This window comes from Tamandua tetradactyla, chromosome 11 (genome assembly GCF_023851605.1).
Source record: "Tamandua tetradactyla isolate mTamTet1 chromosome 11, mTamTet1.pri, whole genome shotgun sequence".
Taxonomy (NCBI): Eukaryota; Metazoa; Chordata; class Mammalia; order Pilosa; family Myrmecophagidae; genus Tamandua; species Tamandua tetradactyla.
Genome location: NC_135337.1, coordinates 71,198,635 through 71,486,992, shown reverse-complemented (window position 1 = coordinate 71,486,992; position 288,358 = coordinate 71,198,635). Strand labels below are relative to the sequence as shown.

Below are 288,358 nucleotides of genomic sequence, written 5' to 3'. Positions count from 1 at the left end.
CTGAGCTGAGGTCCTGCAGGGTTGCAGGGGCATGCCCAGGTCTCCCCAGGCTTCAGCTCTCAGACCCTACACTCTCTTTTCTCGTAGGATGTCAGGGCTCTGACCCGGACCTCCCACCGCCCTCACCCCCAACTCACACGCACAAATGAACGGTGACGCAGCTGCACTGTTACGGGGGTACTTTCCCATACATTATCCCAAACAACGCTCACTAATCTGATGAGTTGGGAAGAGCAGGTGATGCCTTTACTTTAGTGATTAGTAAATCGACATAACAGAGGTGAATAAATTCACACAGAAACAATACAGTTGGGACAAGAAGCTGGGTGCATTTATTTCTGAAGAATTCTTGAGTTCTCACAATATTCGTAGGTTGCGTCCTTAGCACCCATGTCCAGAGTGATGACCACTCAGCTTGTGGTGAGCACACAAAATAACTCGGTGTCTGCTGGGAACAGGCTTTTACTCTGTGCAGACGACTATGGAAGGACATTTCCCCAAAACCTACGGAAATGTTGGTCGTGGAGCTAAGCAGAATGTGTGACACTATCAGTCACAGAGCCACGGTTGTGTGTCTAATATAGCAAGTGAGACTGTGAGGTTTTGGATGCTCCTTCTGTGCTGTTAAAGTTAGCAGTTCTTGGAGCCCTTATGTTAAGCTAATGCTCTTTTTTTTCTCTTCTGAATATGTATTAACATATATGCGTGTGTGTGTGTGTGTGTACATATACACACAGACATATATTTGTTCTATTCAGTGTTATAACCTTCCATTTCTCTAAGAACTTTAAATCACGTCTTAGCGATAGGAGTACTTCTGTATACAGTTTATTGTAAATGCCCTGTGCTTGGGTACACACATAAGCAGGACCATCCATTTCATTAGTGTGTGGTTCCGTTTATAAGAATGCTAGGGGTTCAGACCACCCCAGAATATCCTAATGTTTCCAAAATAGGATTAAAATCAGGCAATTGAGGACTATGCCAAGTGGTGCCTCTCTCCTCTCTCTTGCAGGACTCCAGTTTCCGAAAGCAAGTGGTCTCAGCAAAGCCAGGCTCCAAAATCTTCTTCAAAGTCAGCAGCGTATCCCAGGAACAAATCCCTCCTCCCGGCGTCCCCACTCCTGGACGTCACCTCCCTCCTGGTCTGCTTGCCCTGCCCCCTTCCGAGCAGAGCCTCAGGTGGCCGTGGAGCTCAGCGCCAGGATGGCGTGAGGACAGTGTACCTGGTTCACCTGCCCTCTTCAGGGTTTTCAGGTGCCCTGTGGGTTGGCGAGCATGCCCGGCCCCCCTGGAGTCTTGGCGTACGTGAGTTGCTGTTGACAGGACGGAAATGCGTTTTTCTCGAGGCCGGCGTGGGCATTTAAGGCCCAGTGGCCATGCCCACCTCCCCAGCTCAGAGTTGATGAGAACTGTGGCCAAACATTCAGAACTCAAAGCTCACGGGGAGACTGGAGACCATTTAAAACAGGTGACCAGAAGCCACGGGGAGAACTGTCGTCATCACACAGCCAAGCAAGGTCCAGCAAATTGTTCAGTTGGGGCCAGAACAAGAAAACTGAACAATAAGTACATCTGGCTGACAGTGGCACTGAGGTAAAATCTGCCACATTCTCTTCTTCATCCAACAGATAGGTACGAACGCACCTAACACTAGGTGCTGGGTTCCAATCCCTCGTCAAAAATAGGTTTGGTCTCTGCCCAAAGGAGGAAACTGACACTGGTGAAAGAGCAGCCGGAGAGAGGAAACCCTGCTGTGGGAAGCTGAGGTTCGGCTCAGCGAGGGGCTGGGCTCGCCATGGGGTGGGCGACAGGAGCAGCGTCCAGAGCCCGCGGCATCCCAGGTGACTCATGAAGTCCCCGGAGTGCTGCGGACAGAGCAGCTGCTTGGGGGGCATCGAGGGAGAGGAGGGTCGCCAGGCTTGTGGGCAAACGTAAGTGGGTACAAGGGCAACCAGAAAAAGGAATGAGAAAATGATCTTCTCTGTGCAGGTCAAAGAAAAGAATTTTATTCACAAAGGAAGATGAAAGTTATAAAAGCATGATTGAGGTAGGGCGAATGCTGCTGTTCCCTGTTTCTAGGAATATAAGACAATTGCTCTTTAAAGCAGGATGTGTGACCTTTCATAGTATCAAAATACCTCACAAAAATTGCCAAGCCTGATACTCAGACTCAGGAAGAATTAGGTTGAACTCATTAGCGATAGATTTATAATCAGCTATTAATGATAGCTGGAAATAGTCCTGGTCTCCTTAAACTGAACTCATGGGACACAAAAATTGTCATTTTTTGTCATTTTGAGAGAATACTAGCCTTCCAACAACGATTTGATTGAGTGCGGCATTTATTACGTTTCTGGGATGCTTGTAACTCCCCAGCAGCTGTGCTAGGCTGGGCGTGTAAGGGTTAAGCAAAGCAGACTACCTTCCCTTGGGAATGGCAGTTCAGTGAGACATTTGTGAACCGGGTTTTTGCATCTGACCTTATCTCGGGGTTTCTTCTATTCAAATGAGATCCCTAGATCAGTGAAAGAACTTCACTCTCCACCCCCCACTCCCCTCTCTGGAAGAGCTACTTGTCAGATTATAATAATCTGACCATGTACCAAGAATATCTGAGTGCCTTAAAAATAAACAGGGCACGAGGTATTGCCCAGACTACACATACGCCAAACCCATTCACTGCAGCTCCCTTGCGTTCTGGAAGCCAACTAGCAGCCTCAGCTGGCACGCGGGCGGGGCGCATTGTGTCCCAGGCTTTTTATGGACTTTTATTTCCTAAGGTCTGTCTCTCTCCTCCCCCACCCACTGTTGGCTCGGAATCCCATGCCAGAAGCAAAGTATTCTTCCATTCCAAGCAGGAAATAATTCATTCATCTTGTACCTCAAAGCCTCACTAATTCAAACCATGACTAGTTTTTAAATTCCCATTTCTCGTTGGTCGGGAATAGCTGTGCATTTTCCCTCGACTCTCTCAGGAGGAGACACAGACTCTGGAGGCAGCAACTTGGGTCTAGATAAGAAGGGACAGCAGGGAGATGGGGCTCGGGGAGCCTTTCCCAGGAGGGGTCGGGCGCAGGGGGACAGGCACGACGGCTCCATTATTTTTATTGGAATTCAGCAATTTGCCAACATCCAAAAGGAAAGGATCCCAGTGAAAATTATTCTCTCACTCAAAGTCTATTTCCAGTGTTTGTCTCTGCAATTGTCATGGCATAGTGAATGCACGTGAGCAGGCGGTGCTTTTTGCTCCTCGTCTCCCATGCGAGTCCGCGTTTCGGTGGCATCTGCCTGCTTGCCCATCGTAACGACTACATTGTCTTCCTGCGCCCGAGCTGGCTGAGCCGCGGCCACGCGGGGCTGGGAATTAAGCGAGTCAGTGGGCGAGCATTTGTGAAAGGGAAGCGGGGCAGGGCCACTGTCCTTGAGAAGTGCGTCCCCGCGGGTCCCGCCCCCCTGGATTTCCAGGACGGCGCTGCTTGTCCTTCTCTTTCCTACAGTGAACTGTCAGCCAGGAAATTTTGTAGGATATCCTCCCACGTAGGTTTTTTCACATCTTTGTTATTATTTCAAGTCCACCAGTCCCCAGTGAGATCTCCTCTCCTCCGTTGCCTAGGAAATTAAATGGGGCATTGTTGCGGGGAATGCACCGGGGGCTGTGGGCTGCTGCTTCCCGAAAGCCCTTCCCAGCTGGAAGGGGGAGGGGGCTGCGTCTTTATCTGCTGAGAATTTCTGCAGCGTGTGGGGGTGGGGTGGGGCGGTGGGCTCATTAGGATTTTTCCCACGCCACCCCACAAAGGCCCGCCAGAGCAGACACAAGTGAGATGGGGGAGCCGGCTGTGCTCCTTTGTTCTGGGGAGCTGACGCCCGTCTCCCAGCTGGTGCATGCATAATGGAGCAGGTTGGGGGTGCGGGGCGCTGTCCTAAAGGGGAGGGTGGCCCTGGGCGGGGAGGGGCGCGAGACACGAGCTGGGTCTGGCTGGGAGCCCGAGGGCCGTCATATTCACAGAATGCAGAGTGCCGTCCAGAGGGGGAGAAAGTGAGAAGCTTTCACTGGGAGCACGTGAAGTGGGGTGCAGGGCTTGATTCACCGAGTCTCACCCTCCCCAGGCGCTGGTCAGCGGAGGTGGCGTGGGCGCGGCGCGGCAGCTTTCTCCCCTGGGCCCTTGTCGCCGGCAGGGCCGCTCAGCCGCGGGCAGGCTCTGGCTGGGTGCGTTGTGCCCTGGGTGCGTTTTCCCAGCGGGTGGGCTCCTGCGGGGCCTTTCCAAGAACCAGGCGCTCTGCTGAGGTGGAGGCAAGAGAAAGAAAAGGGAGGAAAAATCTCTTTTGGGGAAAAAACTACAGTAATTACAATGTCAGGCAAAGGTGGGGCGGTTTTTTGCTTTTACTTATTTGATCATTTGTTCATTCCTTCATTCGTTTTCATTTATTTTATATTTAAAACACTTTTATTTGGGAACAATTTAAATTTACCAAAAACTTCCAAGAACAAGAATGGCACAAAGAGTACCTGTCAGCTCTTTACCCCTTCCCCATTGTTAAGAGTTATCCTCTGGGCTGTGTGCACTGCGCTCTCACCTCATGCATATTTACACACACGCGTGTTTACACACACGCTCATTCACACACACATGCGGTCTTCTAACAGGTCCAGAGTGAGTGGCGTGCCCCTCAGCACAGGGCTGTTTTCTTACAAAGCCATAGATGCAGCCCCTTGTGTTGTGCCTTCAGTAAACCTAACATTGGTAAAACCTCGCTGTTAATCTGGCCACAGTTCAGTTCTGTCGGCTAATCCACTAATATTCTTTTAAGGATTGATTTTTCCTCCTTTGCTAACAGAACCCAGTCTAGGGCCAAGTATTGCATTTCTTTGTCATCTCTCTTTAGGCTCCTTTAGAATATTTCCAGATTTGCATTTATTTTTCGTTGTAACCGTTCGGAACGCCGCAACATTGCTCTGGCAGACAGGCCTTTCCCAGCTCTGATGGGAGCTGGGTCCCTGGGCCAGCGGCTGCGCCGTGACCTGTGGGCCGTGAGAAGAGTTACGTGTTCCCTTTATAAGCACACCTGGGACCTGTGCTGGGGGTGGCGGGGAGCCTGCCGCCCTGGGAAGAGCCCTGCTTTATGGGAGCAGCACTGAAAGAAGGCGAGGTCACCGAGAGCCCCCTGGAGCCGAATGACGGGCTCTGTTCAGCTTCCGGAAGAACCCAGAGGTGGTGGGCTGGGGCTCCGGTGCGCGCGCATGTAAAAGGAGCTGTGCTGTCTAGGGGTTCTGCAAGGAGATAGAGCCCCTCCTCGGCCAGGGCACATCACCTCGTGGGACCCTCTGCAGCCAAGTTCCCTGTTAAGCCCCATGCTCGGGAAGCTAAATACCAGCGCTCTGGCAGTAGGAACTAGTTTCTGTCTTCCAGAATTCCACATGAATGGAATTATGCATCTAGATCTCTTGTGCCAGGCTTCTTTCACTCAGTGTCATGTTTTGACATTCATCCATATTTTGAGGGCCTCAGTAGTTTCTTCCTTTTATTGCTGAGTAGTCTTCCATTGTCCCCCCCCCCCCATTGTTGGCTATTGTGAATAAAGGCTGCCATCAACACTCACCCACTGGTCTTCGTGGGGGTGTATGATTTCATTTCTTTTGAATCACTGCATCAGGTAGTGAAAACCATTTTTCCAAGTGGTTGTACCATTTTAGACTCACGCAGCAATGCATGGCAGTTCTAATTGCTCAGCATCCGTGCCAATACTTGCTCCAGTCTGCTAAAGCTGCCAGAGTGCAGGATGCCAGAGACGGATCGACTTTTAATAAAAGGGAATTATTTGATTTAAAACTTACACGTATTCAGAGGAAAGGCAGCTAGCTTTCATGTGAGTTTCTCTGTCACGTGGAAGGCACAGGGCGATGTCTGCGGGCCTCCCCTCTCCTTAGCGGACTGCAGGTGTCATCAGCCGTAGGTGAGTTTCACGTGCTATGATTTAAGTCCACAGTAGCTGAGCAGCGGGTAGCATCACCTGGCCAGGTGATACCTGAACCTAGCTCCCCCCTTGCTTTTTCAGGGTTTGTTTTTTGGAGGGGGGGCTGTGTGGGAGGTGACGGTTAATTTTAGAAAGTCTGGTGGACATAAGGTGGTATGGCATTGTAGTTTTAATTTTTATTTTTCTGAGGACAACAGATATTGGGCATCTTTCCAAGGATTTACTGATCTTTTGTATGTATTCATTTTTGAAGTGTTCAAATTTTTGGCCTAACTTTTTTATAGAGTTGCCTAATTTATTACTGAGTTCTAAGAGTCCTTTGTATGTTCTGCATAAAATTCCTTTGTCAGGTATATATTATATATATATTCAACATTGTCTTTCAGTCTACAGCCTACTTTCTAATTTTCTTAGTAGTTGTTTTTCAAAGTGAGAAAGTTTTAAATGTTGGTGAAGTCCAAATCCAATTTTTCTTTTTATGTCCAAGGAATATTTACCAAAACCAAGGCTGCAGAGACATTCTTCTATAAGTTTTATATTTAACTCTCACATGTAGAGTCAGTTTTTCCATATAGTAAGAAGAAATGGTCAAGTTTCATATTTTTGTCATTACATGGAAATTTTATTGTTTCAGTACCATCTGTTGAAAAATCCATGCTTTCCACATTGAATTACCATGAAGCCTTAGTCAAAGATGAGCTAACCATATATTTATGGGAATATTTCTGAACTTTCTTTTCTGTTCCGTTGATCAGAATGTCTATTTTTATAATTGCACACCCTCTGGATTACTGTACCTTTTCAGAAAGCCTAAAATTCAGATGGTATAATTCCTTCAACATTGTTCTTATTCAAAATTCCTTTGGCTATTCTAAATATTTTGCATTTCCATTTAAATATTAGAATAAACTTGTGAATTTATAAAAAACAAAACAAAACAATGGGGCTTGCTTTGACTCTATAAATCAATTTGGGAAGAATTAATATCTTAACAATATTGACTCTTCCAGTCCATGAACAGGATACATTTCTTCATTCATATAAATCTTCTTTAATTTCTCTAAGTAACATATTACATTTTCAGTATATTTTTCAAGTCTTGTAAGGATAAACTTATCCTTATTCCATATTGAATTACCATAAGGATAAACTTATCTTTACATGTTTTTATGCTATCATAAATGGCATTTTTAAAATCTGATTTTCCAATTTTTTTAATAATATAGTAAAATATAATCTTATTTTTTTTTGTATATTGGCCACTTGTATCCTTCATGTAAACTGTCAAGTCTATTGATGTAAAGGTCATAATATTTTTTATCATTTTAATGTCTATACCTTCTGTAGCAATGTCCATTTTTCTTATTCTTGATAGTGGTAATTTGTAAATCTCTCTCTTCTTTTCCCTGATCAGTCTAGAAGTTTATCAATTTTATTGATCTTTTCAAAGAATCAGCTTTGACTTTTATTAATTTTCTCAATTATTTTTTCATTTTCTGTTTCCCTAATTTCTTCCCTTATTCTATTATTTCTCTCTGTTTACTTACTTTAGGTTTACTTTTTGCATTTCTTTTTTCCCACTTCTTACTGTAGGAACTTAGCCATTGATTTTAGACCCTTCTTTTATTAAAAAAAGTATTTACAATTATAAGCACCCCTTTACTAACTGCTTTGGCTGCATCCCAGATTTTGATATTTTGTATTTTCATTATCATTCAGCTTAGAATATTTTATAATTTTCTTTGTGTCGTGGGGTGAATGGTGGCCCCAAAGATGTGTCCACATCCTTGTCTACAACCTGTGAGCATTGAAGGAACATTGAGTTCCTTATCAATGGCACAAGATATGTTGGGTTGAAAAACTGAGGGAAAGGGCTGACCTTGGGTTACCGCATGCCATCACACGTCCTGATAAGAGAGAGATGGTGGAATTTCAACACAGACCCAAAAAGAAGGTATGCGAAGATGTTGGCCAAAGGAGCCGATGGCCATCAAATATGGACAGCCCCCAAAATGGAAGACCCAGCCCCCTGGAGGCAGATCGGCCTGCCTGCACCTCGCCCTCAGCCATGCGTGCTTCCTGCGGGCTTCTGGTCTCCAGAGCCAGGTGAGGAAAAGTCTCAGCTGCTTTGAAGTACCTGGTTTGCGGCAGTTTGTTACAGCAGCCCTGGAAACCAGCACACCTTGTGATGCTTTGCTGTGGTCCATGGGCTCTTTAGAAGTGTGCTGGTTAATTTCCAAACAGGTGGAGATTTTCCAGCTATCTTTTTCTTACTGATTTTTAATTGAAAGTTCTGTTTTGGTCAGAAAATATATTCTGTTTGGTTTCATCCTTTTTAAATTTATTGAAACTTGTTTTATGGCCCAGAATGTACTCTGTCTTGATTGATGTTCCATGCGCACTGAGAAAATATATATATTCTACATGTGTTTAATGTAATGCTCTATAAATGTCAACTAAGTCAGGCTGATTTACGGAGTTTTTCAAGTCTTCTGTATCCTTACTGATTTTCTTTCTAGCAGTTACCGAGAGGAGAATGTTGAAATTTGCAACTATAATTGGAGATTTTAAATATTTCTTCTCGCATTTGTCGGTTTTCCATTCATAAATTTTGAAGCTGTATTGTCAGGTGCACCTGATTTAAAGATTTGAATGCAGCCATTCCAGCTGTCTTATGAATCTTTATATTTAACATGTATTTCTTGTATACAGCACAGAGTTTGACCTTGCTTCTTTAATCAGTCTGACAATTTCTACCTTTTAATTGGAGCACTTAAATCATTCAGTTTAATTATCATCATAGTAGATTTAAGTCTGCCTTCCTGCTCTTTGTTTATTTTTGTACCAGCTCTTGCATTTGTTTAAAGTACAAATCTTAGGAATTTTGTTAGCTTGACCTAATCTCTCGCCTCAATGAGACCACAAAGTTCTTTCCACCCATTAGAAGTGAAGCCAGACGTGTGCAACTATCTGTTTCTTAGAATATGTTCCATTAATATTGGGTTGATGAAAGGACTTATGAGAAAATAGAACCCATCTGTTAAAATAATTTGGAGGAAAAAAAAATAATAATTTGGAGAAGTAATGGGTTAAAAATAATTTTAAAATCTACTTTTGTTTTTATTCATTTTAAATGCAGAACTCCTTAAAGTCTCTATGCTTATGTAGTTGTGAAATTCTAAGAAATCTCTTATGTGTTCATAGCATCATTTTTGTATGAAGCTCTTTGTAGAACTCATGTCGCACAGAACATATTGGGAAAATCTAGCTTATGTGGTTTTCTTGCATGTGTTTAATTCCCTGTTTATAGAAGAGAGGTGCCGACTTCATCAATAGAAAGACACATGCAACAGCTGCTGTTTCTGAAAATAAACAAGAAAAGAGTGAAACAAGGTGTAGCGTGGTCTAGTTTAAAGAAAACCACATCACATGCAATAGATGTTATTTCTAATGAGTCAGTATGTTCTCTGAAATGTCCCTTCAGAATCATCTTCCTTAAAAAGATGATTTTTTTTTAAATCAAAAATATTTTGTCTATTCTCTCAACCACTTGAATACTTGATGGAGACAAAATGTCCTCAAATTTTGTGTAAAACACTAGGGACCTTTATGTGATCAGAATGAAATTGCAAACCAGCAGCCTGCAAATACATTTTATTTCCCTGAAATATTGATTGAAAAAAAAGTCATCAGTTGTCCAACGTTTAAACGTTAAGAGATTTCATGTGCAAAATTGGGCTTCTGGATTCTCCTGAAGAATGGACACTGAAAGCAGAGGGCCCTCGCATGCCCATGGCACCAACTGGGACAACTGGAAAGGAGCTAGTCCCTTTAGCTGGGGCCCTGGAGTGTCCAGTTGGGCCAGCTCCCGCCACCCCTGCTGTGTTTCATCTGGAACACCTCGTTCGTTACTGCCTGGGCCCTGAGGGAACTGAGTTTATGATTTTGGCCAAATGCTCGGAGAAGATTTTGTTGTGGTTAAATCAGGCGAACAAATAGCCAATATCCCAGCTTGGGTATGAGCCGAGGCCTCGCGGTTCGTCCTTCATGACTCCCGAGAATCACTTTCTTCCAAGGCGTCTTGGTTTTCTTGTGCTGCGTAACAAATTGCCACACACTTAGTGGCTTCAAATACCACATCTCTTATCTCACCCTTTCCCCGGGTCAGGACCCTGAGCCCAGCTGAGTCTGGCAGAGCCCTTCAAGGCCACTGTCAGGTTGTGTTTTCCCCTGGAGCTCTCGTCCCTCTTCCAAACTCACACGTTGTTGGCAGGACCTCGTGGTTGTAGGACAGAAGTTCCCGTTTTCTTGCTGGCTGTGAATGGGGGGCACGTCTCAGCTCCTAGGAGCTGCCTGCAGGCATAAAATTTGGTTAAACAAATAAATGGGATCGATTTGGGAGTGGTCTGTGATCGTGACAGCTGTCATCTCACCCTGCTATACACCCATGTAGGGTCAAATGCTGCGAAGTTCAACCCCATCACTGGCCAGACACTTCTCTCTGCGAAGATGGGTAACCCAAAGCATCACTAAGCGGGTGCAAAGCTGTCTTCATTTAAAAAAGAAAGATCAATGTGAGGAATCAGGATTACAACCAAATAAAGAGAAAGTAGATTTTCCATGTTTTCACAGCTACAAAGGTATTTTACATATGTGGAATAAAGTAGGTAAGCATGAAGAGACTGTAACCTGAGACCAGGAGACGGTTCCTGTAGATGAAAGTCCGCGATCACCAAGCATAGAATTTCATTTGTTTGTAGAATTGGAAACTATCGAATGCATATCAACACTATTGTGCTTAGATAATTCTGGTCGTCACACGATGTACTAATCCTGGCAACGAGAATGAAAGATCTGTGACTCTCGGCAACAAGATGAGCAAATTTCACGAAGGGCTCTGCTGATAGAAGGTACAGATTTGGGCAGGGCAAATCTAATCCTTGGAAGCCAGGGAGCTTTGGGGCAGTAGTGATTGGAACGGGGCAGAGGAGGGGCCACCAGCATGCAGGCAATGTTGTGTTGCTTGATTTGGGTGCTGGTTCCCTGGATGAGTTTACTCTGTGAAAATCAGCCACTTACACACTGATGACCAGTGGGTTTTCCTTCTGTAGACAATGGGGCAATAAAAAGTTCAGTATGCATTGGAATCACATTTGGTTGTGTCAAAGTGAATTTTCTAATGATAAGATTAGCTCAAGGAAGCCTCCAAGACTTCAGAAGAAAAGGAGACAAACATTGAAATGATGTAAATGATAGGTCTAGGAATTTTTTTAAAAATCCATAAACTAGAAATTCTAAAAGAAAACACTAGAAGTAGAAGAAAAAAAGTGTTAATCAAATAAATAATCGAAGAAAATTTTCCAGGTTAATCAATTTTCTCTTTTTCAAAATAAAAGATGCATCCTTGGTGCTTTTCATTATAAAATTATAAACACCCGTGGTTAAGAAAACCAAGCAACAGAGACATGTAACTCCCATCATGCCTCCAGTCTTTAAATTAATCATGGTTTGTATCTCTCCCTCTAGACATTCTGTGTGCACATGAGTAATCATAAATAGCATCACCCTGCATCTCCTGCTCAGCAACCCGGAGTTTCCCATAAACAATACAGGGTGGGCATCTTTCTCTAACAGTTTACATGGCTCCTTCTCTTAAGTCTTAACGGTTGTGTGGTTTTCCAATTTATAGATATACTTTATGAATTAATCAAGACTGTTCTGGTTGCAAGTTTCAGAAATCCAGCTGGATCTAATTTAAGATGAGAAAGGATGCATTGATCCTTTGAACTAAGACTTTTAAAGTGAAATTTCAAAATTCCACTTCAGGTATGACTGCATCCAAGAGCTCAACTGGAGGTGTTGGATACGTTTCTCTCTCCCCTGCCCTCCCCTTGCCTCCCTCCCTCTTTCTCCCATGCATACAGTTAATCTCTTTACCTCTTTCTGTCTATCAACTCCTTATCTTCCGCAAAGACAGGCTTTCTCCACTCCTCAGAGAAGACGGCTGCTAGCATTCTAGCAGAGCCGATGCACAGCCTTCTAATTCTGCAATCCGCAAGGCCAAGCCTTCTCTCCTTTTCTTTAAAACAGCATTCCAGAGCTGGTCTCTCTGTAGGCTGGTGTCGCGTGCCTGCCCCAAGTGCAATCCCTGAGAAATAGGAAAGTGGCTGGCCAGGCCTCTGCCACCTACTAGCTCCTTTGACCTGCAAAGCCGAGCCCCAGGCCTGGTTACACGGCAAGAATCCAATAACCGGAGCTGGGAAGGACCCTTCGAAGGGGAAGTGGGAAGGGGGCTGCGCGGACTGAGACAACAGATGTCTCTTTCACCTGAGTCTTTCTCTTACATTAGCGGCCGTTCCGTGGCCGTGGCTGACCGTGGCTGCGCAGACGTCTGTGCTGATGTGGTGATGTACTGAAAACCTGGAGCAGATGGTGGGACTTGGCGGGGCCAAGACCTGGTCACATACCACCTGCTAAGGGGCCAACCTCGGGCACGGAACGTCTTGCCTTTCCGCCTCGCGCTCCTCGCCTCCCAATGGGGGAAATGATAGTTTCTACATCACGGAAACCAAAGGAATCGGTACATCGGTACCTAAACATGTGCTTGGCAGGGCGCAAACTGTTCTTGTCAACTAAGTGCTCAGTGTTCCCCAAGCTTATCAGGCCATTGCTTCCTGTTTTCATGACGCGTCTTGGGAGGCTAAGGCTTCTTGAAACACATTTTTTTCAAAATTGGTGAGATGGAAAACGGATGGGTCTTGGAGTCAAACTCCACATCTCTGGGGAGATTTTCATTTTTCATGTGGGTGGTGAGTGTCATCGAGTGTTTTGGCTTTGTTTTGAAACAATGTATGGGTGGTAAAGTGTTTTCCATTTGCTCTTCAAGTTGAGCGACGGTTTGGCTGAACGTAAAATTCTAATACCACTTTCTTCTTTTCAACAACTCTACAAATATTATGTTCTAAATTTAGTGTTACAGTAAGGAGTTCAATATCAGCCTGCTCGCTTTCTCAGTAAGTCACCCCACTCCCACTTGTAGTGTTTTCTAACACTTAGAATGAGGAAAATTTACCAGTTTGCATTTATATGTTGTTCCAATACTCTGCCCAGATTCTTTGATTTGAAGACTCAAATATTTCCTCAGTTTAGGGAAAATCTCCCCTATTTTATATTTGGCTGTTGCCTCTTCAGCCTCTGCACATGCTGCATTGGTCAGTGATTGCTGCAAGAATGCTTTGTAACGGGCCACCCACGACTCAGGGCGGAAAACCCAAGCATAGGCTTCTCCTGCTCAGGCGTCAGCCGCGCCGCAGGCTGCAGGGCTGGGACTGCTGGGGAAGCCCTGCCCACACGTCTCCTCCTGCAGCCAGCCCCAGCGTGCAGGCCCTGCCATGGCCGCGGGAGAGCACAGGAGGGCCAGTCTCTTTAGGTCTAGCCTCAGAGCCAGCACATTCACTGGCCAAAGGTACTCACAGGGAAAGGTCCCCATCAATGGGACCAGGGAGCATGCCCTGCCTGCCGGGGGAAGCCCACAGTCACCCGCAGGACGTGGGCATGGGTACCACCCATATGCTGTTTCAAAACAAAACCAAAATACTCAATGAAACTTACCACCCACATGAAAAGGAAGGCAGCGGAGCAGCTGGCAGAGCTGTGATGGGCCGAGTCCCATGAACATCGCTCAGATCTCTTACCCTTGGCTTCCTCATCTCTCTTTCCTGTCCTCCCTCTCTCATCTTAGTTCCCAGTGAATTACGGCAGACAGTTTCATTAATTTGGCTTTAAGCATAAAAGCAGCAATAAAAATAATGTATAACCAGGGAGACCATTAAGGTTCACAGGCAACTGAAGCAATGCCAATTACCAGGCTCCAAATCGGACGGTTAGCTTGATCCAGAGTCCGGGGACCAGGTTGTGTCCCCGCTGGTGGAAGAGTCAGCCACCACATCCTTGGGGGAAGGCCAGGTCAGCCCCGTGGGGCCACCAGCACTCGCCTCCCACCCTTGGGGCCTGCCCCCCACCACTGGCTGGGGCCGGAGCACTTTTCAACGTGGCCCGATGATTCAGAATCTTCCACCGTTTGCACAGTGACCGAGCTGCCCCATCCGGGGGGACACTGGCCCCCAGAGGCTACCGAGCAGTAGAAATGTGATTGTCCACACTGAGATACTCTGTAAGAGCAAAGGACACTGACTCCAAAGATGCGGGAAAGAAACAAGAAAACTCTCTCATTGATAAATCTTACCGTGATTATATATTTAATGGTAATATTTTGGATAATGGGATTAAATAAAATATACTATTATACTATAACTGTTTCACTTTTTAAATGTGACTATTAGGAAGTTTTAAAGTACAGAAGTGGCTTGCATTGTGTCTCCATTGGAAAAGGCTGCCTTAGCCCCTTTAGCAACTGCTTTAAGGCTTTGAGATTTAGATAAAGGTTATTCAGTTTTTGGTTTATTTTTGTTCTTTTTCGACACAATCAGATACGTGTCATTAGGCTTAACTATTTGAACTTCTATTGTTTTATTCTCATTATTCTTACTCTTTTTTACCATGTTGTATTTATTTTTAGCCTTTGTTTACTTCAAATGGAGAAGAGGCAGTGATAGCAGAACGGCGGATAGTGTGTGCCTCAAACCAGGAAGGCCAGAAACTTTCCGAAAGAAAACTCCTCTATCCAGTTTCTACCAAGGGCTTTTGGGGCACCCGGCACTGTCAGGTCCACGCTTTCCCATATTGATGGTAAACGAGATCAGCCTCTGACGACCCCGGAGGCTCCACCAAAGTCTCTTCATTCCCCGAGTAGAGCTCCCGATTCTTCCAGGAAACGTGCAATGTGTCCTGCCAGAGCTCAGCTTCTGCGCACAGGAAAGCATCCCCTGAAGGCCAGGAGCCAAAAGAGAACCATCCTCATGCCCGGTATGGTCTCAAGCAATTGCAGGAGGACGCAGGAGCAGCTGTGACACTGCCTCTGACTAAACCAGGAAGCATCTTGTTCCTCCTGGGTTCTCACTGCCTCTCTAACCGCTTCCATCCTGGCGCCTTTCCGGTGGGTTGGCTGCCTCCCGGGTTCCCACTTGAACGCACGTCCCGTTGAAAACCCCGTCCTCGGTGCCTGACTGGAGAAGTCCAGTGTCCAGCAGCCCAGTCTTTCGGTGGCCCCATGCGGTCTGGAGGGTAATGGCTCCTTGGGCTGACTGTCCTGCCCTCCGATTCCTGCAGCTTGTGAGAGAAATGCCCTGGTGGCCGTGCGCTGCTCCTGAGTGTCTGGACTGGGAAGGCTGCCGTGCCCAGCCGCAAGGCAGAGGCCCCAGGCTGCGGGACGGCTGGTGCTGGATGCTGGGCATAAAGGCGGCTTCTAAAGGCAAGGTCACAATTTCTGACCCTCAAGGTTTTATGAAATATATGATTCATGACCAAAAATCCTTCTTGGAAAGGGAGGCAAGTGCAGAGATCCTGACTTAACATTTCCTCAGGCTTCAACAACAACCACTGGCTTTTAAAAATGTTTCACCCTGAAAGTTTGAGATCTTGGTATCATCCAGCACTTGAATAAAGACAGCCTATTACTACTTACAAATAATTTTAGAAAAGTCCAGTATATTGTAGCTCCTGCATATTTTTCTTGAATTCAGAGGGAGATGGCAGGGCACAAAAGTAAAGTTTCTCACACACTCCACTTTACTCCGTCCCACTCAGCAAAACCTTGACTTGACATCTCTCTTGTTGCTTTCAATTTGTTTTCTAGTCATTCAAAACTTTTGGTCCTTACAAGAAAAGTTTCGCTAACCCCTTCTTGTCCACCCATGAAAACAAAAATCATAGTGTAATAAACACAAACAAACAAACAAAATTAGGGGACCCTGAGGGTGAATGTACATAAAATACTTAAACAACGAAAAGACAAGCAACCCAGCTGAAAAATGCACAAAGGACGTGAACATTTTTCTGAAGATACACACATGGTCAATACACACCTGAAAAAGTCCTTGACATCATTAGCTGTTAGGGAAATGCAAATCAGAACCACTGTGAGAATCCATTTCATACCCAAAGGAATGAAATAATAATTAAAAAATAACAAATATTGGTAGGGATGGGGAAAAATTGAAAACTTTATGATGCATCGCTGGTAGGAGTCTAATATGGCGCAACCACTGTGGAAAATGGTTTGGCAGTTCCTCAAAACTTTAAACACAAAATTACCCTGTGACCTGGGAATTCCACTCTTAGGTATATACTCAAAGAAAAGGAAAACAGGGACTCAAACAGATGTTTGAACATCGATGTTCACTGCAGCATGCAACCCAAGTGTCCATCAACAGACAGGTGGAGAAACACAATGTGGAATTCCCATGAAAGCTTTAAAGACAGAGTTGCTTTCATATTTCCTACAATGTGACTTAGTTATGAGGTGGTGACAAGACTAGACATGAAGAGTAATCCAGTAAAGGACAAGGGGCCACCTTTAGACGCAATCTGAAGGGGCTGACATAAAACCAGGAGCAAAACAACTCAGAACAGCCTCAGTCTCATCTTTAGGCTTCTTGCAGCTTTATATGAGAGGACATAGTGATGGGGCAAAATAGAGCCATTTTACTCTTATATTCCAATGAGTTGAGATGCCCTGATAAAGTTGATATGCATAGAAAAGTTATGATGAAAATAAATTTAGACAAAGAATCCAATTAAAAAAATGGGCAAAATCCTCCCAAACTGGATCAGTGCTGCTGTTTGCCTCCTCCATTCTTATGAAAAGCTGGCTGAGACCTGTGGGAGAAAATGCCGTGTCCCACATCTCAGCTGGCCCTCAACACTGCTTGCCAAGCTGCTTGCTTGTTCTTGTCCAGCTTTCTTTTCCCTCCTGTTAGTTACTCCAGCTCTACCATTTTCTTCAACCACTCTACTCCACTCGCACATCCTGCATCTCATGCCTCATACTTCACAGAGAAAGTGGTGACTTCCAGTTAAAGGGACCTTCAACGTCCTCTCTTATACCTTTCCTGGGAAGGTGAAGTTCTTCATGCACTGACTTGGCCGGTTTATGGTGCCAGTTGTTGGGTCAAACAAGCACTTTGCCTGATTGTTGCTATGAGGATATTTTGTGGGCTTAAGTCATCAGTAAGTTGATTGCATTAACTGAAGTTGATGACATCTATAATCAACTGAGGAGACGGCCTTCAACAATGAGAGAGTCTCACCCGATCAGCTGAAGTCTTTAAAATGGGAAATGAGTCAGGAGGGAGAATTCCCATCTCTTCTTTAGCCAGCCAACCTTTCCTGGGGAATTCATGGAAAACCTTCCTTGGAGGTCCCAGCTGGTGGCCTGCCCTATAGAATTAGGACTTGCCCATCTCCACAGCCATGGAAGACAATTCTTATAAAAATCATATTTACAGACACCTCCTGTCAATTCTGTTTCTCTAGAGAAGCCTGACTAATACATTCCCCTGCTAGCACACAGCTCTCCCAGTACCTACTCTTCCCTGGTTTCCTCCACAGTCACGTCTTCTACCTCCTGCCTTTGCTAACGTTCTTGTCCATTCTCACTTCTTCCATCAGAAATGGCTTCTTTTCATTTCTCCTCTCACTTGTATTTTTAAGCTCCCCTCCCTCTGGGCTCCTTGCTTTCCCTGTAAATGTGCTGGAATTCCATCCATCCTGCACGCTCACATTAACCACTTATCTCATGCTCAAGTATTGAGGTCTATGTGAAGCATTCATTGGCCAGAATTAGTTATCCTAGTCTCAGCACAGCTTTCACAGACTTTTATTAATGCATTTGCCACTCTATATTGTGGTTATTTATTAACATATTCACTTTATGATAGATCCTTAAGAGCATGTTAATTTTAGTATGCCTAGCACCTATAAAAATGCCTGCTATATAACTAAATTTAAATTGGGAGAAGGGGCTAGATAGCTGCTAAAGCCTCTTCCATCTCTAGACATTTCTAACTGATAAAGTCTTGACCCCCACTATTGAAGATGATAGGAAAAAATTTAAAAATTAAACCAACCAAAAGAAAATTTGGAACAGAAATGTTCATCTTTTCTAGCTATCCCAGGTTGTCCAGGATAATTTATAATTTCACTATCAGTTCATTATGTTCTTCTTTTAGCCTCAGTTTCCTCTTACAAAGGTGATCGTTACTTTTAAATGGTTTTAACATTCCGAGTCTTGAGCAGCATATATTTCCAAGAGTTCTTTTGAAAAAGAATGGTGTGGGCACGGATTACGTCACAACCCCCTACTGTGACCTTAGACAATTTAATTCTGAATCTTAATTTTCTCATCTGTGAAATGAGATTAATACTACGCATTTTACGGTGCTACCGAGAGAATTAAATGATGATAAGGAACCTCTGGCTGCTCATTAACCCAATCCCAGACCTGGAGATGCCAGAGAAGCAAGAGGCAAATCGATGAGGCCAAGAACCTAACACACATTTAATACAGATAGACAGGCAGATAGATGGATAGATAGATAGAAAGAAAGACAGATATATAGATTGATGGACGGACAGATAAGAGAGCAATGGAGAGGCAGAGGTGATGAATCCCAGTGGTGGGAAATGGTAGTTCAGGATAGGACAAGACCTGTGGCCATGGACTGGGGATGGTTAGACTTCCTCCAGGGTTTCACTTTCTCTTCCCTGAATTCATCTCAGGAGCCAAGTCTCCTAGTCACAGAAACAACGACAGCACCAAAACAGCACGAGCTGAGGTGGTGTGTTGCGCCCAGTCACACGGGCCTGAAGTGGAGTCGTGACAACAGGTACAGGGAACAGATTTCCTGGTGAGTTTCTTGCTCTCCACGAGGCAAAGAGGCTGATCCGAGAGCACACGAGCCCAAAGGGAAACATGATGAGAAGTCTGGGAAGTGTACACAGTATATTTAAAAACAAAAACAAAACACCGAACAGTGTATACAAAGTAGACCTAATTTGGACCAGAAAGAGGATCTAATAGAAGCATTATAAATAACCTAAAAGCAAGGGATTATGCTGGAAAGCTAAAGCAGAAGCAGATCCAAAGAAAATTTAAGATATAAAAAATATATTATGAGTTGACCAACAGAAAAAAACAGTTTGTGGGCTGAAATATTGGATCAAGGAACCCTCTGAAGGCTTGAGGAATTGTTAAAAAGATAGAAATTAAAATGTAACATTAATAGATACATAGGAAAAGTGAAAATGAAATGAAAGGGTGAAAGGGTTCCTATGATGCCAAAAAGATAAAGAAGTAAAATACATGGAAAGATTCTTTATAATGATATTTAAGAACCTCACAGATAAAAAGAAAATTTTCCTGAGAAAAATACCAATCACCTGCAAAGAATAAGAATCGGATTGATGTCAAATTTGTCAACAGCATCAATGGATGAAAGTAGACTATAAATTAATATTTTTAAATGATGAAGAGTGTTCTAGTTTGCTAGCTGCTGGAATACAACACACCAGAGACAGATTGGCTTTCAATAAAAGGGGATTTATTTCATCAGTTCTTCAGAGGAAAGGCAGCTAACTTTCCACTGAGGTTCTTTCTCACGTGGGAAGGCACAGGGTGATCTCTGCTGGCCTTCTCTCCAGGCCTCTGGGTTCCAACAACTTTCCCCAGGGTGATTTTTTTCTGCTCTTCCAAAGGCCTGGGCTGAGCTGCGAGTGCTGAGACGAGGTATGCTGAGTTGCTTGGGCTGTTCTACGTTGAGTCTCTCATTTAAGCACCAGCCAATTAAGTCAAATGTCATTCATTGCAGCAGGCACACCTCCCAGCCGACTGCAGATGTAATGAGCAACAGATGAGGTTCACGTACCATTGGCTCATGTCCACAGCAACAGAACTAGGTGCCTTCACCTGGCCAAGTTGACAACTGAATCTAATTACCACAAAGAGAAAGAACTTTGAATCCATTCTGGGAGGCATGGTAAATTTTAGACCCACTGCTGTACATGATGCCAATATGATATCTCTCTCTGTGTGCATCTATCCAATGTAAATAGAGAAGTTGGTAAATAGAAATCAATAGGAAGTATGAAGAGGAAAACCTGTAAAGTAAGAGAACAAATTATTCCTAATGTAATAAGAACCACAATAAATGTAAATGGATTAAATGCTCCAATTGAAAACCACTCCCAGATTGAATATTTTAAGACAATAACAAGTTTCAACATATATATGAACAAAAATAAAGCTATGGTAGCAATATTAATGCAAAGCTAAATAGAAACCAAGCCAAAATAAATTTAAAGGGAAAATGTTATATTTTGACAAAAATAATATTAAAATAAGAGTATATAAAAATAATGAACATATATGCACTGGTAATTACAACCTTAAAATATGTGAATCTCATAGAATCTTGGTAGAAATAGATTAATAAATATAATAGGGGATTTTAACTCACCTCAAAACAATAGTTCAAGCAGACAAAATACTTAGCAAAATATATAAATTTTAGTGAGGCAATTAATATACGAAAGAATACACATAGAAGTTGACTGTAGTCCAGTGGTTTTCACTCATTTTGGACTGAAATCCACTTATGGAATAAAATTATCGCATACACATGCACACAAACATAACTGAAGCCAAATTCCACAAATGATTTCAGTTTCCCTTCTATTTTATTCTGCTTCATTTTTAAGTGCTGGCTGTTAGGCACTAAATTGACTTCATAGCCAACTAATGGTTTGTGGCTTGTAGTCTGAAGAACACTGTAGAGAGTTCCAGGAGAAACTTCAGCAAATCTCAATAAAAGACCATTCTTTGGATTCTGTTATCAGACAACTGATAAAGATGGGAATCTGCAATAAAAAAGCAGTAAAACATACACATGTTAAAGCATACATCATAGGCATGACTATGAAATAATTGAAGGTGAATGCCTACAGAAGCATCTGTGCTGATATTTCTGGAAGGAGTAAGGCAGGTCTTAGAAAAATATAAATAGCCTTAAATACACTTTTCTGGAGAACACAAACCAAAAACAAATAAATAGGCATTGAATTCAAGAAGCTGGTCAAAATAAGTGAATCTAAAGGATGGAAACGAATCCAAAGAAATGGAAAAAATATAGTATTTAATATGAAAACATGGACCAATGAATTAGACTTCAAACAAAAGAGACATAATCAATTAAATAAACAGCTAGTTTTATGATAAAGGATAGCAAGACGGACAGATTTCTGGTTTGATTGATCAGTACAAAGAGAGAAGATGAGAGTTAAAAAAAATAAAAAATCAAAGGGGGAATATAAACATGAGAATTTTTTTAAAAAAACAATAAAAGAACATTGTGAACAGACATACACCAATATTTTAAAACCAAGTTGGAAGAGATAAATTTCTGGAAATGCCAAAATTGGCACAAGTAATGGAAAACTTGACTAGACCTGTACCTCAAAAAAATTGTAATGGTGATCCCTCCCAGAAATCCCAGGTGACAACATTTCAACCATGTCTTTACACAAAAGGTACAATACCATACTATTATGCAACTTATTATTTTTATTTAAAATACTCATCTCAGGGATCTTTTAAACAGATTCCTTAACTTACAAGGAACAAATAATCCCTTACTTTATCAAATAGTTCCAGAAAAGGAAAAAGAAGCAATCAGACTATCTGTTTTATAAGGCTGGTATAACTTTGATTCTAACCTAATTATAGGTACAAAAATAGAAAAAGAAATACATAACCTAATTAAATGTATGAATAAGACATTTATTGGGGAATGAATCCATCAGTTTTCAAACTAATTGAAATTAATTTAAAATAATAATCAAGATTAAGTAAGGTACATCATAGAACTATAAAAATGCCTTCACATCAGAAAATTTATTGATTTAATAAATCACCTAAAAGAAATAAAGAAGATAATGTGCTTATCTCAAGAAGTGCAGAAAAAGCATTTGATAAATTTCCATAACAGTTTATAATTAAAACTCTCTAAAAATGACAAAGGTTTTTTTTTTAAGTTGATAAAAGCAGTTTATCATAAACTTATAGCAAAGACACTAATTGAGAAAGATTTGATAGAAGAGAAGTCTAGGTAATTAGAAATACGAGGAAAATGACCAGAAGAAATAGTTAAAAGAGTTGAAAATCATTGCTTCTGGAGAGTGTCAATCAGGAGTGAGATTTGTAAAATGACTTCCTTTGAATTTACAAATTAATGATTAAGAACGTACAAAATGGCAATCAGTGAAGAGTTTTCCAATTTTGTCCTGGATTTCCCAGTTTCTGTCACCAACCCTTATAATTTAACACTATTCTTAGTTAATCATATGTATTCTAGAGTTTCAGAATACAAATGCAAGCATTAACATTTTTGCTTTCCTTCATCACCTTCCACTTTCGTCCCAAAGGTAATATGTCACAAGCATTATTCTGCATAATTTAAAATATACATCTTAAACTTGCTCTGTTTTGGAATGGAGAGACAACTTCCTCTCTCTCTTTTTTTTTAAAGGATTGAATAGTTTTGCATTGACTAGGTGAAATTTATTTAACTGGTCATCAATGGATAGATTTTTTGGTTATTTCCAACCTTCTGCTTTTATGACTTCTGATGCAAAGAAACATTTTCATAATACCTCGGTTTGCATGTATGTCACTATATGCAAAAAACACCAATCCCTGAAGTGGACTTTCTGGATCAAAGGGTATATGCGTTATAATTTTGAGAGATGTTGGACATTGTTCTCCGAAGAGTTTGTACAATTTACACACCCACCAGGAGAGCATTAGTGCCATTTTCCTACAGCCTCCCAACGGAGGGTCAGCAATTTCGTCTTTCCAATCTAATGAATTAAAATTGCTGGTGTAATTTAGTTTGCATTTTGATTATTATAGAGTTGAACATCTCATATATTTAAAAGCCATTTTTATTTCCTTTTCTGTGAAATGTCTGTTCATATCATTGCCTATTCTTCTCATGCATTTTTCTTTTTGTGTGCGTGAGATCAATTTTGCATTTCTAAATTAGAACGATTAGTCCTTTGTGATTGAGATCATGGGTTCCAGCACCACCCCAGTTACTCTTTTGACTCAACTCTTGTTTCCTTTTTTGCATGAAGGTTTTAAAAATTATTTTGTGGTCAAGCATAAATCTTACTTTTTATGACTTTTGACTTTTGAGAAATAGTTTAAAAATCTGTCCATGTTACAAATTTATATAGGGATTTTCTCATATATGATGTAAAATGCACACACATATATGTATATATTTTTATGTGTGTATATATATATATGCATACCTGTGTGTTTATATATATATTTCTTAAACAAAAATGAAGAGGCTATTTTTAAATAACGTACTTCTATATTTGATTTGTCTCCCTGGAATATCTTTGTTCTTTTCCATAAGCCCTTTTGGTTTCTTGGAGCAGAAAGTTTGGAGGCCAGTGATGAGTCGGTGGGAAAAGGGCCGGTTTTAGCGGACGAGAAGGCGCCTGCGGAGCAAGGCTGGCACTTGCGAGGGCAAGAGGAGAGCCGGCGAGGAGCTCGCGGTCTAGGTGGGCACCGGGTGAAGACTTCCTCCCTACAGGCGGCAGGTGGGGGCTCGAGACTTTCCTTCCGCAAAGGTGATGGTCTGCGGACGGCCCCCCCACCCCCATCTTACACCAGTGCCCTGAAGGCCCACATACAATACATGCCACGAATCTTGCTGTTAACCTGGGAAATCCTCTTCTGATTGGAAAGAGCCTATGAACGAACATTATTTTCAGTAACGAAAGACTGGACGCCATCCCAGCAACCTCCTAAAGAACGGCCAAAGGCCGTTCTCAGAGGCAGCCGGTTACCCCAGGGAAGCAGGTCCCTGCGGGCAAGAACGGCAGGTAGCCGCGACCTGCCACCACCGTAAAACAAAACCAAACGCAGATGAGGGCAACCCCAGCACAGCACAGAAAGCTCAGGCGAGGTGCAGACGAGGCACGCAGCATTGCAGTGTACTGTTGTTCGTTTGGGTTTTTGTATGCTGCGCGGCAGGTTCACATTTCATTATTTTTCCATGTAAGTATCCCATTAGTGCAGCATCAGTTGTTGAATTTTTGTTTGGTTAGTTTTTGTTTATTTTGTTTGTTTGTTTGTTTTTGGGAAGCGCATGGACCGGGAATTGAATCCGTGTTCCCTGCGTGGCGGGTGAGAATTCTACCTCCGAACTCTTGCACCCCCTATACTATTGCTTTTTAAATACCACGTGGGCTCACTGAATGAATGCATCAGCTATGAGAGAGAGAGAGAGAGAGAGAGAGAGAATGAGATCTGTTAGCAGTAGTTAACCCTCATCAGTGAAAGTGATGTGAGGTGGAGAAAAACAGGGAAGTCTTAAAATTTTAGTTTGTCAACTTTTCAAAGATCAGACATGTTTATTAGAAAATGCATGTTAATACCCAAAGAAAAGAAAATCCCGTGAAGAATTCAGGCAATTCCGTGAAAGAAAACGAGTGGAAGGCACCATGCCCGCAGAGACCTTCTCCGTGGGCTCCAGAGGTGAGGGAGTGGGAAAGGGGTGGTGGCCCAAGAACAAGCCAATGCCCAGTGGGTGTATAAAAGAGCCCAGAAACCTGTACTGTGTGTGGGCACCTCGTGTAGGATAGATGTGGCAGCGTCACAAATCACTGGGGAAAGAATGATGATTTAGTAGACGGCGTAAGGAAACGAGGCACACATGGGGAGGAAAAATAACTAGGATCCCTTCCTCAACCCATATACAGATTTAAACCTCAAATGGATTAAAGATATACATATAAAAAGTAAAGCTCCAAATCTAATAGAAGAAAACAATTCTTCTATTAAGAAGAAACACGGGCAATTATATTGTAAACTTGGGTAGAAAAGATATCTTAAGATGCCCAAATTATAAACGGTTAAGTTGATGGATCGATTACATCATAATTATTTCTGTTCAGCAAAGGATACGAGGGACAGACTTAACAAACGAATGACCGATGTTTTGCACCATCTAAAATGAAAGAATTAATGTTTATGATACTCTAGGATCACTTGACAATCAAAAATAAGATGGTCAATTCAAGAGAAAAGGACAAATTCTGAGCTGACAGTTCCACAAAAGGGCTTGCGGGGCTGATGGCACACCAGGAAGGTTCAAGCCCTGCGGCACCGAGAGAAGAGCACATCGGAGCCCGTGGGAAACGGGACTGGAAAAAAGCTGGTGTCAGGTGGGACCAGCCCGGAGGTGCTGCAGCGCCAGGCTGACCTGCTCGCTCCCTTCTGTGTTGGCATAATCAGCAGCCGCCCTGCTCGTGGGGCAGGAGCTGAGGCAGTTAGCGTTTCATCAGCAGAGGAGGTGTCTGCAAATGAGGGGAAGCCATGCAGCCAGGAAAAGGAATAGACTACTTTGCAAACAGCAACAGAGAAAGACCTAAAATCTTAGTGTGAGTGGGAAAAATATTTAAAGCACAATTTAATTCATGCAAAGTTAATGTACGTGCATGAAATAGAATATAAGATTTACATATAAGCCTATAAAGCAAAATAGCTGGGGCCTATGACAGGAGGGAATAAGAATGGAGCAGTATATAATGGAGAAAAATAAAATCATAAAAACAAAAATGTCTACAGGACTGTGTGCCAGGCACTATTCTATGAGTTTTATGAATGTTAACATCTTTAATTGTTAAATCTATCTAATTTGATAGGAACCACTGAACTGGGCACAAATATAGGGTTCAGTGAGAAAATGTATTTTCTTGCTTGAAATTGTCTGAAGAACTTATTTAAATAAAAATTTTAAAGTCTCAGACAAGGAAGTCGAAAAGCTTTATTTTCTTCATTAAAAATAAAAATTCCACGCATGCTTGGTGAGTTTCATTACAGTGTAGGTCAAAGCAAGTCTGAAGATATTTTCTGATATTCTATTTTGAATGAAAAAAATCAAGTCAGGGCGCAGCTGCCACAGGCCGTCATTCCCAGTCTGGAAGCAAATATTCCAAAACTTAAGGAACATCTAATCAACACCAAGGAAAGCAATAGCAAACATCTTAAAATGAACACTTTATATCCTTTTGCAATAAATCTTTGTCTATTCATTTTAGCTACATTATTCGTTGATTTTAGAGCAGCTAGCTTGCTGAAAGTAAAATATTAATACAACGCATGCTCTAATACAGTAGTAAATTTTCTTACTCATTTCAAATGGGTTACTTTAATGAAGGCTCAAAGTTCATAGTAAATCACATATGAAATCAAGTCATACATATTGCATGAAGTTTAACAATTGCAAAGAAAATTTGCCCATTTTAAAACAGTACTATCTGAAGATAAAATCTGTGGAAAGCAATAAAATGTTGTATGTTTGAAAACTTACTGCAAAGAACTTGTTTATTCTTTAGGAAGATAAAGCAAAGGTTAAAAAGTAGGTGACACTGTGAAATTTAATAATCTGGCCAGCTATTTTGCTACAATTAAATAATACAATAATTTGAAAGTGTGCCTCTACATTTGTAGTTAACTTCAAGATGCTCAAAATGGATGCGACTTCTGAGAGCAATAAAATGTAAGCTGCTTTAAATATGATGATAGAGTAACTGAACACCCAACCTGGGGGCAAGAGAATAGTTGTTAGCGTCAAAGAAGTCGGGGCTTCTTAGGTCAGCACCTTGACTCCGGGCTTTGAGCTGGCCCGGGGAGGTGCCTATCCGAATCTGCAGCCGGTCAGCTCTGAGGCCTGTCTGGGCAGAGGGTCCTGCCGCGGTCCCCTCCTCCCCGGTCGTGGGGTGCTACTCAGACCCGTATGTGCCTCGTGTGTGTCACAGGGGGACGTCCGGGAGACCCGGATCCGTGCTGCGGTCAGCGGGGCCACCGCGCGCTGTGGCAGCAGGAAGAGGCTTGGGAAGCCGCGGCCTATGGCCTCCAGTGGCATCCCTCGCGCTACGTCCACAGAAGTCCGGCTGCCTTAAGAATGTGCATTCCCAGGTGGGCCATTCAGATGGATGAAATGGGTCCACGGCTCTGAAAGGGGCTTGACCAGGAGGAGGCAGAAGGTCCCAAGAACGGAACACGGCTCTCGTTTGGAAACTCAGATGTTTGTCAAGACAGCCGCCATCCTGTCCCACCCCGGGGACAACATTCTGTCCATTCCAGAAGGCTTCGTGCTGACCCTTCGCTTCTCAGCCGGCAGAGTAGGATGGACTGCTTCCCAAGGTGACCAAAAGCTGGACCGGTCGCTCCCCTCAGGGAACAGCTCAGCTCCCCCGCCCTCCTTGGATCCCACAGGCCCCTCACACAACTGTCAGAGACAGACGCATGCACGGGGAGAAGATAAACTCCCACAGCAGTGCCAATGCCCGGGGACAGGCATGGCCTCTCGCACTGCAGGCTGCAGCTGCCCGCTCCTCCCTGCCACTGCGGGATGTCTGCGGAGACGCTGCAAGACAGCTTTGCTGCATGATGTGTACTCTGAAGTCTTGGGGGGCAGGGGGCTTGCTGGAGCGATGGGAGGCTCAGGAGAAGGCCCCGACAGCGTGCAGCCACGGATGGAATAAAGGCAAGGCAGTCTTGCCGACAGGGTCAGTCAAGCACAGGAAGCATACGCTACGGAGTTACTATGCCAGGGCAGGCAGCAGAAGATTCATAAAATCTTCATCTGCATCTCACATTCCAGCATCTGCAAGGATATGCCATATGGCGAGAACATGCTTTTTAAACCCATAAAAGGGGAATTTTGGCTGAACAATCCTGTAACACCTGGAATATTTATATGAACCTGAAGCCCAAGTTGCAGTGTATTCAGAGTCCAAGGCCAGGCAGCTTGGAATTTATGAAATCTGCCGTCAGTGACGGGGAAACCCCGGTGTTTTCCGACCAGCCCTGGGAGAACTCCATGCTGGCTTCACAGTGACTGATTGAGTCTAGCCTTTGGGATCAGACGGAGAATGGACTCACATCCAGACCCTGGCTCCCTGCTGACGAGCCATCATGGGTAAGATGCTCCATCTCAGCACGCCTCGGTTTTCTTACCGATAATGGGGAGAACAGGCCCTCATCACTGCCTCGCGTGGGGACCCACCCATCCGTTTCATGTTAGTTGCCTCACAGAGATGCTTGGCTCAAGAGAGGAAATGGTGCATGCAAAGAGCTTTGTGCAGATGTGGCTCGGTGGACGTCAGGGGGAGCCGTGACCCAGTCGCCTGCCCCATCTCAGAGATGCTGCCCCCCCACAATGGGTGAAACCCACCCCGAGGGGAGCTGTGTCCCGGGTACGTGGAAGGCGGGGGCTTTTCCTCCTGATTCGTTCACCATAGCAATTTTCCTGAGTGCTGAGCCGGTCACTTGAACCATCCACCGCAGTGCTTTTCCTCGCAGTCCCGCTCAGAGGTTGCGGGGAGACCCTGGGAGGGTGGGGGGCTCGACGGGCCAGAGCTCCCACGGCTCCCACATCCCGGGTCTCCAGCCACCCGGCACTGTCCCCCCACCAAGGCGGCTACATCCTCACTGTGTATTCTACAAAGAGCTTCAGTCCAAAATTACGTGGTTCCTGCAGTTCCGCTGTCTCAGAGATGCAGCCTGCTGGGATTCCAGGCCTGGAGCTGCTTCCTGGTGATTCCTGATCACGGGTTCATCAGAGGATGATCGTAAGGAAAAGTCCTTTCTGAGCAGCAGGCAGCAGAGAAATAAAAAGCAAAAGAATAAAGGGGACTTGCAATATCCAGCACAGTGGCCCTGCCTGCCCCATTGGAACCCCCGAGGAGACCTGCCTACTCCTCATTCACTCATTCAGTGCTCGCTCCCGAGTGCCCTCAGCCTGCGGGCACGGGGCACGGCACCGGGAGGGGCAGAGCCCTGGCTGCCCCTGAGGTCGCCTCCTGGGGGCCCTGGACGCCTTTAGTCTCCTGGACGCCGACACGTGCTGCCACCCGGAGCCACTGGGGCAAGGCAAGAGGGCGGGCAGCAAATGCGGCAGATGGACCCAGTTTCCCTCCCCACGGGAAGGGCCCGAAGGCTTCCTTCCCCTATGGGGAACTTCCCAGCATTCGGCACCACAGCCCCGTCCCCCGCGCGCCTCTGTCTGCTGAGGACTAGCTCAGCAGAGGAAGGAAGGAAGGAAAGGAGAGTGGAAGGAGGGTTTGGAACGGGCACGTACCTACTGCGCTGAAGTCGCGGTAGGGAAGGGAGGCTGCCTCGGGCAGAGGGAGCATCCCGGGCGGGGGTCTGCACGGCCCGGTCCCCTCACCCTGCCCCACAGGGCTCCAGGGGGTCGCCGCTCCAGGGGGTCGCCGAGGCCCCACCAAGCTGGCCCCCCACTGCACGGCACCCCTGGGCCTGCCCTTGTTCACGCCCCCTTGCATGCAGAGCTGCCCCCTGTGCGGTGCCTTCTTGAGAGCCCGGGGCGGGGTGTTCTAGGAACCTGGGAGGAGAGAGAAGCAAGGTGCCACCCACCTCATTTCTCATGTATTTAATTTTTCCTTTAAATATTTTTATTGCAAAATCAATAAATTTTATTTGAAATCTCTCAGTCACTAAAACTTTATTTTGTCTCATTTCTGTCTTCCCTCTCTTGGTCAAGAAGGCTTTCTCACTCCCATGAGCGGGTCCCGGCTCATCCTGGGAATGCTGTCCCATATTCTGAGGGAGATTTTCACCCCTGGGAGGCATGTCGCACGGAGGGGCAGGCAGCGAGCGCACCTACTGAGGTGGCTTAGAGAAAGAGGCCACATCTGAGCAACAAAAGAGGTTCTCTGGGGCAACTCTTAGGCCTAGTTTTAAGTAGGCTTAGCTTCTCTTTCGCAGGAACATGTCTCACAGGGGCGAACCCCAGGGTCATGGGCTCAGCTTGCTGATTGGTTGTCCCCACGGCCTATGAGACTATCAGGAATTCCCCAGGCGGGGAAGCTGAATATTTCCTCTTTTCTCCCCTGTCCCCCAAGGGGACTTTCATGCATTTAATTTTTACCCGTGTACAAATGACATCTCACTGGTCATGTTTAAACTTTTCTTTTTAAATTTTTTGTTTGATTTTATTTAAATAGTGAATGTCCCACATCAACTGTACAACTCTATAAAAATGCTTTTGGCCTGGGAAACTCGTTAAGACTTAGTTTGATTTGCAGATGCAGGTGGAATGACACTGTTTCGGAGCCAGCTGTGCTAGGAGCACCAATCATTTAAGATAGAAATTACTTTAAAAACAATTAATAAATAATGAAATGGAAATGCAGATAGGTGTCGATTTCCCTGCCTCCGTGCACTCACACTCCCGTGCTCCAAAGGCGACAGGGGAGGCAGGGGCACCCCCTTACCCAATGGGCAGCTTCTTGGGGGACGGGGTGGGGATTTTGGTGCCGTGGTTTTCTGCCTCATGTCAAGAAAGAACTCGACAGATCTGGCTGTGAGTCCAGTCCTGTATTTGCCACGTAACATATTTGATCTTCTCTGTCTTGTGAAGAGTTTTCGGAGTTCCTTCAGGTGGACTCATCACATTTCAAATCGGAAAGCATTTTAAACTGTATCCAGTGAGACTCGAGATTACTGAATGGTAGCACAACACTGTGGGCGTCACTGTTAAGCTAGCACTACTCCCCAGATTTAGCTCCTTGAACACCCGCAACGCTAGTCTTACCCACGAGGCTGGAGAACTGGTCAGGGAGGTGCGGGGCGGCCAGGGTCAGCAGGGTGTCCTGAGCTGGACACCGGCACCTGGAGGTGGACAGGGAGTAGAACCGGCAAGGGTGGGAGGTCAGCAGAGGGGGCATCGCACGCCGAGCTCCCTGGAGGGGAGTAAAGACGTGGCGGTGGACAGGTGAGGGGCTCCAAGGAGCAGAGACTCAGGAACTCGATCTGCTAACACTCAGCCAGAGAAAGGGGCCTTGGAATGCTACTGGAACGGAAGGCAGGCGTCCCACACCGCGGCGCCATTGCCCCCTCCTCCCTTACACGCCACAGGTAACTGGGTTTTCGCAAGTTTAGGATATGCCATATGCCCACAGCCTTATTTTTACTTTTCCTTCTAGTCCCCAGAGATTCTATTTAAAAGCCTTTCTTTTGTGCCTTTTCGTGGCTTGGAGAAAAGGAAAAAACCCAACTGTGGCAGATCCTTCAGAAATGATTCCTAGATCCATAAAAATGCAAGACACAAAGAGAAGTTAAGAAGCAGTGGAGGGAAGGGGAGCTTTTACACACAGACAGAGATCGGAAAACCATGATGAGTGACAAATGGGGGGTGCGGCCCCCAGCAGGCTGACCCCCCAGCATCCACGCAGCGCACCTGGAACCGGCACATGCGGGAGAGGGGGGGGCTGATGGCCCTGAACCTTCCCTACAAACTGAGTCACAGGCACACTACCTGACAGGAGGTGGACCTGGTCAGCGTCTAGCGAGGCAGAGGCCATGGTCAGCACAGAAATGAACAGTCTGAGCTCCGCGTTTGGAGTGGGACGGCAGCGTCTGCCTCTGCCGCCTCAGAGCACATCTTCCTTCTCATCCGTGACTGCTTCTCTCCCACCCCTGGACCCCTCCCTCCCTCTCTCCTCCTCTCGTCTTCCCTCCTGCCTCTCCTTCCTTCTTTCTTTTCTTTCTCTTTTCAGAGGGAGAAATTTTCCGATAAGTACATGTGAAATTTTTTTGACTATTTGTCTCCCATGGTATCATTATGTAAGTTTGTAGACTCTGCATTAGTGCCATCACTTTCAATACCTTCCTTTATAAATATATGCAACATTAGGAATTGTTAAAATAATCTTGGGAAAATGCGATTGGGAGGCACAGGGACAGGGCTGAACAAGCTTTCTCGGAGGCATTTGAATGATGTGACTGTAGCCACAGCCACAGGGCGTTTTCACGTGTGACAAACGCGTCCTCTCAAAGGTTCATGGCAGCGAGTCATCTCTTCGCTCGTGGGCCAGTGGGCGGCTGGACAGAGCTGAGGCCAGTCGGGCTGCACGCCCTAGGCAGGCTCGGGTCTGCTCCACGCCCAGGACAAGGGATGGGGGCTTCGGGGGACGTCTTCTCGGGCGTGTTCGAGAGACCAGAGGCCAGACCACACCGTGGCAGCACGCACAGGGCCTGCTGACCTCGAGTCCACCACGTCGCAGGGGCCTGAGCAGGCCCATGACCAGGGTCAACCTTACTGGGGCTGGGAGGTGTCCCCTGCCCAAACCAGTGCCTTGCAGGTCACATGCAGGAGGATGCAAAGAACTGAGAGCTGCCACCCTATCTCCCGTGCTGTATTAGAAATAAACAGCAAAAACAACAATAACAGGCAGAAGCGAAGCGTTGTTGATTCCTCACACGAGCCGCGCATCACGCTCGGCTCTCTGCAGGCGCGCATGCCTTGTTCATAGTTGCCAAACTTACGAGCGCTTTCACCACCCCCGCTGGCCCCTCAGCAGCCTGAGAGGTTTTCTGCAATATTTTAGAACTTGTGGAGTGAATGCTTAGTAGAATTCAGGTTACAATAAACATATTGATAGCTTATAAATGAACGTAAGGGAAGATACATCACATTATATCTCATCATCTTAACCCTTGCCTCACAATGTAATCACACATTGATTTAGTATTTGCAAACAGGACATAATTTGGAATGATTCATAAAATTTCCCCATTGATAGGACATCTCTCAGCATGAGTAATCAATTAAGTATCTTTGTAGCCTAATGTGACGTGAGCGCTCCCTAAATTGTCCTGTTTTGCAGGCGAGGCAGCTCACACACGGAGAGGACCTGACTCTCCCAGGTGCTCACGTGACATAGCACCACTGCAGAAAACATGCCAGTAGAGACACATAGGAATTAAGCACGTCCCACTGAAGCCCTTGAGAGCTTTTCTGGGGACCAGTCATGGCTGCATGCCTTCATCCATATCTTCCAGCAATTCCCTTCCCAGGACCAACTCTAGCAGATGCCAGAACCCAGTAATTTAGAACTGCCCACCTCCGTTATAAGGCAAAAGTGGTATTCCCCCAGCCCTTTGCTTTCCCTCTGCCTCTCCTTTTCCCACATGAGTTACACCTACTCCTCTTTCTTAATCGCTAGGTGAAAGGATATATTGTAACTGAAATGGGTTAAAATGCTTCAATGAGAAAACCACTGCTTGTGAAATGAGTCACCTAGTTGAGGCAGAGGGTGAGGCATGTGCAAACAGCAACAGTGCTCCCTGAGTGTGAGGCCATAGGTGAGGCATGTGCAAACAGCAGTAGTGTTCCCTGAGTGTGAGGTTATAGGTGAGGAGCGTACAAATGGCAGGCATGCTCTGTGAGTGTGAGGCCGAGAGTGAGGCATGTGCAAATGGCAGGAGTGCTCCCTGAGTGTGGGCTGAGGGTGAGGAGTGTGCAAACAGCAGGAGTGTTCCCTGAGCATGAAGGATGAGGTGTGTGCAAACCGCAGGAGTGCTCCCTGAGTGTGGGTCCAAGGGTGAGGCATGTGCAAATGGCAGAGTGCTCCCTGAGTGTGGGGCCAAGGGTGAGGCGTGTGCAAACGGCAGAGTGCTCTCTGAATGACAGACATGACTCCCTCTTCAGGATTGGCCGTGTCCTGTGCGTGTCAAGGAGAACTGGACAGAATCTGCACATCTAACCAAAGCCAGAATCCAAGCAAGGCCAAGGCCTCAGCATCTGTGAAGGGAAAGGTAAACACATCAGGTAGTGGAGGAATCAACATGGAGGGAGAAAGCGTGTTCCAGGTTTGCAGGCTTGCTGAGAAGGGCAAGCACTAGTCTGTTTTTATAACGCACATAGACAAACAACACGACTATGGGAGAGGAACGTCAGCTGCCACCCGACAACGCCTGTCAGACACCTTATTCCTACAAGAACCAACAGCATTTAATCAACGAAAGGTGAGGAAAAGATGATCACGAAATATTTCTACAGCAGCAACTTGGAGAAGTCCTGTGAGTTTATGAAGGGGTTGTTTGAGACACCGCTCTTCAAAACCTGGGCTTATTTTTGTATGTGATTTTGCTGAAATCCAACCCTGACTCTCGTGGAGGACTAAGCCTTGCTTCTAGAGCTTTCTGAATGTTAGGATGCTCTGTCTCCAATTCATGTTTTTGCAAGCTATGGAAAAAATGTGAAGCGGGGGAGTTTTATTTTCCTCACCCCCACCTTCCACTTAATCGTCCTTCCTGAGGGCCCTCCCCTTTGGTGACCAGGGCCCTCGCTCTCATGCCCCCCCAGCTTTTGGTCTGTCCTTCCCGTTCTGTCTGTCAGGGTTTGCCTAGTTAATCTGATAAAGTGTCGGGGCAGGCGTGGAGTGGACCCTGTCACATCTGTCCCTCCTGACGGACACACATGCATTTTAACAGGAGTCAACTCAGCAGGTTGTCAGTGCAGGTTGTCAAGTGACAGCTTCTCCAAGTTCTCTTAGTTCAGACCCGTGGGGCAGCTGCCTGGGAAGTGAGCTCAAATCCCGAGCTTCTCGGATCAGATCGTGCCCTCCATGGTGGGCCTGGAAGTTCATGAGCGACATGCTGGCTGTGGGGATCCGGCGATGACACTGAACGTCTGCTGAGGCCAATGGATTGCTCTCTGCAGAAGAAGCATCTGCATGTACTGTAGTTTAAGTTTATATCTTGAAATAATTTCAAACTTATTTTGCAAAATATTATAAAATGTACACCAAGAACTCCAATATACTCCCTACCCACATTTACCACCTTATACACTTTCATTTACCACCTTTTAAGTTTTGCCACATGTTGCCTTGTCCTATCCGTGCTCTGTGTGCTGGCTCTTTCCTGCATCTTTGACAGTACGTTGTGTGCATTATGCCCCTTGACCTCTGCCATGAACATTTTGGAGGTTCTCTGACCTGTAGCCCTGCTCATTGAGTCAGAATCCCTGGAACGGGGAAGAAGCACCTGTCTTGGCTTGGCAGTGCGACTCCTGGCATCAACTAACCTCTTGGTGGCTGGGAGAGCCTGGCCCAGCGTGGTTCTCCTGCTGGCCAGCCAGTCTCAGCCAAGTCGTTATAACCTGCAGAGTTCACACCTGGAAACAGGGAACCTATTTCATAGGGATGATGGTGGCAGTTAGGTTTCCACTCAGTTCCTGGCACCGAGTGCGTGCTCAGTAGATGTTAGTGCCATAAGCTCCCTTTGTTAGCATTCAACTTACTTGAATATGAACAAGTTCCGCGTCCAAAATAAGAAACAGAGCCCCGAGGTAGAGGATTCATCAAACATAAGTTCCCTTCTTAGCTCTCCACTGACAACTGGCTTGATTCTACAACTAATTTTAGAAAGAATAAAAGCGGACTTCTTCCCTCTCTTTGCCAATGTCATGGAAATGAGGGACAGTGCAATCAACTGCACACCCTTGGAATGACGGGTGCACTCTGAGCGGTTTGGGTGACAACAGAAGGCCCGCTCCGACTTCTCACAGGTAGGAAATAGGAATCCACACCCTCCATGGCATCCTCTGCACTGTCCTATGGGTCACTCCCTCTCTGCAGTCCAGTCCAGTCCAGTGTCCCCTCGGTCAAGTCAGGGCATCCGGAAGTTCAGCCAAGCCCTGGGCAGCTTGTTCCTGTGTCTTTCACGGATGGGGCTTGTGTCTGTAATCAATTAAGTACATCCAGGATCAGCAAAGGAGGTCCCTTAGCAACGGGGGTCTCCACACTTCACCAGGTGGGGCCTTAAAAAACCCAGAACCGAGTGCCACAGAGGCTGGATGAGGAATTCCAGCCTCGTTCTCGGCATTGGCTCTTGCCGGAATTTCCAGCTGGCTGCTGTCCCTGGGGGTTCCGACTGAGGCCCTCAGCCTTTACTGGAGTTTCCATCCTGAGGCCATCCTCAGGGCCCAGCCCCCCGGTCCGGGAGCTCCTGGACGAAGCCTATGGACATGTACCCGTGCCCGTGCACACGCGCTGCGGCTCTGCTTCTCTGAGCGCCCACAGTGCGCCGCCTTCCCTTCCTGACAGCCTCTGCGATGGGGTGTCGGCCCTACCCAGGAAGGGGCTGCGTTTAGAGAGGGGGTGTGCCCACTGCAAGACCCCGGACTGGGGAGAGGTGGACGCGAGCCTGAACGCAGGCCCTCGGGAGCCAGAATCCACCTCTCATCTGCCCACGAGGGGACGGCTGAGTGTCTGTGCCTCTGCGGGCTTCGGGAGGAATTTAAACAATCAGGAGGAATTTAAACAATCACCCTTCTCTCACTGTCTTCTCACTAATTAGCTCAGAACTTATAATTTCAACATAAAAATATCAGTAGTATTATAAAAACTTCAAGGCAATGAAAAGAATTACTTAGGAGGTGTGCTGGTTTGAAAGGATGTGATGTATGGACCCTAGAAAAGCCATGTTTTAATCAAAATCCCATTTCATAAAGGCAGAATAATCCCTATTCAATACTGTATGTTTGAAACTGTAATCAGATCGTCTCCCTGGAGATGTGATTTAATCAAAAGTGGTTGTTAAGCTGGAGGCGCATCTCCACCCATTTGGGTGGGTCTTGAGCTTATAAAAGAGGAAACATTTTGGAGAATGAAGGAGATTCAAAGAGAGCAGAGCAGAACGACAGTCATGAGAAATAGAGTCCACCAGCCAGCGACCTTAATGACCTTCGGAGATGAAGAAGGAAAATGCCTCCCGGGGAGCTTCATGAAACGGGAAGCCAGGAGAAGAAGCTAAAAGATGACGCCGTGTTCACCATGTGCTCTTCCAGATGAGAGAGAAACCCTGACCGTGTTCGCCATGTGCTTCTCACTTGAGAGAGAAACCCTGAACTTCACTGGCCGTCTTGAACCAAGCTTTCTTTCCCTGGATGCCTTTGATGGGGCATTTTTATAGACTTGTTTTAACTGGGACATTTTCTCAGCCTTAGAACTGCAAACTAGCAACATACTAAATTCCCCTTTTAAAAGCCATTCTGTTTCTGGTATGTTGCATTCCTGCAGCTAGCAAACTAGGACAGGAGGGGACTAGACCCTACCCGGGCAGGGCTGTGCTGAGGAGCTGTCAATCATGGCATCCCAGTCCAGGGCCAGAAGCACGTCCAGGCCCGCACCTGCACCCCCGGTGCCTCTTCTGCAGTGCATGTCCATCCCTGCTGGGTTGTAAGACAACAGGAGTTTGGACTGAAAACACGCTTGTTGTCAAGAAATGTTGGCCTGCGGAGCTGCTGTGAGAACTGAGATCTGGCTCTGTGGCTTGCGCGTTTGGTGGGACAGGGCAGGGCCTGTGTGCCCAGGTCCCGGGCACACAGCGGGGCTCAGAAAGCATCGCTTCAGTGAAGGGCCGGGATTTGTGGAAGAAGAACATGAACCACTATTCTCCCAAGAATAACCAGATCTGACTATCTCTCTCTGCCATCATTACTAGCAATATTAGATCCAAACCGCAGTCAGCCATCCCATTTAAAATAGCACCTGTGCGGTGCTTTGTAATCCCCGAGGCACGTTTCTTTTCTATGTGCATGTGTGCATACAGGATGACACGTGGCTGTCAGTTTGCACACAGGTGTGCACAAAGCAGTGTCTGTGGGACACGATGCCGGTCTGGGTGAGGCCACGCTCTTCAGTCCCTCGGTGAACCTGGAAATGCTGACGCTTGTCCTTGGCTCTCTTCCTCGCACACAGAGCTGCGATGCTTTTTGCTTCCCATATACCCAACCCAAAGGCCGTCAGGAATCAAGCTACAAACAACGGGTGGCGTGGGTCCCGCAGGAGAGTCCCGTCCTAGTGAGGGGTAAGGCCTTAACCCGGCCTTCGGGCATTGGGCGGCCAGGCGGCGTGTGTGCTGCTGTGTGTGAGACCGCACCCTGCAGTTCCCCTGGGAGGGGGCCCGGAGCGTTCGTGCTCTTTACAGAGTAAGGATCAGACACGAAGGGTGAATGAGGTTTGCCTCGCTTGGAATTCCAAACACCATAAAACTCCCCCAAACTTGCGAGTCCTGTTGCACCTGAGGTTCCCTCACACCACCCTCTTCTCTGCTCGGGGTTGAGGGAAGCTTTCGCCATGTGCATGTCAAGTGTCCCAGCTCGTCCGGGCTGATTTGGGGGCCGTGAGTGAGGGGGCCACAGCAGGTGTGCAGGTGTGGTGGGTGCCGCTGGGGTGCAGGGAGGATCTGGCCTGGGTCCATCTGGGTGTCTGGAAATGTTCTCTGAGGTCAGGGAGAAAAGGGCATGGGCTAAACGCGGCTCTAAGGGACACTTACCACAAGCTACGGGGCACCTCCTAAGTCATGTCAAAATTCAGGGCGCGGCGTCAGTGGCACGCTGCTTCCTCCAGCTGGACGAAAACCAGTGGTGGCGCTCCTTAGACGCAGGCCCCCTGCCCGGTCCCCTGGGCACAGCTCGGGCCCAGCGGGCTTGGCACGCATGGGGAGAAACATGGACCCTACCTGGCGTGACGGGGAGGGAGGAAAACCGACTCTTGGTATTTTAAATTCGTGTCTGAAACCAGCTGGTCCGACAAAGGAAGACAATAGCCGTTGCTAGATCTCGCCCTGACGTGTGAAGGAGTAAATCACAATGGACACAGCCCCACGTTGGGAGCTGCGACTCCACACCCCAGACAATTGGACTTGGGAACCACCCCGTTCTAGGGTGGATGTCTGCATCCACCGGCCTAGAAGCACCGGGAGTGGGGATGGAGCTGCTGTGAGGCATGTGGGCCCTGTGCCCGCCTCTTGGCCATGGGTGTCGGCTGTCCCCTGCCCCCGCCCCCCTGCCCCCAACCGCAAGCGCTGCTCCATTCCCAGGACCGCTGGGCCAGGGGCATGTCCTGCAGTCCCAGAGGCGCACCCAGCAGCGCCGTCCACATCCTCCCCTGGGTAAGGGGTGGACCTGGGCCCAGACCCACCCAGAGCCCTGCTCCCCCTCGGGGCAGGGCAGTCACACAGGCTCGACCCAGGGTACAGTTGTGGGGCGGAGGCACTGGCCTCCATCCCACGGGCGCGGGTAAATGACTTACTTCCTGGAGGTGGAGGCTGGGGGGAAAAAGTGACTCAATGGTAGGAAAACCTGGCACATGCCACCAGCCGGAAGCCACGGTCAGCTGGGCAGTGATGGGTCCTGGCGGACACCTGTTTCCTCGACGTGCCCTGTGGGCGTCCTCCAGAACCCATGTCCACGCGGCAGTCAGGACACAAACGTCAGACCAAGCCCACCGCAGGCTTCCCTGCAAGACGCCTGTGCAGAACCCAACGCGCCAAGGCCATGGTTTTGGACCCACGGCGGTGTGACAGAACTGCCCCCCACGTGACACCCGGAGTTTGCTGTCCCACGGCTTTCAGGGGCAGGAAGCTCAGCACTTCCTCTGTCGTGGTGGGCTCTCCCTCGGCTCCACGGGCCTCGTCCAGCTTGGCCTCAGCTCCACGGATGACCTCTTCTGGGTCCCGTTTACAAACGGCCGCAGCACAGGCCACGGGGACGGCGGTGGCCAGGAGACCTGAGCTGTTTTTTGTGGACAGGACCCAACACCCAAAAGTCATCAAAACAGGAAAAGTCTGAGAAACTGTCAGGGCCCAGGGGAGCCCAAGGAGTCTAGACAACTGCCTTGGAGGGACCCCCGAACGGGAAAGGCCACTCATGAGACCTGAGGACAGGGACATGGCGGGCACTGGAGCTCCGCGCTGCGCATCGGACCCGGTCGTGACTTGTGATTCACGGACCTTGGAAATGCAAGATGTCAGCGCAGGGAAACCACTGGGGTTGGGACAGCTCTCTCTTCTGCCACAGTTTTCTGTAAATCTAAACCTGTTCTAAATTGAAACACTTATTTTTAAAAGAGGTTATTGTACAAATAATACCTCCCACCATGGCTGTGGAGCACTCCCACCTCCCATCACGGCTGCGCCCCCCCACCTCCCACCACGGCTGCCCCCCCCACCTCCCATCACGGCTGCACCCCCCAATCTCCCACCACTGCTGCCCCCCCCACCTCCCACCACGGCTGCGCCCCCCAATCTCCCACCACCGCTGTCCCCCCATCTCCCACCACGGCTGCGCCCCCCAATCTCCCACCACCGCTGTCCCCCCCACCTCCCACCACGGCTGCCCCCCCCACCTCCCACCACGGCTGCGCCCCCCAATCTCCCACCACCGCTGTCCCCCATCTCCCACCACGGCTGCTCCCCCCCAATCTCCCACCACCGCTGCCCCCCCCACCTCCCACCACGGCTGCCCCCCTTCCCACCAGGTGTGGCCCAGTAGGGCATCTGGGAGCCGCCCCGCAGCCCGGGAGCCCCTGTCTCCTGCAGGGCCCCTGCCCAGGGCACACTCTCTAGGGGTGTGGTGGACAAGGGCCACAGAGCGGGCACCAGGGGCCAGTCGAGTGTCTATATGGCAAGCTCAGTCCTCGCTGGGAGGGCACTGAAGGAGTAAGATGCGAAGCCCCAGACGTGACAGCCCCTGACTGTCTTCCCAGGAAAGACGGGGCTAGGGGCGGGGGCAGGAGGGCGGGGCTGGCCACACCCGCAGGGCACCGCCCACGAGGTCAGCCTTACCCTGGGACTGCACATCTTCACTCCTCAGACCCTCAGAGTTGCCTCCGAGGCACGAGCTCGGCGCCCTGTGCCACAGCAGGGACCCAGGCACCAGAAGCTGGCGTCAAGGTAGAAGTCACCTGGCCCAGGCTCAGAGCGGGAGTGGGAGCTGAGGGGACTGTCCGGCCGCGTGCGCAGCCCCGCGGGACAGAGGCCCAGCTGGACAAGGTCAGAGGGCAAGATCAGAGGGGCCTGGGCTCAGCCTGAGGCAGGCAGAGGATGTTCACTGGGACCTGTGCAGCAGAATCGCTAAGAGAGTGAGGTCAGGGAATGGTGGATTGGGCCATCAGCCTTATCCACGTCCATTTTTCCAATTAAACTCAGCCCTTACCGACACCAACTGCGGCTCCCTGGCACGTGATGTCCTCCCACCTGCAGGACTCCAGCCGGAGGATGTGGAAGGGAAGGTGCACATGATGCCAGGAAATGACTCGTTCTTTCTCCTTGCAGCACAGGAACAGATGGAAAATCACGTAATCACGTGGCTGTTTGCAGTCATCAGCCGGGAAGGGGCGTGGGGGGTCCAGCTGGATAATGACTAGCGTGACATTTTAAATGAGAAAAACTAGGTGTAGAAGGGACCCAGATCGTCAGCGCAGGATTTGTGAGGGCCTGCGGCGTTTGGAATGCACGCTGAGTGCATGGGAGGGGGGCTGGAGGTTGGGGGGCTGGAGGTCGGGGGGCTGGTGGTCGGGGGGGCTGGAGGTCGGGGGAGCTGGAGGTCGGGGGTGCTGGAGGTCGGGGGAGCTGGAGGTTGGGGGAGCTGGAGGTTGGGGGAGCTGGAGGTCGGGGGTGCTGGAGGTTGGGGGGGCTGGAGGTCGGGGGGGCTGGAGGTCGGGGGGGCTGGAGGTCGGGGGAGGTTAGAAGTCGGGGTGGGTTGGAGGTCGGGGAGGCAGGAGATAGGGGGGCTGGAGGTCGGGGGAGGTTAGAAGTCGGGGTGGGTTGGAGGTCGGGGAGGCAGGAGATAGGGGGGCTGGAGGTCAGGGGGTTGGAGATGGGGGGATTAGAGGTCAGGGGGGTTGGAAGTCGGGGGGCTGGAGGTCAGGGGGACTGGAGGTGGGGGCTGGAGGTTGGGGGGTTGAAGGTGGGGAGGTGGGGGGGTTGGAGGTCGGGTGGCTGGAGTTTGGGGGTCTGGAGGTGGGGGGATTGGAAGTCAGGGTGGGGCTGGAGGTCCGGGGGTTGGTGGTCAGGGGGGTGCTGGAAGTTGGGGGTTGGAGGTGGGGGGCTGGAGGTCGGGCGGCTGGAGGTCAGGGGGGCTGGAGGTCAGGGCTGCCTCAGCTCCTGCCCACGTGTGGAGGTGCGTTCATGTCCCTGGAGCACTTGGCCTCTTCAGGCACGCTGCTGTCTGTCACGCCGAGAGCCCTGCTCCTCCTAACGCACGGGGGCGTGAGGAGGAACGGATTCCCAGCCTCCGGCTGCTGACCCACCTGCCCTCCGTGGGTCACGCAGAGACCCGGGGTGAAGGCCGGTGGGCCCAGGCTGGCTCCTCTCCCCGCTGCACCCGCCTAAGCAGCAGACCGACGCCCCGACGCCCGATGGAGCTGAGGACACCAGAGCTGCCCCTGTGTCTGGCGGGAGCTGGCCCGACAACCAGAGGCCTTGGCCTGCCTGCTCCCCACGCATGGGTTTTGCGCTGCGGCAAATGAAGGTACCTCCAGCGCACGGGCGTTGGTCGCGTTGGAATCTTCCAGAGTCAGGAGCCGTCTTTCCTGGGCGGGAACCCCGTCTCCATGCCTCGCGCAGCTGACCCCTGTCTCCCGAGCGACCGCCAGGCCCAAGAGAACGGGCCAAGCACGCAGCAGGGAGGGCCATGGAGTCGCAGCGCGGGGTAGATTTCCCACCTTAGACCCGCCGCTGATTCTGGGGTGACCCCTGCGAGTCCTCGCCCTCTGTGAAATCCCATTGGCACTGTGCAATGTCCGCCCGCCACCCCCCCTCGGGGAGTTCTTAGACCCAGGCCCCGTGTCCCTGCGCTCGGAACATCAGCGTCTCCCTTCGACCCCCGTCCCCGCCCCGCCAGCTGTCGTGCTCCGAGTGCGGGAGTCGAGGGCGGGAGAGCGACGCGAGGGCGTGGTCTTAACCAGCGCGTCCCGCCGAGGCGAGGACAGTGGTGGCCAGACGGTGGGGTGCTATCCCCGTCTCCATCGCACCCCCGGGAGGTCAGCTCCGTGGCCAGCAGCAGCAGGAGCCGAGATGGGTCAAGCGAAGGGGCGGCTATGAGGCTCGGCCATTCTCCCCACACTGAAACGCGAAGCATTGGAGGTGGATTCCTGGAGGTGGGCGGGAGCGTGACACGGGCCCTGGCAGAACCAGGGAACTGGCCAAATCGTCCTTGTTGCCCCAGACTAAAGAACAGACGGCTCCCAGACCTTACCAGCCAGCCAGGGCCCCCAGCACCCATGTGTCCTTCAAGCTGAGCTTGAAGTTTGAGCCTACGCCATTTGGCATGGTGGAAGGGAAGTTTGCAGAAGGTATCCAGATGGCTGGATTTGGCTCCAAGGAACATTCCAAGTTGAGAGAAACTTTTGACCATTACAAAAATAGGAAGCAAACCAACCAAACAATAAAATAAACACCCAGGAGCAATGTCCTGTGGTTGCATGTAGGTTAGTCCGTTTCTTAGGAAACGCTTGACTGACACCCAACGTGTGAGGGGAATTTAGGGTTTCACACTCCTGCTTTTAGAAGTCTGTTGGCAAAGCGTTGTCAGAACTCAGCAGCTCAAGTTTGTTTCCAGGCTTAGAGAAATGGGTTCCAGCCAGTGTCTAGAAAACAGGAAATTCTTCTCCTGGATTACACGGAGAATGTGCTTCCAGCTTTGTTCAGAGCATGAAGCCCTTCTAAACATTACTGGAGCATGTTAAAATGTCTTTTTAACAAATTAAACAACATTCTGTACTCAGCCATTCCTCTGAGAATTGCAGGTTTCTCAGCAAATATAGTTTTACTAAACTATTTCCTGGGCATGGGGGTGGTGGGATGGGGAATGATTTTGGAAATAACTGTCATCGTCATTCATTTGGGGACATTTAAAATCTCCAGAATGTATTCAGGGAATCATCCAGCACTACTGACAGGGGCCAGGGCTGCACTTAATCTGTGCAATTTAGGTAAATGAACACGTTTCTGTTTCCTTTAGAAGCTGTAGAGAGTAGTTAGATTTTAGACCATTTAGAATTCATCTAAGCCAAGTTCTTCATATTATGTTTTGCCTAAGTGCCCATCAATGTCAGATGTAAAGGCTACAGTCACATCTCCAGGCTCATTGCACTTTTTATGCTTAGATTCAGAATGAATTAGGTAATTCTGTGAAAACTCTGCATCTAATTCCTCAGAGACAGAGCAGGAGGCAAGGAGGGCGTATGGGGGACCAAATCACACCAATTCCCAGATCATTCCAAGCCCCTCTCTCTGTAAATAGATGAGAGATGATGATAGATAGACAGACAGACAGATGACAGATAGAGATACACACGCATATGTAAATGTCTGCAGGATTGTACAGGAGTGTGTTTGGTTGTACATGCCTGTGTGTTTGCGCTCTATGAAATAAATGTGTGTGAAGGCAGAAAGCTCCCAAAGCTTTCTGTCAAAGGTTCTGTATCACTAACCATCGGCCAAATTGGGAATCTATTTCTTGAAGTACCCCACCCTTCACTTCTGTGCTCTACATTTTCTACAGTCATCCCAGGCCTCTAGCATTGAGTATCCCCAAATTAAAGTATTGTGGGCAACAACAATTTAGGGTTTTAGCTCTCTCAGGAGCATATGAACATAACGGAAATTAATGATTTAAATCCAAGGAAAAGCTGCCCATGGTAGAAGAGCCAATGTTAATATAAATATATTTTATTCATCTACCCCCCCATCCAGCTCCCCATCCATCCATCCATATATTCATCAATTTAATTAATGTTGTATTTATTGAGCTACTACTCTTCTAGGAGCATCCATGAAATCATTTCAGCCCTTAACAGAATATTTATTCCAGATGAGTATCAATGTTTTTTAAAACAATTTACAAGGCATTTTCATATTCAGTGTTTATGAGACCATCTAACTAATCTTGGAGGTTATATGGGTCAGTGATTGCCGTGTAGTAGCTCACCTCCAGCTCACAGGTTTACAGGGGCCACTCAGTTCATCCTCATGGGGCTATTGGCTGGGGTGACTTCACTGCCCCATGCTGGGTTCGGCTGGTCGCCCCAAGCTGGGGCTGGACTCGGGCACAAGCTGGAGGATAGCGGTGACTCAGTGGTCACCAGAGCCCAAGAAATGGAGCAGAACCGTGCAGGGCCCATGGAAGCCTCCACCTGGTATGGGCCCGGACACTTCCACGCCCATTCCAGGGGCAAAGCAAGTCATAGCAAGGCCCAGGCCAGTGTTGGCGGCCGGGAGCTGTAGCCCTGGCTCCAGTGGGGGGGCGCCCAGAGGAGCACAGGAAGGTTGTGGGTTCAAAATCCTGCACAGGGTGCCCAGGAACCGGGGCCGAGGTATAATCTACAGGTTATCCCCAGTGCAAAGACGAGGCCCAGAAAAGCCCATGATATTCATACTCACATCTTTTTAGGTCTTAGAGCCAGGTCTCATGGTCCCTAGTTCAGTGTCCTTTGGTTACTGCACTGCTCCAGCCACACGACTGCCCAGAAAAGGTTAAAGACAACAGCCACTGCTAACAGGGCATCCTGCAGCAGCCCTGCAAAGCCTGCTCCAGCTCTGGGGATTCTAAAAGACCTGCTTCAAGCTGATGAAATGCATGTAAAGAGAATTCATTCATTGCAGTCTGTGGTCACCTGTTACTCTTCCCACACTGTACTGTAAGGTTTAGGAGGCGAAAGAGAGAAGAGGCAGACCAAAAAACCTTAGAGTGAGCAAATTTATTCCTGTGCTCCCGGGCAGAGCTCACAGAACTCTAGGTAGGGAGTTGCAAGCTCGTCACCGGGTCCTGGTACAGGCGGTTTTTAAACAAGGGGTTAGGTGATGTCTAGAAGGGGCAGCACATTTTACACGGCTCGAGTCATGGTGACCTTCCCCATTCCCCCGACCTAACATTTTACCTTCCTGGATGACTCACTTACCTGCTGTGCAGGTGGAACAGAGGTGGAGGGAGCAGGGACCTGGGCCCCAGTGTCGAAACACAAGACCTGTGGATGTTCTGCTTCAGTCCCTGGCCAGAATCCCAAACGTTTCAACATGGTTGAGCGTTGAGAGATGCAAACTGGGAGCCAATATGAGATGCTGCTGCTGCTGCTAAGATAAACCTGGATGCCCCAATTCCTCTTCTTTCTGCTGCCATCCTTTAGGCAGTGAGTGTGCCAAGAGACGTTAGCTTTATAATACAGCAGCCTTGGGGAAGTTATGCTTGCCCCATTTTCATTAAAGCGATTCTCTCAAGGGCCATATTGATTCACTGAGTCTCCAGACCCAAGGGGGAAGGGGCTTGTTTTCTTCCTTCTGGATTCAGAAATCCCCACTTTGCCTGCCTTCTTGTTCTGGATGGGGTCAGGAACCCTGACTGATTACGAGAACGTCATCCTCTGAGACGGTGCCGCCTCAGATCTGCTGCATAAACGATTCTGTTTAGCTGTACCTGAAACCCCTCTTACTCTCCACCCCCCACCTCCACTGTTCTGTGTCTTTGTCTTCTGTGCCTTTCAAGCTGAATTCAGAATATTTGTCAAGGATATTTTCTGCTGTGTTGCTAATTATAGGCACCTTAAAAATGCCTTTAAGTGTAAACATATTCCGGATAAAGAGAGAGCTCTGAACTGTGCTTTCTTTCAATAAACGTTCAGCTTCAGAAAGGAAGCCCAAAATACCCCCTTTAAAAATGGAAACACCCGGATGCATGTTTGAGGCAGGCTATTTTGGAAACAGTGGGCTTCAAGCACGTGAATTGACCAGCCGGGCCCCGAGGCTCAGCTGGCAGGGCTGGACACGTCTGGTTAGTGGGTCCCCATGTGGAGCCAAATGACGTCTTCTGAGTTTCTCTACGTAGCACAATTTCTTCTGGTCTATATACAGACTTACTGACCCTGCACACACATCGATTTCAGAAGATACATTAATCATTTGAAATAATTATCATCTTATGTTCTTATATTATAAAAGCAAAAAGCTGGAAAAGCTTTGTTTATTCAAATTTCAACTCAGTTGGTTCTCACATTTAGTTTTTGAATGTGGTTATTTTCTGGTTAATAATTGAAAGGCTTCATATTTTAAACCTTACATTTTGTCATTGGTGGGTAGACTAATGTATTGGGTTAATCTTTCAGCTTTTGCTAGAAGATATGCACTTGTCTATATGAACAGAACTACTCCAAATGCAAGCGGAGTGGGAGGGCACTTCGGACTGCCAAAGCCATTCAGTATATTTGCACAATGACATACTTTATCGAATGCTTAACTAATTTAAAAGTTATGATTATAAACTGAGGCATGTTTTAACTCTAAGGATGGGCCCCCTAAAATTCAAGAGTCTCCACTGAATTAATCTCAGATTCAGCTGGTTTCCATTTTTATAATCAATCATGTCATTTGATGGTTAGGAGAGTTGTCTTAAGGTTGGAGGTTGGAAATTGGGATATATTATTACTCAGGCCCGTTTCCTAAAGTAAATCACAATTTATAGGCCTGGGATGTCTAGACTTTAATATTCTAATACCATTAGGAAGCGTAAAATATTTAGAAGATGAATCGGTCCAAAGTGACCAAATCAATCCTTCCTTAGAATTGAGAATGCTAAGAAACAATGACCCCAAATTACCTAAAATCAATCAGTAACGGCAATAAGGATATTAGTTTCCTGAACACAGTCTCAACCTTTTAAAGATGTGAATGCTTCAGAAAGATTTTAAAGGTGGAAACTTTCCTTCAGAAGGAAACTTTCCCACCTTTAAAATGTTGAGGCCTGTGTTCAGGAAATTACGACTCCAGTTTAAACAAGGGACATTTAGTCTCAAGTTGAAGTTCCCAATTCCCTAACCCAGTTTAGTCATAAAATGAAGATTGCCAAATGCATGAATTCATCATGCAGCCAGAACTTGTCCATTTGTTCAGGAGGCAATTACACAGAGAATGAACAAAACCAGAAGTTCTATAAAAACATTTCCATGGACGCTGTAGCGGCTTTAAAACATGCTCACGAATTCCTGACCGCTACTCTTGGCGTGGCCGGAGTCCGTGCTTCCTTCCAGCAAACAGGACACAGCTGGGCAGACGTACCTGAGTCTGGCACAGAGGCCTTCAGCTCGCTCAGGCTCTCTCTGGAAGTGTCCGCTCCGGAGAAAGCCAGCTGCGCGGTCAGGGAGCCGGCACGAGTACTGGCACCCTCCTCCTGGCGGCCAGCACAGAGCTGAGTTCTCTTGCAAGAGCTGTGGTATGGCCCACCTCAAAAGTGGGTCCTCCACCCACCAGACCCCCAGGGAGGACACCTGGCTGCAACTTTAGGAAAGACCTTGGGTCAGAGCCCTGCAGCTAAGCTACCCCAGAGTTCCTGACCCACGGAAACAGATACATGTTTCTTGTGGGAAGTGCGAAGCTGGGGGTCATTTGTTACACAGCAGTAGATGACTAATGGAGAAGGAGTAAAGTATGTCTTTTCCATCCCATCCCCCTGATTCCACAGGAAAACATGGAGAGTATGAGGAACAAGGTATGTTAGGTTGTTTAATCAGATCAAAATTTCTGATATTTTAATTATCTGAAAAGCTGCCAGGAGATCAGATGTTCCTTTCCCTTTGGGTGCATGCATTTTACACATCAATCCATGAACTTTCTTGATCTTGTATTCTTTTAGAAATTCCAGAATTTGACGGTGAGAACTAGAATATCACCTGGGGTTGGTTCATGTCGATGAGCTCTTTGAGTGCTTTCTCCACTTCCACTGTCCACTCTCACCCTAGCTTCCCCCCAGCCTCGCCAAGGCTGTAGGTGCAGATGCTTTCACCAGAAGACAAAACCAATCAGAGGGAGTTTTTTGTTTGTTTGGTTTTTGCTATGAATAATTCCTTTCCTTAGTATTTCTCAAACTTGACGTTGGAACACGCTTCAGAGCATCATTCCAGGGGGGCATGATGACTGATGAGTGTCAAACAATTAATCAATAATTACGTTTATCCTAAACATCTGGGTGATACTAATTTTTTCTTTTCTGCAATTCGAATGTATGGTGCTATTTTAAAGCACTGAAATACCAGTATTTTTGTCTGTGTACTGCACTTACATAACTCCTTTAAAAAATTAGAAGCTGATATATTTACATCTTAAAATCAAGGTAATAATCTCAACTGCCAAATCATATATATGTGAAAAGATAATGTGCCATCTTCATTACACACACACAAAAATCCGCTTCTCTCAAAATAGCGCCATTGCTAGCTTTTGTTAAAAATACCACATAGTATATCATTTTAATTTTTTATGAATATTTATATTTCCTTTATTTCAGAATAGTCTTTAGTTGGATATTTTAAAATTTAACTTCATTTTTGTTTATGTTATCTGCTAATAATATTAGAATGATAATATTGAACTTATCAATACCAGTAGATTCAATGATAAATATTAATTTATCAATAAATAATATACTGAATTTTTATATATGTAATACTTTTAGAAATAAATCCCAATATTCAATCAAGTTTTGTGAAATATATCAAAATTGCCTGCGTGGTAACTTTTCTCTGTTGTAGCAAGAAGCTGACAAGTTAGTCTCCTGAGAGAGTGCTTGCTGCCCGGATACTTTGTCTGCAATTCAGACAGGCTTTCACCAGGGGCCTCACAGCCACACAGCTCTTTTCCCCACAGAACTGTGGCTAGAATGAGGATGAATTGCTTTTCTATCCAGGTAAGCTTTCTCGGTAAGAACATATCTCAAGAATTTGAAGTTACTGGTGATGCTGCTGAATTTGAAACAACCACATTTTCGCTGTGTGAACTCTTAGCCACAGCTCCAGTCACTTGTCCTTTCCAAATGAGAAATCCGCTTCTGCATTAGCTTCTGCTCGGTCACATCCGGCTTTCGGGAATACAGTTTAAAGCATCTAAAATGACAGCATGCAGTTCTTAAATAGTGGTGGGAGCGGGTTTCCATATGGTAGGCTGGAGCCCGGGGCCGGTTGCCCCCTCCCGTCCCCTCCCGCCCCACGCCCTGCATCTCTCCCTGCTGCCTGGTGCCGCGTCCACCCGAGGAAGCTCGGACCCCTCTGCGGACACTCACCTGTAAGAAGTTGGGAATAAAAGTTTTGCCCTGTGCCTGCTGCAACAGCCAAGTGGAGTACCGCAGGCATTTTACTTGTTTCTAAGCAACCAGCGGAGTTCAAACTTCCAGTGCTACTCCAGTGCAAAATACCAACAGTTAAAGCAAAGGGGATTCTCTGCCTTAACATGCATTTTTATTTTCTGTTAAGCTTCTCTCGGCCTCAGGAGACAAGAGAATGAGTAAAGCCCTGGAGAGCAGCGTGGGCTCCAGGGCAGGCCACGGCCAACTTCCCCAGGCCAGGCTGCTGGCTGCGCACCCCGGGAAAGCCACGTACTCCCCCCGGGCCTGACCTTCCGGCCTGCCCTTCCCCAGCTGATGAGTTGACGCGAGCAGCTTCCTTCCAGAGGGATGATCTGGTGGATGTAAATGAGGCTGTGTGTGGAACAGCCTGCGACGCCATAGACGTTTAACTGCTGGTTCTCTTCATTGTCTGCGGCCTCAGTTTCCCCCTTTTGAAATAAGAGTTTTCAAGTAGATTTTACGTAAAGCCCTTCCCGGCTGTAAAATGCTCCTTAGGCCTCTGGGGGATGGAGCAGGCTGGTCCTCCCAGCTTCCTTCCCTTGGCTTAGAGCCAACCACAGATGACGGCCAAGAGAGGGGCCGGCCGCCATTACCCAGAGCTCTAGGCCCCCCTGGGCTGATGGGGCTCCCCAAAGCTCCAGGCCCCCCCTGCTGAACTGACGGGGTTCCCCAAAGTTCCAGACCCCCCTGCTGGACTGATGGGGTTCCCCAAAGCTCCAGACCCCCCTGCTGGACTGATGGGGTTCCCCAAAGCTCCAGGCCCCCCTGCTGGACTGACAGGGTTCTCCAAAGCTCCAGACCCCCCTGCTGGACTGATGGGGTTCACCAAAGCTCCAGGCCCCCCTGCTGGACTGACGGGGTTCCCCAAAGCTCCAGACCCCTCTGCTGGACTGATGGGGTTCCCCAAAGCTCCAGGCCTCCCTGGGCTCACCCTGGTGCCTCCAGATCTCACCAGAGGGAATTGGGGAAACTCCCTGGACCTTATAAACGCCCTTTCATTCTCTCCTGCGCGTTTCCGAGGCATCTGCTTGAGCAGGGCAGGGTGGTGCTGTGGGCTGTGAGGGGGGAGAGGGTGCCTGTGCGGCCCCACGCAGTTGCGGGGTGGTGCAGTGGGCTGTGGGGGGGGGGGGGGTCGGGGGAGAGGGCGCCTGTGCGGCCTCACGCAGTTGCGGGAAAGTCTTGAACATGACACAGCTTCCCTGGACCTCTTACACCCACGTCCTCCCAAGGCGTCCACAGCATAGTCTCCGCTCTCTAGCACCCAATGACCTTGTTTTTTTTGCCCTTTTCCATTCTTTTCTCTCAGATAGCAGCTGGCTTTCGAGAGCTCCTCCTGATTTCACCTCCAGGGCTAACCGCGATGGGTCTGAAAAGGAGCGCCATCTCCCCCTAGCGGACATTTTCAGAAGCGTTTGTCCACGGTGACTGGGAGGGAAGCCGCGAGGATGAATTCCCGCAATGGGTGAGGCATTCCTTGCAAACACCATACAGGTGAAACTCCTGTTTCTCATTGCACAGGCATTGAGCTAAGCCTGTTTTGCTTTCGACACCAGTCTTAATGCACCATTTACATGCACTGAATTTATCAGAAATGCACAGCCATGCAAGGTGAAAGCAGATTCCACTTTGCTTTGTTTGGACCTCTTTCACTAATTGGCATCACGCGATTCTCCATCCAACACACCGGCAGCGGCCTGCGTCTCAGACTGTGGCATCCAGGCTCAGCGAGCGCAGCTTCAGCGAGCGTCAGCCTGCTCCACTGAGCTCTCTAGGGCTACTGTGCCAAATCAATTCCGTTCTGCCTCTCCTTCACATAAAAATTAAGGCATGATATTGCTTTCGTAAACAATTACGTTATGTGTTTGTTTTACCATCTTAAAGGAGCTTTAGAAAGTAGTTGTTATAATGGGGCGTTGGTCTGACAGGGCGGAGCTGTGTTAATAGTGCAGGAGGGCGCTCCTTTCTCGGAGGCATCCGCACGTTCATCTCGGGTCTCTTAAGGGCTTGCCCACTTAGAGGTCTTAAAAGAATCTGTTTCTGAGCGGGCTCCTGAGAAGGCGTGGCAGGGTTAGGTGGAGAGTCTTCCAGCGCCCCCCTCCCCCACGATGCCACACCCACTCCGGGGGCTGCATGTCCTTGGTAAACTGGGTCCAGACCCAGCAATTGCAGATTGCTAAATCTGCAATAATGAGCATTTTTGAGCCAAGCCAGGGATTAAATCAGTGATTATTTAGCCTAGAAAGTAATTAAGCCAGCCTCGGGCTCAGAGATGGAAGGGCATGGGGGGTGGGTTGTGGTCTCCCAGCTCAGGCGGAAAGGCGGCCACAGAGTCCCCTGCTGGCCCCGCCGCGGGCTCCACGCTGCAAAGACCAGCGGTTTCTTTCCTTCCTTCCCACCACGCAGACGCCCTTCTCTTCTCTAGAAACCTGTGACCACACACGGCCCCAGGAGCCGAACCCGGGATCCAAAGAGGCCGTGCAGACCTCGGGGCTTTACCTGGGGGCCCTCTAAGCTGCCGCTGTAGCTGCCCCCACTCAGGTCCTGGGGTGCTGGAAGCTGAGGAGGGAGACTCCTGCCTCATGTCCGGCAGCACACGTCAGGGGCAGGGACAGCTCCCAGGAGATCGAGACACAAAGCTATTTCCATCCCAACGAACCTGGATAATGCATTCAGCAGTGACTTTCATTGCTTTAGTCAAGCAATTGCTTACATTCTCTCCTTTTCTTTTTCGATTATATTGAGGGGAGGAATACAAACCAAAATTTTTAAATACATACTTGCTGCTTCTAAGTCTCACACCGGAGAGTTAAAAGCTCTGAACATGTCTGTATGGGATCTAAAGGCTCATCCTGACCATTTCTGAAGCTTCCAAGATCAAAGAAAGGCATCCCAGTCATTGCAGCATTTTATTTTCTAAAGCTGCTTTGAAGACACACTATACTTACTCATTATTGTTCATTTAAGGCCAGCCAGCGTATCCTCTTATCTGCTTCAGGTTTGTCTGCTGCGTTTTATCTACCCCTACCGCCTATTCTACCCCAGTGATTTTTAGATTATGTTTTACTAAATTGCTTCCCAGTTGAGTCAGACCAGCCCTAGATTTCCTGATTATTTATGCAAGACCGTGGCTAGGCTTATGGAAGAGATGGGATTTTCAGATCCATTTTGTTGGCCGTCTTAGGCATCCTTTGTCGCCTCGAGGCAGGAAGGAGCTGTCTTGGTTTGCTGACCCTCCCACCCTGGTAGGAGTTAAGATGTGAGCCACGGCACACCTTCCCAGGGTCCCTGCCATGGTCTCCTTGCCCTGGGGGCCTGGCCCTCAGCCCCGCTTGGCTGCAGGAGAAGGTGTAACGACAGCCGGCCTTTGTAAGGAATCATCCTCAAGGCCCCATGTTCTCTCCATTCCCTCCACAATCCTGGGAAGTAGGCGTTAGAGGAAACGAGTTTCAGAAAACTGGACTCCGAGGGAAAGGCATGGGCTGTACTGAGACCTGCTGACCCACGTGTGAGTCCTTACCCTATTCCGGGCTGCTGGGCCCCGTGGCCAAGGCGGCTCCGGGGTCTTCAGAGCCCACCTCCTTGCTAGCCCGGGCACGAAGCGAGACCATTTCCCAGGTGCCCACCTGAAACCGGTTCCGGACGAGCTGACCCCGAAACCTTTCAAGGGAGAGCCCTCCTCTCTTGGCCGGAGGCCACTGTGAGGGGAGCTCCAGGCTGAGGGGACGGGAGGGTGGAGACAGGGAGGGCAGCGGATGACACGGAGGGGGCACTTGGCACCAGACACCTGGCATCAGCCTTTCTGTAAGCAAAAATCACTTCTCTTGTCTGAAGATGCCTAGGATTGGGGACCTGTTACAGCAGCTCACATGACCGAAACGAGCATGGTCTGTTTTCAACCTGCAGACCTTACCTTGCTCCTCTGTAAAATGGGGACATCACACATGCCTGGTCGCATCCAAGCAAAGCTGGAATGACGCGGGGTTTTCAGGGGCTCTCTGAGTCACGCCTGGCCCAGGAGGTGCCTGATGAATGTCTGTTTCTCTCACATTTAATAAGCCTCCTCATCCCCCAAGTATTTCACCTGCCTCTCTGAATCTTCTCAGCACCTAGTTCATTTGTCTGAGATTAATCATCATAGTTGCCCCTGATATTTCCATGAGGGAAACACCTTGGTTGAGCATTGGACTGTGTCCTATTTTCCACAACTGTGGCACTCGTGTGACAGCATGCCCCAGTTCACCATGATGCTCGTGTGACAGCTCATGTGACAGCATGCCCCAGTTCACCTTGACTCTCATGTGACAGCGTGCCCCAGTTCACCACGATGCTAGTGTGACAGCGTGCCCCAGTTCACCATGACGCTTGTGTGACAGCTTGTGTGACAACGTGCCCCAGTTCACCACGACGCTCGTGTGACAGCTCGTGTGACAGCGTGCCCCAGTTCACCACGACACTCGTGTGACAATGTACTCCAGTTCATTCTGATGTTTGTGTGACAGCATGCCCCAGTTCACCACAACGCTCGTGTGACAATGAGCACACCCACCATGAAAAGCCAAGTGGCCAGGCCTTCTCTCTGGTTGGGGCATTTACCAGCCATAGCATCTCAGACAAGCTATGTAATCACCCGCCCTCACCTTTCTCACCAGTAAAATGGGTACACTAATAGTGCCAATTAGCACACACCCTTATGCAGTTGTGAAGAGTGAGTCTAATTCTTACGATGCGCTGGCCTCAGAGTAAGCCCTCCCGCCACGCTGCGGTATAGCCACGCTGCGGTACAGCCACGCAGGCCAGCACTTCACAGGCTGTCCTTCCCTCGCTATGAGCCGAGGGACTGTGCTAAGGCTGTGAAGTGGCCAAGACAAATAAGACTCAGTCCCGTCCGCCTTGGTTCCGATAATGACATAAAGGACATTCCTGGAGATCTGAGAGCTGAAAGGAGAAGCAGCCCCTTCCAGCCCGGGAGAATCAGAGAGGCCTGCATGGAAGAAAGGGGCATTTGAACCAGGTTTCAAGAGAGACGGTAGGTACTCCAGGCATAGCTGCCACATAGAGGAAGGCTTGGCGATTTCACTGGAAGGCGGGGGCGCTCAACGTGTGGTCCCATCCCCTGGGGATCGTCAGACCTGAGCAGATGGAATGAAGACGTGCAGCTGGTGAGGCTCTCAGGGGTCCTCAGGGGACGCGAAGCATGCAGAAGCCGGCGTGCCTAGGCTAGGAGGGGCTGTCACAGCACAGCACGTGGGAGGGAAGTTGTGACGCTGGACTGGAACCAGGTCCTTAACTTAGAAACCCAGTGAAGGACCTAATACTTTATATAAAGGGCAACAGCGAGTCTTAAAGGCCGGAGGCCAGAAAGGTGCCGTGGTTCCAGTGGGTGCCCTGGGAACAGCAGGCGCTCCCCAGGCTGCAGGGGATGGTGGCGGCGGGTGGGAGGGAAGCAGAGGCGCAGGGATGGAAGGGGAGCTGCCGCCGGGATGGGGTTACCCACAGCGAGGGCACCGAGAGCGGTGTCCACACCCAGGACCAGTGAGTGAAGGTAGCTTCCCTGCACGGTGTGTGCACATAGGCCAAGGCCAGCTCATGGGACAGGCTGACCCATGGGGCAGCCGAGGAAGAGGAAGCGGGGAACCCAATCCTGAGGCCCAGCCTGAGCTCGGGTTCATCCTCCCCGGGACGGAGACCAAAACCCGAGGTCCCACCTGGCCTGCTTCGGCCTCGGGCTCGCTTGGGGCTGCTCCCCCTTCCAGCCTTCCTTCCTTGTTCCTGATTCTGGTGACTGGGATGACCAATATGCAGCCATCACTCTTTGGGGGCCATGCGTAATAAGGATCATTTCTTTTCTAATCAGACCTTTTGAAAGATAAAAACTTAGGCCATGTAACCCATCTCCAATTTGATGATGTAGTTAGGCTGATAGAAAAATTATGTTCCATTGCCATCCTATTCTCCTGGCTAAAGGTTCTCTTTTAGAATCAAGACAATATTGTCCACTCTTGACTATAGGGGGTGGTTATTTCTTTGGAAAGTGCATCCTGTGCTTTTGCTTCTATTTCTCTTCTGTCGTCCACGCTCTGCTGCCCACCTCAGGGGTCTCCTCTCTCGTTCACACGTTAACCGAGATCTGGATAGAGAAGCTAATCCCTGCTGCTCTCAAACGTTCGCCTCGGGCAGGACGCTCTTAGCTGATCTGCGACAATCCAGAGAAATTCCACTCCAGGGGTCACCGCGAACTAGACTTGTGACGTTCAGCGTGTCCTCTAACCTTGCTGGCTTCCACATACGTGAAAAAAAAACACTTTCATGTAGAGTGGCTGGGGTTTGCACTTAATGAAACATCCTTCCCAGGCTCACACCATCACTGACTAAAGATCGATCTCACAAAGCTGCTGGGCCGGAATCCCAGCCTCTCACAGAGGAGAGAACGTGAGTCCTGTACCTCCAACAAGAACACACCCATGGCCACCGAGTCCCAGAATATGATCAAGAAAACGACCTGTTCCTGGTGACCCAATAAACACAGGAACCAAAAGGAAGTGTTTGGCGGCCCCTTGTGACGGAGCTGGCGTTTCGGCCTGTGGTTTTGCGTGGCTGTTCAGGAAGCTGCATCTTGTCCTGGAACTTGGGATCTCTTCCTCAAGCTTCAGCATCCCGTCTGCAGACCTGTCATCTCCCAGCCTCCTCAAAGCCCTCAGGCAGCCCCAAGAAAAACCACCCCCCCCCCCCCCGCCACCTTGGGAGACAGCTTGTCCCACCACGCACATTTGGCCCTGGTGGGTTTTAATAAGGGCTGGTTCTTGCCACACCCTTTCCTTCCACACATTACTCCCGAGGTGCGAACTGGGCTTCCAGGGTGGCCCTGGTGGTGAGCGTGCTCCCCCGGGGTGGTCAGCGGGGGCGGTGCTGCGTTAGCCCCCCGGGGCTGGCCTGCTTCCAGGCTGGCTCGCCCACTGCAGGAGAGACTTGCCGACGTACGTGAACAAGCCGTGGTGGGGTTTCGTTGCCAGCGTCTTCACTTTCCACACGGCCTGACCCGCAGACCTGCCACCAGCTGGCCTGCCCTGCCTCGCGCCCCAGCACGCCCGGGACGGGCTCCGCGCGGAAACAGACCCGCGGTTCCCTGAGCTGTCCTCTGCTCCTGCCCACGTCCGCTCAGTCGGACACCATGTCGGGCTCCTTTTGGACCCGAGGCTTATAAGAGCCAACTGAATGTGCTTTTTCTTTGCTCTGGACGCACCTGACTTCTTTGAGATTAAGGAAAAGAGCAGCAAGCAACATGCACCTTAAACATGTTAAGATTGAAAGGACTTATGAATAGTGTCAGTTTTAGGAAATGTAGGAACTTGGTCTGGAGTAGCAACACTTGAAAAAAAAGAAGCCTTTTATTAGGCTACTATAAAAATCATATCCTGCCCAGGATGTCAAGGGGACACCCCAGGTTTCATTGGGTGCGGTAGGTGGGCTAAGGCCATTTTTCAACCTGTGATCCAAGGACCACCTGACATAAAGTCACCTCAGAGCCGGATGAAAATGCTCTCAGGACGAGGCGTCTACAAGTCTAAGGACCCCAGGAACATGTAGGATGTTTCTACCACCTAATACCAAGGGAATGGGTGTTAATTCTAAAAGAGGGGGGAATTAGACTGAAAGGAGTACAATTAAAGTGTTTTAATATTGAAGGCATTTTTATTTTAGACAAATGTGTAAGACGAGACTTCCACAGTGGAGGCTTCTGACAAGAGCAGTAATGCCAGAGGGAGAGAAACCTTCGCCAGCTCAGCAAAAGCAGCTGAAGGGTATGCTCAGGCTGCTGTCAGAGACAACACAACAATACAGGCCTCAAAGGGGAGAAAAACCGCCCAAAGGGGAGAATAACTCCATCCTGGTGCTAAGAAACAGGGAGCTGGAGTTCCTGAAAGAACTTGACTGGCCTGGAGGAAAGAGGTAAGCCACAGTGAGGCACTTTCATCAGCCAGCTACTTTCTAGCTCTGTCTCTTGAGGTGAGATGCTGAAGGTTTTATGACTTATCCTTGATCCCCTTTCAGGCCGGTGTGTACTCTGTAAGAAAAAGCTGCATTTAGGGAACTTCCAGGGAAGAGGGTGGGGTCGGGAGCTGCAGGACTCAGTCCTCCTCCAAAAGCAGCTCCTGGACGTGGAGAAAGTGTCTGGAACAATGGTTCTAGGGCTCCAAGGTCCAGGGGAGCATCCAGGGGAGACCTGGATGGGAGACGGGGCTGTGCCCCCCCACCCCCCACCCTGGAGGCAGGCAGCCTCACCACGGTCAGATGAAGCAGGGAGGCTGTACTGATGCTCCCTCTGACCGCTGCAGATGGAGAGGGAGGTGGAAGGCTTCCTCCCTGGGAGTGGAGGGGCGGACAAAGGCAGGGGCCAAGTGTGGCTTCTGATCAGCGAGTTTGGAAAGCTGGGTCCCGGCTCTGAGCAGCAGTTCTCTCCTGCCCAAAAAGATTTCCCCAAAGTCATTGTTTCAACAGAGCCCCCACCCCCACCCCCCAGAGGTGGAGCCTGTGAAGGCTGAAAAATCACATTCTCTCCTCAGGCCTGTAGGGAATAATTTGCTAAAGAGTGCTGTCTGGTGGACAGGCCAGGAAAGTACAGCTTCAGGGAACTGGAAAAAAAAGGGCTTTTTGACCTTTTTCCTGACCCCATCCCCAGAGCCCATTGTAACTTCTCTGCACCTGCTCCATGGTCCCCTAGCCCTGTTGTGATTAGTTAAATATGGACAATTCTAAAGATCTAGAAGAAGTTGAACCAAGTGTCACAAAGAGTTTTAACTCAAAGACAATCAACAATAAAACTCTAGACAAGAGAGAGAAACTGATCATCAGCGTAAACTCATCAAATAATCAGATGCCTAGACACTGGCAAAAAATTACAAGCCATAACAAAACAGGAAGATTTGTTCCAGTCAAAGGAACAATTAAAAAGTCAGATGAGATGCAAAATTTGGACTAGTAATTGGAGATGTTCACGTAAATCTCCTAAGTTGATTAAAGGAGATGAAGGAAACACAGCTAAGGACATAAGGGTGTTAAGAAGACACTGGGAGACTTCCGGAGAAGATGGCGGCTTAGTAAGATGCGCAGGTCTTAGTTCCTCCTCCAGAACAGCTACTAGGGAAGTAGAAACGATACGGAACAGCTCCCAGAGCCACAACAGAGACCAAGAAGACAGCGTACCCCATTCTGGAATGGCTGACTGGCTGGGAGAACCCGCTCCGGTGAGATCGCCGAGGGGCACGGGCTTCCCAGGGCCAGGGCGGCAGGCGGCCAGAGTCCCTCCCTCCCTCCTTCCCGGGCCGGCTGGGAGAATTGGACAGGTGGTCCCCTCAAGCTGTGGTGGCTGGCGCCCCCCCCACGGGCGGCCCCCCGGACCAGCTTGGGGAATTGGATCGGAGACCCCCAAGCCGCGGAGAACGGCGACCGGGGTCCTTTCCAAACACGTGGCTTCCCGGTCCGGCTGGGAATGGTGGACAGGCACTCCTCCAAGCTGCGGCGGCTGGCGCCCCCCCACCACGCTTGGTGCCCCAGGCCGGATGGGAAATTTGGACAGCACTCCCCCAAGCTGCGGAGGCCGGCGCCCCCCCACCACGCTTGGCACCCCGGGCCGGCTGGGAAATTTGGACAGGCGCTCCCCCAAGCCGCGGAAGCCAGCGACCCTCCCTGCATGCGGATCCCCAGGCCGGCTGGGAGATTCAGTTTGGCACACCCCCAAGCTGCTTCGGCTGGCGAACCCCCCCTACAACGAGAGTTTTCCAAAGTTAAAGGAGCCACAGCATCTTTTACTGGTGGGACCCGCAGACAGATGAGTGCCACGAGTGCCACCTACTGGGCAGGATAAGAAAAACAGAGCTCAGAGATTTCACAGAAAAATCTTTCAACCTGCTGGGTCTCATACCCAGGGAAATCTGATTAAATGCCCAGATGCCAGCAGAAGATAATGGATCACGCTCAGAAAATTGAAGATATGGCCCAGTCAAAGGAACAAACCAATAGTTCAAATGAGATACAGGAGCTGAGACAACTAATGCTGAATATACGAACAGAAATGGAAAACCTCTTCAAAAACCAAATCGATAAATTGAGGGAGGACATGAAGAAGACATAGGCTGAACAAAAAGAAGAAATAGAAAAACTGAAAAACAAATCACAGAACTTATGGGAGTGAAGGACAAAGTAGAAAAGCTGGAAAAAACAATGGATACCTACAATGGTAGATTTAAAGAGACAGAAGATAGAATTAGTGATTTGGAGGATGGAACACCTGAATTCCAAAAAGAAATAGAAACTATAGGGAAAAGAATGGAAAAATTTGAACAGGGGATCAGGGAACTCAAGGACAATATGAAGCACACAAATATACGTGTTGTGGGTGTCCCAGAAGGAGAAGAGAAGGGAAAAGGAGGAGAAAAACTAATGGAAGAAATTATCACTGAAAATTTCCCAACTCTTATGAAAGACCTAAAATTACAGATCCAAGAATTGCAGCACACCCCAAAGAGAATAGACCCAAATAGGCGTTCTCCAAGACACTTACTAGTTAGAATGTCAGAGGTCAAAGAGAAAGAGAGGATCCTGAAAGCAGCAAGAGAAAAACAATCCATCACATACAAGGGAAACCTAATAAGACTATGTGTAGATTTCTCAGCAGAAACCATGGAAGCTAGAAGACAGTGGGATGATATATTTAAATTACTAAAAGAGAAAAACTGGCAACCAAGACTTCTATATCCAGCAAAATTATCCTTCAAAAATTAGGGAGAAATTAAAACATTCTCAGACAAAAAGTCACTGAGAGAATTTGTAACCAAGAGACCAGCTCTTCAAGAAATACTAAAGGGAACACTAGAGTCAGATACAAAAAGACAGAAGAGAGAGGTACGGAGAAGAGTGCAGAAAGAAGGAAAATCAGATATGATATATATAATACAAAAGGCAAAATGGTAGAGGAAAATATTATCCAAACAGTAATAACTCTAAATGTTAATGGACTGAATTCCCCAATCAAAAGACATAGACTGGCAGAATGGATTAAAAAACAGGATCCTTCTATATGCTGTCTACAGGAAACACATCTTAGACCCAAAGATAAACATAGGTTGAAAATGAAAGGTTGGGAAAAGATATTTCATGCAAATAACAACCAGAAAAGAGCAGGAGTGGCTATACTAATATCCAACAAATTAGACTTCAAATGTAAAACAGTTAAAAGAGACAAAGAAGGACACTATCTACTAATAAGAGGAACAATTAAACAAGAAGACATAACAATCATAAATATTTACACACCGAACCAGAATGCCCCGAAATACGTGAGGAAAACACTGCAAACACTGAAAAAGGAAATAGACACATATACCATAATAGTTGGAGACTTCAATTCACCACTCTCATCAATGGACAGAACATCTAGACAGAGGATCAATAAAGAAATAGAGAATCTGAATATTACTATAAATGAGCTAGACTTAACAGACATTTATAGGACATTACATCCCACAACAGCAGGATACACATTTTTCTCAAGTGCCCATGGATCATTCTCAAAGATAGACCATATGCTGGGTCACAAAGCAAGTCTTAACAAATTTAAAAAGATTGAAATCATACACAACACTTTCTCGGATCATAAAGGAATGAAGTTGGAAATCAATAATAGGCGGAGTGCCAGAAAGTTCACAAATACGTGGAGACTCAACAACACACTCTTAAACAACAAGTGGGTCAAAGAAGAAATTGCAAGAGAAATTAGTAAATACCTCGAGGCGAATGAAAATGAAAACACAACATATCAAAACCTATGGGACGCAGCAAAGGCAGTGCTAAGAGGGAAATTTATTGCCCTAAATGCCTATATCAGAAAAGAAGAAAAGGCAAAAATGCAGGAATTAACTGTCCACTTGGAAGAACTGGAGAAAGAACAGCAAACTAACCCCAAAGTAAGCAAAAGGAAAGAAATACCAAATATTAGAGCAGAAATAAATGAAATTGAAAACATTAAAACAATAGAGAAAATCAATAAGACCAGAAGTTGGTTCTATGAGAAAATCAATAAGATTGATGGGCCCTTAGCAAGATTGACAAAAAGAAGAAGAGAGAGGATGCAAATAAATAAGATCAGAAATGGAAGAGGAGACATAACCACTGACCTCACAGAAATAAAGGAGGTAATAACAGGATACTATGAACAACTTTACGCTAATAAATACAACAATTTAGATGAAATGGACAGGTTCCTGGAAAGAGATGAACAACCAACTTTGACTCAAGAAGAAATAGATGACCTCAACAAACCAATCACAAGTAAAGAAATTGAATCAGTCATTCAAAAGCTTCCTAAAAAGAAAAGTCCAGGACCAGACGGCTTCACATGTGAATTCTATCAAACATTCCAGAAAGAATTAGTACCAACTCTCCTCAAACTCTTCAAAAAAATTGAAGTGGAGGGAAAGCTACCTAATTCATTCTATGAAGCCAACATCACCCACATACCAAAACCAGGCAAAGATATTACAAAAAAAGAAAACTACGACCAATCTCTCTAATGAATACAGATGCAAAAATCCTCAACAAAATTCTAGCAAATCGAATCCAACAACACATTAAAAGAATTATACATCATGACCAAGTAGGATTCATCCCAGGTATGCAAGGATGGTTCAACATAAGAAAATCAATTAATGTAATACACCATATCAACAAATCAAAGCAGAAAAATCACATGATCATCTCAATTGATGCAGAGAAGGCATTTGACAAGATTCAACATCCTTTCCTGTTGAAAACACTTCAAAAGATAGGAATACAAGGGAACTTCCTTAAAATGATAGAGGGAATATATGAAAAACCCACAGCTAATATCATCCTCAATGGGGAAAAATTGAAAACTTTCCCCCTAAGATCAGGAACAAGACAAGGATGTCCACTATCACCACTATTATTCAACATTGTGTTGGAGGTTCTAGCCAGAGCAATTAGACAAGAAAAAGAAATACAAGGCATCAAAATTGGAAAGGAAGAAGTAAAACTATCACTGTTTGCAGATGATATGATACTATACGTAGAAAACCCAGAAAAATCCACAACAAAATTACTAGAGCTAATAAATGAGTACAGCAAAGTCGCAGGCTACAAGATCAACATTCAAAAATCTGTAGCATTTCTATACACTAGTAATGAACAAGCTGACGGGGAAATCAAGAAATGAATCCCATTTACAATTGCAACTAAAAGAAAAAAATACCTAGGAATAAATTTAACTAAAGAGACAAAAAACCTATACAAAGAAAACTGCAAAAAACTGTTAAAAGAAATCACAGAAGACCTAAATAGATGGAAGGGCATACCATGTTCATGGATTGGAAGACTAAATATAGTTAAGATGTCAATCCTACCTAAATTGATTTACAGATTCAATGCAATACCAATCAAACTCCCAACAACTTATTTTTCAGAATTAGAAAAACCAATAAGCAAATTTATCTGGAAGGGCAGGGTGCCCCGAATTGCTAAAAACATCTTGAGGAAAAAAAACGAAGCTGAGGTCTCACGCTGACGGACTTTAAGGCATATTATGAAGCCACAGTGGTCAAAACAGCATGGTATTGGCATAAAGATAGATATATCGACCAATGGAATCGAATAGAGTGCTCAGATATAGACCCTCTCATCTATGGACATTTGATCTTTGATAAGGCAGTCAAGCCAACTCACCTGGGACAGAACAGTCTCTTCAATAAATGGTGCCTAGAGAACTGGATATCCATATGCAAAAGAATGAAAAAAGACCCGTATCTCACACCCTATACAAAAGTTAACTCAAAATGGATCAGAGATCTAAACATTAGGTCTAAGACCATAAAACAGTTAGAGGAAAATGTAGGGAGATATCTTATGAAACTTACAATTGGAGGCGGTTTTATGGACCTTAAACCTAACGTAAGAGCACTGAAGAAAGAAATAAATAAATGGGAGCTCCTCAAAATTAAACACTTTTATGCATCAAAGAACTTCATCAAGAAAGTAGAAAGACAGCCTACACAATGGGAGACAATATTTGGAAACGACATATCAGATAAAGGTCTAGTATCCAGAATTTATAAAGAGATTGTCCAACTCAACAACAAAAAAGACAGCCAACCCAATTACAAAGTGGGAAAAAGACTTGAACAGATACCTACCAGAAGAGGAAATACAAATGGCCAAAAGGCACATGAAGAGATGCTCAATGTCCTTGGTCATTAGAGAAATGCAAATCAAAACCACAATGAGATATCATCTCACACCCACCAGAATGGCCATTATCAACAAAACAGAAAATGACAAGTGCTGGAGAGGATGCGGAGAAAGAGGCACACTTATCCACTGTTGGTGGGAATGTCAAATGGTGCAACCACTGTGGAAGGCAGTTTGGCGGTTCCTCAAAAAACTGAATATAGAATTGTCATACGACCCAGCAACACCATTGCTGGGTATCTACTCAAAGGACTTAAGGGCAAAGACACAAATGGACATTTGCACGCCAATGTTTATAGCAGCGTTATTTACAATTGCAAAGAGATGGAAACAGCCAAAATGTCCATCAACAGAAGAATGGCTAAATAAACTGTGGTATATACGTACGATGGAATATTATGCAGCTTTAAGACAAGATAAACTTATGAAACATGTAATAACATGGATGGACCTAGAGAACATTATGCTGAGTGAGTCTAGCCAAAAACTAAAGGACAAATACTGTATGGTCCCACTGATGTGAACCGGCATTCGAGAATAAACTTGGAATATGTCATTGGTAACAGAGACCAGCAGGAGTTAGAAACAGGGTAAGATAATGGGTAATTGGAGCTGAAGGGATACAGACTGTGCAACAGGACTAGATACAAAAGCTCAAAAATGGACAGCACAATAATACCTAATTGTAAAGTAATCATGTTAAAACACTGAATGAAGCTGCATCCGAGCTATAGGTTTTTTTTTTGTTTGTCTGTTTGTTTGTTTGTGTCTTTTTTCTTTTTCCTTTTCTTTTTTTACTATTATTATTATTTTTATTTTTTTCTCTATATTAACATTCTATATCTTTTTCTGTTGTTTTGCTAGTTCTTTTCCTAAATCGATGCAAATCTACTAAGAAATGATGATCATGCATCTATGTGATGATGTTAAGAATTACTGATTGCATATGTAGAATGGAATGATTTCTGAATGTTGTGTTAATTTCTTTTTTTTCTTTAATTAATTAAAAAAAAAGAAGACACTAGGTGGGCATAAAGAAGAATTTGAACACATGTAAAGAAAACTAAGATATCTTATGGAAATGAAAGGCGCAGTAGAAGAGATTAAAAATATGCTAGAGGCATACAATATCAGATATGAACAGGCAGATGAAAGGACCAGCAAATTAAAAGACAAGACATCCAGAATTAATACAATAAAGAGTAGAAAAATGTAAGTGAAGTCTCAGGGAATTGAATGATAGCACGAAGTGCACAAATATGTACATCTTGGAAGTCCTAGAAGGAGAAGAGAAGCAAAAAGGAGCAGAAAGAATATTTGAGGAAATAATGACTGAAAAGTTTCCATCTTTTATGGAAGACATGAATATGCATGTCCAAAAACGCACCACATACGCAAACAGAATAAATCTTAATGACCTACTACAAGACACATCCTAATCAGGATGTAAGATGCAAATGATAGAGAATTCTGAAAGCAGCAAGAGAAGGGGTGCTCTCAAGATATCCTCAATAAAACTAAGTCCCAATTTCTCATCAGAAACCATGGAGATGAGAGGCAGTGGTAAGATTTGTTGAAGGTACTGAAAGAGAAAAAGTGCCAGCCAAAAATTTTTTTTCTGGCAAAACTGTCATTTAAAATTGAGGAAGAGTTTAAAGTATTCACACAGAAGCAAAAACTAAGATAAATTGTAAAATACCTGTCCTATAGAATTACTAAAAGGAGCTCTTCAGGCTGAAAGGAAATGACAGGAGAGGTTTGGAGGAGAGCATAGAAATGAATATTATCAGGAATAGTAGCTAAAAGGATAAAAAGAGAGAGAAAAATAAGATATGACAAATAAAAGCCAAGGGATAAAATGGTTGAAGTAAATAGTGTCTTTACAGTAATAAAATTGAATGCTAATCAATTAAAATCCCCAATCAAAAGACACAGATTGGCATATTGAATAAAAAAATATGATCCATCTATATGCTATCTACAGGAGACTTGCCTTATATTCAAGGAGAAAAATAAGTTGAAAGTGAAAGGTTGAAAAAAGCAATTTCATGCAAACACTACCGAAAAAGAGCTGGGGCAGCTACATTTATATTAGACAAAATAGGCTTTAAATGCAAAGCTGTTAAAAAAGAGACAAATAGGGACACTATATATTAATAAAAAGGGACAATCCACCAACAGGACATAACAATCATAAATATTTATGCAGCTGGCAATGGTACCCCAAAATACACGAGGCAAACACAGGGACAAATAGTTCCTCTAAAACAAGGATACTTCAGTACACCACTCTCATCAATAAGTAGAACATCTAGACAGAGGATCAAGAAGGAAACAGAGAACTTCAATAATATGATAAATGAACTAGACCTAACAGACAAATACAGAACATCGCACCCTGAAACAGCAGGACACACATTCTTCTCAAGTGCCTGTGGATCATTCTCCAAGATAGATCAAATGTTGGGTCACAAAATAGGTCTCAGTAAATTTTAAAAGATTGAAATTATACAAAGTACTTCCTCTAATCATAGTGGAATCAAACTCGAAATCAATAACAGGTGGAAAACTAGAAAATTCACAAATATATGAAGATTAAAAAACACACTCTTAATCAATGGGTCAAAGAAGAAATCGTAAGAGGAATCAGTAAATATCTTGAGGTGAATGAAAATAAGTACACATCATATCAAAACTTATGGGATGTAGCGAATGCAGAGCTGAGAAGAAAGTTTATAGCACTAAATGCTTATATTAAAAAAGAAGAAAGACCTAACTATGTACCTGGAGGAACTAAAAAAACAACAAATTAATTTGAAAGGAGGCAGATGGCAAGCTATAACAAAGATTAAAGGAGAAATAAATGAAATTGAGAATAAAACATGAGAGAATCAACAAAACTAAAAGTTGATTCTTTGAGATCAACAAAGTTGACAAACACTTAGTGAGACTGACAAAGGAAAAAAGAGAGAAAATGCAAATAAATAATATCAGAAATGAGAAGGGGACCTCACTACTGACCCCACGGAAATAAAAAGGATCATAGGAGGATATCATGAACTGGTATGCTGACCAGTTTGACAACTTAGACAAAATGGACAATTTCATAGAAACATATGAACAACTGACTCTAGAAGAAATAGAAAATCTCAACACACCAGTTACAAGTAAAGAGAATGAATCAATCATCAAAAACCTCCCAGCAAATAAAAACCCAGGGCCAGATGGTTTCACAAGTGAATTCTACCAATTATCCCAAGAATTCATATCAATTCTGCTCAAACTCTTCCAAAAAATTGAAGAGGAGGTAAGACTACCTAACTCATTCTATGAAGACAACATTGTCCTAATACCAAAGCCAGATAAAGATCCTACAAGAAAAGAAAATTACAGACCAATTTCTCTTATGATTATAGATGCAAAAAACCTCCATAAAATACTTGCAAAACAAATCCAACAACACATCAAAAGAATTACACACTATGACTAATTGAGTTTTATCCCAGGCATGCAAGAGTGGTTCAACACAAGAAAATCAATTAATGTAACAAACCACATGAACAAATTGAAGGGGGAAAAAGACATGATAAAATCAACGGAAACAAAACAGCATTTGACAAAATCCAGCATCCTTTCTTGATAACAACAGTTCAAAAGATAGGAATAGAAGGAAGCTTCCTTTGACATCATCAAGGGCACATATGAAAAAACCCATAACTAACATCGTACTATTGGTGAAGGACAGAAAGTCTTCCTCTGAGATCCGGAACAAGATAAGGATGCCTATTTCACCACTGGTATTCAACATTGTGCTGAAAGTTCTAACCAGAGCAGTTAGGTAAGAAAAAGAAATAGAAGACATGGTGATAGGTTCTGGTGTCAACTTGGCCAAGTGATTACCCCAAATTGTCTGGTCAGGAAAGCACTGGCCTGACTGTTGCTGCAAGGATTGCTGCAAGGATATCTCATGGCTGGTTGATAAACCGGAAGGCTGGTGCATTAAATCTTCGGTCAGTTGATTGTATCTGTGATCAACTAAGGTGCAGCTCCCTCAATGAGACAATCCAATCAGTTGAAGGCTTTTGGGGAGAGGAGAGACTATTTCACTGCTTCTTCAGCCAGTTTGAGCCTCACTGGAGCTACTAGGTTCCCAGTCTGCCATATAGATTTTGGACTTGTCTGCTCTCAGGGTTGTGTGACACACCTTTATAAATCCCATATTTGCAGATCTCTCCTGTTGGTTTTGTTTCTCCAGAGAACCCTAACTAACACAGGCATCCAACTGGAAAGGAAGAATAAAACTTTCACTTTTTTAAGATGACATGATCTTATATGTAGAAAGTCCTGAAAATCTATAAGAAAGCTGTTAGAGCTAATAAACAAGTTTAGCAAAGGGGCAGGATACAAGATCAACACACAAAAATCAGTACTGATTCTATATAAGGTGCAATCTGAGGAGGAAATCATGGAAAATATTCCATTAACAGTAGTAACTAAAAGAATCAAATATGTAGGAATAAATTTAATGGAGTGTGTCCTGGTCAGGTTCATGTGTCAACTTGGCCAGGTGGTGGTACCTGTTTGTCTGGTTGGGCAGATGCTGGTCTCTCTGTTGCTATGAGGACATTTCATAGATTTAAAACATGATCTCGTCAGCTGCATCCACAGCTGATGCCATTTGTAATCAGCCAAGGGGAGTGTCTTCTGTAATAAGTGATGCTAAATCTAATCACTGGAAGCCTTTTAAGGAGGATTCAGAAGAGCCAGGCTCTCTTCCTGCTTTGGCTGGCAAGCCTCTCCTATGGAGTTCACCCAGACCCTCCACTGGAATCGTTAGCTTCACAGCCTGCCCTGCAGATTTTGGACTCTACGTTCCCACCGTTACATGAGACACTTTTATAAATTTTATGTTTACGAATAGTTCCTGTTGATTCTGTTTCTGTCGAGAACCCTAATTAATACAGAGTGTAAAGGACCTTACACAGAAAACTACAAAACATTGCTTAAAGAAGTCAAAGAATGGAAATCCATTCCATGTTCATGAATTAAAATACTATCATTATGATATCAATTCTACCAAAATTGATTTACAGATTCAATGCAATCCCAATCAAAATTACAACCTACTTTGCAGAATTGGAAAAGCCAATTATCATATTCCAGGACAAGTAAGGGAACTTGAATAGCCAAAAACCTCTTGTAAAAGAACAACAAGTTTGGAGGACTCACACTTCCTGATTTTAAAGAATATTACAAAGCTACAGTGGTGAAAACAGGAATGCACTGGCATAAAGATAGATATATTAACCAAGGGATTGAATTGAGAGTTCAGAAATCGACTCTCACATCTACGGCCAATTGATACTTGACAAGGCTGCCAAGTCTACCCAACTGGGACAGAACAGTCTTTTGAATAAATGGTGCTGGGAGAACTGGGTATCCATATACAAAAGAATGAAAGAGGACCCCTACCTCACCCCTTATACAAAACTTAACTCACAGAGACCGAAATACAAGAACCAGGACCATGAAACTCCTGGAGGAAAATACAGGGACACATCTACAAAATCTGTGGTAGACTTTACACCCAAAGCACAAGCAATGAAAGAAAAAATAGATAAATATAATCTCCTCAAAATTAAAAACTTCTGCCCTTCAAAGTATTTTGTCAAGAAAGTGAAAAGAAAGTCTAGGCAATGGGAGAAAATATTTGGAAACCACATATCCGATCAGCATTTAATATCCAGAATATATAAATAAATCCTACAACTCAACAATAAAAATACAAGCAACCCAATGATAAAATGGGCAAAAGAATTGAATATTTTTCCAAAGAGGAAATGCAAATGGCTGAAAGCACATGAAAAGATGCTCTACATCACTATTAGGGAAATGCTAATCAAAACATTTTATACCTACTAAAATGGCTACTGTCACTAAAACAGAAAACTGCAAGTGTTGGAGAGGATGTGGAGAAAGAGGAACACTTACTCATTGCCGATGGGAGTATAAAACGGTACGGCCTCTGTGCAAGACAGTTTGGCAGTTCCTCAGGAAGTTAAGTATGGAATTTCCATATGATCCGGCAATCCTGCTACCAAATATATACCCAGAAGAACTGAAAGCAGGGACATTTTCACAGGAATGTGCTCAGCGGCATTATTTACAATTATCAAAAGATGGAAGTAACCCAAGTGTCCATCAACCTATGAATAAACAAGAAAAATCTGTGATGTACGTATGGAAGGATATCACTCAGCTGTAAGAAGGAATGAAGCCCTGACACCTGTGACAACATGGATGAAACTGGAGGTCATCATGTTGATGCTGATTGAAGTAAACCGGACACAAAAGGACAGATATTGTATGATCTCACTAGTATGACCAAAGCATAATAAGGAAAGTTAAAATCAGAATGTGTAAAATAGATTACTAGGAGATAGAATGGGGCTAGGAAATGGGGAGCTGAGACTTAATTTATGCAGAATTTCTATTTAGGTTGACTGCAAACGTTAGGAAACGGGTAGAGGTGATGGTAGCATGTTACTGTGCGCGTAACTAACGGTGCGGAATTACACGTGTGAGTGTGGATGCAGGTGGCAGTTTCAGGCTGTGTGTGTCACTAGAAGGAAAGCCAGAGGATAAACCATGGGACTGTACATCACAGCGAACCCTGCAATGGATGCTGTCTGTGGCTAATAGTACAAGTATGAGAATGTTTTCATCAACTAGAACAAATGTATGTCACTAGCACAAAGTGTCGCTAATTATGTGGTATATGAAAAAAATACACCTAATGCAAACTATGTACTATAGTTAGCAGGACTGTTTTAGTATTCTTTAAATATAAATAAATCTGTAGAGACAGAACAGGATTAGTGGTTATGCAGGACAGGGACAGGATAGAGGGACTGAGAGGGGATGCTAAGGGGTGCGGGGTTTTTCTTTCTGGACTAATGAAAATGTCCTAAAATTGATTGTGGTGATGAATTCACAACTCTGTGATTATCCTACAAGCCACTGGTTGTATACCTTGGGTGAATTGTATAGTATGTGAATATATCTCAATAAAACTACTTTAAATAAATAAATAAAGCAGAAACAGAATTCGCAATTAGTAATGGAGCAAACATGAGAAACAATATGATTATTTTGTACCTACCTGTTTACTTGGACTTTTAAAAATTCGACCCTGTTTTCTTACCATTTAGTATTTCCTCTTCAAGGGGAAAGACGATTTTTGGTCACTGGGGACAACATCATGACTTGTCATTCTTCTGAAGCTCTAGGAAGCAGTGTCCCCCTTCCATTTTCCGGCTCCCCCTGTTTGGGACGAGACTTGGTCCTCGGGAGTTGGGCTAGGACACAGTCACTGTGGCATGACCCGTCCTCTTGTAGTTGACCAGACATCATCAACCTAGTCTTGGACTCCAGAGAAGGGTCCGGTGCTCTGACTTGCTCCCAAATCGTGGAAACAAGGGTCTCTCACCCAGGAATGCGTTCAGCTGCAAACAGAACTAAACCTGCCCAGTACTTACCTAACACCAGAAGGCTGAAGCGTAAGAAGGTACCAGATGTCGTCTTCCTTCTCCTCCTTTCTCTGGTTTAAGTGAAAAAAAGCCCATGAGTATAATTGAGACTTGTCAATGATCAAGAATTTGGCTCTGTCAGTCTCGAAGAAAAGCAATTATGGAATCCATAAAACTTCCTAGGATAATCTAACAGTCAAGATACTGATAAATAAGACAAGTTCATTGGCTCCTTTCCAGCAGGAGGCTGTCACCTAGCAGATTCCTCTAAAACCAAGGACTGACAGCCTCCTCTGCGTGCAAGGTCCACTCTGGCCGTGACAGGGATGGCTCGGCTCTCCTGTACTGCGGGGATTTGGGGAGACCTCATGGTTTCTCAAAGCAGCCCCTGGATGTCAAAACCCACCTGAGGTCACACTTGATGACACGGTGGCATTTTTTTTAAAAGCACCGAATCAACACCACCTTCATTAGCCCAGAGCTGCAATATCTAGGAAAAATTGCCAACCAGGTTATTGCAAAACTTGTTTTTCCTTTTCCTTGGTTTGCTTTGTTTTTTAATCAGTTTTTTTGAAATATCTAAAGAAAATCTTTGCTCTGAATTTCAAAAATATAGACAACAGCCTGCACCTCACAGGAAGACGGTACTTGTGCCGACAGAGGGGAGTTGTGTTAATTGGCTAGTTAATAAACAATCGTTAGATAGTAGAAAAAAATTTGTTTCAAAGGCAAACCATAACCCAGTCTTCATTGCAATCAGATTCCAGCCCCATTCATGTCTTTGAGCTGTTTTGCCGCTTTGTAGACTGCAGATAATTGATAGATAGGTAAATTCTGTTCTGTCTAATACAGAATTTTCTGCACTGTGGGAAATAAACGACTTGATCTCCATTTGCAATTCATTTCAACACTCCTTTACTTCACATAGTCTGTACTGTATATGACTTTTCCTTTGAACCATTTATAATACCTGTCTGGTTCTTTCCTATCATAAGAAATAAAATCATTTATATGTATTCATTTTCAGATCTGGATGACTGTCAATATTTTACCTTTAACTGAAAAGTATCTTTCAGATCAAATATAGATATAATATACAGAACATGTTCTACTTACTGTGTAGACATCACGCATGAATGGCTGTTTTAGAGCATGAACACACAGGGATTAAAAAGCATACTCTTTTCCTTGATTCACTTCTGAATTTAGCCACGAGCATTGTGCAGTGCGCCCGTGTGCCCGGACAATGTGTGTGGCCCTTTGCCGCAGCAGGGGCAAAGCGTTTACTGGCACCCATGGCGTGGCCATCCCTTACCTAATGGATAGTTAATGAAAGGCCTGGGCCTACGCCTGCCATGTGGGCCCACACCTGCCTTATGGGCCCACACCTCCTCATGGGCCCACACCTGCCTCGTGGGCCCACACCTGCCTTGCACCTGCTTCATGGGCCCCGCACCTGCCTCACACCTGCTTTGTGGGCCCTGCACCTGCTTCGTGGGCTCACACCTGCCTTGTGGGCCCACACCTGCCTCGTGGACCCACACCTGCCTCGTGGGCCCACACCTTCCTTACATCTGCCTCGTGGGCCCTGCACCTGCCTCATGGTTAGACCCTCAAAACACAATAGTTAATTTATACTTGAACATGGGGAAAATGAGACTATGAAGAACACCTGGGAAACAACACCAGAGTCAGCCATTTTGAAATGGTAACTGAGGAATAAAATTCAATCCTCAAAGAAATCCAAGAGAGCAAAGATCATCATGAGCTCAAGAAAAGGTTGGCTTTGGATGAGTTCCAACATCCTCGTCTCATCTTCCAGTTCCTAGCAATGGTCTTTTGTGGACATGTATTAGTTGGAGATTTCAAACCCCAATCTCATATTTTGAGCTATGAATTCGATTGTGTATTAGATATTCCCAAAACAGAGAAGTCAGCTCTCTAAATCAGCAGATGTAACAAGCTCCCTCTGCGTCACATCCTTGGAGCACAAGTGGATCCCACGTCACATCCACTGCCACGTAAACGCAGGGAGCAAAGGAGAGGGAGGCAGCAGCGCATTTGCTTGTGCGAAAGAAAAAACTCTCTGTGTGTCTTTTAGTGCCCTCATTTCATTGTCCTGAGGTTTCTCGCCAAAGAGCGCACGTCTTTGACCAGGCGGGCAGGGGCTTCCTTTGCATATTTGGCCCCACTGTTCCAAATCATAACTTTAAAGAAGTATCGAATTCTCCACCTTTATAGGGTTCAGTTAGGTAGCCCTGAGGTGGGCTTGGTCTCAGGGTGCTCCGAGGATGCCCTTTGCTGCGTATACAGCTGGCGCAATCCAGGCACCGGGGAGAGGCAAGAACAACGTCTTGGGGCCTGGCAAAGGAGGGCAGATCTTCCAGAAGCAGACTTGACTGGAGCACCCACTGCGGGGGTGGTCTTAGTGGCTCTCCCGGAGTAGAGAAATGAAAGCCCATGGGGGCTCCTGTCCCCCGGCTGAGTCCACCCCGTTAGGGCACAGGCGGGGGCTTGAGGGAGGCAAGTACTATAACAAGCTCCCCTACCCAAGTTCTACCACCCTGGCCAATGTCATCTTTTAAGAAGGAAAGAAGGAAATCTAGAGCTTTGAGGTCATTGAATAAATAATCACAATTAATTTAACAAAGCAAAGATTATTTGCATGGTGTAACCAGGAGAGCATAAAAGGTTAACACAAATGCATCCCCTCCTTCACAGCTTATTGAGCACATGCTGTGTGCAGTGGCAGCTAAGCCATGCGAGCAGGACATTATCCCAACCCCCAAGGAACTTACAGTGACAGTGTTGAACTTTTCCGGGGCCTCGTGCTCCCAGGAAGGAGGGATGGCTGAGAAGGCCCCCAGGCTCTCACGTCCCAAGAAACGGCAACTGTAAAGAACCCCTCTCTCCTGTGTGACTTGGATGAGAAGCCGGCCACTCTTCCCCATGAGTCCCTTTAGGCTTGCAGGTGACCCCCTTGTTTATCTGGGACAAGGCCAACTCAGACCTTTCCCCTTTGCCTGGACCTGCTGACGGGACCAGACACAGACACTTGGGGATCGAGTCACTTGCCCCCAAAACATGCTCCAGCTCTAATCCATGCTCTGCTGGGCACAAACCCATTTGTAAAGAGGACCTTTGAAGATTTTATTGGATAGGTGGGGACTCATTTGTGAATAAGGTGTTTGAAGATTCCATTTAGATGAAACAAGGTGGACCTTATCTACATGGCTGAAGTCCTTATAAGGAAAGGAAATCTAGAGAGACACACAGATGACTGAGCAGGAGCCAGAGAGTGAGGCAGGTGGCCACATGACGGAGGTAAACAAGCCAAGGAACATCAAGGATTGCCGCAAGGCAGTACCTGTGCCCTCAGAACCCAGGAGAAGGCACGGCCTGTCGAGACCTTGATGCTGGAACTCTAGCTTCCAAAACCACAAGAGAATAAATCCTCGTTGTCTAAGCCAGCCAGCGTGTGCTATTCGTCATAGCAGCCCCAGCTAACTAAGACCAGACTGGTTCCCCATCTTTTGTCCCACGAATGATGCACTGAGATGAGAACTGCTGGCTCCAGTGAAACGATCTGGCCACAGAGAACTCACCTCCTGTGTAGGCACCTGAGTGAGGCATCCTCTGCCTGTAAAATAATGCCTCTGTGGGTCACCCCACCTCCAACCTGTGTCCTCCCATAGGAGTCAAAGGCAAAACCACCTGCCGAGCCCCTGACCATCGGCTCTGGAGAGCTCACAGTGTTGAAGTCATTGAATAAATAATCACAATTAATTTAACAAAGCAAAGATTATTTGCATGGTGTAACCAGGAGAGCATAAAAGGTTAACACAAATGCATCCCCTCCTTCACAGCTTATTGAGCACATGCTGTGTGCAGTGCCAGCTGAGGCATGCAAGCAGGACATTATCCTGACCCCCAAGGAACTTACAGTGACAGTGTTGAACTTTCCCGGGGCTTAGTGCTCCCAGGAAGGAGGCATGGCTGAGAAGGCCCCCAGGCTCTCACGTCCCAGGAAACGGTGACTGCAAAGAACCCACTTCTCCCCTGTGACTTGGATGAATAAAACCCTATTGCTCGAGTGAGTCTGTGACACACCATGGTGAGTGAGCCCACACAAAGGACTGGACACTCGTGAAATATCGAATGACACATTACATTTAACTGAAATCATCATACAAGCATCCCATGACTTGTTCCACAGATTTCCAGAGATAAATTACCATTTCTTTTTTTGGGAAGCAGTATCTTTCAAATGCAAAATATCCTTCCATTCATTGCCTCTCAAAGTTTTCTGCAGGCTTAATGCACAAATTTACAACCACATAGCTGTAGGAGTTACCGCCACACCTATGAAAATGATCTATTTTATATGCTTGATATAAATAGGGCTCTGAACGAGAGTCTGCAGCTCTGAAAGCTGTGGATTGTCAGAGCCATGGCCACTACGGTGTCTGTGTATAACAGCATGCAATACAGCTATTATATTTAATTATGGTTGTTTTGTTGGGAGTGGACTGAGCCTGTGGAGAAGGTGCCATTAAGATGAGTTGGGAGATTAAGCATTCAGTCTCTTCTAAGGAAAGGCCACAGGCCCTTGGATATTTAGAACACCATGGACTGCGGCAGGGAGGATGACTGCACTGACCTCTCATGCGGTGCAGAATTACTCTCACATGTTTATCAAAAGCCATCTATGACCTGAAATTGCAGACCTCAAAGACAGCTAAAGGCCAGTAGAGAAAACTCAGCAAAGGTGCAGGCAAGGCCGTGGGGTGGAGCGAGCATGGGCTGTGAGGGGAGGGCTGGCGTCGCTTCTCTCTACTGTAAATCTCAGTCTTCCCTGTGTACTTCAAAGGACTCTTTTCTTCTAACAATTTTTTTTATTGTGAAATATAATGTATATACAAAAAGAGCAGTAAATTTCAAAGTACATTGTAACAGGCGATACTAGAACAGATTTCGAAGTTTGGTATGAGTTACTGTTCCACAATTTTAGATTTTTCCTTGTAGCTGCTCCAAGGCGCTGGAGACTAAAAGAAATATCAATATAGTGATTCAGCAATCATACTCGTTTGTTAAGCCCTACCTTCTCTAATAACTCCACCATCACCTTTGATCTTTCTTCTGATCTTTAGTAGTATTTGGGCTATGCCCAGTCTAACTTTTTCATGTTGGGAGGGGCTGTCGATAATATGGGATTCGGGGATGGAACTAGTTGAGGTTCTTAGAGAGGCTGGGCCCTCTGGGTTTCAGGACTTATCTGGCCTAGGAACCATTGGAGGTTGTAGGTTTCTGGAAAGAAATCTTAGCGCATGAAATTCTGGAGAATCTCAGGGTTGACTGGAATGATGTTGGTTGGGGTTTGGCAAACCACAGTAATTAGCGCTATCTAGCTGAAGCTTACATAAGAGTAACCTCCAGAGTAGCCTCTCAACTCCATTTGAACTCTCTTGGCCACTGATACCTTATTAGTGACACTTCTTTTCCGCCCTTCTGGTCAGGATGGCATTGTTGATTCGACAATGCCAGAGCCAGGCTCATCCCTGGGAGTCATCTCCCACTTTGCCAGGGAGACTTTCATCCCTGGATGTCATGTCCCACACAGAGGGGAGGGTAATAATTTTCCTTGCAGAGTTGGGCTTAGAAAGAGAGTAACTGAGTAACAAAAGAGTTTTTCTAGAAGTAACTCTTAGGCATAACTATAGGTAGGCTTAGCTTCTCCACTCTATAAATAACTTCACAAGAGTGAGCCTCAAGATCAAGGGCTTGGTTGACTGGCTTGGGAGTCCCCAGTGTTTGACACAGTGCCGGGGGTTCCCAGAAGTAAAGGTTAATAGCTTCACATATTTTTCTCGCATCGCTCAAGGTACTTTGCCAATACTTTTTAATTATCTGCATAGGGCCCTTTACATTAAATGAATAACATAAAACATTTTGCAAACTACAGAGCAAAATACAAATGAACTGAGAAGAGAGAGGCAGACCTCTGCAAGGTCAAGGGGTTAGGCCTTAGGACCAGGTAGAGGGCTAGGGCTCTGTTCCACCACCTCACTGCCCAGCAGCTGGCTCTGTGAGCTGCATTCTCTTCTCTATAACGTGACATTGCATTTTTAAAATTCTTACTAAATTCAATATTGGCCTGATACTGCAAAGTCTCCCTTAAAGTATAATGTGGCACTTGTCTTCCAAAACGTACCACTAATTCTGTATTTCTACAAGTTATTAGTGGTGCATATCTCAACTAATTGAGATGGCTACTAAGGTTACTAAGATTACTAGTTAGTAATCTCTTAATTACTAAGAGGTCAAACAGACAAAAACAATAAAAATATAGATTTGAAAGACATACTAAATGACTTTGATTTGATGGATAGACATAGCTACAAAAACAGATATGGATACAGATATCAATGACAGATATAGATAGAGATGTATAGATATAAACAGAGGGAGAGATTAGGTATAGAACATTTAGAGAATGCACATTTTTTTCTGAAGCATTTCTAGAACATTTACAAAACCTGACCACTTAACAGTTTTAAAATATTTGGAAGAATAGGCGTAGTATAAAACACATTTTCAGACCACAATAATATTAAGTTAAAAATCATTGGCAAAATGAAATATGCTTTTATTCATTTAAAGTTTAGAAACTGGAAAATCATTTGTTAAAACATATTTCAAAGTTTAAAACCTGATGGAAATTATTTGCCAGTATCATTTTATTGCATTTTTTCACTATGCAATTCTACTTTTTGCTTCTTGAAATTTCTAAAATACAAAAGCATAAAAAGTAATAATGAATCTATGGTTTGGTTCATGCAATATATAAAGGTACACTTTGTAAAAGGTATAACAAAAAGGTGAGGGTATGAGGTAAGGGAACATTGATTGTGCATGCTATGGGGGTTAAGTTGGTATCAAATTAAATGTGGTTTAGATTTGGGATGTTAAATTTAAGCCATATAGTAACCAAAAGGAAATATCTGAAATATATATATCAAAGGAAATGACAAAAGACTCAAAATGTTACACTGCAAAAAATCAAATATACCTAAAAGTAGGCATTAGTGGAAGAATTGTGAGGAAAAAAAAGATGCAAGATATACAGAGACCAACTCCAAAATGGTAGGAAAAAAGTCTCGCGTAGGCAACTGTAACATTAAGTGTAAATGGATTAAATGCTCCAGTCAAAAACAAAGATTGGCAGAATGCATAAAAAAGCATAACCCAACTATATGCTGTTTACAAGCATAAATTCAATGACACAAGTAGGTTGAAAGTCAAAAGATGGAAAATAATATACTATGAAAATAGTAACAAAAAGAGTTCAGGTATTATACTAATATCAGGTAAAATAGAATTTAAGTAAAAAAAATTGTTGGAGGAACAAAGAAAGTCCTTATATTCTAATAAGGGCCAATTCAACAAGAAGACATAACAATTATAAATGTATATGCACCTAATGTAGAGCTCCAGAAGATATGAAGTAAAGCTTGACAGATCTGAAGGGAGAAATAGATGGTTCTACTTTAATAGTAGGAGATTTCAATAAACTATTTTCAATGGTTGACAGAGTATCTAGAGAGATGATCAGTAAGGAAATAGAATATAAACCAGCTGGGTCTCACAGATATATGGAGCCCCTCAGTAACAGCAGCAGCACACGTAGTTTTCTCTAGTGGACATGAAGCATTTTCCAGGAGAGGCCATATGATAAAACAAATTTAAATAAATTTAAAAATATTGAAATCATGTGGTATACCTTCTTCAACAACAATAGAATGAAGCTTGAAATCAATAAACAGAGGAAGAAATAGGAAAGCCACAAATTTATAGAAATTAAACAAAACAAACAACCAACGGGTCACAAAGGGAGTAAGAAATCACAAAGGGAATTAGGAAATATCTTGAGGCAAATGGAAACAAAAGCACAATATAAAAACTTATGCCCATAGGATGCAATAGTCAGTGCTGTGAGGGAAATTAATGGCTTTAAATGCTCACATATAAAAAGAAAAATGACCCCAAATCAAAGAACAAGATGCACGACAAGAACATCTAAAAAAAGAAAAGCAAACGAAATCCAAAATGAGTAGAAGGAAGACTATTAATTAAGGCAGAGATAAACAAAATAGAAAATAAAAACGCAATAGAGAGAATCAACAAAATAAAACACTGATACTTTGAAAAGACCAATAAAATTGAGAAAACTTTATCTAGACTTTCAAAGAAAAAAAGAGAAGGATCACAAATAAGTATATCAGAAATGAAAGGAGAGACATTGCTACTAACCCCACAAAATAAAAATGATTATAAGAAGATACTACGAACAACTATATGTCAGCAAATTTAAAAACCTAGCTGAAATGGAGCATTTCCTACAGGCACACAAACAACTACACTGACCGAAGAGGAAATAAAAGAGCTCAAAAAGACAATTAACAATTAAAGAGATTGAATTACACATCAAAAATCTCTCAACAAAGAAAACTCCAGGACCAGCTGACTTCACTTTACCAAGCATTTCAAGAAAAATGAATATTAATACCATTCAAACTCTTCAAAAAAATCAGGAGTGGAGGGAACACTTCCTAACTCTTTCTTTGAGGTAGACATCACCTCATACCAAAGCCCGGTAAAGACACCACAGGAAAGAAAACTACAAACCAGTATCCCTTGCGAATATAGACACAAAAATCCTCAACAGAATACTAGCAAACCAAACCCAACAGCACATGCAAACAAGTATGCAGTATGACCACATAGGATTTATCCCAAGTATGCAAAAGTGGTTCAACATAAGAAAATTAATTCATTTAATATACTACATCGATAGAACAAAGGGGGGAAAAAACCTTCTTGATCATCTCAATTGTCACAGAAAAGGCATTTGACAAAATCCAACAGTCTTTCTGGGAAAAAGAAATACTCAGAAAAATGGGAATAGTGGGAAATGTCCTCAACATCATAAAGGGCATGTACAACAACCCACAGCTAACATCAAACTCAATTGTGAAAGACTGAAACTTTTTCCTCTCAGGTTGGGAACAAGACATGATGCCTGCTGTCACTGCTGTTATTCCACATTGTGCTGGAAGTTCTAGCTAGAGCAATTAGCAAGAAAAAGAGAGGCCTTCACCGGCTCCTCCGCCACCGGCCTTTACAGCCTTGCCACCCTCACCTTTCCTCCTCAAGAACAGCTACTGGGGGAGTGGAGACAATACAGAGCAGCTCCCGGAGCCACGACGGAGATCAAAGGGACGGCGTACCCCATCCTGGAATGGCTGACTGTCTGGGAGAACCAGCTCTGGTGAGATCACCGAGGGGCGCGGGCTTTCTTGGGTGGGACGGCAAGTGGCCGGAGTCCCTCCCTTCCTCCTTCCCAGGCCAGCTGGCAGAATTGGACAGGCAGTCCCCTTGGGCTGCGGCGGCTGGCGCCCCCACCACACGAGGCCCCCCGGACCAACTGAGAGAGTACGGTCGGAAATCCCCAGACTGCGGAGAACAGTGACCGGGGGTCCCTTCCAAACACGTGACTCCCCGGTCCGGCTGGGAACAGTGCACTCTCCCAGGCTGCGACAGCTGGCGCCCTCCCGCCACGCTTGGCACCCCGGGCCGACTAGGTAATTCGACCAGATGCTCTCCCGTGCTGCAGCGGCCGGCGACCCTCCCTGCATTTGGAACCCTGGGCCGGCTAGCACTTTTCCAAGATGCTTCGGCTGCCAAACCTCCCCTACGGCGAGAATTTTCCAGGGTTAAAGGACCCACAGCAACTTTCACTGGTGGAACCCGTAGACAAACGTGTGACACGAGCGCCACCTATTGGGCAGGAAAAGAAAAACAGAACGCAGAGATTTCACAGAAAAATCTTTCAACCTGTGGGATCCAACACCCAGGGAAATCTGACTAAATGCCCAGACGCCAGCAGAAGATAATGGATCATGCTCAGAAAACTGAAAATATGGCCCAGTCAAAGGAAGAAAACCAATAGTTCAAATGAGATACAGGAGCTGAAACAACTAATGCTGAATATACGAACAGAAATGGAAAACCTCTTCAAAAACGAAATCGATAAATTGAGGGAGGACATGAAGAAGACATGGGCTGATCAAAAAGAAGAAATAGAAAAACTGAAAAAACAAATCACAGAACTTATGGGAGTGAAGGATAAAGTAGAAAAGATGGAAAAAACAATGGATACCTACAATGACAGGTTTAAAGAGAGAGAAGATAGAATTAGTGATTTGGAGGATGAAACATCTGAATTCCAAAAAGAAACAGAAACTATCTGGAAAAGAATGGAAAAATTTGAACAGGGTATCAGGGAACTCAAGGACAATGTGAACCGCACAAATATACGTGTTGTGGGTGTCCCAGAAGGAGAAGAGAAGGGAAAAGGAGGAGAAAAACTAATGGAAGAAATTATCACTGAAAATTTCCCAACTCTTATGAAAGACCTAAAATTACAGATCCAAGAAGTGCAGTGCACCCCAAAGAGATTAGACCCAAATAGGCGTTCCCCAAGACACTTACTAGTTAGAATGTCAGAGGTCAAAGAGAAAGAGAGGATCTTGAAAGCAGCGAGAGAGAAGCAATTCATCACATACAAGGGAAACCCAATAAGACTATGTGTAGATTTCTCAGCAGAAACCATGGAAGCTAGAAGACAGTGGGATGATATATTTAAGTTACTAAAAGAGAAAAACTGCCAGCCAAGACTCCTATATCCAGCAAAATTGTCCTTCAAAAATGAGGGAGAAATTAAAACATTCTCAGACAAAAAGTCACTGAGAGAATTTGTGACCAAGAGACCAGCTCTGCAAGAAATACTAAAGGGAGCACTAGAATCAGATACAAAAAGACAGAAGAGAGAGGTATGGAGAAGAGTGTAGAAAGAAGGAAAGTCAGATATGATATATATAATACAAAAGGCAAAATGGTAGAGGAAAATATTATCCAAACAGTAATAACTCTAAATGTTAATGGACTGAATTCCCCAATCAAAAGACACAGACTGGCAGAATGGATTAAAAAACAGGATCCTTCTATATGCTGTCTACAGGAAACACATCTTAGACCCAAAGATAAATATAGGTTGAAAGTGAAAGGTTGGGAAAAGATATTTCATGCAAATAACAACCAGAAAAGAGCAGGAGTGGCTATACTAATATCCAACAAATTAGACTTCAAATGTAAAACAGTTAAAAGAGACAAAGAAGGACACTATCTACTAATAAAAGGAACAATTAAACAAGAAGACATAACAATCATAAATATTTATGCACCGAACCAGAATGCCCCAAAATACGTGAGGAATACACTGCAAACACTGAAAAGGGAAATATACACATATACCATAATAGTTGGAGACTTCAATTCACCACTCTCATCAATGGACAGAACATCTAGACAGAGGATCAATAAAGAAATAGAGAATTTGAATATTACTATAAATGAGCTAGACTTAACAGACATTTATAGGACATTACATCCCACAACAGCAGGATACACCTTTTTCTCAAGTGCTCATGGATCATTCTCAAAGATAGACCATATGCTGGGTCACAAAGCAAGTCTTAACAAATTTAAAAAGATTGAAATCATACACAACACTTTCTCGGATCATAAAGGAATGAAGTTGGAAATCAATAATAGGCGGAGTGCCAGAAAATTCACAAATACATGGAGGCTCAACAACACACTCTTAAACAACGAGTGGGTCAAAGAAGAAATTGCAAGAGAAATTAGTAAATACCTAGAGGCAAGTGAAAATGAAGACACAACATATCAAAACTTATGGGACGCAGCAAAGGCAGTGCTAAGAGGGAAATTTATTGCCCTAAATGCCTTTATCAGAGAAGAAGAAAAGGCAAAAATGCAGGAATTAACTGTCCACTTGGAAGAACTGGAGAAAGAACAGCAAACTAATCCCAAAGCAAGCAAAAGGAAAGAAAGAACAAAGATTAGGGCAGAAATAAATGAAATTGAAAACATGAAAACAATAGAGAAAATCAATAAGACCAGAAGTTGGTTCTATGAGAAAATCAATAAGATTGATGGGCCCTTAGCAAGATTGACAAAAAGAAGAAGAGAGAGGATGCAAATAAATAAGATCAGAAATGGAAGAGGAGACATAACTACTGACCTCACAGAAATAAAGGAGGTAATAACAGGATATTATGAACAACTTTACGCTAATAAATACAACAATTTAGATGAAATGGACGGGTTCCTGGAAAGACATGAACAACCAACTTTGACTCAAGAAGAAATAGATGACCTCAACAAACCAATCACAAGTAAAGAGATTGAATTAGTCATTCAGAAGCTCCCTAAAAAGAAAAGTCCAGGACCAGACGGCTTCACATGTGAATTCTATCAAATATTCCAGAAAGAATTAGTACCAACTCTCCTCAAACTCTTCAACATAATCGAAGTGGAGGGAAAACTACCTAATTCATTCTATGAAGCCAACATCACCCTCATACCAAAACCAGGCAAAGATATTACAAAAAAAGAAAACTACAGACCAATCTCTCTAATGAATACAGATGCAAAAATCCTCAATAAAATTCTAGCAAATTGTATCCAACAACACATTAAAAGAATTATACATCATGACCAAGTAGGATTCATCCCAGGTATGCAAGGATGGTTCAACATAAGAAAATCAATTAATGTAATACACCACATCAACAAATCAAAGCAGAAAAATCACATGATCATCTCAATTGATGCAGAGAAGGCATTTGACAAGATTCAACATCCTTTCCTGTTGAAAACACTTCACAAGATAGGAATACAAGGGAACTTCCTTAAAATGATAGAGGGAATATATGAAAAACCCATAGCTAATATCATCCTCAATGGGGAAAAATTGAAAACTTTCCCCCTAAGATCAGGAACAAGACAAGGATGTCCACTATCACCACTATTATTCAACATTGTGTTGGAAGTTCTAGCCAGAGCAATTAGACAAGAAAAAGAAATACAAGGCATCAAAATTGGAAAGGAAGAAGTAAAACTATCACTGTTTGCAGACGATATGATACTATACGTAGAAAACCCAGAAAAATCCACAACAAAATTACTAGAGCTAATAAATGAGTACAGCAAAGTATCAGGCTACAAGATCAACATTCAAAAATCTGTAGCTTTTCTATACACTAGTAATGAACAAGCTGAGGGGGAAATCAAGAAACGAATCCCATTTACAACCACAACTAAAAGAATAAAATACCTAGGAATAAATTTAACCAAAGAGATAAAAAACCTGTATAAAGAAAACTACAAAAAACTGCTAAAAGAAATCACAGAAGACCTAAATAGATGGAAGGGCATACCGTGTTCATGGATTGGAAGACTAAATATAATTAAGATGTCAATCCTACCTAAACTGATCTACAGATTCAGTGCAATACCAATCAAAATCCCAACAACTTATTTTTCAGAATTAGAAAAACCAATAAGCAAATTTATCTGGAAGGGCAGGGTGCCCCGAATTGCTAAAAACATCTTGACGAAAAAAAACGAAGCTGGAGGTCTAACGATGCCGGACTTTAAGGCATATTATGAAGCCACAGTGGTCAAAACAGCATGGTATTGGCATAAAGATAGATGTATAGACCAATGGAATCGAATAGAGTGCTCAGATATAGACCCTCTCATCTATGGACATTTGATCTTTGATAAGGCAGTCAAGCCAACTCACCTGGGACAGAGCAGTCTCTTCAATAAATGGTGCCTAGAGAACTGGATATCCATATGTAAAAGAATGAAAGAAGACCCGTATCTCACACCTTATACAAAAGTTAACTCAAAATGGATCAAAGATCTAAACATTAGGTCTAAGACCATAAAACAGTTAGAGGAAAATGTAGGGAGATATCTTATGAATCTTACAATTGGAGGCGGTTTTATGGACCTTAAACCTAAAGCAAGAGCACTGAAGAAAGAAATAAATAAATGGGAGCTCCTCAAAATTAAACACTTTTGTGCATCGAAGAACTTCATCAAGAAAATAGAAAGACAGCCTACACAATGGGAGACAATATTTGGAAATGACATATCAGATAAAGGTCTAGTATCCAGAATTTATAAAGAGATTGTTCAACTCAACAACAAAAAGACGGCCAACCCAATTACAAAATGGGAAAAAGACTTGAACAGACACCTATCAGAAGAGGAAATACAAATGGCCAAAAGGCACATGAAGAGATGCTCAATGTCCCTGGCCATTAGAGAAATGCAAATCAAAACCACAATGAGATATCATCTCACACCCACTAGAATGGCCATTATCAACAAAGCAGAAAATGACAAGTGCTGGAGAGGATGCGGAGAAAGAGGCACACTTATCCACTGTTGGTGGGAATGTCAAATGGTGCAACCGCTGTGGAAGGCAGTTTGGCGGTTCCTCAAAAAGCTGAATATAGAATTGCCATACGACCCAGCAATACCATTGCTAGGTATCTACTCAAAGGACTTAAGGGCAAAGACACAAACGGACATTTGCACACCAATGTTTATAGCAGCGTTATTTACAATTGCAAAGAGATGGAAACAGCCAAAATGTCCATCAACAGAAGAATGGCTAAACAAACTGTGGTATATACGTACGATGGAATATTATGCAGCTTTAAGACAAGATAAACTTATGAAACATGTAATAACATGGATGGACCTAGAGAACATTATGCTGAGTGAGTCTAGCCAAAAACTAAAGGACAAATACTGTATGGTCCCACTGATGTGAACGGACATTCGAGAATAAACTTGAAATATGTCATTGGTAACAGAGACCAGCAGGAGTTAGAAACAGGGTAAGACAATGGGTAATTGAAGCTGAAGGGATACAGACTGTGCAACAGGACTAGATACAAAAGCTCAAAAATGGACAGCACAATAATACCTAATTGTAAAGTAATCATGTTAAAACACTGAATGAAGCTGCATCTGAGCTATAGGGTTTTTTTTTGTTTTTTTGTTTGTTTGTTTGTTTGTTTTTTTACTATTATTACTACTTTTATTTCTTTTCTCTTTATTAACATTTTATATCTTTTTCTGTTGTGTTGCTAGTTCCTCTAAACCGATGCAAATGTACTAAGAAACGAGGCTCATGCATCTATGTGATGATGTTAAGAATTACTGAGTGCATATGTAGAATGGTATGATTTCTAAATGTTGTGTTAATTTTTTTTCTTTCCGTTAATAAAAAAAAATAAATAAAAAGATAATAGGGGGTACTGAGAGCAATTGGGTAGCATGTATTCAGAACTCAATAAATGATAGTTGATCATTATTAATATTATTTTTACTACTGCTTCTATTATAATTACCTAGGCCTCTTGCGATTGTGAGTCTAGGCCTCTTCCAATTTTTTTGGGGGGGTGTATTTAAATATCTATTTTGTGCATATTTGAAAATTTTAAATTACCAAAACAGTGACACCAAAATTGTAGCATACTATATTTCAAAAGTTTACCCCCGTGCATTACATTTTTAAAATACACTATGGGAAATGAAAAAAAAAAAAAAAAAAGAAAAAAGAAAAAGAGAAATAAAAGGTATCCAAATTGGAAAGGAAGAAATAATACTTTCTTTATTTGCAGATGACATGATCATATATAAAGAAAAATTCTGAAAAATTCACAACAAAATTACTAGAGCTAATGAACAAATTCAGGAGAGTGGCAGTGTACAAGATCAACCCACAAAAATCAGTAGCATTTCTATGCACTAGTAATCAATAACCTGAAGAGGAAATCAAGAAAAATTTTACATGTACAATAGCAACTAAAAGAATCATTACCTGGGTATACATTTAACCAAGGTTGTGAAGACTTACATGAAAGTTTCAAAATATTGCTAAAAGAATTCAAAGGGGACATAAATAAATGGAAGGGATATTCCATGTTCATGAATTTGAAGACTAAATATGTTAAGATTTCTATTCTACCCAAAGATATTTACATACACAATGCAATTTCAATCAAAATTCCAATAGCCTTCTTTGCAGAAATGGAAAAGACAATTATCAGCTTTATTTGGAAAGGTAAGTGGCCTTAAATAGCCAAAACCATCTTGAAAAAGAACAAAGTTGGAGGGCGCACATTTCCAAAGTTTAAAACTTTTCACAACACTATCGTAGTCAAAACAGCATGATATTGAAACAAGGATAGGCACATAGACCAATGGAATCTACTTGAGAGTTCAGAAATAAATCTTCACATCTATGGCCAGCTCGGTTTTTTTCTTTTTTTTGCAAGGGCAGACACTGGGAAATGAACCCGGGTCTCTGGCATGGCAGGTGAGAACTCTGCCTGCTGAGGCACCATGACCCACTCTTGCCAACTGATTTTTGACAAGGCTGCCAAGTCCACTCAATTGGGAAAGAACAGTCTTTTCAACAAATGGTGCTGGGAGAACTGGATTTCCATATACTGATGAATGAAGGAGGTCCCTTACCTCATGCCATATACAAAAATGATCTCAAAATGGATCAAATATCTAAATACCAAAACCAAAACTATAAAATTCCCAGAAGGAAACCTAGAGAAACATCTTCAGGATCCTGTGTTATGCAGTGGCTTCTTTGACTTTAAACCAAAAGCATGAGCAAAAAAAGAGAAAAAATAATACATAAATGGAAGTGGGCAACAGTGGCTCAAGTGGCAGAATTCTCACCTGCCATGCTGGAGACCTGGGTCTGATTCCTGGAGCCTACCCATGTAAAAAAAGAAAACACAAATGGGACTCCATGAAAGTTAAAATCTATTGTGCAATAAAGGCCATCATCGTGAAAGCAAAAAGGTAACCTACAGAATGGGAGAAAACATTTAAAATCTAAAAATAGGCTAAAAATTTCATATTCAGAGTATATATTAAAAGTCCTACAACTGAGCAGCAAAAATACAAACAACGCAATTTTTTTTTTGTATACTGTATGGCAGGGTCATGTTTCATTATTTTTCCCATGTGAGTATCCCTTATTGCAGTACCATTTGTTGAATTTTGTTTGTTTGTTTTGCTTGTTTTTTTGGTGGGGAGGGGGAAGTGGGAGGACCAGGAATTGAACCCAGATCTCCTGCATGGCAGGTGAGAATTCTACCACTGAAATACCCTTGCACCCCTCACAGCTTGATTTTAAAAATGGGCAAAAGATTTAAATATTTATTTCTCCAAAGGAGATAAGCATTTGGGCAATAAGCCCATGAAAAGATGCTCAACAGTCATTTTACACCCACCAGAATGGTTACTACTAAAAAAGCAGAAAATAACAAGTGCTGGGTAAGATATGGAGACATAGGAACACTTGTTCATTGTTGGGGGGGAGGTGAAATGGTGCAGCTGCTGTGGAAAACAGTTTGAGGGTTCCTCAGAAAGTTATGTATAAAATTACCCTATGACTTTGCAATCCCACTACTAGATATATCCAAAAGAATTGTGAGCAGGGACTCAAACAGATATTTGCACACCAATATTCATAGTAGGATTATTCACAATTGCCAAAAGATGGACGACACTCACGTGTCCATCATCAGATGAATGGCACATACACACAATGGAATACTCAGCCATAAAAGAAGAATGAAGTCCTGATACACGGTACAACATGGATGAACCCTGAAGACATCACATTGAATGAAATAAGGCACACAGAAAAGGACAAATATTGTGTGATCTCATTGGGATAGAATAATTAGAACAAGGAAACTCATCGAGTCAGAAACCAGAATGCAGGTTACCAAGGACAAGGGCTGAGGGGGATGAACAGTTGCGGCTGGGTTGGTAGAGTTTCTGTCTGGGGTGGAAGAATTCTGGTAATGGATGGGGGTGATGAGAGCACTTCTGAATGCAGCTCACACCACTGGATTGTATATTTTGGATGTGGTGAAAGGGGATATTTTAGGTTGTATCATGTTACTAGAATAAAATTTAAAAAAAGAAACATAAGATGGTACAATACAGTCAATGCTGATGTAATCGTTAGATTGCACTTATTAATTATAATAATATTGTTTCATCAACTGTAGGAAAGGTGCCATAGTAGTGCAGAGTATTCATAATAGGGAAACTCGGGGGTGGGGTGGGGGTGGGAAACCTGTACATTTTGCATGATTTTTCTGTAACTGCAACTTCTCTAATAAGGCATTTTAAAAAATGCTTATTCAGAACTATGCTAGCATTCACAACTATGGTAAAGTTTACTTTACACTGTATAAACTTCAGAGATTTGGAGGCTGGGCTGAGTCACCCAGGTAAGGCTCCTCGGCCTCCACAGGTGCTCTGAATTGTTTTCACAACATCCTGACAGAGTGCTCAGGACCACACCTTACACACGTGTGACTCAAAAACACCTCTCATGTGTCAGCTCTGTCCTGGCTGCTTTTTAAATAACAACCCGCTGGATTCTCAATGAGGTCGGAGCCCTTAATATCCTCATTTCTTTAAAGATGGGGAAACTGAGGCACACAATGGCTGAGATGCCTTGCCCAAGGCCAAAAAGTTAACAAGCTGTGGAGCCCAAATTTGAATCCAGGGAGGTTCCAGATTCCAAACTCTTAGTCACTTTGCAATGTTGCCAGAGAGGATTGGTGTCCTGAGCGGTGGGTTTGAGTCACACCTTTCATTAGATTTCAGGCGAGGAGGTAGGCAACTCCCCAGGCAGGTTTCAGGGGACCTGTTGGTGAGTTTCATTACTGATTGACTGAAATTGAATTCTCTAGTCTTCTCTATTTCTTTTCTAATCTTTCGTACAATAGGAAACTGTGAAATGTAATGTTTGCTATTTACTTCAGATCTCTCTCATGAAGAATGAAGGTGCGTCAGCCAGGAGATTGTCACTCCATAGTTCCCCTCTTTGTAAATCAGATGTATTTTACCTACTGTAAAATTCACCATTTTAAAGAGCACTCTCCAGTTTTATCTAATTCCAGGACACTTTTTCACTCCAAGAGGAAACCCCAGCCCCTCACAGCCACACCTAACGGCCACCCCAACCCCACCTCCGCTGATCAACGATCTGTCCCTATGGGCGTTCCAGGTAAATGGAATCATGCAGTATGGGGCCTTTGTGTCTGGTTTTCAAGGTTCTTCCATATTGTGCTTCATACATTTTTATGCCTAAATAATATTCCATTGTATGGATACACCACAGTCATTTACCTATTATCGCCACTTGTTGGCCATTACGTGTAATGCTGCAATGAACGTGTGCACATAAGTTCTTGAGTGGACATATGTCTTTAGCACTCTTGAGTATATGCACCGAGGTGTGGCCACATTGTAACCATATCGTAACCAAGAAGCCAGGGTTTAAGGGATGATATGATTACTCAATTATTGTGTAGACATTCCTTTTGGCTTTCTGATATATTGGAGTAGACAGTCCCCTGTTACCCAGCTGCTATCATTTCTGATGATGACTGTACAGCCTTTATCTTATGTCCCTGTGACTGACCCTTACTTGTACCCATTTTATCTGACTTTTGAACTTTAGAGTGTTATGATCACTAAAGACAACCCTGAATGTTTATTATTGAAGGGTCCTGGGTCACCCCAGAACTAATCAAGCCCACTTTAAAAGTTATCTTGCTAACAGAAGCTGAATATAACCAAAATGAGCCCACCTGGCGGGCACAGTAGCTTAGAAATTTCTTTTTGCATGGGCAGGCACTGAGAATCAAACCTGGGTCTCTGCCATGGCAGGTGAGAACTCCGCCACTGAGCCACTGTGGCCTGCCCAGTAGCTTAGAATTTAACCTAATAGGAAGTGATACCTCATTATAATAGTAAAATTCATGCCTATTGTCACATTAAAGCCACTATTTTCTTACATATATGCTGTGGCTCAGCATGTAATCAATCTGTGTATGCTCAGTAGTTAGGTCAGTTTAATACATCATCTGGGGCCGCTTTGCTCATTACCCTAAAACCTGCCCATCTTTTAATACTACAAACTACCAGAATCACTGCAGTTCAGAGAGACAGATTTTGGGGCCAGTAGGCCATCTGCTCTCCTACGACATGCTCAGTAATAAACTCTTTCCCTCTTTGAAACCCCAGTGCCTCAGAAATTGGTCACGTGAGCACATCGGGCAGAGAACCTACAGCCTTGTCCCGTAACTCTACATTTAGCTCTCTGAGGAACTGTCACCATCTCATATTCTCACCAATGATGTGTGAGAATTTCTCTACATCCTCACCAACACTTGCTATTTTCTGTCTTTTTTATCACAGGCAACCTAGTAGTGTGAAATGGAATCTCATTGTGGTTTAATTTATTACATATTTTTAGTGGCAAGTCTTTACACACATACCGTCCATACATGGTGTGCCCTCAATGGCTCACAGTATCTTCACATAGTTGTGTATTCATCTCCATGATCATTTTTAGAACTTTTGCATCATTCCAGAAAAATAAATAAAAAGAAAAAACCTCATACATCCCATACTCCTTAGCCCTCCCTCTCACTGAACGCTAATATTTCCATCTACCCAATTTAATTTACCCCTTATCCCCCATATTGTTTACTTATTCTTTATTCATATTTTTTATTCATCTGTCCATACCCTGGATAAAAGGAGCATCAGAATCAAGGTTTTAATAATCACACAGTCACATTATAAAAGCTATATCTTTATACAATCATCTTCAAGAATCAAGGCTACAGGAACACAGCTCAATAGTTTCAGGTACTTCCCTCCAGCCACTCCAATACACTATAAACTAAAAAGGGATAGCTATATAATGTGTGAAAATAACCTCCAGGATAACCTCTCAACTCTGTTTGCACTCTCTCAGCCACTGACACTTTATTTTGTCTCCTTTTTCCCCCCCTTTTGGTCAGGAAGGCTTCCTCATTCCCATGATGCTGGGTCCCAGCTCATCCCAGGAGTTCTCTCCCATGTTGTCAGGGAGATTTATACCCCTGGGAGTCATGTCCTATGTAGTAGGGAGGGCAATAAATTCACTTGCTGAGTTGGCTTAGAGAGAGAGAGGCCACATCTAAGCAACAAAAGAGGTTCTCTGAGGGTGACTTTCAGGCATAATTTTAAGTAGGCTAAGCTTATCCTTTGCAGGGATAAGTTTTGCAGGGACAAACCCAAAGATCAAGGGCTCAGCCTATTCATTTGGTTGTTCCCACCGTTTGCGAGAATATCAGGAATTCTCCAAATGGGGAAGTTGAATATTTCCTCTTTTCTCCCCAGTCCCCCAAGGAGACTTTGCAAATATTTTTTGATTCACTGCCCAAATTACTCTGGGAAATATCAGGGCATCACACTAACTTAGACAAATCAACAAGATCTTGCACCCTATACAAGATTCCATGTATTTATGATGTTCAACTAAACTGACCATACATCTTAAATTAGGTAACGCGTTACCCAAAATATAAATTTTGCACCAAATAAACACCTCTCCCTTTGGTCGCACACAGAGGTTGAAGCTTTCAAATACTGATGGTATCCTCCTTTACCCTGCATTCTGATCTAGCCCAGCCCTATCCAGATCGGCTCCCTTCATATCTCTACTTAAAGTCTGATCCCTTTTTCAGCTTTTCAAGCAGTTCCTGTATGGGGTGCTGCTGACTTCCAGAGCTTCAGAGCTCTACCTCTGAGTCTCAGGTGTCATATAAATACCTGAAGTTTCTGGGACCGACCAGGTTAAATGCAAGCAGCTCAGTATCTCAGATTTTAGAAATAACAGTAACAGCTCCTGAATATATGTGACTGCTGTCAGAGCTTACAATCTAGAACCATTTACAATAGGCCCCAACTGATAACCCATGTTCTCGACTTCAGTTCACCAAGTTATTATGTTAAAAGTTACTCCATATGAGTGAGGCATGGTGATATTTATCTTTTTGTTCCTGACATTTCATTCACCACACAGTCCTTAAGGTTCACCCACCTAGTTACACGCCTCACAACTTCCTTCCTTCTGGCTGCTGCTCGGTGGTCCATTGTCTGCACACACCACAGTTCCCCCACCCATTCCCCAGTCATTGAGCCCTTAGGCCATCTCCATCTACTGCCACAGAATCTCCGACTCTGCCCCCAGAGCCACCAGTGTGCAAATGTCCATTCCCGTCCCTCACTCAGCTCCTCCAGGTACACACTGAGCAACGGGGTTGCAGGATTCCATGGCAGCCCCACCCCAACCTCCTGGGGACCCACCCTACTGCCCTCCATGGGGCTGCACCCCTCATTTCCCTACCAGCTGTGAATAGGTGCATCTCTTTCTCTGCTTTTTCTCCAGCACTTGTTTCTTTCTGTTCATTTTTAACAGTTTTATTCACACATCATACAATCCAACCTAAGTAAATAGCCATGCCTTCCCCACTGTATCTATATGAAGACATTTCCTTTTCTTCCATAAAGAATCCGTACCCCTCCCCCGTGCCCCCACCTGCTGACCTGTAATTTTGTCTTTGTTATGTTCAGTGAAAGCAAATGCTACTGACAGACTCTAGCTTGCATTGATTGTACTTTTTCCTGCAAACCATGCATTTTCAACACCCTGCAATGCTGACATTCATTTGTTCTCTCTCATGCAAAAACATTTTTTTATTTATACATTTAAATCGCCATTCTTGTTCACTCTAGGCATTCCTAAGTTATACTGTCTCAGCTTTTATAGTCTATCCTTCCTGCTGATCTCACACGTGCCCCTCTCGGTGGCTTTGATTTGTCTTTCCCCAGGGACTAAGGACGCTGAGTGTCTTTTCGTGTGCTCATTGGCCATTTTATATCTTTTTTGAAGAAATATTTATTCCAATCCTTTGCCTTTTTAAAACTGAGTTATTTGTGTTTTTATTGTTGAATGTAAGAGTTCTTTATATGTTCTGGATACTAGACCCTTATGAGACATTTGCTTTATTAGTATTTTCTCTCGTTCTGTGGGTGTCTTTCCACTTTCTCCATAATGCCTCAGTTCCTGTCCTCTGAGGCTGGGACGCGGGCCAGGTCTGCACACGCTAGCAATGGGAAAAGGTGGGCTTCTGTCTTTGACCTGAAATTCTTCCTGAAACAGAACTGGGGACATCTTTGGAAGCCTATTTGTCCAAGGTTGATCTCAGCTCCCTTTGAAAGCAGTATCTAATTGAGCTTTGGATAAAAGCACAAGATGCTTTATCACAAAATCAGAGTGTTGCAAGAAGATGTGAAATAGGAGGTGCTGGTGGAAATGCAGTTGTGCTTATTCTCTCCAAAACTGTCTCTAAACCCAGCCCTGAACCAGGACCGCCTCCGGGAGCTCTGGCAGCCACCCGGACTCTTGCAGCCTCTCTTCCCATCCCAGCTCTTTCCTTGTCTCTGAAGGCAGCCTGGTTGGGGCACCTTCCACTTCCTGGAACCAAATGACCCTAAGCCCTGCCTGGGGAAGAGACGGGAGGGGAGGGTGGGGGAAGAAGGAGGGAGGGGGAGGGAGGGAGCACGAGCGGCTGCAGCCTGGGCATCTAGGAACCGGGCAGGCCCAGATACTGCTGCAGCGTTTCGGCATCAGTGGCCGCCTCAGCTCCTTGCAGTGGGCTGTCTGCACGTCCCCTGCAGGCGGGGGACCCCCCTACAGAACGCTCTCGGCCCCTAAAGAATGAAGGGAAGCGAGCATTCCTGGAAACTTCCCCTCGCTACCTGGAAGTCCAGGTGATGTCACAAGGACCAGGTCCCGTGGCTCCTTCTCTGGCTGTCCCGGCCGCCAGGGCCTTGCTGCAGGCGGAGTGGCTGCTGTGGCCTTTCCCCCCTCCCCAGCTCCTTCACTGCAGACTCTCAGAAGACACTGAGTACATGCACTTGGCCGACATAAATGGGGAACCCCTCAGCTCTGTCCTGCCCGAATGTGGGGCCCTTGTTTACTAAAATGGTATCTCCATGACACTGACAAGCCTGTTTTTATGAGCAAACAAACCACACTGCATCACAGGACAGCTCTGACCCAGGAGGCTAAGGTGGCACAAGACCAAATGTATTTATTTAACTGCCGATTCCCTTTATAAAGGCTGACCTAGCCAGGCGTTCAGCCCTGTCTGCAGAGTGAGCTGGGAAGGCGGAACGATTGTGAAGCCTGCCCCTGCCGGTCTGACTGTTTCCCTATAATTGAGTCCTGACTTCAATTAAATAAAAAAAAAACAAAAAACATAATGACCGAACACCTCCCTTTTCTCCCTCACACTTCTCCTGCCCCTGCCCCAGTTTCACAGTATGCATTGATTGGTTTTGCTTTCAAAACATATGGACTGTCATACAAGTGTAAAAGTCAGGATATTGTGGCAAGCTATTGCAAATTACCTAGTCACATGTAAGTTAAAATCAGCCATTTTGAGCAATTGAGGCAATCTTTCCAGTGTAACAATGATGAATTCGCCAAATACTTTTCAGACTCCATTTCTGCAGACTCACTCAGCAGCCACTAAGCGGTTACTGTTTGGAGGCACTGAGCTCACAGACCCAGAGGGCTTCCCTCTGGGACGACTGACCATTCAGTGGAGAAGCAATAAATGGTGGTAGGTGCTAAGACAGAGAAAGTCATGCAGGCTGTGGAAATGCAGGGACGAGTCCCCCAAGGCCTGAAGCTCTCAAGGGAGGATTTCCAAAGGAAGCGGCACCTTACTGGAACCTTTCAGGAGGAGATGGTGAAAGCAGACCAGGACTTTCAAGCAAAGGTACCGGCCCAGGCAAAGTTACCAGATGCCCGTGGTTTGGCTGTGGAGAGCAATAATGTGTAACCCACAGGTGGGGAGACAACTAGCCTGGAAGAGAAGAAGGGGTTCAGCAGACCCTCATATCCCTAAAAAGACTTTGAATGATTTCTTTTTTGATTAAAAAAAAAATCAGAAACACTAAAAGCTTTTAAGAAGTAAAGGAGCATGGTGAAATTTCTATTTTGGAGAAGTCGCTCTGGCTCGAGCTTGGAGGGTGGTTTGGCAGGGGTGAGAAAAGGGCCAAGAGTAATGTGGTTCTTCCAGGTGAGAAGTGAAAAGGAAGTGGCCAAGGGATTGGAGAAGGAGACCGGATTTGAGAGTTGATAAGAAGTTAGTCAATAAGGTTTGGTGATCGACTGGATGCCAAAATAACAGCTGGAGAAGTTGAGAGAAAAAAATAAACCACCACCGCCGGTATAATTTTTATGTCTACCTGGATGGAAGTGGGGGCACAATTCCACCTCATCTATCTGACAGACTATAGGAGAGGAGGAACAATTGTTACCAGAAATGGGAGTGGAAGTGAAGCAGAGTTTTGGACCTGCTGACTCTAAAACAGATGCGTGGGGAACCAAAATACACCCTCTGGGATTTTGTTCGCTACAGTCACAACAAAACAGCTGCCATTTATTGGAAATCTCCAACACACTAAATACTTTATATATATATATATATATATATATATATGTAAAGTTTCTATCTATCTATAAATATAAAGAAACTAGACCAACCAGATATTGGAACACACCATAAAGCTTTGGTAATTTAAACAGATGATGTTGATGAGAGGAAGGAGAAAACTTGGGAATAAAATAGAGTCCTGAAAAGATAGTCTGGTGTATGTGTAAAAAGTATAACGTAGGATAAAGTTATCATTGCAAAATGATGTGGGAAAATTGAACTATTCAATAAACTTTTTTGAGACCAAACGCTAATGATTTGGGGGGGAGGGGGAGCCAGTTTCCTATCTTACTGCTTTTCTCAATATAAATTCCAAAATGATAAAAGATTTAAGTGTAAAAAATAGTGACGACATATAAGTACAAAAAGAAAAGATGATTCTTTATATATATTTGGACTGGTTTCCCCAAGCCTACCAAAAACCCACCAACATGTGTTTGAATAAATTAAAATTTAAAATTTGCATATGGCCAAGTAGTTTCTTAACATACTATGAACACTTAAAATTAATAAGAAAGACAACAAAATAATAGGTGAATGATATGAAAAGCCAGTTTATAGAAAAAGAATTATAAGTGACTAAAGAGCATATGAAATGATGCTCAATTTCACTTGTAATTAAAGGAATCAAAGCAACGCCATTAGATATTGCTTCTCCTCCAATAAAATGGCAAGATGGAAACTCATAATAACATGGCAGAGAACGTGGAGGGAAAGGAAACTGCTGTTTGCAGGGGGGCAATTTGTTAAGGTCCCTATTTAATATGTGCATGCTCAGTAACTGTGCTTCTATAAATTAATTTCTCTTATGGGTGCATGCACATGTGGTAAAGCATAAAAGGGGAAGTTATATTCACTGCAGTTTTGTTTAGAACAGCTGAAAACTAGAAACGGTTTATGTGTTGATCAAGAGGAGGCTGGCTTCCAGCCAAATTATGATATTCTAGGCGGTGAAATATTTACTCAGTCATTACAAAGGGAGGTAGACCTACAGCTAAAGGCGTCAAAATTATAGCCAAGATTTTATTAAATTAAAATCATGACTAGCAGAAAAAATATATAAAATAATTCCATTCTCGTAAAAAAACCAGCACATGAATTAAGATGGATAAGGGTAGATATCCGGGAATGCAATCTCGTCCCTCCCCAGGCTTCATGCTAATAAATTCCAGACTCCTTGTTGTGGTTGCAGGAGCTTTCCATGCCGGGGCTCCACTTACTTCTCCGGTCTGAAATCTAACCGCTCCTCTCCCGCCTCCCAACCAGCCACACGCATTTTGTTTGACCCCATAAGTGGTGAAGTCTCTTGCTTCTTGGATATGCAGGCGCATTTCCCTCTGCTTCCGAGGTTCATCTCATTCCGGTGATCGTCCTCCAGACTTTAGCTCAGATGCCACGCCATGGATTCCTCTACTGCGGCCGGACAGCATTCCGCTCCCTCCGCCACAATCGCAGCTGCAGGCTGTGACCTTGCTTCCCGGGTCCCATATAAAGACCTGTTCATTTGTGTGCATCTCCCCATCAATTGGGGAGACCATAGGGTCAGGGGGCGTGACCCCTTTGCCCTCAGCTTTATCTCTGGGCCCTCCCCGGGTCCTGGCACTTTACCTGCCTCCAGTCAACACCTGCTGTAGGAATGAGGAGCTGTCACTCAGGGAAGTAAGTGTGGAGAGCTGCCCAGACGCCCCAAAGAAAGCAGAGCAAGGAACATATTTGTACAGTGTCTCACAGGTACAGGAAAAGGTGTGGTTGAGAAGGGCTCAGATAAAGGGGATTTTGATGAAAGCCTCGGCTGAGTTACGTTTATGGTAGTGTGTGAGCAAAGTGTTTTGGAAATATTGAGTATAAGCCCATGACTGAGAATTCACAGCCAATTAGGAGAGAAAATACAATTTTCAAAATCTTGAATTTGCTAATCCAAATCGTATTGTGAGTTGATTATGTTTTCAGAGTTCAAATATCTAAACACAAACTTTGCTCAGCACTCTTTATTCTTGGTATGCAAGAGGTAAGAAAGTGTTGGAGCAAAAAACCAACCACCCACGGAGGGCCTTGTGTGAACCAGTGGAAGGGAAAATGATCTCAGCAGCCTCACCCAGAAAGGAAGGGAGCCAGGATTGGATTTTTCCAGGGACCCATTGCGGAAGATGGCCTTCGGAGTGCGTCTGGCCCTGGAGCGGTGCCCCCTCCTCTCTCTGTAGATGCTACCTACCCCCCCCATGGGTAGATTGGACTACACAACTTGTCTATGACTCAGCCGGGCTCCAAGCTGCTTTCTTCTCTCCTAAAAATCCAGATTTGGGTCTGTCCAGAGAGTGGGGCAGTCTCTGCTAGGGCTGAGATTGAAGAAACCTGTGCTTTATGGCTAAGGAACCACGGAAGTGACCGTTTCAGTTGTCAGGTCCAGTTGCACCAAGGTCCATCATGGTGACCATGTAACGTGCCCTCCCCTCAAACTCACCAGGTCAATGATAAAAGAAAGTTCAAGTTTGCATTTAGGGTCCCACTCGGCAGTAACAAGAGCCCTGCTTATTGTCCTAAGGGATGCAAACCAGCCAGCCCATGTCTCTTCTCAGGAGGCTGATAAGAAGGGGACGTCAGCCCTCAGCCCAGGAGGTGCGGTCCACTGCAGGAGCAGCATGGGGACACCCAGCAAGGTCAGTGGCCAAGCTTGACCTGACCAGTCTTCGCTCAGATCAAAGGTTTTCTCACGACCAAGAACTAGAGCGCAGTGAAATGGAGGACAGGTTAAGGTGAGTAGAATTCATCTTGGATGAACAGCCACAGAATTTCCATGGAAAGTATCCTTCAACAGGCCAGTTAGAAACGTCTGGGAGGAGAAAAGGTGTCTGAGGAGCTCAGCACTCTCGGGGATGGAGCCAGCCAGTCTGCGAACACGACTCAGGATGTGCGTTTTTTAGTGGCTTTATCTGTTTGTGGTAAGGAGAGATGCTTCAGCCTCTGTGGACCCTGGGAAGAGAGAGGGAGTTGCCAAAAAGAGTGTGTGGGTGTGAGGTCATGTTTAGGTCAGGGGGGGGGCTGCTGCATTTTTCTCAGGCTGGCCTGACAACAGGGCCAAGTGCTAAGAGGTGTGGAGCTGGGCCAAGCCCTCCCAGCCTGAGGGAGGCCCCCCCAGGCCCCTCCCAGGCCCCTCCCAGGTCCCCCCAGGGCTTCCCTAGGCCCCTCCCAGGCCCCTCCCAGGCCCCTCCCAGCCCCCCCCACCCAGGCCCCCCAGGCAGGCAGCAGGACTGGGCCTTGTGCTCTTGTGCTGTAGACTGCTCGCTCCACTCAGTGCTCACCCCTGGAAACTCCTTCAGAGGAGACAAGGACTTTTATTCCATGGCTAGACATAAGCTCAAAAAGTTTCTGGGAAGAAAAGGAGAGACTCCAGGTAACATGGAGTACATGATTTTCCTCTTCTTATTCCTGAGAAAGGGTCTTGGAAGACCGACAATCTTTACGAAAGATTTACACACAAATGCATGTGTGATGTCAAACCTAAACAGCCAAGGAAACTGATTTCATTCAGGCCCGAGCAACAGAGAACACGCCCCAGATCTGGAGGGCAGGTCCCAGCACGGAGCAGTGGCTCTGCGGTAACTCTCAGGGGAGAGAAGACAGGTGGCAGGTTGCAGGTAGGGTGGCTTATTGTTGGGACCACTTACAATCAGGGAACATCTCCAGATGCTTCTCAGGAGGCGTTTATCTCTGTGTCTAGCTAATTTCAGAGGGAACGAGCAATTCTAACCTCGTCTAATTGTTAATGAGACCAAGAATGCGGGGCTGGGGCCTGGGTCTGGCCTTTCAGCATGTTCAGGTCAGCGCTGGGCCTTGCCTTGGTCAGGGGACAGTGGGAGAGGAGCCAGGGGCGTCTCCTCTAAGTGGTGTGGCCAGGGCGGTCCCCTGCAGAAAAACCCTCACACAACATGAAGGGGGCGGCGTGGAGAACAGGAGTCAGCTGGTATTACATGACTGCCGTTTCCCAGGAGTGCAGGGCTCAGGTGACGTTCAGTGTTGTTAGTGAAAGCATCTGTCTACGGAAAGGTTCAAGAACGGTGGGTTACTGTGAGATTTTCTTGGTTCCTGAATCCCGGGAAGAAGAGTGGATCCCATATACAGAAGAGAGGGCTGGATGTGGGAGGGCGTGGAACATCTGAAACTGCCCCTGGAATGTGCTTACTCGCCTGACCCCTGGCACTGCCCGCCAACTAGAAAGACTCTGTGGTACTTGCCATAAAGTTATGAAATGCGCTTGTGTGCACACACGCACACACCTTAATTTTCATTCCTTAATGGTGGATCTGATGAATAAGACTAGGTCAGAGAGGCACCTTACGATGTTGAAATGAAATTATAACTAGTCAGTTGTTGAAAGAGTATTATCAAAATAAAGAACTTCCAAAAAGCAATGTCAATAACTTTAAGGTAGCAAAAAGACAGCAAAACTCCCAAAGATATACCAACTCTCCAAGACTCTTGGGCATTTCAGTAAATAATTTTATGGAGTGAGACACTCACAGAATGTTAAAATTCACAGATCCAGGCTTCCTCTCATTTGGTATGCATTCCAACCTCATAACAAAGTTCAAGCACATTTTACTAAATCCAGCAAATATTGACTGAATGCTAAGTTCAAACACAGAGCTGCAGAAAGAAGTCTGTTTCCCGAAGCGTCCTTGCTGCCGGCGCGTGTCCCCACAACTTCCTGGTGCCAGTGGTGACAGAACCCAGTCCAGGCTGTCTTCACAGCACCGGAGGTGACAGAACCCGGCCCAGGCTCTCCTTACGGCCCCGGGGATGGGGTCAGGCTTCTGGGGAGGGGCACGATGCTTTCAGTCACTAGTGAACCTTCTACTCCATGCGGGCAAACACTACCTAAAGACAATAGAAATAAAAACAAAATGATAACAGAGAAAAAAAGATTATACATACCATACCCCTTACCCCTCGCTTTCATTTACCACTAGCATTTCAAACTAAATTTATTTTAACGTTTGTTCCCCCTATTATTTATTTTTATTCCATATGTTCTACTCTTCTGTTGATATGGTAGATAAAAGGAGCATCAGACACAAGGTTTTCACCATCACACAGTCACACTGTGAAAGCTATATCATTATTCAATCATCATCAAGAAACATGGCTACTGGAACACAGCTCTACATTTTCAGGCAGCTCCCTCCAGCCTCTCCACTACATCTTGAACAGCAAGGTGATATCTACTTAATGCGTAAGAATAACCTCCAGGATAGCCTCTCGACTCTGTTTGGAATCTCTCAGCCATTGACACTTTGTCTCATTTTACTCTTCCCCCTTTTGGTCGAGAAGGTTCTCTCAGTCTCTTGATTTTAATTCTCAGCTCATTCTAGGGTTTTTCTCAGTCCTTTGATGCTGAGTCTCAGCTCATTCCAGGATCTTTGTCCCACGTTGCCAGGAAGGTCCACACCCCTGGGAGTCATGTCCCACGCAGAGAGGGGGAGGGTGGTGAGACTGCTCATCATATTGGCTGGAGAGGGAGGCCACATCTGAGCAACAAAAGAGGCTCTCTTGGGGGTGACTCTTAGGCCTAAATTTTAAGTAGACTTGACCTATCTTTTGTGGGGTTAAGTTTCATATGAATAAATCCCAAGACTGGGTGCTCAGCCTATAGCTTTGGTTGTCCACACTGCTTGTGAGAATATCAAGAATTCAACTTGGGGAAGTTGAATTTCTCCCCACTCTCACCATTCCCCGAGGGAGGCTTGCAAATTGTAGTTCCTCTTGTCTTCACTTTGAGATTATCTCAATTCTGGGGTAACAGGATAAATCCTACTAAACATTCAACTTTGGGTTCTAATGAATGCTTACTGGGTTCCATTTTTGTCATGTGCAGATGGAGGAGTGGATGGATTAAGTTCCCTGTTTCTAACTCCTGCTGGTCTCTGTTACCAATGATATATTCCAAGCTGATTCTCGAATGTCGGTTCACATCAGTGGGACCATACAGTATTTGTCCTTTAGTTTTGAGCTAGACTCACTCAGCATAATGTTCTCTAGGTCCATCCATGTTATTACATGCTTCATAAGTTTAGTCTGTCTTAAAGCTGCATAATATTCCATTGTAGGTATACGCCACAGTTTGTTTAGCCACTCGTCTGTTGATGGACATTTTGGCTGTTTCCATCTCTTTGCAATTGTAGATAATGCTGCTATAAACACTGGTGTGCAAATGTCCGTCTGTGTCTTTGCCCTTAAGTCCTTTGAGTAGATACCTAGCAGTGGTATTGCTGGGTCGTAATCCATTCTGCCATTCTATGTCTTTTGATTGGGAAATTCAGTCCATTAACTTTTAGTGTTATTACTGTTTGGATAATATTTTCCTCTACCATTTTGGCTTTTGTATTATATATATCATATCTGATTTTCCTTCTTTCTACACTTTAGTCCACACCTCTCTCTTCTGTCTTTTCGTATCTGACTCTAGTGCTCCCTTTAGTATTTCTTGCAGAGCTGGTCTCTTGGCCACAAATTCTCTCAGTGACTTTTTGTCTATAAATGTTTTAATTTCTCCTTCATTTTTGAAGGACATTTTTGCTGGATATAGGAGTCTTGGTTGGCAGTTTTTCTCTTTTAGTAATTTAAATATATCATCCCACTGTCTTCTAGCTGCCATGGTTTCTGCTGAGAAATCTACACATAGTCTTATTGGGTTTCCCTTGTATGTGACAGATTGTTTTTCTCTTGCTGCTTTCAAGATCCTCTCTTTCTCTTTGACCTCTGACATTCTAACTAGTAAATGTCTTGGAGAACGCCTATTTGGGTCTATTCTCTTTGGGGTGCGCTGCACTTCTTGGATCTGTAAATTTAGGTCTTTCATAAGAGTTGGGAAATTTTCAGTGATAATTTCTTCCATTAGTTTTTCTCCTCCTTTTCCCTTCTCTTCTCCTTCTGGGACACCCACAACACGTATATTTGTGCGCTTCATATTGTCATTCAGTTCCCTGATCCCCTGCTCAAGTTTTTCCATTCTTTTCCCTATAGTTTCTGTTTCTTTTTGGAATTCAGATGTTCCATCCTCCAGTTCACTAATTGTAGCTTCTGTCTCTTTAGATCTACCATTGTAGGTATCCATTGTTTTTTCCATTTTTTCTTCTTTGTCCTTCACTCCCATAAGTTCTGTGATTTGTTTTTTCAGATTTTCTATTTCTTCTTTTTGTTCAGCCCATGTCTTCTTCATGTCCTCCCTCAATTTACTGATTTGGTTTTTGAAGAGTTTTTCCATTTCTGTTCGTATATTCAGCATTAGTTGTCTCAGCTCCTGTATCTCATTTGAACTGTTGGTTTGTTCCTTTGACTGGGCCATATCTTCAATTTTCCGAGCGTCATCCATTGTTTTCTGCTGGTGTCTGGGCATTTGATCAGATTTCCCTGGGTGTGGGACCCAGCTGGTTGAAAGGTTTTTCTGTGAAATCTCTGGGCTCTGTTTTTCTTTTCCTGCCCAGTAGGTGGCGCTCGTGGCACTCGTCTGTCTGCGGGGCAGTCGGCCAGGGAAACCACGCGTGGAGGCAGGGGTCACTGGCCGCCACGGCTTGGGGGAGTGCCGGTCCAAATTGCCCAGCTGGCCTGAGACGCCAAGCGTGGCAGGAGGGCCCCGCTATCCAATGTTCCCAGTCAGACCGGGGAGCCACGTGCGTGGAGGGGACCCCAGTTGCCAGCTGCCCCTGCCGGGAAAACGCGCACCCCTCGGGTATCTCACCGCAGCGGATTCTCCCTGCCCGTTCAGCCGTTCCAGAATGGGGTACGCTGTCTTTTTGGTCTCTGTCGTGACTCCGGGAGCTGTTTCGTATTGTTTCTCTTTCTTTAGTTGCTTTTCTGGAGGAGGAACTAAGACCCGCGTCTTACTAAGCCGCCATCTTCTCCGGAAGTCCGTATTTATTTTCTTGATATCTCACACCATCTTCGTGCGCACAGAAGTCCTGATGCTCCCGGGAGGCTACCTGGCTCCGCAGAGATACACAGCAGGTTTTCAATAAATAGTTGCTGAATGAATGGATAGTCAACTCTTTAAAAGAGAAAAGAAACGCTGCAGTGTTAACCACTTAGAACTCAGGGCTGGGGAAGGGGAGAGAGGACAGAGAGCACAGCACCAAACGGCTGATGAGTAGGAAGGCTGGCAATGCGAGGTGCTGTTTTCATTTTGTCCAGAAAACGGAACCCAGGCCTTCCAGCTGGGTGTGGTGACTGCTTTCCCTCGGCCCCTGGGAAGATGCAGCTGATACCCCATCATTAGCTGAACGCCTGGGATTAGAAAATACGGGGGAGATTGGGGGTAGCTAACAGTTTTGCTTGTAGTGCCCACACAAAGCCCATTTTCCCAGAGTTCAGGGCTCAGACACAGGCTGGGACCCGGGAGGCCGGTTCACACACCCAGGCTTGCTGCCAGATCTGGGGCGTCAGAGGACATCCCACATGGCCTGTGTGATGCTCTGCGTGCCCAGAGCCCTCCCCGCAGTGAGCGCAGGGTGGCTTGGCCGGGGACGGCTGGCCGTGGACCTGCAGCCCGCTGGGCACACACCCCAGACCCTGGCGACGCCACGCGTGGGCACAGAACTCTCGTGAGTCACAATCCTGTCCAGTTCTCAGAGGATGTCACGGGCTTCATCCGAGGAGGGGGCACCCTCCACGCCTCCCCCGGCCTCGGCGACTGTGAAGAGGTGCCCGTGGGTGGGCGCGGGTGAGCAGTGTGTGGTCACCCACCCGAGCCGAGAGGGAGGGCAGCTGGCGGGGTAGGTCCAGAACAGGGGCCACGTCCAGCCAAGGGGACCCGCCCGGCCTTCGAGAGCAGTGCTGGAAACGTGGGGTCAGGCAAGGGAAGGGCCCAGCCCTGTGCACTTCTGTAAATAATTTTATAGAGTCAGACACTCACAGCATGTTACATCCCACAGATCCAGGCTTTCTCTCATTTGGTATGCATTTCAACCTCATAACAAAGTTCAAGCATATTTTACTAAATCCGTCAAATATTGACTGAATGCTAAGTTCAAACATGGAGCTGTGCTGAGGCGGGCTGAGGGCGAGGTGACGGCCACCCAGCCCTCTGCCAGGGGCACCCCGGTCCCCTCCGGCCCGACCAGGCACCGCCTAGGGGGAGTGGCTGCAGGATGCAGGGCAGGGGCAGGTGGCCGCTGTCTTACCCGTGGTGGCAGTTGTCCTACCAGCACCCGAGGATGGGCCCGTGGGCCAGCGGGCCCAGTTACAGCGCAGCGCAGTGCTGCTGGCAGCCTCGCGCCCCCCGCGCTCCTTGCACTGGTTTGTGTGCTTTATTTAGACTAAGCAGACAGAAAATTTATTGAGAACACATACGAGAGGACATGTGGGCACTCTGAAAGGCAGAGGTGAGAATGGCGAGAGGCCTTTGCGTTGTTTTTGTAAACCACTGGGGTTGGGGGGGGCTGTGCTTGAAAGAAGCATGAGGGTGGGGGAAGCTGGGGGGAACCATTCAGAAGACAAAAAGCACAGCTTAATAACAAAAATAAACTACCTAGAAATAAGGTTGTATTTTAGGTTACTTTTTAGAGTTCTTTGTAAGAAAAGTTCTTTATCAAAAGTATGTTTTCCTTTAAAAATCTCAATTCTTTTTAAAACTAAATGTCCTTTGTTTAAAAAAACATGGTAACAGTACATGGGTGCATCAACTAAAAAGCGAGCTTCCTTGTACCCTTTCTCCCAGCAATTCTATTGCATAGATAAGAATTTAGGTTTATATACTTTGAGATTCACTGTGTGTGTGTGTGTGTATGTGTGCACTTATGTTCAGATTCACACATATACCCACAGACGTACATAATTATGCACTAAAATGAGCTCAGACTATTTTAATGCTCTAAAACTAAGCAATCATTCTCAATGTCTTTATGAAATATTCTCACTTAATCACATCAAATATTTTTTCAGTGTATCTTTCTACAATTGACCAGAAAATCTTCCCAAAGAGAATTAAATCGCGCCAGCAGGAGCTGCTGTTGAGGGACCTATAATTCACAAACTAGATTTGCCACTTGCTAAAGCAGAGCCAAGCGTTGCACAATTTTTTCCCAGTATCCTATTTTGAGAGCCCGCCCTCCTTGCAACTGAAAGCAAATGAGGGAAACTCCTGTGTGTTCTGAAACGCGCTAAGATTCCAGAAGCCATTAGTGACTGGACCTAAGAAGGCCACAAACTAGGTAAAATCTCTTTAGGATGGTATTACTTAGTTTGGGGACAATATTCAAATTGTCTGGATGTTTGTGTTGTGAGAGCAAAAGTCGAAGACACTATCTTTGGAGATTGACCCATGCCATTTAACATCTCTGGCTTTGCTCACACGGAGAAAATAACCAATTAAAAAGTACCTCGATGGTCCCAACCCCTTCAGGTCACTCTCTTAGGCATTTGGCCTTCAGCTGTCCAAACGAAGTGCTGGTTTCCTCAGCCACCCACGGCCCCCGCTGGACCCTGCCCATCAAGAGAACTGCTTGTTCCCATTTGCTGGGGCTCCTCAAAATGGCCCTGCGAGGGGCAGAACTGGCCGTCCCGGTCTGCGAGGAGAGTCTATTCACCTGTGACCTGCGGACACAGGAACCCACCCTGCCCAGACCGGCGCTCACCTGCTGTAGTTTTCAGCACCTGAGCCTGTCTGGTTTCCCCGACTGCTCCGCCCGTTGCCGCCTGTCTCCTCCACTAGACTCCACAGCCTGTGTGCGTGGGGGCACAGCAGGGGCAGCCAGGTGGGACCCCCAGGGCCCAGGGGCGGGAGGACAGGTTGTAGGAGCTGCTGCTGGGCCTGGGCAGGGAGGCTGGGTGAGAAGGGGGTGGGAAGCATAAGGCATCCCCGGGGCGCCTCTGCATGCACCTCTGAAGCCGCAGTCCCGTGGGCTCTCCGTGGGAAAGCAGAACCCCTGGGGGATCTTCCGCCCCCAACTCACTCAGCTTTGCTGAACTGAGAGGAAAGGTGAAAGGAGCATCGAAAGGGACGCGCCCCAGGCCTCTGTGGTAGAGGACTGCCTGGTAGAGGGACTGCCTGGCAGAGGACTGCCTGGTGGAGGGACTGCCTGGGGGAGGGACTGCCTGGTGGAGGACTGCCTGGGGGAGGACTGCCTGGGGGAGGACTGCCTGGTGGAGGACTGACTGGTAGGGGACTTCCTGGCGGAGGAATACCTAGTAGAGGACTGCCTGGTGGAGGACTGCCTGATATAGGACTGCCTGGCGGAGAACTGCCTGATATAGGACTGCCTGATGGAGGGACTGCCTGATAGAGGACTGCCTGATAGAGGGACTGCCTGGCAGAGGACTACCTGGTAGAGGGACTGCCTGGCAGAGGACTGCCTGGTGGAGGACTGCCTGATAGAGGACTGCCTGGTGGAGGACTGACTGGTAGGGGACTTCCTGGCGGAGGAATACCTAGTAGAGGACTGCCTGGCGGAGGACTGCTTGATATAGGACTGCCTGATGGAGGGACTGCCTGATAGAGGACTGCCTGATAGAGGGACTGCCTGGCAGAGGACTACCTGGTAGAGGGACTGCCTGGCAGAGGACTGCCTGGTGGAGGACTGCCTGATAGAGGACTGCCTGGTGGAGGACTGCCTGGTGAGGACTGCCTGGTGGAGGACTGCCTGATAGAGGACTGTCTGATAGGGGACTGCCTGGTGGAGGACTGCCTAGGGGAGGATTGCCTGGTGGAGGGACTGCCTGGCAGAGGACTGCCTGGTAGAGGGACTGCCTGGTGGAGGGACTGACTGGCAGACGACTGCCTGGTGAGGACTGCCTGGTGGAGGACAGCCTGATAGAGGACTGCCTGGTGGAGGACTCACTGGTAGGGGACTTCCTGGCAGAGGACTACCTAGTAGAGGACTGCCTGGTGGAGGACTGCCTGGCAGAGGACTGCCTGACAGAAGACTGCCTGACAGGGGACTGCCTGGTGGAGGACTGCCTAGGGGAGGACTGCCTGGTGGAGGGACTGCCTGGCGGAGGACTACCTGGTAGAGGGACTGCCTGGCGGAGGACTGCCTGGTGAGGACTGCCTGATAGGGGACTGCCTAGTGGAGGACTGCCTGGCGGAGGACTGCCTGGCGGAGGACTGCCTGGCGGAGGACTGCCTGGTGAGGACTGCCTGATAGAGGACTGCCTGATAGAGGACTACCTGGAGGGGGACTGCCTGGTGGAGGACTGCCTGGTGGTAGACTGCCTGCTGGGTCAGAGGCCAGGGAACCAGGATTCCCCTACTCCTCAGAATGTCAAGGCCCCAGATGCCACCAGCTTAGACCCCAGGGTGAAGAACAGCCTCTCCAGCCAGAAAAGCGGTTCCCAGGCACCACAGAGTCCCTTAGGGTCCACAAGGATGGGGGGGGGGGTGAGAAGCCTGGGGCTTGGACTCTGTACAGTCCTGGAGCCTTTTCCGGCCCCCTGAGGGGAGATGGCCTTTGGAGGGCCGCCCCTGAGAAGGGCTGAAAAGGAGCTCAACAGTCTCGCAGTCAGATGTCCAGAAATCGGTTCTCCTGGCCCCTCAGCCGGGGAAAGGGCCGGCCAGGGCACCCCGCCCCAGGAGCGCACCCTTCAGGTCTGCCCGTCTCACCTGGGCCTGGGCTCCAGCATTAGGCCACTGGGAACATTTGCTCGGAGAAAAGGCATCAGGAGCCACACATGTGTTAATAGAAATTCTTCCCCTATTTTTTTCAAAGTAAGAGATTCCTAAAGTAGACAATCATTTGCTCCACTCCCTCTACTTTTTTCATCTTTGTGTAGATTTTTTAAGTGTGCAATTAATGATATGGACAAATTTGAATGTATTTGATGTTACTTTTATTGAGATGCCAGATTTAAATGTCAAGAACCTTGATATTAATTTGCTCACATGAGTACTTTCTTTAAAAGAGCAAACCACTGATTAGCCTTTCTTTAAATTAAGAGCCGTCTTTAACTTCTTAGCAGGAGACTTAATGATTTTTAAAATATGACTATATAGCACTCAAAACCTGTAAGTCTTGTGAATTCAGCAGTAGCAGGACAGTGACATCTAGCGGCTTTTAAAATCACTTACGTTGCTAAACGTCGTGTGGTTCTCTAGAATATTCGTTCTTCCAGAGACACGCCAAGCATTTTACTATCCAGTAAGTGATCCCAGGTTTGTGCAGGTCTGCAGGGCGTGTCTTTTCTCAGTTAATGTGCTGCAGAAGCTAAATGTAAAGAGTGAAATTATTACTGATGGATTTTGAGCTGTTTATACCTAAATCTTTACCATTTGAAGAGCAGCCCTGGTTCAGGGTTCCTCATCCCACATCACAGCTAAACCATCCGAGTCCAGCAAGCTTTGCAGCTTCCAATCTTCCAGGCCACAGGCACAGCCGCAGGAATGTGCTCTTTGTAAGTCAGGTGATGACAGAGTCTGCATAACATAAGAGCACCCCTTAATTATGGGGAAACCACTGGGTGACTGTATCTAAAAATTACCCTAGTCATACTGACAATTTGGGAGTGGTGCTAGAACATATCTCTTTTAAGAAACATTTTGTCCTGCTGCAGAGCCCAGGCAGATTGTAAAATACAATGTTCATAAGCTTAAAAAGAAAAATTTCTTCTTCAGAAAAAGGGAGAGAACTAGAAGGAAAAAATAAAAAAGGAGACTTGCTAAAAGCACTTATTTCAGTAAAGAATTCCAAGCTAAAAGGACAGTGATACTGACCGATATATGTGACTTAGAAGGAAACAGACCTCCAAAGTTTTGCTATGTTGTGTTTTGCACAAGCAGAAAGCTCTTTAGGACACGCAGACTGACCATGGAAGGAGTCAGACATAGTAGCTGCTGGAGGTTCTCTCCAGAGCCAGGTAGCAAATCTTAGATAGTTTGGGCAAGTTTTGCAGCCAAGGAAGAAGAGACAGAGGAGAGAAGAAGAAATCAAGTCTAATTTCTAGTATCAAAATGCAAGTAACTTGTGGGTAATTATAGACAGGCCAGAATTGAAGTAAGTTAAAACACTACTGAAAATAAGTTTTGGAGTCAGAGTTCATTAATTGATAAGTTTAATATTAAAAAGTTCATCTTATGCTAGGTATTCTCTTTCTTATATATAGCTTTTCCCCCCCTTCTTTCTTTAAATATAGCTCCAGCTGGTATTTTCTCTCAAAGTTAAAATGTCACCTTAAATCAACTGACACTAATTGGTGGCTAATGCGTCAGGGGCTGCTCCAGGGGCTTTCATGTGTAGTGCCTTATGCCATGTTTGCAAACCTCCCTTTTCACAAGGAAGTTGAGATTCAGACGATGATGTGGCCCCCCAAGGCTAAGCAGCTGCAGGAGTAGGTGTGACCCTACAGCTCTCCTCTGCCTTCTCGGTCAGGACCCCTCACCCTACACCAGACTGCTCGGCTGGGCTCACCTCTGTGTAGGGTGCGTCGTGGTTAGACAATGTATTTTATTTGCAGACTTCATTATTTTCCTATTTTTCTTGCTTATCAGCCATGAGATTTGGGGCAGGTTATTCAAAGCTCTAGATCTGTGCTGTCCAATACCTATGTGGTTCTTTGAATTTATTGGAATTAAGCACATGAAACAATGCTCAGCATCATTGGTCATCCGGGAAATACAAATCAAAACTATAATGAGATAGCGCTTCACATCCACTCAGATGGCTATTACTAAAACAACAGAAAATGATGAGTTGACGAGGATTTGGAGAAAGAGGCGCGCAGTTATACACTGCAGGGGGCACTGCAGAATGGAGCAGCCACGGTGGAAACGGTTTGGCGGTTCCTCGGAAAGTTAAAAGTAGAATTACCATACCACCCAGCCAAACCACACTCAGTGTGCACCCAGAGGAACTGAAGGCCGTGTTCTGAGCAGTGCTATTCCTGGCCCAAGGTGCAAGCAGCCAAGTGTTCATCAGCGGCTGCTCATTTGTAAGAAATGCAGTGTATCTGTGCAATGGAATGGTACTCAGCCGTGAAAAGGAATGACGTTCTCACACATGCTGCTAGACGGGTGAGCCCTGGAAACACTGTGCTGCATGACATAAGCCAGACACAAAAAAGACAAATACTGTATGATCTCACTTGTATGAAATGCCTCGATGGAGCAGACTTCATAGAAATATATGGTGGTTTTCAGGTTTCCTGGGGCGGAGGTGGAGAGCAAGTCATAGCTTAATACACGAAGAGTTTCTATGTGAGGTCATGAAAAAGTGGGTAAGAGTTACTGCCCATAGTATCAGGTAATTAATACTGCCGAATTGTCTACTTGAATGTGGTTACAATGGGAAATGCTGAGTTGTATATTTATTACTACAATAAAAAGTTAAAAAAAAAAAAGGAAATTATTGTCCTGAAGATAAGAAATAAGACTTCTGCAATCCAAAATGTAAAGCCTGTAGAATGGACCTGGACTTAAAAAATAGTAAGAAATGCAATTTGAATTCAGATCCTCAGTCCCACTAGCCACCCTGCAAGTATATGGCCGTATGGGGCTGGTGGCCTCGGTACCAGGCAGGGCAGGAAGTGCTGCTGGCGGGTGCTGCTCAGACCTGGAGGGAAAAATCACTGAAATTTTCTGAAGTTCCGTTTCTGGTCTTTTAATGGGCCTGTGAATTCTAATGATAATAATTATCACAGCACTAATTTTCCACGGTGAAATTGTTGTGGGGTAAAATGAGCTGATGCCTGGGAACGTGCTTTCAGTTTGTTAAGTACTATGCTCGGATCTTTTTTTTAATTGCAGTGTTGTAAAATTGCATGGTCTTTGAGATACTAAGACTTTAACCCCTGGATTTTATAATCATGTTAACTGTTTCCTAGACGTGGAACCATGTAGCTTAGAGCTGACATTTATGCTTTGCTCTTTAAAATGAAGTGCAGTCTGTGTTCTGTGCCATGTGGAAGGCACTAGTTATTAAAACACATATATACACTCACATATGTATATATATTTAATATTAAATGATCACTTAGCTAGTAAGCATATCTAGTAAATATTAAGATAGAAAAAAAAATACAATCATAGGCACACTGATAAAAGGCCCAGTCTTTGCCACTTAACAAAGGGGCTGTGGATTATCGAGAGAGTGAATGAATAACTGCACTCGCCCTGCTTTGTGGGTGTCAGTGATAAAAAGCTCATTAACCAGCGACAGCACCAATGAGCAGTACAGCTTAACCCAGGTGAGAGAATGTGACTTCTCATTGCAGGTGGTTTCTCTGCACCCACATTTGGCTCTTTCAGGGAGCCACAGATCTCTGTGCCTGCTGACGGTTGCCGCCTCTAGCCAGCGCAATGGATAGAAGCCTGAAGAATGTTCTGGTGCTTTCCTTTGGATTTCTCCTTCTCTTCACTGCCTATGGGGGTCTGCAGAGTCTGCAGGTAAGCGACAGTTGTCTTAACTTTTCTTGACCTCCGCAAACGCCCAGAGTCACAAGAAGATGATGATGATGCTTTATCCAAAAACCGCTTCTCCAGCCCTCGCCATCCTCTCGTAAGCAGTGGTTTCCGCACAGTCTAGTCCGTCCCACCCACACGGTCATGAGGATGACAGCCGCGTAGCATTCACCCTCGGCCGGGAGAGTGCGGTCAGGTCAGTGACTGGCCACACGCTTTCTGTGCCTTTGGGAGGTTAGGACAAGAATCACTGTGAACCGTGTGGTTTGATGTGCTTGGCGTGGCGATCAGATGCCAGCATGTGAGTTACTTTCCCCGCGCTGTGTCAGGGCCGAGCTGCCCTACACAAAGTGCTCTCTTTATATTCTGAGCCCTTAAGACATCCTTTTCCCTTCGGGCCTAGGAGCACAGAGGCTGGAAGACTTTCTTTAGAGAGACTGTGACAGGTCATGACTTCCCAAGGGGCTTACACCTGACGACCTGATGTCTGGCATTTCTCTGTGGCATAAAACCCCCAGGGAATTCCAAGGGGGTCAGGCAGCAGGCGCTTCCTGGGGCAGGGACTCATCCATGGGTCCCTGGATGCCTAAGGGGCTGTCACTTAAAACATTTCTAGAGCTTCTGCAGATAAGTTAATAAGGTTTGTCCACCAAGGACAAGAACTGGACACCTACTGCATATGCCATTTTGAATATAGCTGGCAGCCTTTATAGCAGGCAGGACAGAAAGTTCTGTTGGCCGGCACTGCTCAGACCTGGAGGAAAAATCGCTGAAATTTTCTGAAGCTCCCGTCTTTTAATGGGAAACTGTGTCGAATCATGTAAGAGTACCCAGGGGACTTGGAATCAAAGGTGCAATGATGCGGGAGAGACACCCACTTCCTGTCCTTGCTGTTACAGTTCAAATACTTTGGGCTTTTCAGTTACCAAAGAAGCTCAAATTCAGCCTCAGATTCCCCATGACATGTTTTCTGCCCTGAGCCCCTAATCCATTTTGTTTCTAATTAGGCTTACAGAGAATGGAATTATAACCAACAGGATTATTTTTGTTAGTTTTGAAAGGAAGCATGGGCTCCTTTTTTGTCATTATATTTCATAACTTTGGGAGGCATTGCCTCCTCCAGAGCCCTGTGATATGGTTTTTTAAAACCTAGTGTGTAAGGACCCCCTTATTCAGGAAAGCTAGATTGAGTTGTGGTATGTGCAATATGTACTGACGGGAAGAATCTCCTGAGGCTGTGAACCAGTCTCTAACACTCTTCCTTTTAAAAGCTTGGCCCGCAGAAGGAAATCCTGGCTGGCTGTACTGTCAGCGACAGGCAGGACAGATTATCCCTGGTTAGGAAACTGGAAATGATGGGAGTCAGAATTCTTAGGAAGCAGTCACTGTGCATCTGCAGCTGCTCAGCATTCTGACTGCAAATCAGTCTCTGGTCTGGAAGTTGCAGGAAGGAAAGGCTTAGAACCTGCCCTGCATCCCTTCCCTCCAGCAGTGACCACAGGATGCCAGGTCTGCAGATGCATGCAGCAGGCAACCACCCGCTCCCACGCAGGAATCATTCCACTGGTGCTCGGGGCGTGCTCCCGGCTGGGAGGATGTCAGAGCAGAGCTGAGAGGCTCAGCCCCGTTCACAGCCAGGCCTTCCCCCTTTCCTCCCTGCACTCCGGGAGGAGGGGCACCTGCTGCTATTGGATTTTCTCTTTTGTAATGTCTTATTTATTTGCTTTTGAGTTTGATTGCTTCTTCCTCAAAAGACTGGAGATGTGAGAGAACCAGGCCTCCAACTATGGCGTGATTCCAGGGCCTGCAGCAACCCTAGCCACTCACCCACTCCACCCTCAGCCCAGCCCTAATACCAACCATATCATCTTGCCTATTGATCTAGAATTTATAAACAGGTATTAACTGGCTTAGTTGTCTGTATTAGTCAGAACTGGCGAAAGGAAAAAAAAACAAAAACAGAATGCAATGGCATGGATAGAACTGGCTTTGGGAATGGCTGAAGCCAAGCAATGTTGGAGGACTCCTCTCTCCGTTGTCTGGCTCTGCTTTCACCCAGTGCCTTCATTCTCGTGCCCAGAAGTGGTGGTAGAGATGGGCACATGCCCTCAGCTCTTCCTCCTACTCCACCCGCTCAGCCAGCCCTGCAGACAGGCAGGGCCTCGTCCCCGCAGGCTCCTCCCTGGCCTGGCTTGGCCGCTGTGTCTGCCCCTACATCCCAAACCGTCACCCACACTCCCCTCCCCCACAGCAAGCTCCCCCGCTCCCTCTTTTCGGCTACTGAACCCCACTCATCATTCGTGCTCAGCTTAGAGGTCGTGTCTTCTGCCCCTTCCCTCACACCCTTGCATCCCTCGCCTATGCGTGCTGTGTTGTAGCGGGTGACACATCAGGCTGTACTTGCCTGTCCATCTCTGTCCACCTCCACCATCTGTGAGCTCCAGGAGGGCAGGACTGTCCCCACCTCGGCCATTGCCACCTCTCCAGGGTCTGACACAGTGCTTGATACAAAGAAAGAGCTCAGTGCATAGTTGTGAAACCAGCAACCGTGCATGTTAATCTCCTGTTTAAAACTCCCAGTGACTCCCCAGGCTTACAGATACAATCAGTTCCCCAGTGCCTGGTGTCCAAGGCACTGTTTCCAGCCTCATTTCAGTAAAAGCTGCAAGCAGCTCTGGCCAAAGCAACTGAATTTTCCACAGTCTCTCATCTATGTCAATGCACCCCTAAAGCACTCTTTCTCTATGAGTTCCCCTTTTCATCCTTCAGACCTCCTTTAGCCTTCCTTCCCTCTAGAAGGCCTCACGGATTCCACCAGGCTGGCATCCGTGAGCCTCCAGGAGCCCCTCTGCTGGCACACTCTCAGCGCTGGCTCATCTGTAAGCTCCTTCAGGGTAGTGGCTGTTTTAATTCTCTTTGTTTCCCTAGAACCCAGCACAGAGCCTCCTGCAGCCAGCACTTAACTTCTCTGCTAAATGAGCCACGACTCTTTATGCAAAAAGCTCTTACTAAGTTAGCAGGCACATACTTATCCTTTTATCCAATACGTACAAGCACTGGTGTTCGAACATGATTATTCACGTAGAACAAGACATCTGCTTTTATACTTTGGTTTCCTCTTTAGATACCCAAATCAGTCTTCCTTTTCAATGGTTTGCATTTAAACTAAATTGTTAATGACAACTATGACTGCAGCAGCACTGTGGGTGGGATAGAAATTCCAGTGAGGAGAAAGGCTGTGTTTCATTAATACACAAAAAAGCCAGCTTATTATTTAACACACGAGTAATCAACATGAGTATTAAAAAAATACAGGCTCAGATTTATCTCTGACTCCACCCATATCACTAGAGTAATAAACAGCAATTTCCAGGTAACCATGATGTCAGCAGAGAGTGCTCAGTTTCCACCCTCCAACCAGAATTCAGAATTTTTATGGGACTAGCCATTCTTGCTTTCAATTTTCATTCATCAACAAATATTAAGTGCTGCTTTGGGCAAGGTGTCAGGGCAGATTAAAAAGAGCAAAATATTTTCCTTGCTTTCTAGGGGATTATAACCCAGTTGGGGCGACAACGGGTGGTATGCACTAGACATCAGGGGGTTGGGTGAGGGAAAAGTATCTAAACACAGTCAAGGCCTCCACGTACTGGAGGAGTCGGGAGGGGCCTTTGGGAAGAGGCAACCCTTGATCTGCGCCTTGGACATGTGCCCGAGGAGTCAGGAAGGAGAAGATAAGAACTGGAAGGGCGTGGAGAAGGGTGGAGAGAAGGGCCTGGAGCAGCTGGAGCCAGGCTGGCTTTTACTCAGTTTAAAGAGTTTTGGTTCTACGTGGTGGGAAAGGGAAGATGGGGTGAAAGGAAGGTTCTGGGAGGTTGACTCCAGCAGCACGTGTGGGCCCTTCCGCAGGGCACCGTCTTGTCGGGGAGGTGGGGCGGGAAGGCATTTCACTAGTGCAGGCGACAGAGGCCCTGACGTTAAGTCACAGAGTCTGGGCCGGGCGGGGCCCCCCAAGCACGCGCCCCGTGGCACCCACCGGGCTGGCACCCTCTCCATCACAGACAGGGCAGCCGAGCCCGCACCTTAGCCGCAGGAGGGCAGTGAATGTGCACGCCTCGTTCCCGCGTTGGCGCGTTGTGGCGCTCAACCCATGGCGGGTGCGTGAGACACGGGCTCGCATTTCCTCCCGGGAGGGGCTCCCGGGGCGCCTAGCTGAGGCGGGGCCCGCGGGTCTCATGAACGGCCGACAGCTGCGGAGCTGGGTAAGCGGAAGGGGGTGGGGGGCGAAGGAAAACTAGGCAGGGCCCTTAGAGAAGACAAGCCGGCTGTGCTCATGAATGGAGAACTTCATCTCTGTCGTCTTCATTTTATCATTCCCCCCAACAAGTGAAATAAGAGGGGAAGAAATGATGCTGCGTCTTCTCTGACTGTCAGTGCCAAAGGCCCCACTGAGTACTCTCCCCAGCCTGGTTCTGGTCAGACCTCTTGGGCCTTTTGTTCACGTCTTACCAAGCTGTGCTAGCCCTCGGTTGACAAATAACAAAACAAGAATGTGAATTTTCACCCAGGGCATCTAAGAGGATCCCTGCTCCTCTGTGGAGAGGCCTTTACCCCTGCGGGGGCCTCTCCCCAACCCTGCAATTGTGGAGCCATGGAAGGCACGGGGGGCCCGGCCCGCTAGGCTGGCACTCCTCCCTGGGACCCCACGCGCTCCTTCCCCCCAATACCCACAAGCAGCGGCCCAGCATGCAGGTTCGCTTCCTCCTCCACCGTCTCTGTCCCCTGGCTGGGAAGGCTGCCGGTCGTCAGGGACCTGGGGTGGCCTGAGAAAATGCCCCAGAGCAAGCGCAAAGCCTTGTCCTCCCTCCTCGCTGTGGCTGAGCGGGCGCTTTGTGTCTCCAGAGCAGCCTGTACAGCGAGGAAGGCCTGGGCGTGACGGCACTCAGCACGCTGTACGGGGCCATCCTGCTGTCCTCCATGTTCCTCCCGCCCATCCTCATCAAGAAGTTCGGCTGCAAGTGGACCATCGCCGGCTCCATGTGCTGCTATGTGGCCTTCTACTTGGGCAACTTCTACGCCAGCTGGTAGGCAGCCTCGTGGCCTGGGCAGGGGGCTCGTGGCTGGGGCAGGGGGTTCGTGGCCGGGGCAGGGCTCCAGCTGGTAGGACACCCTGGCAGAAAGGGAAGGGGCCTTCCAGGGTCTGCTGCTCGGAACCGCCGATGAGTGTGTGCCTCAGGCTCACACCCGATCGCTGCCCGCTGCGTCCATGTTGAAAGCAGGCACAGTGTGCAGGTGCTTTCTTAGCCAGACAGTATCTTGACCCTCTTCCTGTCCTCTCCAGCCTGGACTTTTGTTCCCCGTGCTGGTCTTGGGCATCCTGCTGATTCACAGGAATCACACTGCATCGCTGTGCCGGGTGGCTGGCGCCTCCTCACTGCAGAGGCCCTGGCCTCTGGGAGCCCCCCAGACCTCACCTGGGGCACCTCTTCTTTGGGCTCCTTCCTATTTCTATTGTAAAGCTATGATCACGAGGATGGCACTACCAGTAGAGCTCTGTGAGTCGTTCTAGCCAATTCTTGCACCTGAGGTGGGGTGAGGACTCCCAGATCGACAGCCCATGGGTCAGGAATACGGGCCGTCTGGGGCCCTAACTCGTGACCGCTGCCTGAAGGGCAGTCTGGAGAGGAGACCCTGCCCCTGCGGGGTCCAGCCTGTCTCCAGGGAGAGCAGCAGGTGTTGAATTGGGTGCGTCTTGAAGTTGGTGCCAGAAGCTGTTGTGGAAGTTGTGGAGGGTTTCTGATAACCAAACACGGTCATAACCAGTATATCCTGAGTTATAACAAAGTGTTTCAAAAAGACGCTGCAGAGATGCGGAACAGGGGGTTGTAGACCCAGATGCTCTCCTGGTTTGGTCCCGGAAGCACCCACTCCCCTCGGACACGGTGGCTCTGGCCTCCCCGACCTCCGTGCTGACCACACGCTGTGCGACACATCTTACAACAGGCGCGAGGAGAGGCTCCCACCACGGTGGCCACGTTCTCGCTGCCCCTGGAGAGTCACCCTCATATCTTAGATTCTCCTCCTCGCTGAGAACCAGTCTCGGGGTTGGTCCCTCTCGGGGGGAGCCCCATCACAGCCCCCGGGTCTGCACTTCCATGGGGTCCCCTTACACTGACAGAATCCGCATTGGCACAGCTGAGTGCCACCCGCGGACCCTCCTCTCCTCCAGGGAGTCGGGCAGGGTGGGCAGCCCTGTTGGCTTGCTGGTGGGGCCGAGCCCCTGCCCCCTAAAGCTGCGGGTATGGCTGGCCCGTCCCTGTGGCCATGGGCATATGAGCTCCACGTGTGGTCCTGAGCGGCCGGCAGGAACTGAAGGCGTTCCCATCACTGGGAAATTCCGAGGATTCAAAGTGTGGCTTTGGGGCCGTGAGGACAAAGACCAGCCAGGGCCTTCACGGCGATGCGGATCGCCCCACAGACGCTTTCCACCACGCGGGGTCCCAGTTGAAGGGGGCAAAACAATTCAAATCACTTTGAATGAGAACCTTTAAAAATACACAGAACCCACCTCGCCTTTTCTGTCCTCATTAGCCAGTCTTCTAGTTGATCTAAATTCGGGGAAACTTCACCGGCATTGAACCCGAACCGGAAAGACGCTGTCATCCGAGTGCAGCCGTGACCCCCACAGCCCCACGGGTCCTGGATGGGATGCGTCCCGCGGGCAGGCCTGGCCCCTGCCCTCCCCGGGCGGTGAGGCGCGCGGCAGAGCCCGCAGGCCTGGAAGGGGCGTGGCATTCTCCCCCCGCCTGGAAGGGGTGTTGCGTTCTCCCCGCAGGTACACGCTGATCCCCACGTCCATCCTGCTGGGGCTCGGCGGCGCCCCGCTGTGGTCCGCGCAGTGCACGTACCTGACCATTATGGGCAACACGCAGGCGGCCAAGGTGGGGAAGCCTGGCCAGGCTATGGTCAGCCAGTACTTCGGCACCTTCTTCCTCATATTCCAGTCGTCGGGTGTGTGGGGCAACTTGATTTCGTCTCTGGTGTTTGGCCAGACACCCACGCAAGGTAAAAGGACAACTAGCGAGTAATTGTTTCAGAACGGAGCTGGGCTTCCCTCCCGGCCGCAGAGGGAGGGTCAGGGACCCATTTAAGGAGGGGTCTGCGTCCTGTCATTTCTTAAGGACATGGCTGTGCCAGAGTCCCTGACCCCAGGGCTCTCCCCTGGGGAAACGTGGGTGGTCTCAGGAGGGCCTGGTGGTGGCGTTGCCCTCCCCCCACCCCACGGCTGCTGCTGGGGCGCCTCTGCAAAGGGGCCCCGTGGGGAGACTCACGGCCACCACAAGGCGACGGATATCCATTGAGCCATTCTAGCAGCCAGGAAACTAAAACCATCAGAAAGAAAGAAAGTACATTAGAATGGTTCCAGGCATGCTGAGTTCTTTTTCTGATTCATCTATGCCCCGTTCTACTACCTTGGAAGTAAGCTAAAACTGTCTTAGGAATTGGCTCAACTGGTTTAGTTTCCCACTGAATTGATCCATCAACCTTTTTTTTCTTTGCATGGGCAGGCTCCGGGAAATGAACCCAGGTCTCTGGCATGGCAGGCGAGAATTCTGCCACTGAGCCACTGTTGCACTGCCCTAAAATATTATCCTTAAGATCACTTATCCCTTAACTCATTTGAACATTTGATGGCTGATGTCTGAACACAAGCTCTGTATGTGCCTGACCTTGCCCAGAGGTGGCTACGGGGCACACAGCTGTTTAATACACCAGGTGGTGTCTGTGCTAAGGAGATTAGCCAAGGGCAGAGGGATTAGATTGCTTCAATTCTACAAGAAAAAATCCATCCCAACTGTCCCGACTATTGTCAGGACTGTTTTTACTTCATCCTGGCCGTCGTCTGGCTACCCTACAGAAAATCCCACCTTGTGAACGCTCTGCAACCAAAACTCTCCTTCCTGTTATCTGCCTTTGATGTCATCACTTGCTAAGTGCATCTGAAGAAGGGAAAGACAAAGCGTTAGCATATACATCAGTTTTTACTCATTGTCACTGCCAGTGTCAGCACTAACACAACAGAAATTGGGATTAAATTTCAGTGTCTATAAAGGTTCTATGGAGCAAGGGAGTAGAGACATACTCTAGGTGGTCCCAGCACACAGAAGTTGGCAGCCAGAAGGCCTTTGGACAGCACTGCAGGATTTCTCACCCTTTTTATATCTCTGGCCTCTGTGATGCATTTTCATTCTGTATTTTGCATATCTCACAGGCCAAGATTTTGTAATATGAAAACAACAAAAACTGGATACTCTCTCTCACATGATATCTTTGCCCTTTCTCCAGAGATTCTAACATGTTTCTGACTAAGAATCATTGATGGTTCAAATTTAATTTTTAATGGCTAAGGAAACTAACATTCAAAAAGTTATTAAATATTCTGCCCAAGGTAGCGGAATTGGGTATAGATGAATCAGAAAAAGAACTCAGCATTCCCAGCAGCCATTCTAATGTACTTTCCTTATGACTGCTTTAGTTTCCCAGGCTGCCTGAAGCAATCACCATGAAATGGTTCAGCTTGACCAGGGGGAATTCATTAGCTTACAGTTTGGAAGCAGTGAAAATGCCCCAATCAGGGCATTGTTGAGGCAATGCTTTCTTCCTGAAGACCAGCTGCCCGCAATCCTGGTCTTCTGTGCCACATGGCCAGGCACATGGGGGTGGCCGCTGGGTTCTCCCTTCTCTTCTCGGTCTCATTGCTTCTGGCCTCTTGCTTCCATGGCTTTCTTCTCCCTTCGTCTGAATTCCATTCTCTTAAAGATGACTCCAGTAATAGGATTAAGACCCATCACGAACAAGGTAAGTCTCACCTTAGCTGAAGTGACCTCATCTAAAGGTCCCACCTGCAGCAGGTTCACCCACACTGGAGTGGATTAACTTCAAGAATATGCTTTTCCAGGGTGCAGCTTCCAACCATCACAATGATTAATTTTCAAAGTTGAAAATTTTCAGTTGTGTCAGAAAAATAATATAACAAGTTTCTGACCCTTATTCCACATTTATTCTTTGAATCTTTGCAGAAAACTAATTGCATTCTCCGCCTTCTGGGCAAAGTGTCTAAAAAGCAAGTAAGCCAACATGCTCCTGAGAGTGAACGCGTCCCGAGGCACTTGGTCAGGCACACCTGTGTCTCCTGGCATTGCCCTACGAGATGGCTTGCCTTTGGAGTGTCTACTCCTCCCTGAGGGTAGTCCCACCTCTCAGGTACCCATGTCTCACCTGCCTGCTTCCAACTTCACAGGGCCCATATCCGAGGAGCAGCTTGAATTCTGTGGGGCCAGTGACTGCATGAATGCCACCCTGCCCACCAACAGCACCCAGCGCCCATCCCAGGAGTTAATCTACACCCTCCTTGGCATCTACACGGGTACGTGTGCTACCAAACCCCAGGCACAAGAAGGCCCAAGCAAAGCAAACCCCTTACCGCCTTCCTGTGCTGACAACAAACCATTTACCTTAACACATAAATAGTCTTTCTTCTTCTGTGTTGGACTGGACTGGACTCAGGTATTTTCTAGGCAACAAATGTAGGAGACCAGTGCTGGGCTAATAAAGTTTCTATGATCATGGAGGTAGTCTACAGCTGCACAATCCGATAGGGTAACCATTAGGCATATATGGCTAGATAAAGTTAATTGAACTGAATTTAGTTGCTTTAAAACGCAGCTCCTCAGTCACAGGAGCCACCTGTCACGTGCTCAGATGCCTCTTGTCGCTGGCGGCATAGTGCATGCTGCAACAGCACACTGTGACATTGATGGACTGACCTTGAACATCCACAATGCCTGTAAATTGTCGTTTATCTGAAGCATTTGAATGGCTGCTGCTGAGCAGCTGGCCTGGAGGAGTGGGTCTGTCCCCCACACACGGCCATTCGTGGATCAGTGAAGCCCCATGTTCTCCATTCCTAGTCAGCACTATAGCTGAAGGCACACAAATGCTAGAGGTTCATGGGAAAATGGTTACCCCTAGGAAGTTGATTGTCATAATGATTCTTATCCTGAGAAGTTTATTGTAGTGGCAAAATTTATATTAAGGCTTTGTAAATGGCTTTACTCTTACACTGATAGATTTATTACTACTTTCTTGAAGGGGATATCTTTAAGGAAGTTTTTTTTTTTTATGTTTTCATGTCATTCTAGAATGTTGGAATTCATAAGGGTCTTGAGATGTATCCTTCTTAAATATCAAGGGTCTCATATACGTCAGATTTTGTGAAACTGAGTCTAGCATTCTACTGGGAATTATAGGTTAGAAAATCAGCCTGCATTGCTGAGTTTCGTCTTCATGGTGAGATCAATACCTGAGTCACAAAGTCACTTGTGAGTCGGAGGTACCTGGTGAACACGTGAGAGAGCTGCTCGAACCTGCCAAAGCGTATCTGGCACGACCTAGCGTGTGTCCAGCAAAGTGCCAGGCCTTCCGGGGTCTAGGAACTAATAGGACAAGGACCTCCTTTCAGCATGTGGGAGACTAGTAGAGGAAACAAACACACTCAGCTAAACAAAATCTGATATAAGTGTTTGGAACAGTATTCCCAGGTGACCTTTAATTGCATCTTCCTGGGAAGTTGGGTTCTAGGAAAGCTTTGAAGAGGGGGTGGAAACCGAGCTGCTCCTGAAGGATTTCAGCAGGCAGCGTCAAGGTGGAAGAGGGAGAGGGCCCCGAGGACACCGGAGGTGGAGGTGGGGGGAAGGATCCATGCCACAGCACAGAAAAGCCCCAAGAGGCTCAAGGTTCCTGGAAGGCAAGGTGGGGTGGACGGGACAGAGGGCATGGAGGACCCAGAGGAGAGGTTAGTGGGGTCACGGACTAGTTACATCCAGCTTCAAACCACCACCCCATTTTGCAGACAGCGTACAAGAAGGCTGGATGTGGGCAGCGCGTGGCTCCTGTACCCACTAGGAAACCATGCTCCACAGCGACGCGCGAGCCGACTGCCTTTGTTCCCACAAAGCCTCCTGCTGACTACGAAACCATATCAGACAGGGTGCCTGGAACTAAGTAAAGAGGCCAGATAATTCAAATCCTCTTTGAAGGATGACGGTCCAGGCTATTAGACCAAGGAATAAGTCATTAAAAACTGCTCTGAAAGTTTCTAATCGTCACCAGGAGAAAAGGGAAAGATTGTTGCTACTCCAGAATTAATCTGTGGTACCCAAACACTATCATTTCCACTACCACACAGCAGAAAAAGAGCAGAGATATAAGGATATCACAAAGGGCACTTAAAATCATTAAGGGAAGGAAAGGGCTTCTGTGTGAAGAAAAAGAGAAGATGGACATTCGTTCCCAGAATAGAGGAAAGAAGGTTTATCAAATAATGTAGTGTGTGGATTGTAGAGACAGAGACTTAGTCATTAAATTTTGAAATATTAGAAGTAAGCGATAGCCCTTCAGGGGTGAAATGAATTGCCTTCTTTTTTTTTTTTTTTTCTATGTGAGTATCCTGTTATTACAGCACCACTTGTGGAATTATTTTATTTGTTTTTCTTTGTTTTTTGGGAAGTGCGTGGACCAGGAATTGAACCTGGGTCTCTCACATGGTATGCAAGAATTCTACCCCTGAACCACCCTTACACCCCCCAATAGCTTTCTTTTAAATGTATTTGCACAGATTACCAATTCACACAGCTCAGATGTAAATATTGTAAAAGGTCATGTAATGAAAAGTCTCCTCTCATTTCTGTCCCTCAGCAGCTCAGTTCTCCGCCCCATGTAGACAACCCATGTCTTCATTCCTTGCACATGTATTTGGAGATAGTTAATGTATATATAAACAAGCATATGCTCATATTCCTTCTCATTAAAAACAGATGGGGCGGACCACAGTGGCTCAGTGCACAGTTCTCGCCTGCCATGCCGGAGACCTGGGTTTGATTTCTGGTGCCTGCCCATGCAAAAAAAACAAAAACAAATGGGAGCACACAAGACATACTGGTCTGCACCTTGTGTCTTTTTTTTCACTTAACCATTTATCCTGGAGGAATTTTTCTTCTTAGTATATAAAAGAGCTTCTTTTTTACTTGTTTCAAATGCACAATATTCCATTGCAGTTAGGCTGCACTCTGAGTCTCTCCAAAGGACTGTGAGATGCCAGGTTTGGAGTAAACGGAAATCATCCTGGAAGCGAAACCGGCTGTGGTAGAAATTGCTCAAGGGGGTAGGATGACAGAATCAGCCACCATTATGGACCTGAAGCATGGCTGAGGTCTCCCTCTAATGCTCTTTCCCGTCACTGAAGACCCTGCTAACCCGTTGAAGCAAGTTCTGGGGAAAGCCTGGAAATCACAAGAACCAACATGCAGTAAATCACGGGCAGCGTCTAGGAGAATCCAGCTTGACATTTGGTGAACGTGTGTGAAACCTGGGTGTGACATGAATCCGCCGTCTGGAGAGAAGGAAGCGGAGAGTGAAATGAACCGGTAAGGAGTACCCAGCCCCTCCTGATTCTGTTTGCTTTCCTTTTAGGAAGCGGCGTGCTGGCAGTCTTGCTGATAGCTGTCTTCCTTGAGCCCATAAGAGATACTCAACCGGAGAGCAAAGAGGAGCCGAGATCACCACGTGTGTGGTCCACGCTGCTGGCAACCTTCCAGCTGCTCAGAGACAAGCGCCTGTGTCTGCTGGTCCTGCTGCCACTGTACAGCGGGCTGCAGCAGGCCCTCCTCGCGGGCGAGTACACGCGGGTAGGTGGAAAGCCGGGTGCGCACGCCACCTGCAGTGCTGTCGCCCCCTCGGAGGCCACACAGAGGCTTCCAGAGTCTACCAGAGCCCCAGGTGCTGGGCACTGACTCGGTGGCTCCCCATGGCCCATCCCGGCCTTAGCACGGCTGAGTTTAAGATTCAAGGTTGCTTCCAAATCTTCCCAACCCAATGCACATCGAGATCGTATCTCTAAAAAGAAACTCGCTTTATGTGTGTCTTCGGGGGCAAACTGCTATGGAGTTTCACATGTAAAATTTACTCATACTATGCTTGCCGCTAACTCACACCATGTTCCCATTTTAGAGTGAAAAATAGGGAAAAAGGATGTAAATCCATGAATAACATTGAAATTCTTTTTCACTTGAATGTTCAAATTATGCATTACAGTTTCGCAGACAGTGCGACCTCAGGCGCTGTTTTCCCTCCCTGCTCGCAAGCTCCTTCTTTCCTTAGGTGACCATGGCCCCAGGAATGGCTTGCCTGCTCTCTGCATAAAGGAGAAGCCCCTCTGGGGGGGCTACTTAGCACAGCCCAGGGGTGCTGGCAGGGTCACCTCTGTCCCACAGAAGGCCAAGGGGCCCTTGTCACCTTCGTCAGGGAAGTCCTCTGTTTCTCTCATTTACCTGTGGAGATCCTGTCCCCAAAGGACACTCCCAGATGCTATGGAAGGGACCCCACAGCAGGTGCTTGAGTCCTCAGAGCCTGGTCCCTCACTTGATAAAGGCTGAGACTCTTTTGCAGAAAGCGTTGGATGTGAAATGGAGCATTGTGACAAGCTGAGCCCAGAGGTTGTAGAGGCCCTGGTAAAGGTTGGGACTGTCCATGCCCTAAGGTTGGGACTGTCCATGCCTGGCCCCTTGGCCGCTCACTCTCATCACGCCCCCTCGCTCATCACGGAGCCCTTGCCCACTTTATCCCCACACAGGTTGCCCACAGCTTTTCACTTCCCTCCCCCATAAGGTTGCCAAAGTACAAATAAAAAACACATGCCCATTGAAATTTAAATGTTAGGTAACCAAAAATGTACTCTAGCATAGTTATGTCCGTGTACCAGTTGTGCGGGCTGCATTCACCCGGCGACCCTACTTCCAGGCAGAGCCCAGGGGCCGCGCGGTTCCCAAGAGAAGCGCGACAGGCAGTCTGCCGCGCTTCCCACAGGAAGCCCCCTTGTCCTTGGCCACCCCTGGCCCGCTTTGGCTGTCGGAGTTTGGCAGGCAAGCGATAGCTCCTGGCCCCTCCTGCTGTGAGTCTGTCCTGGATTTTGCTCTCGCAGTGGGGACGAGAAGGAGGATACGTGAGCTGGCGGCGGCAGCACAAGCCGGGCCCTGGCCGAGGTCGGCTCAGTCCTTCAGTGTGAGTCAGGGAGCAGTTTTCCTCTTTCTGACCTTCTCTGAGATTCCCTTCATTTTCCTTCTGTCTTCTTCTGTCTTATGTCTAACAGGAAATGATCAATACCATCGAGAATAGTTTGCATTAGCCCCTGAAATACACTACAACGTGTGGGAATGAAACATAAGGACTTTGTCCAGCAGGTGTCCACGCCATTCATTTTTTGTTGTTGTTCCTACCAAAAGGGGGATTTTCTTACAAAGACCAGCAATGCTCTCATGCTCTGGGGGCGGGAAAGCCTAGACAAAGGCTTCAGGCCCACCTAGCCCACCAGCCGTCACACAGCAGAAGGCATTTCTGCATCAGTTAAATTCCCCGGTCAGAACTTCTAACCACTCAGACTTGAGCCATCGGGAGGAGGCCGAGGCATCCCGTAACTGCCCTATGCTCCTCCCCCTGCAGTCCTACACCACCTGCGCCCTGGGCATCCAGTTCGTCGGCTACGTGATGATCTGTTTCGCAGCTGCCGACTCACTGTGCTCCATGCTGTACGGAAAGCTCTCGCCGCACACGGGCAGGGTGGCTCTCTACGTGCTGGGTAGGTGCGAGGCCCGCGTGCAGCCCGCAGCGAGGTGCGCCCGCAGCGAGGTGCGCGCGCAGCTCGGAAGGGGCGGGAGGACTGAACACGTGCGCGCCAGGACACGCTGAATCAGAAGGCCCAGCACCACCCACTCCTTCCTTCCTCGCTCCTGTGCATCACCGAGCCGGGGTGGGCTGGATGTTATCTCCGGCCCAGGCCCAGGGTGGGCGCTGTGGACAGTGTGGGCGAGGACCTTACTTTCTGGTGGGCGTTTAAATGCAGCACAGTTGTGCTGTGGCTGGGGAGACGCAGGGTTTTCTGGAGGCCACAGGAGACCCTGAACCAGCCGAAGGGGCGGTGGGGTGAGCAGGGCGTCCTGAAGGCCCAGTAGGTGCTGTCCACACCGGCGTTTATGGCAGGCTTTGCTCACAGTTCTCTAGGAGCGGTGGGGATAAAGACGCAACTTGCAAAGCTCACGGGCTCCCTCTAAGCCGGCTCGCCTTCCATTTTTTGGGTGGGAAGGAGGGAGGAGAATCATCGAGAATGTGAATGATGAGAACTAAGGGCGCTGACAAGAACAGTTGCCTCGTCCCCCAGACCAGGTGTAGAGGGAAGGGGAGATGCAGCAAAGAGATGGAAAAAACCATGAACATTTCATTGGGCCTCCCAATGCCCAAGGGATTTACATACGTTTTCCTTTTTTTTTTTCAAAATGCTGTTTTGTGTATATATTCACATACCATATGATCCATCCAAGGTGTAAATCGATGGATTTTAGTGTCATCACAGAGTTACGCATTCATCACTCTAATCAATTTTAGAACATTTTCATCACTCTGCAAAGAGAAACCCCACACCCCGTGGCAGTCACCCCTCTATCCCTACGCAGCCACTAATCTAATTCTGTCTCTCATTTCTATTTACATTTTATGTAAATGGAATAGTACAATCTGCAGGACTTTGACTTTGGTTTCTTTCACTTAGCATAATGTTTTTTTAAAGAATTATTATTTTTTAATTAGAGAAGTGGTAGGTTTCTAGAAAAGTCATATAAAAAATACAGTTTCCATGTATGCCACTAGTACAGACACTGCATTAGTGTGGCACCCTTGATGAATATTAACAGAGTACTAATAACTCTATTCTATAGTTTAATTTAGCTGTGTTCATCTCATACACCACCCTGTTATTAACATTGCATTAGTGTCATCCACGTGTTATAATTCATCAAAGAACATCTTTATACCTGTTCAATTAACCCCAGTCCATTGTCCACAAGTTTCACTGTGTTACACAGTACTATGTTTTATCTCCTAACTTTCCTAACATGCATAGCTAGAACTTCCCCTTTCAACTGCTTTCACAAACATAATTCAGTGCTGATAATTACATCCACAATAGTGTGCTCCCATCACCACCATCCATTCCCATACCTTACAATCAGCCTAAATGGAAGTTGTGTACAAATTAAGCATCAGATCCCTACTCTGAATCCACAGTCCATCTCGCAGTAGCCTATAGTCTAGACTCTAACCCTGTGAGTTCCCTTGTTATATTTAGTTCATATAGGTGAGATCATGCAATATTTGTCCTTTCATACTTACCTTATTTCAGTCAGCATAATGTCCTCAAGATTCATGCATGTTATCACGTGCCCCAGGAACTCACAGAGCTGAACAATATTCCATTTATATATACCACAGTTTGTTTAGTCATTCATTAGTGGATGGACACTTGGGTTGCTTCCATCTTTTGGCAATTGTGGATAATGCCACCATGGACAGTGGAGTGTAAATGTCTGCTCAAGTGCTCGCTTCCAGTTCTCCTGGGCATGTACCTAGTAGCAGGATGTTGGGTCATATGGTAACTCTACTTAACTGCCTGAGGAATGGACAGACTCTTCTGCAGCAGCTGCACATTTCACATGCCCACCAGCTAAGGCTGAGTGTTCCTGTTTCTTCACGTCCCTTCTAGCACTTGTAATTTTCTGTTTTGTTTTTTAACTAGTAGTCACTCTAGTGGGTGTGAAATGGTATCACATTGTGTTTTTAATTTTGTATTTCCCTAATAGCTAATGATGTTTGTATCTTTTATGTGCTTTTTTAGCCATTTATATACCCACTTTGGAGAAATGTCTATTCAAGTTTTTGCCCATTTTTAAATTGTGTTGTTTGTCTTTTTATTGTTGAGTTGTAGGATTTCTTTATATATTCTAGATATATTGAATACATGGTTTCCAAATATTTTCTCACATTGTGAAATGAGTTTTTTCACCTCTGTGACAAAGTCACAAAAAGTGACTTTGCACAAAGTTTGTAATTTTGAAGAGGTCCCATTTATCTATTTTTCCTTTTGTTGCTCATGCTTTGGGTGTAAAGTCTAAGAAACCATTGCCTAACACACAATCCTGAAGCTGTTTCCTGACATGTTCTCCAGGGAGTTTTATAGTCTGGGCTTTTATATATTGGTCTTTGATCCATTTTGAATTAGTTTTTGAATAGAGTGTAAGACGGGGGTCCTTTTTCATTCTTTTGCATATGGATAACCAGTTTCGCTAGCTGCATTTGTTGAAGAGACTGTTCTCCCCAAAATGAGTGAACTTGGCAGCCTTGTCAAAAATAATCTGGCCATAGGTTTGAGGGTCAATTTTAAAACTCTCAGTTCATTCCGTTGATCTGTATATTATCTATCCTTATGCCAGTACCATGCTGTTTTCATGATGGCAGCTTTGTAATATGCTTTAAAGTCAGGAAGTGTGAGTCCTCCATCTTCATTTTCTTTTCAAGATGTTTCCTGCTATTTGGGCTCTTTATCCTTCCCAATAAATTTGATAATTAGTTTTTCCATTTCTGCAAAGCAGATTGTTGGAATTTTGATTGGATTGCATTGACTCTGTAAATCATTTTGGGTAGAATTGACATTGTAATGATATTTTGTCTTCCAGTCTTTGAGAACAAAATATCTTCCCATTTTTTTTTAGGTCTTCTTTGATTTCTTTTAGCAATGTTTTGTAGTTTTCTGCGTACAAGTCCTTTACATCTGTGGTAAATTTATTCCTAGATATTTTATTCTTTTAGTTGTATTTTTTAAAAATTTCCTCCTCAGACTGCCCCTTACTTGTTTACAGAAGCACCACTGATTTTTCCATGTGGGTCTTACACCCCTCCACTTTGGTGAATTCATTGATTAGCTTTAGCAGCTTTGTCATCATTTTTTCAGGACTCTCTCTTTATAGGATCATGTCATCTGCAAATACTTTGTTTTAATTCTTCCTTTGAATTTGGAGTATTTTCTTTCTTTTTCTTGCTTAATTGCTCTGGCTGGAACTTTCAGTACAATGTTAAATAACAGTGGTGACAGTGGGCATAACTGTCTTGCTCCCAGTCTCAACAGGATGCTTTCAGTCTTTCACCAGTGAGTATGATGTGAGCTGTGGGTCTTTCATATATGGCCTTTATCATGTTGAGGAAGTTTCATTCTATTCCTATTTTCCTAAGTGTTTTTATCATGAAAGGATGCTGGATTTTGTCACATACCTTTTCTGTACCAATTAAAATGATCATGTGCTTTTTCTCCCTTCAGTTTGTTAGTGTGGTATATTATTACATTGATTGGTTTTCTTATGTTGGACCACCTTTGCATACCTGGGATAAAACCCACTTGGTTGCGGGGTATAATTCTTTTGAAAGAATTTGCCTGTTATTGATTTCCAGCTTCATTCAATTATGGTCAAATGATGCTGTCTTTAAAATTTCAATCTTTCTGAATTTATTGGAACTTTTATGTCCCAACGTGTGGTCTATCCTAGAGAATGATCCACGTGTCCTTGAGAAGAAAGTATATCATGTTGATTTACGGTGCAATGTTCTGTATCTGTCTTTGGACCCCCCAAAGACATGTTCTTTCCAAATTCAAAATACAATTATTCTGGGACACCCATGACAGTTATGTTTATGTACTTCAGGCTGTCACTCAAGTCCCTGAGACACTGCTTAATTTTTCCTAGTCTTTTCTCTATTTGTTTGGATCATACATCTGACTGTATGATTTCAATTGTCCTATCTTCTAGTTTGCTGATTCTTTCTTCTACCTGTTCAAATCTGCTGTTGTATGACTCTAGTGTATTTTTTTCACCTAGCGTATTTTTAATCTCTACTATTTTGCCTTTCATCCCCATAATTTCTGTTTCTTTTTATACTTTCAGTTTCTTCCTTATGCTCACACATTGCCTTCTTAATAACTTTAGCTCTTTATGCATATTTTCCTTCATCTCCTTGAGTAGATATAGGAAGTTTGCTTGACCATCTTTGATTAGTTGTTCCAACTTCTAAGACTACTCTAAAGTTTTAACTTGTTCCCTTGGCTGAACTGTAGCTTCCTGTTTCTTAGTGTGGCTTGTATTTTTTTTTTTTTTTTTTTGCTGATGTCTAGGCATCTAACTGTCTTGATGAATTAACTCTGAAGATCCATTTCTTCCTCTTGGGTAAGGTTTTATTTTTTATTGGCTCTTCTTTCACTCTTGGTCTAACTTATTCTAGATCTTTAGAATAGCCTGTATTTGTTTAGATTTTCTCAGCTTTCTTCATCTGATTCTTATGATGTCCAGTTTTTAAAATTGCACTTTTTGTGCAGTTGTTTTACCTCCAGGAGAGAACTTCTTTTTCTTTGTTCCTTCTCTGGGAATCTTGTTCTGTTCTGTTCATTTTTTGTGCAGAATTGTTTAAATTCTCTTCCTCTCTCAGTGCCCTGTATTTCTTACAGTTTAGTCCTCAGTCTTGTTTTACAGCAGTTCATTTTAAACACCCTCCACTTTCTTCTGTGAAGCTTCTATGCCTGTGGTTTCTTTCCCTTTTGGGTATCCTACCTCAGGGAGCCAGATGAGATCAATCCAGAAAAGAGGGTCACTCCAGAAAAGTCAGTGCTACCTTTAAGTGGTGCAGCTGACGGAAACTGGATTGAGTAAGCCACAAGGACTCTTGCCTGTGTTTGAGGTGCAGTCTCAGCTCCCCGGGCCCCTCAGGGGCCCTTTCGTGAGCAGTACTCTCAAAGAGCTGTGCTCCACCCTGGCCTCTGCAGACTTCAGGCCTGTGCCTGGATGTACGTGGGGATTTTACTTGCTGCTGGGAGTCTTGCCCCTGGCCGTGGTGCAAGGGCCCGGGCTGTGCTGCATTTTGCAACTCCCAGGCCACGAGGGACAGTGGGAGCAGGACAGTGGGTCTGGATGGAAGTTTCCTACCTGATATTTTCGTGTTTTTATTTGATTCAGCATTTTTGGAGTCTTTCTCCAGTTTCTACCATCCTCCAGAGTTCTAAGGAAGTGGAATTTGTCTTTTTATTTGCTGTGTCTCTGGGGTGGCTTTCTCAGGGGATGCCTTATGTTGCTGTGTGGATGATGTTGCTTTTAAAGTTCTTTTAAAGTTCGAACTGACATAGGTGATGTTGTTCTGTCTTCCCAGATGGCCTTTCTCTGCTGTGGTGTCTGATTTAAGCTCACAGTTTTGAGGCCATGAAATCGAGGCCTCACCAGGAGATGCTTTCTTCCCAAAGCCAGCCTGCTGGTGACCCGGGGCTCCTCGGCCACGTCCCCAGGCCTTGGTGGCATCTGCTGGCCTCTCCCTTCTCTTCCGGGTTTCAGTGATTTCAGCTTCTTTCTTCCATGGCTTTCTTATGTTTTCCTTTTCTTCTTCACAACTTCTCTGAGAAGTAGACTGTTCCCACTTTACAGATACGAAAACTGAGGCTTAGAGGAGGTGAAGGCGCCACAGCCTTTGGGGATCCAGAACGAACCCCCTTTTCTGACTCTACCGATCCTGTTCTTTCTACTATTCTAGGGTTTCTGTAGCATAATAAGACGCCCCTATATAGTCTAGAGACACCATAGTAACTATAGAAATCATGAGGCCAAAAAATATGACCTATTAGGATGAAGCCCAACAGTCATGAGCACATGTACCATCTGCCTGGGAGGCCCCAGTGACCCCAGTTAGGAAGGCCCAGCTAGCACCCTGGGGACCCCTCTTCCCGGCTCCACTGCTACTCACACAAGGCTCTGGCACCACGGGGGCTGGAATCCCCAATTCACGGCTGCTGGAAAAGCCCTTCTCTTTCTTGCTTTGTCTGAACTCATAATTTAGGGGCCTCCTTGGGTCTATAAAACCAGCTCAGACAAGATGACGCTTTCATTTAGAAACTTAAAGACATGTCAACCCATATCCCTGCACAAAGATGATGTGGAGACCAGAGTTGATGTTCTGTGCCCAACATGCATTCAGCACAGAAAGCGCCAATCTTGGCCAAGTGCATACGCATCCGCTTACAACTGAACAGTGGGAAAAATGAAAAACAGTTTTGAAGTACTTTAAGGAAACATTTAAATCACAAAAGCAAATGATTGAGGAAATGGCTCCTTTAGTGTTAACATATCTAAGACTACAGGACGTTCTCAGTCTCTAAGACCACGTCCGTTCGTTTCCTCTGAGTCTCTGCTTTGCTGGAAACCCACAGGGACAGTGATCCAACTCTCCTGCATAGTGGCCCTTCTGCTGTGGAAGCCGCACCCGAGTCAGATGGCTGTGTTCTTCGTCTTTCCTGCCTTGTGGGGCGTGGCAGATGCTGTTTGGCAGACACAAAACAATGGTGAGTGCCCCACTTCCTTCTCAGGTTCCCATAACTCACCAGCCATGGGGGAGCGCACTCATGAGGTAAGAAAGCATTGCCAATAAGGGACTAAGAGTTCCATGGTCTGCTCAGGCCACCCCAGCTAGAAGCCAGCAACGTTCTCAACAAGCAGAGCTGCAGTGGAAAGTCAAGCAGGCAGGCCAAAAGAGCCTCAGTTTCCTAGTCTGCATTTAGAAAGTTCTCTCTGGGCACATATTCAAATCCATGATGTGAAAGAGAAAATTACCCCAGGATTCTTCAGGGAAACATTCTCCTTGAGTGAATTTTGTCCTGTTCAAAGAAAGACATGGCTTCAACCCCGGTGGGTGGCTGTCTTTCTTTATATTGACAATTCTTTCATGACTTTCCATCATTCATTTAGAAAAGCATTTCTGAGCAGAGCACTGTGTCCCCCGTGTCCTAGGTCAGGTGATACAAATGTGAGCACCTTGAGGAGCTCGTGGTTGACGTGGGGGGACAAGGAGGTAAAGCTCGGGGCCAAGAGAGCATGCAGGTTACTCTGACAAAAGTCTGTGCAAGGCGGGCCGGGGCCCATTTTCCTGGAGTTCTACGCATGTTGAAAATGAGGTGAGGAAGAGGGATCAGGAAAGGCTTTGCGATGGAGATCGTGCCTGAGTCTAGTCTTGTCCTTTGTCCTTTGGCAGAGGGTGTGTGCAGGAGAAGGCGGAGGCAGGCGAGGAGGTGCTCTGAGCCCCAAAGGCGTGGGACTGCCAGGTGTGCTCAGGAGCACTGACAGCTACTTGATTTGACAGGGGTGTAAAATGGGTGGGAGATCTAGGGGGCATGAGACAAAGAGGAAGGCTGGATCTGGGCATGGAGGGCTCAGCATGCCTGGTAAGGAGGCCAGTTTTACTCTGCTGAGTGGAGGCAGTGGAAAGAGCTTACACCGGAGAATGAGATGGTCAGCTCTGTGAGGGTATGGCAGGGACATGGATCCAGGGTCTATTTGCAATAACTCAGGTCTTAAAGAGACAGAACTTTCAGGATAAAGTGCCAAAAAAGGCCCAGAAGAGGATGGAAAAAACAACTGGTGCACTCCCCCAGGCAGTATGTGGCCTTTGCCAGGAGGTCCCAGGAGATATGGGCTTAGAATCCTGATTCAAAGCATTGAAGAGTGTGATGGGCAAAGGAGCAAATGCAGGCAGAAGGCTCAGCCTCGTCTGTCGCAGACCTGGGTTTGAATGGAGAGGAGAAACCGGTAGGGGGAGGGCTGGGCACCTGGCTGAGAGACAGACCTTTTCTAAACTTCTATCATTTATTGTTATTATTTTTAGATTCAGAGGCTAGAGTTTGAGTGAAAAGTGGGGAGGAGGTGGGTGAAGGAGCCAGAAAAAGAAGGTTGAAAATATAGGGGAGAGAGATAAATAAATAGTGCTGCAAAGATTTTCACCATAAAAAAAGGAGAGAATGGGGCAGGAGAGTTCAGGAGGGATCACCCTTGAGCAGGAAGAGAGTTTCCTTTTCTTCTGAGACCTGGGGGAAGCAAGTGAGAGTGAAGAATGTATGGAAACTTCTGTTAGTGTAAAGGAAAGGAATTTAGAAAGTTCATGCTGATAAACTTCATTTTCTCATGGAGTAAGAGTAGTAATTATAATAGTAACACCTGGGTGCCTACTATCACTGGGCGCCATTAAAGCCCCTCCAATGTGTTGATGTATGCAGCCCTCGGAGGTAGGCGCTCCTCATAACTGTATAGTATGGATGGGAAACGGAAGCACAAGGGGGAGGAGGGATGGGCTGAAAGTGACAAAGCCCTACGTGAGAACTGAGCACAAAGCCTTAGCCTTGGCACTGTGTCGTACAGTCCCCCTAGGCTGCTGCTGAGAGCAGAGCGAGCAGAGCTGAAAGCAGAAGCCTTGGCATAACTGCGGACGGGTATGGGGGTTCCCAGCAGAGGGGAAAGGGGTTGGTGGGCAGCATTCTGGCCATTGGGGTTTGGAGAGCATGCATGCTCCTCTGCTCGGTGCTCGTGGTTTCCTCCCAGGCTGCTTAGCCCCCAACACAGAGAAGGACAAGGAGGAGGTGAGAGCAATAAGAGCCTCCCAGAGAAGAGGGAGATGAGAATGTAGGTGAGCCTATTCCCTTTGGGATTTGAAGTCACCACACCAAGGTGGTCAGGGGAATGCAGAGGAGAGCAGGGAGGAGGGGAAAGAAACTGGGGACCGAGAGGTGGGGAGGGAAAGCATGGAGGGATGGGGGACCATTGGAAACAAAGGTTTCAGAGATGGAGAGGACAAGGTCCAGGGTGTGATCAGTGAAGAGTGTTGCTGGAATGGAATGTGACCTCCTCAGCCACTGGAGAACCTGGAGGGTTGGTTGCTGGGTGGGCTGGCCCTGGGGAAGCTGGAGTTGTCCAGGACAATGGCAGGAGTGTGGTGTGGGCCTGGGATCCAAACGCCAAAGTTCTCTCTGAAGTATCATGGCCAGCAAGGTCAGTGGAGGACAGCAATGCGGAGGGGTCCTGGGTGGAAAAATGAGCTCTCAGAAGCCTCAAAAGAGGAAAGAGTTTTGCATGAGGATAAAGGAGCCATGGTCCAGAAAAGTCAAGAGAAATCTAAAGACTTCCACCCTGTCTATCCTTCGGAATATGGAGCAAGGAGTTTCCGGCAGCTTATACTTGAGAGGCCTGATGTGGAAATCAAGCCAAGGAGGTGGAAGCTGCTGTGAACGAAGTGATTAAAAATGCGAGGGCGTTTCTTGTTGCCTGTGTGGTTGTTTGTGTTTTTTACAATGAGATGAGGCATAGCTAAAAAGATTTCGGAGGGACGTCGCGGTAGGGAAGGCAGCCCCCATAGCCTGGGCTTGGGTGCCGGGAGGGTGTACCTTTCTGGAGGTGGATGGAAACGACAGGGATGGGTGCTTAGGACTTTGTTGAGCTTCCAGACAGCAGAGGCTCCAGAGGGTATCGGGGCGTGAGGAGGCCGTCTGTGTGTCTGCAGACATTGGCGAGAGGAGGCCAAGGGCCCCCTGAGGGGACTGAGCGCTTGACAGGATGTTCTTGGCTCCGAAGAGACCCCCTTCCCTGAGAGACGTCACTGTTTTGCCCTTATCTGGAAAACCCTTGAAGATGCAGCCCTGGTTGGATATAGCAAATCCACAGCCAGCTCTAAGCCAGTGTCTCCAGGGATGGGCCCTCGGGGCCCCCTACCCCGTGCTGAGGCTGAAAAGGCGCACGTCACCTGGCAGACCACAGAGCACTCCAGACCTGTCCCCTTCTCATAAGCTTACTGTTCTGCCTGTAGCCAGGAACAACTGAAAACGCCTTTGAGCAAACGTGATGCTGTGGTACTTAAAGGGTTGGGACTCACCGCTCTCTCCTAGGGCTTCAGGAATGCAGGTGAGTGGAGGGGAGTCCGGACATAAACGGCAAGTGTTTGCTTTGCTTGTGGCTGTGATGTGCCGTTTGGATCCGGGCCAGCACCCTGGAAGGAACAGCTGGGATTATTCACTGTGACGCTTGCAATATTCCTTACCAGAACAAACACTGACTCAGCGGAGGAGAGATAAACAGACACGGACTTCAGCTTCTCTCCGCAGTCCAGGATAAGTTGCACACTAGTGAAACTCCTGTGGTGTGTGGAAACCTTGTTACCTTTCTCACTAGCACCAGGTGAGAGGTTCTCTCGGCATCGCCGCGGAGCTATGAGAGATGCCCAGTGTGTACTGAGCACTCCAAACACACATGCCATCCTACTGCCTAAAATGTTCCGTCTCTGAATTCATTTGATTTCAAAACAGAAGGACCAAGAAAAAAGCCACTTAATACTCCATGCAAGAATTTCCAGGTGTTTCAAATGATTGCAATAAAAAAAGCTTGGTTTTCTTTCTCCCAGAGATATTGCAATATCTGTTTAAATCTTTCTTTCTTTCTGATAGGCCTAAAATACTAAAACACTCTGCCAAAATTGTGCAAAATTACTGAAGGTCAAATGAATATATGATTTGAATAAGAACTCCCTTGAACAAGGGATGCTAATTTAAAATGAATTATTTTTGTCTTGTCATTTTTTTCTTTCAAGTAGAAAACAGTTATTGGGGAAACGTTTTACTCTCATACATGTGAGAATTTCTTTTAAAGTCTGTTCTTGCAACCGTCTTAGCTCTGAGTGATATTTCAACTGGCGAATTTCCCACAGGCTGCCTCCACTCTGCTCTCCTAGATGCTGCCACCATTTAGTATTGCACAGTCATGAAGTATCTATTATTTTTTAGTTGGGAATTTCATATAGCTCTTTCCACCTCCTAAGAACAGTTTTCTTTCTTTCTAATTTCAAATGTCAGCTTGGATTTCTCATCCTGTTCTCCTTGATGTATCTTTATACTTTCATAATTAATAGAATTCATCAAATAAAATTCAGTACAACTTAACCTTCCCTTTGAGTCAACACTTTTCAATTTAAAAACTGATCATTACCATTCCCCAATTAGAAGCAAATCCAATGGCTCATGTGGGCAGAACTGTGAAATTCATGGCTCCGTAGCGCCCTACTGGCACTCAGAATCCCTTTGGAATGAAGACCTGTGCCAATAACTCTCATCTGTTTATTCATTCTGACAGCTAAGGGAAGGTGGGTATGGTTGCCAAAGCAACCCTTACATGCCAATTTGCCACATCTGAGATATAAAATGTCTTATCTAAATATACTCTTTTGTTCTGTTAGCTGCCAAAGGATCATAAACACCAAAAATTTGACTTCTCTTAAATGCCCAACAAGCATGGCCTGTCCTTTCCAATCCACCAAGACTGCGGGACCCATGCCCAAAGCCAAGGATGAGATTTCATGCCCCAGCCACTTCTCCTTCACACCTGCTTGGGGGATGAGGCCCAGGTCAGGCTGAGAGCAGCTCTTTTTACTTTTTAAGTAAACTTTTCATTTTAGAATAATTTTAGCTTTACAGAAAAGTTGCAGAGATAGCACAGAGTTCCCACATAAGCTTCACAGTTTCCCGAATGTAAACATTTTATATAGCCTCTGTTATTTATATTGGTACATTCAACAAACTTAGAAATTAACATTAGTTCAATACAGTTAACCAAACCACAGACTTCATTGGGATTTCTCCAGTTTTCCCGTAGCATCCTTTTTCTCCTCCAGCAGCCCATCCGAGACCCCCTATTACATTTAATCATCATGTCATCTCAATCTATGACCATTTCTCAATTTCATTTTTTTTTTGTTAATGACTTTGACACCTGAAAAACACTGGTCAGATGTCTTGTCGCATGTCCTTGAGTTTGGGTTTGTCTGAGTGTCCCCTTGGCTGCCGTGGGGTTGTAGGTTTGGGGGCGCATGACCCGGGTGAAGTGCCCCTCATCACACCGCATCGGGGTACGTGGGGGCAGCACAGCAGGGTCAGCCTTGAGCACTGGCCTGAGGTGGTCCTGCCAGGCTTCTCCACCGTGGAGTCACTGTGCGTCCCCCTCCATGCTCACTTCTTTGAAGGCAGTCACGAAATCTAGCCCGCAGTCAGCGGGGAGGCAATTAAACTCCTCCTGCCGGAGGGGCGAATGTCTACATATATTATTTATAATTCCATAGGGAATATTCGTCCCTTCTCCCCAGTTTGTTCATTTTTTCAATCATGCACCTATGTTAGTATGGACTCATATTTTATCCTTTGGGTTACAATCCGATACAAAGCTATTTATTTTGTTGGTCCAACTGTTCTAGCTTTGGCCATGGGAGGAGCTTTTTCGGGTTGACCCCTGTGCCTTTTTGGCATGCCCTGTAGACTTTTTAGTTTTTTTTTTTAGTACTTCCTTACTTTCTCAGACTCATCTTGAGCTGTCCCTGCTCCAGCCCTGGTACTGGCCATTTCTCTAAGGAGCCCAGGTCGACATTATTGGAGAATGGTCTCTAGAAAGCAAGTTGGAGTGCTGGGCGTGCTTGTCACTGTGGTGTCATTGCCTCTTGGTCCTCTCGGAGGACAGAGTTAAAGATGTATGCATGGGTACTAGCCCCCGCATCTGTCCATCCATCCATCCATCGATCTATCTGTCCATATATCAACAATAAGTCTGAGTTTATGCTAATGTATCTGACTCAAATCCAGCCCATGGGTTTAGTCTAGTTTCCCCGCTTGCTTATCTGTAACTTTTTTCTCTGACAGTGAGAAACCCCAGCTCCCATTATGTATAATACATTTGCTCATTTGTTCAGTTCTAATATACATGAAAAATAATCTCAGGATTGTCAAAATATTGGTATTATCTACTTTGCTTTTCTTCCTAATGTCTGCCTACCACGTCACTAACCCTGGTGCATCTCTTCCTTTAGCTGGGCTGGAAGTCATTCATGCATAGTCCCCAAATGGGGCAAATGGGTTTCCTTCTCATTTTCTTAAAAGGCAGTTCCAGCTGCCCACGAGAGGGTCCCTTGGCTTGCTGCTTCCAGTAGCTCTGGTCCAGCTTAGCGGGGAGGAAGGACAAAGGGGCCCTTGGCTCTTGTCCAGCTGCCGTCCATGTCCTCTCCAGTCAGCTCTGCCGTATGGCAGCTCGCTCTCCACCAGCTTCTGCGCGTCTCCTCCTACCTCCCTAACAGGTCTGGGTTATTTCGGCTGCAAGGGCGTAAGAGAGCAGACATTCTAGAGCTCTCTTCCTCTGCTTGTGGGTCTCCTCTCTAGGGTTAAATTTCAGAATCAGCCTCCGAGAATGTCAAACTTATTTGGTGTATAGAGCAGCTGAGGTCCAGGAGGTTTATGTTAACGAAAAAAAAAAAAAAAAAAACTAAGAAAATGCATGTGTGCGTGGCTACTTAAGAAGCCAGAGTGGACTAGAACTGACAACACTCGATCAGAAGAGATGAGGGAGTGAGCTCTCTTATATTGGTGGCATGGTGATTTATTATCATTTATAGTCTAAATTTCACCTTGAAATCTCTGAAAAATATCAACCTACAGACCTAAAATTTTAGCATAAAATTATCATTGTCCATTTTGTTGGAATATTCATCCAGCTGGGGTACATTTGCTGTCAAAGCAATTTGCTAAAGGTGCAGTAGGGTCTTTTTACCATGGAAAATAAAATAATGTGTTGCTTCTGGCTGTGCCTTCTCAAAAACGAACCTCCTTATTTCTCTGCTTATCCATCCAATTTGAAGAGTCTCTCAAAAGAAGGGCAAGAGGCCTTTTGAATAACCTTGGAGGCTGGCTGGATCCCAAGATTTTGCTCTGCATTTCTCTCTGGACCCTGAGTGCTGCTTGGATGGACTCTGCAGACCTTCAGACGAGAAGGACGTCGGCCTCTGGGTGTTGCCAAGAGCACATTTTCCCCAATGTGCACTTCCTGTTCACAAAGCACATCGCATGGTTCCGCGCAGAGAACCTCCCAACTGTTTGAGAATTATAAAAGGAAGTAAAGGGATTGTGTTGTTACATGATGTTAGCCGGCAGCAGTAGCTGAAAATCTATAGTAAGAGTTATTTCATATGAAAACCAAATATTAAACTCCAAGAGCTTCAGCACTCTTTTTAAATCCAGAGTGTTTTAAAACTTATTGGACAAAACAGTAGGACACGTCTCAGGATGAGGAGAAGGAATGCATCTCTCATGCCTTGTACATGAGACAGTCCACAAATGCCTGTTGTGTTGAAATGTGCTCGTGAGACCGCATAGGGTGGGTGAGGAGTTTCCACGGGAAGAGGGCAGCTTTGTCACTTGGTGCTTAGCCTGGCAGTTCTCCTCCTTGGACTTCATCTTGCTCTTGAGGACATCATCTGTTTACACAGGACAGCCTGAGCCTGTGGCCTTGCTGTGCCTAGGGCCTCCTGCACAGATGGATGCTTGAGATAACCAAATGCCAAGAAGACGTTCCTGGGTGTTCACAGCATAGATGCAGGCAGAGTTTCGAGAAACTTCACTGCTGGTCCCAAGCCTTCCTTCCTCGGCTGTCAACATTGCCAGGAAGACTTAGCCACCTGCTGAGCGTGTAGGAGAATGACAAAAGAAAAGAACGAAGGAGAGATGGATGCGACCTCACCCTGGGACAGAGAGGGTGGGAGATGCCATGTGCCCTTCTTTCTCCCCAGGTGCAGCCAGCCGGGGGTGTGGGACAGAGAGCAGGAGAAATGAGGAAATCTGGAAGTCTGGGAGGAAAATCTTGGAAGCATATGGCATGGGTGCCTCTTCCCGGCAGGGCCCAGAGGCAAGAAACCAGAATCTGCTGTTTAGTTCTCAGGTCTAGGAAAGGATGAAAGAGTCCTGTGAATTTTAAGTTTGCACAGTGTTCCCTGGCCTGGCTTTGGTCAAGAAGGATGAGATGGACCAGCTCAAGTCCTGAATGCAAGCTTGTGTCTCTGCCCGTGGCACGTGTCCAGTGGGCAGGGCTGCATGGTGGAGGAGGCCCCTCTCCCAAGCTCCCTGTTCTTCCCTCCACGGGCCACACCCTCCCCCGCCTGTCCTAGTTGAATAAAGGGGGTACAATCTGTGCTTTCTCTATGAGCATGCTTTTCTGAGAATTTATAATGTCCCACACTATTGAAATAACATACTGTTTCTGTCCTAAGGAACTCACAGAGCTTGCAATCTGCATTTATAATTCTTCTGGAAGAGAACTGCGTTATTAGGACCGGGTCTTAAACAGTTGCACACTCTTCTAAACTCACATGCACAAAACCTGTTCCCCAAACCGAGGTCGAGCACGTTCTTCTCCTTGTTTGCCTGAAAAGACTCTCCAGAGGCCTCGGGTGGACACGCTGCCACCAGACACCGAGCAAAAGGGAGAGGCTGCAAATAAACGCCCACGGGCCAGAGCAAGGGATTATTTGGTCCCAGTCCTTTCTCCCCACTTCAGCCTAGCTGTGGGTTGCAGCAGTGTCGTGCGGGGGCTCACATCTCCTCGTGCTGGACAGGTGAACTCTCTCCTGGTGCTTCCAGCCACCAGTCTCCCCACACGCGTGTCAGCACACACAGCGTGCACCATTTCCTCAGTTCTTCCCTGAAGGTGAAAATCATCTCCACTGTGTGAGTTTCCCATTTCTCAAAAAAATAAGGGAGGTTAAAATTGAGAATTATCTATTGTCACATGCACGGGCCTCAGCGATGCTTATGAGGTGCCTCCTTTCCCAGCACAGGGTGCAAAGTTGGGTCTTAGGTCTCTCACGTTGCAGCTGCTAGCACTAAGGCCTGGGTGGGGCACCTTTGTCTGGTACTTGGCACAGCCCAACGTGGGCCAGAAGGAATTGGAATGATCAACTCTCCCAACCAGCCAAGCCTCTGCTCCCCTAGCATCTTCTCGCCTCCTGTTTTAGTATGCTAAAGCTGCTGGAATGCAAATACCAGAAACGGGATGGCTTTTATAAAGGGGATTTATTAAGTTACAAATCTACAGTTCTAAGGCCATAGAAATGCCCAACTAGGGCCTCCAGGGAACGAAACCTTGACTCAAGAAAGGCCAATGGGTCCGGAACCCTCTGCCAGTTGGGAAGGAACATGGTGGCATCTGCTGGTCCTTTGGCTTCTGGATTCAAACAGCTTCTCTGGTGACGTTTTCTTTCTGCATCTCAAAACGTCTCGGTCTTGTGTCGACTCTGAAACTTTTTCCAAAATAGTTCCTTCTTAAAATATTCCAGTAGGCGACCCCACCTTGAATGGGTGGAGACACATTTCCATGGAAACCACCTATCAACAGGCCCCACCCACAGTTGGGCGGGTCACATCTCCATGGAAACAACTGAATTGAAAAGATCCCACCCAGCAATATTGAAATAGGATTAAAGGACATTGGCTTTTCTGGGGTACACAAGTTTCAAAGCGGCACGCCTTCCTTTTGAAATTTTAGGGGAAGACAGAGGGGGTCAAGATGCAAAGTAAAAGAAGCAGGAAGAAAGCTGGAGAAAAGAATATTTGTGTGGAAGTAGGGTTGGCAACTCTCCCCCCATGATGCCCAGCACATAGTGAGGTCAGTGACAGGGAGAGAGATGCTCCAGCTTTCCAGACCTCGCTGCTGGGGCTCAGCTTAGACTCACTGGCCCTTTGGGCTCCATGATCCAACTGGGGCTAGTCCTACTGCAGCAGCCAGGAGGCTCAGTCGCCAGGCTTCCTCTACTCTGCCAGTGCTGCGGCCCCTCGGCCCCTCGGCCCCTCCAAAGCCTCCAAAGAGAGATGCCGTTTCCAGTTCCAGACTGAGCATCCGGGGGTGGGGGTCAGGGTGGGTCCTCGGGAGGCCAGTGTAGTAGCTCGACTCCGCTGGGCCTGGGCTGGAGCCCCGTGTCCAGCTTCCAGAATGAGCCCCCGTACTCTGACCCCCCACATCTTCTGCTTTCTGGGTCCCCTTGTGTTTGGGGCTCAAAGCCCTGACCAGAGTTTGTCAGTTGAGTAAGTAGACTCTTGGAAAATAAGTAACCCAACAATGAACCGGTATTTAATGAAACTGAGTAAGTGTATGATGCCTGCTTACCTGTTAACTGGTGTGTTACTTTTAGGCATATGACGTGCTTAATGCCTGCTTAATGGTGGGTTTGGTCTAGTTATTAATTGGTATGTTTGATATGCTAAGATTAAGCATCTGCTAAACTTTGTTAGTTGGCATGTTACTGCATTTGTATTCAAGTGTTTTAATTGGCTAAAGATTATGGAAATTCTTCATAATGGTAAATTCAAACTTGAATAACAACCCTAAATATAGTCCTTTGAGCTATATATTGAAAAGCTGGGAAGATTTTAGTGATGAGCCTATGGGGAAAAAAAATTTACTTCTGTAAAACAGCCTGACCTCAATGTGATTTAGAATAAGGAATAAAATGCATTGCCTGAGAATGACTTTAGAGAAAAGGACACTGTGTTAAAGTGAGAGCTGTTCTGCAACAGGCCATGTTTGTTCTGAGAAAACTCCCACTTAAAAAAATGTTTGCATTTTTTTTTTTTGGGTGGGCCACGGTGGCTCAGCAGGTAAGAGTGCTTGTCTGCCATGCCCGAGGACCCGGGTTCAATTCCCGGTGCCTGCCCATGTTAAAAAAAAAAATGTTTGCAGTAGTAACTACAATAAACAAGTAATTATTAAAATATAAATAGCCTTGGGATAAGGGTAATTGAATAAGATCTAATTGCCAAATTTCGGTAAGTCATAGAAGAACGTCCTTAAGAACTATGGAAGAGTTTGTTTGAATATATGCTTGGGACAAATTTCAAAATTGTCATATATTTTCCAGAGTTTGATGCTTTTGAGGTTGTTCATGATTCTAGAATATTTTGCAAACAGCGATTGTGTTAATCTTTAATAGGAAAAGGAGCATTACACCTATTAGATCTTTAAAATGGTGGAAAATTTCAGTTTGTGTTCAATGAAATTAAATTATTAGTTTGACAAAGTTTTTTTTTTTTTAATAATCATGCTCTATAGGAGGTTTAAAGAAAATATCAAAGATCTTTTAGTAACTTAAGGTACTCGGTGTGGAAAGTATACAGGGTTTTGTACTCGAGAATAAGTGAGGACAGGCCTGGGTGGGTATGGAAAGTAGTAGAAGTTTGTAGAAGTGAATTTTATTTGTCGTAGTCAGTGGTAACTAAAATTCTGTAAGCCTATCTATGGAGGTGTAGGTTTGTAAATGGCTAGTGGTAATGTGTAAGACAAGACCTGAGCGGAGATAGAAAGCCCTAGAAGGGTTATGAAAATTAATTGTTTGTCATAGTTAATGCTGACCAAAAATTTTATAGGCTTGTTTATAATATTTTGTAAGAGCCCTTTGTGTAAAACTGTATATTCATACAAAACTGAAGTTTAGTTTTCTATCTGTTAAAATAATGTGGATTGTTAGTCTGCTGATAAGGAAACTTTTGTTTTTCTTAGCCACCCGAGAATTCTATCTAGAAGACAAAGATTTTATATTATGTCAGAATAAAATCCTTGTTGATGTTTATATAGACCTTATTACCATTTATTTTAGGAGAATTGGTGTTGTCACTTTGGTTAAATAAGAAACCAAATATTGTTTCACAGTAACCCATTTCCTGTTTAACATAGTGTGCAAACCTGACAGTTTGTGACATTTTGTCATCCCAAAATTGAACCCTAAAGAATGTGTTTTATTTCAAATTGTTGCAAAGGATTTTTTCTTTTATCTTGTAAAAATGAGGTTATATTATATAGGACATGTATTACAATAAGTAAAAGGGATTTTCTGTCCTTCCATTAGCTAAATTTGTATGGGTGAAATGTAATTCATATATTTAGAGATTGTATAAAATTCCAAAGACTTGATAGTGGTCTCAGTGCCCATGTTATAACCATATTGTTCAAATGTGATACAGATATGAAAACAACCGAATTTACTTGTCAGTTACACTCTCTTGCTCTAATGTTTCTCTAAAAGTACATGTGGTCAACAGAAAGGGACTTTCAGAGAAGCAAAGCAGGTATGTAAATTATGTTCTACCTATTAATTAACATAACCCTGATAAATGTATAGAGGCGGTGAGACAGGACAAAACTTCTGCTGTGGTTTGTGATTGATGACCCCAACATAAGTCAATTGTTGAACGTTTTTATCTCTGGAAATAGCTTCATTTAGAAATTTAGAAAACATTCATACGACTGTTAGGGCTTAGATTGTAAGCTCTTGCACCCATCACATCTATTCCTAGGTTGTTAGAGTTATTTCTAAGTTCTGAGATGCTGAGCTCCTCATGTGTAACCCAGTAGCTCCCTGGAGCTCTACGTACCTGTGTGACCCCTGAGACTCAGACTCAGAATTCCCCACTGTAGAAGTACTAAAGAAGAGACACGCACCATACAGCAACCATTGAAGAAGCTGAAAAAGGATCAGACTTCAATTAGGGACGTAAATGAGGCTGATCTGCTTAGGACTAAAACAAAACAGAATCCAGGGTAAAAGGTGATATGTCTGTATTTCAAAACTTTAATTTCTGTGTGAGACCAAAGGAGAAGAGATTTATTTTATCCAAAATTTAAATGTTCTGTGGCACACTATCTAATTTTACATGCCTAGTCAGTTTATTGAAACAACCTAAATCAGCTTTATGTGTCATGGAACCTAGAATAGGGAATGAGATCTTGGTATTCTGTACAAGCTGACATAATACACTGATATAGAGTGTTTTGGAAATAAAATGAAAAAAAAATTGATGCCTTGAGGGACTGGGGAAAGAAAGCATGGAACTACTAAAATTCCCCTCCTGGAGCATTCAAGCAATAGGGCCTCCTAACTTGCTCTAAAATATATGAGCCCTGACTAATATGACATAATGCCTAAGAGTCACTCCCTGAAATTTTCCATGTTGCTCAAATGTGGTCTCTCTCTGTGAGTCAAACTCTGCAAATAAACTCACTACCTTCCCCTGCTATGGGGGACATGTCTTTAAGGGTAAATTTCCTTGGCTCTGTGGGACATGATGTCCAGGGTTAAATTTCCCTGATACTCTGGGATTGGCAATGGATTTCCAATCTGAAGGGTGAAAAGAAATAAAGTTTCAGTGGCTAAGAGATTTCAAATAGAGAGGAAAACATTCTGGAAGTTACTCTTATGCAGGTCTCAGCCCAATACTGCAAACACTTTTCCTGAAAACCCTAAGGAACATACATAGTTATAAATTACCCCCTTCATACTTATTAAGTTTATTTTCCAGACACTTAAGCCTCCAAATTTTTCCTAAACCAGCTAAGCCCTGAAACCCAGAGGTACCAGTCTTTACAAGAATGTCAAGTTTCATTCCTTACTTACCACGTAATGTGGACACCCTTTTACAGCATGCAGAAGTTAGAATGGTCGTCGCCCAGATACCCCTCAAGATCGGGGAATTAATGAAAGCAGAAGGGAGGAATTGTAACTGAGAAATTAAGAATTAACAAACTATTAAGATTACTGCATCATTATGTGGATGTTTTTCTTTCTATATTGTAGAACAGGTAGAAGTTAACACCTGAAATAACTGAAACTTCACTAGTCCCACCCTTCTTCCTTGTTTATTTTCACTATTGTGATGTTATTCTAGCCTGGTCTCAGCCCATGTAGATGCATTATTGTGATAGTCAATCTAGCCTGGTCTCTGGCTTATACAGGCTTACTTCTGTAATAATAACAGCTCTGTCTCCCCCTTGTTTGAATACATAAAAACCATACATATAGACTTGGGGATATAGATCTGTGGGTTGATTGGCCCACTTATCTCCTGCTTTGCGCATAACACTACACTCTTTCTCTTCTTTGAAACTCCAGTGTAATGGATTGGCTGTTACACTCCTTGGGAAGAGAACACCCACTTTTGTTTGGTATTAAAGGGAAGGAGGTAACAGAGAGAGCAAGGCTGGAGGGGCTCTAATTGGAGTCCCAGAGAAGACAAGAGGAGAGTGGCTCACTGCACAGGTGGGGGCCCTTCCTGGGTCCTGGTAGGAGGAAAGAGAGCACATGGAGAAGAATTTTATGTAGCAATTCAGAAGCTTAAGGGTTTTCTTGGTGAATAAGGCAAGTCTATTACCCACAGGGAGATCATGGGTGGAAGCAGGCAGCTTGGGGAAAATGTGCAGGATGGGGATTGGAACTAGAGAACTGGGAAATTCATGATGATGCTAAGGATGGTTCTTAACGAGTCAATAAGTCTCTGTTGAATGCTGTTATCATCAGAACAGTTACCCCTCTGGAGACATGTCTGCTACCTCATTCATGTCATGGAAACGAGGATTCTCTTGGTTATCATCTAGCAATATAAAAAATTTTACTATACTAGCAAACAAGAAACAAACAAACAAAATCTTATTTACTTTCACCCAGAAGCATTTACCACTTAGGCCAATCCTTTCCCAAGCCTTCAGGCACCCCCTGAGATTTCTTTAATACTAGTCCTATATGATAGTCTAATATGAGTCCTTTCTTCAAGGTCATAAGTGAAGGTGCCTTTGCGATTAGAGTCTTATTTGGTTGAGCTCCTTTTCTCTCCATCTCCAGGAAGGATATGGAAGTTCCATAGGGCAGGAATTTCACCAACTCTGCTGTGGTCATCTATAAATTCTGAGGTTGTGATTGCTTATCTACCAAGCTAGTGTACACATTCCAAAGATATTTCCTAAGTGAAAGAAAGTGTGACTTTACCCAATATAATTCCACTTGTCTTCACTTTCAAACTCTAGTGAGTGGCCATGCCTCATCTTAGGCAAACCACATCTCTAAATTTCGTTTTTCTTATCTACAAAGTGAAGGTTGGGCCAAGATCCCTTCCAGTGCCAATGGTTCATGGAATTCTACGTTTATGATACATATGATTCTTCACGCTAGAGAATGTAACCCAATTATTGCTATATTCCACAAAATGAACAAAATCTGTTTTTGCAAAAGGAAAAGTCTCTGATTTTGTTGAGAAACTTGCTCAGTGGGAAAGCAACATTATTTTCAGTCGTAATTAAAAGGCTCACGTTTGAAGTTTTACTACACCATTTTCGTGCCTGTTGTTCCTTTGCAGCTCTCTACGCTGTTCTGTTTGAGGAGAACAAGGAGGCTGCCTTCGCCAATTACCGTCTTTGGGAAGCCCTGGGATTCGTCATTGCGTTTGGATACAGCACGTTTTTATGTGTCTATGTCAAGCTCTACATTGTTCTCGGCGTCCTTATTCTGTCTATGGTGGCGTATGGGGCGGTCGAGTACATGGAGTCCAGGAACCCAGCCACGCCAGCTGCTTTAGAGAAAGCAGACCAAGGACAGGACAAAGTCCAAACAAAAATGTGAGGACAACAATCTCCACGGCGGACACACTAAGAGATTATCAGCAGGAGAGATTTATTGGAAGATGCCTCCAAGTATATAGCTGATTCTTCCCAACTATTTCAGCCATATTTGGCCAACCTGAAAACATTACATAATTTCATTTTCCATGTAATTTCTTCTTCTGTCCTAACCAATTTTCAGCCCCCATCTTGTCCACAGAGAATGAGGGCATACGCGAAGATGTCATTTAATTTAATTTCATATCAGGAGAAAGCAGCTTAGGGTAGGGTAACAAAAGCAATTTGCTTAGATTCATAGGCTTATCCTTGTTTGTACTATTGTTGGTTTTGATTTGGGTTTGTTGTCATTATTATTTTTAAGAATTGGAAGACTGCTTAAAATAATGTAGATTAACAGCATAATTTTACAGATGGGTAAACCAACATCCTGAGAAGCTGATTAACATCACCTCACAAAATCAATCAGTGACACAGCTGGGACTAGAGTTTATGTCTCTTGAAACTTATAGAATATATGTTTCTTAATAAATGCAATTATATTATGGACTTACCACCCATCAAAATGCTTTTATTCTAAATGGTTGCCTGGACCACGAAAAAGTAAATCAATTAATCAAATAAGTGACATAGAATGTCATAGATCATTGGGAATCTTCAAGAATAATTTCAAATAGAATACATTACACAAGGCCGTTAACGTGACTAAGTTGGACATAGGGAATATTTTTATATGTTACATGCCCGCCCTTGCAGTGAACACACAGCATCGTTAGAGCAGTTCTTTCTGATTCCTCGTCCTCTCTAATGGTTTGGTAGCAACTGCTGATGCTGTCCACAGTCTCTTTCCTTAAACCCTTCTTGATTCTTCATGGCATTTTTTGAGGCCTATGGAGCCTCTCTGATTGGAGTTCCCTGTTGTTTTGTTTCTCTTTTCTTCTTTCTCCCCTAAGATTCTTTCCTTCACCCTGTCCTCTTTAGCCCTCACCGATTCCCAAGGCTTCCACTGGTCCTTCTGTGAAGGTGCCTCTCTCATCTGCCTCTTTCTCACTCACCTGGTCACCCCAGCCTGGCACCCCTCCAGTTCTAAAGCGAGGTTCTGGAAGGGACGGAGGGAGGGAGGAGACTCTTGTTTAAAATGCTTCAGGGACTTCCTATTTTCTACAAGTTAAAATTTTCAGTCCTCCTTACCATGATGTTCTCATTTGCTGCTCTGACTCCCTTAACCTCGCTCTTTCCTGGTTCTCACTTTAAGATCTGTAGACTTTTGCTCACATGTTTCCTTTTCTTTAAATACCTCCTGTCCCTCAACACCGATTTTTCAAGCTTATGTGGACGGCTCTCAAAGCCTCTGCAATGGGCATGGTGTCACGTTTATATTTTGTATGGACATCTCCTTCTGTTGGACCCTAAGTTTTCCAAATCTAATACACAATACTAGTAGGTGCTTCATGAATGTTTGTTGAATGAAATAAAATGCATCAATAATTCAGGAATCATTCACCCATTTTTGGACTCTCCATGAAATTCTTGTCAAACACTCCTAAGTGGTCCTTTCATTCACCCATGGTGAATGGTGTGTCTCGTCTGTTGTTCTATCCTCCAATAAAGGTCTCCAGTAAAGGATTGAGACCCACCTTGAATGGCTGCGTCACATCTTAATTGAAATAACCATACGGTCCCCCACAGCAGGTCTGCACCCACAGGAGCGGATTAGAAGAACGTCGCCTTTTCTGGGTGCAGGACAGCTCAACCCCCCCAACCCCACCCTCCGCCCCGGCACACCTAGTTAGCCGGCAGAATTCAGCATAGCCTGTCACTCCTCAGGAACTTCTCGGAAACCTTTCTAAAACCTGCCCTTCTTCCCCACCCCGCTCAGCCTGCCTGGGGCAGGCGCACTCTCAAGTTTCTGCAGAGCCGCCTCTGGTCTCCCCTTCCTGCCTGCGCCCCCCGCCCCGCGATCACCCTGGCCCCTGCTGCTGCTCAGGCAGGTCCCGGCTGAGCCCTCGAGCAGATCCCGGAGCTGGGAGAGTAACGAATCTGGGGAAGAACCCGGCTATTTCCACCGCCTTCCCTCCTTCTTTCTCCTTCCCTCCCGGTAGGATCTGGCACCTGGAGGGGGCAGGAGCCGCAGAGAGGGGCGGGTGAGCGCGCGAGGGACGCGCATACAGCTGCGTGGGCTTGCCACGCCTTTGCCTAGGCCAGTGCCCACCCCCAGCCCCGCCTGCCCCCCCTTTCCCCCGCCTGCCCTGGGGCTGCGCGCGCACCTGCAGACCTGCAGCCCCCGCGCCGGGAGCGGGGCCCGGGGAGCCGCGCGCTACGGAGCAGGTAAGCTGCCGCCCGGCTCAGCAGGTTTCACCCGGGCTGTGAAGTTTCTACCCACCTGGCAGATTTCTCAATCTGTTTCCCCTGGCTCGGCGCCTTGCTCTTATCTCTTTTCTGAGAGAACAGACCCTTGGCTGGCAGGGCAATACCCTTTCCCCTTTGCTCCCTGTGCCCCTCCCTCCTTAGTTACTCTGTTTACAAAAATAGAAGCGGCGGACTAGAAAGGCTCTCCTGCCAGCCTGCTTTGGAAGGCAAAGGAATCCAAAACCACATTTCTTATCTGCTCGGTTGTGATCCTACCTCTTCTGAGGCTTTTCCATAGTATGAGCATTCCCTAATTAGACAATAATTCTTCCCTTCCCATTTCTGGCGGTGCAGAATTTATGTGTCTCCCTCTCCAGCTACTGCTCTGAAAGGTAATCGATGGCTTTTCAGCGATGACCAAGGCACCCATAAAGACTTCCTTGTACAACTTCCACCAATAAGCGCACAGAAGAAATTCTGAGAAGAGCCTAAGCTCATTAAAGAAAAATTTGGGCACGTTTACGTTTTAGGAAGAGCTCCAGGCCGACTTCCCTGGGTCTCTTTCCACACCCCTGTAGCGATGCGGGCTCGGTCACCAGCCACATCCCTTCCTCTCGAATATCTTTCCCTCAGCCCCTCCGGAAGCTCGCGCCCACTGCCCCTCTCCCACCCCACCCCACCCCAGCCACCCGCCGGCCGTCCCGGCCCCATGCTGGAGAAGGTGGTCTGGATTCTGCCTCCCCGGCAGCCTTTCCCGAGACGTCATCTCATTCGTTTAGCTTCTGTCCTTAAACCCAGCACATTCCAAGCAAGCTCTCGTGCCCCTAAACAATTCCTATCCCACAGAGAAATTTCCTAATAAATGGATTCAAATGTCTATTCAGTGATTCTACAGGTGTTCATCAGGCGCTTGCTACGTGCCAACCGCTGCTCCAGGTGTGGGGGTAACACAGCCGAGCTCCCTACTCGGGAAATGTCTGTTCCAATCTCTGTGTCAAGCGGAGTGTCAGCACCGACGTGCGTCCAGGGCTGGGGAGAGCGGCCGTGTGAGTGGGGGCCCCCCAGGCTTCTCTGATTGGGTGTAATTTGGACAGCAACTGAAGAGGAAGACGAGGAGGAGCCATGCGCGGCCATGGAGCAGCGGGGACCGCAGGAGGGCCCAGTGGGCCTGCTGCGGTGCCAGGGCGGGAAATGGTGAGGACTTTGGATTTCATTCCAGGCAATGCAGGAAGCCATTGAAGATCTTTGATTAGACTCGTTTTAAAGGGGCGCAGTGAAGCAAGAATACTCCCTTAGGAGCTATTAGTGTTACTCTGGTAGGAAACGACTGTGGCGCTGAGGGGCTGCGATGGCAGTGATAGTGGTGAGAAGTGGTCAGATTTGGGATTTACTTTAAAGGTAGAGTCTGAAGGACACACGTTGCAGGGAAAGGGAGCTGAGGAAATCTCCCGAAGTTCTGCCTGACAAAGAACTAACAGAACAAAGATTAAGGGAAACTGGGAGAGGAGCGGATTTGTGGGGTAAAATGTCAAGAGTTTGGTTCTGGATGTGTTCATTTAGATGCATCACTAGCCATCCCAGTGGTTTTGTTGGGCAGCAGTCAGGGATATGACACTGGGATTCACGGGCAAAATGACATATAGAGATACAGAATTGGGAGATTCTAAAATTATAAAATTAGACAGATGATGCTTAAAGCCTTGGTGCTAAAAGGAATCAGCTATGAGTGAAGATGGAGGAAAGAAGAGCTTAGAGCTCAGAATCCTTGGACCCGACAGCCTTTAGGGTAAGGAAGGGGAGGGGAGCTGGGGGAGGATGGCCAGTGAGATAAGTGTGCATCCCACAGTCCAGTTAGAGAAATGATTAGGGAAGGAATGGGCCTGCGCCCATGGGAGAGAATGGGCCGGTGCCCGCGGGACAGAATGGGTCTGCCTGCGCCCGCGGGAAAGAATGGGCCTGCGCCTGTGGGAGAGAATGGGCCTGCGCCTGCACCATTTGCTGCTGTTGGATCTTATCTGGTCAGTCACAGACTTGGGATGGGTTATTGGGTTTGGCAACATGGCATTCACAGGTGGCCCTGGCAAGAGCAGTTGAGTAGTTTGGGGAAGACCTGGACAAAGTGGATGCAGAGGGGAGCGAGAGAGGAGGACGCGCAGACAGTGGGTCTAGCAATCCTTCCTGGAGGGTTTCTCCAGAAAAGAGGTCATAGCTGGAGGGTGACATGGGGTCAAGGGACGATTACACAGTTGAAATATCTGGGGGTTGGAAAGGACAGGACAGAATATTAAGTCTCTTCTAGTCCCAGTCCTTCATGTGACATTGGTGGAAAGCAAGAATAGCAAGACTAAATTACTGATCTGGGCCACACACCTGGCGAACTGGAGACCTGGGACAAGGCCTGCCTCAGCAGCTCCTGGCCCAGGTTGCTTTTAGTCACAAACGTTAGTTATTGGTAACTCCAAACGCTGCTCCTCAACTGAGACAGATGGACTTAATTTTTGAATGTTTAATTGGATTATAACACCACCCAGGAGATGTAGGCGTGTAAGCACACAGCGTGTTGCATGTTCCCACACTGGACACACCCACGTAACCAATGTCAAGATCACGAAGCTGAAGGCCAGCAGCCCCTGGGGGCCTTCCCTTGCTCCCCTCAAGGGTAACAGCCTCCAGGACCACAAACATGCTTTATGGAGTTCATTTTTGGTCTTTCTCTCAAGACAACTTCTTAGTATAGAAGCAACATGCCCATGGTAAGTCCTTAAAACAGTACAGAAGTGATTATGGCAAAATAATAATAAAAATATTAAGTCAAGGGTACTTCACGGCAGTGACCAGTGTTGAAAATCATATTAGAATCATTCCAGACTTTATCTAAGCATTTTTTATCTTAAAGAAAATGCCTGCACAGGTCAAGAAATAAACTAAAGTTTCACTTATTGTCTTATCGGTTTATCATTTAGGTCCCTCAATAAATACCTGCCATTTTCCCTCCAAAGAAGCAGGTTCTGAGCTGGTTGCGGGCATCAGCGACTCTCAGCCAGTGCCCAGGGCCTGGTGACTCAGCTGGGGAGAACTTTAGGAGGCAGAGGACATCCACGTTCCCTCAAATCACACTGTCTTCTTGCCTTCCCTTCTGTCTCGGGCTTCTAGAAGAACAGGATTCTTTTTATTCAACCACCTGGAGTGTGAGAGTTTGTGCTTGCTTGGGAGATACGATGAGTATGAGAACCTAGCTATAATTCAGGGGCCGGGCTCCATTCCGATCAAGGTGGCAGAGTGAAATGCCCCAGGACCCTATACCCCCACCGGAACTTGAAGCAGTAAGTAAGAACTAGCAGAAACAACTTTCTGAAAGCTCTGGAAGCCAGTTAGAGCATTGATGTAGCAAGGCTGAATATCATTAACCATTAGGGAAACACACATCAAAATCACACCCTCGCACCTGCTAGAATGGCTATTATTGAAAAAACAAAAAAATAACAAGTGTGGCCAGGGTATGCAGAAATAGGGAAACTCATGCATTGTCGGTGGGGATGAAAAATGTTACAGCCACTATGGAAAACAGTTTGGCATTTCCTTAAAGAGTAAGCATAGAGTTCACCCCTATTCTGGGAAACAGCTAGAGAAGGGACAGAAAAATGACCAGGACAGTGGTCCCAGGGTGCGAGTGACCTGAGAGGGTCTCCACCAGGCAGGGAGCCCTGGATGGAAAAGCTGAGGAACTGGACCCAGTGAACTGAGCAAGTGCTCCATCGGGACTTCACGGAGACAAGAGGCCATGCCCAGGGCAGTGCCTGCCCCCAGAGAGCTTGGGATCCCAGCCTCTCAGTTCTGCAGCCCCGAGCTCCCTGGAAGAACCCAGAAGCCAGTAAATGAGCTCCCTGTTCATGGGGACCCTGCCGCTGCCGCACAGAGCGCAATGTGCACCTTTCCATACGGAGGCCAGAGCCCTCGGGAGTGCACGGACAGGGAGGCGGGACGAGGAGGCAAGCCAGGCTGTACCCCACACCCCACATCCCAACATCCATGCCCCTTACGCAGGCATATCCTGCACCTGCAGTGCCCTGCTCCCCACAGATAGGTACCCATGTGCCCCATCTCCCATGCCCCCCCCCCGTGCCCCTGGGTACCTGTGTAGTGCCCTGCCCTACCACTGCCCTGCACTGCACCCTGCCACTGCCCCACTGTGCCCCACTCCATGCCCCGGGCCCCATCTTGTGCCCATGTACTCCATGCCCTCCACCCCCTTGCCCTGTGCTCCAAGCCACTCATTGCACCATACCCCACACCCCCATGCCTCACCCCCATGGCACGCCCAGCTGGCGGGCATTTACACCTTAGCTGTGGACAGAGGCAGTTGACATGCCCAGCCCCACAGCCCAAGGCCATTCCAAGCAGGACCCTCAGGGCCACCTGTCCCATCAGGCCCACAAGTGGAATCTCTGCTGACGTGCACACTGCTCACCCCCCAGGGTTGGTGGCTTTCAGTGTGCACAGAGACCAGTAGACTTGGCTGGAACTGCACTGGGTCTCCATCCAGCTCACCCAGCTGCCGCAGTCCGGCAGAGGTGAGCCTAAGGGGAAGAGGAGGCCTGAGAGTGCCATCTGCTGGGGAGGAACGGGAAGTGCAGTCTGGCCACTGCCTGCCTAGCTTCAAACAGATCTGGTAGTAGAGTTGCATCCGCTGATGAGATCTGGGCCTTGGTTTGGTGGGAATTACTGACAAACCAAGTGCAGAAGAGGCCGTCAACCAAATCCAAGCAAATGTATCTTAAACAACTGAGGAAATCAACTTCCAAAGTAACCCTATTAAGGTAATCAACTGCCTTGAAGCCAACAGAAAATCCCAAAGCATATGAAGACACAGGCAGCTATACCCCAGCCACATGACCAAATTAAAACACCAGAGGAGACACGGAAGCTGGAACAACTAATCAAAGATGTTCATACAACTCTCCTAGGTAAGTTCATTGGGTTGGTAATGACATAAAGGATACCAAGAAGACATTATAAGAACATAAGGAAGAACATGAAAGAATAAGTAGATGAATAGGTATCACAGAGATGAAAGATACTGTGGCTCAAAATAAAAAAAATATACTAGTGACACACAAGAGCAGATTTGAAAAAGCAGAAGAAAGAATAAGCAAACCAGAACAGGAAAATTGAATTAGAATGCTCAAAGGAACAAATGGCAAAAAAGATGGAAAAATTGGAGTTGGATCTCAGGGAAATGATGGACAACGTGAAGCACACAAATATAAGAATCATAAGTGTCCCAGAAGGAGAAAAGAAGAGTAAAGACTAGGAAGTTATTTGAGGAGATAATAGGGGAAACTTCCCAACCCTTATAAAAGACATACATATGCAAATCAGAGAAGCCCAGTGTTTGGGTGCTAAAGCTGCTAGAATGCAATATACCAGACATGGAATGACTTTTAAAAAGGGAATTTATTAAGTTGCAAGTTTATAGTTCAAAAGCTATAAAAATGTCAAAACTAACTCAGCTAGGGAAAGATCCCTTGACTCAAGAAAGGCCAATGGGTCTGGAACCCTCTGTCATCAGGGAAAGCATATGACTGGCATCTGCTGGGGTCTTTGGCTTCTCATTTCAAACAGCTTCACAAAGGCTTTCCCTCCAGCTTCTTCAAATGGCTTCCCCTGGGGTATTTTCTTTCTGCCTCTCCAAATATGTCTGACAGTGTGGGCCATAAAGCTTTTTCCAAGATGCTTCCCTCTTAAAGAACTCCAAGGAATGACCCCACCTTGAATGGGTAGAAACACATCTCCATGGAAACCATCTAATCAAAAGGTACCACCCACAACTGGGTGGGTCTCATTTCCTTGGAAACAACATAATTACAAAGATCCCACCCGACAGTATTGAATGAGGATTGAAGAACAAGGTTTTTCTGGGTGGCATAACAGTTTCAAATAGGCACACCCAATGAACCCCAAACAGAATAAATCCAAATAGGCCTTTCCCAAGACGCATATTAATCAGTATGTCAAATGTTGAAGAGAAGCAGAAAATTCTGAAAGCAGCAAGAGAAAAACATTTTACTGCATATGAGGGAAACCAAATAAGACTGAGTTCAGATTACTCAACTAGCACCCTGGGGGCGAGAAGGCAGTGGTATGATAGATTCAAGATCCTGAAAGGGAAAGACTTCCAGCCAAGAATTCTGTACCCATCCACATTGTCCTTCAAAACTGAGGGAGAGATTAAAATTTTCACAGACAAACAAATCCTGAAAGAATCTGTCAACAAGAATTCGGCCCTATAAGAAGTACTAAAGAGACTTCGGCCAGTTGAAAAAAAAAAAAGACAGTAAAGGGGGGTCTGGAGGAGGGCACAGAAGAGTACTTCTAAGAGTAACTTAAAGGATAAAAAGAGAAGGAGGAAAAAGACAAATCTGACAAATAAAATAAGAAAGATAAGATGGTGGATTCAAGAAATACCTTTTCAGTAATAACTTTGAATGTTAATGGACTAAATTTACCAATTAAAAGATGCAATTGGCAGAATGAATTAAGAAATATAATCCAGCCATATGCTGCTTACAAGAGACTCATCTTAGACCCAAGGATATGAATAGATTGAAAGTGAAAGGATGGAAAACGATTTTCCATGCAAGTTGTAACCAAAACAAAGCAGGAGTAGCTATACTAATATTGGGCAAAATAGACTTTAAGTGTAAAGACATCATAAGAGACAGAGAAGGATGGCATAGGTATTAATTAAAGGGACAATTGACCAAGAAGATAGAACAATCATAAATGTTTCTGCTCCCAATCAAGGAGCTCCAAAGTACATGAGACAGACATTAGCAAAACTGAAGGGAGCAACAGATGTTTCACCAATAATAGTAGAAGACTTCAATACACCACTCTCTTCTAAACACAGAACAACCAGACAGAAGATCAACAAGGAAATAGAGAAGTTAAACAACTTAATAAATGAATTAGACTTAACAGACATATACAGGTCATTGCACCCCAAAGCACAAGGATACACATTCTTCTCTAGTGCTCATGGAACATTCTCCAGGATAAATCATATGCTGGGGCACAAAGCAGGTCTTTAGAAATTTTAAAAGATTGAAATTATTTAAAGCACCTTCTCTGATCACAATGAAATGAAGCTGGAAATCAATAACCACCAAACAACCAGACTTTCACAAAATAAATAGAGATGAAATAAATCATTCTTTTTAAAAAATATTTTTATCGACAAATCCTTATAAATAATGCATTCTTAAACAATCAGTAGGTCAAAGAATAAATTGCTAGGGAAATTGGTAAATGTCTGCAGATGAACTGAAATGAGAATACAACATATCAGAATTTATGGGATGTGGCAAAGGCAGTGCTGAGAGGGAAATTTATGGCCCTAAATGCCTATATTAAAAGAAAAGGGCAAGCAAAAATTGACAACTTAACTGCTTACCTGGAAGAACTAGAAAAAGAACAGCAAACTAACCCCAAAGCAAATTGAAGAAGAAAAATAACAAAGATTAAGCAAAATTAAATAAATTGGAGGGAAAAAAACACAATAGAACCAATAAAACCAAAAGTTGATTCTTTGAAAAAATCAATAAGACCAATGGACCCCTTTGTCAGCTAAACTGACAAAGTAAAAAAAGTATCTAGAAAGAAACTCAACCAGGGATGTAAAGGATCTATACACAGAAAACTACATTGCTAAAATAAATCAAAGAAGATTTAAATAGGTGGAAAAACATTCCCTGCTCATGGATAAGAAGGTTCAATATATTTAAGATGTCAATTTTACCCAAATTGATCTACAGATTCAAAGCAGTACTAATCAAAATTCCAACAACGTACTTTGAAGACTTGGAAAAGCTAGTTATCAGATTCATTTGGAAAGGAAAGAGACATCAAGTGGTTTAAAATATCCTTAAAAAGAACAAAGTGGGAATTATTAACACTTTCTGATTTTAAAGCTCATTATAAAGCCACAGTAGTAAAAACAGCATGATATTGGCACAAGTATCAATGGATTGATAGAAGGAATCTAATGAGAATGTGGAAATAGACCTCCAAATCTACAGTTACCTGATCTTTAACAATGTCATTAAATCCACTGAACTGAGACAGAATACTGTTTTCAATAAATGGACATTGGAGAACTGGATACCAATAGCCAAAAGAATGAAAGAGGATCCTTACCTTATGCCCTTTACAAAAATTAACTCAAAGTGGATCACAGACCTAAATATAAGAGCCCGTACCATAAAACTCCTAGAAGAAAATATAGGGAAACATCTTCAGGGCATACTAATAGGAGGTAGTTTTCTAAACTTTATACCCAAAGCACAAGCAATGAAAGAAAAAATAGATAAATGGGAGATCCTCAAAATCAAATGCTTTCCTGCCTAAAATGACTATGTCAAAAGGTGAAGAGGCAGCAAACTCAATTGCAGAAAATATTTGGAAATCACATATCAGATAAAGGATTGATGCCCTGTATACACAAAGAAATCATACAACTCAACAGGAAAAGAACAAACAATTGTTTATAATATAAACAATTATAAAATTTGCTAAAAATATGAATAGACATTTTTCCAAAGAGTAAATACAGTGGCTAAAATGTACATAAAGAGATGCTCATTTTTATTAGCCATAACGGAAATGCAGACCAAGACTGCAATGAGATACCACCTCACACCTGTAAGAATGGCTGCTATTAAGCAAATAGGAAACTATAAATGTTGGAGAGGATGTGGAGAAGCTGGAACATTTATGCAGTGCCTATGGGAATGTATAATGGTACAGCTGCTATGGAAGACAGTTTGGTGATCCTTTAGAAAAACTAAATGACAAGTTGCCCTACAACCTGGCAATACCATGACTTGGTATATACCCAGAAGAGCTGAGGGCAGTCACACAGACATTTGCACATCAATTTTCACAGAAACATTATTCACAATTGCCAAAAGATGGAAATGGTCCAGGTGCCCATCAACAGATGAGTAGATAAATAAAATGTGGTTTCTACATACAATGGAATATTGTGCAGCAGTAAGACTAAATGAGGTGTTGAAGCACATGGCAACATGGATGAACCTTGAGGACATAATGCTGAGTGAGATAAGCCAGACACAAAAGGATATTGTCTGGTTTCACTATCATGACCTTAGTAAAGGTTAACTCAGAGGCTTAAAATATAGAATATAGGGTACCTAAAGATACGCAGAAGCTAGAGATGGGTGAATGGTTTATTAAAGAGGTTGAGCTGAAATGTAAGGGAATGGATAGAAGTGAAGGCAAGTTCACTAATGGGTGTCTAAGTAACATCGCCATATTGAAAGTGAACACGATTGAAAGGGGTTGTATTGAGCCACGTATCCCACTGATTACCACTACAAATATAAATAAGTCCTTGCTTGAACTACTTCAAAGCTGTGAATCTTGTACAAAGAGACAATAATAGAAGGGCATATGGGGAATTCTACTATTGCATGCTATGGGCTATGTGTTTTCAGGAAGAAATCAACAGTACTACAGCAATACCAGGGGTAAATAACTGGGGTGGGGGAGGATAAGAGTTAGGGTGTTCTATTTCGTGAGGATATATTTATTGGTTATTTTTCTCTTTGGAACAATGAAAATCATCTATAATTGAGAGTGTTGATAATTGTACAACTAAATGAGGATAATGTGGGACACGGACTGTTGACTTTGGACATTATCTATGATGCCCAATGGATGGAGGTGGCTGAAATGGGCATAGCATGGGGAGAAGGACTGAAGGAGAAGGAGGAGTTATAACAGAGAAGATAGGATTTAACAAATGAGTATGACTTCTGACTCATTATATTGACATTTCTTAAGTCTCCCGTGTGTTGGAGTAGCTAGAAGAAAAAATCTAAAATTGCACAATTGTACCAAGCTGTGAAATTTGTTCTATACCTATATGTTACAAAGTACTTTGAAATTTATTGCTTTTTTGTTTATTTATTTCACAATAAAATGATGTTTTAAAAAAAGTTACCCATATTGTCCGCGACTTCTCGCTCAGCGTCAAGCCCCCGGCCGGCGGGTGAGACAATGAGGAGAGACAGAGAGACGCAGACAAATCCGCGCTGGTGAGAAACACAGATCCAAGACACGTAGCAGTTGTAAGCACAGACTTTTACTGGAGTTAAGCTTGCATTCTCTGTTTCAGGTTCTGCGCGGGACAAGATGCCCCGCGGGGGAACAACCTCTATGCGGCCGTCAGGTACGGCTCCCTGCGGGTCGTCTCCACCCACCCTGTCCGGGTAACCTCTTATATACTGTGCCCAAACCCAATAGGTTAGTGCCACGTATACAGAGGTGATTGGAAGATAGGGTTGGTGGGCGCGTACGTCATACGCGGAAACAGGATGCGGGCGCCATCTTGACTCACTCGATGGGCGGGGGGAACTCTAGAGCAGGCTGCAGCGCGACCACTAGGCCTGACCCGGGAGGCGGCTCTCCACATCTCCCCCTTTTTTATTATTTTTGGTCCGTAGACCCTTTCTTAGACCCAGTGTCTCCATTGATGAGTGAGCTCCCGTGAGCTTGATTAGCCCACTACTTGTTTTGGTGCTTTGGGGAGTCTGGACTAGGCTTGCTAGGCACCAACCAGAATGCCTCCTCATATAGAGACCGGAGAGCCCGTGAACTGGAAACCACGTGACTCTCCCTGCAGTGCTTCGCCTCGCAACTGGGCTAAGCGGGGCTCAGGAGAGCGGCAACCAGAGTTGAGGGTGTCACTAGATGTCTCTGTGCAATGGCCGGAGTCTAGTCTGGCCAGGACCGTGACTCTGCTTTAGAGATCATCCTTTAGACAAAAATTATGACTTCTGGTGCCGCCTTTTACACCCGGGACACGGCCATGGGCTTTGCAGCAGATCCTGTTTTCAAGCGCCCCGCCCTGAGTGGCCGTGACGGGCCACGCAGTGGGGGGGAGGACAGGGCTACGGTGCGGGTGTCGCCAGGGGCATCAGGGGCAAGTGACATAGCCAACATAGTGGTGACGCGTAGCTGTTGCTGCGTCTGGAACAAGCGTTCTAACAAACATTTAACAATGAGCAGAGTTACTAAGAGTCCCACTGCTAAAAGAATCCAAGTGGTCAACCTGGGCCAAGAGAACCATGAGGTGACTTGGTCCCACAGTAGCTCGTAGTGGGAAAAGTGGGGTTAAAGCTAGTTTCTCTTCTACTCGGTCGGAGGGTCACTTGCACTGTTGTTGTCATCTTTTCGGTCGTCGCCATCATCAGCAGAGTTGGAGACCGGATCTGGTGGCTCTGGTTGGAGGCTTATCAATTTTCTGGGCAACAGTTCCTTGGCGTCCTCGGGCGACGTCACGGTTCTCACCAGTCTTTCCGGAACCCACACAGGTTGACGTCCTGGTTCCTGGGGAAAAACACAAACAGAGCCTCTGGCCCAGCTGAGCACTGGGTCAGGGCCTTGCCATTGTCCTGACAGGACATCCTTCCAACGGACTAGACCTCTATGTGGAGGACTCGGAGTGGTGTGCTGTAGGGCAGGTGTCATTCCTTGTGCATTTTCATTTAAAAAATTATATGTAAATAAGGCTACAGACAGTTGAGCCTTCGGGGACAGGCCGTGGCCTATTCCCCCTTTCTGTTTTTTGAGCAAGTCTTTAAGAGACCTGTGTGCTCTTTCAATGATTCCTTGCCCTTGAGGGTTGTAAGGGATACCATGTTTTAATTGCACTTCCATATTTGCACAAAATCTTTGGAAGGCTTTGCTGGTGTAAGCAGGTCCGTTATCTGTTTTTAATATTTTCGGCTTACCCCAAGCTACCCAAGCGGCAAGGCAGTGTGCAATTACTTGGTGGACTCTTTCTCCTGATTCGGCAGAGGCAAATAAAACTTGAGAACAAATATCCACTGACACATGCAGGTATTTAACTTTACCATACTCTGAGTGATGGGTGACATCCATTTGCCAAATGTCTCCCGGGATGAGACCTTTAGGGTTAACTCCAACTGAAGGGACTACCCTCTGTTCTGCACAATTATTGCAGGCTCTGACTATATCTCTGGCAGCTGCACGCGGTATGTGAAACCGTCTGGCTAAGGTGCTTGCATTGACATGAAATTTAGTATGAAACTCTTGGGCCTGTTGATACGGTGTCAGCGCAGGGAAGATATGTGGCTGTCGAGTGGCCACATCCACTACGTGATTTCCCTGTGCCATGGGGCCTGGCAGGCCTGTGTGCGCTCTAATGTGAGTTATGTAGAAAGGATGTTGTCTGGCACATATTGTCTCTTGAAGTTTGATAAAGAATGGTCTTACTGAGGAGGAATATTTTATAATGCCCACCGTCTCTAAAATATTTACAGAATTTACGACATAAATCGAATCAGATATAATATTTAGGGGATCAGTAATTTCTTTCAGGACTGTAATAATGACCTGTAATTCTACCCATTGAGGTCTCTGTGGTTGGAAGAACACAGTTTTAGGAGAACCTCCTTCTACGCAATATGCTCCTGAACCGGAGCTGGAACCGTCCGTGTACACGGTGAGGGCGTTCACTAGTGGCTTAGATGAAGTTACCTTAGGAAAGATTACTGGGTGACGGGTGACGAATTGTAAGAGGGGATCTTTTGGGTATTGGTTATCAATTTCTCCCAAAAAGGTACATCGGAGGATGGCCCACTGATCTATACATCCAGTAAGTATCTCAAGTTGCTGAGAAGAGTAAGGTACTCTGAGGTACTTAGGCTGTTGGCCAAAATGCTGTATGGCCTTCTTGATGGCCTCCAATGCCAACTCTGCAATTGCTGTAGGAAAATGCTCTAAACTTTTCTTAGGGGAAATTCCAGGGTGGACCCAGAGTAATGGTCCCTGTTGCCATAGCACTGCCGTGGGCTGTAGTTTTGTTGGCAGTAAGCAGGCTTCGAATGGCTTTTGGGGGTCTATTCTTTTTAAAGCAGCACTACTGAGCGCCTGTTCTACCTGACGTAGTGCTTGCCTCGCCTCTGGGGTGAGACACCGGGGCGAGTGTAGGTCTGAATCTCCTTTTAGCAAATCAAACAAAGGTGTTAATTTGGCATTGGTGATCTTTAAGTACGGACGAACCCAATTGATATCTCCCATAAGTTTTTGCAGATCATTAAGGGTATGTATGTCATCTACTCTGAGAGACACTTTTTGGGGGGAAACATGCTGAGGCATGATTTTTGCCCCCAGGAAGGTGGTAATCTCTGTCATCTGGATTTTTTCAGGGGCCACTTCCAGGTTGGCTTCTCTAAGACTAAGGACTAAATGTGATAAAGCTGTTTTAAGAAGATCTGTGTCTTTATGGGCTAAGAGAATGTCATCCATATAATGGATGATTTTCACTTGGGGGAACTGCTGCCGAGTGCTAGCTAGCTTTGTAGCAACATACAGCTGGCACATGGTAGGACTATTAGTCATGCCCTGGGGCAGGACCGTCCACTCGAAGCGTTGACAGGGCTCCTCTTGGTTAAGAGAGGGCACAGTAAAAGCAAATTTTGGAGTATCTTCAGGGTGAAGTGGGATGGAAAAGAAGCAATCCTTAAGATCTAGGATGATAATGGGCCAGTGTTCTGGCAAAGCTGAGAGGAGGGGTAACCCCATTTGAACAGGTCCTAAAGGCTCCATACAGTTATTGATGGTTCTTAAATCATGTAACAATCTCCATCTGCCTGATTTCTTTTTTATGACGAATACGGGTGTGTTCCAAGGCGATGTGGAGGGAATGATATGGCTCTCTTTTAGCTGTATAGACACTAGAGTATGCAATGCTGACAGCTTTTCTTTTGGTAAGGGCCACTGAGGCACCCACACCGGGGTACTGGTCTTCCACTTTAGTTTTATAGGTGTGGGTGGGAGTCTCCCCTCAGTGGCCCCTAGGAAAAACCCAGGCCTCGTCTGTCAGAATTGGAGACAGCTTGTATAGGCCTTGCGCGCCCGTGCAATGAGGCTCCTAAGCCTTTGCCGGGGACATATCCCATTCCTTTTAACAAGCGCTTAGAAGTTGGAGAGCAGCCACTGTAATTACCTGATTCGGCCACCAGAGGGAGCCCGTGGTGAGGGTTTTTGGCGAGATCACCAAAACCATTCACCGGAAGCCGCCGCGTCCCTGCAGCAGGCGCTGGCGGGGCGGAAGGCTGTGTGGGTGAGACAGGGGGCCTCCCCCAATCGATCAGCGGAGGCGCGTCTGCACCCTCGGTCTCATCACTATCTGACTCTGAGTCAGAGGTGTCTGAACTAGCGCCAGACTTTGGCGGCTTACAAGTGGGCGGCTCACTTTCACAGGAGCCGTCCGCTAAAAGGGTCTTTAAGGGAGCTAACAAAGGTAAACTTCCGGACTGCCCCATGTTTGCAGTCGGCACTGTACTTTAATCACTCGGAGAGCTCTTCCGAGTCCCCGGGGCTACCTGAAAGCCCGCGGGCCTTAACTCTCACGTAATAAGAAGTACTCACCTTCTCGCGGTGATCAAGCGCGGGAAGTCCGCTGCGAACTCAAGAAGCACGTCCTCACCAGCTCGGGGAAAGGCAGCAGAAGGGTTCCCCGTACGGGCCACCACTTGTCCGCGACTTCTCGCTCAGCGTCAAGCCCCCGGCCGGCGGGTGAGACAATGAGGAGAGACAGAGAGACGCAGACAAATCCGCGCTGGTGAGAAACACAGATCCAAGACACGTAGCAGTTGTAAGCACAGACTTTTACTGGAGTTAAGCTTGCATTCTCTGTTTCAGGTTCCGCGCGGGACAAGATGCCCCGCGGGGGAACAACCTCTATGCGGCCGTCAGGTACGGCTCCCTGCGGGTCGTCTCCACCCACCCTGTCCGGGTAACCTCTTATATACTGTGCCCAAACCCAATAGGTTAGTGCCACGTATACAGAGGTGATTGGAAGATAGGGTTGGTGGGCGCGTACGTCATACGCGGAAACAGGATGCGGGCGCCATCTTGACTCACTCGATGGGCGGGGGGAACTCTAGAGCAGGCTGCAGCGCGACCACTAGGCCTGACCCGGGAGGCGGCTCTCCACACCATATGACCTGGCAATCCCACTTCTAGATATATTCCCAAAAGGACTGAAAGCAGGAACTCAGACAGATACTTGTACACCAATGCTTATAACAGCATTATTTACAGCAGCCAAATGGTGGAAACAACCCAAATGTCCATCAGAAGATGAAAGGATAAACAAGTGTGGTCTATACACACAGCGATTATTACTCAGCCTTAAAAAAGAATGAAGTTCTGATACATGTTGCTACGTGGATGAGGCTTGAAGACATCATGTTGACTGAAATGTCAGACATACAGGGACAGATGTTGCGTGATCTCACTTATATGAACCAGCCAGAATACGCAAACTCATAGAGACAGAAAGCAGAGCACAGGTTGGGAAAGAGGAATGGAGAGTTACGGCACATGGTGCAGGGTTTCTGTTTGGGGTGACGGGAGAGTCCTGGCAATGGGTGTTGGAGAGGGAAGTGCAACATTGTGAGTGTGACTAATCCACTGATGTCATGCTGGGAGAGGTCGAGATGGGAAAATTTATGTTGTATATCTGCTTCTACAGTTTAAAAAAGTGACCAAAGAGACAGTGGCAATAAAATGCAATATATGATCCTGGACTGGGTCTAGTAATAGAGGAGAAAAGGTCCAAAAGGATATTAATGTAACATATGAAAAGATTGATTAGAGACTATAAGCTTTATATCAGTGTTAAATTTCTTGAACTTGTTAACTCTACTTCAGATAGTTACATAAGTAAGCATCCTTTTTCTTACAAAATATACATAGCGGAATTGAGTGTTCAAGGAGCATGATGCATATAACCTACTACCCGGGTTTTAGAAAGTAGATGAGATAGGTAGATAGGTAGGTAGGTAGGTATAGATAGACACGTAGGTAGATAGACAGGTAAGTAGATAGACAGACAGGTAGGTAGATAGATAGAAAGGTGACAGACAATGATATGGCGTTGTTGGTGGATCAGGCTCATGCAGGGTATGTGAAGTTCTGTGTTTGGGTTTCATATTACTTTTGCAAGTATCTTGCAAGTTTGAAATTATTTCAAGTCGGTTTAAAAAGAAAAGTCAAAACTCTATTAATTCAGAGTTTCCTTAGACTTCACCAAATCCAACTTTCTCCCGATCCTATCAGAGCAAGTCATGTGGTACCAGTGTGTCCTGGTCAAAGCGTGGGCATTCACACTTGCAGTTGAGGACAGGCTATGCCGTAGAGCAGTGGGCCTTGTTAAGTCCACCTGTGAGGACGTAGAACCAGGTTGAGAGAAGCCTAGCGGGGTCTGCTCCAGCATGAAGTGGAGACGGGGAGGTGGTCCCGGGCCAGCACCCCCAGAACCGAAGCCTTGCTGGGTCGCTTCTCTGACCACAAAGTCTGAAACCTGTGTGGCCAGACTGAGGGAGACCGGGCTTCAGCCTACCTGAGAACCTGGGATCAAGCCGAAGGGTGAAACAAACCCATTGGAAAGTGCAGAGAAATAGTCAAAAGGGGACAGAATCTGGAAAGGAAACAGTTTGGGCCAATCTGCTGGCCTTTATGACTAATTTTGGAAAAAACACACATTTTCCTAAGATAAGTGGACACTGCATTTTCTCTCTTGTTGATGCCCTTAGCAATCGCCTCTAAGTTTGGTAGTTTGCTTTTCCCTTCTCCATGCAGATGCCTCGATAGAGAGTTTAATAAATTCAGGATTTAGAAATTGTTAAATAAGATAATTCAGACCCAGATAGTCTTGTGTCTGGATTACCTCCCCTGACTGTGTTCATTCCTCGGAGAAAATAACTGCCAGAGCCCCCCTTCATTTATGCTTATTTTAGACAGCGTGGAAGGACTCCATGACACTTCAGCTTTACAAATCTTACCAGCACGTGTGGCTGGAGGATCACAATAAATAATTAACGAGTGAACATGTCCAACCAAAAGGAAAAATGCTTATATTATGAGTTACATTTTATTCTTGGCTTGCTAATTAAAAAATCTGCCAAGCTTCCCTTTTTCCTAGTAAAACCTGACCAATATCTTCAGCTGCTATATAAAAATATCTTTGTGTTTATTTATATACCACAAAGATGTTTTTATATACCACGTGTTTTTATATAGTATACAAAATATATCATTGTTTCTGAGAGGTTAAAACACTGTCTATAAATGAATGAATGACAATAAAGTATTAAACATTAATCAAACGAGGCAATAACAAGGCAGGCCGTTAAACGGGCTGAGCATGAAGCCTCTCTACGAGCCCCCAGCACTGAGAGCCAGACAAGTCCTCTGATCCACGTAGCTGTGCCGCAGACGTGTCCCCTGCAGACTCTGTGACACATGGTGAGGACACGGGGGCACACCTCAGGGATGTGTGCGGCTGATGGGGTCTCTGCTATAGACACGGTTTAAACAAAATAATAAAGATTCATTTGGGGAATTGTGGTGGTGTGGAGCTATATGTACACCAGAAAAACAGGTTCTGAAAGGGGATCCCTTCCCATGGGGTGCCCCGTGTACATGGGACGCTGTGACAAGGCAACCGGTTAAGGCGAGGCCCACCTTGGTCAGGCGGTCCTGTCACTGAAGTCCTTTATAGGAGACTGAAATTCAGAGAGCAGGAGCCACAGAGAGGGAGCCACGGAGAGGGAGCCACGGAGAGGGCAGCCAGAAGCTGAAACCAACAGGACTGGCGGAGGAGGGACAGCAGGGGACGCGCCATGTGCCTGGCCGTGTGACAAGCCCGGGACAAGCCACGGCCTTGGGGAGAAAGGGTCGCATGATAACACCTCGATTTGGACTTTCTTTAGCCTCAAAATCACGAACAAATCAGTTCTCACGGCTTAGGCTGACCCATCGCATTGGCATTGTCTTGAGCATCCCAGGAAACTAAAGCAGAAACCCTGTTCTTACCTAGAAATAAAATGGTGTGAGTTCCCAGCAGGGCAACGCAAAGGGAAACCCCAGGAAGAGCAGGCAGCTGCCTCCTGCAGGCCCTGCGCCCTCCCTGCTGCCCTCTGGGTGCTCAGAGGAGCAGGTCCCCAGGGGAGCACCCGGGGAGGCGGAGGGAAAGAGCAGCCTTGGCCGGTGGAGCGGCCCTGAAGTCCCCTCCCTGTCCCTGGGGGCGTCCGGGCCCCACCTTTGTGAGGAGGTGGCTGTGCATCGCTAAGCGACCAGCGCCCAGGCTCCCAGGCCGGCCCTGGCCACGGGCAGGCTGCACTTCTTCCTTTTCTCGTCCAGCCCAGGCCAGGCGCTGGGGCACCCATGGAAGCCACACTCACGGCTGCACCCACCTGGGGGCCAAGACTGGCCCCGCTCAGAGCTCACAGGAGCCCGTGGCCTCCGGGAAGGGTAGGTGGCCTTCTGGCTGGTGGGTCATGGTGTGCTCAGTCCTTGTCGCAGCTCTAAAGGGGAAGTACTTCATCCCTGCCTGGGTTGTACGGCTCCAGTGTCCTTCTCCATCCTCCCAAAACAGGGCCAGGGTGCGTGGCAGCTCCTACCATGTGCCAGGAGCTCGTGTGCAAGGTGCACACCACCATGGTGATGTGCAAGGGGGGCACTAATTTAGATGTAGGGAACATTGAACTGAGTTCAACCAAAATGCTTCGAGCTGCCGACGTTTTCCAGGCACGATAGTGACTCGGGTTATAAGATTGCACACGATGCAGTGTCTGGAAATACAAACGGTGTCACATAGGACTAACGGTGGATTTTTCCCATAACTGGGAGGTGGTGTGGCCCCAGAGGAGGAGAGGAAAATGTCCACAGTGGGGTGGGACAGAGGGCTGCAGGGAGGAGTGGGCTTTCCAGTCTGGACTTGACGTGCAGAGAAGGAGGGGACTCTGGGGGTGGGACGGGGGCCCCGAAACAGCAAAGAATGGGCTGAAGCTCTTTGCCTTTGTGGGGGGCACCTTGGCTCCTGAGTGTGGACAGAGGGTGGACGTGGGGCTGTGACCAGGGACTAGGCTGAAACGGTTGGCGAGGGCGTGCCCCCGAAGTCACTGGGCCCGCTGAGGAGTGTGGGTGCTACCCAGCAGCACACGGCATGAAGCACCCTGCCGGCATGGGTGAGAGGGATGCAGAAATTGGGTAGTAGGGAAGGTGGCACAAAGGGAACCCAGAGCCCGGCAGTCAAAACCAACAGCGGCACCCAAGTTATACAGATTTGGAACCTATACCCAGGCCAACACCCTGCACCCGGGATATTGTATCCTGCTTCTCTGGTCAAGCACAGGCCCCACCCTAAGGTGAAAGCCCCCAGAAGGGTCCTTAAGGTGGCCCCTGCCTTATTAGCATGGCAAAAGACACACCCAGAGGCGGAGACTTTCCCCATTTTGAACATGCAATGTGTGAAATGGTATGTAGTCAACATAGGATTATATAGGGCATGCTTATTAATAAGCAGTCATCAGACAATTATAGATACAATAACACTAGCTCTGTGTAAAACTCCTGCCTCACACTACACAAGACCATATAAGCCAAGGACAGAACAGCTCGAGGCTGGACTTCTGGACAAGGGCCAGCTTGTCCTCTCTGCAGACACAATCAGACCCTGAATCGCCTTTCTACATGGTGGTTCTTCTAACTTACAGCAGCCATGGTTGGTTTCCTAAGAAGGTGGTGTCTCAGCCTAACGCATCCAGTCTGGAAATGGAGTAAATCCAGTTCTCTGAATCCTTGGACTGCTTGTATCATTTGACTTCAAGTCAGTTTGATCTAACATGAGTTTGTTGAAGGCTGGTGCCATGTCGGCAATTGTATTAATTTGCTAAAGCTGCCAGAATGCAATATACCAGAAATGGAATGGCTTTTAAAAAGAGAATTTAATGAATTGCAAATCTATAGTTCTAAGGCCATAAATATGTCCAAACTAAGGCATCCAGGAAAAGGTAACTTGACTCAAGAAAAGCCGATGGGTCCGGAACACCTGTCAGCTAGGAAGGCACATGGCTGGCATCTGCTGGTCCTTTGGCTTTTGTTTCAGAAGGCTTCCCCAGGGGCATTTTCTTTCTGCATCTCCAAATGCCTGGGTCTCATGTTGACTCTGTCAGCTGTGTTGCTTCTGAGGTTTCTCCAAAAATGTTTCCCTTTTTAAAGACTCCAGTAAACTAATCAAGACCCACCTTAAATAGGCAGAGTCACATCTCTGTCTAATCAAAAGGCCACACCGGGCGGGTCACAGCGGCTCAGCAGGTAAGAGTGCTTGCCTGCCATGCCCGAGGGCCTGGGTTCGATTCCCGTGCCTGCCCATGTAAAAAAAAAAAAAAAAAAAAAGGCCACACCCACAATTGAGTGGACTATATTTCCATGGAAACAATCTAATCAAAAGGGTTCCACCCTAAGCAATACTGAATGAGGATTAAAAGAGCATGGCTTTTCTGGGGCTCATATTTTCAATCCAGCATAGTAGTCTTAGGGACAAGACATGTCCTGGACATTGGTTTGCCTATGGGGAACTTAAAGTTTCACTAAGAAAAGAGACCTCTCCTTATAATTCATACAAAAACAGTGAATGGGCTCGGACGTTGAGTAATAAAATAATTATTGTGGGTTTGAAGCAATACCAGCTTTTAATCAAAAGAACATTTATGCAGAAGCTCTTTTTTTTTTTAAGTTTGCCACCTTATGAACAGGGCAAACATTAATTTTTTTGTATAAGAGGTGTCTCTGTTCCATATAAGCCACAAAACATAACTATAAACAGAAAAAGAAAAAGGGGGAAAAACGAGACAATGGCCATTTTCAGCCTAGTGCTCGGAGGGTAACATTTCTCCATCAGCTAGCTTCACTGACGGAAGAATTATGGAAAAGGTGTGCTGTTCTTTCCTAGTTAATAAAAATGGACTATGTTGTATGTCTAAACAACCGTCTAACTTTGAAAACCACTGTGCTAAGCCATGTGAAATATCAGTGTGTGCAGGAATTTCACACTTATAAGATGGCATATGGCTTTTTCCTATATTTGCAGCATGCCTGAAGCTGGGGCTACTAAAAGTAAGAAAGTTAATGAAATCACATTTTCACAAGAGACAAGTGAAAATAAAGGCTATGTTAAAGTCTCAGTAATTTTGAAGAAAGGCAGGGGAAAGACTTTGGAAATTAGTTTTTAAAAATCTAAATGTTCAGATTTTATCATATGAAGATGTAGTTGCATTTCTGTCATCCTTTGTACATGTGGGGTGTGAGCAGGTGCATTGGTTATGTTCACTGACTGATGTTTGCTTAGGGAAATTGCTTCTCGGTGTTGGAGCCTAGGTTTGCTTTTATAGTCTGATTTCAGGATCCCCAAAATATTTCCTCTCCCAGGTCAGTAATGACCAAAATTCATGACAGATAATACCGTTGTTTAATAGTTGAGCTTGATCTCAGCTCAAACAGAAAGTTCCTGGGGTTGTCTGTACTATAAGGAATTTCTAGTTGACCCTAATGGGAGTGGACTCCTAATTCTGTTTTGACAGATGGTTTTGGAGGGGAGAAAGTATGAAAACGGAGAGCTGCCTGGGGGTGGGGGTTCTGCTGAGCGGGACCAGCCTTCCCACTGAACCCTTGCTCAAAAGTCAGCCTTCAGGGAACTGCCCGGGGCCTGCGGGAGCCTGCCTGGACCCACGGTGGCGGCAGTGGCTGAGTTCTCTGGCTGGCCTCCACCCCCGCGCCCCAAAATTCCCAGGAACATCCCACAGCCAGGGAAGGGAGCCCTCGGTCCTCCTTAATAAGCTGGGAGGGCTTGTGCATAAGGCAGAACTGCACTCAGAGGGAGCCTAAGACGCTGCAATTATAGCAATGAGCAATAACACAGCTGGATCTGGTCCCTAAAGAATCCAGCTGCTCCTGCTGATTAAATCAGCTTGCATGACAGCCCATGAAAGACATAAGAACTTTACTTCCAAATGAATGTCTTTTGGCAGCACAAGATCGGGTATGTTTTCGCCCCTTCTAGTTTTATAGGCGCTGCACTGTGTGCGGCTTTTCCTCCTGGACAGGGACCCCGGCTGTAGGGACTCTCCAGCGTGTGGCGCGGCAGCATTACAGGGCGGCACGGAGCTCGGGCCCCGTCACCTGCTTCTCCCAGGCTGCGATGCGGCCCCGCCCCGCTCTGGCTGCGGGATGGGGCTTCCCTCGGCTGGGCCTCGAGTGTCCAGGGCCCCATCCCCGTGGGAATTCTCGCAGGGCTTCTCCCGAGCGAATGGAAACAGAAGCCCCAGCTGCGAAGTCTGTCTCCCTTCTCGCAGGTTCTCTCTGGAGACGCGGCCACAGTCTCTTGGACGACCAGGGCAGGATTCTTTACATCTCAGTTCTTGCAGGCAGGCCAAGAGCGCTGACCTTCTTTCTGCAGTCGCACCTGCCAAGACAGGGGGCTTCACACCTGCCGAGACCGGGGGGGGGGGGGGGGCTTCACACCTGCTGAGTCGGGGGGGGGTTTCGCACCTGCCAAGACAAGGGGGCTTCGCACCTGCAGGGACAGGGGGGCTTCGCACCTGGCTCTCAGCCCCACCCTCCCACCCGGCTCCCGAGAAAGGGTCGAATTGCAAGTTGAAGGCTAGGATGCTATTAAAATACAACAGCTAAAGTGCCTTTTTTTTTTAAGTGAGCTTTGGAAGTTTACATGTTATTAGTAAAAATACACTTCAACACACTTTAGGGCCAATCGGCATGACTTCACTGGGAGGCTGAGAGCTGTGAGGTCACATAAAGCTTTTTTAAGTTTTGAGAGAATGCTTAATGACTTCTTTTTGGAATGGAATAAAGCTTCTGTAGAGCTTCTGGGCCTGACTAGAGCTCTTTTAGTTGCCTGTTCCCTCTAAGTTCAAGTTTAAGACTGAGATGGTTAAATTGATAGGAATCTCAATTTTCTGTCCTGGATGAGTGGCAAATACTTCAACATAATGAACAATCCCACATTACATTACATTTACATGTTACATTTGTGTACTTGTACATGATATTTGTAACATAATATACATTCCTTTGTCTTCTTAATCTGAGAAAAGTGAACCCAATTTACTCTTCTATGTGTAACTTTCACAATTTTATTATAAGCATCATTAAAATGCATCAATGCCTCAGGGCTGAGTCAGAACTGTTCACCTCTGCAGGAAAGTGTCCAGACTGCTAGGATTCCACACGTTAATTTGTATCCTTAGATAATTTCAGTTTGTCTGGTTCCTGCATTGCTTCACCGACTGCCCATCAGTGCCCAAGCCTTATAGGCTGGAAGTCTGAACCCCCACACACAGGTATGTGCACACATGCTGATTTAAGCTTTGAAGGTTCTAGGACGAAGTCTATTCAGTTAAAGGAGCAAGTTTTGTGATGTCTGTTTTAATTGGAAGTATAATTTCCTGTTGAATTTGGGGTTTGGGGCTAGGAGCATTAAATTTGCCCCTAAGTGTCTTGGCTTCCAACCTGGATAAAAAGTGGGGTGTTACGAAAAGGAAGGGGACTTGTAAGCAGATCATGGGTAATGAGCAATGGCTCAGGAACTCTATATATGTTCTCTCGACTCTATAGGACTTTCCAATGGTTGATATGAAAGGGAAAAAATGTGCAGAGTGTTTTATTCAGATAATTTACTGAAAAAAAATATAGAGACCCTTGTGGATTCGTTTCCCAGGGCTGCTATAGCAAAGTACTGCGACGTGGGTGGCCCAAATCAACACAGTTATTCTCTCACTGTTCTGGAGGTTCCAAGTCCAAAATTGCAGGGTCGGAAGGGTCAGGCTTCAGCTGAGGGGCCTGGGGAAGGGGTTTCCTGGCCTGTCCAGCTGCTGGTGGCAGCAAGACTCCAATCCCTGCCCCTCTAGCTCCATGGCACCTTCTCCACGTGTGCCTGCATCTCTTCCTAGAGGATGCAGCTGTTGGATTGAGGGTCCACCTACTGCAGTGTGCTCGCCTCTCAACTCTTAATGCATTACAGCTGCAAAGACCCTATTTCCAAATAAGGTCCACGCTAAGGTTCCACGGGAACATGGATTTGGGGAGAAAGATATTCAACCCATTATACCGTGTTTCCCCCACATTTTGAAATGTGGGCTCATTTGTACATTTATTCCACACACAAATAGGGCACTTAATCAGGGAATATGGATTAAAAATATAGCCTTGACCTCAAAAACTCACTTTTCCAGTGGGTAAGACAGAATAATGGCTGTTTTCCCAAACTCCATGAGTACCCAAAAAGGGACAGCACAGGAGGCCAAGTGAAATGGAGACCTGCCCAGAGTACCTGGAAGGAAAACGGGGCTGAATCATACCCACTCTAGAGGGCAGCCCAGAGAAAGACAAGCTTCTTGCATGCTCGCTCACACCTGCACCCCAGCTGTACCCAGGCACCAGCCTCTTTCAGACTGACCCCAACAGGTAGCTTGCTGGCCTGTCGAAAGAACACCTGGGAGGCCATCGTACAGGGATGTGCTTCTACTTCCTTCACAAAAGTTCAGTCTACAGAAGCCACCCACTCAAGGCAGTGGGCTTTATTTCCAGGTGCAGAGCTGGCTGGGCTAGACATTGTCATACAGTCACTGCTTTTAAGTCAAAAGAATTATTTTTTTTAAATAATCTTAATAATAATTATTTTTTTAAATAATCTTAAATAATCTTTCTTAAAAGGTGATATGCTAGGTTGAAACTGTTATGGACCCCAGAAAAGCCATGTCCTTTAACTCTCATTCAATATTGCTGGGTGGGAGCTTTTTCATTGTTTCCATGGAGATGTGACCCACTTAATTGTGAGTAGTACCTTTTGCTTAGATAGTTTCCATGGAGATATGTCTCCACCTATTCAAGGTGGGGTTGCTTATTGGAGTCCTTTAAGAGGGAACCATTTTAGAAAAACTTGTGGTGCAAGAGAGCCAGGAGAACCAAGAGAGCTGTATTCACCAGGAGAGCCCACATGGCCAGAGACATTTGGAGATGGAGAAGGAAAACGCCCCAGGGGAACTTCATGAAACAAGAAGTCTGGAGAGAAAGCTAGCAGATGTTGCCGTGTTCACCATGGTTAGAAACAACCTTTCCAGTTGAGATTGAAAAACCCTGAACTTCATCAGCCTTCTTGAACCAAGGCATCCCCTAGATGCCTTAATTTGGACTTTTTTTTATAGACTTGTTTTAATTGGGACATTTTCACAGCTTTAGAACTATAAACTTGCAACTTGATAAATTTCCCCATTCTGTGTCCGGTATATTGAATTTTGGCATCTAGCAAGCTAGAACAGCGGGTGATGTTGGTTCACTACCAGAAATGATTTAAGCACTTGTATTAACTTGCACACTTGAAGTGCAGCACTAGTGACTTGACCCACACCCAGACAAGCTGAGTTGATTTGAGCTACCAGGGTTGGCTCACTAGATGGTGGGAGCAGGGTTGTGGCACTTTATAATAATCTAGAGCGTTCTAAAAAGTTCAAAACTCCCATAATAAAGCTACACTGATTTATAAAAGCAAACAAACAAACAAACAAAACTACTACTACTAAGTGAAGACTCAGTGAGGGCCCACATTTTAATCAAGTCAAGGAAAAAGCCAAAAGCCAGTGGCTGTCAAGAATACAACATTGCCTAATCCTATTTTTATCTGGCCTCGCTTTTCCAGAGTTCCCTCTGTGTGCCCAGTAACATCATCCCTCTCGGCAATAGATCGGGGTCTCCTTATACCACGGAGGTTTAGGGAGAACTGATTCCCCAGTCCCTACTTGTGCCTGGCCTTTGGCCCAAACCCACCAGCTGTCCCAGCGGGATCCTGTCCCCCTCAGCTCTGCCCATCGGCAGCTGCCACCCAGCTGTCAGCACCTGCTCCAGTCACAGGGAACGCAGCCCATGCAGCATCCCAGCTCCACTCCCTGTCTCTCCACCTGCCTTTCACCCTAATGCCTCAGCCAGAGGTATCCAGTGAAATTAGGGTGGATGCGTAAGAGAGTGGGAAGGAAACACACATGCAAAAGCAGCAGGATGCGCCTTACCAAAATTCCTGGTTTTAAACCAGAGAGCAAAGTCCAGGGTATGGCACACAATGTGATAACTATGAACTAATGTCATTTGGAAGCAAAGTTGATCTAAAAATGCACGAGGGGCAGCACCAAGGAGGAAAAGAGCCCTGGAGAAGGTTCCGGCAGCCTGTGAGCCGTGGCCAGTTGGAGGGTGGGAAGCTGTTGCGCTTTGCCCGGCGGGCTGGCCGGGCAGGGGGCTGAGCAGGTACCGTCGCCCGCGTGCTGGGCTCCCTGGGCAGTGCGGTGGCTGTGCCCGGGCTCCAGCCCCTTCAGGCCCAGCTCACGGGCCTCAGCGTCCAGCTCAGCTTCCCCCAGCCCAGGGGAAGATTTGAGCAGAGAAGAAGCAGCCGAGCAATCTGCTTTCCTCTGATCATTCATGTGTAACTCTTCAATTGCTAACTTAAGGGGATCTTTCACTTTTAAGCCTTCACATCATTGAAAGGCAAAGACGAAACAAGCATTTTGTGCCCCACCCCTTCTAAAGAAGAAAATAAAATAGCTTTAGTTCCCCGATGGGCTAAGGACACAGCCTGACTTTACGGGTCCTACATGGAACCCCAACGTCCCCCAGCGGCTCAGCCATCGTCCCTGGCAGCTTTCATCATGATCTCCTCCAATGACCAGAGGCCAAGGCCATGTTTGCTCCCCTCCCGGGCAAGGGTTTTCAACGTGGGCCCCCAGCCTCCTGCCAATGGCCACATATCCTCCCCCCACAAACTTCTGTTCTTTATCCAAACATGTTTACGGTTGTCAGTGTAAGTCTGAAAGAGGCAGGATAAAAGAAATTCGGGTTGCTTCAGAACGAATTTTATTGAGTAAGGAAAAACTCTTAATTCTGCATTTGGTCTCTCAAGGAAAACTTAATAGGAAAACGAATCCTTAGTTGAAACAGGTCCCGAAGCCACTGAGTGCATGGCATAACCAGTCCTTGTAAATTTACAAAACCTCGTTAAACCGTACACTTCGCTTCTGAAGAACATACTTGACTATTATCTTGGTTTTATGTTAAAAGGAAATCTAGGTTTGCAGACCTGACTTAAAAGCAATATTTCACATTTCTCTCATTATTAATGCCCATCACTTGCTGACCTCAGATCTGCCCCTGCAGAGCATGGGGGAGGCAGGTTTCCTTGCTCTAAGTAGCCATCCCAGGGCTGAAACTGGAAACTGCTCAAGTCAAACCACCCATTGCCTGGCATGAAGGATGACATGGCCAGAATTCGGGTGATGCTCAGCTGGCTTTTTCTAACTCAGAGTTTCTCATGTTGGTTTTGTGAAAGGGCAACTGTTATGCCACGGCTTTTTTACAATGCAATTTTATTGAGATATATTTATATTCACTCACCATATAATCATTCAAAGTGTACAATCAATAGTTCACAGTATCATCATATAGCGTAGCACGCATCATCACAGTTGATTTTTTTTAACATTTTAATTACTCCAAAAAGTAAAAATAAAAGTAAAACAGAACACCCGAAACATCCCATGCCTCCCTTACTCCCTATTATTTATTTTTTATCTTTTTTTTTTCTTTACTCATCTGTCCATACACTGGATAAAGGGAGTGTCAGGCATGAGGTTTTCACAACCACATGAGCACACTGTAAAAACTTCATAGTTATTCAGTCATCTTTAAGAATCAAGGCTATTGGATTACAGTTCAACAGTCTGAGGTATTTCCCTCTGGCTACCCAAATACATCAGAAACTGTAAAGGGATATCTGTATATTACATAAGAATAACCTCCAGAATGGCCTCTCAGCTCTATTTGAAATCTCTCAGCTACTGAAACTTAATTTTGTTTCATTTCTCTTCTCCCTTTTGGTCAAGAAGGCTTCTCTCAATCCCACAATACCAGGGCCAGGCTCATCCCTGGGAATCCTGTCCCACGTTGCCAGGGAGATTTACACCCCTGGGAGTCATGACCCACGTAGCGGGGAGGGCAGTGACTTCACCTGTGAAGTTGTGTGTCACAGTTTTTAAGAAGATTCCATGATCAAGTAAGTTTGGGAAATGCGGCTTATTTGTTGGAGATGGAAATAAAATAAGTTTTCATTTTTAACTTTGCTTAATTTAACTTCTGTGCTTATCTGAGTGTGCACTCTTTCTCCCCCACCACATGTGCACGTGCGTGCATGCACACACACACACACACACACACTGGAAATAACCATCAACACCAATGAACACAGTTTGAAAATATTGCTCTGAATTGTGAAGACTGAATTTGCTATAACCGGGCCATTTGTAAGCCCGGTGTGCTCTTTGCATGAGCAGTCACCATGGAGGTGCACAAGGGTGTGGAGGTCACTGCCCTTGTGCACGGCTCTGGGGCATTCTCCTTTGGAACCACCGTCCTAGACTTGCTAACGGCCTCAATATTCATGGAAAATCACACTTCAGACTGGGTTCAGATACAGAACCAAGTAACTTGGAAGCAAGTTGCCTCCATCCCTCCCTGACGGCGCCGCCCAATTTTAAACCTGGAGAAAAGATGGACGAGCAAGTTTGAGAATCCATCCTCCCACCCACTGTCTTTCCGTCCTCGCCTCCCTCCATCTCTCTCTTTCTGGTCAAAACTGACTTTGCTGAAAGAATTACTAAACTAAAATGTATTCCTTTTGCATCAGTTAGAATCTCTTCAAACAGCACAGAATCTCTACCAAATCAGTTATTTATGTGGTCTTCTGTGAGAAATTATGCATCAACAATACCAACATTGTCAAAGAAACAAGTCAAGATTCATTAACTTGAAACTTTTAATGAGCACATTGTCTTCCGACTTGGAACTACCTACATTTTCCTCACGAGGCTTTGACAATTTATTTTTACCTGTCTTCAAGGTCATAATGAAACCTTCATCCTCAGTTACGATGATGGTAAGAACTATCTTGTTTTCATTCTTCGAAAGTTCAAAAAAAGATCAAACCTATGATTTTCTGATTATCTTTTAGATATGAGGCCCATGCTTCACGTTATCACTGTTCTCACAGAATGAGGTTTTTAAAACTCAAGTTTTTCTTCTGCAAATGGCCCCGTATTTGAATGAAGCAAGGCTCTGGGCACCGAAGCCCTGCGGGGCCCTGGCGAGACCAGGTGACTTCTTAGAGCGCCAGTTCAAATATCTGTCCTATGCCCCCAACTTCTCAAGCTACTGAAACATACCAACCACATAACGTCATTGTCCTAAGCTTCTTTTTACCATTCCTGAATCCATTTAACTAACCAAAATTTGACATTAGCTTCTGTTCCGAGTAATGCTCACGTTTCCATCCCTGCTGCTGCATGCAGCTGCCCTTGGCTCTCCACGTGGTCAGTGGTAGGACAGAAGACATTGGGAATATGTCCGTCATAGCATGCAGTGGGCAGTTAACCTCTGGGGAGCCCAAGTGTGTGCGTAGAGGGGGTCATCTCTGTGGAGGTGGCAAAGATGGGCATATTCGAGGCACAGAGCGAGTCTGCAGAGCGCAGGGCCTGTACAGACGAAACCCAATGGCAGTTAGAGATGAAGAGTGTTTCTGAAAACCTAACTGGGTTACAATACCCCAGCCCTCCTCTAACACTTTTCTGGTTATTTGTTTTCAGAAAAGAAAACCTTATGTGCTGACAGAAGATGAACATGCAGATACCATCTGGAAGCCGCTGGTGTTTCGTGTGGATGAAACCACGCCTCGAGCAGTACAGAGTGTCCTCCTGGAGCTCGGCTGGCAGGAGTTCGACCGGCAGGCGCACGGTGTGGACGGCTGGAACCTGTACTGGAAGACGTCCTCTTTTCGAATGGCCGAGCATACCAGCATCAAGCCTTGGCAGCGGCTAAATCATCACCCAGGTACCACCAAACTGACCAGGAAAGACCACCTGGCAAAATGCCTAATGTGCATGAGAAGGATTTACGGCACATCCCTTTATGAATTCATTCCTCAGACATTTGTCATGCCCGGTGACTATAACAAGTTTGTAGCTGCATATTCGAAAGAGAAACAGATGCTGGGTACCAAACACAGCTATTGGATCTGCAAACCTGCCGAATTATCACGTGGGAGGGGAATCCTGATCTTCAGGGACATTAAAGACCTCATCTTTGATGACAATGATATAGTCCAGAAGTACATCTGCAACCCCCTGCTGGTGGGTAGGTACAAATGTGACCTTCGCGTCTATGTGTGTGTCACCGCCTTCAAGCCTTTGACCATCCATATGTATCAGGAGGGGCTGGTCCGCTTTGCCACGGAGAAGTTTGACCTCAGCAATCTGCAGAACGATTACGCCCACCTGACCAACAGCAGCATCAACGCGGCGGGGGCCTCCTACGAGAAGATCAAAGAGGTGATCGGCCACGGCTGCAAGTGGACGCTCAGCAGGTTCTTTTCCTACCTCCGCAGTTGCAATGTGGACCATCTGCTTTTGTGGCAAAAAATCAGCCACATGGCGATTCTCACGGTGCTCGCCATTGCCCCCTCCGTGCCCTGCGCTGCCAACTGCTTTGAGCTCTTTGGATTTGACGTTCTGATCGATGACGATTTTAAGCCATGGCTTTTGGAAGTTAACTACAGCCCAGCCTTGACCTTGGGCTGTAAGGCTGATGTCACAGTGAAGAGAAAACTTCTCCATGACATTGTTGGCTTGATCCACTTAAGTGGTCCTGGAAAGGAGGGGAAGGAATGCGGCTCTGCGGCACGTGGGCATTCTGGAGGCTCCTTTGCGAGAGGCAATCCTGGCAGACTCGGTCCTGTTCGCAGTCCCCTTCCTTGTGCATCTCTCTTCCACTTCACAAGCAGAGCATGTAAAAATGACGAATCCAAACAGAGAGCTCTAAGAGCATGTCCTAAAGATACACGTACCTCCCAGCTTCGAGAAGTGATGACCAGGCAGAAGAATTTACTTCTACCAGCAAGAGAGCCACCGAAGGTCAAGCCAAAACTAAAGGGCCAGCACACCCCTCGCACGGCACTTGCCCCCAGCCTGTCACTCCCGCCCTCATCTTCCTGCAGGACCAACAGCAACTCGAGTGTCCCATCAGACCGCAGCAAGGAGCGGGATCCCCAAGCAGGCAACTTTGTTCTCATTTTTCCTTTCAATGAAGCTACTTTTGGAGCTTCTAGGAATGGATTAAATGTCAAAAGAATAGTCCAGGAACTCCAAAAACAAATGAATAAGCACAACCCAAATATGAGGAAATAAAATAAAAAGGTGACATGGGCTTTTGAAAACCAAGGATTCACACCCCAGAGAAAGAGACAGTCAAGTCCTGACCACCACATTCAGGTTATCAGCTATGGAAGTGGGAATACATACATGGATGCATATAAAAGTATAAAAGTTCTGATAAAGTGTAGCATGCTCAAGTTGTGATTAAATTATATCATGTTGCTCAGATCTCTTGGGATAACATAACCCATTTGTGTATTTGTGTATGTTTTATTACAATTATTCTATGTATTAAACAGGGGGGAAAGGTTATTGTAACATTTTTAAAGGAAAACATATTATTGTAACGTTTTTAAGGGATTCTTAGATGAAAACAGTCCCCTAAAAAGTGAGGGGTTAATTTTGTTATTTTTAATCAACCATTTCTGTTCAGACTTATTTTTGTCAACTTGTTCAGACAGTCATTTAAGGTGAATTATTGAAAAGTGAATAAAAAATCCAGATGCAACTTTTTATAGGTTCTGGGGCCCTTGATCAGACATTGCACCAAATAGCTCTCCAGTAAGGGCATCGTCAGCCATATTTTAAGACCACTGTTCTCAGTTGGCCTTGTCCTATCATCATCCGGTGTCACATGCCAGAACCTTCACGACCCAGGTATGTTATCAGTCCTGCCAGAAAGGAAAGCATCTGAAAAGCCTTAAGACATACAAGTCCCAGTGGACTATTTACTTGAAAGCATTGTGCAAAGTGAAAGAAGCCAGACACAAAAGGCCACATATTGCATGATTCCAGTTATTTGAAATGTCCAGAGTTGGTAAATCCAGGGAGACGGCAGATATGGTTGCTGGGAGCTGGAGACTGGGGAAATAGGGAGTGACTTCTTAATGGGAATGGGCTTTATTGTGAGGTGATGAAAACATTCTGGAACTAGACAGTGGCAAAGGTTGCTCAACATTCTGAATGTACTAAATGTCACTAATGGTAAGTTTTCTGTGTAGTCTACTATAATAAAAAAGTTGAAGGAAAACAAAAGCAACCTAAGATAGGCAAGATTAAGTCATTGTGAATAGGGATTCTTAATGGGTGATACAACTAGTAAAAGCAAAACTCAAGGAAATGATCACTTTAAATGTCAAGATTTTGATGGCTTATTGTGGTTATGATGGTTCCCATGGAAGAAGATTCTGGAGGGGCTGGTGAAATCCTATTACTTGACCTAAATTGGGCTTGGGAACAAAAACCGAAAGAGAGGAAAAAATATTCCAGTGGGTTTAGACATGAGGCTATATTGCATATTTTGTTCATTGCCTGTTTTCATGCATTTATGTATTATTTGCTCCCATCCTTGTTTCAGGAAGATTTAAAGGGGTCAAGTAAGAATATAAGCCAGTCAAGGGCAGGCCACGTGGCTCAGCAGGCAGAGTTCTTGCCTGTCATGCCAGAGACAAGGTTTGACTCCCTGTGCCTGCCCATGCAAAAAAATAAATAAATAAAAGAATATAAGCAAGTCAAGATTTTTCTGATTTTTGTCAGTCAAGTACCTATTCTATAGTACTTCGTAAGTAAAGTTCCCTGTTTTATTTTGCTAAAACTGCCAGAATGTAATATACCAGAAACAGATTGGCTTTTACAAAGGAGATTTATTAGGTTACAAATGTACAGTTCTAAGGCCATGAAAATGTCCAAATTAAGGCATCAAGAGAGGATATCTTCACTCAAGAAAGGCTGATCACATCCATGGTTTCTCCGCCACATGGGAAAGCACATGGCAGCATCTGCTGGCCCTTTGCTCCTGGGTTCTGTTGCTTTCAGGTCCTGGTTCCAAAGGCCTCCTCTCTGAGCTTCTGCTGTCTCCAAGCATCTGAGCTCTCTACTGTCTGTGTCAGTTTTTTTAAGGACTCCAGTAAACTAATTGAGATGCACCTTGAATGGATGGGGCCACATCTCCATGGAAATAATTTAACCAAAATGTTCCCACCCACAACTGGTTTGCCCCCACAAGATTGGATTAGAATTAAAAGAACATGGCTTTCCTGGGGGTACATAACAGTTTCAAATCAGGACAGTCCCTTTTCACAAATCCTTGGGCATTCTAACGAGACCCAATCAAGTGACAGGAACTACTTGAAAATGAGAGATTAAGCTCTCTCTGGATTTTTTTTTTTTAATTCTCACTTCTGGTTTTGGTTTTAATGAGTACTTTGATGTGAAGATCAATCTTATAGAAATTGTCAAAGCAATCCTTTTTAAGGAAAATGGTGTATGCGAACATTTGAAGTTTTAGGGAAAGAATAACCTTGGGCCATGGGTCAGGAAAACATGTAAAAATCCAGGCAGTATATCTCCTATGGTAAAAACTTGGCCAATTAAACTGCAATGATAATAAGCGAAGTCAAGCAACAGGAAACTTATATGCATAGAATTTACATGTCATTCAGCTGCCCAAAAACCTAAGAGAAAAGGAGGAAATGACAAAGAAACTACCTTGCTGGGATAAAATAGACAAAACAAGTATAGAGGAAAGATGTATTAAGGCGACATATGGTGTTATTTAAATATACTTGGACTTCTGCTTCCAGGAAGATGGAGAAGAAGTATTTCACCTGTTAGCCCCACTGAGCCCCGCAATGCACCTCTGGACATTGTACATGAGACAAACACGAGATGACACGGAGATAAGAAAGGCGTCCACAAGGCAAATCCAGCTGCGGACCCTGCGATCCGAAGTCTGATACTGGGTTCTGAAGAAGCCAACGATCCAGAAACACAATTCAGCATAGGCAGAATGTCCACGTCTGCTCTCTCTAGCTAAAGGATCCGGAAAAGGGCAGCCTGGCAAGGTATAAACTCTTAGGAAATAGCCATTGTACTGCCAACACCACAGAAAGCTGTGCTTCCACCCGCACGTGTGCCCAGCGTCTGGACCCTGGAGTCCTGCCCCCAACCTGTAACGGGCATCCCGCCACCCCACTGGGACGGTGTCAGAAAAGCCCGCATGGGGAGTAGGAACCTTTATCCCCTGGGGCCTCCCGCCCACTCTGGGGCCTCCGTGGGGTCTGGGGGAGCAGGCTCCACCCCACCCAAAGGTATCCAGTGCAAGCCCCGCAGGTGTCAGCAGGAGCCAAGCGGGGATAGCTGGACTTCAATCCCCACTGGACAGTAATAAAAGGATACCCCCTTCTCCTGCCAGAGCTCTGTCAGGGGAAGCGAGTGAAACAGAGGATGTCAGTAAGAGTCAGAGTCCCAGAATACCGAAATTGTCGAGGCACCAACTGGAACTCTCTCTGCATGCAAAGACACAGGAATGTGTCAAGCCAGGTGAAAGAAGGCCACGGGTGACAACACTGAGATGACACAACTGCTAGAAGTGTCTGCAAAGATTCTAAAGAAACCAACAGAAAAATGTTTCAAGGCGCAATTACAAACACATTGGAAACAAATGAAGACATAGAAATAGAGTCTCAGAGGCAGACTCTTTGTAGTGATACAAAGAAGCAGTCAGGACAGCACATTTAAAGGGGCCATGGAAGTAGCTCCTATTTTAGGATTTTTTCCCAATCTTTTTCTCTCTGGCTATAATTTTGAAAACCAATTACTTTTTGGATGTATTGGACTTGCACTGAGCACTGGAAACCAAAATTGGCAATGGTAAATCTCATCAGTACTGCAGCTGGTTCTTCTCTTCTGAATCATTTTCCAGAATAAAATGTGTCTATGACACTGCTTTAGCTATAATCGCAAAACTTGAGGGATATGCACACTTTTTCAATCTGGTTGTGGAATGTGGTCTTTCCAGTGACCTACCTACACCCCACGTGGATGGAGCAGGTCTCAGAGCCAGCAGCCCCAATGCTGATGGAGCGGGGGCCTCAGTGGCAGGGTGAAGTCCATGCAAACAGTATAGGCCCCCCCCCCAGGGTAGTGGGGTGTGCAAGCAGCATCCAGCCTCCCCAGACATCGGTCGTGGGACTCCGTCCCTGCACTCTGGCCTACATAAGGGACAAGGAGGTTACGTGCCCTTTCCAGACTTTCTCCTGTGTAATAAAGGGGTCATCTGCTGAAAGCCCTGTTGTACCCTGGCCCCGTGCTGCAGCAGCTTGCCCTGCGGTACCCATACCTGCCAGAGTTCCACTTTAAATCTCCTTTCCCCAGAAAGGAACCAGAATTCCTCGAAGAGCAGCTGATGCTTCTCTTAGAGCAGGAAAAGTCAGAATCAGTTTGCCATACATTATTTCTTTCCAGAAAGCAAATATCAGAGATGATAAAAGGATAAAAGGTTCTACGCAGGAGATCTGGGTTTGAATCCTGTACCATGTGCCACCCCCCAAAAAAGGACAAAAAGGCCAATTTAAAGGGGCTCCCGCTGGCTGACTTTTGGCAATTTGAGAATCAACTAATAATGAAAAATAATAAAATTGTGGTTAACTGAAATAAATTGATCTGCAGATGAAAAATGTTATTCAAAAGAAAAAGTTAATGCAAAAGATCATTTCAATACAAAAATAGCACACATTTAATAAATAGGGAATGTGGTTGTATTCCTTTGATTGCAAAGTTGTTTATAAAGTATGGATACATATGTGTGTCTACCTGTAAAGCAGGTAAGGAGTACAGGGAGCCATGAGAAATACAAGTGGCCCAGGAAAAAGGGAGCCCTGACTCAAGAGCAAGAAAAGCGCCAGGCACCCTTCCAGCCCAGAGGGGACAGAGGTGCAGGAGGAGCCCTCCACTTGAGTTCCACCTGTCCCCAGCCAGGAGGCTCACCCTTCACCTCCTGAGTGAAAGGCGAGGGGACCCCACTGATTATACAGAACGCTTGTGCTTCTAATAATGCAAACAGTGCTGTGATTATCTTCCAATGACAGGGCAGTAGATTATGGCACGCTAAGTAAGAGGGACGCAAACTCATAAGGTGAGTTCCCAGGCAGGGAATCTAGGCATGGTGCCCAGGGCCACGACACTTTAGGGGGCCATGAAAATGTTTTCATTTCTTTTCAAATCAGAAATTAAAAAAAAAAGTTTTCATCAGAAGAAAATGTTTCAATATAGAATATCAATATATTTACCCAGTGTGGTAATAAAATGTGATTTTTAATATTTTTGAAATGGAAAAGGAATCACATGAATGCAATGAAAGCATAATAAGACCCTGATCCCAGGTTGCAAAAACACTGAAACTTGTGTGTAATGTATTAATGTAAAAATGCTAATACAACGAGTCAAGTTTAACTGTAAACAGCACAATGGTCAGTATCTTGAGTTTAAAACAACGTGTGACTTCTAGGGATGGACCCACAGGAATTGAAAGCAGAGGCTCAGACACAGCACACCAGTGCTCACAGCGGCATCGCTCAGAGTGCCGAAAAATGGGAACAACACAAGCTCCATCAACCTACAAATGGGCACACAAAGCGGGGAATATACAGATGAGGGATAGTGTTCGATGTAAAAAGGAATGAAGTTCTGATATGCAGACAACATGGGTGAACCTTGAAGACGTCACGTTGAGTGAAATAAGCCAGATATAAAAGGGCAGATATTGTGTGAGCGCATTGATATGAAATCATTAGAAAAGCAGACTCACAGAGGCAGCCACCAGAACACAGGTTGCCCGGGGCCGGGCAGGGTGCAGTGAGGAGTTACCCGGCACAGAGTTTCGGTCTGGGGAAATGGAGAAGATTCCATCATGGGTGGCGGGTTTGGTGGCACTCACTGTGAACGCAGCTAATAACACTGAACTGTCTATTTGAAAGGGGGTTGATGGGAAATTTTGGTTGTATGTATGTTACCCAAATAAAAATTAATAAACCAGTAAACTCTACAACACAAAAAGTGAGCCCTGATGTAAGCCCGTGGTCTGCAGTTAATAATAGACTTGCGATAATATTGTTTCATTCATCTTAAATTTACCACAACAAGGTCAAATTTAACAACTGGGAAAACTGCGGGGGTACAACATGTGGAAACGCCACTTTCTGCTTGATTTTTCTGTAAACTTACAAGTGTGCTAATGATAAAAATGTTTTAAACCACCATCGGGCAAATGATCATAGCACAGTTCTCATACCTATAGCTAGTCTAAAGTTGTTCTTGTTGTTTTTTATTAAAAACATAAAAAAATGACAAGAAATCCAGGAGGACATCAAAATCATTATGACAATAATTCTAGGGAAAAACAAGTAACACTATAGAACAGGCTCCAGATGTAAGTATGTGAAGAGAAGGGTCATTATTTTAATAGTTTTGTCTTTTGTGGAAAGTATTTGTTCAAAAGAATCAGCCATACTAAATCCATAATTGCATTTTTAACTATTTAAGGACCTTTAGGCTAATTAGCATCACTATGTAAATGTTCCAGAAAAGCCAGTTTAAGAGTTGAATTTACTATACCGAGCCTGAACAAAGCATCCCTCCTGGGCTGCAGCCCTCCCCGCTGGAGGCACTGAAGCACCAGCAGAGATGGCATCACCTCCGCCCCTCCAGGGCTCACCCACTCGCCTAGTCCTGGACGAGGCCCCAGTGGTGGGGTGGCAGTGAGACGGTTGTCCAGTGGCTCTGGGCTGTGGGAGGGGCCCTGGGGGCACCTGGGGGGCAGCCCAGGGCGGGAGGGGTGGATCAGGGAAGGCTGCCCAGAGGGAGTGCGGCTGCAGTGGCCTGGGAAGGACCCCAGGGGGACTGAGGAGGGGATTGGGCACCGAGGGACCACCTCCCACCTACTCCCACCACTGCAGCAGGCCTGGGAAGGGCAAAGAGAGGGGGGAGAGGCGCGAGGAGGTGTGGGCTGGCCTCCAAGATGCAGCTGTTCCCCCAGGAGCGTGGAGACGCTGGGGCGCAGGTGGGCAGCGTGCCAGGAGGGGGGCCTCAGAGCGTCCCTCCCGCGGGGCCCTGTGGGCACACGGCCTGCCTGCGCGAGTTTGGAAGCTGCCAGAGTGCGACATGCAGAACTGGAATGGCTTTTAAAAGAGGAATTTAATAAGTGGCGAGTTTACCGTTCTAAGAGGTCACCTTCACTCAAAGAAGGCCCATGGGTCAGGAGCCCCTCTGTCAGCTGGGAGTCACAAGCTGGCACCTGCTGGTCCCTCGCTCCTGGGCTCCGATGCTGTCAGCCTCTGTTCCTGTGGGGGCTCCTCACTTTACTTCTCCAGGGCTGGCTTCATCACTTGGCTTCCCTTGGCTCTGTCTAGATTCTATTGCCTAACATCTCATGGTGATGTCTGCTGGGCTCCAAGCATCTCCAGACATCTGTGTCTTTGTTCTCCATGGGTCCATAGCTGTGTCCGCTCCACTGTAAAGTCTCAGTTTGGAGGTGTCTGGCTCTCTATAAAATGTTTCCTCTTTTACAGGACTCCAGTAAACTAATCAAGACCCACCTGGAATGAGTGGAGTCACCGTTCCAGCTAATCAAAGGGCACACCCACAGCTGGGGGTGCCACATCTCCATGGAGATAATGTAACCAAGTTTCCAACCTACAGTGCCAGATAGGGATTAAAAGAAACAGCTGCTCCCACAAGATAGGCTCAGGAGTGAGATACGACCTTCCTGGCGTACATGATACTTTCAAACTGGCACAGCATCTATGAGAGCCATCCAAGGAGAGTGTTCAGAGCTAGGCTTAAAGTCCACCAGCGTGAAGGGTTGTTTCATAATCTTGCACAGATTTCTGATATGGCAGAACGTATCCCCCACATGTTTTCTCAAGCTGAATGCGCACACTGAGCTCATTTTACTGAGATTGCAGATCTCACATTTACAACGACTGCAGCATCACTGCAGGTCCCATTGGATGGACACGGCCAGCGGATCACCTGATGCGTGAGCTCGGCTCACGGATGAAATCACACCGGCGTGACTTTCCCTGATCCCCCTCAAGACACCGTATCCCGTAGAGCAGGGGTTTGTTTCGTTTGCTTTAATAACAATTCTCAGGAGAAGCTGACTCCAAAATAATCAAAGAATAAGCAAGTTCTTTTTGTTTAGCCAAACAAAAAACAGCTTTTCAATGATGGATTTGTTTTGCTTGTTTTAGCTGACAAATGGCTTCACATCATTTCCGCATTAGAGTAAAAAGAAAGCCCTCTCTCCCCTGTCATTTCAGTGGTACCCTTTTCCCTCCTTCAGAGCCAAGACGGCACGTCATTCTTGAGTTTCTTTAAATAGCATCACCAAAATATTGAGGACTACAATAAGATATGCACAGCATATGTTTAGGATTCAACCAAGCACTGGCACTAAGATAGATTACATTTTCTTCACACAAAAATGTAAGCACGTACTGAGAAAAATGACATGGGTATACATACACCTCGTGATAAAATTTTCAAGAAACTGCTTCTTTGAAGTTTTGGGGTCCTACTATTTTCATATAAAAATCACTTCAATGGCAACCTGCCTCAAGGTTGCCTGCAAAGCAGCAGTAGTCAGCCACCAGGCATCGTTTTTACATTGGAATTTTTTAAATGGAGCATTTCAGAAGGTGACACCCCAGGCTGCTGTGGACATGCTCGGAGCCCGGCCTGAGGTGGCTGCAGCTGGCCGGCCCGGATCCCTGGGCTCAGTCCGCGGACGCGTGGGCAGCTCTGGAGGAGCACACAGGGCCTCAAGGGCGCGCTGGGCCAGGCATGGGTGTGGGCAGGGGACCTCGTTCTTGGGCCACCACATGGGGCAGAGTGGGCCCCAGGGTGGACATGGCACCAGCCACAGCCTGCATTACCTCTGATCACATCTCCCCAAAAGACACCCAGGGGAGATGTGTTTTTTCCTTTGCAATTTCCACGTGACTTGGGTAGTCCCAAAGCATTGTGCGAGTCTCTGCATTCATGACAGCTAACCGGTTATTAGATTTCTGTTTGTTTTAGCAGAAAACAAAACACCTGTCCAAGCTCATGGTGAACACCTCACAGGCTTTACTACCTGAGCGTATAGTCAGAATGAAATGGTACACCTGATTGGCACTGCCTTGGTGCATTGTGAATATTTGCTAACTTGTGTTCCACTATGGACTTGGGCTTTAGACAACACAGTCTCAGTGCAGGCTTACAGTGAAGACTGGAATTGTTTTCATGGCTGCAGTTCAAGCATAAACCAATATCCTCAAAGTAAATACTTAAAATCAGGATTGCAACCCATGTGGTCTATAAAATAATTCAAATCAAGGTCATAAGACTAAATTTCTAGAGTCAATGACATTATTTTCTAACATTAAAATTATCGAAACCCTTAAATTTTTTCAGAAACCTAAATGAATCTAAAGAAACCTTTTAATCTATTAACCAGTGTTTCAGATTCACGCCATCTGTCCTAACACACAATGCTGTCCTTTCCACTTTACAATTGTCCTGTGGGGAAATAAGATCTCATTTCCATCATTAGGATGTTTCACTGTCTCATCTGGAAACACAATTTCCTTGGAGTCATCAGGATGGAATTTTGCCACAGAATGCAAACTTTTTCTTAAATGTGTGTTACACTGAATCTTTTTAGGAAGAAGTTGTCTCTAATTGATGCATAAAATCTTTATGATTGAGAAAAGAAGGGATTTTGTAATCATATGTGCTTATATCCAGGGTGATCAGATATAATACAAAATCCCCAGTTAAATTTGAATTTCAGATAAATAACATCGTTTTAGCATAAATAATGATTAACATGGACTTATATTAAAAAATAAAATGTTGTTTGATACTTAACTTTAATCAAAGGTCCTTTATTTTTATTTGCTAAATTTGGCAACCCAACTAATAAAAGTTTAAGGATTTGAAGATCGCATGAATTGAATCAAGGAAAAACCCCGTGTTAGCATCAGGGAGGGCACCTGCCGGGTCCCACTGTCCCAGCCAGACACAAACAGCATGTGTTCTAGTCCTTGCTCACTAAGCGAAAACATCTTCCTAAACTAGGTACATTCATTTCATCACGTTTGCTCCAAACATGTTCTATGGTGACCCACTCCAGAAAAGATGGGCATTTCAGACTCACTGTCAGGTCCAGCTGTCACGTCACCTGCTGGGTGGTCCCTTGTGTAGTAGGTGACACATTTAACGATGACCTTGGCTCTGCAGGCCAGTGTCTAGGGAAAAACACCCACTATAAAATATCTAGAAAAGCTAAATAAAATAACAAGACGTTATTTAAATGAACACCTGAGTTCATAGGAAAGGGCCAAATAGAACAGAAGTTGCTGAAAAGTAGTCTGCGACTCTGGTGCCACGGCCACCTCCGCGTCATTCGCGCGTCTCGGGATCCACGAGGCTTGACCTCTGGAGTTCTGCTGGGATAGGACGCCAGTCGTCATCCCACAAGCTGGAACTGAGTCCCCGCTCAAAGACCGCCGTCTCAGGAGGCTACCCCACAGCGGAAGGCAGAGCCGGGACACATTTCACTGCTGGCTGATGGAGAGCGCTGGCAACACTGCTTGTCTTCGTCCTGAGCTCTCTCCAAGCATTTATTAACCACGGCTACCTCCTCTAGGGTTCCTGATGGAAATTCTGCAACCCGTGTGGTCTGGGAAACCACAACTAGGAAACTAGGAAAACTGGTTTTCCTAGGTAGGGCCCTGGGGCACCGGGCAGAGGCAGACCCAGAGCTCTCAGGACGGACGCCCTGGCCTGGACCCCACAGGATGGCCATCGAACAGACACCTACAGCTCAAAGTGTGAGAACTGCCAGGAGAATTGCCACCATGACGGATGGTCAGCAAAAAAAAAACCACAGGACACACAATTAAATCTGAATTTCAGATAAGCAACAAATAACTTTTGTTTTAATGTAAGTATGCCCCCTTTATCACATAGAACATACTTACACTAAAAAATAATTTGTTTTTTCTTTTATTTCTTTTTCTGGAGTGATGCAAATGTTCTAAAAATGACCCTGTTGATGAACACACAACCATGTGACAAAAAAAAGTTGAAGGTGACTTAAAATGGTTAAAATGAGAAATTTTATATTGTACATATGTTACCACAATAAAATTTTTTAAATAATAATAACGTTGTTTATTTGAAATTTAAATTTAACTGGGTATCCTGTACTTTTCTTTGCTAAATCTGACACCTTTAACTATGAAAGACACAAATCATTGGATTTAAGATGTACGACGAATCCCTAACACAATGAATAAAATTGAATCTACAACCAGGTACATCACAATATAATGGAAAACAGAATATTTCTTAAAAGTGGCAAGAGTAAAGAGAAAAATCACGTTCAAAGGAAGAAATGAGACTGATATCAGACTTTCTGACAAATGCCATAAGGCACTAGAATAATGTCTTCCACCTGCTGAGAAAAATTAACTGTCCCCTCTTTGCACAAAATTCTCCACTGGATTTCAATCACAATAAAAGTCAAATTCTTAGCCATGTTCTGCCTCCTCTTATCCAGCTTCATCTCCTGTGATCCTACCCTTTACTCTACTCCAGCCACACTGGCCTCCTTGCTTTTGTTCAAATGCACAGTTTTGGTTTGCTAAAGCTGCCACAATGCAATATACCAGAAATGAAGTGGCTTTTAAAAAGGGAATTTATTAAGTTACAAGTTTACAGCTCTAAGACCATAACAGTGTCCAAAGTAAGGCATCCAGGGAAAGATACCTTGACTCAAGGAAAGCCGATGCCTGTCACATGGGAAGGCACATGGCTGGCATCTGCTGCTCCTCCTTCCAGGTTCCACTGCTTCCAACCTATGGTTTCCTCTCTAGTGTCTGTGGGCCTTCACTTAGTTCCTCTGGGACACAACTCACAGGTTCTTAGCATCTCATGGGAAAGCACATGGTAGTGCCTGTTGGGCTCTGCATCTCCAAACATCTTTATGTATGTGTCTGCACTCTGTGTCAGCATTGCAGGCACCTCCAAATGTCTGCATCTCTGTCGGCTCAGAAGCAACTGTTTTCCAAGTTTCTGAGCTACCTCCAAAATTTTTTTTCCCTTATAAAGGACTCCAGTAAACTAATCAAGACCCATCTTGAATGGGCAGAGGCACATCTCCATCTAATCAAAAGATCACACCCGCAGTTGGGTGTGTCATATCTTCATGGAAACAATCTAATCCAAAGGTCACAACCACAGGGGGGTGTGTCTCATCTCCAGCGCCTCAGCTGATGCCTGGCACAGTCAGCATTTAATAAATATATATTGAAGACATGATATAGATTGTATTTAAGATATAATATTCATGAGTAACGGTGAAATAAAGAGCATTTTGCAGATGAGTCAAAATTCAAAGAGCTAATTGTCCCATCTAAAGGATTTACTTTAAGCAGGTAGAAATTGTATCAAGAAAGTGGTTGGTGATGAGAAAAAGGAACAATGAATCGAGAAACTTATTAAAACATGGAAAAAATCTAAAAGAAACATCAACTGTGTAAAACAAACATGGTCTTACTTATGACTAATTTTGAGGATAAAATAAACAAGTTAGAATTTAAATACCAACAGAAACAAACACAGTGGCGTGAAAGATGCAAAGGGAGTAACTAGAGTGAAAATATTCCAAACTCCTTTTAGAGGACAGTAAATATATTGGTAATTTTTTTACTTGTTAAATAAATCCTTCAGTTAAAATTTTTTTCAGATTATATATTTTTTATAGTTTAGTTAGAATACACCTAAACATAAACTTTTAGAAATTCAAAAGAAAAAGAATGAAAACATATGCCAGTCAAATACTAACTGAAGAAAAGCTGCTGTAATGCAGAAAGCATTACTTAAAAATGTAAGGGTCACTGTGTAATGACTTCTTTTAATCACCAGAAAGAGAAAAATCACAAACATTGATAAATTCTAATCATAATAGTCAATTTTTTAACACAGTGCTCTCTTTATTTACTACAGCAAGCAGATTTATAAGTCAGTAAAAATACACAATATTTCAAAGCACATTTTTAAAAAACCTTACCCTAAAGGCATATATAGAATTATGTATCTTACACCGATTTCTCAAGCACAGATGGATCATTTGAGAAACAATGACTATGTGTTTGATCATAGAGCAAGACTTAACAGATTTCCAGGGAAAGGTACAAGCATAAATCATGGGTTTTGACATAATGCAACTAAATAAAAAATGAATAGCAATGAAAAACTAACAATCACTATTCATTTGGAATTTAAAAGCACTCTCAAAAATAACTCATGGGTAAAAAAACTGAGCAAGGTGGGCCACGGTGGCTCAGCAGGCAAGAAAGCTTGCCTGCCATGCCCAAGGACCCAGGTTCTATTCCCAGTGCCTGCCCATGTAAAAAAAAAAAAAAGAAAGAAAGAAAAAACTGAGCATTGGAAATCCTTAGAATTAATTACAATGTAAAAACATATAACATGACTTGGGGACACAGCCAAAGAATTGCTCTGAGGAAAATCTACAGCCTTAAATGTTGATATTAGAAAAGAAAGACCAAAAAATTAAGGTTCACCTAACTCTGCCTTAAGAATTTAAAAAGACAAACCAAAATTACTCCCCCCAATAAATAAATAAATAAAAATTTAAAAAAGATTAAAAAAATTAACCCCAAAAAACCCAACAGAGCATAATAATAAACACAAGACCTTCCATTTATAAAATGAGAAAACAACAGGAGTAAGCACAACAAAGCCAAAAATCGGTTCTTTGGAAAAATTAATAAAATACAAGTATTTAAAAATACTGGTCAAGAAAATATATTAGGAAGGAAAAGGGGGCTGTAACTGCAGGTAAAGCAGAGATTTAAACTTAATTCTTGAAGGAGACCTAAGCCTGTGACTTCCAGCCACCCGGCAACCTTACTTTGACCACCCTCTGGAAAAACTTCTTGGATTCCCCCTGGATTTTCTCCTCGTGGCCATGTTTTATCATTTTCCATATGAGGCACTTATTTATGTAAGCCCAGTAGTTACAAATAAAATGGTCACAGCAAAAGCAAAATATATTAAAGGATGCTGTGGAAGAGAGAATGGGAGTGTGCACAGCTTTTAAGGTCAGGAGTCTCTGGAGTCACGCTGCCTAGGTCACCAGCTGCGCGACCTCAGACAAGTCGCTCACCTTCTCTGTGCTGAGACAGCCTCATCACCAAAATGGGGCTCATAAAAGTACCCATTTCATTGCCTCCTAGTAAAGACAAAGTGTGCATGTATAAAGCCCTTAGGAGAACATCTGTATAAAGCCCTTAGGAGAACATCTGTCACATGAGGAGCAATGCATGGCTCTTATCACCATTAATTATTATATTATTAGTGACATGATTTGCATTAGCTACAAACTGTGGGAAACTTTCTCACTTCATAACAACTAGACCCCCGATATGGGGTACAGTGGAAATGTAGTGGCTATGAATTTTCAGAACTGATGAACTAACATGAATTAATAGAGCTAAAAAATGCAGAAAACCCCAAGAAGGATAAACAAAAAGAAATCCTAGTGTATTAGTTAGGGTTCTCTAGAGAAACAGAATCAACAGGGAACACTTGCAAATATAAAATTTATGAAAGTGTCTCATGTGACCGTAGGAACGCAGAGTCCAAAATCCACAGGGGAGGCTGTGAAGCCAATGACTCCGATGGATGGCCTGGATGAACTCCACAGGAGAGGCTCACCAGCCAAAGTAGGAATGGAACCTGTCTCTTCTGAGTCCTCCTTAAAAGGCTTCCCATGATTGCATTTAGCATCACTAATTGCAGAAGACACTCCCCTTTGGCTGATTACAAATGGAATCAGCTGTGGATGTAGCTGACGTGATCATGACGTAATCCTATGGAATGTCCTCAGTGCAACAGACAGGCCAGCGCTTGCCCAATCAGATGAACAGGTACCACAACTTGGCCAAGTTGACACCTGTCCCTAACCATGACAGTCCACCCCTTGTCAACTTGGCACCTATATATATATATCACCTTAGACCATACTTAATTTCCAAATGAAAACAAATAAGTACACATTTTTTTCTTTTACCTGACAATAATCAACTGTCCTGCATGTAACTGGAAACACATTAAATCTCTCCAGAATAGCGTGCAAATCCTTGGGCAACATTCATTCTTAAACTTGATATCTTACAACTTAAATAGTATAACACAAACAAAACAGCATTACAGTCCTCGTTTCTGTAACTGATCATGTGGTCGAAGTTCATATTTATCACTACCTTCTTCCACTACCCATTCCATGTTCCCTTTCCCCTCAGCAAGCACTTCAGCTGGCCGTGGTTCTTTGCCTGGTGGGGTGACCCAAAACTTCATTCCTGAAGTCTCAGAGCCATTAGTGGTCCTGCCTGGATTATGTTGTTGCAGTTTTCCATTGATTTTAATCACAGGGCATGGTAGTACTAATAGATGCCCCAGGGGATCTCCCATATTCCAAGAAAACTCTTCTTTACCTCCATTCTGTAGTTGCAGTCCTACTTCCTTCTGATAGTCAGGGTCAATTACCCCAGACAATAATGTAATCCCCTTCTTGGTGTGTTGATCCAGAGGCATAAGTAGCCCAAAGTGACCAGGTGGCAATCTTAACTTCCAGTTCAGTGGTATCACTGTTGTTTCTCCTGGAGAAAGCACACCCCGTTTTGGAACTAAAACCTGTAGACCAGCAGAACTCAGGGTAGCAGGGACAGGAAGCAAAAATTTTCCTAGTGGATCACTAGGAGTAATAGTGAGTGGCACCACACCCATTTCCACCCCTTGGTTCCTGGACACATGGATCCTGGCTATGGGAGAAACAGCACCATACAGCGGACGCTGATTCAGAGCATACACAGCTTCCTGGAGAACATTACCCCAGCCTTTCAAGTTTTTGCCACCTAGTTGGCACCGTAATTGAGTTTTCAAAGGGCCATTCCACCGTTCTATCAATCCAGCTGCTTCTGGATGATGGAGAACATGGTAAGACCAGAGAATTCCATGAGCATGTGCACATTCCCACACTTCATTTGCTGTGAAGTGTGTTCCTTGATCCGAAGCAATGCTACGTGGAATACCATGACGATGGATAAGGCATTCTGTAAGCCCACGGATAGTAGTTTTGGCAGAAGCATTGCATGCAGGGAAAGCAAACCCATATCCAGAGTATGTGTCTATTCCAGTTAGAACAAATCGCTGCCCCTTCCATGAAGGGAGTGGTCCAATGTAATCAACCTGCCACCATGTAGCTGGCTGTTCACCTCGGGGAATGGTGCCATATCGGGGGCTGAGTGTGGGTCTCTGCTGCTGGCAGATTGGGCACTCAGCAGTGGCTGTAGCCAGGTCAGCCTTGGTGAGTGGAAGTCCATGTTGCTGAGCCCATGCATAACCTCCATCCCTACCACCATGACCACTTTGTTCATGAGCCCATTGGGCAATAACAGGAGTTGCTGGGGAAAGAGGCTGACTGGTATCCATAGAACGGGTCATCTTATCCACTTGATTATTAAAATCTTCCTCTGCTGAAGTCACCCTCTGGTGTGCATTCACATGGGACACAAATATCTTCATGTTTTTAGCCCACTCAGAAAGGTCTATCCACATACTTCTTCCCCAGACCTCTTTGTCACCAATTTTCCAATTATGGTCTTTTCAAGTCCCTGACCATCCAGCCAAACCATTAGCAACAGCCCATGAGTCAGTACACAAATGCACCTCTGGCCAGTTTTCCTTCCAAGCAAAATGAACAACCAGGTGCACTGCTCGAAGTTCTGCCCACTGGGAGGATTTCCCCTCACCACTGTCCTTCAAGGACACCCCAGAAAGGGGTTGTAATGCTGCAGCTGTCCACTTTCGGGTGGTACCTGCATATCGTGCTGAACCATCTATAAACCAGGACTGAGTTTTCTCTTCCTCAGTCAATTCACTGTAAGGAACTCCCCAAGAGGCCATAGCTCTGGTCTGGGAAAGAGAAGGTAATGTGGCAGCAGGAGTGGAAACCATGGGCATTTGTGCCACTTCTTCATGTAACTTACTTGTGCCTTCAGGACCTTCTCTGGCTCTATCTCGTATATACCATTTCCACTTTACAATAGAGTGCTGCTGTGCACACCCAACTTTATGGTTTGGTGGGTCAGACAACACCCAACTCATGATAGGCAACTCAGGTCTCATGGTAACTTGGTGCCCCATGGTTAACCGTTCAGTCTCTACTAAGGCCCAGTAGCAGGCCAAAAGCTGTTTCTCAAAAGGAGAGTAGTTATCTGCAGCAGATGGTAAGGCTTTGCTCCAAAATCCTAAGGGTCTGCATTGTGATTCTCCTATAGGGGCCTGCCAAAGGCTCCAGACAGCATCTCTATTTGCCACTGACACTTCCAGCAACATTGGATCTGCTGGATCATACGGCACAAGTGGCAGAGCAGCTTGTACAGCAGCCTGGACCTGTCACAGAGCCTTCTTTTGTTCAGGTCCCCACTCAAAATTAGCAGCTTTTCTGGTCACTTGATAAATGGGCCAGAGTAGCACACCCAAATGAGGAATATGTTGTCGCCAAAATCCAAAAAGACCAACTAGGCATTGTGCCTCTTTTTTGGTTGTGGGAGGGGCCAGATGCAGCAATTTATCCTTCACCTTAGAAGGGATATCTTGACATGCCCCACACCACTGGACCCCTAGAAATTTTACTGAGGTGGAAGGCCCCTGTATTTTTGTTGGATTTATCTCCCATCCTCTGACACGCAAATGCCTTACCAGTAAATCTAGAGTAGTTGCTACTTCTTGCTCACTAGGTCCAATCAACATGATATCATCAATATAATGGACCAGTGTGATGTCTTGTGGGAGGCAGAAATGATCAAGGTCTCTGCGAACAAGATTATGACATAGGGCTGGAGAGTTGATATACCCCTGAGGTAGGACAGTGAAAGTATATTGCTGACCTTGCCAGCTGAAAGCAAACTGTTTCTGGTGGTCCTTACTAATAGCTATTGAGAAAAAAGCATTTGCCAGATCAATAGCTGCATACCAGGTACCAAGGGATGTATTGATTTGCTCAAGCAATGATACTGATCTATACTGTTCCAGATACTGATACTATCTGGAACAGCAGCTGCAATTGGAGTTACCACCTGGTTGAGTTTACGATAATCCACTGTCATTCTCCAAGACCCATCTGTTTTCTGCACAGGCCAAATAGGAGAGTTGAACGGGGATGTGGTGGGAATCACCACCCCTGCATCTTTCAAGTCCTTAAGGGTGGCAGTAATCTCTGCAATCCCTCCAGGAATATGGTATTGCTTTTGATTTACTATTTTGCTTGGTAGGGGCAGTTCTAGTGGCTTCCACTTGGCCTTTCCCACCATAATAGCCCTCACTGCATGAGTTAGAGAACCAACGTGGGGATTCTGCCAGTTGCTCAGTATGTCTATGCCAATTATACATTCCGGAACTGGGGAAATAACTACAGGATGGGTCCGGGGGCCCACTGGACCCACTATGAGACGGACCTGAGCTAAAACTCCATTGATCACCTGGCCTCCATAAGCCCCCACTCTGACTGGTGGTCCAGAGTGACGTTTTGGGTCCCCTGGAATTAATGTCACTTCTGAACCAGTGTCTAATAATCCCTGAAATATCTGATCATTTCCTTTTCCCCAATGCACAGTTACCCTGGTAAAAGGCCGTCGGTCTCCTTGGGGAAGAGTTAGAGGAAGGTTAACAGTATAAATTTGTGGCAGTGTAGCAGGTTTCTCCCCCATAGGGACCTGGCCTCCCCTTCATTCAAGGGGCTCAGGGTCTGTAAACTGTTTCAAGTCTGGAAATTGATTAAGGGGCCGTGACTCTGTGTTTTTGTAATTCAGGTTAGACTTCTGTTCCCTTGACCTAGAACTCTTTTGTTTATACAGCTCCAACAAGAATTTAGTAGACTGCCCTTCTATTGTATTTCTAGGCACCCCATGATTTACTAGCCAATGCCACAAATCTCTGCGTGTCATATAATTTTGATGCGAGTTTGTTGTCTATTACAATAGCCGCGTCTACCCTGTCTCTGGTGATTAAGTGCTGCCACCTGGCTTCTGCCAACTCGGGATCCTGTCATCCCCATTGTGTTTAAGGATTCCAGCTCAGTGAAAGCAGTTCCTACAGTAATATCTGACCTATAGAGAAGTGCAACCACAGAGCTCTTGAGGGATGATGGTGCTAGTCTCACAAACTTATTTCTCACTGTTCTGGTAAAAGGTGCATCCTCTGGACATTCCTGGGGTGTAAGAGCAGGCTTTGCATGATAAATCCACTCTAACATCCCAATCTCTCTAAGCCTCTGGATCCCCTCATCTACATTATACCAGGGCAGTTCTGGCATTTCAACCTCATGTAATGTTGGCCACCTTTTGATCCATGTTTCAACCAACCACCCAAACAAGCTGTTAACACCTTTTCTAACCGCTCGAGCTATAACATTGAATGCAGAATCTCTGCTTAGTGGGCCCATATCAATAAATTCAGCCTGATCCAGTCTTATATTCCTCCCACCATTATCCCACACTCTTAAAATTCATTGCCACACATATTCCCCTGATTTCTGTCTATATAAATTGGAAAACTCACACAGTTCTTTTGGAGTATAACGTACCTCCTCATGTGTGATACTTTGTACCTCACCTTTAGGGGCCTGTTGGGACTTTAGTCTAGTTATAGGTCTAGAAGAAATGAGGGGTGGTGGGTGTGGGTCACGAAAAGAATTAGAAATATCTTCCAAGCCATTTGCTTCAGGGCTTTCATTTGCAGTTTCATCTGGTGAAACAGGATTAATAACTCTAGGGCTAATCCCTTCAGGAGGAGGTTGGGTGGCCAATTCCTCAAGGCAGGCTGGAGGTGGGGCGGCTATGTCCTCAGGGCAGACTATTACAGGGTTATCTAAAGAAGGCTCAGCATGGTCTAGGGTTTCAACCTCACCCCCAACATCATTATCAATTCATATGTCACCATCCCATTTTTCAGGGTCCCACTCCTTTCCAATCAATGCCCTCACTTTAACGGCAGACACCACGCAAGACTGAGATTTCAGTTTACGTTGTAAAGTTGCTACTCTAACAATAAGATTCTGAGTCTGATTTTCAGAGATCTCAAGTCTACGGCTACAGGAAATAAGATTTTCCTTCAGGATACTCATAGAAACCTCTACATCTTTCAGACAGCGCTTAAGCTTCTCGTTTGAAGCCTTAAGCCCATCCCTTTCACCCTTTAATGTAGACAGTGTATCTAACAACAACCAACCAACATCTCTATAACTCTTATTTCTACAAAACTCTGTAAAGGTGTCAAAAACATTATCCCCCAGAGTCTGGCTTCGTACAAGCGAAGCATTAGGAGAATCGAATGATGATATTTTGACTATCTCCTTTGCCAACTCAGTCCATGGATTGGGAGTGTCATTCTGATTACGGGAATCAGAGTCTTTAGTGTCTCTGAGTCCAGTCAGAGTAGAAAACCATTCATAAATACCCATTTTTAAGATTCTGTTCCTTAAGAACCACTCCTGGTACCAAGACGTATTAGTTAGGGTTCTCCAGAGAAACAGAATCAACAGGGAACACTTGCAAATATAAAATTTATGAAAGTGTCTCATGTGACCATAGGAACGCAGAGTCCAAAATCCACAGGGCAGGCTGCGAAGCCGATGACTCCGATGGATGGCCTGGATGAACTCCACAGGAGAGGCTCACCAGCCAAAGCAGGAATGGAACCTGTGTCCTCTGAGTACTCCTTAAAAGGCTTCCCATGATTGCATTTAGCATCACTAATTGCAGAAGACACTCCCCTTTGACTGATTACAAATGGAATCAGCTGTGGATATAGGTGACGTGATCATGACCTAATCCTATGACATGTCCTCATTGCAACAGACAGGCCAGCGCTTGCCCAATCAGATGAACAGGTACCACAACTTGGCCAAGTTGACACCTGTCCCTAACCATGACACCTAGGCATACCACACAGAACTGCCAAATATTAAAGACAAGGAGGAAATCTTGAAAGCAAATAAAAAAGTATCACCCAAAGAGGAATGAAAATAAAATAACAGCAGACCCCTCAATGATAATGGAAATCAGAAGCAAGTATACTAATATTTGAAAAACTGAGAAAAAGGATAGTTGATCTGGAAGTGCAGTGAACATAACAAATTCGCATTCAAAACAAGGGTTAAATAAAACATTTACAGGAACAAAGACAGAATCAGTTACCAGCAGGAAACCTGCAGTACTGGAACTTCTAGAAGATAAAATCCCCAAACAAATGGTAGGCCAATGGTATGCCAAATATGTAAGGGAATCTAAACAAACATAGAATAAAATTTAATTTACTAAGGTCTAATATGTGAAGTTTCTAAGAATATTTAGAACTGAAATACTGAGCAGTGTATTGTAGGCAGACAGAGTGTTCTAAAGACCTTTAATTCTCTGTTCACAGAAGTGCCAAGATATCATTCCAACTCACAGTTTCGTTATGTTAAATAAGCAGAATGAAATCCCAAAGTAGTTCCTGAAACAAAAGAAACCAGTAGGAAAAAGATGGATAATAATGGAAAATAATAATCAAATGAACAATATCACCCCACCATCGAAAAACAATCCAATTACAAAACAAGCAAACAAAAATATTTTCAATCCGACAAAAAAGCAAGGAAGTGAAGAATGAGGAGGAGAAGAAGAGGAAAAAGTTACAAAGAAGAAGAAATATAAAAAGTGGAACAAGCAGAATTGGAATAAACTATTAGAAACAAATTATTCCGATATGTCAATTTTATTAAGCATAATGCAGGCTAATTAAAAGTCAGAAATTGACAATTTGACTGGGAACAATACCCCTTGGCTTTATAGTGTTGACAAGAAACACACTCAAACCATAAAGACATAAAAAAGGGTGTAAGTAAAGGAAGGGATATTAACCAAAAAAATCTGGTGTAGACATCTTAACATCAGTCAAAACATAATTTAAGGTAAACGTTATCATCAAAACTAGAGATACCATAGGATGTTAAAAGTTTTCAGCCACCAGTAAAATACAGCTTAAAGCCTGTGTGTCCATAATAGAGCAGCCTCAAGATATAGAAAGCAAAATGGAAAGAACTATGGAGCTAATTAGAAAAATCCACCATTGGAGCGGATTTCAACATTGTTTCTCAAACGCATCAGTGAAAATGTAGATGATTGTAAAAGAATGAATAATAAACATACAAATAAGGGAGAAGGGCGGGTTCTCCCTTTAGGTAGAATGCTGATGGAACACGGAGAGGGGCAGTGGAGTTAGAAAATCACTATTTTGTCACCATCGGAGGAAAGCCCCGCTCAGGCAGGGCTGGAAGAATGTTGAGTCGAGGGGAGAAAGGCTTTCCGAGAAGCAGTGGACATGCGTGGTCTGGAGTGTTGCTCTAGACAGCCAATTCCTTGCGAAGGGAGCTATGAGTAACTACAAAGCTGGGAATACAGCCACACGCCGGCCACATAATGTCCGAACATGTCAACTGTGAGGGTCAGGTGTCACGGGTTGGACACATGGTGCCCTGAGGACAGCACCAGGTGGCCTCCTACTTTAGGGTGTGCAGTCCAAATCTCAGCATGTGCTTGTGCCCATCTGCCCTAAACCCGCCCCTTAGATGCCCAAACCCTTGTCCAGTTGGTAGGAGCCGAGCTGACGTCCTCTTTATGTCTGTAAAAGTCATTTGTCCCCTTAGGACCCTGAAGCTACTGCTGCAGCAACACATCAGCGTCTGAATAAAACGGCACGGTCTGCAAACCCGACGGCGATGCACCTTCCACGCGCCAGGTGCACCTGTCCCTGGTTTAACCACGTCTGCTGAGGTGTCCCCATAAATCACATTGCACGGGGCATGGTCCGTTGATGTCCAAGCCAAGGTCAGGACCCCTCAAACTCCTGCAGGGACCAAGTCGAGGGGCTGGGGGAGGACCCTCCCAGGCCAGCCGGGGTGAGGCTGCTTCCCCGGTGGCGTCCCGGGGGGGTGGCTGTTTCCTTGTCCTCTCAGCTGGTGTGTGTCCACTGTTGCATGCTCAGCACCCTGCAAGCCCCAGCAGCACCGCGAGAATGGTGGTCTCATCCAAATGGATCAGTGACGGGACCCGGGCAAGAGCTTTCCTGCCCACGTCACCCAGCCAGGCAGCCGGGCGCCGCCTTCCCAGTCGCGGTTCAGCACCTGCCTGAACTGTCCAGCACAGAGCAGCCCCCCTGCGGGAGAACTCCCCACCCCCATGCACACCCCACTGTCACCGCAGCATCAGCCTCCATTTCACATCTAAATTCTGCCATTATATGCTTTTTAATATATTTTTTGCTCTGCAATTATGGTTAGACCTCTTAAAATTGAAGAAGGAAATGACAGATATCCAGAACAAAATACTGATATTCTAGAAGCCTCTTTCAGCCTCGTTTATAAATAAGACATAGAGCAAATGTAACTGATTAGAAGCATGATGGTGTGGGGCTGTGTGTGCCCCAGAAACACATGCTCTCAAATTTGACCCACTTCTGTGGCTGTGCGCCCTGTGTGGGTAGGACCTTTCCATGTGGCAACTTCAGTTACGGTGTGGTCCAGACTAGGCTGGGCTCAATCCCATTCCTGGAGCCCTTTATACATGGGATGGGGATGGGGATGGGGACGGGGACGGGGACGGGGACAGGGACGGGGATGGGGATAGGGTCACAGAAGCCAGAAGATAAATCAGTGAGACCCAGAGAAGGGAGAGCCAAACAGACGCCCTGGGTGGCCGGGAGCCATGATCACCAGCAGCTTTGTGAGGAAGCATCACCTTTGTGAGGCCTTGAGTGGGACATTTTCTTGGCCTCAAAACCATGGGTGAATAAATTCCCATTATTCAAGCCGACCCAATTCATGGCATTCGCTTTTAAAATGTGTTTGTAAGAAAATATGTACACACACACACACACACAAGGCCTTCTGTGCTGCTGACGTGAGGGACGCTGCGGGACAAGAGAGCACAGGGAAGTGAGCCCCGCGGCCTTCCAGGCTGGAAGGGTCCCGCCTCTCAGGGAACGGCCAGGAAATGCCGATTCTCACCTCCACGCAGGAATGTCACACTAACAGTGGTCAGAACGCTAAGCGGACAATGAGGAGATTAGCAAGTGGCCTGATTTTCTTAGTACCCTGCCTTAAAAAGAATTTACTCCAGGGACAAAATGCACATTTGACCTTCTGGCTGGAAAACCATGATGACAAAACCAAGCAGCCTCTGAAGGGGAGAATTACCGATTGCATCGCACTGTTTAGAGAGCTGGGCTCCTGGCAGATACTCAAATCATTAATGTGAGAAAAGAAAACCAGGAAGGGCTGGAATTCAGCAGGAGAGACTACATTAAACGCCCCCCAAGCCAGCACACTGCCCTTCAGTGTCCAGGAAGTTGGGCCCAGGACTAAGGCAGTTGGACCCAGGACTCCGGAAAGGAGAGCAGTGGGCTTCCTTCCATTAGCTTTGCTCGTACCATGTAACCCCCACAATGCAGAAAAGCCCGAGCCCCCAACCAGCTGGCTGAGCCCAGAAGGCGCTCCTTAGGCAAACCAGACCCCCCGTGAATGCACCGAGGGACTAATCATTGCCTGTGCAGTTAGGAGTCGGTTAGAATCAGAAGACATGCAGGCAGGGTTCTTCTTCAGTCTTTCGCCGGAATTGACTGGGTCATGGCGTGGTGGGGAGCAGGCCCCCAGGACCTGAGCGTCACCCGATGTGCGCATGGGCTGTCCAAGGCTCGAGGATACTTGTCCCCCTTCGGTTCTTTATCATTTATTAAAGAATCTTTTTAAGGCAAGAAGACAAGTTATCACTGATGCCTCCCCTTCCGAAAATTGAGATTTTAGATCTCTTTGAGAACAATCTCGCCATAAAAGTCACAGAAAATTAGGCTTGCAAAGGAAGCCATTAATCAAACGCCACTCACCTGCCGCCCACTAGGAAACAGTCAAACTGCCAGGCTGGGTGGGCACTCTGAGCGCAGGCGCAGCGCTAGGCCTGCAGGCACCACGATGCCTGGGCCGGGTGGGCGCTCTGAGCGCAGGCGCAGCGCTAGGCCTGCAGGCACCACGATGCCTGGGCCGGGTGGGCGCTCTGAGCGCAGGCGCAGCGCTAGGCCTGCAGGCACCAAGATGCCTGGGCCGGGTGGGCTCTCTGAGCGCAGACACAGCGCTAGGCCTGCAGGCACCACGATGCCCAGGCCAGGCGGGTGCTCTGAGAGCACACACAACACTAGGTCTGCAGGCACCACGATGCCCGGGCCGGGCCACGCTATGCTCCTCTTCTGAGCCTGGGTTTGATCTGCCAGGAGCCTCCTGTGGGGACCACGGGCAATGCCCCGCCTCGGGGCTCACCTTGTCCTGTCCTCAGGCCCCTGCATCTGGGGGAACCCGGAGCAGGCAGCCAGCCCAGGGCTGGTGAATCTTGTTACGAAGATGCTGGGACTTTGTGTCAGTTGGAGAGACTGCTGGGCTGCAGAATAGCTGTCCATCCTAGGTCGGCAGGCCCTGCAGTTGCCAGTCTGGCCCCCACCCACACACGCTGCTGGACCGTGTTCCTGGACCCTCGTAGCCTTGGCCTTAAGCCAGGCCCAGGGGCTCATGCTGGACATGGCACAGCCCTCAAACCTGGTGGCCACCCATGGCTCCCATGGCCATGGTTGCCTGGTTTCCTCGCTTGACGGGATTGTGCATCCCTCCCCCACCCCACCCCCAGCCCCCAGTAAAGCAGAGAAAGAGCAGTTAGGAAAGGGGAAGGCTCTGAGATAGGAGTAGAGGAATGCTCCTTTAGGGCTCAGCTGGAGTGGGCCTAATTGCTTAAGTAGGGAAGGGGAGACAAAAATAAGAATAAGGATCTAGGAATAAAAACCATTTAGGGTTTACGTTTATTTTCAAAGTGAGACCCTTGCCTGTCACCCAAGCTGGGCAGGATAAGAAAAACAGAGTCCAGAGACTTTACAGGAAAGTCTTTCAACCTGCTGGGTCTCATCCTCAGGGAAAACCGATGCAGGTGACTCCTTCCCTCCTGATAGGAGGCCAGTTTGGTCTGGGAAAATCCGGGTGGGGCCTATAATACCTAAGTAGACCCTCCTAAGGGTGTGGGGGGAAAGGCACCATACAAGCAGGGCAAGAAACAAGAAAACAAGAACTGAAAAATTCTCCTCTGTTAAGCAAAACCTAAGCTAGAGGACTAGATAAAGCTGAACTGAATGTCAAAGAACAGATAGACAACAAATTCATCCAGCAAGATAACTAAAAGAAGTGAAAGCAATCTCCACGATAAACTAATTAAGTAATTACATGCCTAGACGCCAGCAAAAAATAACAAATCACACTTGTTGAAAATTGAAAATATGGCCCAGTCAAAGGAACAAACCAACAATTCAAATGAGATAGAGGAGCTGAAGCAATTAATTCAGAATATACGAACAGATATGGAAAACGTCAATAAAAACCAAATCAAGGAATTGAGGGAGGGTATAAAGAAGACAAGGAATGAACGAAAAGAAGAAATCAAAAGTCTGAAAAAAAGAAATCACAGAACTTATGGGAAAGAAAGGCACGGCAGAAGAGGTGAAAAAAGCAATGGAAACCTACAGCGGTAGATTTCAAGAGTCAGAACATAGGATTAGTGAACTGGAGGACGGAACACCTGAAATCTGACAAGAAAAAGAAAACATAGGGAAAAAATGGAAAAATATGAGCAGGGACTCAGGGAATTGAAGGACAATATGAAGTGTATGAATATATGTGTTGTGGGTGTCCCAGAAGGAGAAAAAAAGGGAAAAGGAGGAGAAAAACTAATGGAGGAAATTATCATGGAAAATTTTCCACCTCTTACAAAATACTTAAAATTACAGATACGAGAAGTGCAGCGTACCCCAAAGAGAACAGATCCAAATAGACATACTCCAAGACATTTACTAATCAGAATGTCGGAGGTCAAACAGAAAGAGAGAATCTTGAAAGCAGCAAGAGAAAAGTAATCCATTACATACAAGGGAAGCTCGAACAGACTACGCATAGATTTCTCAGCAGAAATGAGAAGACAGTGGGATGATATATTTAAATTATTAAAAGAGAAAAACTGCCAACCAAGAATTCTAAATGCAGCAAAATTGTTCTTCAAAAATGAGGGAGAAATTAAAACATTTTCAGACAAAAAAATTACTGAGAGAATTTGTGACCAAGAGACCAGCTCCACAAGAAATACTAAAGGGAGCACTAGAGACAGATATGAAAGCAGAAGAGAGAGGTGTGGAGAAGAGTGTAGAAAGGAAGACCATGAGTAAAGGTAAAAAGAAGGAAAATTAGAAGGACATATAAAAACCAAAAGGCAAAATGGTAGAGGAGGGTACTGCCCGTGCAGTAATAACACTGAATGTTGATGGATTAAGCTTCGCAATCGGGGGACATGGACTGGCAGAATGGATTAGGGAACAGGACCCATCTATATGCTGTCTCTACTCAAAGGACATGAGGGCAAGGACACAAATGGACATTTGCACAACAATGTTTATAGCAGCATTATTTACAATTACCAAGAGATGGAAACAGCCAAAATGTCCATCAATAGATGGGTGGCTAAACAAACTGTGGTATATACATACGATGGAATATTATGCAGCTGTAAGACAGAATAAAGTTATGAAGTATGTAACAACATGGATGGACCTTAAGGACATTACACTGAGTGATTTAGCCAGAAACAAAAGGACAAATACTGTATGGTCTCACTGATATGAACTAACATTAGTGAATAAACTTGGATAATTTCATTGGTAACAGAGACCACCAGAAGATAGAAACAGGGTAAGATATTGGGTAATTGGAGCTGAAGGGATACAGATTGTACAATAGGACTGAATGTAAAAACTCAGAAATGGACAGTACAATACTACCTAACTGTAATACAATTATGTTAAAACACTGAATGAAGTTGAATGTGAGAATGATAGAGAGAGGAGGGCTGGGGGCACAAATGAAATCAGAAAGAAAGATAGACGATAAAGACTGAGATGGTATAATCTAGGATTGCCTAGAGTGTATAATGACAGTGACTAAATGTACAAATTTAAAAAATGTTTTTGCGTGAGGAAGAACAAAGGAATGTCATTACTGCAGGGTGCTGAAAATAGATGGTAATATTTTAAAATTTCAACTTATGTGTGAGACTAAAGCAAAAAATGTTTATTTGGTACAACATTTATATTTTGACTAGTGCATTTCTTAATATAACTTATGTAGATAGCTTGGTTGAACAACATAAGTATATGGAATCTTGGGTAGGACATGAGATTTTGTGGGTTTGTTCAGAGTGATGCCCTGATGAATTCCAGAGTGATTTGATCAGTGAGCAGAAAAGTATTTGCAAAGTCCCTTTTGGGGAATGGTGAGAACGGGGGAAAATTCAACCTCCCCAAGTTGAATTCTTGATATTCTCACAAGCAGTGTGGACAACCAAAGCTATAGGCTGAGCCCCCAGTCTTGGGGCTTAACGCCACAAAGGATAGGTCAAGCCTACTTAAAATTAGGCCTGTGAGTCACCCCCAAGAGAACCTCTTTTGCTCAGATGTGGCCTCTCTCTCCAGTCAACACAACAACCAAACTCACCACCCTCCCCCTGTCTATGTGGGACATGACTCCCAGGGGTGTGGACCTTCCTGGCAACACGGGACAGAAATCCTAGAATGAGCTGAGACTCAGCATCAAGGGATTGAGAAAAACCCTAGAATGAGCTGAGACCCAGCATCAAGGGATTGAGAAAACCCTCTCGACCAAAAGGGGGAAGAGTGAAATGAGACAAAGTGTCTATGGCTGAGAGATTCCAAACAGAGTCAAGAAGTTAACCTGGAGGTTATTCTTATGCATTAAGTAGATATCACCTTGTTATCCAAGAGGAAATGGAAAGGCTGAAGAGAACTGCCTGAAAATGTAGAGCTGTGTTCCAGTAGCCATGTTTCTTGATGATGATTGTATAATGATATAGCTTTCACAGTGTGACTGGGTGATTGTGAAAACCTTGTGTCTTATGCTCCTTTTATCTACCTTGTCAACAGATGAGAACATATGGAATTAAAATAAATAATAGGGGGAACAAATGTTAAAATAAATTTAGTTTGAAATGCTAGTGATCAATGAAAGGGAGGGGCAAGGGGTATGGTATGTATAATTTTTTTTTCTGTTTTCATTTTATTTTTCTGTTGTCTTTTTATTTCTTTTTCTGAATTGATGCAAATGTTCTAAGAAATGATCATGATGATGAATATGCAACTATGTGATGATATTGTGAATTACTGATTATATATTGAGAATGTTAGTGTTTCTTTCCTGTAATTTTTTTTAAAAAATTAAAAAAAAACCCTTCTCTCATTTGCCAAATGCATCCTCCACTGTACTACACCCTATGCACCTTTCAAATCTCAGAATTCACAACTTTTACAGGAATATCCCCCTTGATCTCCAACCCCATTTAAATCTTCCTTTTACACACCCCCAAGGTAAGCTCCCTTTCTCTTTCAGAGTGGTCAGCAGCAGAAGCATCTTTCCTGCTTCATGAAGACAGGATGTATCCTTGAACCTAGCTGGAAACTAATTAAATGAATAAGCAATAATATAAGGCATGTACTACTCAAAATCTGTATCATCTTCAATGTCATTCTTTGCTCTGCATATTGCTTGTCATGAACTTTCCAACCTTTTCCAAATCATTTACCTTTGACCTCTCATTCCAATAAGCTAAACAAGGACTTCTAGCTAAAATATTGCCAATAAATGTCATGCATTAAGCTTGACTCTTCTGAAATGCCAATGAAATGTCCTTAAAAGACTTAAAAGAAATAAAAAAGAAAAGAAAAAAGACAAAAACACTCAAGGAGCAGCAGGGTACATGGACTGACAAGAATTAAACCTTTACCTTCCATTCTAGGACATCAACACAGAGTTACCAAAAGTATGAAAATCAAGAAGTTACTATTTCATTATGTTCTTCAGAGATAAGGATGGAAGTATCAAAATAATCACTACAAGAATTGAAAGGAGCTGCTTCTGGAGAGCAGGATATGGAGGAAGAGGAACAAAGGACAATGGGTTTTGGCTTTTTATCTTTATTAACAAACTGATTAGAACATGTTAACTCTATAAACTATGTGCAGAGACTTACAACTGATAAAGATGAAAATTAAATTAAAAACAGTTTTAAAAGCAGATAATAGAAAAAGCATTCAACAAAATTCAGCATCCTTTTTCTGATAAAAACATCCAAAACATAAGAATCAAAGATAATGACCTCCACATGATAAAGAGAATATGGGAAAAACCGATAGTCAGCACAGTACTCAATGGAGAAAGATGGAAGTATTGACCATTGGAATCGAATCGAGAGTGCAGAAATAGACCACCAAATCTATGGTCAACTGAGTTTTGACAAGGCCCCCAAATCCTCTAAACTGGGACAAAATAGTCTTTTCAATAATTGGTCATGGAAGGACTGGATATCAATAGCCAAAAAGGGGAAGACGCAGCCAACTCAATGGGAGAAAATATTTGGAAATCACGTATTGGATAAAGGTTTGATTTCCTGTATATACAAAGAAATTATATAATGCAACAATAAAAGAACAAACAACCAATTAATAAAATGGGCTAAAGAGATGAATAGGCATTTTTTGGAAGAGCAAATACAGATGGCTCAAAAGCACATGAAGAAATGCCCATTTTCATTGGCTATAAGGGAAAATGCAGATCAAGACTACCATGAGATACCACCTTACATCTATAACAATGGCTGCTATTAAACAAAAAGAAACTATAAATGTTGGAGAGGATGTGGAGAAACTGGGACACTTATGCATTGCTGGTGGGAATGTGTAATGGTGCAGCCACTATGGAAGACTGTTTGGCAGTTCCTTAGGAAACTAAATATCAAGTTGCCCTATGAACCATCAATAGCACTACTTGCAATATACTTAGAAGACCTGAAAGCACTGACACAAACAGACATTTGCACATCGATGTTCATATCAGCATTGTTCACAACCATCAAAGAATGGAAACAAATCAAATGCCCATCAACTGATGAATGGATCCAACATATGATGGACTATTACGCAGCAGTAAGAAAATATATCCTGAAGCACATGACAAGATGGAGGAGCCTCGAGGACATAATGTTGAGTGAAATTAGCCAGACACAAAGGATAGATACTGTATGATTCTACTTTTATGACCAGCAAAAAGGCGTAATCAGAAGCTTATAATACAGAATGTAGGGGACTTAGAGATATATAGAGGCTAGAGATGGGTGAACCGTTAGCTAATAAGGTTAAGCTCCAATGTAAGGGAATAGATAGGAGTGAAGGTGATTCTCTAGTGGGTCTATAAGTAATATTAACATATTGAAGATGAAAAAGATTGAAAGGGGTTGTATAGATCTATGTGACCCATTGATTAACATTAGAAATATGAATTAGTTCTTGCAAGAATTACATCAAAGATATGATTCTTGGGCGGGCCACGGTGGCTCAGCAGGCAAGGACGCTTGCCTGCCATGCCAGAGGACCTGGGTTTGATTCCTGGTGCCTGCCCATGTTAAAAAAAAAAAAAATGGTGGGCCACGGTGGCTCAGCAGGTAAGAATGCTTGCCTGCCAAGCCCGAGGACCTGGGTTCGATTCCCGGTGCCTGCCCACGTAAAAAAAAAAAAAAAGATATGATTCTTGTACACAGAGTATTCAAGTCCAGGGTAGAGGGGGGAAAATGCTATTGCACGCTATGATCTACGTTCAAAAGGAAACCATCAGCACTACCACAGCAAGAGCAGAGGTAATTAATGGGGGGAGGGACAAGAATTAAGAGGAGGTTTAGATTTCCTATTTGGTGAGGGCATGTTTATTGGTTTTCTTCCTCTTTGGAACAATGAAATGTGGTTTTCTTCCGCTTTGGAACAATGAAATTATCTAAAATTAAGAATGCTGATGGACTGTGGGCCTTGTACATGATGCCTAATGAATGCAGGTAGCTGAAGGATGCACTAACTGAGAAGCAGACTGGCGAACAACGGTGTATACTTATGAATGAATATTGTGCTGCTACGAAAAGGAACAAAGTCATGAGGCATGCAAAGATGTGAATGAACATTGGGGACATTTGGTGAGACAAAATAAGTAAAAAACAAAAGAACAAGAATGGTTTGGTCAGCTTTAGAAAATGCTTATAAGAAAATAGGGAACTAGACGGTAAACTTTTAGAGTAGACACATTAAGTCCTGAGTGGTGATTATTATTTCTGGATTTTGAGAGGCTGGTTTTATACATATAACCTGATATTTAGAGATAAGAATGAAGCCAAACAGGTTGGGGTTAAAGTAATTCAGAACACAGGGGTAAGAAAGACAGTGTCTATATTTTAGAACCACACATACTCTTTGAAGAAAGGTTTATTTGGTCTGGAACTGAAATTTTATGTAGGGCATAATCTAACTCAACCTATCTATAAAGCTCATTTGAACAACTGAAACACAGGGAGCACAGAATAAGAAAGAGGGCCTTTAATCCTGTATAGAATATTGCAATGCCTGGATATATCCTAGAGTATATTAAGCAGATAATCAAAAAGTATTGGCAAAGTCCCTTATGGGATGGGAGAAGGAATATGGACCTATTAAACCTTACCAGCAGGGAATCCCCTGATACTCTGTCAAACTTTGGGGATACTCAAATCAATAGGCCAACCTCTCGATCATGAGACTTACTCTTGTGAAGCTTATGTAGGTAGCAGGGAAACTTAGACTACTTATAGGCATGCCTAAGAGTTACTTCTGGAGGACCCCTTTTATTGCTCAGATGTATCCTCACTCTCTCTAAGCCCAACTCTGCAAGTGAAATCATTGCCCTCCCCCCCACATGGGACATGACATCCAGGGGTGAAAGTCTCCTTGGCAACGTGGGAGATGACTCCCAGGGATGAAACCAGGCCTGGCACCGTGCAATCAACAATTCCATCCTGATGACAAGGTGGAAAAGAAGTGTAACTAATAAAGTATCAATGACAGAGAGTTCAAATAGAATTGAGAGGCTACTCTGGAGGCTGCTCTTAACACAAGCTTCAATTAGACATTGCTACCTATCATAACCTGCCAACCAGGACCATTCCAGCCAATCCTAAAGAAGACCTAGAGCAATATCTAAGATTCCACAATGGTTCCAGGCACTAGAGTAACTTTCCAGAAACCTACAACCTCCAGATGGGTCCTGGTCCAGTTAAGTCCTGAAACCTAGCCCAGCCTCTACAAAACATCATATAGTTCCATCTCCCTACCCCATTTTAGTATGGACCCTTCGAATATGAAAAATTTAGAATGGCCATAGCTTAAACACTCCTAAAGAGAGGGATGGAAAGATCAAAGGTGATGGTGGAGCTATACAGAGAAGATAGGATTTAACAAATGAATACGAATGCTAAATCATTAAATTGATATCTCTTTTAGTCTCCAGTAGTTTAGAGCAGCTAGAAGTAAAAACCTCAAATTGTGGTATTATAATCCATGTCAAACTCTGAAATATATTCTACATATAATTTGTGGTGCTGTGCTTTGAAATTTATAGGTTTTTGTATATATTTTATTTTTCACACAAAAAAAGAAAAAAGCCAATTATGATAAAAAAAATATTTAATCCTTCTAACCTCTTATATTCTGGAGCAGCTAGAAGGAAAAATCTGAGAGGATCATATGTCAGCCCATGACACACTCTGGGATCTGTCCTGTAACCACCTGTTGAACAGTGCTTTGAAAACTACTGCTTTTTTATTTCTTTGCTTTGTATGTATGTTATACTATTCAATTAAAAAAGCTAAAAAAAAAAAAAAAAGGATGAAGGATGAAGAGTCCCGAGGTATCGCTTCTGTTTAATTTTGAGTGATCATGAAAAGGCTCAATGATAATACGCCATTTGAACATAGATCTAAAGGGCCTAATAGCAGAATGAAACCGGAAAATATCGGGATATGTCTTGTAATGTAGGCAGAGCATTCACCAAATGCCAATGTTGAAAGGAAGGAGCATGATTTGTATGCCTGGAAAAGAGCAAGCAATCTTGTTACAGCAAAATTAAAAATGAGGAAAGGATTGAAGGTGAAGTCAAAGAAGGCTGGAGGTCCTTGAAAGGCCTATGTCAGTTATCAACTGCTAACAAACAAACAATCCTGACATCTAGTGGTTTAAATCGAAAGCCACTTTTGGTCCACAATTCTGGGTCAGAAAACTGGGCTGGGCTCGGTTGGGTAGTCCTTTTGCTGATTTTGCAAGGGATTACTCATGAAGTTCAACTCATCTGACAGGCTGACCTGGAGGTGGAGAGGTTAAAATCACCTCAACAATACATCCAAAGATTTGGCAGGGTAGCTGGATAGTAGTCTGGCCAGGGCTTCTTACATACTTATCTCAGGGCATAAAGAGCAGTAGACACAGTAGACAGAAAATCCAAAGTTGAGCCCTGTGGCACTGTAAAACAGAGAGTTCAGGAAAATGAGAATAATGAGAAAAAATAACTGTTAAGGAGTTAGAGTGACATAGCAGAACCCAAATGACTGATTCCTGGAATCTAAGTGGACAAGCCAAGGAGAGATCACCTGTGTTAAAGGATGCTAATATATTAAGCAAAACTGAGTCTTGATTGATGAATTCAGTATATATCTTCATTTAACTGTTTTCTTCAGTTTCACTCAGCAATGCTTTGTAGCTGTCAGTGATCATGTCTTGTTCATGTTTTCTTAAATATATCTCTATTTCTTATGTCTGATATTTTTGAAATCATATTTTCCTATTTCAATTTCCAATTGCATATTACTAATATTTAAAAATACAATTGATTTTAAAGTTTTAATGATTTATCATTTACAAAACATAAAATTCACCTAAGTGTGCAATCCAATGACTTTTAATAAATTTATAGAGTTGTGAATTCATAAAAAGAAACAAAATAATAGCAAAAAATTAGCAGGATGTTCAACTGCTATAATACTAAAATACTGTAGTAAAAAAAGTAACTAAGAATTACATATTCCATTAATTTGGATATCAACACTGCCTGAATACAAAATGAAGAGAAGCTCCCAGCACTGGCCACTGACATAAAGGGCATATGCAAGTCTCACCTGTGATGATCACGTTAGTGAGGAAGCTTCTATCTATTGGTTTTTGACAGGTAACAGTAGGTATGAAAAGACTCGCAGCAAGTAGAAAGTGTAAAGGGACTCACATCCAGTCAAGACACAATCCCGTCCACAGGCCTCACTGTCTGTCCTCGCCCGCCAGCCCACCACCCTGCCACCGCATCTAAGCCTTTCAACTTGGCTTCTTGGATTTTACCTCTTTGTGTTTGTTACTGTTTCCTGGTTTATCTTCTTTAAACACTTTAGAGTTCTTAAACGAAAATCACTCAACTTCCCTTAAATCTCTTCCTCTCATTTGGATATACCAGAATATGGATTCAACCATTAATCATTTCCATAATTATCATTATGGGAATATAATACACAATGGTGACTATTCTTCTTCTTAATTTTTATTTTCTGAAGTTAACAACTGCCAGTTGTCCCTCTACACTTTCCATCTGTTTATAGGCACCCTTTATTATTTTTTTCCAAATGCTCTAGATCAAAAGCAAAATAAAAACAATATTTTCTAAATGGTCAACTATATCGATAACATATCAGTTCCATTTTTAGATTTTCAGGAGACCTGACTCTAGAAGTCATTCACACTCCTCCAAGATCTGGAGAGGCTGCTCTCCCTGACAGAGCACAGGTGTTATCCAGGGCCTGGTTTCTGCCACTGCCCGTGTGAGAGCCTGTTTCCAATCCAGTGAACTTTCTGTTCTCACTTTACGCCCTCATTTTCATAAAGGACATCTTATAGTGGCCCTCTAAAGGAGGTGTACTTTGTGGTAAACATTTTTTTTTATCTTACATGGCTAACCTCTTACTTTATTGATGATTTTGGCCAGATATACAGAAAGTTAGAGTACAAAAAAATTTTCTTTAAACTTTTGAAAGGACTGCTCCATTGTCTTCCAACTTCTAGTGTCATTCTTGAGACATCTGAGGTCATTCTGATTCCCAATTCTTTTCGTGGCATGTTTTCCCTCTTTCAAAGATTGTATTACTGAAATTCTGGAGGGTCATGTGAGCATTTCAATCTGGAAAGTCATAATTCTCAACTCTAGCTAATAGTTTTGGATTAGTTCTTATAATTTCTCCCCTTTTATTATAATCTTTGTAGTATCTTTCTGGAATGCCTAGAATTTGAATATTACAGTCTTTTTTTTTTTAATTTGTGCTCTTATTTTCTAGCTACAACTAGGTCACTGATTTTCACTGAATGCTTAAATTTTTAGCACTATCACTTCACCCCCAAATGCTTAGTATATACTAAATGCTTAGTATCCAGAAATCTGGGGCCTTCTGGCTCAGTCTGGATGCCCGCTGGTTCAATTCCTGATATCAGAAAATAAAGCTCTGGTTTCAGGTGGGGATGGCATGGGAGAAGCGACGAGAAGGAGCCAGGGAGGAAGAGGCCCCGCGACCCCGCGCATGGGCGTTCAGCCCCACACCCGCCCCCGCCTTCCGCAGTACTGACCACCTCGGCGTTCTGACGCTTTCCAAGGTCAACCTCATAAAGAAGAAAGATGAAACTAATTCAAGAACAAAACTACATTCATACCATGATGAGAGCTATACAAAATAGTTCCCATTATTTCTCAGATGTATATGTCAAAGAGTAAAAGAGAATATCTCAAAATGAAAAGATGTGATTTGAGGATCATTTTTAAATCATTCCTTTATAGCATTTTAATATTTTTTCCATTTAAAAAATTAACACAAACTGAGGGAAAACTGGTCAAACTCATCACGCAAAAAAGCATACTTTACTCAGACCACCTATTCATGCATTCCACAAAGAATAGGGGATACTGGCTCATACTTACCTGCACTCCAACTCCTCACACCAATCTTTATTCCGGTGTTTATGTTCGTGCCAAGGAATGATCATCAAGGAGTCACCATCAGAACTTAAATTAAAAAAAATACACAACAGTTAACATAAACTGCAGATAATACAAACAATCATTATCTCAACAACTGACTACACAAAGATTATAAAAGACTGTAAAAAGCATCTCATAACCTTAATCTCCAAGATTCCTGTTTATGATTTATTAAATGGTACACGAGACATGTTGTACACAGTGAATTAAGTGAAAGGAAAACATCGAATTGCTGACTTCCCTTCCTTCATAAAATGGTTCAAAAAGACAAAAATTCAAAATAAAAATGTAGACAAGTAACTGAAAGATGGTATGGGTTGTGTTCATTCACAAGTTTTTAAAACATTTATCAAGATCCTATATTATATGCACTAGGATTCACATGCCATCATAAACGGCCCCATGCCCTAGAAAAACTTTCAGTCTATGGCAGTGCTATTAAAAGAATGTTTTATGATCATAGAAATGTTCTATATCTGTGCTATTCAATACAGTAATCAATAGTTCCATGGACCTAATAAGCACTTGAAATGTGGTAGCTTCTATTTAAAAAGTGAATTTTAATTTGATTTAATTCATTCAAATTAAAATTGAAATAGCAACATGTGGCTAGTGGCTATCAGGTTGGACAACACTGATCTAGAAGATGGGTAATTGCAAAAGTGAAGAAATACATCACTGCGAAACAACAGGGGGCTCTGAAGAAGACGGGATAATGCCTGATTGGGTGGAATTAAGGACAAATGGAATAGGAAAAGTGAGCAGAGACAGGATGGTAATGTGCTACAATTCAGGAGGCATGGACAACAAGAGAAAAAAATATTAGCTGTGCCATCTCTGGGACTTTCTAGAGTGCCACACTTTAAACATTATCTCTAAGGTTCTTTTCAGCTCTAACACTCCATGAATTCATGAAACACCTGAAACATAATGAATTAAAAATAAAGGCAAAGAATTATTTTAATATTTCAAAGGCCTTGTTTTTATAATTCAATAAAACATTTCCTCTCACACTTTTGAGTAATAATAGTATTTTCCTCATAATCTATAACAGCCCCAGAAAAAGAATGACACTTTTTCACATTACTAGGTTGTGCTGGTACTTTCTTATACTAGTCAGTTAGGAAATGTGCCTTGCAACAGAGAATTTTATAAATGTTTGAAAACTGTTTTGCTGAACAGACTACTCTTCATGCCGACGGTCAAAGGAGACCACCACAGGATGCTGGAGCAGAGGAGGAGAGCAGGTTACGCAGTGTCTCATGGGCTGTCTCGGAGCAGCAAAGTCCGAGAAGGTCTGGGAAGGGACAGTGTCGTGTGCGAAGGGACAGTGCCGCCTGGGAAGGGACAGTGCCAATGGGTCAATCAGCAGCACGCCCATCGCAGTAATTAGTGAGTCAAACGTTTAAAGCCACGGTTCTCCCTTAATCATCCCTGACCCTGGAAAGAACATATTTTATATCAAACAAAAAAGTGCTAGCCTTTTGTTAATCCCTTATCTAGAAATAGTTGAAGACAGACAGAAATTATTTATTGCTACCCTCAATACGGCTGTGAAAAGACTTTACCAAGAACAACAAAATCTTAGGTCCAAAATGAAGCCAAATATTAGGCATCTTAGACTATTATCATATTTGAGAGTAGGAATAATAATAAAGGCTTTATTAGCAGTTTTGAATCTATCAATTAAAGGCATTTTTGTATTTTGGCTGCTGAAAAACAAAAGCTGAAGCATCAGCGGAGGTCTGAAATGTTTCACTTTTGTAGATTCAACTGAATTTTGTAGATTCAATTTAGATAATGTATGGTTAGCCAAAGTGACATCAAAATCGTTAAAGATGTGCAAAAATTCACATTAAAAAAAAACTCTAAGTTTCTATTTAGAGTGACATTAAGCAATATGATTCCAGAAGTTAAAAATCACCTCAACCCAAGATTTCAGCTTGGCAAACAGCTTGGATTCCAAAACTGATTTTTCTCTATTAAAATGTAAGCCCTTAAAATGTGTTTGTATTTACGGATGTATGTTTTAAAGGCATTGGATAATCTTAGAAGCAGCCTTAATGTTTCTTTTGAATCTGTTCTGAAATGATGATAGTATTATCTTCACGGAAAGGCTCAGCCAGCTTTTTGCCTAAGGCTAACATGGTGATCATTTCTTAGATCTGTTTGTCTACGGCTAAAAAGTTACCGACAAGAGGTAATCAGTAAAAAGAGATGATGAGGGCTCTTCCAGGCATTTTGTACCTAAAATTCATTCTTAGAAAATGAAACAAGGGCAGCCTTTCTTGTCCTTTTTTTATATGTTGGCTCTGGTGAAAGAGGACATTCCTGCAACGGAAGTTACCTTATAACCCAGACAAATTCACAGAAAGCTTGATCTAAGCTCATCATAATTACTGCTGTGGCCTCCACATGTATATGTTATGTTGCCACGCTAACTGCTGCTCTACCTGTCACCCATCTTTGATGACTTCAAGCTGCTTTGTTACCAATCAATATCATAGGAAATTCATTTCACACACAAAATATATTTTTTAAAAATCGTAAGAAATTCATCATGGTAACTTTACTCTGAGAATTTGTCTTTGAAATTTACAGATATCTCCAAAACTGCCTCTGTCTGTGACTGAAGAGACCAATAAGAGAGAGAAGCCCAGGCAGCCCTCATTCACTGTTTTCTCACAGGAAGCTCCAAACACTGCTGTATCCAGAGTACCTCACTGGGCCGCCCTGTCACTTGTCACATGCCACTTTGTATAGGATCTTCAATGGTTGGAACACACTCCATCACAAAACAGCCTGGACGAACAAGAATTGAGTCCCGACTAGTCCCTACCACCTACCCAGTCCGCCCAAGGCTTGCAGAAGCAGGGTGGGGGTGGGGGTTAGAGTGGACCAAGGGGCAGCAGCAGGGTATCTGAAGGGGCTGGTCACCCAAGGCTGCAGAAGGGAGGTGAAATTGGGGGTCAGAGCCCCCCAAGGTGTGCAGAAGCAGGGTGTATAGAGAAGGCCCATCTGCCCGAGCCTGCAGAAGCAGAGTGCCGGCCAGGATCAGAGCTGCCCAGGATGCACAGAAGTGGGGTATCGGAGGGAGCCATCTGCCGAGGGCATGCAGAAGCAGGGTGTTGGAGGGGGCTGTCTGGCAAGGAGCATGGAAACAGCGTGCCTGTGGGGGCAGGAGTTACCCAAGGCAGGAAATAAATATACGCTTTCAGCAAATCACATATTAAAGACAATTTCTGCTCAGAGGTCCACAGAGAAAGGTAGGCCTGAAAAGTATTGGGATTAATAAAGTATTTTTGCCATTTTCAAGGCAGACCACAACTAGCCATTTTTAAATGTGCTGATCCTCACAGATCCAATAAGAATAATTAGCAGTATTACTGTATATCTCATGATTTTATATATAATTCATATATAAATTCATATATAAATCAGTGATGATCAACAACAAAACTCTTCAGCATTTGTTGATCTCTTACTGTGGACAAAGAGTCCGCAATGCTTTTTACATTGAGCACCTCATTTAATCCTACAAAAATAATGTAATAGGTGATATTACCTTCTTCATGCCACAATAAGAAAACATGCCGATCCTCATAATAAGTAGTAAAACTAGAATTTGAACACAACCAGTCAGAATCCAAAGCTTATGCATTTAGCTGGTGTATTAGTAAGGGTTCTCCAGAGAAACAGAACCAACAGGAGATAACTGTAAATATGAGATTGATAAAGGTATCGTACATAACTGTGGGAATGCAAGAGTCCTAATCTGCAGGGAAGACTGTAAAACTGGCAACTCCAGTGAAGGCTCTTGAGGAACTCCACAGGAGAGGCTTGCCAGCTGAAGAAGCAGTGAATATTCTGCCCCCTTAAAAGACTTCAACTAATTGGATTAGATCCAGCTGATTAGGTTAGGTTGTTGGCAGGAGTCTGCCCTTAGTTCATCATAGATGTAATCAATCACAGCTGCAATCAACTGACTGATGATTTAGTAAACCAGCCTTCAAGTTTATCAACCAGCCATGAAACATCCTTGCAGCAACAGTTAGCCCAGTGCTTGCCTGACCACATGACGGGGTATCATTATCTGGCCAAGATGAAACCAGAATCTAACTATCACAGCGGACCTGCTCTCCTACCCCTAGAAAGGACAGAGGCCATTAACTAGCCCAAATCCACAAACCCATCCTATTTCTACCACTTTCCTGCTTATTACTTAAGCGCCACCAGGTCAAATTTATGCAGTAGCAAAATTAATTCATAATTGTCACATGAATTCCTTAGATGACAGCATTAACAAAGCAAATTTGGTTTGGTTTGGTTTGGTTTGGTTTTTACATGTTTGGTGCAGTTTTTTGTATGGTTTTTGTTGTTGCTATTGTTTTTTATTAAGTGATCTTATGGTTATCATTAAAATCCATATTGGGATACAGCAATGAAAAGGGAAAATTTCTTCATAAAAAACAGATATATCAAGGAGTTACACTGATATAGAATTGGTATATCTGAGAGTGAGAACAGAAAGTTAAGCTATACTAGTAATGGTGTACATTGACTATCTAAATAGATGGATATCTCATTATCATTTAGGGGGGAAAAGAGACTTCAGAATAAGTAATTCCCTAAATCTTACCTTTGTTTCCACTTCAGTATAATTGCTTAGTTCTTACCTTAAAAAAATCCCTAAACTTTATCACTGACTTATTCTTTCATAAGGTGAGCAGAATTGCAGAATGCTAAATAAAATTAGAGAAAACCTTTTTCATCAATTCTATTGACAACTAAAATATTATCCATGTAATATACCAATTGTAAAACAAGTTAGATGAAATTCTGGATCAAAAATAAATATATACATATGGCTCCTTCTTTAGAACCACAGAAAGTTTTGTTAAATGCAAAACTTAAACTTTGAATCTAATGCTCTATAAACACAAAATAGCATTTACATATATATTATTTCATCTATTTTTTCCCACTTTGCCTGAGAAGTCTTAACATTTAAATTCCTCATACTCGTTAAAAAAAACAAGTGAGTGGTAAATTTAAATGATGTTTTTACAAAATAATGGGTTCTTTGGCTTAATTTTAGGATCATATATATTAGAACACTGCTTCATTGTTTTATTCCAAATAATACACCATACTGGCTTATTTAGAAGATAACATTCATCTGTCAGTAGGGAAGGAGTAAACAGAAGTTCTATTATGTTCAACAACTCACTCACCAATTATTTATTATACTAAATATTAACATTTTATTTCAAAGAAATTTTATCAAGAATTAATTCCAAAAAGTCCTTTTATTTGTTTTCTAGGCCTTGGAAACAAGAGGCCAAATAGACACTGTATTATTACTAATTGCCACCTTTATGCATTGGTTTTAAGATGTGGAGTTATATTTATTTCTATATAGCAGAGATTAAACTGTTCTGGTAAATAAAGGGAAACAATTACAATAATTTGAGCCTACGCTGTGGTTAACATCACTGAACTAGTCAAACTGATCTGAAACACTATGGGAAACCAATCAAAAAGTTAGGACTTCCGGAGAAGATGGTGGCTTAGTAAGACGCGCGGGTCTTAGTTCCTCCTCCCAAACAGCAACTAAAGAAACAGAAACAATATGAAACAGCTCCCAGAGCCATGACAGAGACCAAAAAGACAGCGTACCCCATTCTGGAACAGCTGAACGGGCAGGGAGAATCCGCTGCGGTGAGATACCCAAGGGGCGTGTGCTTTCCCAGGCCGGGGCGGCTGGCGACCGGGGTCCCTTCCACACACGTGGCTTCTCGGTCCGACTGGGAACGTTGGATAGCGGGGCTCTCCCGCCACACTTGGCATCTCGGGCCAGCTGGGCAATTTGGACTGGCACTCCCCCAAGCCGCGGTGGCCAGCGACCCCTCCTCCACGCACGGTTTCCCGGGCCGACTGCGAGATTCAGATTGGCAAGTTAAAGGAGCCACAGCATCTTTCACTGGTGGGACCTGCAGACAGACGAGCGCCACGAGCGCCACCTACTGGGCAGGAAAAGAAAAACAGAGCCCAGAGATTTCACAGAAAAACCTTTCAACCAGCCGGGTCCCACACCCAGGGAAATCTGATCAAATGCCCAGACACCAGCAGAAAATAATGGATCATGCTCGGAAAATTGAAGATATGGCCTAGTCAAAGGAACAAACCAATAGTTCAAATGAGATACAGTAGGTGAGACAACTAATGCTAAATATACGAACAGAAATGGAAAACCTCTTCAAAAACCAAATCAATAAGTTGAGGGAGGACATGAAGAAGACATGGGCTGAACAAAAAGAAGAAATAGAAAATCTGAAAAAAACAAATCACAGAACTTATGGGAGTGAAGGACAAAGTAGAAAAGATGGAAAAAACAATGGATACCTACAATAGTAGATTTAAAGAGACAGAAGCTACAATTAGTGAACTGGAGGATGGAACATCTGAATTCAAAAAAGAAACAGAAACTATAGGGAAAAGAATGGAAAAACTTGAGCAGGGGATCAGGGAACTGAAGGACAATATGAAGCACACAAATATACGTGTTGTGGGTGTCCCAGAAGGAGAAGAGAAGGGAAAAAGGAGGAGAAAAACTAATGGAAGAAATTATCACTGAAAATTTCCCAACTCTTATGAAAGACCTAAAATTACAGATCCAAGAAATGCAGCGCACCCCAAAGAGAATAGACCCAAACAGGCGTTCTCCAAGACACTTACTAGTTAGAATGTCAGAGGTCAAAGAGAAAGAGAGGATCTTGAAAGCAGCAAGAGAAAAACAATCCATCACATACAAGGGAAACCCAATAAGACTATGTGTAGATTTCTCAGCAGAAACCATGGAGGCTAGAAGATAGTGGGATGATATATTTAAATTGCTAAAAGAGAAAAACTGCCAACCAAGACTCCTATATCCAGCAAAATTGTCCTTCAAAAATGAGGGAGAAATTAAAACATTCTCAGACAAAAAGTCACTGAGAGAATTTGTGACCAAGAGACCAGTTCTGCAAGAAATACTAAAGGGAGCACTAGAGTCAGATACGAAAAGACAGAAGAGAGAGGTATGGAGTAAAGTGTAGAAAGAAGGAAAATCAGATATGATATATATAATACAAAAGCCAAAATGGTAGAGGAAAATATTATCCAAACAGTAATAACACTAAATGTTAATGGACTGAATTCCCCAATCAAAAGACATAGACTGGCAGAATGGATTACGACCCAGCAATACCACTGCTAGGTATCTACTCAAAGGACTTAAGGGCAAAGACACAAACAGACATTTGCACACCAATGTTTATAGCAGCATTATTTACAATTGCAAAGAGATGAAAACAGCCAAAATGTCCATCAACAGATGAGTGGCTAAACAAACTGTGGTGTATACCTACGATGGAATATTATGCAGCTTTAAGACAGACTAAACTTATGAAGCATGTAATAACATGGGTGGACCTAAAGGACAAATACTGTATGGTCCCACTGATGTGAACCAACATTCAAGAATAAACTTGGAATATATCATTGGTAACAGAGACCAGCAGGAGTTAGAAACAGGGTAAGATAATGGGTAACTGGAGCTGAAGGGATACAGACTGTGCAACAGGACTAGATACAAAAACTCAAAAATGGACAGCACAATAATACCTAATTGTAATGTAACTATGTTAAAACACTGAATGAAGCTGCACCTGAACTATAGTTTTTTTGTTTGTTTGTTTGTTTGTATCTTTTGTTTTTGTTTTTTCTTTTTCCTTTTTTTATATATATATATTTTTATTATTATTATTATTTTAATTTTCTTCTCTATATTAACATTCTATATCTTTTTCTGCTGTTTTGCCAGTTCTTTTCCTAAATCGATGCAAATGTACTAAGAAATGATGATCATACATCTATGCGATGATACTAAGAATTACTGAGTGCATATGTAAAATGGAATGATTTCTAAATGTTGTGTTAATTTCTTTTCTTTTTTTTAATTAATAATAAAAAAAAAAGTTAGCCATCACTCAATTCCACATTGGAAAAAATTATCCAAAGGCATCCTTCAGAGTTCTCTTCTGGACCAACAGGATTCAATTCCATTATTAAATGACTTAGAAAACAGAGTAGAAACTAATAAACTACCATCAAACTTACCAGCATTCTGAGATGCCTACTAGTAGTATGATAAAGAGAGACAAGGTGATAGAGCAAAAAAAATACTACTCCAAGGTTTGGATTCTTTTTCTCCCAGCATTAGTTTAATCTCTAGGACTCATCGGGCTGCCTCATCTATTTAGTATATATTTGTGTTAGTTTGAAATTGTTATGTACCCCAGAAAAGCCATGTTCTTCTAATCCAGTCTTGTGGGTACACAACTATTATAGATAGGGCCTCCTGATTAGGTTGATTCATTGGAGATGTGACCTCAGCCCATTCAAGATAGGTCTTAATTAGTTTACTGGGGTCCTTTCAGGAGAAAGCACCCACACACAGATACTTGGAGACGCTGAGAGCCATTGGAAACCAGAAGCCCAGAGAGGTCAGAAGATATCACCATGTACCTTCCCTTGTGACAGAGAAACCCCGGACATGACTGGTCTTTCCTCAGTGAAAGTAATCTCTGGATGCCTTAACTTGGACATTTTCATAGCCTTAGAACTGTAAATTTATAACCTAGTAAATCCCCTTTGTAAAAGCCAACCCATTTCTGGTATATTGCATCCTAGCAGCTTTAGCAAAATAAAACAATATTGTAATACTACCAAACAAAGCCTAAACCAAATATTTTCTTGGATCTTAATCATAATAATAAAGATTATGCTCTTAGAAATCTCACCTCTACTAAAATTGTGACACCAACCTTACATAGCTGTGTAATCCTGATAAAGTTATTCAATCTGCATCAATTTCCTTATTAGGAATAATAATAGTATTTATCTCAGTGAATGCATATAAAACCATTAGAACAGTATCCAGTGTATTGTAAGCCTTCAGTAAATACTGACCATTGTAAAAAGCATCATTATTTTTAACACCAACAAGATGGTTTCTCCTAAGTAGTGAAATACAAGATACATCCGACTCTGTTAAGTATTCAAGATCTATCTTATGATATGTGATACCATATCAATCACCACAATTCCTATTTGCAAATATCTAAAAACTGCAATAAACACTGCTGATATCATCCTAAGTAAAATGACACCTAGGCAAGGCAAACAAGAGTAATAAAAAAATGTGATCTGATTTGTGAGATAGAAATAAGCAACAATTTCCACAAGGCACTCTCTTTTCGACATGCTTAAAAACAGGATTGGAAATAAGAAATAAGTTTTTGTCCAGGAGCAAAGGACAATTTCAGAAGAGACTAGTTTAGTTTAAGAGAAGCCACAAATTCCAATGGAGAAGCACTGAAAATTTTCAAGAAAAATGGTTAAATAACTGAGAAAACGTGTTCTACACAGAAGTGCTTGAATCAACAAAAAAGGGCAAAAAATGAGTAGGGAAGTCCGGCATAAAAACTGCCCCTCTCTATTCCCCCAGGCCTACCGCCAACAGCACTGAGAACACCACTTACACTACTACTGCCACCACTGCCACCACCGTCATTACTACCACGGAACACCCCCACCAGCATCTCCACCCCATGCATCGCTATCCGCAGTACCACAAGCACCACCTCCACCTCCACCTCATCATCACCATCTTCCACCACTATCCCCACCACTACCACCTCCACCACCTCCTTTACCACGACCTTCTCTTCTGATTCTCATATTTCTCCTCTTCCACTGTTACCTTTACCACCACCATCTCCACAAGCACCACTTCCACCTATACCAGCACCACCACCACCACAGCCACACCCCTCACCCACCACCCCCTCCACTGTAAGGACAACCACTGCCTCCACCTCCATCACCACCTGACTCTCGCATAGATATCCCGATATTGAACAAGAAACACTGTAGGACCTCAGAACAATGAAGAATACTGATGCCACAAGGAAAGTTATCTGGAAAGAAAGGCATCCTCAAACCGTGTTACAGTAGGAAAATAGTCAGTACAGAAAAATTCTCCAAAGAAAGCATGTATGTACTAACTTTTTCACTTAGCATTTGATGTTTTATATACAATAAATAGTTATCAATGTAAATCTTTGTTTTAATTTTTACTTTTTATGAAGCTCAAATTTGCAATATTGCATCCAGCAAAAACAGGAACTCGGCTTAAAATGGGTCACTTACAAGTATGATTTATTATACTGCATTATAAGTTCAGGTTTGCCAGTATTTCATATCACTGAAGAACACATACTGAATGTGATGATAGTGAAAGACCTTAGGATTAAGAATTAACTACAGGGAGAGAGCCCAAGATGGGGGCTTAGTGAGGTGTGGGATATAGTTTGTTCTCCAGAGCAGCTAGTAAATAGCCAGGACTAGTACAGAACAACAGCTGGGGCCACACCAGTGACTGGACACACAGTGGACACTGGTCTGGACAAGGGGGACCCGCTGCAATCCCACCCAGAGCCGTAAGTCCCCCAAGCCGTGGAGGGCGGTGCCCCTTCCCCACAGGCTGGTTCCTGGAGGGAAAGGAGACTTTACAATCAGCAAGGGGCTGTGTTCAACCAAGCTCCAAATCTGGAATTAATTTACAAATTCTGACTACTGAAAATAGGCCCTCAGCTCAGCTAACTCTCATAAAAGCTAAAGTTACTAGTTTTTGCCCCAGCACAGATAGGGCAGGGCTGTCAGGAAAAAAAAATCAGAGGTTTTTTTTGGGTAGCATGGTAGAAAATACTTGAAAAGGTCTGGACCCTAAAATAAAAGAGAGGGCACATAGGACTTGGAGATACATAGAGCAACATACCAACTTAAGCTCTTGATTAACAAACCCCGAACAGGGGAACTGCTCTAAAGGATTTTTTTTTTCAACATCTGCAAAACTTCTCAGGTTCCAACTGCCCAAGGCAAGAGTGGAATTAAGCTTGGCTGAGAGACACAGAAGCTGATCAGGTGAAAGGATACAATTCCCTGGAGGCTATGCCTTCCCCAGGAGAGGGGTGGGGCCCAGCTCAGGTGGAATCCCTCCCTCAAGGAAGAAATTAAAGCCAGCCTTCAACCTCTCCTCTGTCTCCACCATGTCCCAGCAGGGAGAGTATGCTGAAGTTAAAGGTACTGCATCACCTCATGCTGGTGGGACCTGCAGGCAGAAAAGCACCACATACTGGGCAGGATAAGAAAAACACAGAGCCGAGAGACTTCACAGGAAAGTCTTTCAACCTGCTGGGTCTCACCGCAGGGAAAACCGACACAGGTGACTCTTTTTCCTGAGAGGAGGCCAGTCTGGTCTGGAAAAACCTGACTGCAGTCTATAATACCTACGTAGACCCTCCTAAGGGGAAAAAAAAGGCACCATACAGGCAGGGCAAGAAACAAGAAAACAAGAACTGAAAAATTCTGATCTGTTAAACAACAATTAACGTAGAGGTCTAGAATAACCCGAACTGAATGTCAAAGAACAAAGCCATATCCACCAAGAAAACCCTAGGTAAAAAAAAGTGAAAACAATCTCCAGAATGAATTAATTAAGGAAATTAAATGTCTAGACACCAGCAAAAAAAATAACAAATCATACTAGGAAAACTGAAGATATAGCCCAGTCAAAGGAACAAACCAACAATTCAAATGAGATACAGGAGTTGAAACAATTCAGGATGTTCGAACAAACATGGAAAATCTCATCAAAAATCAAATTGATGAACTGAGAGAGAATATAAAGAAGGCAAGGGACAAACAAGAAGGTCTGAAAAAAACAAATCACAGAACTTATGGAAATGAAAGGCAAAGTAGAAGAGATGAAAAAACAATGGAAACTTATAATGTTAAGTTTTCAAGAGGCGGAAGATAGGATGAGTGAACTGGAGGATGGGACATCTGAAATGCAACAAGCAAAAGAAAATATAAGGAAAAGAATGTAAAAATAGGAGGAGGGGCTCAGGGAACTGACAGGCAATATGAAGCAGGTGAATATACGTGTTGTGGGTGTCCCAGAAGGAGAAGAGAAGGGAAAAGGAAGAAAAAGACTAATGGAGGAAGTTATCACAGAAAATTTCCCAATGCTTATGGAAGATGTAAAATTACAGATCCAAGAAGTAAAATGTACTGCAAGCAGCATAGATTCAAATACCATACTCCAAGACACTTACTACTCAGAATGACAGAGGTCAAAGACAGAATTTTGAAAACAGCAAAGAAAAGCAATCCATCACACACAGAGGAAGCCCAATAAGACTATGCATAGATTTCTCAGCAGAAACCATGGAGGCGAGAAAATAGTGGCATAATCTATTTAAGATTCTAAAAGAGAAAAACTGCCAACCAAGAATTCTATATCCAGCAAATTTGTCCTTCAAAAATGAGGGGGAAATTAAACTCTTTTCAGACAAAAATCACTGATTGAATTTGTGACAAAGAAACTGGCCCTGCAAGAAATACTAAAGGGAGCACTAAAGACAGACAGGAAAAGACAGCAGAGAGAGGAGCAGAGAATAGTGTAGAAATGAAGACTATCAGTAAAGGTAAAAAGAAGAAAAATTAGGACATATAAATCCAAAACACAAAAATGGCAAAAGAAAGTACTGCCCATACAGTAATAACACTAAATGTTAATGGATTAAACTCCCCAATCAAAAGACGTAGACTGGCAGAATGGATAAAAAACAGGACCCATCCATACTGTCTATAGGAGAGACGCATTTTAGAACCAAGGACAAACACAGGTTGAAAGTGAAAGACTGGGAAAAGATATTTCATGCAAACAGCAATGAGAAAAGAGCAGGAGGAGCTATACTAATATTCAACAAATTAGACTTCAAATGTAAAGCAATTTAAAGAGACAAAGAACGACACTATGTATTAACAAAAGGAACAATTCAACAAAACTTAACAATCATAAATATTTATGCACCGAGCCAGCATGCTCCAAAATACATGAGGCAAACACTGAAAACTCTGAAAAGAGAAACAGACACATCTATCATAATAGATAGAGACTTCAATTCCACATTCTCTTCAATGAACAGAATATTTAGACAGAGGATTAATAAAGAAACAGAGAATTTGAATAATGCAATAAATGAACTAGACTTAACAGACATCTATAGAACATTACACCAAACAACAAGAGGATACAACTTTTTCTCAAGTGTTCATGGATCATTCTCAAGGATAGACCACATGCTGGGTCACAAAGAAAGTTTCAATAAATTTAAAAATATTGAAATCATGCAAAACACTTTCTCAGATTGTAAAGGAATGAAGCTGCAAATCAATAACAGGCAGAGGGCCAGAAAATACACCAATATATGGAGGCTTAACAACACACTCTTAAACAACCAGTGGGTCAAGGAAGAAATTCCAAGAGAAATCAGTAAACATCTCAAGGCAAATGAAAATGAAAATACAACATATCAAAATTTATGGAATGCAGCAAAGGCAGATCTAAGAGGGAAATTTATTGCCCTACATGCCCATATCAAAAAAGAAGAGCAAAAACTGAGGAATTAACTGTTCACTTGGAAGAACCAGAGAAAGAACAGGAAAACTAACCCCAAAACAAGGAAACGGTAAGAAAAACTGAAAATTAGAACAGAAATAAATGAAACTGAGAACATGAAAATGATCAGGAAATTCAACAAAACCAGAAGTTGATTTTATCAGAGAATCAGTAAAATAGATGGACCTTAGCAAGGTTGACAAAAAGAAGAAAAGAGAGGATGCGAATAAATAAAATCAGAAATGGAAGAGGAGACATAACCACCAACCCTGCAGGAAAAAAGGAGATAATGAGAGGATACTATGGACAACTTTATGCTAATAAACTAAACAACGGAGATGAAATAGACAACTTCCTAGAAAGGCTTGAACAACCACGACTGACTCGAGAAGAAACAGACGACCTCAATAAGCCAATCACAAATTAAAAAACTGAATCAGTCATTAAGACGTTCCAAAACAAGTAAAGTTCAGGACTAGATGACTTTACATGTGAATTCTAACAAGCTTTCAAGAAGGAATTCACACCAATTCTGCTCAAAGTCTTCAAAAAAACTGAAGAGGAGGGGAGGAAGGTTACCTAACTCATTCTGTGAAGCCAACATTACCCTCATTCCAAAGCCAGACAAAGATACTATAAGAAAAGAAAATTACAGACCAATCTCTCTAAGGAATATAGATGCAAAAATCCTCAACAAAATTCTTGCAAATCAAATCCAGCAGCACATTAAAAGAACTATACATCATGATCAAGTAGGATTCATTCCAGGTATGCAAGTATGGTTCAACATAAGAAAATCAATTAATGTAATACACCATATCAACAAATCAAAGCAGAAAAACCACTTGATCATTGCGATTGATGCAGAATAGGCATATGACAAACTTCAACATTCTTTCTTGTCCAAAACACTTCAAAGGATAGGAGTAGAAGGGAACTTCCTCAACATGATAAAAGGAATACAGGAAAAACCCATAGCTAATATCATCCTCAATGGAGGAAAACTGAAAACTTTCCCCCTAAGATCAGGAACAAGACAAGGATGTCCACTATCACCATTGTTATTCAGCATTGTGGTGGAAGTTCTAGCCAGAGCAGTTAGACAAGAAAAAGAAATACAAGGCATAAAAATTGGAATGGAAGAAGTAAAACTCTCAGTGTTTACAGATGATATGATACTACATGTCGAAAACCCTAAAAACCCCATAGCAAAACTACTAGAGTTAATCAACGAGTACAGCAAAGTGGCAGGTTACAAGATCAACACTCAAAAATCTATAGTGTTTCTATACACTAATAATGAGCAATCTGAGGGAGAAACAAGAAAAAAATTCCATTCACAACTGCATACAAAAAATAAAATATTTAGGAATAAATTTAACTAAGGATACAAAAGACCTATACAAAGAAAACTACAAGAAATTGCTTAAAGAAATCACAGAAGACCTAAATAAATTGAAAGGCATGCCATGTTCATGTACTGGAAGACTAAATATAGTTAAGATGTTAATTCTACCTAAATTGAATTATAGGTTCAGTGCAATACCAATTAAAATCCCAAAAATTTACTTTTCAGAAATAGAAAAAACAATAACCAAATTCATCTGGAAAGGCAGGTGTGCTGGTATGAAAGGAAGTATGCCCCCTAAGAAAAGCCATGTTTTAATATAAATCCCATTTCATAAAGGTAGAGTAATCTCTATTCAATACTGTATATTTGAAACTGTAATGAGATCATTTCCCTGGTTGATGTGATTTAGTTAAGAATGGTTGTTAAACTGGATTAGGGGATGACATGTCTCCACCCATTTGAGTGGGCCTTGATTAGTTTCTGAAGTCCTATAAAAGAGGAAACATTTTGGAGAATGAGAGATTCAGAGAGAGCAGAGAATGCGGCAGCACCACGAAGCAGAGAGTCCACCAGCCAGCGACCTTTGGAGATGAAGAAGGAAAACGCCTCCCAGGGAGCTTCATGAAACAGGAAGCCAGGAGACAAAGCTAGCAGATGACACGGTCTTCACCATGTGCCCTTCCAGCTGAGAGAGAAGCCCTGACTGTGTTCACCATGTGCCTTCTCACTTGAGAGAGAAACCCTGAACTATATCGGCCTTCTTGAACCAAGGTATCTTTCCCTGGATGGATGTCTTAGATGGGACATTTCTTTAGACTTGTAATTGGGACATTTTCTCGGCCTTAGAACTGTAAACTTGCAACTTATTACATTCCCCTTGTTAAAAGCCATTCCGTTTTTGGTATATTGCATTCTGGCAGCTAGCAAACTAGAACAGCAGGGTACCCCGAATAGCTAACAATATCCTGAGAAGAAAAATGAAGTTGGAGGTCTCACACTTCCCGACTTTAAGGCATATTAGGAAGCTACCGTGGTCAAAGCAGCTTGGTACTGGCAGAAAGACAGATATACTGACACAATGGAGTCATACAGAATGTTCAGATATAGACCCTCTCATCTATGGACTAACTAATCTTTGATAAGGCAGTCAAGCTAACTCACTCGGGTCAGAACAGTCTCTTCAATATATGGTGCTTGGAGAACTGGGTACCCATATACAAAACAATGAAAGAGGATCCACATCCCACACCTTATACAAAAATTAAGTCAAAATAGATCAAAGACCTAAACATTAGCTCTAAGACCATAAAACTTTTAGGAGGAAATGTAGGGAAATTTCTTATAAAACTCGTAATAAGAGGCCGTTTCTAGATCTTGCACCAAAAGCATGAGCACTGAAGAAAGAACTAGATGAATGGGGGGAAAAGTTTTTAATTAAACACTTTCGTGCATCAAAGAACTTTGTCAAGAAAGCAAAAAGACAGCCTACACAATGGGAGACAATATTTGGAAACGACATATCAAGTTAGGGTTCAGTATCCACAATACATAAACAGACTGTTCAACGCAACAACAAAAAGACAAAACCCAATTACAAAATGAGCAGAAGACATGAATAGATACTTCTAGGAAGATAAAATACAAATGGCTAAAAGGCACATGAAAAGATGCTCAACTTCCTGGCTATTAGGGAAATGCAAATCAAAACTACAATGAGATATCATTTCACACCACCAGAATGGCCATTATCAATTTAAAACAGAAAACAAGTGCTGGAGAGGATGTGGAGAAAGAGGTACATTTGTCCATTGTCAGTGGGAATGTAAAATGGTACAACCGCTGTGGAAGGCAGATGGGTGGCTCCTCAGGAAGCTAAGTATAGAATTGTCATATGATCCAGCAATACCATTGCTAGGTATCTATTAAGGGGACATAAGGGTAAGGAGACAAATGGACATTCACACAGCAATGTTCATAGCAGCATTATTTACAGTTGCAAAGAGATGGAAACAGTCCAAATGTTCATCAACAGACCAGTGGCTCAACAAGCCGTGATATATACATACAATGGGGTATTACACAGTTGTAAGAAAGAATAAAGTCATGAAGCATGTAACAACGTGGATGGACCCTGAGGACATTATGCTGAGTGAGATTAGCTAGAAATAAAAGGACAAATACTGTATGGTCACACTGATATGAACTAACATTAATGAATAAACTTGGAGAATTTCATTTAAGAACAGATATCATCAGGAGATAGAAATAGGGTACATATTGTGTAATTGGAGCTAAAGGGATTCAGATTGTGCAACAGGACTGACTGCAAAAATTCAGAAATTGGATAGCACAATACTTCTTAATTATAGCACAATAATGTTAGTACACCAAATAAAGCTGCATGTGAGAATGATAGAGGGAGGGGGGCTGGGGGCACGAATGAAACCAGAAGGAAAGACAGACAATAAAGACTGAGATGGCATCATGTTGGAATGCCTAGAGTATACGATGATAGTGACAAAATGTCCAAATTAAAAACTGTTTGGCATGAAGAACAAAGGAATGTCAATATCACAGCGTGTTAAAAATAGATGGCCATTAATATTTTAAAACTTCAACTTCTCTGTGAGACTAAAGCAAAAAATGTTTATTTGGTACAAAGTTCATATTTTGACTAGTGCATTTTCCTAATTTAACTTATGTGGACTGTTTAACTAAACACCATAAATACATGGAACCTTGAATAGGGCATGAGATTTTGTAGGATTGTCCAGTGTGATGCCCTGATAAATGTCAGAGTAATCTGAACAGCAAATAAAGAAATATTTGCAAAGTCCCTTTGGGGGAATGGCAAGAAAGGGGGAAAATTCACCTTCCCCATTTGGAGAATTCCTGATATTCTCACAAGCAGTGGGGACATCAAATCAATAAGCTAAGCCTTTAGGTCTTGGGGGTTGTTCCTATGACTCTTATCCTTGCAAAGAATAGGTTAACCTCCTTAAAATTAGGCCTAAGTGTCACCCCCAGAAAATCTCTTTTGTTGCTCAGATGTGGCCTCTCTCTCTCTCAGCCAACAAGGCAAATGAACTCACTACCCTCCCCATCTCTACATGGGCCATGACTCCTAGGGGTGTGGGTCTTTCTGTTAACATGGGACTCAGAATCAAGGGATTGAGAAAACCTTCTTGACCAAAAGGGGGAAGAGAGAAATGAGACAAATTTCCCAGGGGTGTAATCTCCCTGGTAACATGGGACAGAACTCTCTGGATGAATCAGGACCTGACATCATGGGACTGAGAAAGCCTTCTTGACCAAAAAGGGGAAGAGAGAAATGAGACAAAATAAAATGTCAGTGGCTGAGAGATTTCAAACAGAGTTGAGAGGTTATCCTGGAGGTTATTCTTATGTATTATACAGATATCCCCTTTATAGTTTATGGTGTATTAGAGTGGCTAGAGGGAAGTGCCGGAAACTGTAGAGCTGTGTTCCAGTAGCCACATTTCTTGAAGATGACTGTACAATGATATGGCTTTCACAGTGTGACTGTGTGATTGTGAAAACCTTGTGTCTGATGCTCCTTTTATTTATGGTATGGAGAGATGAGTAAAAAATATGGATAAAAAATAAATAATAGGGGAAACAAAGGTTAAAATAAATTGAGTAGACCGAAATACTAGTAGTCAGTAAAATGGAGTGGTAAGGGGTATGGCATGTATGAGTTCTTTTTTTTTTCTTTCTTTTGCTTGAGAGTTGAAAATGTTCAAAAAAAGATCATGGTGTTGAACACACAACTACGTGATGATATACTTAGCCACTGACTATAACCATGTCAAGAATGTTTGTATGTCAAGAATGACCAACTATGTCATGTCAAGAATGTTGGTATGTCTGGTATGTCAGTTCATTGTTTATAATAAAAATATTTAAAAAAAAAAAAAAAGTAAGTGAAGTTTATATGAAATATGGTATCCTGGACTAAATCATGGAATGGAAAAAGGATACGAGTAGAAAAAGTGATGAAATCCAAATAAATCTGTGGTCTCATTAATTGTACGGTATGACTGGTTTGAATGCTTGTTTTGAAAATACAAATTCATTCCACTAGATTGATATATTAGGGAACAACTTGAGCATACCTCAAATTTTGAATTTCTGATGCACAGTTTCACCTGTGAGAAATTCTAGCTAAACAGAGACCCTGTGATCACCTTATCTAAGAATTCCAAATGATTTGGAAACAAACAGTAAATATTCAAATCTAATTGAATTTTCTCAAAAAGGAAATAATTTCCATGATTACTGACCTACACATTCATTAAGTTGAGGCAATTTGAGTAAAAGGCTTTAACTATGGGCTGATACAGCAACTGAAACTTTAAGGCCATTGGAACCTCATATAAAAACTAACCTGGCACTTCTTCCAGAGTACAGGTGAGAGTTCATTCTACGACATTCCCATGAGAATATCCTTCAATCCCTTTTGGAAATGGGCACAAGATGGACCAAGTTCATCTAGTCAACAAGCACTTTCAGAGCACCACAACAAAAGCCCCACCCTAGTCTCTGACGACCCCAAAATAAAGAGTAGACAGTTGTTAGAAGTCAGTTTGGGATTTCTGAACAAAGAAACAAGAGAAAGGTGGAAATAAAAAATGGCTAACTATAATACAATGAAAAAGCGCTATACCACAGGAATGACCAAAGAATGATGAGAATATAAAAGAAGGGGTAACTTATGAAGGACCTCACAGAAGAGGTTATGGCTCTGTGGTTTTACTTTGAATGGCACACAGTAGCCCACTGCATTTCACAAGGCCTCGCACAGAGCTGTGGCCTGTTAGGCCTTTGCCTTCTGCCTCCCTGCAGTCCGTGAAGGACACCAGACAAATGCTGGCTCTTCTCCCTTCCCCCAGGCGCTATTCGGGCTGGGGGTGTGGGGGGGCTAATGGCTTCTCCCTCCTTGAGGCAGGCACTGGGGCAAATACACTTTATTTTCTTCATTCTCGAGAATACATGTTGTGGCCTACAGAAGCCGAAGGGCTTGGCAAAACTGGGACTGGGGGTCATACTTCAGAGATTTTGGCTATGTCTATGACATATGTAACAAATTCTTTATCAAACAGCCTTGAACTGAGATATAACTTGTCAGTCTAAGAGTAAGTGGTGCTTTCATTTCCCATTTGTCTTTGTTCATTGTATGTATAGCAACCTCTGGGATGTCAGAGAGAGAAAGGGTTAATTGGGCAAAGCAGAATTTAGATGTTTCTGGATCCTTGAGCCATACCAACTAAAGTTATCAAAATTACACTCCAATTTCTATCTAAAAGATACAACTAAGGGAAACAGATGTTTTGATACCAAAAACTGGTTAATTAACCAGAGAATAGTACATACTGAGGAAATAGCAGTAAAATCAAGAGGCTTCAATAAAAGGGAAAGTTACTTCCTGGTTACATTACAGTGATCCTCCTGCTCTACTAGACACACTTTGGCCTCAGACTCACTTAAAAATAAGGTTGAAAGAATTTTATTACCAAAAAAGAAAAGTTTGAATAAATTATTATTTTTTAATTTAACATATTCAGCATAGAATAAAAAATCATTATCATTTAGAAAGAAGTTGAAGTTCAGTCAAGATATTTACTTACCAGGCCTCAGGAAGCAAAACAGAATATTCATATGGAGAAGTCATCTCTGGGAAGTTTGAGAGAATTGCAAGGCGCTGAGGAAGCAGGACTGATCCGTGGTAAGTAAAAAGGATTTCTAGGGCCTGAACATTACTTTCCTATACACAAAAGGTAAGAGACAAGTTTTCATTGTGAATCTTAAATACTGGACTGATTTTGGATGACAATATTCAAAAACTTAAAACTAACTTTTTATGCAACACTGATAAGAAGTGATAGGAAATATACCTGACTTTCCCTAATTTGTATCAAGTTTCTCAATCTAATATTGTAAAAATTCTTTATAAACTCAAAATAATGAACATATTTTTTTAAATTATGCTATTTTCTCTATATTTATTAATATAACGACAAAAAAAGAAAATGTGATGATATAAGAATGTGAGAACACTAATTGCATGGCTCAAAGAATTACTGTTAAAAATCACAAATTACTTTATTTTGAAATCAGTAATTACCTGAGCACAAGTTCTTGCTGAGAGAACAATATTCTGATTTCTGAACTTCTTAAAGAATTCAGCATCATATCTCTGTTCCACAGCATGAGGCACTCCTAGGATTTTCTGAGGAAAAACAGTGATTTAATGAAAATGCTTTAAAATACTGGCGACAAGAAAATATTAAAAACCTTTACATCAATGCCTGCCTGAACAAGGAAGTCCCAAGTTAATTAATTTGAACTAACAATGTAGATGTAGTTGCATCTACATTCTCGCCTTTATTTTGAAAATGACAATATTTTTAAATGCTGTTTAAAAAAAGCAGGCAGCAAAAATTAAATTAATTACCAAAGGACAACCCAAACTAACCACCCAGTAAAAACAAATAAGCAAAAGGGAACATGGCCTTGCATTATGGGCATCTGTGAGCTCTGTATGAGAATACTGCCAGAGTGATCTATGTTAAATGCAGATTTAACCATTCATTCAACAAATATTAACGGTGCCTCCCGTATATGCCAAGGGCACTCTGAAAGGTACCCCACTCCCACCCCGAATAGCTTAAAATCTAGGAGGGAAGACAAGCAAGCAAATAGGACCAAGTAAGGAGGAACACATAGGAAGGGTACCAAAACTAGTTATAAGAGGACAGGAAAGGCTTCCCACAAGTGGTACCCAAGCTGAATCATAAAAGACAAACACGAGTTAGCCATGGAGTCCCCTGATGCAATTTATGAGTCAAGTAGTCATGTCTTATAACAGACTACTGAGTGACTGCAAGAAGGAATGAAGTTGTGAGGCATGCAATTAAGTGAATGAACCTTAAGGATTGTATGTTGAGTGAAAAGCAGAAAAACAAAGACAAATATTATCATGCCTCACTCATATGGACTACCTATAATATACAAACTTGGAGAATTGAAGTTGAGAACATGCGTTTATCATGTTGGGTCTAATGTAAAGGGTTCTAAATTGTAAACTGTTACACAGCAGTGACATACATTCTGGAGTTTTAACTGTCATTTATAAAATCTGAGATACTGGGCTATTTGCATATAACCTGGTCTTTCCCTGAAACTCTGGGTATTTCTGTGACACCTGAGACTCAGATTTAGAGCACTGAAGCTATAAGAGTCAGCTTTACCCCACAAAGTAACTGTTCAAAAAGTTGAAAAAGTGATCGAATTTTGACTAGAGTTATGTATGAATAAAGCTGAAGTGCATAGGACTAAGGAAAATTAGAACACAGGGTAGATAATATGGTCCAGATTTAAAAATCTCAACTTCAGTGTGAGACTAAAGGGAAAGGTGTTTATTTGATGCAAAATTTATACTTTGGTTAGTGTATTATTGAATTTAACTTCTATGGTCAGATTAGTTGAAGACCATAATTACATGGAATTTGAATAGGGCATGAGATCTTGTTGGTTTGTACACGTTAGTGTGACGCCCCAATTTATCCCAGAGTAATTTATGCAGAGAATAAAACAGTATCTGCAAAGTCACCTTGGGGAACTGGGGAGAAATTCCCCATTAGAGGAATTCCTGATATTCTTGAAAGTGGTGGGGACAACCAACACAAGAGGCTAAGGCCTAGATCTTGTATTTTGTCCCTATGAAACTCACTCCTGCAAAGGAGAAGCTAAGCCTATTTATAATTAAGCCTAAGAGTCACCCCCAGAGAACCTATTTTGTTGTTCAGATGTGGCCTCGCTCTCTAAGCCAACTCAGCAGGTGAACTCACTGACCTGTCCCCCTCCCCTACATGGGACATGACTCCCAGGAGTATAAGTCTCCCTGGCAACATGGGACAGAACTCCCAGGATGAACCAGGAAACAGCATCATGGGATTTGAGAAAGCCTTCTTGATCAAAAGGAGGGAGAAAAATAAGACAAAATAAAGTTTCAGTGGCTGAAAGATTTCAAACAGAGCTGAGAGGTTATCCTGAGGGCTATTCTTATGCATTCTATGGATAACCTTTTTAGTTAATGGTGCATTGGAGTGGCTAAAGGGATCTGAAACTGTTGAACTCTATTCTGGTAGCTTTGATTCTTGAAGACAATTGTATAACTGTATAGCTTTTACAAAGGGGTCATTCGATTATGAAAACCTTGCATCTGATGTTCCTTTTATCCAGGGTGTGCTGGTTTGAAGGGATTATGTACCCTAGAAAAGCCAAGTTTTAATAATGATCCATCATGTGGAGGTAGCCATTTCTTCTCATCTCTATTCAGTACTGTAGGTTGGAAACTTTATTAGATTTTCTCCAGAGATCTAATACTCCATCTGTGGGTATTAACCTTTGATTAGAGGTAGATATGACTCCACCCATTTGAGGTGGGTCTTCACTAATTAGTCTACTGGAATACTTTAAAAGAGGAAACATTTCGGAGAGAGCCCCAGAGCCATAAGAACCATGAGAACCCACAAGGCCAGTGACCTTTGGAGATGAAGAAGGAAAATGTCCCTGGGGAAGCTTCATGAAACAAGAAGCCTGGCGAGAAAGCTAACAGACATCATCGTGTTGCCATGTGCCTTTCCATTTAAGAGAGAAAAACTTAACTTTATCAGCCTTTTTAAAGTGAAGGTAACCTCTTGTTGGTGGCTTAATTTGGATATTTTTATAGACTTGCTTTAATTGGGACATTTTCATAGCCTTAGAACTGTAAACTTGCAACTTAAAAAATCCCCCGGTTTAAAAGCCATTTTTTCCTGGTATACCACATTCCAGCACTAGCAAACCAGAGCATAGGCCATGCCAGTTTGAAAGCATTTATGTACCCTAGAAAAGCCATGTTTTAATCGTGATCCAATCTTGTAGAAGCAACTGTTCCTTTCAATCCCTATTCAGTACTACCGGTTGGAAACTTGATTAAACCATCACCATGCAGATGTGACTTGCCCAATTGTGGGTATTAACCTTTGATTGGAGGGAGATGTGACTCCATTCATTCCAGATAGGTCTTGATTATCAGTTTACCGGAACCCTTTAAAAAAGGAAAAAGAGCCACAAGAACCACAAGAGCCCACACAGTCAGAGACCTTTGGAGATGAAGGAAAATGTCCCTGGGGAAGTTTTATGAAACAAGAAGACTGGAGACAAGCTAGCAGATGTCACCATGTTCGTCATGTGCCTTTCCAGAAGACAGAGAAATCCTGAACTTCATCGGCCTTTCTTCAGTGAAGGTAACCTCTTACTGGTGCCTTAGATTGGACATTTTTATAGTTTTGTTTTAATTGCGAAATTTTCGTGGGCTCAGAACTTTAAACTTGCAACTTATTAAACTCCCCCTTTTAAAAGTTGCTCTGTTTCTGGTATATCGTATTCCAGCAGCTTGCAAACTAAAACACAGGGTATGGACAGGTGGGTGAAAAAAATAAGGACAAAATATAAATAAATAATAGAGGATGATAAAGGGAAAAAAATTGGGTAGATTGAAATACTAGTGATCAATGAGAGGGAGGGCTAAGGGGTATGGATGCATGAGTTTTTTCTTTTTATTCTTTTTATTTCTTTTTCTGCAGTGATGCAAGTGTTTTAAAAGTGATCATTGTGATGAATACAGAATTATGGGATGATACTGTGAGCCATAGACTATACTATGTATGTGGTAAATATTTCTCAATAAAATATTTTTTAATTAATATTTTATGATGGTTTTAATAATTTTTTTTTAACTTTGGAAAATTTTTTTAATGAATGGCAATAACAGCCCATATTTTTCATACTGCCTTATGGCTTGCAAAATTGTTTTATGCTGTGTGTATTATCTCATTTAATAAATAATGATAATTACCACAAACTTGCTCCCAAGTAACTTGATACTTCTTAATTGTGACAAACATGACAAGTACCAGGGTTTTATCTGAATTCTGGGTGTTGAAGAACAGCTAGTATGCTTGAAAAGTAACTTACTGAAAATTATCAAGATTGATTATCATAATATTTACCATATTAGAATATAGATGAAGAAAAACAATTAGGTATGAAAACTGTACATAAAAATCACAATTTTTCTGATGGGATAAAAAAGACCTAGATTGATAATAATCACAAAGGAAAGTCATGAAGTTATTGATCAAAAAATAAATCTAAATATTTTTCAAACACAAATAGGTATAGGAGATTTGACCATCCTATGGGCTTGTAGTTTTAAAATAGCATGTCCCTAGCTGCTCCAGACATGGTCACTGATTAAGTCAACAAACATTTGTGAACAATACTTGTGCCTGTTTGAAAATATTATGTACCACAGAACAGCCATGTTTAAATCCTGATCCAATCTTGTAGGGCCAGACCTATAGCTGAGGGTGGGAAATTTTGATTGGATTGTTTCCATGGAGATGTGACACACCCAGTTGTAGGTGTGACCTTTTGGTTGGATTATTTCCACGGAGATGTGACACACCTAACTGTGGGTGTGGCCTTTGAGTAGATGGAGACGTGACTCCACCCATTCAAGGTGCTTTTAATGTGCTTTTAATCCACTCCTGGAGGTGAAGCCCTGTTGCAGATTGGACCTTTTACATTATTTCAGTTGAGATGTGACCCACCTCATTCAAAGTAGGTTTTAATCAGCTTACAGGAGTCCGTTATAAGAGAATAAAAGACCTACAGAAGCTAAGAGTTGAAACTGAGAGAAGTTCATGGAAGAACCCCTAGAGAAGCTGAGAGACAAGGACACACCCAGAAAAACTAAGAGAAACAGCAGCTAAAAGAAAGAAACACACAGCCAGAAACTGAAAGCAATGAAACCCAGGAGAGAAGGGCCAGCAGATGTTGGCCATGTGTGTTCCCATGTGAAAGAGAAGTCCCCAATACCAGCCTCCGGCCTTCAAACTCCAGGTATTGTCCTGTTGAAGTCTTGAATTGGGGCATTTTCTGGTTAAATGTAAGCTAATAAATCCTGATTATAAGGGCCAATCCATTTCTGGTATATTGCATTCCAGCAGCTTTAGCGACCCAAAACAGATTTTGGTACCAAGAAATGGATTGTGATTTGCAAATACCAAAAATGCTGATACAACTTTACAAAATGGATAAAGGGAAAGATTCTGGAAGAACTGTGAAAAGCTTAGTAGAAAAGTCCCAGATTGCTCTGAAGAGACTTTTGGTAGAAGTATGGATGTTAAGAGTACTTCCAATGAGGTTAGTAGACTGAAATCATGAATGTATAATTGCAAACTGGAAGAAAGACCACCCTTATTTTAATTGGCAAGAATTTTGCAAAACTGATCCCTGATTTCTGGTGGAAGGTAGAATGTGAAAGTGATGAGCTTAGATATATAGCTGAAGAGATTTCCAAATTAAATGTGCAAAGTATGACTGGGCTTCTCCTTGTAGCTTATACTAAAATGTGTGAGGAAAGGGATAAACTGAGACCTAAATTCTTGGGTACAAAGACACCAGAATTTGATGGTCTAGAAAATTTTGAGTTTCTAGAAAGTGAGTCCTCAGAGAATAGAGCCCCAATGAGAACTTAATTGAACATGGAACCAGCCATTTCAGTATGAGTCAGGATTGGAAATGCAGTTATCCAGGGATCCCAGTGTGCTGAATCTGAAATCAATAATTTATTTGCAAGATCTGTTTGAATGGAACCACTGTCAACCAGGAATAAAAGGAACAGAAAATGGACAGGTTGAAAGAAAAATTACTTCAAAGGAAGAACCATGGAAACTGAGGTCTGAAGCAAAGACACCTTGGGCCTGGAGAGTGGACCCACCCATTTACATGGAAAGGGTGAATGTATTACTAGGGTTCTCTAGAGAAACAGAACCAGCAGGAGATATTTATATAAAATATAAAATTTATAAAAGTGTCTCACGTAAACATGAGGACACAGAGTTCAAGGTCTATAGGGCAGGGCACAAGCTGGTAGCTCGGTGAGGGTCCTCAATGAACTCTCAAGAGAGGCTGACTGGCTGAAGCAGGAAGAGGGATTATCTCTTCTGAACAATCCTTAAAAGTCTTCCGGTGATGAGATTAAGCATCACTCATTGCAGAAGACACTCCCATTAGATGACAGCAAATGAAATGTCCCCATAGCAACAGACAGGCCAGCGTTTGCCCAACCAGACAACCGGGTACCACCACCTGGCCAAGATGGCACATGAACCTGACCATGACAGGTGAGTAGCACACTTTATACATTTAGGAATCCTTCTGCCCAGGCTTCAGATATGATAGAGCACATTCCCCAGGGACTGGGGAGAGTCTGGCTGCCACCCTGCTATTCTAGGGAGTTGAGCCTGTGCCCCAGAGACGGCACAGAATCAAGCTGTCACCCCAATGCTTGAGGAGGGTGGAGCCTAGAGTTCAGCTGTTGCCCTGATGTTTGAAGAGGATAGAGCCAAGGCAGTAAAGATTGGTAGAAGAAGTAATCCAGGAAGTATGGCAAGGTGTAGGATAGCAATGGCCCTGATTCTATACATAAAAAACATCATGATACGATCCCCAATGAGGAGGAGGTCTAATATACCTGGATAACTAGAGAGTAAAATGGAGAAAGCCAAAGATGTTTGGAGAGGTAGGCTAGGGCAGACTTTAGAAGATTGTGTCTGGACAGTAACAATTTCAATTACATAAGGTCATTTAGAGGATTAAATGAGAAATCTACTGTAAAGTATTATATATTTTTTAATATGTTTGTTGAAATATCTTCACACACATACAGCCTATCCAAAGTATACAATCAATGGCTTACAATATGATCACATAGTTGTATATTCATCCCATGATAATCTTTAAAACATCTGCATTACTCAAGAATAAGAAATGAAAAGAAAAAATAAAAAACTCATACATCCCATAATCTTTACCCCTCCCTCTCATTGACCACTGGTATTTCAATCCATTCAATTTTTTTATGCCTTAACCCCTCCTATTATTTATTTATTTTGTCTTTACTTTTTTACTCCTATGTCCATACCTTGGATAAAAGGAGCATGAGACACAAGGTTTTCACAATCACACAGTCACATTGTAAAAGTTGTATAGTTATATAATTGTCTTCAAGAATCAAGGCAACTGGGATACAGTCTAACAGTTTCAGGTACTTCCCTCTAGCCATTCCAATACACCATAAACTAAAAAGGGATAGCTATATAATACATATAAGAATAACCTCCAGGATAACCTCTCAACTCCGAAATCTCTCAGCCACTAAGACTCTATTTTGTCTTATTTCTCTTTTTCCTCTTGAGTCAAGAAGGCCTTCTCAATCTCATGATGTGAGGTCCCAGTTCACCCCAGGAGTCTTGTCCCACACTGCCAGGGAGATTTACACCCCTGGGAGTCATGTCCCACATAGGGCAAAGGTCAGTGAGCTTACCTGCCGAGTTGGCTTAGAGAGAGATGTCACATCTGAGCAACAATAGAGGTTCTCTGGGGGTGACCCTTAGACATAATCATAGTTCAGATTAGCTTCTCCTTTGCAGTAATAAATTTCCTAGGGATGAACCCAAAAATTGAGGGCTGAGTCTATTGAATTGTTTGTCCCCACGACTTGTGAGAAAATCAGGAATTCCCCAGATAGGGAAGCTTAATATTTCCACCTTTCTCTCCAAACCCTCAAAGGGACTTTGTAAATGCTTTTTTTATTCCCTGCTGAAATTACTCTCGGATGTATTGGGGATGTACTGGGACACACTCACCTGTACCAACAAGGTCTCACGCACTATTCAAGATTCCACGCAATTATGGTGTCTAACACACTGACCATACAAGTTAAATTAGATAATGCACTAACCAAAATAGAAATTTTACACCAAATTTCAGTTACAACTCCAGAACAGTTGTGACTGCAGTAAGAGCTTATAATCTAGGACCCTTTACAATAGGCCCCAACCTGATAACCCACGCTCTTGATTTCAATTCTCCAAGTTTGTATATTTCAGTTAGTCCATTTGAATGGGCATGATAATATTTGTCTTTTTGTTTCTGACATTTCATTCAACATACTGTCCTCAAGTTTCATTCACCTAGATGCAAGCCTCACAACTTCATTCCTTCTTGCAGCTGTTTAGTAGTCCATTGTATGTATCACCACAAGTCCACTTTCCACTCGTCAGTTGTTGCCCACCTAGGCCAACTCCATCTATCACCCACACTGCTCCATAAACACAAGTGTGCAAATGTCCATTCGTGTCCCCACACTCAGCTCCTCCAGGTATTTACCTAGCAACGGGGCTGCAGGATCCTATGGCAAGCCCACCCCAGCCTCCTGTGGAACCACCACACCACCCTCCAAGGGACTGCACCTCTCTCAGTTTCCCTACCAGCAGTGAATAGATACACCTCTTTCTCGCATTTTTCCTAGGACTTGTTTCTCTCTGTTCATTTTTAAACGGTTTCAGTTGCACATCATACAATCCATCCTAAGTAAAAAACCAATGGATCCTGGTATAATCACATAGCCATGCCTTTACTACCACAATCTATCTAAAGACATTTCCTTTTCTTCCACAAAGAATCCCATACCCCTCTCCCATATCCCCTGCTTGTTGACATTTAGTTTGGGCATAATGTCTTTGTTACATACAGTGGAAGCATCTTACAATGTTACTGTTGACTATAGACCCTAGCTTGCACTGATATTTTTTCTTGTATCCCATCCCATTTTCAATGTGCTGAAACTCATTTCAACAAATGAATGTTGACATTCATTTGTTCTCCCTCATAAAGCATTGTATAAAAATATAAACACTAGCCTAATAAGATCTTAGTGAGGAAAGTACCTATTCAAGCAAATCAGACTTACTTAAAGTAAATCAGCTTAATTCTAAACCAGATTAACCAATTATATTTTATAAAATATACCTTTACCATATTTTATAACCACTTTTAAAGGTTCACAAAATGTGTGATATCTGAAATAAAGCATTATCACACTCTACAAATGGACAAAAAGAAGAAGGATGGAAATCTAAACATTGTAAACATGCAGATTTTACTCAAAATAACTGACAAGTTTAAAGAAATCACAGTATGAATTTGCATTTTTATTATTCTCGTTATACTGCTTCTGATACTTCTGACACTCAATTCTAATAACAATGCAATCCCACTGAAGGAAAAATAAAATGTCTCTATCCTAACAGAAATAGAAAAAAAGCCTCAAATGCATCCAACTATTAGAACTTAAGTAAACGTGAAATTCCAGCTCTAATGGAGCCTGGATCCAATCAACCCACTGCAGCATCTTTCCCCTTTTAACAGGTTTGTTTATTCCATTTCCACCACGCGTATCATAAATAGGTCTCACACCACGCGTGACATCTTATTCCCCACCACCCAATGTCTACACAATACTGGGAAGTCACACTGGGTGGGGGAGCCTGAGGGGGTCAAATCCAGGACAGAGCCAGGGTGACACTGTGCAGATGCCGTCCAGGGAGGACACTGAGCTGAGTCCCTTCTCAGGTAAGCTGCTCACTGCTTTGAAGTGGAAGCTTAAAAATTGAAGATGGGAAGGATCAGGATTTCATAAATTCAGAGGGCACACAATTTCCCTGAACTTGAAAGGAATTTGTGTTAAGTTCTGCAGAACTTCACAGAGTACAGTGCATTTTTAGATACCTAGACTAAGGGTCCTTTGCTGTAAATTAATTGCAGAATTTGTATGTTAAAACCCACACCCACATCCACACCCTCTAATAACTGACTTTTATTATTGCTTTGCTACAAAATTTCATTCTGCACTACTCGATTTCTCATATCACAGCAGTGAATTTTAAACTCACTCATGTTGAAAGACATGAAGGTGTGTTATTTAGTAAATTGTTTGTTTAAAAATGACCCTAGAATCTCTTTTATTGCTCAGATGCGGTCTCACTCTCTCTAAGCCCAACTCTGCAAGTGAAATTATTGCCTTCCCCCCTACATGGGGCATGACATCCAGGAGTGAAAATCTCCCTGGTGGCATTGAAGATGACTACCCCATGGAATCAACAATGCCATCCTGATCAAATGGGGGAAACGAAGCTTAACAAATAAGGCATCAGTTGCTAAGATAGTATAAATAGAGTCGAGAGGCTATTCTGGAGGTTGCTCTTATGCAAGCTTCAGGTAGACATTGCTACCTGTCATGACCTGCCAACCACCAACCAGGACCATTCCAGCCAATCCTAAAGAACACCTGGGGCAATATAGAAGATTCCACAAAGGTTCCATGCAGTAGGGTAACTTTCCAGAAACCTACAACTTCCACATGGGTTCCTGGATCAGATAAGTCCTGAAACCTAGAGGGCCCAGCCTCTCCAGAACATCAGCTAGTTCCATCTACTTACCCCATATTATTGACAGCCCCTTCCAACATGAAAAAGTTAGAATGGACATAGCCCAAATATCCCTAAAGACTGGGAGAAAGATCAAAGATGATGGTGGAATTATACAGAGAAGGTAGGGTTTAGCAAACGAGTATGATTGCTGAGTCATTATATTGATATTTCTTTCAGTCTCCAATATCTTAGGGCAGCTAGAAGTAAAACCTAAAATTGTGGAATTGTAACCCATATCAAACTCTAAAATCTGTTCCATAACTTATTGTTACACTGTGCTTTGAAATTTATTGCTTTTTTGTATATATGTTATTTTTTCATAAAAAAGTCATTTGTGATGATAAAAAAAATATTTATTCTTCCTAGTCGCCAATGTTTTGAAGCAGCTAAAAGGAAAAACCTGAGATGATGGTATGGTAACCCGTGACAAACTTTGGGATCTGTCCCGTAACTACTTGTTGAAGAGTGCTTTGAAAATTATTGTTTTTTTTCTTTCTTTGCTTTGTATATATGATATATTATACAACTACAAAGTTAGAAAAAAATGATCCTAGAGTTTAGTTTTTCCCTGTGTGTGGACATTTTATATTCCCCAGTCAGAAATAAGCTATGAAGTTATGATAGGTCTAATATCTACATATTTTATTTAATAGATTAGACGCCGTGTTCACCATGTGCCCTTCCAGCCGAGAGAGGAACCATGACTGTGTTCGCCATGTACCTTTTTGGATGAAAGAAAGAGACCTTGAACTTCATCGGCCTTCTTGAACCAAGGTATCTTTCCCTGGATGGATGCCTTAGATTGGACAGTTCTATAGACTTGCTTTAACTGGGACACTTTCTCAGTCTTAGAACTATAAGCTAGCAAAGTATTAAATTCCCCTTTTTAAAAGCCATTCTGTTTCTGGTATATCGCATAACGGTAGCTAGCAAACCAGAACACTCACCTTCCCTGCTCTTCTGGTGAGCAACTGTGTCAACTTTCTCCTTGGATCTTGTTCAACAATTCTGGTTCTCAGCTAGGTCAAATTAAGCTCCATTTATGGTCAGTCTCGTATTGCTGAATGGTGGGGACTCTGGAGATCATCTGGTCTTGATCAAGGGACAGATAAGAAATTTGTATTTTTGTGGGTATTTTAAATTCCATTTTCTTGAGGGATATGACAGCTACTAACATTTGTGGATACCATCACTTGTCACCATGTTACAAGATTAGATTTACTTAGATTGTCTACTAATCTCCACCTTGGAGTTCACTGGTCATTTTCTCTATCACTTTAGCACTTATATTTTGCAGCTATAGATAAAACTCCCTTTCGTAGTACTTCTTGTTATGACAATGTATGTACATGTGTGCACAAGTGCACTCTTATGGGTTCCTCTCACTGCAAAAATGGGTCCTCTCAAAATTCCAGATAAACACTAAAGAGTATAATGGCACACATTTGTAATATAGTTTTAGACAAACAGTAAAAATTGAGCTATAATATTTCTGGATATACATTTGCCTGGTAATGTAACTAAAAAAAAAAAACAAGAAAATGATTATCATCAAATTCATTTAGCAAAAATAGCAAATGAGTACTCTTCAAAAATGTCAAGCTCCAACTCAGGAACTGTTACAGACTCAAGGAGACTAAGCAGAAATAATAACTGAAGGTAGTTTGGGAATCCTGGAAGGGATTCTGGAACAGATAAAGGCCCCCTGAAATGTTGATTTCCTGGTTCTGATCATTGTAATTATGGCTATGCAAAACGCCAATATTCGGGGAAAATGGATGAGTGATACATAGAAACTCTGTAATAATTTTACAACTTTTAGTATGTATATTTAAAATAGAAGTTACAAAACTCAGAGTAAAGAACAACTTTGTGGTGGGCAGTGTGATGAGTGAGACAAGCCATAAGAAGTTGGGGGAGTGCTGGCAATATTGAAATTTTACTCTAGGTGGCTGTTACACACCTGCTTTCACATATTTGCTTTGTGATGATCATTGAAACTTTAAGATTTTGCTTTGGTACTTCTATGTATTCTATCATCTTCTACAATACAAAAATAGATTAAAGACCATTTATAATATAATTGTCTCATAAAACCCTGCTGTTGCCTCCATCCTTAAGTTGTAATAGTTACTTAGCTTCCTAAAATCCCTGAAAACTATCCCTTGGCCACAAGGAACCCGCATAGTCACACTGAATGGGTTTATGCAAACGTCTTCTGGAGGGCCATGTGAGCCTTAGCTGGTAAAACAGGCTCTCAGCTCAACTCACAAACCCAGGATCCTGGAGCCCAAGAAGGCCAGGACATTCCCTACATCCTGGACCATCAGCTTCTCCGGATTCAAAATCATGAAACTTGAAGGTGGACATGCTTGCTTATGCAATGCTGTGCTTAAGTAAAACATTAATCCATGGAAAATTACCTTGGAATAAAAATGTTAGTGAAAAACACTAGTGGAGTTTAAATAAAATAGGTTTTATATTGCATAGAATAATACGCATTTAAATAATTATAAATAACATTTAAAAAGAAATTAAATATACTTGTTAGAATGGTAAACTGGAAATACAAGCACATTAAGCATTCAATGAAAATCTTACAAAAAAATAGCTGCAAATAATTGTGTCCAAATTATTCTTTCCCCTATAAAGTAGCATTGTGGTTAATGTGCCAGTTTGAAAGGATGTATGTACCCTAGAAAAGCCATGTTTTAATCCTAATTCCATTTTTTAAAAGCAGCCATTTCTTCTGATCCCTATTCAGTACTGTATGTTGGAAACTTTAATTAGATCATCTCCCTGGAGATGTGACTCAATCAAGAGTGGTTGTTAAATGATTAGATGGAGATGTGTCTCCACATATTCAGGTGGGTCTTGATTACCTTACTGGAATCCTTTAAAAGAGGAAACATTTTGGAGAAAGTGGGAGATTCTGAGTAGCAGAGAATGACATAGCCCCAAGAAGCAGAGAGTCTACCAGCCAGCGACCTTTGGAGATGAAGAAGGAAAATGCTTTCCAGGGAGCTTCATGAAACAGGAAGCCAGGAGAGAAAGTTAGCACATGATGCCGTGTTTGCCACATGCCTTTTGAGATGAGAGAGAAATGCTGACCATGTTCGCCATGTGCCTTTCCACTTGAGAGAAAAACTCTGAACTTCATCAGCCTTTCTGAACCAAGGTATCTTTTCCTGGATGCCTTAGATTGAACAATTCTATAGACTTGTTTTAATTGGGACATTTTTTCAGCCTTAGAAATGTAAACTTGCAACTTATTAAATTCCCCTTTTTAAAAGCATTCCGTTTCTGGTATATTGTATTCTGGCAGCTAACAAACTAGAACAGTTAACATTCTTTGTTTAGTTTAAATAATAAAAGGGCGAGCATTGCCTAAGAAAGCTTTTTAAGACAATAAACTTCTAAGATTTGATAATTTCAAAAATTTATCTGAAAAAAATAAGTAAGAAAACATTTTGGGCAAGTTATTTTTAGCAACAAACCAAGTAATTGTGTGTATGGGATTTTTATTTAATTCATTGTATTATTCTGATCGCTTCTGGAATGCCTGTAAAGTTAAAGTGAGATATGCCATCGAAAACACAGTACCTGGCAGAGAAGGCTGCTCCATATAGAGGCTATGAGAATTCTCATGAGGCTATGAGAATTAACACCCAAGAGCTCTCACCCAAAGCCAGCTGTGGACATAAGTGTTCCCACCAACTTTTCTCCCTATCTAATGAGGAAGATATTATGATGTCCCAAACTGTACAGAAACTCTGAGGATGGTAAATACTCCTGCCTCAAAGGACCCACTCTCATGTACTCTGACTCTCAACACTGTGCCCCTAACTGAGATGGAACTTGGGTGATTAACTACCATAGAATTAGGTACTAGGAAAAATCTCTACTTATATGATCATATTTAATGTGTACAAAAGGATGAAACTGAGGCACAAAGAAGTTAAGTAACTATACCCCTAGCGAGGGAGCTAGAGTTGAAACCCAGCTCATCTGCGCTGCTAAACACAGCACAACACTGCCACTGAAATAATGATGATGGCAACTAAATACCTGCTGTTCTACTTTGCTGGCTGCCAGAATGCAATATATCAGAAATGGATGGCTTTTAAAAAGGGGAATTCAATAAATTGCTAGTTTACAGTTCCAAGGCCGAGAAAATGTCCAATTAAAACAAGTCTACAGAAATCTCCAATCAAAGGTATCCAGGGAAAGATACCTTGCTTCAAGAAGGCCGATGAAGTTCAGAGTTTCTCTCCCAAGTGAGAAGGCACATGGCGAACACGGTCAGAGTTCCTCTCTCAGCTGGAAGGGCACATGGTAAACACGGTGTCATCTCCTAGCTTTCTCTCCTGGCTTCTGGTTTCATGAAGCTCCCCGGGAGGTGTTTTCCTTCTTCATTTCCAAAGGTCACTGGCTCATGGACTCTCTGCTTCATGGTGCTGCAGTATTCTCTGCTCTCTCCGAATCTCCATTCTCCAAAATGTTACCTTTTATAGGACTCCAGAAACTTATCAAGACCCACCCAAATGGGTGGAGACATGTCGTCACCCAATCCAGCTTAAAAACCACTCTTGATTTAATCACATCTCCAGGGAGATGATCTGATTACAGTTTCAAACATACAGTATTGAATAGGGATTTTTCTGCCTTTATGAAATGAGATTTAGATTAAAACATAGCTTTTCTAGGGGACATACATCCTTTCAAACCAGCACACCTGCTCAAGGCATTAAGTACTTAATGTCAAAAAGAAAAACAAAATAACGACCATACCTTCCAAGGTACCCACAATAAGACTGTCTTATTTCGTAGTTGGTTTACATGTTTGTCGTAGTTGGTTTACATGTTTGTCATCTTATTTCCCTATTAACACAAACTGTTTTAAGACTACATCAAGCAAGATAGAGCGTTTTTGTTAACTAGCCAAAAGGTAGCAGAAATATGAGATTAAGGTATTGCCCAGTGTCTCTTACCAAAGTCTAAATAGAATCTGATAATAACTTTGAGATTCCTATAGCTTTCTCCCTGCAAAGACACATTAGCAAGCCAAGGAATAAAGTGGAAAAATCAAAAGGCTCAGACAGAGTCGCAAATGGCTGTCAGTAAAGTATAGGGTATAAGATACTTAATGAATCATGAGAAATTCCTGATTTGAGTTGTAACTGGAGAATCTACAGTGAAATGAAGGACCGAGAGCTCCCTGTGCCGTAAGGAGTGACAAAAATGGGAAGTTACAGATTTGAAGCTATCTCTGTTTTAAGAAAAGTCTCCTCTTTCTTAACTTTTCATTACCACTAAGCAACAAAGGAAACAATGGCAGAAAACGTGTAGGTGACGTGTGCAAGAACACTAGCCCCAGAAATAACAAAGCCAAGAGTCAAACTTCTATTGGTTTAACTCCAAGCAGAACTTATTCATACACCTCTAAATGGCCTCTGAATTTGGAGGGCTGGTGTTGAAATAATAAAATCAATAAACTATGAAAAGGAAAGAAACAAATATAAAAACCAATCACCTTAAGAGCAGAACAATCACCTATAAGGCATACACAAAGGTAAATGACAGAGTATTTTAATGAAATCTATAGGAAAACAGAAGAATCTCACTGATTCTGTTTTTTGGGTAAGGACAGGGCATTTTCCCAGGGGAAATGGGAACTCAGCTTGTCAGCAGAGAAACCATCACAAAGGCCAGATTCGAGAAGGATGTTTCAGGCCTAGAGATGTCTTTAACGTCTGATCTTAGCAACATGAGGCCAAATCATGGCACATAACACAGAAAGTTCCAGAAGGCAAGAATATTGTTTGTATTGCCTTTAATGGCCCAAACAGTCCAATCATCTAAACAAACAACTCTTAAGCACACATTATAGGCTTGCAACTATAGACATTGGGCAAATATAAATGAATATGACATGTTTTTCTTTCATGTTATGATAAGGCTACAGTAGTAGGTGACAGTAGTTGTTGTCATCTTTATTTGTATTATTATTGACTTGATTAATGGTAGTCAATCTAATGAATGCTTACTAATTTCTAAGTATGCTTCATGGGTTATCTGACAAACATGCTTACATTAATTTCTTAAATTCAATCCCAAGAATGTCCTATGTCTGCACTAAAATTCTGAAATACCTGCCTAGTTCATTAACATTCAGGTTGAAGTCTCCCCTCTCTTCTCAAGCTTTAAATACCAAACCCCTCTATCCTCCTCATTCACAGATGCTCTCCTTGCTTTTACTTGCAATGAAAAATAGAAGCTGTCAGAAGAGAATCTACTGTTGCTATCTGTTCTAGTTCGCTAGCTGCCACAATGCAATATACCAGAAATGGTATGGCTTTTAAAAAGGGGAATTTAATAAGCTGCTAGTTTACAGTTCTAAGGCCAAGAAAATGTCCCAATTAAAACAAGTCTATACAAATGTCCAATCAAAGGCATCCAGGGAAAGACATTTTGATTAAAGAAGACCAATGAAGTTCACAGTTTCTCTCTCAAGTGGAAGGGCACATGGCAAACAGAGTCAGAGTTTCTCTCTCATCTGGAAAGGCACATGGTGAACACGGTCAGGGTTCCTCTCTCATCTGGAAGGACACATGGAGAGCAAGGCATCATCAGCCAGCTTTCTCTCCTGGCTTTCTGTTTCATGAAGCTCCCCGGGAGCATTTTCCTTCTTCATCTCCAAAGGTCACTGGCTGGTGGACTCCGCTTCACGTGGCTATGTCGTTCTGCTCTGCTCTCTCTCAGAGCTCTCATGCTCCAAAATGTTTCCTCTTTTATAGGACTTCAGAAACTAATCAAGACCCACCCAAATGGGTGGAGACACATTTCCCCCAATTCAGGTTAACAACCACACTTAATTGGTTTATATCTCCAGGGAGATGATCTAATTACAGATTCAAACATACAGTATTGAATAGGGATTATTCTGCCTTAACAAAATGGGATTTATATTAAAACATGGCTTTTCTAGGGGACACATCCTTTCAAACCAGCACACCATACACGCTCTGCTTTGGCTCCTGTTAATCTGTAAATATCTTGAGAAAAATACTTGATAAAAAGCCATGTTTTAATCCTGATCTAATAGATTATAGATTTGAATGAGGATTTTAATAAATCTATTAGATCAAGTTTAAAATATGGCTTTTCTGGGGTACACAATATTTTCAAACCAGCACAGCCATGTTTCATTTTCATTCATCTCAAGATATTTACTGATTTCTCTTGCACTTTCTTCTTAGACCCACTGATTTTCTTAATAACCTTCATTTCTTGTGAATTTCCAGTTCTCTGCCTGTTACTGATTTCCAACTTTATTCAATTATAATCAGAGACAGTGCTTAGTATAATTTCAAACTTTTAAAATTTATTAACAACTGTTTTGTGTCCCAGCATACGGTCTATCACAGAGAATGTTCTATGAACACTTAAGAAGAATGTATGTCATGAATAATATATATTATATAATATTATAATAATATGATTGATAAAAACGCCGTGCTTCTGAAGATCGTCATCCTCTACTCTTCTACAAAGGTTTCAATATTCCATCACTCTCAAGTCTCAGATCTCTGAATGCTTCTCCACTGCTCAATTCATCAACATATATTCTTTGTATTGAATTGTTCCCTTGGACATATTAGCATGTTTAATATCTTGAAGTGAAAAAAACTTCATTTAATATCCATACAGTAAGTGAGATAAACTTGTGGTAAAGCCCGTTTTCCAACTTTCAGCAGAGCACATGCTGGAGACATTTAAAAAGATAGAGAATAGGAGGTGGAGATGATACGGATGGCAATAAGCACTCTGCGTACACAGCAGATGCACATCTGGGTTTCACAGAGGAATGCATCTACACAAGCCGGTCTGAGAACTGCAGGAATCTCAGAAAGAATGGTTGATGTGGGCGCTACAGGAGGGGACATGCATGGTGATAAGGGTGAGCAGAAAGCCAACCTGTGAGGGCTCCTCACTTGACATCTGTGGGCCTTCACTAAGCTCCTCCAGAACACAACTCTGGGCTCTGGCTTGCTTAGCATCGCATGAGAAGGCATATGTAAACTGCTAGGGCCTGCATCTCCAAACACCTGGGTATCCTCTTGGCTCTGTCAACTCTAAAACAACTGTCCTCCAAGCATCTGCATCAATACTGCACTTTCTCCAAAATGTTTCCTCTTTTAAAGGGCTCTGGTAAGCTAATCCAGACCCATCTTGGATGGGTGGGGGTGGGGGGGGTCACATCTCCATCTAATCAAAAGGTCACACTCACAATGGGACATGCCACATCTCTGTGGAGATAATCTAATAAAAAGTTTCCACCCTACACTATTGAAGCAGGATTAAAAGAAACGGCTCTCCCAACAAGATTAGATCAGGATTAAAACATGGCTTTTCTGGGGTACATAATATTTTCAAACCAGCACAGTTGTGTTTTGTTTCCATTCATCTCAAGATATTTATTGATTTCTCTTGCACTTTCTTTTTAAACCCGTTGATTTTCTTAATAACCTCCATACATTTGTGAATTTTCCAGTTCTCTGCCTGTTACTGATTTCCAGCTTTATTCCATTATCATCAGAGACAGTGCTTAGTATAATTTCAATCTGTTAAAATTTATTGACAACTGTTTTGTGCCCTGGCATATGGTCTATCCCGGAGAATGTTCCATGAACACTTAAGAAGAATGTATATCATTAATAATGCTGCTATAAACATCGGTGTGCAAACATCACTTTGTGTTCTTGCCTTCATTTCCTAGTAATGGCATTGCTGGATCATATGGCAATTCTATACTTAGCTTCCTGAGGAACCACCCATCTGCCTTCCAAAGCCATAGCACCATTTTACATTCCCACCGATAGTGGATAAGTGTGCCTCTTTCTCCACATCCTCACCGGCACTTTTTGTTTTGTTTTTTTGATAATGGCCATTCCAGTGGGTGTGAGATGATATTTCATAGTAGGTTTTTTTTTTCTTTTTTTTTTTTAACTTTTCTTTTCTTTTTTTATTTTTTAATACATGGGCAGGCACCAGGAATCGAACCCAGGTCTCTGGCATGGCAAGCAAGAGCTCTGCCACTGAGCCACTGTGGGCCAACCCCCACAGAAGTTTTGATTTGCATTTCCCTAACAGCCAGGGAAGTTGAGCATCTTTTCATATGCCTTTTAGCCATTTGCAGTTCCTCGTCTGAAAAGTGTCTGTCTGTTCATGTCTTGTGCCCATTTTTTAACCTGGTTGTTTGCCTTTTTGTTTTGAGTTCTAGAATCTCTTTATATATTCTGATATTAAACCTTTATCTAATGTGCGGTTTCCAAATATTGTCTCCCTTTGCATAGGCTGCTTTCTTACTGTCCTGACAAAGTTCTTTGATGCACACAGTATTTAATTTTGAGGAGACCCCATCTATTTATTTTTTCATTGCTTGGGCTTTGTGCCTAAAATCTAGGAAACCATCTCCTATCATAAGATTTATAAGGTATTTCCCTATGTTTTCTTCTAAAAGTCTTACGGTATTAGCTCTAATGGTAAGACCTTTCATCCATTTTGATCCATTAATTTTTGTATAGGCAGTGAGAGACGGATTCTCTTTCATTCTTTTGCATATGGACATCCAGTTCTCCGAACACCATTCATTGAAGAGGTTGCTCTGTCCTAGCTGGGTTGGTTTGACCACCTTATCAAAAGGGGTTAGTGCTATCGCTTCTCGGCCTTTTGGCTGAGATCAAGTGTAGTATCTGTTCTTATCAGTTTGATATCTGATACGTCCTCTATCCAAGGACAATATATTGGATGGATTTTTGGAGTTGGGAGATGGAATGGGAGCTTGCTCCATCCACTCCACGCATCGACCTGGTATTGCAGTGCTTCCAGGAACGGTGCACCAAGAAAAAAAAAATAAAAAAAATAAAAATAAATAAAAGGGGTTAGTGCTTAATTGGTACAGTTTCTGTTTGGGGTGACAGGAAAGTTTTGGTCATCGATGACAGTGATGGTAGCACAGGATTGTGAATGCAATTAACACCAATGAATTATAGATTTGAATGATGATAAATGGATTAATTTTGAATTGTAGATATGTTGTTAGAATAATTTAAAAAAAACTCATAGGACTATGCAACACAGTAAACCCTATAAACCACAGATTATAGTCAATAGTTATAATAACATTGTTTCATCAGTTGTAACAAAGGCACCACACTAATGCAAGTTGTCAGTAGAAGGGAAAACTAGGTAATGGGGGGAGGTATATGGGACCTCTATATTTTCTGCATGATTTTTCTGTAAACTTACAACTTCACTAATAACCTTTTTTTTCCACATGGGCAGGCACCGTGAATCAAACCCGGGTCTCCAGCATGGCAGGCAAGAACTCTGCCTGCTGAACCACCATGGCCCGCCCACTAATAAATTTTTAAAATACAAAAATAAAGCTAAAAAAACAGGCAATTATTTCATATACACAACACCAAAAGCAAAAGCTATAAAAGAACATATGATTAGTTGGTCTTCATCAAACTGAAAATTTGGGGCTTGATAGGACACCATCAACAGAATTAAGATAAAACCAAAAGAATAGAAAATACTTGCAAGTCATATTCCTGGATTCCTTTATCAAGAATATATAAAGTACTCCTACCATTCAATGATAAAGGACATAAACCTATCAGAAATTATTAAACAACTAGAGCAGACTTTTCTTCAGAGATGATATACGGCCAATTTACAGATAAAAAGATATGCAGCATTATGTGTCATTAGGAAGATGAAAATTAAAACAATAAGATATCAATTCACAGCCCCTAGGATGGCTACAAAGAAAGATAAGTGTTGGCAAGGATGTGGAGAAATGTCATTCCTCATACATAGCTAATGGGAATGCAAAATGGTGCAGCCATGTTGGAACACTTTCACAGTTTCTCAAATAATTAAACAACGACTTATCATATGACACAGTAATTCCCTTCCTAGGTACCTACCCTAGAAAAATTAAAACACATCCACACAAACACCTGTACATGATTGCCCATGGCAGCATTATTCATAACAGCCAAGAAGTAGAAACAGCCCAAATGTCCATTAACTAACGGGTGGAGAAACAAAATGTGGTGTATCTACACAATGGAGTACTACTTGGCAAAAAAAATGGATAAAATTCTGACAATTTGCCAATTGGTCAGAATTCTTATTAATTATAGGGTTGTGTTACTTTTTGCCCATTCTGTCATTTCTCCATTTATAGTATATCTGATAAATTATGCCATGTGCACATTTTGCAGGTTTACTGACATATAAATAACACATAATACATGGCACATAAAGTAGATAATGAGGACTTACATGCATGAAAACACTACCGCCATCAAGTTATGAACTTCTTCCTCAAGATGTCCACGTGACCATCTGCAATCCAGCCCTCTTTCCACTCTCCATCTTCCACAACGAGTGATCTGCCTTCTCCCACTATAGTTTACCGCACATTTCCCAGGTTCTAAATGGAATCCAGAAGAATACCTGGCTTCTCTCCCTTGCATCACTATTTTCAGATTCTCCCATGTGGTGGTGGTTGCCATGGTCTTCTTGCTCACTGACGAGTAATTCCACTGTACGGGCATACCACCATATTTGATCCACCTACAGGTGGGTATTGGGGTCCTACAAACAGGCTGTGATGAGCATTCACTGCAGTCCAGAAGCCATGATGACTCTTGTTTTCACTTCCCAGCTGCCAGAATGGGTGGGTGGCTGAGAAAGGTACTACCTCACGGTGTCACAGGCTGCAAGCCGCTTCCTCCCGCTGTCTTCTGAGCATCCCTGGCCTGTCCACACCCGAACATGCACGCAGCAGCATCTTCCCCGGTGGCGTCCACCTGTCGTGTCCAGATCCCTCAGCTTAGGAGGAATCCGCCCTGCGGGCAGAGAGGCCTCTCATCGGTTTGGGAGCCTCACCAATAACGATCTCAACGTCCACGCCCACAGGACGCCTTCCATGGGGCACGACTCAATCCCCAACAAAAATGGAGTTATCCTTGACCTCTGTCCTTTTCCTTCACTTCCATGGCTATGAAACAAAGCGTTCTTAATTTAATTTAATTTCAATTTAAAGCGCATTAGGGTCCCCTGCCGGCTTTGCTAGCACCGTTTTTCCTGGCCCAGGAGGCCCCGCTGTCACGTGCCTACCTAGGGGCATGCGCACTACCCCATGTCCCCCGCGCACGGGAAGAACTGCGCCCGCGCATGCGCCCGACCCACGTCGGCGCCTAGGGCGTGGCTGTGTCCTTAGTGACAGGTCGCAGCCGAGAGGCCGCAAGAATGAGTAGCGGGAGCCTGAGAATTATGGAAATTAATCATGAAATAGAATGTTTGAGAAAAATATTATATGCTTGTGGAAGATGAAGTGTTCTTAAATAAAAAGGCAAAATTGTGTAAGGTCGAAAAAAAGAAGAGCAAAAGGAATACATCTCTACATTCCTTTCAGATAGTCAAATCATGGCGTTCCTTATTAAAAGAGGAGACAGCTCGCCCACTCTCATCAGGCTCGTCCACACCCCTGGTTCAGGCTCATACACAAGCCAGCGCAGGCTGCATTTGGCCAGAGGGACCGTAGTCCCTCCAGTAGTGTCTAATAAGCCCACCTCAGGCCACCAGATTCCCTGCCGAGGCTGGACTTTTGACAATTGATTGGCTATAGATTATGGTCCAAGTTCCGTAGTTAGACGTAGAGAAGGGACGAATTGCAAATGATTTCGTCCGTTATAAAAACAAGTGATTGCTATCCTACAGAGAATTTTACCCCCAAAGATTTTGCAGTTTTTTTTTGCCTTCTGGACCTTTAGCCAGCTTTATATCTGATTTAGTGATTTTATTTCAGTGTTCTTTCTTTCCCTGATGGACATCATTCTTCTATGCTACTCAGAACCAGCTTTACCTCCAGCTGGTTCCCTCGTTAACCAGTTCAATGCATCTAAAGCAGTGTTCATTATATATTTGAGTTACGCGTTTAAGCTTTTTTTTTTTAATGTAATTGTATTTGAGAAGGTCTACCTGAAGCAATGGAAGTTTCAAAGAAATACACGAACTACATCTACAAAGAACAATAAAGCAAAGGAATGGCAACGTGATTTTCAAACAGAGTTAAGGTACATAAATCAGAAAAGGAACATCATATATATTCCCAGCTTAAGATTTAAACAAAAGTATAATTCTGTGGGAAATTAGTAATGATCTTTTTTATTATTATTATGAGTGGGGTGAGTGTGTCTTCCTCCAAATTGGAGAGAAACAAGCTGGGACAGCCTCAGCCTGCACACAGATTGTCCCAGCAGTGGCGACGGGAGTGGGGATGGAGTGGCAATTTGGAAATGTATCTGGGGACTCATCTGACAACTGGGACCAATAAGACACCTAAAGCAGTTAAGAGGTTGCTATCCTCAAGGTCCTTGGGTTGGCTGGAGCCTGTCCAGAGCCCTTTAGGAATTTGGAAAATATCGATGATATATATCCAATACTTAGCATCAAGGGGGACCCCAGCCAGGCTTGCCTTCATAGACTGCCCAAAACATCATGGACAATTCCTAGCTACCAGTGAGGGACTTAGGAAATTTAGGGGTAGTTCCTCTGACCACTGGGCACCAAAAGATAACCAAGCCAGGAAGGGACAACTAGTGGGCCTGCCCTAGTGCCTGGGAATGGTCCTGGTCCCCATAAATGGCTTTCAAATTTTTTGGAGAGCATGGTGAGGGACCTTGGATGACCGGCTATGAGATATTTGTATATTAGGAAACTTTTCTTCATTTTCATTAAATTCATATGAAGGGGGTGTAAGAGTAGCTCAGTGGTAGAATTCTCACCTGCCATGCAGGAGACCTGGGTTCGATTTCCAGTCCATGCACTTCCCCCAAAAACAAGCGAAGGAAACAAACAAACAAAAATTCAACAAATAGTGCTGCAATAGCAGGATACTCACATGGAAAAACAATGAAATGTGACCCTGCCATACATCATACCAAAAGAAAAAAAATTACATGGATACAGAAGCTTTCTTCAATAGTATAACAACAATGGCAGCAGTATGGAGAAAAATAAAATAACAAATGACAACAGGGACAATGATATCATAATAAAAATCCCTAAGGAGATGGAAGAAGAAAATCCACATGGCCTGAGTGAATGATTACCACTGATATCAGTCTGAGAGCAGTTTGAAAGGATGTATGTACCCTAGAAAAGCCATGTTTTCATCCTAATTCCATTTTGTAAAGGCAGCTGTTTCTTCTAATTCTAATTCAGTGTACTGTGTGTTTGAAACTGTAATTAGATCATCTCCCTGGAGATGTGACTCAATCAAGAGTGGTTGTTAAACTGGATTGGGTAGAGATATGTCTCTACACATTCGGTGGGGTCTTGATTAGTTTACTGAAATCCTTTAAAACAGGAAACATTTTGGAGAATGTGAGAGATTGAGAGAGAGCAGGGCAGAATGACAAAAACATGAGAAGCAGAGAGTCCACCAGCCGGCGACCTTTGGAGATGAAGGAAAATGCCTCCCAGGGAGCTTCATGAAACAGGAAGCCAGGAGAGGAAGCTAGCAGATGATGCCTTGTTTGCCATGTGCCCTTCCAGCCGAGAGAGAAACCCTGACCCTGTTCGCCATGTGTCTTCTCAACTTGAGACAGAGACCCTGATCTTCATCAGCCTTCTTGAGCCAAAGTATCTTTCCCTGGATACCTTAGATTGGACATTTCTATGGACTTGTTTTAATTGGGACATTTTCTCGGCCTTAGAACTGTAAACTAGCAACTTATTAAATTCCCCATTTTAAAAGCCATTCTGTTTCTGGTATATTGCATTCTGGCAGCTAGCAAACTAGAACACAGACTTATACAGAGCACACCACCCCATGAGAGGACACATGTTCTTCTCGAGTGCACATGGATCATTTTTCAGCATAGACCATATGTTAGGCTTCAAGACAAGTCTCAATAAATTGTAAAATATTAAAATAATACAAAGTATCTTTTCTGACCACAATGAAATGAATCCAGAAAGCAATAAGCAGAAGGAAAACAGGAAATTTTGTAAATACATGGAAATTAAACAGAATATTCTTAAATAACTCATGAGTTAAAGAAGAAATCACAAGTAGAAAATAAAGACTAAAACACAGCATACAAAATTTATGCGCTGAAGCAAAGGAGTGCTCAGGGTGAAATTTATAGCAAAAATGCCTATATTTTAAAAACAGATCTCAAATCAATAACAAACTGCACATTTTGAAGTCCTAGAAAAAGCAAAATCAAAGTAAACCAAAAGTTAGGAGAAGGGAGGAAATAATTAGGATACAAGCAGGACAAACAAAATAGACAATAGAAAAACAACTGAATCGAGAAAAAGAGCACTAAATTTAACAAAACACTGACAAAGAAGGAGAAAAGACATTAATAACTGAAATCAGAAAGGAAAATGGTGGCATTGTTAATGACTTTAAAATATAAAAAGGGCAAGAAAATACTGTGGACAATTGTATGCCAACAAATTAGATCATTGTGGGCTTTTTCCATCACTATTTATGTGGTTTGTTAACATTGATTGGTTTTCATATGTTGAACCATCTTTGCAGACCTAGAATATATCCTACTTGCTTATGGCATATTATCTTTTTTAATAAGCTGCCAGATTCTGTTTGCTAGTATTTATTTAGTTAAGGATTTTTACATCTATATTTGTAAGGGAAATTGACCTATAATTTTCTTATGATGACTTTATCTGGAATTCATAACAGCGTAATGCTGGCCGTCTTCAGTGAACTAGGTAATGTTCCCTCAGAGTCTGTAGCTCATGGGACCAATTGGTCATTAACTGAATCAGCCATGGTTCTAGTTTGCTAACTGCTGGAATGTGATATACCAGAAACAATGGCTTTTGAAAAGGAGAATTTAATAAGTTGCTAATTTACAGTTCTAACGCTGAGAAAATGTCCCCATTAAAGCAAGTCTGGGTTACCTTCACTCAAGAAAGGCCGATGAAGTTGAGGGTTTCTCTCTCAACTGGAAAGGTACATGGCAAACATGGCAATGTCAGCTAGCTTTCTCCTCAGGCTTCTTGTTTCATGACACTCCCCCACCGACATACTCCTTCTTCATCTCCAAAGGTCTCTGGCAGCATGGGCTCTCTGCTTCGTGGCTCTCGTCATTCTCTTGTCATTCTCTGCTCTGTCAGAATCTCAAGGCTTTTCCAAAATGCTTCCTCTTTTAAAGGATTCCAGTGAAGTAATCAAGACCCACCTGGAATGGGTGAAATCACATCTATTCAAACGTTCATATCCACATCTAGGTGAGTCATATCTCTGTGAAGATAACCTAATCAAGTTTCCAACCTATAGTACTGATTAAGGCTTAGAAGAAAGGGCTACTTGCACAAAAGATTAGTTAGGATTAAAATATGGTTTTTCTAGAGTACGTATCTCATTTGCCTAGGATTGCTGTAACAAAGGACCACAAACTGGATGGCTTAAAACAGTAATCTGATTGCCTCATGAATCTGGAGGCTTTAAATGTAAAATCTGTAGGGGAAAACCCTGCCTAGCTCTGAAAACCCTTGAGTTTTCAATCTTTGCCTCCTCTTCACATGGCTTTTGCCCCTGTGTCTGTCTGTCTATCCAAATTTCTTCTACAGTGATACCCATCATATTGGATAGCACTCAACCTAACCCACTTTGGCCTCATCTAACTAATAACATTTTCAAAGTCCCTATTTCCAAATAGGGACTGCATTCATGGAAAGGGGGGTTATAACTTGAGCCTATCATTTTGGGGAGCACAATTCTACCCATAACAGTCTGCCCTTGGAACCCTCAAAATTCAGGTCCTTCCCATGAGCAAAATACATTCTCTTCATCCTGATATCCCTAGAAGTCTTCAGCCATTGCGGTCACCAAAATCCCATCTTTCAAATCATCTAAATAAAGTATGGCTGAGAGCATGAGAATGATCCATTTTGGGGCAATTCCTCCCCATCCGTGAACTTCTGAAACTCTAAAACAAGTTATCTGGTCCACAGGCATGGGCCAGACATTTCCATTCCAAAAGGGAGAATTGGAAGGAGAAAAGAGGTTTCTGGCCTTGGCTAATTTGCAACCCATAGGGCAAATTTCACCCACAGGTCGTGAGTGACCTGTGGGTCCAATGCCAGTCCACCAGAGAAAGGTCCTAATCCTCCTGACCAATGAGACCTGTCAACCCAGACCTCCACATCTGTTGGCACTGCCCTCGAGGTGCTCTTCTTTCATTTCACCCCATCTCTGTCCCTCTTAGGCCAAGTTCCCAGTGGTTCTCCTGGTACAAAGTTCTCGAAAACCACATTGGCCTCGTGCAATTCACAGGGATCCAAGCCATCAGACAAGAGAGTCCCCACAGAACTTTCCTGGATTACCATATTTGCATACCTGCCTCCTGCTGAGATGGTTGATTGATCCACAAGTTGCATTTCTAATCTCTTTAGCCACAGCCTTGGTTCTGCCTCCAGAGCACCCTATTGGGATAGGCTGAGAATTTTCCAAAACATCAGGTGACTTCTAGCTTACTGGTTCATTCTTCAATTTATCTCTTCTCTTTTACATTTTATTATAAGCAAGGAGAAGCCACACTGCACCTTCCACACTTTGCTCAAAAGTCTCCACTAAGTTTCCTAGCTTGCCACTTTCAAGTTCCAACATCAGAACACAATTCCACCAAGTTCTCTGCAACTTTTTACAAGGATCTTCTTTCCTCCATTTTCCAATAAAACGACCCTCATTTCCATCTGTGGTCTCGTCCAAAGCGCCTTTAGCATTCATATTTCTAGAGCATTCTGTTCGTGCTGACCTAGTATTCTCTAAGGTCATAGGAGCTTTGTCTACAGCTCTCATTTTCTCTGAGCCCTTACCAGAATTGCTTTTAACTTCCATGCTTCTACTAAAAGTCAGTGCTGGTTTGAAAGGATTATGCACCCTAGAAAATCCATGTTTTAATCCTGATCCAATCTTGTGAGAGCAGCCTTTTCTTTTAATCCTTATTTAACAATGTAGGTTGGAATATTTTGATTAGATTATCTCTGTGGAGATGTGGTGTGCCTGATCGTGGGTATTAACTTTGAATAGAAAGAAATGCGACTCCACCCATTCAAGGTGGGTTTTCATTAGTTTACTGGAATCCTTTAAAAGAGGAAGCATTTGGAGGGAGTCCCTTTTTACAATGAGGAGAGAGTGATGAGAAGCAGAGAGCCCAAGCAGACAGAGACCTTTAGAGATGAAGAAGGAATATGCCCCCGAGGAGCTTCATGAAATAAGAAGCTGGAGAGAAAGCTAGCAGATGTCGCCATGTTTGCCATGTGCCTTTCCAGTTGAGAGAGAAACTCTGAACTTCACTGGCCTTTCTTGAGTGAAGGTAACCTCTTGTTGGTGCCTTAATTTGGACATTTTCAAAGATTTGCTTTAATGGGGACATTTTCTCGGCCTTAGAACTGTAAACTTGCAACTTAATAAAGTTCCCCTTTTTAAAGCCATTTTGTTTCTGGTTTGTCGCATTCTGGAGGCTAGCAAACTAGAACAGTCTCTTCAAGGAAACCTAGGTTTTTCCAACTTCTACTCATTAGCTGATTCCACAGTCATTCCCACATTCTTAGGTATTTGTTACAGCAGCACCATGCTCCTGACAGCAACTACAGAGAACTATAAACTGGGTGGCTTAAACATTGACTGTCTCACAGTTCTGGGGACAAATCTGAAATCTGTATTGAGAATACCCTTCCTTGCCTCTCACTTGCTTCTGGTTTGCCAGCCATCCCAAGCTTCAATCTCAGTTTCAGGCTTCATGTGGCACTGTCCTGTGTCCACATTTTCTCCTATAAGGACCTGTCATATTGGATTAGGACCACCCAGTCTAGTTTGGCCTCATCCTAACTCCTCATATATTCAAAGACACTATTTCCAAACAGGGTCATATTCTTGGGACTGGGGTGGGGGTGGAGGGTGGTGGTTAGGCCTTGAAGATGTATTTTTTTGAGGGGTGAGAGGCAGAACTCAACCAATAACAGGACGTGATTTTCCACAGAACTAGCATCCTAAAATATTTCAAATGTGTTTCTCATTTTTCCTGCTTTATTTTGCAAGTTGAGTTCACTTTCCATTTCACATGGTGCAATTCATTTAGCTGCACCCTCTCCTGAGGAACAGCAGTTTAAAAATAATGCTGGAGAGCAGCTTTCTTTGGAGGAGAAAAGAAAACACCTGGCATGACCTGGATTCTGAGCTATGAGAACTTTCCTGCTGGCTGGGAGCTTCCAGGAGAAGTGGGCAGTGTGCCCTTCAATCCAGAAGCACGTCACAGAGGCCCAGTGGACTTTCCATTTCACAATGGTGCAATTCATTTAGCTGCACCGTTGCCTGAGGAACAGCAGTTTAAAAATAGTGCTGGAGAGCAGGTTTCTTTGGAGGAGGAGAAACGAAAACACCTGACATGACATGGATTCTGAGCTATGAGAACTTTTCTGCTGGCTGGGAGCTTCCAGGAGAAGTGGGCAGTGTGCCCTTCAATCCAGAAGCACGTCACAGAGGCCCAGTGGGTCCGTAAATGCAATTTCAGCATTGGGTGTGTCCTTGCCTAAGTCCCAAAACAGAGCTCTGGATGTAAGAATAAGTGTCCCCTTTCACTGCATTGCAATATCTCTCAATATTACTAAGTCATCTTCATAACTTTCTAAGTTTTCTGTACTAATCATCCATTGTCAAGGGCAAGGTATTTCTAAGTATTTATATAGATCAAATCATTACGTGGCTGAGGACATTTGACTAATCCATTAAATAGACTGATTATGTAAGTATAAGGGCCTCAACCTGAAACATACTGGGAATTTAACAAGGCAATCCACTGACCTTAAATTCGTAAGAAACTTCAATGATCAATGATCACATTTGCCTTTCCCCCTCAGCATTGAGATTTTATTTTTTCTTTCTCCCAACCACAAACCCTGATTGCATGTATCAATTTCCTTGTTTCATAAACTGAGGTTGATTCTTGTAGGTGATGTACAAACATTTTTAGTGTTTTAGGTATCACAATGTGAATACTGACTGTTCAAATTTACAGCAGAACATCTCTTGATGTTCAAACCCCCCACTCTGCTCGCAGCCCAAGAACAGCGCTGGTTCTGGGAAAGCCCACTGGGCGGGGGGCACTGCCTGCTACTGAGTGCACGGTGTGCCCACCTGGGCAGAGAAGTAGGCACCTGAAGAAATGTCCCTGCCATCCATGCCCTGTCCTTCCCCGCCCCGTAGGGGAGGATCATAGAATTACAAGGTAAGGTTTCTTTACTAATTCACCATATGGTCATTCATTTGGTTAATTCTACTAATGCCATCATTGGAACGCAATACTCCCACTGCATAATCAATAAACTGAACTTCCCACTCGCTTTAAAACACCTTTCTCCTCCTCTCCCTCCTCCACTTCCTCCATTCCCTCCTCCTCTTCTTCCTCTCCCTCCTCCTCTCCCTCTCCCTCACCTTCCCCCGTCCCTCCTCCTCTCCCTCACCCGTGTTTCCTCCACTCTCTCCTCTTCATCACCTGTCCATGAACACACCCGTGTCCTCCAGCAAACCACACTGAGTCGCACCCATTGTTCTGGCCAAAACCATCCCTGCACTCCCGGCTTCCAGGGATCCCGAGGCCACTGCCCGGGAGGAGGGCGAGGCGGTGGCTGGCACCAGGGGCACCCACCTCCCCAATTCCCCTCTGCCTCCCTATTCAAGGCGCCGCCGTGGGATCTGGATGGAAGCGTCCCCCTGCACTGACGTGGACACAAGTGGACACAGCTCGCAGCCTGATGTGTCCTCCTCACGCGCAGTGACCCTCATGCCTTCTCCTGGGTCCTGCACCCCCCGGGCGCGGGGAGCTTCGCGGTGGTTTCCCTGGCCAGGCACCGCCCAGCACCTCCCATGAGGCCGCATTCCTGACCCTCGGCTGCTGGCGTCCTGCAGCTGGGCCTCCCTCCTCTGTCAACCGAGCTCGCAGGGGGCCGTCACAGCGCTTGTGTCCGGAAACCGCATCCTCTGCGTGGGTCAGTGTAGGACAGGGTCCGGGCAGCTGAGACGTGGAGACGCGGAGAGCCAAGCGGAGTCGGTGAAACCCCAGCACGTACCCACCTCTCCCGCAAACGCTGCACGCGTGGTCCTGGCAGCCCCTCAGCTGTCCCTGAGAGGGACGCCCCTGTCACCCCCAAATACGGGGCCCCCTTCCATTTCCCGCTCTTCTCCCCGTTACAGGAGCCTTCCCGCTCAGGTGTTACAACAGGATTTCTATGGGCCTGGGGCCGCCTGTCCGACTGCTGGGCACCTGTGTGGGCACGCGGGGGGTGGGGGCGCCCTGTCCAGGTGTGCGGAGGCGGGGGGAGGCGCCTCAGAATGCGCTGGAAGGAACAGACGCGGGCAGAAGTTTGTCAAAGACGGTCTCTTCTACTAAAAAGCTACATGTACACCATATCTTACAAAAACGGTTTGTGTCCTGCCCCCGGGGCCCTTCCCTCATCCCTACAGGAGGGGGATGGCCCTCAGACTGTAAGGAGTGCCGGGTCCCCACCCCAGGGGCTCAGGGCCACCGCAGGCACCCCCAGAAACCCTGGTCCATGCATGGGAAGTAGGAGGAGGGGACCCACTCCACCACCCACCCCGCCCCCACCCAGGGGCACCACAGACTGCAGTTCCATCCGGGGGTCCATCCGTGGGGATCCACCCGGGGGGGCCTCCCAGGCCGTGAGTCCATCCATGCGTCCATCCGGGAGTCCATCCGGGAGTCCATCCGGGGGTCCATCCGGGGGTCCATCTGGGGGTCCATGCAGGGGTGGGCCATCGGAGGACCATCCACGGCCACGCACGGCCGCCCAGGGGATCCCGCATTCAGGCGGAGGACACTGGGCATCGGTAGTGGTTGCGGTCAGTGTCGCCCAGGGTCATCGTCAGGGACAGGCTGGGCTTCTGTTCCACCTTATCCCCCTCCAGGCAGCACTGCGGGGGCCGGACTTTGAAGAAGTCAGAGATGTAGCGGATCTGGGGAATGAGGAGGTGACAGCTAAGCAGGCGGCGCCTGGAGAGGGCGGGGAGTGGGGTCCGGGGTAGGGAATAGGAGGTGAGGGGCAGTGGGGCCCGACAGGGGAGGGTTGAGGGGAGGAGAATAAAGCAGGTCTCTGGCGGGGGAGGACAAAGCGGGGTCCCTGGTGGGAGAGGATAAAGTGGAGTTTCTGATGGGGAAGGACAAAGTGGGTCCCTGGTGGGGGAGGAGGACAAACAGGGTCCGCCGGGTTGAGGGGCTCACGGTGAGGCTGGCCAACAGCGCCCCCTGCAGGTGCCCAGTGAGGACGTCGCTCCAGTGGTGTTTGTGGTCGGACACGCGGGTGTAGCCCACGTAGAGGGCAAAGGCGACCAAGAAGAACTGCACCGTGGGGCGCAGCAGCCGCACCCACCGCCAGCTGAGCCGCGCCTGCACAGAGAGCTGGGGGAAGTGGGGCGGAGTCGGCCTGGGGGACCACCGGGCATCCCTGCCACCTCCAGGCAGCGCCTCCCACTGGGCGGGTTACTGAATCCCGGGGAAGGGTGGGGCCTTGGGGAACGAGACTCACCATCAGGAAGACCATGCAGTACATGGTGAAGGAGGAGTGTCCGGAGTAGAAGGACAATCTAGGGGAGAAGGGGCAGTGAGGACAGCAAGGGTCAGGGAAGGCCACCCAGTGAGGATGAGGATTACCCAGTGAGAGCCACTGAGGCCACCCAGAGCCCAGGCAGCCCGCTCGGCACCCCGTTTCAAAACCCTTCCTGACCCATCTCTCCCAAAATTTGGCACATGGATCAAGAAAGGTCTTTAAGTGGCAGCCCAGTCAGCACCAGACATGATCACATCCCAGTTGGAGTAATATTTCTTGATGCAAATTTCACGTCTCCTTGTAATATAACTTCAAATTCTGACAACAGACATCAGAGAAAATGGCAGGGTAAGGAACTCCAGAAGTCCATCCCCCCATAAAAGCAATGAAAAAACAGAGCCAACAGTTTTGAACTCCAAAAACTACCTAAATGGTTGCAGCAAGCAGGGGAAAGCATAGGCAAGAAAAATCCACTTCAGGTGCCACTTTAACTTATCCTGGCCTCACACCCCAGCAGCAGAACAGGCTCAGAACTGTGGGTGCTTCTTCCACCTGCCTGGGGGATGGTGCAAAAGGGAGTGAAGAGGCCAGGGAGGCATCTGTGGTAAACATTTACAACAAATGCATCAATCCCTGCTGCCCGGGGCAAGGAAAACATTTGGAGCAAACAAATCTTGGGAAGAAAGGCTGGGGAATGAGAGGCTTTGGGGAACAAGGGCTTTGAAAAAAAGCTCCCCATTCCTGGTAATCTAGTTGGCCAGGACTGAGTCAGGAGGACCCCTGAGAGGTCCCTAAGGGATCACCTTGGCCAACATTTGGCTTCTGAGCAAGCAGGAAACAAAGGCTAAGGCAGAGTTTTGCACTGCCCAATGGAGAGTCGAAGGTCCAACTGCCAAGGATGGTAGACTTTTTTGTCTCCAAGCACTCAAGAAAACCTACCTGATTACAAGGTGACCACTAAGTGAACAGATTGGACATCATGGTCACACATGACAATACGCTTTACAAAATGAGTTCATACAAGTCACTACACAAACAACAAATACAGGAAACAGCAAAACAAACCCTGAAGAGGGGGAGAATTTGATCTGCACAGTTGCCACATTATAATATTCAAACTTTCAACCAAAAAAATACAAGACAAACAAAAAAAGGAAAAAGAAAGATGCAACAATGCATGCACAAGGGAAAAAGGCAATCAACAGAAACTAACCCTGGGGAAGCCCAGACATGACATACACTACACCAAGTCTTTAAATTAGCATTTTAAATATGCCCAAAGAGCTAAAAGAAACCAAGAGAATAATGTCTCACCAAATAAAGAATATCAATAAGGAGACACAGATTATAAAAAGGGACCAATTCTGGAATCCAGTTCCAGAAGAAGAACACTATGTATTAATAAAAAGAAAAAATCAACAAGGATATATAACAATCATAAATATTTATGCACTGAGCCAGAGTGCTCCAAAATACATGAGGCAAATACTGAAGGGAGAAGTAAAAACTGCTACAATAATAGTTGGAAACTTCAAATCCCTGCTCTCATCAATGGATACAACATCTAGACAGAGAATCAATAAAGAAACAGGAAATTTGAATAATACAATAAGTGAACTAGACTTAACAGACATTTACAAAACATTACACCCCACAACAGCAGGATACACATTTTTCTCAGTGCTCATGGATCATTCTCAAGGATACACCATAAGCTGAGTCAAAAATAAAGTCCCAATAAATTTTAAAAGACTGATTTCATACAAAACACTTTCTCAGATCATAGTAAATGAAGTTGGAAATCAGTAACAGGCAGTGGGCCAGAATATTCACAAATATACAGAGGCTAAACAACACACTCTTAAACAAGTGGGTCATACATTTCTACACTTGTATGTAAAAAAAGTACAAGAGAACTCAGTAAATATCTTCAGGCAAATGAAAATGAAAACACAGCATATCAAAACTTATGGGATGCATCAAAGGCAGTGCTAAGAGGGAAATGTACTGCCTTAAATGCCTAGATTTAAAAAAAACAGAGTAAATATCATGGAATTAGCTGTTAACTTGGAAGAACTGGATAAAGTATGGCAAACTAACCCCCAAGCAAAGAAAAGAAAAGAAATCGTGAAGATCAGAGCAGAAATACACGAAAACAATCAAGAAAATCAACAAAACCAGAAGTTTGTTCTTTGAGAAAATCAATAAAATCAATGAACTCCTAGCTAGGTTCACCAAAAGAGAGAGAGAGAGAGAAAGCAAATAAATACAATCAGAAATGGAAGAGGAGACAAAACCACTGACCATGCAGAAATAAAGGATGTAATGAGAGGCTAGTATGAGCAACTACATGCTAATAAACTAGACAACACAGATGAAATGGACGACTTCCTAGAAAGGCATGAACAAACAACACTGACTCAAGAAGAAATAGATGACAATCACAAGAGATTGAATTAATCATCAAGAAACTCCCAAAAAAATAAAACTCCAGGGCCAAATGACTTCACATGTGAATTCTACCAAGCATTCAAGTGAGAATTAGTACAAATCCCGTTCAAACTCTTTAAAAAAATGGCAGAGGAGGGAAAGCTATCTAACTCACGCTATGAAACCAATATCACCATAATACCAAAGCCAGACAAAGAAACTACAAGAAAAGAATATTGCAGACCAATCTCTCTAATACATATAGCTACAAAGATCCTCAACAAAATACTTGCAAATCAACAGCTGCAATGAGACATTTTCATTGGAAGAAACGTCAGTGTTTCCATATTGACTTTAGTGGTGAATGCATAGCTATGCGATTATACCAAGAGCCATTGATTGTACACTCAGGATGAATCATATGGTGTGTGAATAAAACTGTTTAAAAAAAAGAGGTTCTGTGAGTATTCTACATGGCTAAAACACATAAGTGAAATCAAAACAAAACAACAAACTGCAAAAAGATATCAAAGACATAGAGCATGTATCCCAAGTATATAAAGAGCTCCTAGAAATCAACAGGATAAAAGACCAACATCTCCAGGGTATTTCTCTCTCTAAGCATCTGTGGGTCCTCACTCAGGTTCTCTGGGGCAAACTCTGAATTTCATTTCTTAGTTTCCCTTCACTCTCCACAGTTTCTGTGGGTTCTTACTTACAATCTCCCAGCATTTCTGTCTGTATCTCCAAACGTCTTTTTCTCCAAAAGTTATACTCTTAAAGACTCCATTAAGTGGATTAAGACCCACCTTGAATGGGAGGGATCTAATCTCCATGGAAAAGGTCTCACCAACAACTGAGTGGGTCACATCTCCATGGAAACAATCTTTTAAAAATGTCCCACCCAAACAGTAGTTCTGCTCCCACAGGATTGGATTAAAAGAACTAGGCTTTTCTGGGGTACAAAACAGTTTCAAACCATCACACTGTCTTCCACCGGGCCTATACCTTTTTACATTCCCACCAGCAGTGAGTAAGTGTTCTATTTCTCCACATCCTGTCCAATATTTGTAACTTCCTGTTGACTTAATAGTGGCCAATCTTATAGTTGTGAGATGATATCTCATTGTTTTCGTTAGCATTTCCCTAACAGCTACAGATGAAAATCTATACATATGCATTTCAGCCATTTGTATTTCCTCTTTAGAAAGATGACTATTCATATCTTTGCCCATCTTACACTTGGGTTGTCTTTTTGTTATTGAGTTGTAGGATTTGTTTATATATACTGGATATCAAAACATTATTACAGGGCGGGCCACAGTGGCTCAGCAGGCAGAGTTCTTGCCTGCCATGCTGGAGCCCTGGGTTCAATTCCCTGTGCCTGTCCATGTAAAAAAATATATATATATCAGAGGCCGAGGCAAGGGCAGCTCCGCAGTAGAATCCTCGTCCCAGAGACATGGGTTCGATTCCTGGGGCCTGATCATACCAAATATTTAAAAAAGCCTTTAGCAGATGTATGGTGTGCCTGTTTGAAAGTGTGGTATACCCCAGAAAAGCCATGTCCTTTAATCCTGCTCAATACTGTGGGGTAGAAACTCTTTTGATTGTATTATCACCACAGAGATGTAGCTTTTCCAGCATGGGTGTCACCCTTTGATGAGATTATCTCCATGAAGCTGTGGCGTGCCCGATTGTGGGTGTGGCCTTTTGGTTAAACGGAGATGTGACTCCACTCATTCAGGGTGAATCTTGATTAGTTCACTGGAGCCCTTTAAAATAGAAAATATTTTGGAGAACAATTACTTTAGAGACACGATGTTTGGAGATGTTTGGAGTGCCCACAAAGAGAGAAGTTGTCTAGACATGTCATGTATCTGCCTATGAGATGCCAAGAAAACCCAAACATAGAGTTGTGTCCGGAGTTGTGAGAATCAAGGCTACTGGAACACAGTTTAACAGTTTCAGGTACTTTCTTCAAGCCACTCCAATACATGATATACTAGAAAGGAATATCTATAAATGCATAAGAATAACTTCTAGGATAACTTCTACAATCTGTCTGAAATCTCTGAGACACTGAAACTTTACTGTCTCATTCCTCTCTTCCCCTTTTTGGTCAAGAAGACTTTCTCAATCCCATGATGCTGGGTCCTAGCACATCCCAGAAGGCCTGTCCCATGTTCCCAGGGAAATTAACATCCCAGGGAGTCATGTCTCACATAGGTGGGGAGGGCAGTGAGTTACCTACTGAGTTGGCTTAGAGAGAGAGGCCACACCTGAGCAACAAAAGAGGCTCTCTGGGAGTGATTCTTATGCATAATAACAAGTAGGCTTAGCTTCTCCTTTGCAAGAATACGTTTCACAGGGGCTGCACCAGTTTGAATCTGTTGTGTATCCTAGAAAAGCCCCCTGGGTATCTAAAAAAGTGAGTGTCTGTTCCACTGCTGTGAGAGAATTTGTATTCTTTGTCCCCCTTGGGAGGGGTCCCTACTGCTGTTTCTTTGCCGTCCTACCTGAGATTCTCCTATTTTGTCAATTCAGCATTAGTAGGGTCCCTCTCCAGTCCATGTATTCTTCCAAATTTCTCAACAGTTCAGAGTTGTTCTTTTTTCAGCTGAATCTCCAGGGAGAGATTTTCAGTAGCTCTTCATGTCACCGTGTTGACAGCATCAACCTGAAGAGCTTCTAAGGAGAACTCTTTATCAGCTTCTTGTGGCAGATGGGGAATGTAGTTCTAAGATGTGGCAGTTAGATTCAGTTCTCAACTTGGCCAGGTGAAGGCACCTAGTTCTGTTGCTGTGGACATGAGCCAACTGTGCGTGAACCTCATCTGTTGCTGATTACATCTGCAGTTGGCTAGGAGGCGTGCCTGCTGCAATGAATGATGTCTGACTTAACTGGCTGGTGCTTAAATGAGAGAGCTCAAAGTGCACAGCCCAAGCAGCTCGGCACACCTCATCTCCGCACTCACACCTCAGCCCAGGCCTTTGTCACCCCGGGGAAAGTTGTTGGTACCCAGGGGCCTGGAGAGAAGGCCATCAGAGATTGCCCTGTGCCTTCCCACTTAAGAAAGAACCTCAGTGGAAAGTTAGCTGCCTTTCTTCTGCAGAACTAATGAAATAAATCCCCTTTTATTGAAAGCCAATCTGTTTCTGGTGTGTTGCATTCTGGCAGCCAGCAAACTAGAACATAAGACATTTGAAAGGATTGCAGAAGGTTGTGCACAAGGGGTGTCAGATTAAAAACTATGCCATTGGATCTGTGTGAAATCACAGGCTGCCTTGTCCTTTCACAATGGTCACCATTGGCTCACACAGAAACATTTCAGGTTTACTGAGGCCTCCTGCAGGTTTCCTTTCCTGCCTCTCCATGTGTGACCTCTGCAGACTCTCTTCCCTGGGGTTCTGTAAGGGCAGGCTTCTTCTTGAGCAGCAACTTCTCAGTTGTAACAGCCCCATCTCAGGATGTTTCTTCTGCTCGTGTTTTTTCTTATCAACTCTACTCCTTGATGTCTAATGTTGAGTTCCCTTCAGTGGCAGGTGAAAGGTGTTTCAGTTTGTGGCTGAATATCCTGAGCACTCAGCTTGGGGCCAGATGACCTGCATCTCAGTGGGTGCGCATGTCCTCACGTCCTCACCTACCACTCCCCACCAGTGCCGTGTGGGTGTGGGAGGAGGGGTCCCAACACACCCAGGCTGGCAGCAGGAACCCACCCTCTGCCACTGCACTGAAGACTAGCCGATACTGCCATCTGCTGGTCATTCCGGTAAATTGCCTTTACTGCTTCAGTCCCAAGTCCTGTCATATTTCTGACAGCTACTGGTGTATTTTTGTGAATTTGCTCTTTCTTTCTCTTTGTCTCTGTGTCTCTCTGTGCATCTCTATCTCCTCTCTATTACTGTTTTTCTCTTTCTAACTCTGATGGACCCATTGAGAGCAAGTTTCAGATATCAACATGCTTTAGTCCTAAAAATGTCATAATGAATTTCCAGAGTAAAAGGGCATTTCCCTATGAACCCAAAACTTGAACATAACAGCAATACTATTGTTTAATATATGGTTTGTAATCAAATTTCCGTTGATCTTTAAAAGAAACAGAATATAATCAAGATTCTTACTTCCATTTTTGCGTCCTTCAATCTAGAAAAGCCCCTTATCAACTTTTCCTTTAAATCTTTCATAATACTTATTTTTTTAAATATTCATATCTATTGTTTTACAGAATGGTCCTCAGTTTGGATTTTTCTGATTTTCTCATGATTAAATTGCAGGTATGTATTTTTGGCAAGAAGATCACAGAGTAGATGCTGTATTCTTTTTGGAGCATCCTATCAGGATGTCAGCTTCTCACTTAATTGGCGATAACGGGTCTGACCACTTGGCCAAGGTGGTTTCTTCACTTTAAAGGTCACTTTCCATCCGGGAACTAATAATTCATCTCTGGGGCAATGCTGTGAGACTTTGTGACTATCCTGTTCTCAATAACATTCCACCAGATGGCTCTAGGTCTCACCGATGATTCTACTAGAATCTGTTATGATCTCTGTGATTTCCAAATAGTTTTCCTAATGTCTAATTCCTAATTATTAGTTGGGATCCTTCTGAAATAGAGTTTTAGCCCTTCCTCCACCTCCACTATCTCTTCCGATAATTTTATTTTGAAAGTTTGCAACTATAGACTCACATGAAGTTTGAAAAATATGAAATATTTTTTTCATAGTTTTTTTCATAACTATGGTACTTACCAAAACTAGGAAATTTATACAGGCACAATAGAGTTAACTAGATTAAAAGCAATCTCGGACTTTACTGCTTTTTACCTGCACTTCTTGGGAATTGAAAGGAATGAATGGCAGATACTGCAACAACTTTGATGGATCTTAAGGGAATTATGCTGAATGATAAAGCCAATCTCAAAAGTAGCATTTTGTATTATTCTATTATACACCCTTCCTGGAATGGCATTAACTCTAAACATGGAAAAGAGATCAGGGGTCATGAGGGCTCAGCAGGGGAGGGAGGGTGTGACTATAAAGGAATAATACAAAGAAGTATCTTTGTGGGGAACAAAACAGTACACAATCTTGAAATTGATGGTTTATGAATCTATCCATATGAAAATATGTTATAAAATTTTACAAAAAGAAGTGCATCAATATTACTGATTGTAGCACAATAATACAAGTACACTGAATGAAGCTGAATGTGAGATTGCTAGAGAAGAAGGGCGGGGGGCACATACGAAACCAGAATAAAAGACAGACAATACTGACTGACCGAGAGTGTACAATGAAGGTAATTTAATATACATATTAAAAACTGTTTTTGCAAGAGGGAAAACAAATGAATGTCAGTATTGCAGGGTGTTACAAGAAAACCGTATATAGGAAAAAGTACAATCAATGTAAGCTGGGGTCTGGTATCATCAGTAACATTGTAATATGCTTCCACTGAATGGAAGCATATAACAAAGGCATTATGCCAAAACTAAATGTCAACAGGCGGGGGGATGGGGGAAGGGGGATGGATTCTGTGTGGAAGAAAAGGAAATGTCTTCAGATAGAGTATGGTGGTGATGGCATGTCTATACAATTAGGTTGGATTGTTTGATGTGTGAATGAAACTGTTTAAAAATGAACAAGAGAAACAAGTGCTAGAGAGAATGCAGAGAGAGAGAGATGTACCTATTGACATCGGTAGGGAAACTGAGAGGTGCAGCCCCTTGGAGGGCAGGGTGGTGGTTCCACAGGAGGCTGGGGTGGGGTTGCCGTAAGATCCTGGAACCCGGTTGCTCAGTGTATACCTGGAGGAACTGAGTGTGGGGACATGAATGGACATTTGCATGCTGGTGTTGCTGGTGGCAATGTTCAAGACCCACAAGGAGTGGAGGTGGCCTAAGGGAACAACAACTGAGGAATGGAAGAGAGAACTATGGTCATACACATACAAGGGACTACTGAGTGCCCACGAGAAGGAATGAGGTTGTGAGGCATGAACCCAGATGAATGAACCTTAAAAGCTGTATGTTGAATGAAATGTCAGAAACAAAAAGACAAATATTGTCATGTCTCAATCCTATGGACAAACTATAATGTAAAAATTCAGTAAACTAAAGTTGAGAGCATGGGTTATCAGGTTGGGCTTACTGTAAAGGGTTCTAGATTGTAAACTCTGACAGCAGTCACATCTATTCAGGAAGTGTAACTGCTAGTTCTAAATTCTGAGACACTGAGCTGTTTGTATATAACATGGCCTTTCCCAGAAACTTGGGTTTATGTGACGCCTGAGACCCAGAGTTAGAGCTCTGAAGCTATGAAAGTCAGCACTACCCCACACAGGAACTGTTTAAGAAGTTGAAAAAGTGATCAGACATTGAGCAGAGATATGAATGAAGCTGACCTGGATAGGACTAGGTCTATCAGAAGACTGGGGAAAGGACGGTATCCTTCATGTTTTAAAACATCAACATCTGTTTGAGACTAAAAGGAGAGATGATTATTTGGTGCAAAATTAATACTTTGGGTAGTGCATTTCCTAATTTAACTTGTATGATTAGTTTAGTTAACACCATAAGCACATGGAATCTTGAATAGGGCATAAGACATTGTTGGTTTGTCCAAGTTAGTGTGATGCCCTGATGAATCCCAGAGAGATTTGGATAGTAAATAAAGAAGTATGTGCAAAGTCCCCTTGGGGGATGGGAGAACAGGCAATATTCAGCTTCCCCATTTGGAAAATTTCTGATAGTCTAGCAAGCAGCAGGGACAACCAAATCAATAGACCAAGCCCTTGATCTTGCCAGTGGCCCCTATGAAGCTCATTCCTGAAAGGATTGGCTAAGTCTACTTAAAATTAGGCCTAAGAGTCACCCCCAGAGAACCTGTCTTATTGCCCAGATGTGGCCTCTCTCTGAGCAAGAAAAGATGTGGGTTTTCTCTAAATGTAGAATTTATCAGGTTGTTGTACACAAACAGTAAATAATCTCTATCCTTTCTGTAGCCTAACATTTTGAAAGATTTCAATGGCATACAGCTGTTAAAGGTGAAAGCCCCCATGTCAGTTTAAATAGCATTTAACTCCTGTCTATGGCATTGATTAGCTGTGGGACTTTGGGAAACTGTGACTATGTTAACTAACCATTAGGTCCTCAACTAAAAAGCGCATATAATAAATACAACTTCCTCACAAAGTCAGTTGTAAAAATTAAAGTAATGTTATTAAAGTTTTTAACATCTACCTATCATTATCATGATGGAGAGCATTTACCAAAAACCTTTGAAAATCTTGAAGGATCACTGCTTTTTACCTCTATCCTGAGCACCTCCCAAATAATGCTTTTAGTACATCAGTTTTTAATACATCTACCTTCTTTTAACACATTGGTTTTGAATTCATAATTTCATATTTTCTATTTAAAGCTACCCATATTTTATCCTTCAAACCACAGGGAGGTGGGAGGTGTCTGATTTCTAAATAAAACTTCCCAGGTCCAAGTCTGACCCTTGCATTTGCTGTTTGACTTGTGTCAAATTTCTTAACCTTGATGGAATGTCATCCACTGTAAAATGAAATTAATACTTTATAGTGTTAAATGAGAATGTCCATGCAAAAGACTGAGTACAGAGCTTGGCAAATAGCAAGTAGTCAATACCTGATAGCTAAAAAGGGATAACAATTATTTAGTTGATCCCTGCAGTCCTTCTGTTTTGGTCTGTCTCTTACAGAAAACATTCCTACAGATTCTTACATATAACCATTAATAAGTATTTAGTATAGAGGAGTATATGGGAAGTATACATATTGCAACCTATGGACAATGGTTAATAGTAATGTCTTAATATTCTTTCATCAAAGTAACAAATGTAACACCAATAGTAGGGGTCAATAATAGGGTGGAATAAGGTGTATGGGCTGTTTTGGATTTTTTTCTTTTATGTAGTAATGAAATGTTCCAAAATTGGTCATGATGATGAATGCATAGCTATGTGATGATACTGTGAACTACCGATTGTATACGTCTGATGGATTGTGTGATGTATGACTATATCTCAATAAAATTGCATTGAAATTGTGACTTTCTTTTAAAAAAATTTAGTATACAGAAAGTATTGATTTTTATAAAGCTAATATTTACATGCACTTAAATTAGGAGCCAACTTGAAATTTATATATTTAGAAACTGATCACATTCAGAATATGGAAATGTGAGTTCAAAATAAAGTGATTATTAGAGATTTAATTATTTGTAGCAGAACAAGCTTAATTTTAGAAAGTATGATTTGGAAGTAAGATCTAGGTAAATAACACAAAATAACAATGAAATAAAATATTTGGGAAGAAAACAGAGGAGATAAGTGAGCAAAATTCTCAATTAACAGAGAATTGAGTTGTGACCGATAAGATGATCTCTCCAAAGATAAGCCCCTGGCAGTCATTGCATTTGGGAGGACCAAGTCCTGGCTTGCAATGCTTGAAGAGATTTTAAGCTTTTTTTTCCCTGTCTGTTGTCAGTCGTTCAGTTGTTGAATAAGATGCATCTTATCTCTTCCCATCCTAGATATCTTCTCACTGGCCTTTATCAGAATTCATTCAGAAAAAAGACCATTCTGGTTTTCTGGCATTCTTTACAGAGCTGACAAAAGAAAAATTGCGAGTGTTTCTGGAAGAGAGTGTGTATGTGAATGTGTGTAAGAGTCTGGTCTAGAGAAGGAAGGAGAGGATCCACCAGCCTTAAAATACCCATATGAAATCGGACAAAACCCTGTATACAGCCCCCAGGGAAATACATCTTCAGAAAAGCTATCAGGTCTAGCATGCAATTGAGTTTCTGCAAAAATGGAAGGTGTTCCTAGAGTATTAGAATGGGGTCGTGGAGCTGGGTCAGCTCAAGGTGGAAGAAAAGCAAGTTTAAACCAAGGAACTAATGTGTGACTGCCATACAACACATAACTCTCAGGGGAAGGCTGTTTCTGACAGGTGCATTTTTTCCCTCTTGCAATAACATTTTGTGTGTTGTTTTCTAATTGTACACATCCTTCAGGCTCATTTTATACCATTAGAAGTTGTTTTTTTAAATGCACCCATTAGTTTCACAACCCAGTCACCCAGAGATAGTCGCCATTAATATTTTGATGCTCTTCTTTTAGTTTCAAATATATCTCCAATTCGAGTTTAAAAATTAATAGCAATGTCTCCTTCATAAATTAAAATGCCAGATGTATACAAGTGCTGTAGCATTATATGTAGCAGCTTTCTGCCTCAAAATAAATGTCATTTCTAAACATAAATAAAAGTATTGAAACACAATACTTAAGAAACTTTTTTTCTTTGTATGCTGTATGGCAGGGGTCACATTTCATTCTTTTTCCATGTCAGCATCCCCTTGTTGCAGCACCATTCATTGAATTTTTTTTTCATCTGTTTTCTGCTTGTTTGCTTGTTTGTTTGGGAAGTACATGGGTGGGGAATCAAACCCTGGTCTCCCACATGGCAGGCGAGAATTCTACCACTGAACAACCCTCTCACCCCTCTTAAGAAACTTTTTAATAACAATTTTAGGCTTACAGAAAATTTGTAAAGAAATTATAAAGAGTTCTCATAAACCCAACACCTAGTTTCCCCTATTATTACGTAGTATATTATGATATATTTCTTATAATCAATGAACCAATATCATTAAGGTGTTGTTAACTAATGCCTGCATTTTATTCAGTTTTCTTAGTTTTTAGCCAACAGCCTTTTTCTGTTCGCGAATCCCATCCAGGACACCACATTACATTACTTACCACACAGCCTTAGGCTCCTCTTGGCTGGGACGTTTCTCAGGTTAGCATTGTTTGAGATGACATTGAGAGTTCTCTAGAGTACTGGTCAGGTATTTTGTAGATGATCCATCAACTGGAATTTTTTTGGTGTTTTTCTCATTATTAGATTGGAATCATGGACTACCGGGAGAAAGGCCACAGAGACAAAATGCCATTTTCACCCCATAAAATCAAAAGTTTGTTCCTGGTGCCTGCACTTGCAAAAAAAACCACAAAGGATTGCACCATCGATGTGATGTGTCACTGCTGATGTTGGCTTTAACACCTGGCGAGGGTTGTATTTGTCATGTTTCTCAACTGTAAAGTTATTCTTTCCCCACCTTATTCCTGATTGCACTTATAGAAAGAAACTCACTATTCACTATTGCACTTTTTGGAAGAAAGACAACTTAAGAAATCGGGAATTGTGCTCCAATTTAAGGAGAGCTTTTACACAAATTATTTGGAATTCTCCTGCAAAGGAGTTGTGTCTCTTCTCACATATTTATTTTATTTATATCAGTATGGACTCATGGATATTTATTTTATACTTTGCATTGTAATCTGCACTAGATTAAATCACATCACCCAGAAAGAAATGTTCAATTCGTATCGCCTGGCCCTGGAGTGTGAAATCATGTATAAATGGGATCTTGACCCCAGCCATGGACATATGCAGTTATCTATGATTAAGGTCTTCGAAGATCCTATTAAGATAAGGTCAGATTGAATCAGGCTGGTCCTTAATCTGGTATGACTGAAATCCTTATAAGCAAAGGAAATCTATACCTGAAAATAGAAGCCATAGAAGGAGGTAGAAATAGAGATGGCCATGTGACGAGCAAATTTTAATAACTGGCAAACTACCAACAGAGGTCTACAGATTGTGAGGACTCTTCTGCTAATACCTTGATTTTGGATTTCTAAACTCCAAACTGTGATTCTACAAGGTCCTCTTGTTAAAACCAACCACTTGGTGGTATTTTGTTATAGCAGCCATGACAAACTTAGACATAAGCAATACCACTTAATTTAATTGTTGCTTAAATTGTTATAGCTTTGACATTGAGAACTCTTTTAGATTACTACTTGTTCTATGATACACCTCCCTCATTGTCTTGCTAGAGAAGAATGTGTCCTCCCTGATACTCGATTGCACTTAACAACTAAAATTCATTTGTTATTCAGTAATTTAAATTTCGAATGAACAATTTTCTTGATTACAATGATTCAAGCATTACTGAATAAATTTAACCATAAGCTACACTAGGGAATACATGTCTTCCTTAATATGCAGTGAATGCAGAAAAGTACTTATAAAAAAGTACAGACATTTCACTTTTCTGAA

At 44.1% G+C, this 288,358-nt stretch overlaps 3 protein-coding genes, 3 long non-coding RNA genes and 1 other non-coding gene across 15 annotated transcripts; 3 read left to right on the top strand and 4 right to left on the bottom strand.

Annotated features, from left to right (window-relative positions):
• Window positions 1-57,403: 57,403 nt before the first annotated feature.
• On the bottom strand, window positions 57,404-95,368 carry LOC143649571 (uncharacterized). Of its 3 annotated transcripts, XR_013159114.1 has the most exons (5): window positions 95,156-95,368; window positions 71,510-71,571; window positions 69,963-70,177; window positions 57,996-58,172; window positions 57,404-57,777 (listed from the first exon to the last, which is right to left on the bottom strand). It is a non-coding gene; the product is annotated as an uncharacterized LOC143649571 (long non-coding RNA). The 3 variants fall into 3 exon arrangements; XR_013159115.1 differs by lacking the exon at window positions 57,996-58,172; XR_013159116.1 differs by lacking the exons at window positions 57,996-58,172; window positions 69,963-70,177.
• Window positions 95,369-105,523: 10,155 nt separating this feature from the next.
• UNC93A (unc-93 homolog A) lies at window positions 105,524-151,955 on the top strand. Of its 3 annotated transcripts, none has more exons than XM_077120845.1 (9): window positions 105,524-105,616; window positions 113,129-113,266; window positions 118,184-118,365; window positions 120,117-120,346; window positions 122,583-122,708; window positions 125,813-126,027; window positions 127,838-127,973; window positions 134,460-134,591; window positions 150,042-151,955. In XM_077120845.1, exons 2-9 carry the CDS (start codon window positions 113,180-113,182, stop codon window positions 150,302-150,304), a joined length of 1,371 nt encoding a protein of 456 aa, XP_076976960.1. In that variant the 5' UTR covers window positions 105,524-105,616; window positions 113,129-113,179; the 3' UTR covers window positions 150,305-151,955. The 3 variants fall into 3 exon arrangements, with proteins under 3 accessions (XP_076976960.1, XP_076976958.1, XP_076976959.1); XM_077120843.1 differs by having other exon boundaries at window positions 105,534-105,616; window positions 113,095-113,266; XM_077120844.1 differs by lacking the exon at window positions 105,524-105,616 and adding an exon at window positions 106,879-107,105 and having other exon boundaries at window positions 113,095-113,266.
• On the bottom strand, window positions 109,736-264,284 carry LOC143650265 (uncharacterized). 5 transcript variants are annotated; one of them, XR_013159476.1, is made up of 7 exons: window positions 263,444-264,284; window positions 253,033-253,177; window positions 241,822-241,926; window positions 241,325-241,461; window positions 220,696-220,779; window positions 155,629-155,798; window positions 109,736-110,302 (listed from the first exon to the last, which is right to left on the bottom strand). It is a non-coding gene; the product is annotated as an uncharacterized LOC143650265 (long non-coding RNA). The 5 variants fall into 5 exon arrangements; XR_013159475.1 differs by having other exon boundaries at window positions 253,033-253,172; XR_013159479.1 differs by having other exon boundaries at window positions 109,736-110,093; window positions 253,033-253,172.
• Window positions 120,100-148,952, bottom strand: LOC143650266 (uncharacterized). Its single transcript, XR_013159480.1, has 4 exons — window positions 148,310-148,952; window positions 147,291-147,379; window positions 121,210-121,281; window positions 120,100-120,663 (listed from the first exon to the last, which is right to left on the bottom strand). It is a non-coding gene; the product is annotated as an uncharacterized LOC143650266 (long non-coding RNA).
• Window positions 170,833-184,052, top strand: TTLL2 (tubulin tyrosine ligase like 2). Its single transcript, XM_077120842.1, has 2 exons — window positions 170,833-171,021; window positions 182,244-184,052. Exons 1-2 carry the CDS (start codon window positions 170,935-170,937, stop codon window positions 183,837-183,839), a joined length of 1,683 nt encoding a protein of 560 aa, XP_076976957.1. The 5' UTR covers window positions 170,833-170,934; the 3' UTR covers window positions 183,840-184,052.
• LOC143651128 (U2 spliceosomal RNA) lies at window positions 261,802-261,992 on the top strand. Its single transcript, XR_013159865.1, has one exon. It is a non-coding gene; the product is annotated as a U2 spliceosomal RNA (small nuclear RNA).
• A 9,669-nt stretch (window positions 264,285-273,953) lies between the features above and the next one.
• On the bottom strand, window positions 273,954-280,969 carry LOC143649153 (phospholipid phosphatase 2-like). The gene is made up of 4 exons (XM_077119362.1): window positions 280,845-280,969; window positions 274,751-274,808; window positions 274,447-274,623; window positions 273,954-274,181 (listed from the first exon to the last, which is right to left on the bottom strand). Exons 1-4 carry the CDS (start codon window positions 280,967-280,969, stop codon window positions 274,032-274,034), a joined length of 510 nt encoding a protein of 169 aa, XP_076975477.1. The 3' UTR covers window positions 273,954-274,031.
• Window positions 280,970-288,358: the final 7,389 nt, after the last annotated feature.

Excerpts from the sequence above, each read along its gene's own strand:
- UNC93A (XM_077120845.1), top strand. The coding sequence starts at position 113,180 with ATGGATAGAAGCCTGAAGAATGTTCTGGTGCTTTCCTTTGGATTTCTC. Across the intron at positions 120,347-122,582 it reads TGGCCAGACACCCACGCAAG|GGCCCATATCCGAGGAGCAG; the intron begins GTAAAAGGACAA and ends CCAACTTCACAG. Across the intron at positions 126,028-127,837 it reads TCGCGGGCGAGTACACGCGG|TCCTACACCACCTGCGCCCT; the intron begins GTAGGTGGAAAG and ends CTCCCCCTGCAG.
- LOC143649153 (XM_077119362.1), bottom strand. The coding sequence starts at position 280,969 with ATGACCAGCAGATGGCAGTATCGGCTAGTCTTCAGTGCAGTGGCAGAG. Across the intron at positions 274,809-280,844 it reads GCACTGGTGGGGAGTGGTAG|ATTGTCCTTCTACTCCGGAC; the intron begins GTGAGGACGTGA and ends CTTCTCCCCTAG. Across the intron at positions 274,624-274,750 it reads ACTGCATGGTCTTCCTGATG|CTCTCTGTGCAGGCGCGGCT; the intron begins GTGAGTCTCGTT and ends CACTTCCCCCAG.
- TTLL2 (XM_077120842.1), top strand. The coding sequence starts at position 170,935 with ATGGAAGCCACACTCACGGCTGCACCCACCTGGGGGCCAAGACTGGCC. Across the intron at positions 171,022-182,243 it reads GCCCGTGGCCTCCGGGAAGG|AAAAGAAAACCTTATGTGCT; the intron begins GTAGGTGGCCTT and ends ATTTGTTTTCAG.